The sequence below is a fragment of the Heliconius melpomene genome, chromosome 19 (genome assembly GCF_056956725.1).
Source record: "Heliconius melpomene rosina isolate 202511_hmr_F chromosome 19, ASM5695672v1, whole genome shotgun sequence".
Lineage (NCBI taxonomy): Eukaryota > Metazoa > Arthropoda > Insecta > Lepidoptera > Nymphalidae > Heliconius > Heliconius melpomene.
Window position 1 is genome coordinate 9,563,525 of NC_140407.1, and position 288,358 is coordinate 9,851,882.

The 288,358-nt window shown below is 31.3% G+C and overlaps 17 protein-coding genes and 7 long non-coding RNA genes across 34 annotated transcripts; 8 read left to right on the top strand and 16 right to left on the bottom strand.

Moving 5' to 3' along the window:
- Positions 1-4,832: 4,832 nt before the first annotated feature.
- On the top strand, positions 4,833-20,633 carry LOC146528660 (pancreatic lipase-related protein 2-like). The gene is made up of 8 exons (XM_085202994.1): positions 4,833-4,937; positions 13,702-13,759; positions 15,367-15,505; positions 16,003-16,116; positions 16,575-16,726; positions 17,247-17,467; positions 17,782-17,938; positions 18,051-20,633. Exons 1-8 carry the CDS (start codon positions 4,841-4,843, stop codon positions 18,154-18,156), a joined length of 1,044 nt encoding a protein of 347 aa, XP_085059120.1. The 5' UTR covers positions 4,833-4,840; the 3' UTR covers positions 18,157-20,633.
- On the bottom strand, positions 19,775-22,808 carry LOC146528661 (uncharacterized). 2 transcript variants are annotated; one of them, XR_014879080.1, is made up of 3 exons: positions 22,682-22,808; positions 22,170-22,465; positions 19,775-21,195 (listed from the first exon to the last, which is right to left on the bottom strand). It is a non-coding gene; the product is annotated as an uncharacterized LOC146528661 (long non-coding RNA). The 2 variants fall into 2 exon arrangements; XR_014879079.1 differs by having other exon boundaries at positions 19,775-20,798; positions 22,682-22,802.
- A 2,481-nt stretch (positions 22,809-25,289) lies between these two features.
- Positions 25,290-26,171, bottom strand: LOC146528662 (uncharacterized). Its single transcript, XM_085202605.1, has 2 exons — positions 25,902-26,171; positions 25,290-25,456 (listed from the first exon to the last, which is right to left on the bottom strand). The coding sequence occupies exons 1-2, from the start codon at positions 26,169-26,171 to the stop codon at positions 25,292-25,294; spliced, it is 435 nt and encodes a 144-aa protein (XP_085058731.1). The 3' UTR covers positions 25,290-25,291.
- A 9,359-nt stretch (positions 26,172-35,530) lies between these two features.
- On the top strand, positions 35,531-38,246 carry LOC146528663 (uncharacterized). Its single transcript, XM_085203641.1, has 3 exons — positions 35,531-35,668; positions 37,543-37,674; positions 38,076-38,246. The coding sequence occupies exons 1-3, from the start codon at positions 35,579-35,581 to the stop codon at positions 38,232-38,234; spliced, it is 381 nt and encodes a 126-aa protein (XP_085059767.1). The 5' UTR covers positions 35,531-35,578; the 3' UTR covers positions 38,235-38,246.
- Positions 38,247-38,310: 64 nt separating this feature from the next.
- On the bottom strand, positions 38,311-66,990 carry LOC146528664 (phospholipase A1). The gene is made up of 8 exons (XM_085203639.1): positions 66,780-66,990; positions 64,784-64,898; positions 64,141-64,286; positions 63,342-63,435; positions 62,805-62,956; positions 40,871-41,062; positions 38,835-39,003; positions 38,311-38,497 (listed from the first exon to the last, which is right to left on the bottom strand). Exons 1-8 carry the CDS (start codon positions 66,841-66,843, stop codon positions 38,440-38,442), a joined length of 990 nt encoding a protein of 329 aa, XP_085059765.1. The 5' UTR covers positions 66,844-66,990; the 3' UTR covers positions 38,311-38,439.
- LOC146528665 (aldehyde dehydrogenase X, mitochondrial-like) lies at positions 42,762-52,289 on the top strand. Its single transcript, XM_085203629.1, has 11 exons — positions 42,762-42,919; positions 47,215-47,319; positions 47,965-48,232; positions 48,534-48,650; positions 48,754-48,941; positions 49,254-49,356; positions 50,382-50,563; positions 50,792-50,956; positions 51,289-51,446; positions 51,587-51,661; positions 52,123-52,289. Exons 1-11 carry the CDS (start codon positions 42,890-42,892, stop codon positions 52,196-52,198), a joined length of 1,467 nt encoding a protein of 488 aa, XP_085059755.1. The 5' UTR covers positions 42,762-42,889; the 3' UTR covers positions 52,199-52,289.
- On the top strand, positions 53,838-62,457 carry LOC146528666 (aldehyde dehydrogenase X, mitochondrial-like). The gene is made up of 11 exons (XM_085203630.1): positions 53,838-53,996; positions 55,494-55,598; positions 56,117-56,384; positions 56,817-56,933; positions 57,473-57,660; positions 58,235-58,337; positions 58,586-58,767; positions 60,162-60,326; positions 61,218-61,375; positions 61,896-61,970; positions 62,316-62,457. Exons 1-11 carry the CDS (start codon positions 53,967-53,969, stop codon positions 62,389-62,391), a joined length of 1,467 nt encoding a protein of 488 aa, XP_085059756.1. The 5' UTR covers positions 53,838-53,966; the 3' UTR covers positions 62,392-62,457.
- Positions 66,991-68,367: 1,377 nt separating the features above from the next.
- Positions 68,368-74,656, top strand: LOC146528667 (sodium/hydrogen exchanger 9B2-like). Of its 4 annotated transcripts, none has more exons than XM_085203635.1 (11): positions 68,368-68,524; positions 69,459-69,507; positions 69,701-69,724; positions 70,835-70,868; positions 70,943-71,085; positions 71,360-71,591; positions 71,760-71,929; positions 72,857-73,071; positions 73,274-73,445; positions 73,531-73,562; positions 73,803-73,945. In XM_085203635.1, exons 2-11 carry the CDS (start codon positions 69,486-69,488, stop codon positions 73,809-73,811), a joined length of 1,053 nt encoding a protein of 350 aa, XP_085059761.1. In that variant the 5' UTR covers positions 68,368-68,524; positions 69,459-69,485; the 3' UTR covers positions 73,812-73,945. The 4 variants fall into 4 exon arrangements, with proteins under 4 accessions (XP_085059761.1, XP_085059757.1, XP_085059758.1 ...); XM_085203631.1 differs by lacking the exon at positions 73,531-73,562 and adding an exon at positions 74,426-74,656 and having other exon boundaries at positions 68,377-68,524; positions 73,803-73,957; XM_085203632.1 differs by lacking the exons at positions 69,701-69,724; positions 73,531-73,562 and adding an exon at positions 74,426-74,654 and having other exon boundaries at positions 68,377-68,524; positions 73,803-73,957.
- Positions 74,657-78,412: 3,756 nt separating this feature from the next.
- fy (fuzzy planar cell polarity protein-like protein) lies at positions 78,413-85,313 on the top strand. 4 transcript variants are annotated; one of them, XR_014879121.1, is made up of 9 exons: positions 78,413-78,617; positions 78,773-78,894; positions 78,976-79,243; positions 79,451-79,648; positions 79,860-80,059; positions 80,512-80,684; positions 81,241-81,364; positions 81,737-81,866; positions 82,140-85,313. XR_014879121.1 is itself a non-coding variant. In XM_085203636.1 (8 exons), exons 1-8 carry the CDS (start codon positions 78,540-78,542, stop codon positions 81,792-81,794), a joined length of 1,221 nt encoding a protein of 406 aa, XP_085059762.1. In that variant the 5' UTR covers positions 78,413-78,539; the 3' UTR covers positions 81,795-85,313. The 4 variants fall into 4 exon arrangements, 3 of the variants coding, with proteins under 3 accessions (XP_085059762.1, XP_085059763.1, XP_085059764.1); XM_085203636.1 differs by having other exon boundaries at positions 81,737-85,313; XM_085203637.1 differs by having other exon boundaries at positions 78,466-78,617; positions 78,744-78,894; positions 81,737-85,313.
- On the bottom strand, positions 82,973-95,547 carry LOC146528669 (polycomb protein Sfmbt-like). Its single transcript, XM_085203628.1, has 11 exons — positions 95,387-95,547; positions 95,024-95,168; positions 94,652-94,869; positions 94,000-94,227; positions 93,025-93,197; positions 92,608-92,746; positions 90,687-91,162; positions 90,017-90,197; positions 89,576-89,786; positions 87,704-87,909; positions 82,973-87,068 (listed from the first exon to the last, which is right to left on the bottom strand). Exons 2-11 carry the CDS (start codon positions 95,136-95,138, stop codon positions 86,670-86,672), a joined length of 2,346 nt encoding a protein of 781 aa, XP_085059754.1. The 5' UTR covers positions 95,139-95,168; positions 95,387-95,547; the 3' UTR covers positions 82,973-86,669.
- A 1,268-nt stretch (positions 95,548-96,815) lies between these two features.
- Positions 96,816-123,536, top strand: AGO2 (Argonaute 2). Of its 3 annotated transcripts, XM_085203780.1 has the most exons (23): positions 96,816-96,955; positions 97,377-97,405; positions 102,735-102,762; positions 103,153-103,877; positions 106,324-106,497; positions 107,259-107,347; positions 108,132-108,231; positions 108,672-108,792; positions 111,214-111,347; positions 111,562-111,719; positions 112,752-112,845; positions 113,396-113,500; positions 113,910-114,040; positions 114,423-114,537; positions 116,763-116,930; positions 117,316-117,423; positions 117,931-118,050; positions 118,964-119,053; positions 119,283-119,411; positions 119,895-120,001; positions 120,367-120,460; positions 120,984-121,186; positions 121,753-123,536. In XM_085203780.1, the coding sequence occupies exons 4-23, from the start codon at positions 103,179-103,181 to the stop codon at positions 121,847-121,849; spliced, it is 3,036 nt and encodes a 1,011-aa protein (XP_085059906.1). In that variant the 5' UTR covers positions 96,816-96,955; positions 97,377-97,405; positions 102,735-102,762; positions 103,153-103,178; the 3' UTR covers positions 121,850-123,536. The 3 variants fall into 3 exon arrangements, with proteins under 3 accessions (XP_085059906.1, XP_085059907.1, XP_085059905.1); XM_085203781.1 differs by lacking the exon at positions 102,735-102,762 and having other exon boundaries at positions 103,139-103,877; XM_085203779.1 differs by lacking the exon at positions 102,735-102,762.
- Positions 123,537-125,696: 2,160 nt separating this feature from the next.
- Positions 125,697-167,004, top strand: LOC146528671 (uncharacterized). Of its 2 annotated transcripts, none has more exons than XM_085203438.1 (5): positions 125,697-125,715; positions 137,096-137,204; positions 152,036-152,189; positions 159,214-159,315; positions 166,631-167,004. In XM_085203438.1, exons 2-5 carry the CDS (start codon positions 137,184-137,186, stop codon positions 166,678-166,680), a joined length of 327 nt encoding a protein of 108 aa, XP_085059564.1. In that variant the 5' UTR covers positions 125,697-125,715; positions 137,096-137,183; the 3' UTR covers positions 166,681-167,004. The 2 variants fall into 2 exon arrangements, with proteins under 2 accessions (XP_085059564.1, XP_085059563.1); XM_085203437.1 differs by lacking the exon at positions 125,697-125,715 and adding an exon at positions 136,776-136,911.
- A 3,152-nt stretch (positions 167,005-170,156) lies between these two features.
- LOC146528672 (uncharacterized) lies at positions 170,157-171,203 on the bottom strand. The gene is made up of 3 exons (XR_014879117.1): positions 171,157-171,203; positions 170,782-170,897; positions 170,157-170,435 (listed from the first exon to the last, which is right to left on the bottom strand). It is a non-coding gene; the product is annotated as an uncharacterized LOC146528672 (long non-coding RNA).
- Positions 171,204-172,194: 991 nt separating this feature from the next.
- On the bottom strand, positions 172,195-175,973 carry LOC146528673 (uncharacterized). Its single transcript, XM_085203265.1, has 10 exons — positions 175,863-175,973; positions 175,674-175,700; positions 175,260-175,295; positions 174,283-174,360; positions 173,884-173,916; positions 173,769-173,792; positions 173,575-173,681; positions 172,950-172,979; positions 172,462-172,500; positions 172,195-172,366 (listed from the first exon to the last, which is right to left on the bottom strand). Exons 1-9 carry the CDS (start codon positions 175,930-175,932, stop codon positions 172,483-172,485), a joined length of 423 nt encoding a protein of 140 aa, XP_085059391.1. The 5' UTR covers positions 175,933-175,973; the 3' UTR covers positions 172,195-172,366; positions 172,462-172,482.
- A 2,314-nt stretch (positions 175,974-178,287) lies between these two features.
- LOC146528674 (uncharacterized) lies at positions 178,288-180,829 on the bottom strand. The gene is made up of 8 exons (XM_085203782.1): positions 180,701-180,829; positions 180,557-180,583; positions 180,232-180,258; positions 180,047-180,076; positions 179,633-179,748; positions 179,090-179,119; positions 178,661-178,680; positions 178,288-178,398 (listed from the first exon to the last, which is right to left on the bottom strand). Coding segments are annotated over exons 1-8 (315 nt in total). The 5' UTR covers positions 180,765-180,829; the 3' UTR covers positions 178,288-178,397.
- Positions 180,830-182,787: 1,958 nt separating this feature from the next.
- On the bottom strand, positions 182,788-184,194 carry LOC146528675 (uncharacterized). Its single transcript, XR_014879061.1, has 4 exons — positions 184,055-184,194; positions 183,463-183,564; positions 183,047-183,161; positions 182,788-182,848 (listed from the first exon to the last, which is right to left on the bottom strand). It is a non-coding gene; the product is annotated as an uncharacterized LOC146528675 (long non-coding RNA).
- Positions 184,195-187,407: 3,213 nt separating this feature from the next.
- On the bottom strand, positions 187,408-188,889 carry LOC146528676 (uncharacterized). Its single transcript, XR_014879062.1, has 4 exons — positions 188,749-188,889; positions 188,403-188,486; positions 187,859-187,958; positions 187,408-187,479 (listed from the first exon to the last, which is right to left on the bottom strand). It is a non-coding gene; the product is annotated as an uncharacterized LOC146528676 (long non-coding RNA).
- A 4,372-nt stretch (positions 188,890-193,261) lies between these two features.
- LOC146528677 (uncharacterized) lies at positions 193,262-194,228 on the bottom strand. Its single transcript, XR_014879135.1, has 4 exons — positions 194,093-194,228; positions 193,900-194,010; positions 193,715-193,821; positions 193,262-193,317 (listed from the first exon to the last, which is right to left on the bottom strand). It is a non-coding gene; the product is annotated as an uncharacterized LOC146528677 (long non-coding RNA).
- A 2,889-nt stretch (positions 194,229-197,117) lies between these two features.
- LOC146528678 (uncharacterized) lies at positions 197,118-198,987 on the bottom strand. Its single transcript, XM_085203869.1, has 4 exons — positions 198,837-198,987; positions 198,404-198,544; positions 197,809-197,948; positions 197,118-197,219 (listed from the first exon to the last, which is right to left on the bottom strand). Exons 1-4 carry the CDS (start codon positions 198,901-198,903, stop codon positions 197,211-197,213), a joined length of 357 nt encoding a protein of 118 aa, XP_085059995.1. The 5' UTR covers positions 198,904-198,987; the 3' UTR covers positions 197,118-197,210.
- Positions 198,988-202,180: 3,193 nt separating this feature from the next.
- LOC146528679 (uncharacterized) lies at positions 202,181-210,036 on the bottom strand. Its single transcript, XM_085202847.1, has 11 exons — positions 209,889-210,036; positions 209,701-209,748; positions 209,517-209,579; positions 209,329-209,376; positions 209,196-209,243; positions 209,000-209,071; positions 208,553-208,597; positions 207,695-207,742; positions 202,961-207,598; positions 202,736-202,813; positions 202,181-202,346 (listed from the first exon to the last, which is right to left on the bottom strand). Exons 1-11 carry the CDS (start codon positions 210,034-210,036, stop codon positions 202,321-202,323), a joined length of 5,262 nt encoding a protein of 1,753 aa, XP_085058973.1. The 3' UTR covers positions 202,181-202,320.
- A 71-nt stretch (positions 210,037-210,107) lies between these two features.
- On the bottom strand, positions 210,108-213,451 carry LOC146528680 (uncharacterized). Its single transcript, XM_085202848.1, has 14 exons — positions 213,388-213,451; positions 213,126-213,188; positions 212,967-213,014; positions 212,823-212,870; positions 212,333-212,398; positions 212,185-212,232; positions 211,446-211,493; positions 211,235-211,300; positions 211,085-211,132; positions 210,893-210,940; positions 210,686-210,751; positions 210,535-210,582; positions 210,347-210,394; positions 210,108-210,226 (listed from the first exon to the last, which is right to left on the bottom strand). Exons 1-14 carry the CDS (start codon positions 213,449-213,451, stop codon positions 210,108-210,110), a joined length of 828 nt encoding a protein of 275 aa, XP_085058974.1.
- Positions 211,632-212,017, bottom strand: LOC146528681 (uncharacterized). The gene is made up of 3 exons (XR_014879090.1): positions 211,992-212,017; positions 211,780-211,845; positions 211,632-211,682 (listed from the first exon to the last, which is right to left on the bottom strand). It is a non-coding gene; the product is annotated as an uncharacterized LOC146528681 (long non-coding RNA).
- Positions 213,452-213,509: 58 nt separating the features above from the next.
- LOC146528682 (uncharacterized) lies at positions 213,510-214,128 on the bottom strand. Its single transcript, XR_014879075.1, has 3 exons — positions 214,018-214,128; positions 213,888-213,935; positions 213,510-213,604 (listed from the first exon to the last, which is right to left on the bottom strand). It is a non-coding gene; the product is annotated as an uncharacterized LOC146528682 (long non-coding RNA).
- Positions 214,129-216,009: 1,881 nt separating this feature from the next.
- Positions 216,010-218,452, bottom strand: LOC146528683 (odorant receptor 4-like). Its single transcript, XM_085202962.1, has 5 exons — positions 217,642-218,452; positions 217,464-217,560; positions 217,221-217,325; positions 216,714-216,869; positions 216,010-216,063 (listed from the first exon to the last, which is right to left on the bottom strand). Exons 1-5 carry the CDS (start codon positions 218,439-218,441, stop codon positions 216,010-216,012), a joined length of 1,212 nt encoding a protein of 403 aa, XP_085059088.1. The 5' UTR covers positions 218,442-218,452.
- Positions 218,453-288,358: the final 69,906 nt, after the last annotated feature.

Consider the following 288,358-nt stretch of genomic DNA (forward strand, 5'->3'; position numbering starts at 1 on the left):
TGATGATTCAGCTCCAGTCTACCTTTCCATGTTTATATTGTACTTTTCCAGTCATAATTTAAAAATATAATAACGTTTAAAGTAAAATAAATATTACTTCAGCTTAATTGAAGAAATAATATTTTAGGAATCTTAAAAATACATAATGCACCTAATAATTATAATAAATAAATGACGATTACAATTCTCTATATTCCCTATCTAATCTGTGTTTAATTTTATAAAAACACTATTTCAGGCTTTTTCACACACAGAAGATTTAAGCTAGTGTGTCAAGCTAGCATAATAAAAAAGTATTGATAGTACGCGGGCGAAGCCGCAAGTTTGCCGCTGGTGTATAGTAACGGAACACTGACATTCCACAATGAATCCGATTTAAAATTAAATTTGGCAGCCGGCTTTTGTGCTACACTCGAATTATATTACCCTAAATAGTAGGAATCCACCATAGTCTTTATCCTTTGAATACAATTCATTGTGAATTTCAGGATTTGTCAGTTGCTCTGCCGCAAGCAGTCGTATTCGTTTACATTTATTTTCTTTATTTTTTTCAAATAAAGTTATATTTTAAAGTGTGATAAACACAATCTTTTTTAAATTATTAATAATCTTTGTTTCCAGCATTACCTACTTTGGAATACATTTTTCAAGCCGGATAAGTATAGGTAACAGATAGAATTGAATAATGAATACTTGATATTGAAATAACTGTTCTGTTATTTAAATATAAAGAGAAATTTAAATATTGTAAAAAAATATGTGCACCTATTGAAATAAACAAACACTAAAAACTGCATTTAAATCGGTTAGGCCGTTTCTGAGATTAACGTGAACAAACGGACAGACAACCAGACAAAAAAATAAAAAATCATTGTTTTGGGTTTTATTATATTAATAAAGGCTCTAATAACATGTTTTCTCATGTATCTTCCATGTACATGTAAAGATATAGAGTACCATGTAAAGATATAGATAGGTTAAGGAAAACGCCTTTAATAATTTAATAGCAATAGCTTATATTGTACATAATCCGTCAAATTAAAATTATTTTTTTGGTAACGTTCCTTTTTATTTGCATGGAACAAATATACTTTAATTTTTCAAGTGACTTTCGAAAATCGATTAAAGAAAAAGGACGTAGTATAAGTTACTACGCCTTCAATTTGAACTTCTTACTTATGTAGATTGAAACTTGCTAAAGAAACCTTTTTGACTTACTTATACTAGAATGAATATTAGCATAAATGAGATCTTTCCTTCTTTCAAAGTATAGTTTTCTGTAACATATATTATAATACTACTGCTTTTTTCGTCGGTAACGTACGTATAAAATAACCGATGTATTTAATATATTTACTTAAAAATCTCTCTCTTTACGCAATATTTCGAATTTGGACGGCCGTCGAAAAGTGGAGAATGGAATGGCCTGACACTAGTTCTTCTCTTCCTACCCGGCTACATGTGGTATGTACTATGAAGCTGAATAAAAAACTAATAATGAAAGCTTTATTTGGCTAAGTATAACAGCACATAAGCACGGATATAATAAATCCGGGACTTTTCCCTGCACTGGTGAGATAGTTCCATGATCCGATGATTTACAGTATGTGGTTGGAAACTGGAAATCATACCTTTACACCAAGTTACCTTTTATGTAATTTACATATTATTTATAGCTCAAAACTGAATACGTCCATTCTTTGCCTTTATACAGAAGTATGTAAACAATTTAAATTAAAAACTACTATGAGTACGTTTATACGTATAAAAATTGTTCATAGAAGCTTGGAATGCCTTACTTTTTTCATGTCTTTTTTTTATTTGTATCAATGGGAATTTTCGTGTTATATAAAAATGATTCATCGTATTACCACCGTATATTTAGGCCAAATACTATTGACACAAAAATATAAATTCTTTTTGTTTTGTTTGTAAGTTTACCAGAAGTGCAGATACCCTTAACATCATTAATATGACGTGTATTTTTAGACAAAGAGTGATAAATAATTTATTAAATAATTTATTAATTTAATAAAATAGTATTTACCTATTATAAAAAGTTAAAGTTCATATTTTAACTCAAAAATGAAACTAAATAGAAGTATAAATAAATTGTGCCATTATTTTCATACACTATTTTAATTACCTTTGAGCTCTACTCCTAGCCTTAACTCTCACTAGAATTTAATTGGTTTTAATAAAATATGTCTGACAGCAAACTGCGTCAGGGTAAAAAACCATATTTTAAAGAAGTTTGTTTTCAAAATATTTACTTTTTTGTGTGATAGCGTTTAACTAACGTACTCGTTGGTTATGTGTGCTACATAGTTAAAAATATATATTAATCATAAGTACAATCCAGACATGCTTCTAACATTTAATTTATGTAAACATAAATAATATTTTAGATAGCAGTAGTTTATGTCGCACTTTGTTTCTTTGACAACTAAAATATGTAATTTTAGTTGTCATTTCAGACTGGTGTTTAGTTTCAGGTTCCCGCTGACTGAGGTGAGACGCACGCACAGCCGTAACCGCTGATGGTGAAATAGAAAATGAAAGTAGAAACGTGAAATTTGGACAGATGCCACTAAGAAAGGATTTTAAAAAAATTAAAAACTGAAGGGGTGACATAGGGGTTGAAAGTTTATATGGAAAGATCTCTAAATTGGTACCGATTGAATCTGAAATTTAAAGAAAGTAAAGCTGCTTTAAGGTTTATAGTACACTAATACTATATATTATTTTGATATAAAACATATTAACATAAAAAAGTATGTTACGCTTTTATAATATACAGCCACCTATGATAAATTTACATAAACATATGAAGATATGAATAAATGTTAAACTCTATATTATGAAGCATGAAATATGTAACATTGCATCCACTAGATGTCTCTGGTTCATATATTCAAATTGAGTCATAATAACTTTCAACAGTTTTAAAACAAAGTTGTGACAATAATTTTAGTACCTAATAACGTGATTTCATATCGTTTATTAATTTAATTATTTCTCCCAAATGTAGACGAAACATTAAAATAGACTAGCAACAAAAAGAAAAATATATTTTAAATAAAGTATTAACTTAAAATTAATAATCTTTTAACCATGTCAATTGGATAAAAGGTTGAAAACTACCTGTTCGTTTTGATTTTTGGTTAACACAAAAAGTACGGTAAAAATACAATTATATGCATTTGCATATGCTAACATGCAAATGCTTATAATCCGATGTCTACTAATTACTAATAGCATTTGCATTTATTGCTTTTTGCTTTACATAGAACAATTGAACAAAAGCTTAATTAATAAGCTTTAAAAAATATATTTGCCGTTTTAAGTAACATATGCACACACTTAAACATAAACTAACCTAAACTTCTTGGTACTTGTATACATATTATTTACTATTTACAATCCATTATTTTTGGAGTTGGTGGCAAGATTTCTTTTTATAATTATTTTAGTTATTTGTTAATGTTGAGAAATAACAGGGGAACAGAGTGTTTTAACACTAAGTTCGCTCTGCCTACTCTTCTGTGTGCGGGATACACCGAGAAGCTGGATTTTTAAATTTTTATATGAACTAAATAAAAATGTAGCTATTACTAAAGCGTAGATAAAGGTGCTAAAACTAATATAAATAATTTGAACTTTTAACCGGCTCCAATAAGGGGGAGCCTAAAGTATTTTGCAAAAACTTAAATAAACTGCAACATTGTCTTTTTATATATAAAAGGTATACAATTTTTTGTCGATGAAGTTTTACGAACTTTGTCAGCACTCCTAGTAACTACTTTCCTATTGAGTTCATTTATTTATTTTTACATAATATACGAGTACAAATTAAAGTAAACAAGTAAGTACAAAGTTACAATTTAACCGTTAGGAGTCGAGGAATTGTGCCTTCCATCATCCACTCACCTGAATAATATATATTACTGAACACTTATATATTTATATAAGGCTGTGGTGTTATTTCAGGTTATTCGGATATGGTTTCCTATAGTATTTTTTAAATTTTCCTCTAGTATTTTAAAAATATCTCCTATCTCCTAATTGTTGAAGAGTCTCATCTTCTATCATCAACTCAGCAATATCAACAGATGGTGTATAATTAATGTATGTCTTCTATGTCGAGAAATATGTAAAAATGTCACATGATTATTTCCACAATTTAGTCAAATGTTAAAGGGAATCTCTAAATTATTAACCGCAATTCTTTAATTGCAATTTAAGTGTAAGGAAAAGGAGAAAGCAAATAAATAACAAACAAGTAAGCAAAATTTTACACAGCCATATTACATTTAACAAATTTATTTTCATGTCAGCTCTATCTCTTCTACTTTAAGTTTTAGGTGATTTAACCAAAAAGATGACAATAATTTCTAAATATAGCAAGCTACTTAAATCTATTGTGTAAACTGAACTTGAACTTAAACATTTACCAAATTGAAAAAAAAATACATATTCATAAGTAACAAATATAATATAACTTATTTAGTTTTCTTTTCGACTAAGCCATTGATAGTCGTTGTAATATGGTAACGTTATGCTCTTGGTTGACCTAAATATCTTCGGCGGTGGCACCTAACGAGCTGTCAGATTTCCATTTACTTTGGTGACAGGCTGCTATGAAATCCTCTCAACATTAAGAGCACTCTCGTTCCTAATTAGAGATTAATTGAATAAGGATGTGCTGCCGCCTTTGTGCATGGAAGGAGCTCTATCATAGAGACATTTTTTCCTTTTCCAATAATACTTATAATAAAATCTTTTATAGTCAGTTTTATATCTTTTTAATTTTCTTTTTTTTTTAAGTATGCATTACGGAATGTTGTTCAGTTGGTCGCGAACCACTGCGAGTGTCGCACGTGGCGCTATGTTTCGCGCGGTGTCAGTGAGCTGGAAGCGATACTGGTGGGGCACAGGTACGGACGCAATCACGACTTCCTCAATATACAAATTACGTGTTCCGATATCGAAATTTTAGTCCAAATATCTTAGATTTTTTTTTTAAAAAAAATATTATTTTTATACCTTTCCACACAAAACTTTATCGTATAAATTTGAGGAAAAACACTAGTAATAATTAATTACGCGGCAGTTACATATAAAAAGAACATAAGTTTAATTCAATTATAATATATTGTGTTAAGAAGAAATAATATGTAGGCCGGTATTTGGCAATACAAATCGTTTGTGAGCGGACGCTTGGATCTTGGAAGCGTTGTATGGCTGAATGCCCTCGACTATTTACGTTCGCACATCTTCGTTGCGTCTTCGGAGATTTTCGGAACACGTGGTTTCATGACAGCTGGTACTTCTATTCACAAAACTGCCACTCTATGGCTATGGCATTGAAAAGATAAGCACACCGCGAAACCATACTTATCTTAAAATTGTTAGCATTAACGTAAGTAAAGAAAAACTATTCTCTTACGATGTAAAATATTTTATATTATTTGTAATGAAGGTTTACATGAAACGGCTTCAAAAGCACAATTTCTTTTCTTAAAGTAGCACGTCAGTGGTAATTGTTGTGCTTATCTATATATATAAAAGGACTTGTCCTCACTGACTGAGGTAAGACGCACGCACAGCCTTAACCGCTGTGCGTAGAAACGTTAAATTTGGACAAAAGTTTACTTTCGTAATCTGGACATCCACTAAGAAGGGATTTTGAAAAATTTTAACCCTAAAGGGGTGAAATAGGGATTCAAAGTTTGTATGGAAAATATTTAAATCTGCACCGATTTATATAAAATTTGAAATTTAGATTTTTAAAAGTATTTAATTGAATACGTGTTTCATCGTTTTCTAAAACTCTCTCCCTAAGGGTGCAAATAAGGGGTTGAAAGTTTGTATAGGTATTTTTGAAATCGTCACCAATTTTTATAAAATTTGAAATTCAGACTCTTAAACGTATATAATTAAACACACGTTTCATGGTTTTCTAGAATTCACCCCCTAAGGGTGCAAATAAGGGGTTGAAAGTTTGTATGGGAAAATTCTTAAATCGCCACTGATTTTTATAAAATTTGAAATTTAGACTCTTAAAAATATTTCATTGAACACATGTTTCATGGGTTATTAGAATTCACCCTTAAATACGCAAGCAAAGCTGCGCGCGTCCGCTAGTTATCGTATAAAATTAATTACTCTAAGTGAAGTACATATTACATAAGGCCGCCTTTGCATACTTGTTTTTTTATGTCTTTTCTGTTCTATTTGTTTTATTCTTTTTCTTCTATTTGTGTGCAATAAAGTATAAACTAAACTAAACTACATTGATAATGATTATTTAATTACCTGTATATATTATAATTAAATAACAGGTCAAAAGATTTCTTATTACAATATTATTAACGACAAAATTATCTATTACCTATTATGGTATTTTTTTCGTTATTTTAAAACTTCTGGATAAAGTTTCTAATTTTTTAAATATTTGTGATCTTTGCTCCTTTAATTTTACTCTAATATCCGCTTATTTACAACGATTGTGTGTTGTATGAGAAAGGGTAAAATAGTATTAATTTAAATGAAAACTAAGCTACTAGCTCACTAATTTACTAGATTGTCGATCTAAGGATCAAACCCACAATCATCGAGAGTATGGACACATCTAGACGTTTCCTAATTGCGCTGTGATAGCGTCAACCCAAGCGATCTAGGGTAAAAAAGTCTATTAAATATAATCATTATAGCAAATTTAAATTGCATATAATTAATGTCTTACCTTTTATTATTATCTGTAAAAAGATACATAATTAACTATATAATTATACATATTTAAAGTTCTGCATTTTATATAAATATTTTAACTTATTTTTTACACTCGTATTCAAATTAACATTATTGAGGCTGTTTTGGCACAATGGGTCACTGTGAACTTAATGGTTGTAGATACGCTTTCCAGTTGAGGGAAGAATTATACTTGTTTTCCCGCTCTGGTAAGAGAAAACCGAGCATTCATTTCCGCCATATATTAACATATAATTTCGAAGCAGAACGGAGTGTCAAGACACTAGATTTATTCTGCCTACTCTTTCATAAAAGAATCCAGTCAATATTTCTTTTTTATTTTTATTGTAGTGTTCAGCGACTTCATTCTGATTATATCAAATACACTATACGCAAAAACCATTATCTCTACGGAAACAATGTTATCGTAATTATCTTATAATACTAAAAATATCAACATTTTTATTCAACAAATAGTACTAATGCATTTTGAATGGTTTATTTTTATAAACCAAAATTGATAAATTAAAAATGTTAATAGATTTTTTTTTAAGCCAGAGGAAATCGAACCCACAAATTACCCTGCAATAAGTCGGCTTCCATAATAATTATATTAGAAAAATAATAAAATATTTACAATGTCAACGAATCTACTATTATAATATATAAAACGTGATGTTTAAATGCACATGCAAAGAGCAATGTTAAGTATCTAGAGCGTGAACACTCAAACGTGCCTTATTTAAATAAATATAACTGTCGCTCACTTTACTTTACCTCTTAACTTTTAAAACTTGTTCTGGTTACGGAGAAATACTTTTATTTTTAGCTCAATTCATGTACTTTAATTTAATCAAATATTTATATTCTCGATAGTTTTTATAGGGGGTCTATATAAATTATTTAAGTATAATAACATATTATTTTATCATTATAATAACAAACCTTGACTTAAAATGCAATTTTATATGTTTCTTTAGCTTATTTGGAAAGAGCCATTCTTTTGACCTAATTTCGTCGGCCCTTATTACCACAATCTCTAATAGATGTTTATGATTTGTAGGTGCAGCGTACACGCATAGTAAATATACAATATTTATTAGTTTTTTATGAAAGTACATCTATTGATATTTTTATACTGATTTTATGAATATGTAGAGTTTGTTTGGTTGAACCCGTTAACCTCAATAACTAGTGGTTCGAGTTAAAAATATTTTTTTTTATTTTGGATAGTCTTATCGAGGAAGCCTTTTGGACTAGGCTTTATTATATCATTGTTAATCGTTTCAATGGGTACTAGGTACAGTCAGTACTGTACTGTATGTTAAGAGTCTCTATGGACGTTTTGAATATGTCATGACATACATAAACTCTTTGTTATTTCATTTGACCACGAAAATGAAGCCACAGATAAAAAATTACGTATGAACAAATTAACTATGTATGTGTACGGAAAAAGTCAACATTTTGAATATTTTTCAGTTGATATTGTTATTACAATTCTTACTTAACCCGTAAATCTAATATGTTTAGTTGTAGGTTCGAATCAGAACAAAGAAATTATTTACAACATAGGCGGTTCTACGGTCTGCTTAGATAAAGTCCCATTTTTTTGTATATTAGAGATATTGTTTGTTGCGTTTAACAATGACATCGATAACCCTTATCTGCGCACCCGACAAAATGTTAAAGATGTGTGAAGATAATAACAATTTGATTATTCTGAAGAGTTGGGCTTATGATATAAATAAGGATTGTATAGTATAATAAATATATATTTATTTTTAAATTCACGATATATCTCACACAGCAGGGTAGGCAGAGGAAACATGGGAACCTAGTGTTAAGAAGCTTCTGTTTCGCACTTTCCACTGAATTCTGGAGACACTGCATGTTGTTAGCAGAACTCAGCGCTTTGCCTCGTTATAAGAACGAAAAAACGAATAAAACTGAAAATATTTCATTCCCTCGAGTGGGAATCAAACCCACAAACTGTAAACAATATTATAATTACACAATATATAAACAATATTATAATTACACACTCTACAAACCTGTATAACATTTTATTTAAATTTTAATTTCTAATTAGTATACAAAAGTAAATGTTTCGTATATGACGTGATATGTTAAACTTGCCGTCTATTGGTTGGCGCGTAACTAGAACGGCTTCAATTAAACATAGACTTTGATATACCAATCAATATACGCATCGCGCTGATTGCAATGTTCCTCTCATCTTCTTTGATGTGGTATAAATGTTATATAACTAAAATACATTTTGTAATAGTATTTTTTTATTTCACACTATATGTCGCGTATAGCAGGGTAGACAGAGAAAACCTATGAACTCCATGCTAAAACATTCCGTTTCTCATTTTCAAAATCTCTTCACTAACTCCGAAATTACTCAGGATGCTTGAGATCGACCTTTTAGTCAGCAATAGTTGCGTCAGCCAGAAAGAAGATGTCATCGATCAATATGTGAACCCATATTCAAACTCATACATGCTCAAGATAAAGTGACGACGAGGGTGCTGCATTAGAGATGCCTAGGGAACATTGCTTTGCATTCACGAGTCATGCCTCTGTGAAGGAGAGGCGGAACTAATTCCAAGAGCTGCTGAACACTCAGAACCTGTGTAGTCTTATCAGTTAATGTCAAATACAAGTGTCATTACAATGTTGACACTTTGAAACGCATCTTATCAGAAATACCATAAAATTTACTACACTTTCATCTTTTTTTATGGTTTATAATTTATGTAATTGTGAATCTATGTTGAAAGTTTACATTATAGAGTTATTATTAAATAGTGAGTCGTTATTTTTTGACACTTTTACATCAGTAGCTGTAAACCTGTTGTATATAATCGTTTGTTTCATGATATGTGGCCTAACAGGTAGTAAGGTCTGATAGACATGACCAATATGTTTGTAATCTGACTAACTAACTAACTAACTAACTAGTAATCTAACAATCGCGTGCAATATCGAGGAACTTGAAGGAAATTTATTATTAATATGCCGTGACGTGAGGTAATGCGGCAAAAACTTTGATATATCTATACTTTAATGACTTTTATTGTCAATAAGCCACGTGACCATCCTTTAATATTAGTATTCCATAAACATGAGGGTAGGCAGAGAGAAATAGGCAGGTTCAAGACACTTTACTCTCCGCTTTCCTAATTCTAATATAATATATATGTTAATCTTAATAAAGTTTTAAGAAATTATTATGAGGCTGTCGAAGCAAAACGTTGAGTTCCGCCACTCAACATACAATGCCTCCAGAACTCGGTGGAAGCGTCTTAATACTAGGTTCCCTCCGCTTACTCTGCTACAACGCTGAAAAAAAAAATATTACGTAATGATTTTAACACAGGTTTACCAACTCTAGGTAGATTGATTAAAAAAATCTTAATTCTGTATGATAGAGTTACCGCTTGTGTTAAAACTACTTTACATTTTTAACTAATAACTTTACCTCAAGCTTTCTGTTAAAATCAATAAAAAAACAACAAATTAGGTACCTTTGATAAAGATATATCAACTTCACAATGAAATGCTTAAACGACAAACCAAAACATTCATTGGATTGCTCTCGCATGTACAAGAGAAGGGACGATGTAATAAAAAAATGTTCAAAGGTGGAGAACAAAAGATCCAATCAAGCCAGTTACAAGGTTTTTTTATCTCATATTAGTAAAAAACAACAACGACACAGCCGTCGATGAAAAATACCTTTATAATTAGAAGTAGAGATTTTTGATTTCATCTGTTTACAAGTTTAATATTAATGTAATCGTCACAATTGTTTATTTAATATTTTTAATTACTTTTCATATGAGAAGAAGAAAGAAAGTTTTACGCATCTCTCTCATCATCCAGTACGGTGGACGAGTTGTGGTCGCCTTAAGTTAGTGTAATAGCTGCTCATTTGTTTTAAGGCTTTTTCTAGTGTTGATTTTTTTCTTGAATGAACAATGTGCAAAAATTCAGAAAGCCTAACTTCAGGACGGCCACAACTCGTCAACCTTACTGTACATACCTATGCATAGGGTATTTTTTTGTCCGTACGTATACACTCATGGCTCTGATATCACACAATTATTTTCAAGCAATATCTTTAAAATCGGCGGTAGCTAAAAAATAAGGTGAGGTTTGATAAGACAGACTCGCTTCTTGGAAGTGATGCATGCAGATAAGTATTTAATATATCTACATAATTGTATCCATTTATTAAATTTTTATGTAAATAACATTTTGCCTCATTACTAGAGGGAAACCATCAGTAGAATATTCAATAATATAATAGAAGCTATCACGACTTGACTTCAATAAGTGAAAGGCTGTCAGTCTATAAGCCTATTATTACAGTCTGTATTAGAAAGACGGGTCTAAAAAAGGATTGAGGCGGTTAAAGAAAAGTATCGTTAGCTGTAAATCAATTGTAAACACAACTTATCGTATTTTTAGGATTCTGTACCTCAAAAGGAATGAAACGAAACCATTTTAGGATCACTTTGTTGTTCATCTCTCGAAATCGCGTGGACATATCAAGACGAAATTAATATAAATATTACATTTAGATCTATGGACCCTTAAAACAGAAATAAACAAGCTTCCAAGTTCAATATATGAGAATTTATGCATCGATTTTGCTGCATTTTGTTAAAAATTTGCATTAATAATCTCAATTCGAAAAAATAATTATAAACTTATATATATAATTCATTTCATACAAAATGAGTGCATATGCTCGTAAAATAAAGTTTGTCGACTTTTATAACTTGTATATCCCGTTGATCTACAATCCTGAAATAAGGTACGGAAGCCTCAACGAGCGAGTCCGACTCGCACTTAACCGGTTTTTAATTTTACATAAAATGTCAAGTCGCTTTAGTAATGGCCATAAAAACAAATATACTTACCTTACCTTACTCTTGCTTATTAAAAGTAGTAATAGAGTACTTATAAAATCTAGGTCACAATCCGTAGTTTTCACTTCTGAATGTAAGGTTTACAACAGTCGACGTTATTAAGTGAAGAAAATAATGGAGATCATTAGAGTTCTTTTATACTTCTATAGTTTTTGAATACGGTTAGTTAGTACATTCCAAGTGGAGTAAAATTTAAAATTATAACTTCTTAAATGGACCTTTTAAAGTTTCTATAAATAAAATCATTTTTACGTAACTCAGTGTTTAAACTGGAAAATATAATAATTATTAAAATGACTACTTAAATTATAAACGCGACAGGTTGTGGGTTCGATTCCCATTCGAGGAAATAAAATATTTTATATATGAGCAAAGCACGGCTATAAGTTGAAAAATGGAGAACGGAGTGTTTTAACACTAGGTTCTCTCTGCCTACCCTGCTATGGACGAGACATAGCGTGAAGCTAAAAAAATAATAATATTATTCTATTTAAGACTATGGCATCATGGCGCATCACAGGCCATCCTATATCTTTCTTTCATATCAATCACTTGTTAGAAAACGGTTAACGTAAGGTCAATTCAACATGGTTATAAAGCGCATAACAACATTAAGTAGAAATATATTATATACCTCCATTTTGTTAATAATATAAAAAAATATTATAATTATTGCTTTAGCATTTTCATTACGAGTATCTCGTATAATAAATATAATATAATCTTGCATGATACAAAATCTAAAACTTCGCAGAGTAGGTAGAGTGAACCTAGTGTTAAGATACTCCGTTCTCCAATTTCCTCTGAATTTTCGAGACATTGCGTGTTGAGTAGTGGAACTCAAGGCCGCGCTTTTTTATGTTACCAGAGCGAGAAAATGAATGAAAACACCAAATATTTCATTCTCTTGAGTGGGAAACGAATCCACAACCGTCGCGTTTACTGTCACACGCTGCACGACCGTGCCACTACGGTCTATTGTATAAATTTTAAAATGATTATATAAAATTTTAAAAGAATGATGGGCTATATATAGCCTTTTCTAATTATTCATTCATCATTCTTTTAAAATGTTATATTTAAATATAGAATAGCATGCGGCGTTGAGTTCCGCCACTCAACACAAATTAATTAAGGACATTTTGTTTCTATGTATACTTTTCTATTTACTTACCTTAATTAATTAAGGACATTTTGTTTCTATGTATACTTTTCTATATACTTTTCTATATATATTTGGGAATACAATTATCGTATTTCAAGTAATAATAGATATATAATGTAAAAATATAAATTTACAATACTGACGCAAGCGCATCCAATGCTGTCGTTAGAAAAAAACAACTAATTTGCATCTACAAATCTGATAAGGACATCCTCCTATAACTCAAAGAAAATTATAACTGCGCAGAAACAGTAAGAGAAGAATATGATATTATAAATAGATAAATTACAGTAAATAACAAGTAATTTTTGCTAACAACTTAACGACTTAAGGACTCTAATTTGAAAGACTCTACCAACTAAATACGAATTCATAACTGTCAATCACGCTGAAATGTTCACTCTAATATTTGTTTTGCAAATATATCTCATTGTCGAGGCCAAAAATGTTATTGAAAATGAAAATTTTACGAGTAAATTAAATATAAATAGGGGTATGTGATAAAAAAAATATGTGCCCTTTGGTATACATTGATATATAATATGAAGATCTTAATTTAATTTTAATGCTTTATATTATGTTTTACCTCAAATATATTCGGCTTGACACTCTATCACGCATATAGTATAGTCAGAAGAGACAAGTGTTAAGACAATTCGCTCCACTCTCACTCCTCTATTTTTCAGATATTACGTGTTAAAAAGCGGTGGAGGAAAATATTTCATTTCTCAAAGTAGTAATCGAACCCATAACTGTTGCGTGTACAGTCAGTACACCACGACGACGGCAATCCCAATCTAATTAAAGTGAACTAAGTAAATTATTTTAAAATTTCAGGCATATTACCGGATAGAACGAATCGTATAGAAGATATCTATCTCAGATTTTACAATGGGTATGTATGTATTTTAAATTATTTAATCTAACATTAAAAATTATTGATTACCTATATTTGATAATTTATTTTGTGTCTGACAAACTGTAATATACTTTATTACAGTTTAAAAATAATTATTAATATTTAGTTTAGTTTTAATTACTTAAGTGTATAAATTATACATTTTAATTTATATTTAAAAGAACATATTTTAATAACTAACTAACCTTTGTAATTATTTAAGACATATATAGCACAGACAGACAAGACCATTTATGTGTCACAAGTCTACGGCCCTTGGAACTTAGAAAAAATAAAGAGAAGTCAACGTAATACATAAACGTTTATCATCGTTTTTCTGCATTTGATATGAAATTCTCCGCGCAATCAAAACCTATAAGGTTCTTACCTTGGACCTACAATTAATATGAATTCGATTCCCACTCGGGGGAATAAGTTATATTTTCTTTGCTCTGAGAACACTAAGCCCGACGTTGAATTCCGCCATTTAACACACATGAACGGTCGAAAGTTGGGGAACTGTGATTTAATATTAGGTTCCCGCAGCCTACCCTGCTATATATGGGATGCAACACGAAGCAAAAAATAAAAGTAATACGGACCGAAAAGGGTTTCTTTCTACTCGCATAGCAAAAAGAAGCCTTTGCTATAACTATTTCTGAATGAGACAGCGTCTGGGTGGCGGACAATCTATATATGTTACAACTAGTCTATAAATATTTCGTACCTATTAATTGTATAAATAGTCTATATACGCAAAAATAGATTGCCTTCACTCTTAGTTTGTATAAGATGAAATCAATATATCAATATATGTTGGAACAATGACGTATGTAAAGTTTATAAATAGCCTTTTCCCATACATTGACATATTAAATTGTTTTTTTTTCAAACATGCACTTACGTCATTATTGCACCAATATATACTTACAGTGCACGAGGCTTAAGCTGAGCTTTGCATTTGTGTGAGTGTGACTAAAGGTAGAGTTAGGAAAAAGCTTTTAGAAATAAAATTTATTAGAAATTAAAATTATTAATAGAGATCAATAAAAAAATAAACGTAAAAAGATATAGCATCTTCCCCACCGGATACTACATCCTCATAATTTTCACTCTCATTTGATATATCGTTTAATAATTATTTTTTCCTTTATATCACCAAAAACAGCGCTTTGTCCACATATATTGTCTTTAAAATTTATCTTTCACTTTTAATAAATGAAACACAATAAATTAATAAGAATTAAATATTTAACGCTGCTATCATTATGAGAGGTAAAGCAGAATTATACGACCGGTATATGAAAAAATATATAAAAAAAACGGTCGTATAATCCTGCTTAGGCCAAGAAAATGACGTTACACATACACTATATATAAACACTCATAACACAAATGAAAAACTCAGTTTAGACCTCGCGAACTGTACATAACTATAAAGATCACAACATAATCGTACTTATTAAAAAGTATATTAGAATATAACAAAAAAATATATATTGTATCGAAGAAACTACTAATACTCGCGAGACATTTGTAAGATTGTCATATAAAGAAGATAAATTTATTAATTTAATATTGCAGCATCTTTATTATAATTACAGAAATTCATTTGAAGAATACGTGGATATACCACTCAGCCAAGCATCCCATCTTCTTGATGTCAAGGGCTTCGACAACAACAATCCCACCGTCCTTTACATCCATGGCTTTATAGAAACTGCTCAGCAAGAAAGTGTTCAGGTAAACATACTAAAATAAAAGCAAAACTAATTTCTAATTAATTTCATTACTGTAAGGTAACCTTTTTATGGTTTACCCCAGGTCTCCCTGAATAGGGTATAGTTTAAGTTATCGTAAATCAATTTACCCCAGTCACCACAGCACCTGTACCCAATAATATAATAATTAATAGTATTAACCTAAAAATTAGTGAGGCCGTCATAGCGCAGGGTGCAAGGGTGTGACTGTAACGCGACGGTTGTGGGTTCGATCCCCACTCGAGAAAGTGAAATATTTATTTATGTTTATATTTCCATTTCTTCGCTCTGGTGTTGAGGCAAAGCGCGGCGTTGAGTTCTACCACTTAACACGCAAAGCGGCAGAAAGTCGGCGACGTTAAGTTTTTTCTGCCTACCCTGAATAAAATATATGAATATCAAAGCAAGCAAGATTGCGTATGCTAATAATACTTTATTTTGTAATGCAGTAATATAAGTTTTGAACATCATTTTCTTCAGGTCATGGTGAGCGCGTACTTAGAGACAAGGCCGGACACGAACATAGTATTACTAGACTGGTCGAACATGTCACATGGCTCTTATTTAGTTAACGCCGCCAGGAATACTAAAAAAGTAAGTGTAGAAAAGTAATTATTTTACATATAAATATCACAAATATTTGCTAATTAAATCAATTATTTTCATTTCTCTACTCTGGCAAGTGAACAAAAAAGTATGATGTTCTAATATATGACATACGAGAAAAATAAATACTTGTTTTTTTTCTTCACGCTGTATCCCGTGCATAGTAGGGTACCTGGCAGATAGAAGCTGGGGACCTAGTGCTAAAACTTCCATCAAGACTTGCGTTTTCCACATTCCGCCGAATTCTTGAGGCATTGCGTGTTAAGTGACGGAACTCAATTACCAGTTATACCACTCAATTGCCTCGTTACCAGAGCTAAGAAATGAAAATATTAAATAATTCATACACCCGTGGAAATCGAACCCACATTCGTCGAGAAGTCGTCGAGAAATAAAAATATACTCTTAACAATAGTCTATTTACAATTATTTTGTTTCGTTTTCAGGTAGGAGCTGCGTCGGCGGAGCAAATAAACAAGTTAATTGAAGACGGCTTACAAATAGAGAAGTTGCAAGTAATAGGTCATTCCCTCGGAAGCCACGTAGCCGGCTACCTGGCGAGGGAATTGAAAAATAAATATAACAATACCATAAAAAGGTAAATAGAACGAGACTTTTATTATACGAGTTATTGCTTTCTTCGTCTAAGAATAATAAGGGTTCATAACCGATATTATTTCTTAGAATAGAAGTCATCGTAACGCAGTGGATTAAATGGGACAACGTCTGACCTTAAAGGTGATGGTAGTGAGTTCGTCCTTATTTGTAGGAATGTTTTTTGTTTGCCTGGAATTCGGAAGTTAAATGGAAAACATATTTTTCCTAAGAAGTATTTTTTTATGACATTAAACTAAATACGCGTCTGTGTGATATCTAAGCACGAATACAAACAAAGCGTACCATATAATTATATATCAATTTAGATACGAATCTAATGTTATTTCAACATTTTATTGTGTAAATATTAATGGTTTTCCTTTTATACCTATCCCCATTATATTATCCCCCTATATTTTCTATGTTTACAATTATTGTCATGACACTAGGTCCTCTTTGTCTATCCTGTTGCATTCGGGATAAAACTTGATGCTAATCTTCAAAAATGATACATTTTTCAGGTTAACTGCTCTAGACCCAGCATTTCCAGCATTTTACCCAGACGGTGTAGTAATGGACCACGTCACAGATAAAGATGCTGCATTCGTGGATGTGATACACACAGACGCGGGAGGTTATGGCGCTCCGGTACGCACTGGGACTGCTGATTTTTGGCCCAACGGAGGCAAGAGTATACAGCCTGGATGCCCTCGGTTTGCACCGATTCCACTTTCAGATGATAGTACGATTTTTTCATCTTTTCTTTTCCATTTTTTACAAAATATGCAATTATTTGTCTTTTTTAAAGGATGTTCGGGGAATCAGTTACAGCATCACAAGACCTTGTGAATTCAAGAATATGTCTTAATAGAGTGTATCAATGTGTAAATTTTCTATAAAATAAATTAGCAATTTTAAAATCATATTTATCATATCCACAATATTTGTAATGTTTAGTCTCGTAAATCTATATTTATTATATAGCCAGCTCAACACTTACGAAATTAATAACTTACTTAAAATTAGTGTTAATCTTTTTTTATCGTTTATTAACAGATCTCTGCAGTCATTGGAGATCGTGGAGATTTTATGCGGAATCTATACGTAATCCGGAAGCATTCCCGGCATCACCTGCAGAATCTTATCATAAGTTTAGGGAAAATCCTACACCGGAAGTGGGATTCGTTTATATGGGAGCTAACTGTGATACTAAGTAAGATATGCACATGCATTTATTTTCTAAGTTCATAGATTTTATTTATTTTATTGTCGTTATATGAAAAAGGAAATAAAAAATATATGTAATATTGTTTATTTAATTTCAGTGCTCGTGGATCTTATTATTTGACAACGAATTCAGAATCTCCTTTTGGCAAAGGCATGGACGGTATTTATACTAAAAACAAGAGCAATAAGAATAAAAAATCATAAAATGTATACTTAGTGGACTACTACTTAAAATTGTATTGGAACTGATTTTTTTCTAGTTTTTAACATCACATTGGAAAATGGGTTAATAAGATATATTTAATATAACTTGCCTTTTGGTGGTTTTGGTATACAAATGGTAAAAGTTATAATTTAGGAATATAGAAACGATGAATAGACGACGGGTGATGTGTTGTTCGAAACGAGTGAAAGTTGTTTTATTGGGTTATTCGGAAAGTCATTTTGTTTCTTGTGTGTGTGTATAGTAAATAAATATTTTTCCAAATGATATATTGGTCATTCTACTACCTACTGCCTAGAATGAATTGATCTTTTTCACACAAAACTCTTGCTATATCAGCTCTATAAGCAAATAATGATCGTGTGGCTTACGTCTGAAGTTGGGTTCGAAAATATAGAATTAAATTCTCTGTCAAAATTACTTTCCGTACAACCTATTATATTTAAGTAATTTACCTGCACAACCTCCTTTACATTATGTTAAAACAAAAAAAAACGCCTACAAAAATTATAGAACAATGTAGGTAATTTAGTAAACGGATATTTGATATACTTACATGTATTGCATATATAATATGTCAAACTATATAAAATAAACTACAACTACATTTATATTTATACTCAATATTGAAAACATAATGTAAATTAATAGGAAAATTGTAATTCCAATTTATTATTTATTTATTGCATATCATATTAAATATCACAATTTATTTAACAATGCATACAAATGCAACAATTTATACAAACTATCAAATAAGTTACCGAAATTTTATAACTTAATATTTATTATTAAGAAAACATCACATTTTGAAATACCGCCATTTTGATCGCCATTGCTAATACTGTGCTATTCTTTAACAAATATTTTGCGTCTGTCGATGACAGATATTTTGAAAAAGAAGTAAAAAGAAGCATTGCTGTGTTCTTTTTACACTTCGAGTGTATAATACCTTTAATTAAAAAAATGTATGAAATGTAATAATTATAATATTACTTTAGGAAACTTAAATTAGACTGGAACTAACTAGCATGCGTGTTTAAATATCGGTAATATTTTTCCCAATAAATTAAATAGAATAATTGTATATTATTTTTATTAATAATATATTATTCTATTTAATTTATATCAAAATATATATATATATTAGGAAATGTTTTTATCGTAAAATGTGTTCTATACACGCAAATGTGTGCAATACGAGTGTACTTAACGTTACGGGTGCATATTGTATTTAGTATACTGGGGATCAACTATAAATAAAATTGGCATTTTAATTCTTTGTATAATACTGCATTTATCTTGTATAATATATAATTTTGTTAAATTTAAACCATATTGGTTCCTAAGAAAATGTATTCTTAATTTAACTTTTCTATGTATAGGTACATTAGAATTTCAACGAATATTTGGCTGCTATTAATACTATTCGGTATTCGAATATAAACGATATTCGGCCATATTTATATTAGTCGGCTGAATGCTCATATCTTAATTATATATATTTTTTGTTTATAATATAATGATTGGTTTGGCAAATGTAAGAAGTAGTAAACTTGTTTTCTCGTAGACCATTCAGCCTAAAAAACGATGATGCTTTAAACATACCACTTCTTGGCGCCAAAGATTATTAATTTCAATGTTTATAAAAAAAAATGTTTTTTTAGTACCATAAATATGGATCGTTAATATTATTAAAAATCTAAACTAGTTCAAAAAATTTATTTCTTTTCAAACTGCCGGTTTCTGCTAACACTGCTTCGAACTAATCCATAAAGAGTGTATACTATTCTTTGCAACACTAATTGTTAATAGACAAAAAAATAGGCCAAACATATCACTATTTTTGTCTTTCCGATTGATCAATTAAGAATTAATATGTAATAACAATAAATTCCGCGAACGGCCTAATTTTTTGCCATTATTACCCATATACACATATGATAGAGTTTTTATTAAAATCTTAAAAACAAAAATCGAGCTCCCTAACTCATATGTATACTAAATATTTATTGATATTACACAGTTAAATTAATACCTAAATAAATTATATCGACATAACGCCCATCATTTTTTGGATGGAGAAAAGAGAGAAAAGGAAGAAACTCAGTAACTAATTCATTTAAATTCTTTCTCTATAAGCTAAAACCTTTATTATATACATTTTATTCTATTATCTGTCCTTTTTGTTTCATTTCAAAAACTCTAACACTATTTGAGGCTATACTAGAAGTTGTTTTTAAAGTGGTGAAAAATTATAAATAAAATATATATATGTATTTGGTTTAACATTAAATCAAAAAACATGTTAAATTATTTAATACTTTTCATTAGTAAATAGTGTTCGTCTTAATGACGACAATAATAAACGTAGATGCGCACAATATTATGTAATGGAATAAACTAGTATTACGCTATTGTATTTTTTTATTAAATTAAATATATAAAGCAGCATTTTCTTACTTGTTTTAATGAAATAAATAAGCAAATGTTTAAATTTTATTTAGTTTACAATTATATCTTTAATCTCGAAATATTAAAATACGATAACAGTGAGGTCTCCAGTGAAACTTTTTCAGCAAGCAAGTAGAATCCGAATATCATTACACCGGTCAAAAGAAACCTGGAAATAAAAGTTAGTGAAAATAATTGAACGAATATAGGTATCTACAGTTTATTGTTTATTATACATATATTTTTATAAGGATATAGTTTATTTTGCTTATATTAGAAGTTCAAATTTAAACATATTTTATCTTATTAATAAATATCACACTATTTGTTGCCAAAGTGTCGCATTTCAATATGTTATTTGAAATTTTAATTTTAAAAAAGATCCTCTGAACATGAGTTATTCCACGTACTCTACGAAATCTCCAGTAAAACCAGCAGGCTGTAATTTCGGCAAAGGTGTACTATTTACTAAAGTACTATTTGTTTCAGTATTCGAATTATAGATTTCAGTTACAAATTTCGTAGTCCAAAATATGGAAAAGGCAATTGCTCCAAGGATTAGAACACTGAAAATTACAGCACATTTTAGATCTAGACAAACAGTTAAAACATCAAATTTTGCAAAGAGGAAACCTGGGAACGTAGTGTTAAGACATATTGAGTGCCTCGTTACCAGAGCTAGTAAAATGAAAATAATAAATATTTCATTTCCTCGAGTGGAAATCGAACCCACAACCTGCCGCGCTTACAGGCACGCGCTTGTGCCCCTGCGCCACTACCGACCTTATCACACAAAATATGCATAACACTTTTTCTGTAATAAAAATATACTTACAATCCTGCAGCCATTTTTTTCTCCAATATAATTGAAGAATAGTAAAGAAAATATACTATCTTATTCTATTATAGCTTAATGCTCAGTGAAGACTAACAGAATTTTCTTTCAATAGAACAATACCTTTTGTTATATGACGTTCGTTGTATACGTTGTTTAAGAAGAGAACAAAACAAAAATATTGATTTAGAATATATTTTAAAGCTACATCGAACGGTGTTATTTTTTTACTTCTTTCTTCATAGTAGATATATTTCTTTTACTTTAGTTGGAAATATTAATTTCAATTAAATCTTCAATCATTTCGGATTCAAAATAAGAAAATGTTTTGAACACTTTTATTAAGTCGAGCTATGACATGCATCTACTATATCTAAGAATCTGAGTTACACGCACTTCTCATGCCGTCGTAGTGCAGTGGCAGTGCATGTGACTGTAAACGCGACAGTCGTGGGCTCTATGCCCACTCGGGTGTATTTAATATTTTCATTTCCTTGTCTGATAAGAAGACAAACCGCGGCGTACAATTCCGCCACTCAACAAGCAATGCCTCAAGAATCCGTCGGAAAATGGGGAACCGAAGTGTCTCACTGGGAACTTTGCCTACCCTGCTAAGTGCATGTTACAGCGTGAAGCTAAAAAAATATGAAAAAAGAGAAAACTTGAACAACACCTTATAATACAATGATTTTATTAATAACTTACTTAGCCTGATTATTGATTACACATAATAGACGATTCAAAAATCGTTAAGACTATTATTTAAATTTTCTTTCTCGTCTGTTTCTGGCATATTTTGCATCGTAGTGATTTCCTGTACATTACCATCATCTGTGGGCACCTGGTATGTTTCTGAGCTTGGCTGATAAATCTCCTCTGTTGTTGTGGTAGTGGAAGTGGTAGCAGAAGAGGTAGTGATTTTTTGCACGGGTACAGACGACATTGATGCGTATTTTGCTGTCCAGTACAACCCAAAAGCAACCAGACCCCCAATCAGCAAGCTAAAGAAAAAGAACAAGAATACCTTTTGTAATCGATTATCTTTATCACCATGTAAGTTTTTAAGTTTTAGGTTGAAAAAAGAATCGTATAGGAATAAACGATTTTTTATATACATATATATTAGTTACTATTTTTAAAACTAATTATATTATATTGTTTTTATTTAATAACTTTACTTTTCACAGATTATATTTAAGATATACAAAAATACACACTAGCCGAAAGCCATTAGAACTTCTTACTTTCCTGAATAGCTTCTACTAAATCTTTGTGAACCATTTACACGATGACAATGGCCGGTCAATTCAATAGGTATCGGCTTACAAAATTTCCTTGAACGCTATACATATGTATCTACAGGTATTTTTTTAAACATCGAGTATTCTTATATTATGTAAATACAATACGGAAGGTATTGTCTAATATTTCTATTACATTATATCATATTATGGCATATTTAAACAAGAAATAACAAATCTTTATAGAGGAAATTATTATAATTAGTATAATTATCTCGATATTTACTAACAACTAATTGACAAATGCTTTCTATTTTATTCACTCTATATTTCCTGCTACATGCAGGGTAGGCAGAAAGAACCTAATGAAGGTACTACCTTCTCATTCCGCTCGAATTCGAGATACCGCGTCTGTGTGGAAGTCAAACCAATTTCTTTTACTTCCATATAAGTAAATATCCCTTCTATATTGTAAGTAATAACTAAGAATATTAAAATTATTAGAAAAGTGACTCTATGATTTTTGTTTTTTGTTTTACCGTTAATCAATTTGCTTACAATGTATGTCAACTTTATTTATTTACCGTTCTTGTGAGGCCGAGCTCTTATCAGTTCTTGTGAGGCCAAAACACTGGATTATTTTTATATAGCATTTTATTATCTTCTCGCTGTATCCCTCTCATAGCAGGATAGTCAGAGGAAACCTGGGTACCTAGTACCAGTCCGTTCCCATTAAGACAATTTCGTTCCTCACTTTCCGCCAAATTCTGGAGGCATTGCGTATTGAGTTGCTTAACTTAACGTCGCCGTTCGCCTCATACATACAACAAACTAAATTTAATAAAAAAATACTTAGATTACACAACTTTTTTATTTAAAGCATTTTTTTATTTTTTTCATTTCTAGAGCTTTGTCTGTTACTAAGATAATACTTATACTCAATTAACTTGTTTTTTGTATATTCCTTTTGATAAACATTTATTCTACCTAATTTTATAAACAAATTAAAATTTTAAGTAATGATACGTAGTCGTGGTCATAGGTATATTATTAGTGGTCGTGGTCGTGGACGTGGTCGTGTCAGCATAATTCATTATATATTTTGTGGTCCAGTAAGCTCCAAAAGCTAATAGGCCGGTAATTAAAAGGCTGAAATCACAATAAATTAAAAAATAAACGTTGTAATTATCAATAATTCAATGAATATAATTAAATAAATAAAGTAATAAATAAATTTAAATTTACTTTTTATAAATGTCCTTATAACAAAATCAAAGAACATAATTATTATGGTATATAAAGTTGTTTAAAGTTATATTTGTATATATAACTAGCATAAAATTTTCACGCATCTTTTGTATCTAGCGGATCAGAGATAACCTAATAATATTTCTTACATTGTCATATATGTTTATCGTGACCCATGGTTGTAAAATGAGTTGAGAAATGTACGGAGTGTCTTAACACTAGATTCCCTCTACCTACCCTACCCAATAGATAGATAATAGAGATAGTAGATACTCACAATGCAAAAGGCATATTTATTAATTTTTTTAGACGCTATCCAAAACCAAGCCGTGATCTTAAAATGGCAATAGGAGAATATAATTTCATGAAAGAATTAATCCTTATATAAGTTTTGGCAACGTACATAAATGTAGTAATCCACACAACTCGAAAGAGAGTTTTTAAAATAACAAGTTTTATGCATATTATAATAAAACAGTAAAATATATGTCAGTAGTCTGTACATCAAATATTTTAATGAAAAAATCATTTAAGGGTGATGTAAAAATAGTGATAGATCTAAAGAAAATAGTTTGCCGTACTGTTTATTTGTCTCTTTGTTGAAACATGATGTAATCTTTAGATCTACTGGAGGAATTTAAATGTAACTTCAGTTCTAGGCAGGACCACGGCTATAAGAAATAATGAAATACCCTCTATGGAAAGTTTTTTAGCGTGATAAACATTTTCTAAGTACGCAAGAGAGTCATTTTTTATTTCAGTATGCAAAAGAAGAGACCTTAATTATAAGAAACAGAAAAATGACGAATATCGACTATAATGGACATATGGACTATAATGAAAAAATTACGAATATTCGTTGACAAATAAAATGTATGAAAATTGACACACTGTAACCTCTAATACAATTGGTTTCATCATGCACTCTCGTACGACAAATATAGAGTTCCGAGACATGTAGAGTTCTGCCACTCATCACGCAATATTTCGACTTCGAGTAGAAAGTGGAGAAAGAGTGGAGTGGAATTGAAGATTATCTTTATCAATCTGTTTCAATAATAACGGGTGGTAAAACAAATTACCATAGCAAAAGCCATAATGTCTACGTAAGAAAAACTTTAGTTAGCGGGCAATTAGCTTATAGTCTTAATCTTATAGCTATCAATTTATTGTGCACAGCACCTTTCTGCTCTCAATAATATTTAATGTTTAATATATGCGTATAATAACCTGAGTGGTTCATTTAACCAACTGTGATTAAATGTTCAAATTTCACACGTTTCGTCAATAAAAAGAAGTTTGCTTTAAAAATATACATTTATTTATGATTTGCGGTATTTATATAATGATTAAAATAAAATCAGTTAATGTAAAAATAGAGGCAAATAGGGATAGCACTCCGATAGTAAGGTAAGTTTTATCAAAGGGTTGTACTAAACGTCGAGGATCATTTATCGTAACAGTAGAACGATTTTTCTTGAGTTTCTTGCTTTCAACTATAACCTGTCATAGAAAATATATTTTAATTCAGAAAAATATATTTTAATTCAAAACCGTTTTCCACTCAACACACAATGCCTATAGAATTCGGCGAAAAGTGAGGAATGGAAGTATCTTAATAGGAGTAGAGTGTTAACTAGATTCCCAGGCTCACCTAGTTCCATCTACCGACCTTACTATGTGCGGTGTGAAGTTTGAAGCAAAATATATAAAATTTTCGTCACCTATAACATAATCCTTCAAAAAGAATGGAAAGTGTCCAGATACAGTGACATGTACTAAATTTTATTTTTTATTTAGACAAATATTTTTTTTAGGTAATTTATGAATTTATGTAATATCCAATACCCATACACGATTAATGATAAATGTTATATGAGATAGAGCCAACTTTTTTTTTGATACATTATGAAAAATATTGTTACAGTGTATAATTTCAAAATCTCACCAGCATAGCTGCATTTAGGCCGAGTACCACAAAACCAGAAAATAAAAAATATGCATGCATAAATATATATATCTCTTCATCAATCAACATGGACATGATAAGGCCGATCGGTATTTGTATCTGTGACCATATGGCACCTCCTATGAGCGTCTGCTCATCTCGATTCTTCGGTCTACTATTTACTTCGCCTATGATCCATAAACCCCCAGCAACTATCACTAGGCCTAAACTTATAAATTTTAAAATAAGGCTAGCTATGCGTGACACCATTTGCTCCTAGAGTCATTTCTGTCTTTGACGGGTGCACAATTTAAAAACAATCAAATTTTCATCTCCTTTGACGTATTTTTTTTTGTAAATATAATTATAATTAAAATATATCAAAAAGTACATATAGGTACAATGCCTTTTGATTTTCATATTTTAACTTTACCGAACCAGAACAATTCATATCTTATAATATTTAATTCACTAATAAAATTAAATAATGATATTTATATTAAAATAAAGATTTGATATAGTTACATATTTTTTTTTTTTAGATATATTCTTTCAATAATAAGCATATTAAATGAAGTATTGTTTAATGTGAAATTGCTCTTTTCAAAATTTTTTAAGCTCTGAAGTTTTGTTCCACCCTTCAATATATAAATTTTGTTGAATAGATCAAAAGATAGAGAGTGAGCCCTGGAAGTGTTCAACTGATATCTCTTGCCTTCTTTTACCTTAGAACCTTTAAAAATACAGCTTTACAATATTGATGTGGAAATTCTTAACGTAGCTACGAATGAAACCCTTTTTAACTGAATTCTTCAATCGCACAAAGAGGGAATGGAACTCATTGCCGGCGTCTAACATTGAATGACATTCAAAGTAGGGTTCTTTTAAAATAGAGTAAATAGATATTTATTAGTCAAGTGTGTAGATTAGATCACCTAAGCTGGCTCCGCATATCCTACGAAGAGATTTCATCTCTATAGCTGTTCATCATTCTTCTGTAATACCCACGTCGACGTGCATATTCATTTAAATAATAAATAGCATTCTATAACGATATTAATTACAATCTAAAAAAAAATAACATTGAGCATATTGTCGGTGTATTTATAGAATCATTTAATTTAATATAATATATATTTAATAAATCATTTTATTTTATATATTTAATATATATTTAATAAATCACTTTATTTATTTTAATATGTGATCGAAGCACTTCCTAAATAGTTCTGTAGATGGCGATGCTCTGTAAAAATAAGTTTAAATAAAATAAGAAAAAAAAATTAACGATAAAACATTGACGTATAAAAACCCCTAGATGCATAGTCTCATATAAAAATGTAAATTTACAAGAATTTTACAAATTTACTAACTTAAAATATTTAATACTATTTATTAAACAGTTTAACATTTCAAAAGTGTTATCCAACGTCAAATGTTGCCTACATTTATATAACAATTGAATTTCAGGTCTTAATGCATTTTTTAAAAATATGTTTCAGTCTTTAATGTATAATATTCTTTAAAATTGATACAAATATAGCAAGCATGTAATGCATTTATATTATTTAAAATCCATTTACGAATGTTCTCGTACAACAAATGCTATTAACTATAATAATCTCTATAAATACCTTTAATCGTGATAGAAAACTCTAAATAACATGCATTTAATTCTCTGTTGCAAACAAAAATTTTGGTACTATTAAATATAATTTTTAGTAGTACTTCACTGTATGATTTGTTCAATATTATTCAGATATTATTTTAAAATGTTAAAACATATTGTGTTTTTATATAGCCTTATTGTTTTTTACATTGTCTGTTCATCTATTCATGTTACTCGAAAAGATTACGTTTGTATTTCCAGAACAAATCAGAAAATATTATTGGTTGAAAGCCAAATTAATTTTAATAACTAAAAATACTTTTTCAGGGCAAGTTTACAACTAAAATATTAAGATTTGACGTATGCAAAGGACCTAAGCGAATCGAGTGTGGCAACCTGGTTGCAAAAGTTGTAAACGATACGAACTTAATACTAAATTATAGTGTCAACAAAGATATGGTTCCAACTCGGGTAACGTATTATTTAAAAAAAAAATATTATAACTAAAATAAATCAAATAAATCAGCTTCACGCTGTATCCCGCACACAGCAGGGTAGGCAAAGGGAACCTAGTATTAGGACACTCTGTTCCCCACTTTCTGCCGAATTCTGGAGGCTTTGCGTGTTGAAAGGCAGAACTCAACGCCACACTTTGCATCGACACCAGAGCGAAGAAATGGAAATATAAATTTTAATAAATATTTCATCACGTCGAGTGGGGATCCAGAACCAGTCGGTTTTACAGTCTCCTTGCGCCACCACTGGCCTGGACTCTATTATAACTACTATTTAAAAATAAGATTTATTTACACTTATTTCTGCATAAAGAATGCAAAACTGTAGATTTTATCGTATCATTTTTGTGGAGATCAACTGACAAGATATAGAAATTACAATCAATATTACATTTACATATATAGAGACATAGATAATAATAACGTAGATTAACATAATTTTACATAATTTTAATAAGTATCATCAATCATACAGGGCAGTATTATGTCAGCGATAAATAACAAAACATTAGTGAGACTTCAAATGAAAAAGCCATGTGATAACCTTATCATGAGACCCATATTACAATCTGTACTAAATATAACGAGTACGTGTATGTTTCAACAGGCAAGTTTAAAATTTTTACACTAATTATTAGTTATAGCAGCCTCTAGGTCTTATAAAATCTCATCAACTCTTATTAATCTAATAATATTTAATTTATAATCAATGATTTCAAAAATTATATTATATTATTTATTTAACTTATTTTTAAATCCGTCAAATACTTTCGCAAACTAAAATTGATTCTCTAATCTAATAAAATATTATAGTTTACTCCTGCCAGACGTCTTAAAAGTTTTTAAATTGGAACAAAATACGTTACACTAGCAGGCTTTAATTTTACATATATGTATTATATCTATACTATTTCAAGACCACTTATATTTCCCTTTATCTCCCCTTTATCTGATGTACCTTTATTTGGCGCTCCTATTCCTCCTCCTATATCTGAGGTCTGGGTGTCCTGGAACCTTGTTAACGCATTGCCAACCTATTCTAGCAAGACATTGCGCGGCGTTGAGATCTGCTACTCAACACGAAATGTCTTAAATACAGAAGGAAGACGGAGAACAGTGTCTTGACATTAGATTATCTCAGCCTCCATTACCATATGCGTTTTAAAGACATTTTTTTTTGTATATATTATACATCCATACCTATATTATAAATTCGAAAGTAACTCTGTCTGTCTGTCTGTCTGTCTGTCTGTCTTTTCCGCAATCAGGGCCAAACCGCTAATTTAATTGTGATAAAATACTCATATAGAGATACCTGAGGGTCCCGGGATGAACATAGGATACTTTTTTTTTCTCATATTTGTAATATTTTCGTTATATACCAATATATTAAAATAATTAATTTGACAAGGAATTTATTCCGCCATGTTAATAACAATCGTCGCTACGCGTTGCTAAGCAACGGCTTGCAAAGTTTGCTGTTTTAAGAAAACGTCACCCACAGTGAGTTTGCTTAATGCATACATGGTGCGCGCCGATATAGATTTATACAAATCTCTTTATACAAATCATTAACAAAAATTAGATGATTTCTATAATTTGATATTCATCCTTATGAAAATAAATATAATAGTCACTTTTAGCATTTCATCTAGATGGAAATTATAGTTTACTGTATAACATTCTAATAAATGACTGATTCCAAATGACCTAGCCTTCGGGCGGCATAGTATGAGTATGACCGACGCGAACCGGCGGATGACTGATGATTTTGTAAATTTTTATAGATTTTCGAATTACTATTATTTTTTATGTAATTATTTGCTGCTTATAATTAATTTATCTCAATTTGGTTATCTATACCGATGTTATACACTTAAAATATCGTAATTTTAATCATTTGAGATTTTATTTAATATTGTTCGCAAAAATTAATAATTATTTAATATAGAAAAATGTTTAGTACGCGCGCACAGCAAACTTTAGGTTTTTTTTTCTAATATTAAGAATTTCCTTTAGTTACTTTTACTTCTTTGGTTTGTTCATTTCGGTTACTCAGATATTTTTTCTAATAATAAATATCCACTTATTATTATTTTTTAACTTATTTTAATGATTTAGGCTTATATTTTCGCGGGCGTAGCCGCGTCCGGGCCCACTAGTAATTGTATAAATTAATTAAAATTTTTCAAAACACATTTTAGGGCAACTACAACTTGAGCCTCAATATAGACAAAATAGCACAGAAACATTATGGAGGAATGTTCCTATACGGAGACCTTACATTTAGAACCGTATTTTATAATGAACAATGTAATTTGGTTTGTGTTTTAATTGAAGTAATGTTCTATCCAAAAAGGAATCCTTAAATAGATTAGATAATAATTTTAAGTAATAATTTTTTAGTAAAAAATCCATTGATAGTGGAGAGCAGAGACAGCGGCCCGTATCTAGTTATGATATGCCGTAAAAATAAAAAGCACCACATATTCTACTTTTCGACCCAATTAATGTTTTATTTTGTATTATTCCTATAATTAAATTTTATTAAGTATATTAAAATCCAACTACCCTGACTCTCTCTGACTACCCCGCTAGGGATGAAGCGTGAAGCTATATATGTATGTATAAAAACCAATGGCGTTTCAACCAATTTGGACATTTACATTTTACATTTAGTACATTTAGTACTTAAAAGTTACAAAAGTTTAAAAAATTATAGATTTTTGTATTATTATGCACCACAAAACAAACTAATAGATTTTTTTACTGCTTTTTTAATAGGTACCTATAGATTTGTTATTGTTTTATCAGCTTCATGCTGTATCCCGCCCACAGCAGGGTAGGCAGAGGGAACGTGGTGTTAAGACACTCCGTTCCTCACTTTCCGCCGAAGCCTGAAGGCATTGCGTGGTGAGTGGCGGAACTCAACGGATTTGTTATTCATAGAAGATTTTAAAATTTAGGAAACTGAAGAATTTGTGTTTCCAAATTATTTTTCCTTTTTAATTCTCAAATATACATTTTTTTTATTTAACATTGAAATATATTTATGTTATAATTAGCAAATAAAAGCTTCCTTAAAAATATTAAACTTTAGTTTTATTTACCTGTATGATTAATCTATATCCCCTCAAAAACATAAATGTAAAATGAAAGCCAAGTTCAGTAATAAAACATATGCCTTCAGCGATAAAAGAAGTGAGATGTTGGAGGAACTTGGAGACTTTATTTATGTGTAAAATCTGACTTGGCTAGTTTTCTTATGAATTTACAATAGAATCTGAATAGAATAGAATTTGAATACATTCATTTATATCGATGTAAATTAATTTGAAAACTGGCCAAGTCAGATATTACACATAAATAAAGTCTCCAAGTTGTAATAAGAATGGACATTTTCAGTTGTTATAAAATATTTTATATTGTTAAAAATAAATTTCAGGACTGACCATTGAACTTGGCATACATTTACATCTCACTTCTTTTATCGCTGAAGGCATATGTTTTATTACTGAACTTGGCTTTCATTTTACATTTATGTTTTTGACGAGATATCATTACTTTTTGTACAGAAGTCATAAGTAGAAAGGTTCATAATGTAATAAAAATCAAAATATTCTTCATTCAATTTGGCCATTACAAGTACTTTTCCTATAGGAAGCTACTGCGGCAAGAAACTCAATAGTTGCTCTTTTTAAAACATAGTTTAGTAATAAGTAAGTTTAGAGTACGCTTCATAGGACATTTCTCTTCGCCGAATAAACCAAGTAGGACACCATTGTGATAATACACTTCTACCTTAATATTGTAAAAATCTACTGCAACCTTTATTTCGGAAGTAGCTCCGTACGTAGTTAAGCAAAGCATGTCTTCTTTAGAAGAGTAAGGATTCCCGTTTCGAGCGCTAGTGTAGATACTTAAATCATTCCAGTTACGACATACGTACTCTACTATAGTCTCGCGCAATTTATTATTTTGTTGTATATCAATACGCTCAAACAAAGAATATGCAATAGCATGGAAGAGACAGCTCCCATCGGGAGGCATTGGAACAATTCGGTGTAAGGTTCTTGTTTCACCCACAAGCAATTCTATTGAACGACTCATTGTTCAAAATGTCTTGGAAAAAATATGAACAATAAGTTTATTAAGTCCTGACGGTACAAATCTGAATTGATATGATCCCAAGGTCGACTTCGTTCTCTGCTGTTTCCACAAGTGTTCCTAAAACCAGTAAAATCATGAAACCCAGGCCAAAAAAACCATTAAAATATGAGCGCCTTCGTACAATAAAATATATCTAATATAATTAGGTATTTACTTTTTTATTATAGTCAATAATATTATGTTTTATTACTCTTAAGATGATATTTAATTATATATGAAAATAGATTATATTTATCTATGAATCTCGACTATAGTTTTTATTTTGTTGATTAAATGACAGTTGTCAGATTAGAAAGTAATTAATGTATGCTGCGTTTAGAAAACTGATATATTTATTATTATTTTTTTCTAACTTTATAATTTTATTAGAATAACTCAATAGGCAATGCCTCCAGAATTCAATGGAAAGTGGAGTTACTGAGTGTCTTAACACTAAGTTCACACACACTAACACTATGTGTGGGATACACCGTAAAGCGGATTTATTTATTTTTTATTATTTTGTTTAAGTAATTAATAATTTTCTCTTTTTTTTTCTTATTTTTTTTATTAACAATTACTTAAATTTTTACTGTTAATAATTACTTTATAATTACTTCTGTTAAGATAGCTGGTAGGCTGACAAGATATCAAAATAAAAATCAAATCAGCTTCACGCTGTATCCCGCACACAGAAGAGTAGACAGAGAGAACCTAGTGTTAAAACACTCAGTAACTCCACTTTCCATCGGATTCTGGTGGCATTGCGTGTTGAGTGGCGGAAGTCTACGCCGCGCCTTGCCTCGACACCAGAGCGAAGAAATGGAAATATAAGTTTAAATAAATATTTCATTTTCTCGAGTGGGAACCGAACTCACAACCAGTCAGGTTTTACAGTCACACTTTGTGCCCCTGTGCCACGACTGACCTTACAGATAGTATATTATTATTAAATTTTATATATATTTCTATCAATATAATTATTTTTTAAAAGCTTTTATTTATATAAATTTTTAGTGTATTTTTTTTCTGTTTTAGGATTCTGTACCTTGAAAGCAATAAAATAGAACCCTTATAGGATCTTATATAGGACTTAGTACTTAAATATTGTAATAATAATTTAATATCAAATACGTTAATCGACTATGCAAATACTCTTATAGTTTAATAAGTACTAAAATGTTTAAATTATCTATATATATAAAAGGACTTGTCCTCACTGACTGAGGCTTACCTCAGCACGCACAGCCGTAACCGGTGATGGTAGAAACGTTAAATTTGGACAGATGTTTACTTTCGTAATCTGGACATCCACTAAGAATGGATTTTGAAAACTTTTAACCCTAAAGGGGTGAAATAGGGGTTGAAAATTTGTATGGAAAAAAAATTAAATCGGCACCGATTTTCATAAAATTTGAAATTTAGATTTTTAAAAGTATTTAATTGAACACATGTTTCATCGGTTTCTAGAATTCTCCCTCTAAGGGTGCAAATAAGGAGTTGAAAGTTTGTATGAAAAAATATTTAAAACGCCACCGTTTATTATAAAATTTTAAATTTAGACTCTTAAAAATATTTAATTGAACATGTGTTTCATGGCTTTCTAGAATTCACCCCCTAAGGGTGCAAATAAGGGATTGAAAGTTTGTATGGAAAAATCTTTAAATCGCTACCGATTTTTATAAAATTTGAAATTTACACTTAAAAATATTTCATTGAACACATGTTTCATGGGTTATTAGAATTCACCCTTAAATAGGCAAGCGAAGTTGCGCGCGTCCGCTAGTAATAAATAATAATGAAGGATGTTAATCCATTTATTATATTTTTATATTTTTACGTAAAGCCCTTGAAGTCCACGTGATGGCAGGCTTTCTCAGGACATAAATTAGAGTCATTTTCAGCTACAAATGGAGACATATCTTATCTTAAAATATACTTGAAAGCATCGTGTTGTTTTAGATGGCTTACGTAAGTAATAGTGAAGTTAGTCTACAAAACAAATAAAATATTTACTAATGTGTGACATAAATAAAAGCAACATATATAAATAATGCATTGCTCTTATATTATGCCAGGCGCTACACTATAAGTAAATGTTCCTAATTGAATCTATTTATTGAAAAATTTTAAGAAAATATTTAAAAAATACTAGTTTCGGATTTTTCCCTTGATATACACCCAATTACTTAACCGGATGCTAAATTTCACCATTCTAGGTCATCTGGAACTTGGTTAACATTAAGGTCTATAGGTGAGGTACCCCCCTAAAATTTACGATTTTTGGACGTCATTATCTAAATAACTGTTTGAGCTGTGTTTATGAAATTTAATGCACGTATACAGGTAGGGAGTCTAAATATTTGAGCCAAATATGACAGGTTTAGGTGGAATAGTTTTTGAGTTACGAATAGGTAAAAAGTGGCTTCAAATGGTTCGTGTAAAATAACACACGGTGCTGCTCGCCAGTTCTGTTTGTAAAAAAACTAGGCTACGCGCTCCGCGCGTTTTAAATATATATAAATTATTTAAAAATAATTAAATATAAAATCTTCTACATGTGGCATTTAATATTAAATCTATATACGAGTAAATAAAAGTACATGTTCCCACTGATATGACTGGTATGACGCACGCACGCAAATAGATGAAATAGAGGTTTCAACCCCTTTGTATGGATATGTTTTTAAATCGGTCGTTCATTCGTTCGTCCGTCTGTCCATTCATCCGTTCGTTCGTTCGTACCTCGAATTACTCTATGACATTTTATTCAGCTTCATATTTTATTCCGCTTATAACAGAAGTGAATCCCAATCTTGCGTTTTGTCTTAAGAGAGAAAAGAAAATTATTCATATTTCCTACTGCGACTCGAACTTACAACCTTCACAGTCGCTGTGAGCCACTGCGCCAGAAGGACCTCGATAACGGTTTATTAAAATAAATAGAATATCATTACACGGCCTGTTGAATAGAAAGATTATAGTTTATTATAATCTCCAATTATAAAAAATATAATAGTAATAATAGTAAAATATGTATGAACATGTAACAATATCAATTTCAAAATGTATAAGCTCATTCTTGTTTCTCACATTCTTATTATTGCTTATATTATTTATTTAGTTAGCTGTGGACCCCCTACTAACTATGTAAGTTTTAAAATATAACTACGATGTTTTCTATATCTATTCTTTTAAAATTTAAAACACATTTATTACGCCCAATTTTTTAAAAAACCTAAAATTTATTAAGGTGTGAACGTCTCATGGTTGAAAAAATCTTTTAAATGCATTTAGAAAAGCTACAGAAAGCAATTCTTAAAAAAATAACTGAATTTTATTCTAAACAGGGAGAATTTAAACTTAAAATTGGAAAATTTGACATATGTAAAGGACCGAAGAGAATGGAATGCACTGAAATAAACTCAACTGTAGAGAACGAAACTATCTTGAAATTAGACATGCTGATCAAAAAAGACACAATCCTAAAACAGGTAAAACAATATTTTTATTGCAAAATGCTTGTTTGCATAAAAATGATAAATTGTTAAGTCACCTTAACAATTACAATTTTCATATTCCTTTTTATTTAACTCTTCATATTTTTTGGGACTATGAGAACATTATGGAGATTTCCATGACGTGTTAAGATAAAATGTAAATGGAATAATAATGCTAAAATATGAACATGCATATGATAACGAGAGTTCATCATCATAACCTCCTATAGCTTACACAAGATATAAAAATAATGTTAATTTTACTGATACTATTTAAAATGCAAGTTAGCATTTGATGTGTAAAAACAAACACAAGTAGTCTCCATAAGGATAAAATTATAACTCACGTCACATATTGGCCGTCAACGTTTTAAATTAAATTTGTAAGAAAAATATTAATTTTATAAATATAAGATATTAGCGACCCTCTTGCGGCTTCGCCCGTTTTTACTACTGAGTTATTCATATAATGTATGTTTGCAAAGCACTTAAGATAATGTGAAAATTAATGAAACCCTAATGCAACCCGCATTTTCGTAGTTCCAATAAGGATTTTCCAATTGTTTTACACAGCAAGGATTTTTTAGTAGGTACCGTAATTTTAAATCTGTGCTACTAATCTTTTCAAGTACTTATTAAAATATATAGAGTAGAATGACTATTTTGAGATAGTTAAATGACTATTTTTAAACGGATGAAATTATAAACAAAAACCTACCTACTAATAACTACAACGAAAAATATGAAACCAAATATATCGCGCTGAAATAATACATTCAACTCCAATTATCTAATACGTGCAAACGCATCTAAATCTTCGTTTTTATAGAGGCAGGCGGTTTTCGAGCTTGTGGTTAATGCTGTTAAGGGTATTCTGTCCCTGATGAAAAGCAAGCACTACGTTGTTGCCTGTGAGGAAAATTAAATAGATTGCATCGGCCGGGAATCGAACCCGGGCCGCCCGCGTGGCAGGCGAGCATTCTACTACTGAACCACCGATGCGTGTAAGGCAGGCGGGCGCGGCGGACGCGCTTGTATAAGCCGTTTCGCAGCAAGGATTTTTTGATATTGTAACAACTTCTAAAGTACTTATTAAAATGAAAAACAGTAAAAGACAGAGTTGATCTACATTAAATGGCCAACGTAAATAATATATTTATTTAAATGCTGAGAGTAAGGGATAATTGAAACTTGACTCGATACAGTTGATGTGTGAACGGCGGGATGTGTCAACAATTAAATGCGTTTTTCTCCAAAACTATTCGCAATTTCGAAATAGTGTAAACAGCAAATTTTATCTTCGTTTAACGTAGAAATTTAATAAAGTATTTTAAAGGATAAGGATTAATACCATTATGGAAAAATATCCCTCACAATAAAAAATATATTGAAATTACAATTTTTAGACAGAAATATGATCACTACACGTTATTCTTAAAAGATATGAATGTGCTGTTGCGGACTTTTTTGTAGATCTTATTAAGAGGAGTAATACTCCAGTACATTTTTTTCATGTAGTACTTACCACTAAAGCAGCGCATGAGCGAAAGTGTCTCAACGGGTAGGACTTTATATACATTTATCGTATTTATGTTAACATACATAAGAATGTACAAATAATAAACTATATATAAACCTTTCCTGAGAAATACTCGACCTAATGGTGAAAACCGCATCAAAATCCGTTGGATGGTTTAAAAGAGGAAGAGTTAGAAAGTTCAGACAGACACGAAAAGCGACTTTGTTTTATAAGATATAGGATAGGATAGGATAAATAATTATTAAAATTTTGTGAATGTACCTACTTTATTTTCAAAAATAATAATAAATTGTAAAGTTAGTGGGAACGTTGTCGTTTTCTATTACAGGGTAAAATATTGGCAATTGTAAACGGTAAACCGCTTGTGAGGCTGCAGATGAAAAAGCCCTGCGATCATCTCTTCATGAAGCCATTGTTTCAGAAAATATATAACGCTTCTCAAAATTGTGAATTTAAAAAGGTATATAATAAAATATCTAAAAAGGTATAATTATTACTTAAAAACTATTAGCTATAGATAAGATCTCATAAGATTTTCCCATACGAAAAATATTCAACTCAGCTACACAAGTTTCACTTTAAGAAAATTCTTAAAAATTGATTGGTATCCATACAAGGCAATCAAAATATTTTCAAAATAAATTTTTCAAATGAAAATATACGCTTCCAGAAAAAAGTTTACTAGGTGCTATCTTGACATTTACAAAAGTCAAGTCAAGATGGCGCTTAGATAAATATGCTAAATATTCTATTTTCATACATAATACTAATTTAAGTTTATTATTTGTCAAATCATTGTTCTGTATCTCAATTTTTTTAACTAAATAAGTAAACTGACTGATATAAATATTTATATTTCAGGGTCGCTATGCAATAAGCGTTGATATACAAGAAACGGCTCAAAATTACTACGGAGGAATGTTTTTCTATGGAAATGTCACTTTTAAATCAGTTTTTTACAATGAACAATGTAATTTTTCTTGTGCAATTGTAGAAGTCATGTTTGTCCCAAAAAAATGATATAACCAATGTATATTTTTACTTTGAATCTTAAATATTATAGGATTATAAAAATAAAACAAATTATATAATGAAAAAGCATTGTTGCTTCCAAATCAATAAAAATAAAAATCTTAAATATACCTACATACAGAGCAATAAAAGTAATAGGTTTTTTTTAAATAGTGTGCATTGTGTACTTATTTAATACATATGTTGTATGGTTCTAATCAAATGGGCAGCTTTCCTCTGCATCTACACGTACGCAATACATTCCTTGTGATCTGAAAAAAAAAAACAGAATTTTTTAATTGAAATTAAACTTACGATTATTTACAAAATATTTTAATAAATTAAAATATCAAATATATAATTCCAGATTCAGAATCAGAATTTCTTATATACCAAAAAAGGCGATGATTTGCGCCACTCAACACACAATGCCCCCAGGTGGGTCTCAACACTAGGCTTCCTCTGCCTACCCTGCTTCTTGCAAAGCAGAGCAGTTAAGATTCCAAATGTGAAAATTATTAATACCTTAAGATGCATTTTCGTACTGAACATAAGAGTTACCATCTATACTAATATAATCAAGCGGAAGAGTTGATATATTTAACTTACGATTCTGGTATATCTTCTGTAAGTCTAACTGATTTTCTGTCACCACGAATACCAATTTTGTCTTGTTTAGGACATGTAGAGTCACAGGGCACTCCGATCAACCGCATACGCCGACGAACCGCCGCAGCGAAGTAGCAAGAACTCATGAAGTGACTACATCTAGCTATACCTAGATAGAAAAATGTATCTATTTAATTTTTATTGTAGGACAAATTGGGTTTAACTTATAGAATAAAATAAAGAATATATAAAAAAGGATATTCTGCAAAATTATTTTAGAGAAGCGGAGAAAGAATTCTCATAATGTTTTTTATATAAAGATATTTTTTTTACAAGATTATACAATATCCATCCTCAGTTTCATATATCAGTATATCTTATTCGACACATCTTTAGAATCTAATCAGATTTTGATTAAATAAAATTATTTAATGTTATAAAAAAATATTGATTACGTTAGAATAGAATCATCTGAGGCCCGCGTGGAGCAGGGGCATAAAGTGTGCTGCAAAATCGACGGGTTGTGGGTTCCATCCCCACTCGAGAAAAGGAAATATCTATTACAATTTATATTTTCATTTCTTGACTGAGAGACGGGGACAGAGTGTCATAACACGAGGTTCTCTCTGCCTCCCTGCTGTGTGCGAACTACAGCGTAAAACTGATTTGATTTAAAAAATAAAAATCATGACAATATGACACTTGTAAATATTACTAAAAATGGTTTGATTTTTGGAAAAATTTTGGTTTAAATATCTATTTTGGTAACATTAACGTTGAGTCGCGTTATATTTTTGGCTATAAACATTTAATTTTCTATTCTATTTCAGATTGCGTAACAATTATAAATATTGTTAAATTATTACATACGTATTGTTCACATTTAGGTACGTGAATTATATAGACTCAATTGATAAGGCTCTGTTAACAAATAAGAAAATAAACCCTATCACTGACCTTCTTATCTTGTTGATATTGAACGTGACTTTGACGTGACATAATAGGTAGATTTTTTTATTATTATAGAATTATATGTGGTATTACAATAAAAATGTAGATACTCTAAAATTAAATTGTTTTAAGTACTTTTAAAATAAATAAAAAAAATATATAAGTACTAGTGGACCCGAACGCGGCTACCCCAGCTTGAACTATACGAATATTCATTAAATATATTTATGAAATTATTTTCAGTTTTTAATAGAGAGATGCGTTAAGCAAACTCATTTTGGGTGACGTTTTCTAACAACAAACTTTGCAAATCGTTGCTTAACAACGGTCACATAGCGACGGTTGTTATTAATATGGCGGAATAAATTGCATATCAAATTAATAAGTATTTTAATATATTGGTATATATCGATAATATTACAAATATGAGAAAAAAAGTATCCTATGTTCATCCCGAGACCCTCAAGTATCTCTATATGAGTATTTTATCACAATTAAATTAGCGGTTTGGCCCTGATTGCGTAAAAGACAGACAGACAGACAGACAGAGTTACTTTCGAATTTATGATATAGGTATGGATTCATGTTATAACATTATATAATGTAAACTGTTTATGTTATAAAACGATATTTGCTATCACTATATTTATTATATAATATTATTGTATCGCAGGATGTTACAATTTTTATCTAAATATATCTATCTCTATAGGTACTTATAAATTTGTTATTATTTTATCAGCTTCACGCTTTATCCTACCTACAGCAGGGTAAGCAGAGGGAATCTAGTGTTAAGACATTCCGTTCCCCGCTTTCAGCCGAATTTTGGAGGCATTGCGTGTTGAGTGGCAGAATTCAACGCCGCGCTTTGCCTCGAAACAGAGCGAAGAAATGGAAATATAAATTTAGATAAATATTTAATAGTGGGGAATTGGGGATCGTGGAGATTATAAGAAAAAGCACAACTAAATATATATTAACTTTTGCCAAGTTAAATATAAATTTACGAATCACATGTAAAGTAATTCAGCGTGAAGATGAAAAAAGAGAGATAGATAACAAGACAGAAAACATATAATACTCACGCATCAAATGTCCCTTGCAACCTGGTTGTACTCTCCCACCGTTAACGCAGAAATCAGCGTGCCCGACCAGACCACTCTCTCCAAGGAAACCCGCGTTAGTGTGGATAACTTGTACGACGTACGCATCGTCTCTACCAAGACGAAAAAGTCGGGAGCCATAATTGGAAACTAATGGTCTGGCTGGATCTAGACCTGTAAAAACATTAATTTTTACCTTCACAAATCACATTCTTTAATTAAAAAAAAATCGCTTGCATAGCAACTACAATCATTAATTTATTAACGAGAAATTAATTTAATAAAGAAAGTATTTTCTAGTTAGTCTAATTTGCGCAATGTGTCCGCACCCCTCTATCTATTCCTATAATTCGGTAGGTAGCCTGGAAGAGATTACTTTTAGTGATAAGGCCGCCTTTTTCACATTTTATTATTTTATAAGCTATTGTAAATTTTAATTTATGCTATGTATTATGGTGTGAAATAAAGAGTTTTATTATTATTTATTTTTTATATATATTTTTTCCCGAAATATAATAATAATTATTATTATTTTCCTAGCATCACATGTACAATTTTTTTATCAAATTTAAAATAACTTTACAAATTAAATATGAAATACATATAAGTTTTTTAAAAATGTGTCAGTATTATAATAACAATACAACTGGATACAATACACTAGTACTCTATAATTATGGAGATATAAATAATCCAAGTCCTGGATGGAACGAGCGTACGGTCATTGACTTCACGAGCGTCAAGCGCGATCGCTTTCTCTAGGACACTTTTCGATCACATAATATCATATGAGAAATCATAGAGGTATATTTTAGTATAATTATTAATTAACGGACATAATCCCATACAAATAATTAAAATATAATACTTGAAACTAAGAGTTTTAAACTATTTTATTAAACATAAAAACTTTTATACTTTAGGATAGATAATATATATTCGATTCAGTGAAATCAATTGACACAATTTCTGCTGAAGTCCTCATGTCAACAAACAATGACAATAAAACAATAACTGTTATATGTAGATTTAGAATTACCTCAAATGGGAAATAGGTCAGTGTTTTTTTATGACAGAAACAATTTTAGTCCATGCTCTCCCCGGAAGGCAAAATAAGATAAAAATCAGAGAATATTATAATTATTGAAGATCTAGTTCAATAATTATATCTTTTATAATTTCATTTTAATTCTATTATCCCCCAAGTCTAGCATTTAACCGTATAGATAGATATTTGAGTGAGGGTGGAAAGAATTATCTATTTAATACACCAATATGAAATAGATAATTAAAATATTTTTTATTAAATAAATATTATTAACTCAATTTTTACATTATTTATATTAAAAAAATGTAAACTCATATAATTATCATAAGTCTCTCAATAATAATCTAATTAGGTAGTTGTGTTTTATTTTAGGTACTCTTATGTAAATGATTTATGATATGACTTTTCATATTATTTTCGAGTGTTGAAAGCTTACATTAGGGTTGACATTTTTTGTGAGTCTTACAAAAACGTCCATTTTTCAACATAAAAATAATTCTTTCTGAAATAAGCTTCATGCGATGCAATTTTTGTTTTCCAAAAAGTAAAAGAAATCCATATGTTCGAATCTTCAATTTAAATTATTTTTAGATTTGCATTGTGAAAATATATATCTTATCAGAAATCTGTGTATGAACTTATTACATACGACTACTATAGTTATCAAACAATAATAATAAGCCTGCAGGGCAGTGGCGAGCTGTTAGGAAGTGGCGACTCCACGGGCCGAAAATAATCTATCCAAACCTAGGGGGGGTCCTCCCACTATTCAATACAAGACAAAAAGGCTGTTAATTTCATCAAATATAATTCAAATATACTTAAAATAAAAAATATAATTGGCAACCCTACAGCCAACGGTTATCGAGTTATCGACACATCTAGCTCAAATACATTTATAAGAAGCACTTTGCGGCAGTCCGCCAAACACAGCAGTCGTGTACACATCTAAAATGGCGAAAGTGGAAATTAAATATACTAAAGTAAGTTTCGTTCATCTTAATATATTTAGAATTTTAATAAGTGTATATAAAATAATTTTCATGTGTTGAGATTTCGTTTTAACACATTTTTTTTTGTATTGCTGGTATGTATTAGTTAAAATTTAAAATGAACATGCTCTTTATTTGTTTGTAAATTCGTTGAAATAAATTGCTTGGCAATCATTCAAATTTATTTAAAACACATATTATATCATGACAAGTAGTGACAGTATATAAAAATCTTTTACATAAAATTCATAATATTTATTTGTAGAGTCTATTAAAAATTTATTATTAGTATTTATGTGATTTAACTTATTAAATAATAAATAAATTAACAATAACAATTTACAAAGTTCAAAGACATTGAAATTAACTGGTTCCGACTATAGTGTTAGCTCATCAAAAACATAAATGTCATATGTGAGACAAGTTCAATGTTGAGTAATACGTTATTTTCGAGGTCACCGACAAAATAATCAGAGATCTACGAGTATATGGGTACAGAATTAGAGCTAGCTAGCTACAGTGTTTACTCTGGATATAATTTAAGCTTTAAAAATTCACTCGACAATTTTTTACGTATAGACTTTTTTATATTGCAAGTTAGTGTACCTCTACCTTGAACTGAACCTACACTATTAGGGTGATTCATTTAGTTTAATGGTAAAAAATAGCCAAATAAATTGTTGATCTTGAATTATTTCCAGTGAATACAGATATTCGCACTCATATAGATCTCCAATTTTTTTATTGGTGAAGAATGACGACGAGAACAGCTCAACATTGAATTTCAGTCTCATTCCATATTTATGTTTTAGATGGGATATCAATATTTTTTGAAAAAAAATAGTACTATTAATTATACATTGTTTTTATTAAAATCGCTAGTTTACCTAGTTTATAGTTTATCGTTATATAACAAGTGAAATAGATTTTCAATGAGTGAGTCAGTCACAAAAATTCCGGCTATTAAACGTTAATATATGAATAATCGTCTGAGCTAAATTGAAATTTTAAATATTTATCGAGCTAAAGTGTTTTAATAAATTTTCAAAATTTCATGTATAAAAATTAACTTAGCTTCTAAGTTATGACGGACTCAAAATTAACTCTTTGGTTGTTGTAGTTTTAAATTGGCTGGACCGTGGACATGCTTGCTTATCAATTGGCAACTAGAGTCGCTTGTAATCTTTACCTCATAGCGGTTTGCGTAACGTATTATGTATCGTTTCAAATAAATCATAGTACTTTTAAATTTACTTAACATGTATACATATACATAGAACGTAAAAAAAAATATTCATATTCAAATACACCTGCAATGTAATTACATATACGCACAAAAAATCTATTACGGTAGTCTATAAAAATGCTCAGTACTCAGTTTATTGATGATAACTTTCTCAACTGGCACGCTCGGAACACCATCATTGAAGAACAGAAAAGAACAGATTTTTACAACATATTAAAACCACAAAAATAAGCAAAGAATAATATCTTAGGGAAATATATGTAAAGAACGTGATTTTGAGTACTCTCGCGCTTAATGGTATCTAGAGTCTTAAAATGGACCCAAATAAATTTACCTACGTAAAGGGACTTCTGAACTAAAAAAGATGGATAGTCAACATCTGAATTCATATTATTTGTTTTTGCAAGCACACTGGTGCCAAATAATATCGAGCACCTAATAATATGAAAAAAACTGAAAAATTATAATTAAAATATTCGTTAAAAAACAGAGAATTAAAACTAAATAAATTTCTTGAGCTATACAAGATTTTGCAATTTCATAAAATTATTATTTTCATTTTATTACAATTTACCATTTGAAGAAAAACTTGTATTAAAAAAATGATATTTTATCTTTAGTGCGTTATCACTTTTAGTACGTCTATAATTGAAACTTCCGCCGCACATTCACAACAATGACATACCTACATACATAATAACGGCTTAAACGATGTATTGAATTCGCAAGTACCATATCCAATAGTGGCCTCGTATTATTAGGATCAAATTACTTGATACCACTGTTCAGCACAATAAATGTTTTGCTTTACAATTCCTATACATAATTATGTATGTATGTTTAACATAACGATGAAAAAACGTCCAACATTTTGTTTACATATTCGTCTACTATGTGATTTAACGCGACAAAATCATAAAAAATCGTAAGAATATAACCGGAAAATTGTTATATACGAGTATAGTCTACATATATTTTAAGTTAATTTTTAAATATATACATAGTTTTGTTTTTATTAAGCTATATAAATGTAATTGCCCTTTTTTTCTAATGTTCGTATAACTTATGTAAAACCTCTACTTATAATAAAATCGTAACGGATCGCTGTGTCTAATTGAAGCATATAAATAAGAAATCATTAAATGTTATAGAACCAAAAACAATAATTTTTAAAATATTTGACTGTTTGTCTGTGATGATCTCAGAAACGGCTCACCGATTTAATTGAACTATTACATTTTGGCAAGCTTCTTTTAACATTTAGTGCTTGTTTTATTTTTAAATTGGTTTATAAAAAAAAGTTATTCCATTTTAAAGAATATCTTCGACAAAATTGCTATACACAACGAAAGCAATGCAGATTTGTAAATTAATAATAATTATGTAGTTCAAGCGGGCGAGGCGGCGAGCGGGTCGCTAGTAAAAAATAAATGTTAATTTCAATAACATAAAAATCTGTAAGACGAAGTGAGAAGAATAGTGTAATAGCCATATTATACCGAATAAAATAGAGTTTTTACTATAAAATTTCATAATAATAACTGTAATTATTATATTTTTAATTCTTATCATTTAGATACTTACCGCTGATGTAATAAACAACAATTCAGTAGGTAGCTCGTAGGTGGTAGGCAAGTGTGTATCTTATCACTAAAGTGTCTCTATACATTATCTTCTTGCTATGAATGTCAACACATTTGACAGTAAGACGTTTTCTTATGAATATTAATATAAATATAAATAAGTAGGTACTACATTTATATTATGTTTTATATATATTTACTAGCGGACGCGCGCAGCTTCGCCCGCTTATTTGCACTTTTGGGGTTGAATCTTAATAAACCATGAAACACGTGTTCAATGAAATAATTTTAAGAGTTTAAATTTCAAATTTTATAAAAATCGGTGGCGATTTAAATTTTTTTCCATACAAACTTTCAACCCCTATTTCATCCCCTTAGGAGTCGAATATTGCAAATTCCCGTCTTAGCGAGCACCTACGTCTTATAAGTAACTCCTATGCAAAATTTAAGATTCCTAGCACATGTAGTTTCTGAGATTTCGTGATGAGTGAGTGACCTTTCGATTTTATATATATAGATACATGTCTAGTGATAATGTACTTAAGCTTTGTTCAAAAGAATGCGTATATAGCTATTATCAGTTTAATTTAATTCAATCGATAGTATTGTGGAACAGGACGCAAAATAATTAATAATTAATAGTTTAAATAAATAAAAAACACGCTTTACACCTTAATAAGACGAATGTAAAGAGAACAACATCGGCATGTTTACTATTAAGATTCCATCAACCATCTTTCAATTCCATCATCAGACCAGCTTTATTCACGCATATTACGCATATATTCTACAAATATTTAGAAAGTTAAATGTAAAAATAATATGGAACTAAAATAACAATGAGTTTGTGTTAATGGAGGCACTTGAATTATTTGAATGGTAATCAACTTTATGTAAAAACTGCACTTAAAAGTAATCTGAGGAGACATAATATACCTACTACATGTATAAAATTTAAATTTTGACTCTAGTACTGAGAATAGAATTGTTATTCAACAAGACATATTCATGTACAAAAACAAGCAGCATTACACATAGTTGCGAGGCGTTCATTATTCAATCAAATTCAATTTATAGTGTCAATCTACATAAAGTTGAGGCCAGTCGTGAGGCCAGGGGCACAAGTGTGTGACTGTAAACGCAACTGGTTGTGGGTTCGATTCCTGCCCGAGAAAATTAATTTAAATATAAAAAAAAAAAAAATAATACAAATTTCTTCGCTCTGGTCTTTCTGTCTATACCGCAGTGTGTGGCATACAGCGTGAAGATGATAAAAAAAATCTACATAAATGCAACCGTGGCGCAGTGGCACAAGTCGACTGTTAACGCGAAGGTTCTGGGTTCGATTCCCATTCAGGGAAATTAAATAATTTATATCTCATACAATAATGTATTCTGTTTAATTAAACAGTAAGTCACTTTTTTGGTTACAATAAAATAATATTATTTTATTACAGTTGTTCATCAACAATGAATGGGTTGACTCCGTCAGCAAGAAAACATTTCCAACCATCAACCCACAAGATGAGTCTGTAATCGCCGAAGTTGCGGAAGGAGACAAGGTATATAATATGTTTTTTTATTAAAAAAAAATGGGTACTTATGCTAGAATAATGTCTACATATTTTTTACGAATATTCCAAAACATTTCACGTGCTCATGTGGTTTGTCGGTCAAATTAAGAGGATGGGTGATAAAAAAAATGGTAACACAAAGAGCTCTGAAAAGTAAAGCAAAAACTATAAAGGAGCTGTTAATCATCAAATGGCTTAATATATTTCCTGGAATCATGGCTAAGAACACTCTCGAATTAATTTCTTTTCAAAAAGAAAACTAAATCAAAATCGATTTACCCGTTTGGGAGCTACGATGCCACAGACAGACACATATATGTAAGACTTATGACACGCTTGTGTTTTCGTTGGAGGTTAAAAAGTATAGGTATAATGCAAGATTGCGTTAGGTAAAAGAGAGAGACTATTTCAGGAAGGTTACGAAAAAATGTAAAAAGTATAGGGACCTCCCTTTTACTTACCCGTAAGTAAAAGGTTTGAAAAGAACAGTAAGCGAAAGAGGTCTACAAAAACCGTTTGGTGGTGTATTCTCTGTGAATTACCTTTCAGCAAAAAGTTAAAACGTGAAGCTACGAAATAAATTAATTCTATTTTAAATAAAGCTAAGTAAAACATAAATCTTTTTGTTACTAGGCTGATGTGGATATTGCTGTAGCCGCTGCAGTAAAGGCCTTCCATCGTTACTCAGAATGGAGGCTATTGGATGCTTCTCAAAGGGGTAGATTACTCCTCAAATTGGCAGACCTGATTGATAGAGATGTCAAATACTTAGGAGAACTGGAGACATTGGACAATGGCAAGCCAGTGGCGCAAGCAACCGGTGAGGTCGCGTGGGCTGCATCAATTATAAGATACTACGCCGGAAAAGCTGACAAAATCCTTGGAAATACTATTCCTGCAGGTAATATATAGTATATAAGAGAAGAAATAGCGACCCAATCACTGAAAACGAAATCTCTCCCAGACAACTGAATCGTAGAAATCAATTAAGAAGCGATTATAGTGCGGGACAAAAAAGTAAAGAAAAACATATAACACAAAAATTTATAATAGAATCTTGTAAATATATATTGCTATATCATTTAAATCAATTTAAAATGTTTTGTAAATTATTTTTTTCTACTTAGATTTTTTTAGTTGCCTGAATAATCCAGCCATTTATATGAGTATAATGTATAAAAATATATATTATTATTTTATAGATGGTGAAGTGCTCTCCATGACGCTAAAGGAACCAGTAGGCGTCTGCGGCCAAATTTTACCATGGAACTACCCAGTTCCAATGTTTGTATGGAAGATTGCCCCTGCATTAGCTGCAGGTATGAAAGTTTTGAATAGCTTTCAACAAATGTAGCTTATTTTTAAATATTCATAGAATTGTTTTACCTGTGTGTCTTTAAATTTGTTTCTCTCCTACCCTAGGTTGCACCATTGTTCTAAAGCCGGCTGAACAAACGCCGCTTACCGCGCTTGCTTTGGCTGCGTTAATTAAAGAAGCTGGATTCCCTCCAGGAGTAGTGAATGTTATCCCCGGCTATGGCCCAACTGCTGGAGGAGCACTTATAAACAACCCCCTTGTGGACAAAATGGCATTCACTGGCTCCACTGAGGTATGTTTAACTGTACTCCTTTCGCATAAGTCCGAATCCTTTGTAAAACCGGTAATATATGTATTCCATAATAAAATTAAAAAGCAATTTATAAAAACAATATAAATTTTAAAAATCAGCCTTAGATTTTAAATCTATTTTTTAAACGAGTTTATAAATCTATTTTTATCAAATATGTAAAGGGTACCTACAATACACACTCGTATGTGATTCATAAGAGTCGTATTTTATTAATTACAGATAAATCATATGTTTTTTTTTAATTTTATCTTTTTTCGTAATTTACTTACATATGTTTGTAATTTTTCCAAGGTTGGTCGTATTATCATGAAAGGTGCTCCTGCAACAAACCTAAAACGTATCACACTAGAACTGGGTGGAAAAAGTCCTTTGGTTATCTTCAACGACGCCGATGGTAAATTGATTTTTTTATATAGCTTCATATAGCAGGAAGGGCGAAGCGTGTTAAGTCACTCTGTTCTCCCCTTTCCGCCCGAATACAAGACGGTGCGTGATGAATCGGGGAACTCTACGTAACTCTTTGTGTACCAGAGCAGGAAAATGAAAATAATTCAATTCCCTGACTTGAGATTGAACTCCTGATTGAAATCATGTCGTGAGCAGTGACTCACGCTGACCACAACGATAAATAATTTAAAGAGATTTCGTTGATAAAGTCTGGAGATATGTATCTTAGCGTATCTGTATCTACCTATATACATATATAAGTATGTTTAAATAGTAGTACTTACTTCTAATTAAAACGGATACGTAGAATATTAATCAATATTCTAATGAATAGAATTCTAAATATATATATGTTTTTAAAATCTTGGTTTTAACGACAGGAAACGTATTTTAAATACCTATATTAATAAAGGTAGTAAAATTGCCACTAATTACACATACCTACCTACCTATATCTGCTTCTTATCACTACAATTATTCCTCTGAAATGATATGACCATGTATACTTTTATTATCAAAGAGGAAAAAAATTACATTTTAAAATATAGGATAATATCATACAGTACATTTAAAAATATAAGACATATTCTTCTAACGGCAGAACAAGATTCCAGTCCATCGATGACTAGGGCTCCAAAATGATCAACTTCCTCACTTTGGAACCCTTGCCATCAAGTTATACTGCCTTCTGGATCTGGTTCTTGATCCAACAGCTAAGCGATTACCTCTTATTATTTTGGTAGAGGCTTTTTACTATTAGCCGTTTACTGAAACCACTTTCGGCACAATGCAATGGCAGTAGCATTGACATCCCACCTGGCAATGATCTCATGGATATCGGTGTCTAGGTTAATTTATATGTTTAATTTAAGTAATAATTAATTTAATTTATTACTACTTATATTGATTATATTTTAAAAATATATAATAAATTCTGAACATTATTTATAGTATGAATTTATACAATTTTAGTTGATAAGGCTGCTCAAATCGCTCACAACGCCGCCTTTGCAAACGCCGGTCAATGCTGTGTTGCCGGCACGAGGACGTACGTCCAATCCGGAATCTATGATGCATTTGTAGCCAAAGCAGCGGAAATTGCTAAGAAGAGGATAGTTGGTAACTCCTTTGAGAATGTCCAACAGGGACCTCAGGTAAGATCGAAAAAGCTTTTAAAAATAAACCATAAAATGAAAAAAAAAAAGATTTAGTTTGTGGAAATTGGTTAATATAGTTCTCTCTTATTATCTAGATTATTTTTTTAAGAATCTTGATCATGTCATCTAAAAACAAAGAAAGAGTGATACAAAATATCTTATTCATTTTCATTATTTTCAATATAAATATTTCATTATTTTAAATTTAATTACTATCTTGAACAGATCGACTCAGAAATGTTCACGAAGGTGATGGGCTACATCGACGCAGGAAAGAAAGAAGGCGCACGCTGCATTGCCGGCGGTGACCGTATTGGCAAAGTGGGTTACTATATTAAGCCAACCGTATTCGCCGATGTTACAGAAGACATGAAAATTTGTAAAGAAGAGGTAAAATTTTTGACATTTTTAAGCCAAGCCAAATATATATAACAGAAATCGAAATAAATCTATATCCTAAATATTTAATATATTTATTTCGTCACTCTATTAAGGTAACAAGGAAAATTTAAAAACTAAACACCCAGTGTCTCGAGAATTCGGCGGAAGGTGGGGAATGGAAGTGTCTTAATGGAGAACATCTTAACATTAGGTCAGCGTGAAGCTATAAAAAAATATATACCTACTTACTTGTAACAGTATCACTTGTCAATGATACACTAAAATTATTCATACATAGTTCGTTTTAATTTCTATAATGTTTTTTGTTTTTGTTTTTATAGATCTTTGGACCGGTCCAGAGCATTCTCAAATTTGAATCATTCGAGGAAGTACTCGACCGAGCCAACAACTCCAATTACGGTCTAGGAGCTGGAGTCATTACTAATGATATAACAACTGCTATGGCTTTCATACGACACGTCAGGGCTGGCAGCGTATGGTAAATTAAAATATACTTATATTCTTAATATTCATAAGTAAAATAAGATAAATCAAAATAAGTAATTATTATGCACTTTAAATATATATATATATAAAAAAAAATATTTTAAGATTATTATATATTTTTTATTTATCAAGGGTAAACACATACGAGCACGTAACGCCACAGACACCATTCGGAGGTTTCAGAGAATCCGGTATTGGCCGTGAATTGTAAGTAATTTAAAAAACTAAATTAAAATTCATAATGTCTTTATTAAGGTCTTGAATTAAATGCAAAAAAATTTTAAAAACTATTTTGTATATACCTACTCAATTATATGAATTAAATTAAGTTACATTAAAATTAGACATAGTTTAGATTTCGAGTAATAGAGAGTTCGACTGTAAGGGAAATGTTTGTGGGATTGACCCCACACGGGGAATAATTTGAATGATTCTGATTGACAAGGTTCACGAGGTAATATGAAAAAGTGCAAAGCTCCGCCACTCTCCGTGTCAATTAAATTTGGCCTTTTTTCCTATATTAAGAAAATTAAAAGAAAATAAAGATAACTATTCTTTATATTAGCATTAACATTAAGTTATATCAGTAACATTAAGGTACATCAGTTGTCAGTTTTATAGTTTTAACCGTAATGATATTATATTGATATAATTATTTTCTGTTACAGGGGAGAAGAAGGAATTCTACAATATTTGGAAAACAAGACCGTCACTTTCAGCCTACCAAAGTCACCACGTGTGTGAACACCTAAATTTAGATGCAAACCGACTGTTATACCTTATTACGTACATTTTATTACGATGTAACGTAAAATAAATGTTTATTTTGAATATATTTTTGTTTAATTATTGATTTTCCACCTCAATATTGTTAAGCTATATTCGAATATTAAACCTAGTGGTGTCTCAGTCCATCCTCTATTTCATTTTTAGGTAAATTACAGTTAAGTTTAGTTAAGTTTTCTGAATTCATCCGCATTGTTCATCTACAGCTAACTTGTTGACCATACTGCACGTACGTTAATATCTGTTTTATCTATTACGCACTAGACGTCGCTACATTTTTAATTGTGCTTTTAAAAATATTTAATTACATACATTGTATTATATTCTTATTTCACTATTATCCACTGTTCTATTAATTTATATTTATTCGTTACGAATTAACTAGACTATGCATTATTTGTAATGTGCAATCCGCAGCAAACGTATAAGATTTTCGAGTACGTAATCATATCAAAGAACAATTTGAATTTGATTTAAATCTTCGCGACAGATAGATGTCATGATGATAAAAGTATAAAAAATATTTTTATACTAAAGGATAAAAAATTATAAGTGTATACGTATAAGTATATCTTCGTAGTTTTTCTTTAATAAGTAATAAAAAATACATTACTTTATTTTATAGTATGCAATAAACGATTAAATAGCAATAAATAAGAAAATAACTTTTATGACAAATATATGAGAAAAATATCACATAATCCTATTTATCATATGTTTGGTAAACAAAATCAATATGACAATGTTGCCACTTTATAAATATTATTATACTAAATCTCCCTATATTGCTTCATATAGGTACACTAATATCAAAATAAATATTTTCTTTATGTGTACTTACTATTGGTTTCTAAACAGTATTTATAGCTGCTTTAAAAAGTAACAATATATAATTAGCAATTTACCTATTTCCTCAAAAATATGTATATCCCGAAAATAACGTTAACAATAGATATCTAACTTCAAAAACCGATAACGATTGAAATATCTTCAAATAGGAATAATCAAAATGAATGCTATTAAACCATTACATTTTATCTAATTAGGAAAAAACATTTAATATTTTATCAGTACCTAACTCAAAACATTACAGCAAAGCACCGAAATATTGAACTTGTCAAGAATATCTAATATATTGCATATAAACTGTGTTAAAATTTTGTTATCAATAAAAAAAATTGGGTTGGCGCACGTGGGTACATACCTAATGAAATGGATTTTATCCTTTTAAGTAATAATATTGGTGCTTATACTGCTATAGGCTTTTCTTTAAAGATCCCAAAAAATATAACATTTTTTAAAAATAACATGTTGATATCTGTCAGTATCTCAATGAAATATTTTTTATATATTAGTTGTATTTTAACAAAGCAATGAGACTTCGAAAATTAAAACATATTAGAACCCAGCAAGCAAGACTAAACTTGCAATATTTAATTATAAGAATAAAGATATTGAAGAAAAATTATATATATTACTAATAGCCTCACACAAAACAAATATTTGTCGCAATAAAATAAAAAATAAAGGTAAATATGCGTAACATTTAGCATGGGAGGTGTTTATTAATTGGCAACATTGTTCGCATAAAAATAATTGCGGCCGCCGGTTTGCCAGTGGTACCTCACTGTTCCTGTCCGGTGAGAGCTACACTGACACCGATTCGTTATTATTATTTGTTGAGAATTGTCATTTTAAATAAAAGTAAGCGCGAATACTTTACAATATGGTAAAAGTGGATATTAAATATACTAAAGTAAGTACAAGTTCATAAAATCTCTTTCTTTTATAGTCTTTTTATAATTTGAAAACAGATCGACTAATATAAATTTGTTGTTTGTATTTTGAATGAGATTCGCCGAGCGAGGTAAAATTCTTTGCCAAGGTCAATTATTTCGTATGCGTAAACTGATCTTGTTTTTGAATATCTACGTAAAGTAGTGAATAACGCGATATTTTACTGATATTTCTTTAATATAATAATAATTCCTTATATTTATCAACTTTCAATAGTTTATGATTCATTTAAAATAATTAGCACGTAATTATTATATTTTTTATTATAAGTATATGTATATAACATTTTATAAAATATTTAACATATATGAATATGAATATTTATAGAACATAGACCGACATAAACTACTTATAGGAATTTTCGGATTACTGCGCGAATTGAAAACTATTCACGCTAGTTTGACTGGTGCCTATTTTCACAATTTTCATAAATTATTAATGATGTCGTTATAACAATTTAACATTTAATTCATGCCTTCGAAATTACGATAAAAATAAATCAATGATTGGAAATGATTTTTTAACAAATTACTTGGTACGTTTAATATTTTGAAAAAAAAAAACAAATTATAATTGCGCAAATTATTTATATAAGCGTAAGGTGATAATAGATACTGTTTCTAGTAAGAAAAAAAAACAAGATAAGAATATTATCTAGCATATAATATTTACCGCGTAAACATTACTCTAATCGTTCTTTGCCTTTTACTTAGAAATTGCAATTCGCGATATGCAATAATCCATACATATAAATAAAAATGAAGGGTCCGTCTGTGATTTCAAAATAACCATGTTTTTCCAAAACGCATACTTTTAAAATAATTTTATAATTTTTAACTGACTCTCTTTCAGGAACAGTTGAATCGATTTTTATGGATCTGACATAAAGATCGGTAATTCCTGCGGGATCGGTATTTCCGCAGGAAAAACCATTTGTTGTACCGCGGGTACCTGCCATCTTCCTAGATAGATGTAAAATAATTAAATATTTTTTTATTTTTATGACCTTTTTTTCCGAGCAAAATCAAATCGACTCCCAAAAGATTTAAATTATGATTATTATCATGACCGCTAGTGTATTGTGCAATTATAGACGTATATATCAAAGTTTGATATTGTTGCCATTTTTACAGCAAACTGTTGTTTACTCTAAAAGAATAACAATTCAACAACAAAAACAACGAGAAAAGAGTGCGTATGTACGCTAGCCGCGGAGGTTATCTACCCACAGTGTTAAATTATTTCTTATGTACTTAATACTTCAATAAAAAAATACAATCATAAGACTAATAACTTTTATTTTTTTATTTAATTTAAATATAATGTAACGAGACACATATGCCCAGCAAGGTAAAACTCTGTTCCTTATTTCTGCACCTATATGTTTATTTAGTAAGTACCCTTTTGATTGAAAATTTAAAATAATACGATAAAAGTGACTATTAAATTCTTTTAGCTGTTTATCAACAATGAGTGGGTTGATGCTGTTAGCAAGAAAACTTTTCCAACAATAAATCCACAAGATGAATCCGTCATTATACAAGTTGCTGAAGGTGATAAGGTATAAAATACAAGAATATTATAATAATATATGATTCTTACTAAATTTTAGTTCATTTAGATAAGGCACCTGCCAGTCATAATTAGTACACGTGCATAAAGATTACTCTATAAATATCATTAATTCACATCCCTGTTTAACTACAATGCTCTAACTATAATTATTTATTACTTTTACACATAGGAATACTAAGAATATTTAGTATTTTGTTTCACGCGGTATCCCGCACACTGCGTGGTAGACAGAGGGAACTTAGTGTTAAGGCACTCCGTTCCCATGAAGATTTCTTCATGGGAACGGAGTGCCTAGTAGTAGTATGCCTAGTATTCCTTTTCATTTGAAAAGGAACACAAGCGTGCAATTGTAAATATACTATATACGGGATACAGTGTGAAAAAAAAGCAAATCCTTAAATTGTATTAAAAAACATAATACGCTCAATAATAAAAAATGGTTATTGCGTTTTACAAAAAATAATTTTACCTAACAAAAATATACAAATAAAATGGCTATTTCAGGCTGACATTGACCTGGCAGTTGCCGCCGCCAGAAAAGCTTTTCATCGTTATTCTCCATGGCGCACTATGGATGCGTCACAAAGAGGATTATTGATGTTAAAATTGGCTGATCTTATGGAATCTCAAGCTAGATATTTAGCTGAACTGGAAACTCTAGACTGTGGGAAACCAGTGAAGACTGCTGAAGAAGAAGTATTCTACTCGGCCACTGTCATAAGATATTATGCTGGGAAAGCTGACAAAATTTTGGGAAATACAATTCCTGCCGGTAACTAAATAATAAATAACTAATCTTAAAACCAAAGTATTAGATATATTTTTAAAGCAGCTTAGATAAAAAAATATTAATTCAAATATTTGATATATCGATTCTAATTGGTTTTTTAAGACATTTTATCATAAATGTACTTATAACGTAAATTGCAAATAAAATTATTTAGATTAGTAGATAGTAAACAAAATGATTGATTGAGGCCAGTCGTGGCGTAGAGGTTCGAGCATGTATAAGCACGAGAGGTTGTGGGTTCGATTCCCACTCGGGGAAATGAAATATTTCATATATTCATTTCCCCTTCAATACACCGAAGGTGAAGAACGGAGTGTTTTAACATAAGGTTCCCTCTGCCTATCCTGCTTATTACGGGATACAGCGTGAAGTAAAAAAAAAAAACAGAAATAATATGTACAAAATATTTTACAGACGGTGAAGTAATGTCGATGACACTTAAAGAACCAGTGGGCGTTTGTGCTCAGATTATACCATGGAACTATCCTATTCCTATGATTTCATGGAAAATAGGACCAGCTTTGGCGGCAGGTATAGAGTTTTAAGTATATTATGCTTAACATACGTTGATATTTATTTTTAAATATATTTTATCCATATAATAAATAATATATTTTAAGCAATAATTATTAAATATAGAAAATAATAGAATATAAATTGTACCTACTCCGCAAATATAAAGAAAGTAAATATAACATTGGTAATATTTTTTTAGGGCACCGCTTTTTAAATTCATAGTCTCCCAATTTAAGTAGGTTCTTATATTAAATGAAGATTGTACCGAACTATGTAAAATAATGAAAATATTTTATTAGATGTTATTTAAAATTATTAAATTTATATTTTCTTTTTCTTATATTTAATTATTTAAATACCAATTAAAAGGCAACATTACATAAATATATAAGCTCACAATTTGGAATGTGAAATTTTATACGTTGGTCTCTTTAGTGACGCTATAGATACCATTTTATAAAAAAAAACTATTCTATAAACGTAATAAAATGAAAAACAATAAATTTTATAAAGCTAACCAAATAAAGACTTGAACTACATGTACAATACCACAGGCTGTACAATAGTACTGAAGCCAGCTGAACAAACGCCACTAACAGCGCTAGCTGTGGCCGCGCTCGTCAAGGAGGCAGGTTTCCCCCCGGGCGTCGTTAACGTGGTGCCCGGATACGGCCCCACGGCCGGCGCCGCGCTCTCACACCACCCGGACGTCGACAAAGTCGCGTTTACGGGATCTACTGAGGTAAATTAACTTTAGAATATCTTTCATGGCATTAGGATTTGTTTTATCCCGTAAATACACGTTAACATTTTGGATAGCGGTTTACATTTATTATTTTAGGATACTCTTTATAAATTTAAATATGTTACCTAGTTAGGTGATGAGTTCCCAATTGCGACTTTACTACTTGACGTATTTAGACACATTTCAATAATTTCCAAATTAAAATAAACGCGATAAATGCTTTGAAATCAAACAATTGTTATAATTAAATCATTATTATTAAAAAAATCAATGACATGTACTTTAGACTTAAATAAATAGATTATAAAAAAAACAATTATATTTTAATAAATAATTGTAAATAAGCATAAATAAGTATATAGCTTAGTTTTACTGTTTATATTATAAGAATCGTATCTCAAAACATCCATACAAATACCACTAAGCCACTAACCTAACTATTTAAAAGAATATTATTTTATACATACCCGTTAACGTTTAAAATATTATAGTTAATATATATAATATATACATATCCTATATATTAAAAAAATAAAAAAAAAAGTTTATTTGATAATAAATACATTACTAGGTTGGCAGATTAATAATGGGAGCGGCTCCCGCTGCAAACCTTAAACGCGTCTCGTTGGAGCTGGGCGGCAAGAGCCCTTTGGTGGTATTCAACGACGCTGATGGTAAGTATAAGACGCTGATGGTGAGAGCGAGATATCAGTTAGTGAACATAGAAAGAGATCTCTACCTTTCTCGTTACGACTCCTACTTACTTATATGTAACGAAATGTAGTGAACAATCACTCGGGATTACAATAATCAAAAGTAGGAACAATCCTTGAATGAAATCTGTGCAGCCATCGACAGCTATGTTCAAAGCGGCCACGGTAATAAGGATTATTAATATAATCCATTAATTGTTGTCCCACAGTTGAAAAAGCAGCGCAAATAGCTCACGCAGCAGCTTTCGCTAATGGCGGTCAATGTTGCTGCGCCGGGACTCGGACATTTGTTCAGTCCGGTATATACGATCAATTCGTAGCTAAGTCTGCCGAAATAGCCAAGAATCGGTCTGTTGGAAATCCCTTCGATGATGTTGAGCAAGGACCTCAGGTAATAATTGTACCTATTTATATATATATATATATATTATTTTCATTATATAACAGTCCATGAGTTTATGAAAATTGCTACCTATAAAAAAGGTGATTTTTTTTCGACATACCAAGAAAATAACTTTATTTTTATTTTTAAATACTATGTTTTTATTACAATAATCTTTACGTGTATTTTACTATTTATTATTACGTTTCCTAGATATATACATATGTCATAAAATACTTATATATAAATCGTTTATGTTGTAATCTTTTAATTCACTAATATTAATAATAATCAATTATTATATTAATCTTATTATTATAGATATATTAGTTTCTTCATCTATAAATTAAGACAAAAAACTGTAACAGTATTAAAAACGTAACTCCGTTGAATTACACAAAACTTTGAATAATATTTAATTGTAATTTTGACTTCCTACCTAAATTACTATAGATTTAATAAAATAAACTTTATATTGGCAGTTTTTTTTTTAAAGAAAGTATACAGCGAATTATCAATGAAACAACAAAACTTATCGAAACCAGAATCGATAATATAATAAAATTATTAGATATTTAAGATTTCATATACTTATCATATCAGCAATCGAAGATTAATAACTACCAAACATAATAGTTACGTATAAAGATATAATATCAGATACTGACTAAATATTTACATTAATCAGCACTCCAAACATGAAAATAAATTATTTGATGAAATAAAATGTAATTACAATTACAACTATGCTACTATATAAATTGTTTAAGACAATTGTTTTGTGTATAAAAAATTTACACATATTATGGTAAAATTTCAAGCAATAACGAAAGTACTTACACAGTTTTGAAATATATATACACACATATACTAGTTGTTTCACCTTAATCTGGTCCTGTCATAAAATTACTTCTAATTGACATGACATAAGAATAGTCTGTCTATCTAAGACAGACTATTCTATCTAGAAGTCTATTAATCCTAAACTACCCCTAGCTCTAGCTTTACATCTAGCTAAATTCCATCTTTGCACGGTTTTTAATATTTCTATACTCCATACAAATACAAAAGTTTATTTGGTTAAATCTCTGTAAATATTTATTCAATCAATTTTGATGTAACCCAATATACTTGTAGCCAGAATGACCTTAGATGCTTTAATGAGATTGCACATAGCCGGGTAGGCAAAGAAAAGCTGGAAAACTAGTGTTAAGACACTCCATCACTATTAAGAAACTTCCGTTCTTCTCTTTCCGCCGAATTTTGGAGGCAGGCGGTTTGCCTCTTTTGCGCTTGGCCTTAAAAAGTAAAATATTAAAAATTTCATTTCCCCGAGTGGGAACCGAACACACACGATTCAAAATATTTTAAGGATTATTAATAAAAGCTATGCATTTTTCAAGATTGATCAAGAAATGTATTCGAAAGTGCTTGGATACATCGAAGCTGGTAAGAACGATGGTGCGAGGTGCGTCGCTGGCGGTGACAAGTTGGGCGAGAAAGGATATTATATCAAGCCCACTGTGTTTGCTGACGTTCAAGATGACATGAAAATTGCTAAAGAAGAGGTCAGTTGTTTTATTTTATAGATATAAAGCTTATTTTACATATACATCATTGATTTCTCTACCAATACGATGTCAGGCCGTCGCGTCGAGAGGGTGGGTGTTTGATTAAAAACACGATGGTTATGGGTTCGATCCCCAATCGGGGAAACGGATTATTTTATTTTCTCCACATTTTAACTTCACGGTGTATCCAACACATAGCAGGATAGGCAGAGGGAACCCGGACACCTAGTGTTAAAATACTCCATTCCCATTAAGACACTTCTATTAGACACTTTCCGCCAAATTTTCACTAGTTCTTACCAAAAACCTATTCGTCTGAGATGATGTTTGGTAAGTATTTTTAGTTTTCGTTAATGTTGCAGATTCAAAACTTAATAAATCAATTGTTGGTAGTAAAGACAGAGCATTTAGAAGAGTAGTGTAGTTTTAACAGTTGTTGAACATTATGGTTGAAATTGCTAATTACATTATAAGATTTAATGGTCTGGCAAGTCCAGTAATTACAAATTTCTATTACCGTTTAAATGTCATTAAAACAATAACTATGTAAATTTACTGTCTATACTGCTTTAATGTCAGCAAAACGCTCAACAAGCTGTGATGTTAAAGTGCCTTCGTAAATAAAAGAGTAGAAAGTAAAATATTTTCGTTTTTCCGGTCTATTAGATATGCAAAAAACCTACCGCTGGCTGTCTTAATATTCCACTAGAGATTTGTTTATATTTATATACGAGTATTGCTATAGGAAATATCCAATCGCTCAAATTGCTTTGATAAAAAGACAAAGCGCGGCGTTGATCTCCGCCATTCAACACGAAAATGGGGTACGTCACCTGCTCCATGTAAATAAAGATATAACGTAAAGCTAAAAAAATATTAATATTTTAGATATTCGGGCCGGTTCAAAGCATTTTGAAGTTTGAAACATTCGATGAAGTCATCGATCGTGCGAACAACACTAACTACGGACTGGGGTCCGGTGTCATTACTAATGACATCACTATCGCACTGAGCTTCGCGAAACATATCCGCGCTGGCTCTGTATGGTAAGCTAATTTTTATTTATGTATGTATTTTTATTATATAATTTTTATTTTTATATAGTATATGTATGTAACATATACTATAAATATTTAAAAAATAATACTTCTAGGGTGTAGAAAAATGTAAAGGTATTGTCATTTTTGTGTCTGTTTAATATTTTTTTATTGATCCCATCTAATATAAACAATAGGGTACAGATAAAGTGTACAGAGTCTCCTTTTACTTTCTACGTATAAAACACTATATGCGGCACTACGTCCGGCGTGCAGCGGGAAATTATATTTAGCGTGAAAATAGCCTTATCCTTTGTTATATAATAATAATAATCTTTATAGATTATTCATTCTTGATTATTGATACTTATCCATCACATTTAGAGTCAAAAGCTATCATCCTATTGTGATAATGGCAGCCATTATCACAATTTGGTAATAGCTTATAACTTAAAATTAATCAATAAATGTGATTTAAAAATCAACATACATATATAACATACATATATACTTATAAAATTTTATTCAGGGTCAACACATACGATCATGTAACAAGTCAAACTCCATTTGGTGGCTTTAAGGACTCTGGAATCGGTAGAGAATTGTAAGTACATATATAGTAATTAAATTAATATTTTAAAACATACTTAAAGTAAGCTAGGCAATAAATAATATTATTGTAACTATGCCAGCTATATGAGGAAAATATGTGAAATAAATAAAAATACTTTATCGTTTTTGTATCGTCAAGTTTACCGATGATATTTTTTGGGATAGTTCATCCCCCGAGTGGGTTGAAGCCTATAACCGTGTCATGTATGGCTATGCCGCTGAGCCATGATAGTCCATGCCTACTAATAGCAAATACAAGTAAAATCCTTTTTTTAAATGGAAAAATTAAACTGGCTTAAACAAAGTCGTTTAATTTACTTCTTTTTTTTTCTTTCAGAGGAGAAGAAGGCATCAATCAATATCTAGAGGTCAAAACTGTCACCCTAGCGTTACCTAAAATTCCTCTAATTTAAATTATTATACTTGTGTATATATTAAAGATGAAAATATATATTTTGTATGTTCTTAAAAACTTTTAATTTATTTGTTTTATTTATAAAAAAATATGAACAGCAGATGAGAAGCTTTGCTGTCTCCTTTTTCCACTCTACGTACCTACATACTATCTGTATATGGCGCGCAGTAGTAGCATCTGCGCTCGTTTTACGGAAGCAGCATATAGGATAAAATATTTCAAACATATATTTAAAAAAAATAATCAAGATTCCTCAATAGTTTAGACGTAGGTTTTTTTTGTTATTTTACGATCTTTTTTAAAACACCGCCATCAAACTCATAAAATCTTTCGATCTACCCTGCTATACTGAAAACAGCGTATAGCATTTTTAAATCATTGCTTAAGAAAGATATAAAGACTGAGACTTACCTATAATTTTATATTGTTTCTCCGTTAAATGATTTGATATCATCCCGCAAACGTGTGCGCCAAGGGAGTGCCCCACACAGGTTATTTTCCTCGCCCTCGCTCCAGACTGCGTTAGATGCGAGTAAAGCTGAGCCGTACATTGAGCTGCCAGCCTTTAATTTTTAAAATTAATACAATATTAACAAAATAAGACTGATGCCGTAAACGTGACAGTTGTGAGTTCGATTCCCACTGGAGGTTGAATTATTATTTATTCATGCCTCGAGAATTCGGCGGAAAGTAAGGAAGAGAAGTGTAGGGTATTTAATGGGAAGGGAGTATCTTAACACTAGAGTTCCTTCGGTCTACCCTGCTATGTGGAATGTACACTGTGGTACCATGATACAGCGTAAAGCATAGAAGGTAACGTACGTCACGCATACGATGTAAAAAAATAATAATTTGAAATCGAATTATCCATATTAGATAATAATAAAATTGATAGATACTAAACTTTCGGTCGTAAAACAATAAATTATAAGCTACGAGTATACTCACTTTGTATTAGATAGCGAAGAGAGATAGCAAGGAAACCTCGTGAGAGCCGACCAGTCCACCATAAACACGTTATAGTCTTTGCGGGATAGGTATGCTGTAAATACATAAAATCATATTATAATATTTTGTATTCTTCTTTAAGTTAGCTATTACCTACTTATATTAAACTTGAAATATGAAGTATCGTATAGTAGTTAGAAAGTTTCCTCTACGAGTCAAAAATAATCTGGAACCTTATTAGCTTAAGTTTAAAGTAAATAAATACATATACCTGTTCTATCTCATCCAACATTAAAGTTTTATGCTTGTTTATCTTAATGTCAGTACCATTAATTTGAAAGCAGGTAACCTTAAATTTTTAAATTAGGGGGAAAATGAAGCTAATGTTAATATATATAGTCCTTCAATCATGTGATTACTCTGTTTGTACATATATTTATTTATAGCAACATACAATTTTTGGCTATCGTTTTTATGTTAAACTATCTTAAATAGTTTTACAACAAGTGAAAGAACAGTCATTGTGTTGTTAACTTAGTTTTCAGACAAACAAAAAAATAGAGGCCGTCGTAGCCTAGAGGTACGAGGTTCATTTCTTCGCTCTGTCACCAAGGCAGCTCAGCGTTAAGTTCCGCCACTCAACAGGTGTTCCTTCGAAAAATTCAGCGGAAAATGGGGAACGGAGTGTCTTAACATTAAGTTTCCCTGCCTACCCTGCTGTGTGTGAAATACGACGTGAAGCTGACAAACAAAAAAATAATTATGGAGATATTATTAGAATACATATTATTTCACATACCATCTCGTAAAAATGTCATCGGCGTCTTAGAATGTGTGCCATTGAAGCCATGTACAATCAGAACGTTCTTTCTAGACAGTTTCCACCCATACGCTGGTAATCTCTTTGGTTTTCTAATATCCACCCACTGTGCATATGGGTGTTCCCTTGTAATAAATAATTTGTAAAGATTAGAAATATTTTGGCATTATAATGTATTTAATAGCTTTTGAATAACTTTTGTCTTACTGTACCTATACAGTGGTTACTTAGAGAAAATCGTCAAAAGTGAAGGGACAAGTCACCCCTTTGGTGGATGGTGGGTGGACGCGACACTTATAAAGTGTATACTAAAGTTAACGTAAAATTTTAATAAAATTGAAAACAAGAGTCTTAGATTGTATATTTTTAACTTCACCCTAGATCCCGCCGATCCCAGAGCAGGGTACGCAGAGGGAACTTAGGAACCTAGTATTATGACACACCGGTCCCATTAAGACAGTTCCGTCCTCCCCACTTCCCGCCGAATTCTGGAGTCATTGCGTGTTGAGTCGCGGAACACTACGCTGCGGTATGGTTACAAAATCATATGTAACGTTTATACTTGTTAACTATATAACTTACAATTCCCAATGCAAGTTTAAAAATAAGATTAAGTACTTACGGTGTATATAAATAAAAGTTAATTTCACTATCAGGACACTTCCATTCTCTCTTCATAACACACCTCCAATATCGAAAATCTAACAAAGGCATCAATTGACCATCTGTTTCTGGTACTGTTGAAGAAAGGAAAAAAAATATCAAAAGAAAATTTCAGAAAGTCATCATTACCTGGGGTAGTGAAGCGCTAAGACAAAAATTGTATTTTTGCTTTCTATAAAGAACTTTATAAAATTTAATTGAGCACAAAACGATTTGAACACAAAATAGTTAGTTCTGTACTTATTTATATGTTTAAAATGTACATATTTAATAAATTAATAGATAAAATTATTTGTATAAAATATCGAAAAGTATTTACAAGAATATATTTTTTTAGCTTCCTGCTGTATCACTACACACATAGAAGGATAGACAGAAGAAAAGCTAGTGTTAATACACTCCGTTTTCTTTTTCCACGTTCGATCCATTAAGTGATGAATGGTGCAACTTTCATTGCCTTGAGTGAGAACTACACAACTGGCACAACTGCCCTCTAAAATCCTCTAAAATTCCTCCTCCTCATTCCTCTAAAAGCCCTCTTATTTAAGCCTTTTACAAAAAAATCGTCATCTTAACGCAGTGTGCCAGTGTCTAACGGTGAACTCGATATTTGGAGATTCGAATACCATACACGCGATTTATCTATATTCAAATTATTGTCTCTCCACCATACCTGCCTACCCTCTTGTGAACAAAAATAAAAAGTTCCATGATTTTCTAGTAAGTATAATGTATATCGAATAATGTTTTCCATATTCTCCCCTGATCCTTTGATATTTAAGACCTAACTTTGTGTTTTAAGAAAAATAAAAATAAAACACCTTAGGAAAGAATAAAAGAAAATGCTATTGGCATTATTTAATACTCTATATAGTGTATCAGAACAAGAAGTCGATGCACACTTGACTTTCACCTTCAGATACGGTGTTTAATCGTCAACCATTCGTCTATACATATATTCAACCGACTGCGTAAAAAATAGTTTTTTATTTAATTCCTAGAACTTCATGAAAATTAACCAATTATTTTAACCTTTTATTACAAAGGTTAAAATAATGAATATTAATATATTACATTTAAAAAATATACTGGCCATATTAGCTAATATCTATTCATTTATTGCAAAAAATATATATATAAGATACTTAAAGTCAAAATTTGTCGAGCATTGGTCGTCAACCTTTGCATATAAATATAACATTGAGTCAATAAATAAGTTCACTTTTATTTTTACCTCGTATAGCTTACAGTACACTGTATACACGAGAAATTAAAACAAAAGATATGAAGAATCAAAAAAAGATTGATTTTGTGAGATATGTGCATAACTACAGCCATTTACTTTTTATGGTAGCTGAGTTATTTGTTATCGTCCCATCAACTCATTTTATGAAACGAATCCAGACAATGAAGAAATTCATAGTTAAGAACACAATTGTTGTACCTGCTGTTCGTATGTACACACAATACATTGCCGTTTTCTAAATTATCACCAAGAAAACGTCGATTTTCATTGTAAGTTTAAGTGAAAAACTATGTTTGTAATTATTTTTCACTAACATAAATGCCTTGTCTAGAATGACGCTCTTGTCATTTTCATCTTTTAAAATAACCTTATACTTAATTGTATTGTTTGTTTTATTTATATTAGCTACATTTATATTAACATTTTCTAAAATGCTTAGCTTTTAAAGAAATAAGTACTTATAAGCTATTTCACAAAACCATTAAATTAATTTCATTTTTCCAATTGTTATTTACCTCAAATAAAAGATATTTCACTAGATAATATGTAACAAAATTTATAATAATATAAAAAAACGACAGATAAAGCAAACACTTAACTATTAGTACCATATCAGTTTATTCAAAATATCCGAATAATACGATTTAAATACCATCTAAATATAGAGGACTATTTATTTATTATTTTACTAGAGGAAGTTGTTACTTACCAGATTCTATAAAAATCGAAACAATGCATAATAATTTGATCACATTAAATATACTAAATTCCATAGTCTTAACACAAATTATAACAACACGGATAGTTTATAAATAACTAAATAAACATTTCAAACATTTTAATTTAAAATAAGAAATTATTTGAATCATTTTCTTTAACCGTCGTCGTCGCATTGAGGTACGTTCAGCTATATTCTTACCGCTATGGTGAGTTAGCCTGTGGGGGTCTGAGAAAGGCGTGGACTTTTCACATTCACTACTTAGATACAACATTTACATCTTACTTTGTTTGTATAAAGCTATTTATTTTATTGTATTAAAATGTACAAATCCATACATATAATAAAACTAATAATATACTAATAAACATAGAAGATACATGAGAAAATCTATTCTATTACATAACAATATATTTTTTTTATTTTTGTCTGTTTGTCTGTGCGTTTGTTCACGCTAATCTCAGAAACGGCTTAGCCGATTTAAATGCAGTTTTCACTATGTCATAAAAAAATTATATCAATAAGAAGAATTCACATCCTAGTCGCACGTCAGTTCTATATTTATTCTACACTGCTACAAAATTAGTGTTTTATGGAATTGGCTGAGACTTTAGCCATCATTGCATGTATATTGTCTTTAAAATGATAACGTTAATAAACCACGAAAGTAATTCAGATGGGAAAATAAATAATTGTGTAGTACAAGCAGGCGAAGCCGCGGACGAGTCGCTAGTCACAAATAAAGAAGCAATTATAGGCATTGTTGTAATTATTGTTTAATTAATTTATTTTTTTATTGAAATATTATTCAATCTATTAATCTAATGTCAATGATTCATCTCATTGCTAATAGAAGTTATTTGATAAATAAAAAATATATAAGTACTTAAGTAATCATTTTAACATAATTTGTGTAATGTAGAAAATTCCACATAATATGTACTTATGTGATATTATTCGTAAATATACTTAAACGGCCTATGTGAAACGACGCATTTAATGGTTTATCCAAGGCACGTTCACTGTTAACTTGTCAACGGGGTCAAAATTCCTACTAAAGTCATCGCTACTGTTTAGAATATAAGGTAATTGTGCCAACATAAAACACAACTATACTTTTACTTAATTTATTGTAACTTTCTACCTTTTGTATTTAAATATATTAAATAAACATAATTGTTTAAGTTTTCATAGTGTTATCTTAAAGCTTCTTAGGTAGCAGTGGAAAGCTATTGAATTTTACTATTCTTCTTTCGAGGATATACTTTGCTAACGATAATTATACATCACTAATAATAATATTATCATTAATTATTATGGTTACGATTAACCTTAAGATTCTTTGGTATAATAACCGACATACTGTTTGCTGTCGCTATTAGTTGATGAATCTAAATATGAAGTAGTAAGTAAGTACATAAATATTATTGTATGTTTTTATATCAAAGATAACTACTTTTGTTATCTATGAATTTACTAGGTTCTATATTAAATAAATATAGGATATATAAATGTTTAAATTTTATATGTATATTGTATATAATGCAAAAGTACGCCATCTTACGGAATTAATAAGAACTCTTTCTTAAAATCTCATCTTGTCACTTGACTAGTTTGTCGCGCGCGTTCAGTCTTTCTTGTATTTTAATAATAACAATATTTATTGTATAAAACGTATAATTATTTTATTAGTTTTACAAACTAAAGTGATTGAATTTTAAAATTATAAACAAAAGGTAACTATTACATTTAATACCTTTAGGTTATCATTTATTATTCTCTTATATCTGTTAAAATTGTTATGAAATATTGAATAAAAATGTTAATTTTAAACAATTTTACAATTTTATATTTACTTATGTAGCATAAATATTGTAATAATGTTAAATAAATCACTGGTGGAGTGCGATTGGAATCATATACAGAAACAGAATAATCAATGATTACACATGAACAAGTGTTACCATTTAATAATTACTTATTTCCTTCAATATATGTAGAGCGCATTACGTATATTTTAATTATTTTTCTGTTAATTTAAAATAGGTATGAAATATATTAAGAAAATAATTTTAATTCAGGATTAAATATTTTAATAATTTATTTGAACTAAGTATTTTAAATCGAAAATTCTTTTTTTTATCAAAATCATTAATTGCTGCAGAAATATACAACTGAAAGATACAACTGCGAAGTAACTATTTAACTATTAATTTTCGATTGGAAGAATATCTTTAGCAAAAATCTAACACACAATCACATGGTTTAATTCTAATCGCAAAGTCTATTTGTCGACCATGTGATATAATTTTATGAACAAGTAAAATGAATTGAATGTAAATTAAAATAGAAGCGCATTTCTCATGTATCTGTTAAACACAATCTTATTGACTTTTGACTCCCATGTAAAAACGACCTTCTACGATGTTAATAAAATATAAATTGTTAGATCCATATTATGGCTAGTCTGATTAAAATATTTGGTTTTTAAATAAAATTATTTATGTGTACACCTTATATTATGCCTTGATTCTGGGGATTTATTCTTTTTACATTCTTACTTGTTTATTATATATTTCATAAGATATATTTATTTATCTTCTACTTGCAATTTTATTTTATGAAAATCATAATTTGTAATGAAAATAATATATTTATGTAATACTTTAGGAAAAAATAGCAATATATATTTTAACTATGGAGCAGAATTCTCGTACAGGTCAGTGGGTATTTAATTTTAATATCTGAACCAACATCATTTGAATGTTTTATGTTCAAAATTCAAATAGACTGTTATATTATAATATAAAAAACTTTTCGAAAAATCATTATTTTGAATTAGTCATTCATTATTATTTATTTGCTATGTGTGTTATAAAATCGCATTGTATATACTCATTTTATGTTTATAGGTGCTCGTGTGTATAGCTTTATAGGTAATAATCATTGTTTCTTATTTTAATTAACAAAAATTTATTAACTAAACATTTCGCACATCTTGAATATTAACATAGTAATTCCGTCATAGTTTAAGTTAAAAAGTTAATATGCCCATTATTCTGATAAATATCCTTTTCCTAATTATATTTATACTTGTATGTAATTTCATTGTCCATATATATTAATATAAACAAGAAACTGGTAATAGCTGGTAATATACATATAAAGTAACTCTAGTTACTTTATATATTACCAGCAATCTATATAATTCGGCATTCTATACAATACCTCAGCTATATATAAAATTCCTAAAACGTACAGATAATATATGAAATATTTTATACTTACTAGCTTACTACTAGTCTCAATGAGGCTGGTCGTGGCGCGGGTGCCATCACACCAAAGATGGCGTGTGACTGTCTAGGCGACAGGTTGTTTATGGGTTCGATTCCCACTCGAGGAAATTAAATATTTAATATTTTTTTCTTCGCTTTGGCGACAATGCAATGCACAGTGTTGAGTTTCGCTCAACACACAGTGTCTCCATAGTTCGGTGGAATATAGAGGGCGAAGTGTCTCTTGACTCTCTACCTTATCTACCCTGCTGCATATGTGAAGCTGAACTATACTTACGTTGTATAGGTGTTCTGTACAACCCTGATGCGTAGCCGGTAAGGTATGTATTGTATAAGGCGAGAGCGAGGACCTGCGAGCTGGCAGGCAAAAACGTGTTGCGATTTATTAACTTGCTTGCATTTTATATAGATTTTTATTAGTACTTACATACTTATTATACTTACACAGATACAGATTAGAATGTTTAAAACGTTCTGACTTAACTTGTACTTACCTTATTGTCGGTGGAACAGCAGATACTTTATACAATCCATAGGAAATTTATTTAATACCTACCTAAAATATATAATGAACAATAATATTTAATAAATTATCTGGAACTCCAGGTATTCTATTGATTGCCGGGGTATTGTATGGAATACCTAAATTATATAGATTACCGGTAATACTTATATGTAATATTTAAATTGTTTGTTATTTATTAATTACGTACAAGATTTTTTTTTATAAATTTAATCACACCTTTTCAGATGAAAATCACGATGATATCGATGAACGCAAAGCGTAAGTTTCGTTACAATTTAATTTTCTTTACTTTCTCGATTCTGATATAACAAAAACCTCTATGTTTACTCCAGCTGGTGGTACAAATTATGTTTACGATGTCATCAACCCGATATTACGCCATCATGGCAACCTAAATGGTGGACGAAAATATTTCCATTTCCTATTTTCCCAACTTTCAGACAGTTTGCACAACGGATATGTATAATATTACTTTGTAAGTTCTATTTCGTTTTAGTAAGGAAATTCAATATATGGACCGTTTATTTTGAGAGTGGTGTAAGTCCATTTTCTTTTGTTTCGAGAAAATTAAAGGCTGGAAAATTAAAGACTGGTTATATATAAAAACATTACATTAAATTAAGCATGAATTACGTGATAGCTCATTTTTCTCAAAAATGGACTTACACCACTTTTAAAATAAACGGTCCATATATGTATATAGAGATACGAGATTATATTAAAATAAATAATATTTTATTTTATTCTAGTCTTATTAGTTTGGGGTATTTTGATCTCTGAACTTGGGAAACCAATGGACTTAGATGGGGAACTATTAAGTATGACTTTACTTGTAATCACATCATACATTGTTGGATGGATATGGTTGAAAGTAACAACACTACCAGCACTTATAGGGATGTTGTTGACTGGGATACTGTTCCAAAACTTAAACTGGGTTCACATGACCGATGAATATAAAAAGCTTAATCAAAATCTAAGGTGAGAAATTCATCATCAATTTAAATAAACCAATTTTCACAATTTAACATGAAAATATGTCATTTACACTTATTAAATGTTACCTAATTTTTGCGAAGATTCACTTGAAATGTGTATTTATCTCTATAATCTTTTAAATTAATTTGTTTTATTTTTATAATTTCATAGAAAAATTGCTTTGGTAATAATATTAACGAGAGCTGGTTTGGGTCTGGACGCGAAAGTACTTAAGAAACATTATAAGGCTGTATTAAAACTTGGATTTCTACCTTGGCTTGTAGAATGTATAGCTATCGCAGTAACAACTCATTTTTTAATATATTTACCATGGATTTGGGGTGAGATAACCTAATCAATTATAATACTTCCAAATTTTAAAAGTTCCGCTCCTCAAAATAAATGAACAAATCCTATAAGGATCACTTTATTTTCTGTCTGTCAATAACGTTTAACTCAAGATCGAGTTGAGGTATCAAGCTGAAAGCGTCAAATCCACTTTATGTTCACAGCTGTACACACCTTAGAGCACGGAAAAGAGTTAAGCTTATAAATTAATGTAATCTAAGGATATTATAATAGTATTTATATTATTTGCATTGTTTTTAACTTCGTACTCAAAACCTATCAGTTACTTCCCGTGAAATAAAGGAAAACATCAAAAAATAGGAACTTATTTTACGTACCCAGAAAGAAACCATTACAACCACACCCGCAAACTTTTATAAGTCATTTTCCCATTCACATACAACCATAAAATTGGTACCGAGTGGCTCATTTACATACATTGCCCCTTTTCTGTCGTAATACAATAATTGACATATTTAACATTCGCACAATTATTTTGCGAGTCCATCGTATTCAGTGAGAAGACTCTTATCTATATATATAAAATCGAGAGGTCACTCACTCATCACGAAATCTCAGAAACTACATGTGCTAGGAATCTGAAATTTTGCATAGGAGTTACTTATAGGACGTAGGTGCTCGCTAAGACGGGAATTTGCAATATTCGACTTCTAAGGGGTTGTTTTTGGGGTCGAAAGTTTGTATGAAACTTCGTTACTACAAATGCTAGGAGTCTCAAATTTTGCATAGACGTCACTAGGACGTAGTCATGGAGACAGAAATTAATAATAACATAGTTCACGCGGGTGAAACCGCGAGCGGGCCGCTAGTCTTAAATATACTACGCTATGGCGTCAATCTTTAACAGACATCATATTTTTATCTAGTTCTCTAATATCATTATATTATTATTTTTTTAGCTTTTCTACTTGGTTCTATGATAGCTTCAGTTTCACCAGCCGTTGTGGTTCCGTGTCTGTTTAGACTGAGGGAGGGCGGCTATGGCGTTGCCAAGGGTATTCCTACAATGCTACTAGCGGCGGCCGCCATAGATGATTCTATTAGTGTTGCCGTATTTGCTATAATCTTAAACGCTATGTTCTATACGGGGGCGTTAGTATTTACTATTTTGAAGGTACGTATGTTTCGCGTGTTTTGTATAGTTGTGGCAGAATACAATGATTGTGGGTTGTATTCTTCTTCTTCTTCTTCATATAAATAAACCTTCAAATATAGGACAATGTAAATGAATATGCAAATTATGTATTAGCATCATGTTATATTTACAAAGACTTTAAAATACACACCTTATAATAATTAATTCTTTTATTCTTTAGGGCCCACTTTCCATCGTTGCAGGAGTGGTTTTTGGATACGTTTGGGGTTATCTTATTTCCGTTATTCCAGAAAAAGGAGATAAATATGCAATTCCGTTAAGATTTTTAGCTTTGTTCTTGGGAGGATTATTCTCACTATTTTTATCGAATGCGATTGGGTGGAGTGGAGCAGGTGTGTATTAGTTTACTATTTATGGTGTCTGTGATGCTGCTATTTTGTAGAACTTTATCATATTATTTTTATTTTGTAAGTTTAGTATCGGCCTTGAGAGGAGCTAGGACAATAGCGGTGAGTGTTAATGCGCATTAAATCATCCACTTAAACCACAATTTGGGTAGCAAATTAGACACTGGTTTGGGAGTTCCTCTTCCTGCAGCGCACTATTAATATACGGGCACCTGCAAAATTAAATAATGGAATGATGTATATTTTTTTCTCATTCAGCTTACCTAGCTAGTGAATGTTTATGCTATTCCATAAAGTATTTCAAAGGGCCTTTTAAGACCCCTATATTCTTTTTTATTTTAGGTCCTCTAGCTATTGTGACTTCTGGCTATGCAGCCGCCGGGAATTGGGAGAAACAAGATTGGCCTATCAACAATAATCCTGTCAGTGAATTATTTAGAATACTTTGGATATTTTTTGAACCAATATTATTCGCTTTTACTGGGGCACAAATAACAGTAAGTATATATATTTTAAATAAAAAAATACCGGACTAGCGCGAGTCGGGCTCGAGCTTATTATATTCTGAAATTCACGCTTAGCTTAGCCAGAGCCCTTTCATGTGATACCTCACTTGAACTAGCTGCTTTAATACCAAATTTTGCCCCCCTTTAAGGCTATTATTTTTTTAGTACGAAATACACGTTTTTTGCGATATAAACGGCCATATCTTTTTTTAAAGTAAATGTAGAATTGTATGTTTTACAGGAAACTATGAGATCGTAGATCTGAGTATATGAGTATATGGTTTGTATTTCAACTCGATATCTCCAAGCATTCTTGTGATAAAAGGGCTTGACACACAGACGTACGATAATTCTTCAATTTTACAAGGGTTTCTTTTTTCTTTGAAAGATAAGGAACCCTAAAAATAAAGTAAAAAATATTTTACATATGATTATTAAGTTATTTTGTCTTATTTTCAGCTAAATACATTAGACCCCGATGTTATAGCAATGGGAGCAGTGTGCCTTATATCTTGCCTTTTACTAAGAGTTATTGCCACATTTTTAGTGAGTGGCGGTTGTGGTTTAAATAGCAAAGAAAAGCTTTTTATTGGCTTGACTTGGTTGGCCAAAGCTACTGTTCAAGTACGTATATATATATTGTAATTGTATAATTATTTACCATACTTACATGGGATGGGAGTGGCCGCATGGTCCGTGCCCATCCCGGAATGGCTTAGTGACGATCACAAAATTTTTAGTAACATAAAATATAATCTCAAAAATTAATAAATATATCTTTTACATAGAAAATTCAATTCAAAGTAAAAGTCAAATATGTTATTTCAATAACATATCGGCCCCCGTTGGGGCTATACTTATAGCTCTTACAGGACCAAGATTACTAAGTCGAGATCGTAAGTAAATACATATATATATATATATATATATATATATATATATATATATATATATATATATATATAAGTAAGTAATCAAAATTATAACAAAATATATAAAATAGTTTTTTTTTTTTTTTTTTCAATTTATTTTTGGTACATAAAACCAAGGCAAGCTGGCTTTATTAAGAGCGGTATACAATGTTTTTCCTAACTTTTTTTTCCCTACACTGGCTAAAATATTTGAACGAAAAAATATATTATGACAAATGTTTACCTACGGAGCGCTTTATAAGAAACTACCATACATATACAAAAATCTACCTTTTAAAACCATAAAGCCTGTTAGATACATAATATGTTACTTTTTAAATACTTATAATGTGTTAAAAGGCTTCTTATTTTTTTCAGCTCAAACTAACAATCCGGTCGTAGTTAGTGAAAATCGTTCAGAAACCGGCACAGCCTTATAATTAAATAATTATTTTATATACATAAGCTAATTTAAGCAACTTAAACACAGTTTTTATTCATATTAATTACTTAAACTATGTACTTACGTTTAGGTACTAAGTATATCAACTCATTTTTTATTAAAAAGATCTGATATAAATAAGCGCATTTTTAGAAATACAATATTTTTTTTATTTACATTATACAAATTTGCATAATTATGTTTCGTAATTAGTAGTAATAAAAAATATTTTTACATTTACTAAAGGTACGATGCGATAAGTAAATACGAGGTAAAAGAATACTCTAAGACTTAAATTAATTTATTCTTGGCTAGATTTATATGTGTTACACGATTATAAATGTACCTAATGTTAAACCTAAAATTCTATTGTATGTCTGAATACAATAGATTTAATAGATTGTTAAAGATAGATAAGTTATGGCGACCGGCCCTTAGTCAACGTTTGAAATTCTAAAATCAAACCTTGTTATAAACGTACCTAAATGAGTAATTGATTATTTTAATAAATATACAGATAATAATATTTAAATATTTGATGGCAATATTTTAAATCTTACAGGTGCTTATGATTTAGAAATACGTATTTTTTTATTGCATATAAAATATGAGAATACTATACATTATTAGAGTTCACCTATGGCCAAACGGAAATAACTAAGAGTGTTGTGACACATTCTAAGTGCTACTAGCGCGTTCAACTAAAGCTTTTTAATATTTGTGTAGATTTACAAATGTTATTTAATAAAATATGAATAATCTATAATCTATATCGTGTTAAAATAGTCACATAAATAAATGATAAAAAGAATATAACAAAGTGCCTTTATACCTAAGTGCCTAATGTCTATTAAAATAAGTGCAGCTTTTATTCACAGTACTACACTTGCTTTATTAGATCAATCGATTGTGTTAAAAATACTGAAGATGTACCTGAAAAATAAGTGATCTAAATATAAATTAGACGTTGATATTGTTAACAGCGTCTACCTCATTTGCCTTAATGATCTTGTATCTGCGCTATAGGGCTTTATATTTTTTCACTTGCCCTTATCTAATGTATGTTATGTACAGTGGGTAAAAAAAGTATTTGCACACCTAATTTTTTTGAAGTTACACCTAGAAAAACACAGAATGATTTCAGTTAATTATTGTATTTAATAGCTTAATCTATATATATTTAGAATTGATTATTAAAAATTCTTAGAAAACAGAAATAAAAAAATTAGATGGTAAAAACACCTTTTTTAAAGTCAAATAAGTATTTGCACACCAACCATTCCCTAGATACAATGTTATTCCCGCGACATTTTGTCACTTTAGTTAAAATGTGAACATTGTACGTATACATGTGAACATCGGGAAACGTATTCTAATAACGAGACATTTGTTTAGTGTTCAGAAAAAATCTTGAAGCCAACATGCCGAAAGAGTTTGAACTGTCGTTATCGACGCGTGAAGAAATTATTTTACTCCGTAATGAAGGTTGAAGTTATCGCCAAATCAGGTCAAATTTAAAGTTAAATTACTCGACTGTGTAGTAGTAAAAAACCGAGAAGAAATGGGTAGTGTTGAAAATAAGGAAAGGTCCGTTCTTCCGAAGAAGCTCAGTACGAGAGAAAGGCGACAAATTTTAAAATCGGTACAAAATAAACCATTTACAACCGCTCAAAGCTTAGCAAATGATATCTCGTCAAGTTCAGGTAAGGTTGTCTGTGCCCAAACTGTAAGAAACGTACTGGGTAATGGTGGTCTTCGTAGCAGAACAGCGAGGAAAAATTCTTTCATAAGTGAGGCCAATATAGCAAAAAGACTAACTTTCGCGAAATAATACTTAAATACCCCTTTAGAATTTTGGTACAATTTTATTTTTTTCTGACGAAAGCAAATTTTATCTTTTTGGAACGGAGAGACAAACATTTATGTGGCGCAAGCCAAATACTGAACTTCAGGCGAAACATGTGCATAGTACAGTCAAACAAGGCGGTGGTCTTGTGATAGTTTGAGGCTGCATGGCAGCAAATGGTGTAGGAAACTTGGCTTTTATCGAAGGAATAATGAAAGCAGTAGATTACGATAAAGTGTTCCGCTATATTTTGTCTTGCAGCGCATCGAAATTAGGCATAAGTGAGAGATACTACTTTCAGTAGGACAATGATCCTAAACATACAGCTATGAAAACCTAAGGAATGGGTGATGTACAATGTCCATAGAATGCTGAAAACTCCGCCATAAACGCCAGACATCCACCCAATTGAAAATTCATGGCATCTGCTGAATTAAATTTTAAGGATAATGAAATTTTTAAATAAAAATGATTTGAAGGGTGCTTTGGTGGAGAAATGGGCTCAAATCTCGATTTAAACAACGTCCAAATTATTGGAATCGATGCCAAGGAGATTGCAAGTCATCATTGATGCTAATGGAATGCACACAAAATATTAAGTGTATTTTCTTTCATTTATTATTGATTTTTTTTACAAAATACGTACAAGCCGGTTGGTGTGCAAATACTTATTTGACTTTAAAATATGTGTTTATACCGTCTCATTCTCTAATTTCTATTTTCTGAGAAATTTTATTAACCAATTCGAAATATATATAGATTAAGCTATTAAATACAATAATTAACTAAAAGCATTCTGTTTTTTTGTAGATGTAACATCAAAAAATTAGGGTGTGCAAATACTTTTTTTACCCACTGTATGTTATACTTATAATTATTAAGAAATTTAAAAATGTACTTAGATTATGAAAAATAAATATTAATAGTATATAAATAAAATTAAAGATTGTCATATATATTGTGCTTTTTTTACTTAGTTGGATATTCATGGTCATCTTTCCCCTACTTTCCTTAACTTAAATTTGTCTAAGTAATTACAAATTTCTAAATATTATACTCAACACGCAATGCCTCCAGAATTCGGCATACAGTGGAGAACGAAGTGTCTTAACACTACTTCCCTCTCCCTACCCTCGGGAGGCCTGCGGGATACAGTGCGAAACTGATTTTTTGAATTTTCCTGTTAACATTATTTGATGTAGTCACTTCACTTCGGTATTTTAATTTTTAGATTCTAGCAAGTAGCACTAGCAACACTAACGAAATTTGACATATTATTTGTAAACAAATTGTAAATATAATTCAAATCAACCTTTCTGAACTTTATTGTTTTAACTGAATTAATTTATTAAAACAAAGAAATATATCTATAATATGTCCATAATGGTAATAGCAGTTGCATCCGAAAGCGGAGTGCCTATATTCTCTAGAAAACGGGGTAATAGTGAAAACGTAGGTTTTGGTTTATTAAATTATTACTTATGCTCGCATTTAAATAGTAGCGTTTTTATTAAATATTATATTAAATAATATTATGCTTATTTTAAATAACTGTATTTATATTGTTTTACATCTTAGAAACTGAAAATATTTTCATAAAAATTTAGATACAATTTTCAACTATAGCATCCTTACATGGAATTAATATGTTTACAAAATGCCATAATTTATCAATGCTTGCGACTCAAGTCGATAACGGAAATATAATTTGGAAGGAGTACTGTAGAAGGTATAGTATAAATTGTATATAATTTGAACTATTAATATATATTTCAATATTTTTTTAACCATTTATTTATATTTTTAATAGTATTACATTGATTGGCATAGCTACGGGAGGACTCGAATGTGATTTGGAGTTGCTTCTCTCTTGTATTCACGACGTTATGATCTTTTACATAGGCAAAAAAGAATTAGAGTCTTTGAAGAACATTGACCAAGTAAAGAGAGATTTAAGACAATGCTATCCAATCTTAGATTATTTGTTAGAAACCTTGGATCCTAATTCAATGCCAAAGTCAACTATTCTACTTGATTCCATACAGAGCATATTATGTCCTCAAGCACAGCAGATACAGGTTCCATTTTTTTTTAAATTTAATAAAACTAATTATATAAAAAATGAAAAGAAACATTTTACATATATTTTTTTTAAAATATACAAGAAATGTTGATAGTAGACTCTTTGAGGTAACAATTTTAATTTTCAAACGTTTTGTAGTTATGTATTTTTTCTTTGTAACATAACATATTAAGAATACATTATGTAATATATTTAATTTTAGCAAGTTTTGGACAACTATGCTCACTTAGTGACAGGTAGATATGCATGTTTGAGCATACATGGGCACTTAGTAGCAACAAGTTCAGATTTCTATGAATTAGATATGAAGGAAGCAAGACTTCTTTTATTGCTAGCAGCAACTCAAGATGGAGCCCCATTGCGAGATACTCTAGTTTATTTGCCACAAATGAGTCCTAATGTAAGTTATATTTTGATTATATTAATAATAGCTTGACGCCACTGTGGCACAACTGCAAAGCATCTGACTGTATCAACACAAATATATGCAATTATCAAAGGATTGACATGTCTTATTGAATGGACTAGGTTCTTTCTGCCTATGCTGTGTTCTAATAATATATAAATAAAATAATAGTATTAAAATTTAAAAAAATTAAATTATATTTCAGGTAGCATTCAGAGTGGTGACATGCAAGCTGTTAGCTGACGTATATGTACTAGTGATATGCGGTGCGACACCACCCTTGTCACAAATAGATGAAATAGTCTTACAATGTTGGGAAGGATACGCACAAATTATAAAGGAAGCTAAATTAATATATCCCAGAAATTTTCCAATGAGTGTATCATTTGATCCAGCTTTGTTGGGGTAAGTAACTTTATATTATATCCTGTTATTGTTGTGTATACAAAGGAAACTAGTGTTGAGACACTGTGTTCCCCACTGTGTATACATGATGAACCTACTGCTGCCGTGTTTCTGGTTGGACACTGTACTGCTAAGCTATTTCACGAAGTACCCACTTTTTACCTTAGCACTATGTAATTACACTAAACTTCCCAGGAGTCATCACCACCCACCAAAATATACATTTAACAAAATTGTAACTCAATGTGCTATCTGTACATGGAAGACATAAGAAAATCTATTGATGATAACATTTATCAATGTAACAGAACTTAAAACAATGACTTTTTTATATTTTTCTGTGCATTTGTACACGCTAATCTCAGATTATCGGAGTAATAAATACTTACCACTAAGTTAAATATATTGAAGCTTAATAGTAATAATGAAACACAATTATTTTCATTTTCCAGTATATTAGTAATAAACGTAGACAAACGTAGATGCGTGTTTTCTCGCCACGTACACGGTGCCATACAGAAAAACAGAGGGATGTCTGGAGTACACAAAATGGATATCTTGAGAACTTTTTACATTACCACTGCTAAGGAGCTAATATCTGAATTTAAAATAATTGATGATAAAGGTGAAAAATTACACTTGTGTATATTTGCTTTTTTTATAGTTAGCATATATTTAATAGAAATAGAACACAAAATTATTTTTTACAATTAGAACCAGTAATTTTTTGAGCGCCTTCAATCTAACAGTACTTTCAAACAGTACTTAGTTTTATAATATTAGTAGAGGCATACGTGAAATCATTAAATATTTACTTAATATATATATATTTTTTCATTTCTTCGGTCTGGTGTCGAGACAAAGTTCAAAATTTGGCGTTAAATGGGGAATGGGCTGTCTTGGCACTGGGTTCCCTCTGTCTACCCTGGTGTGTGCGAAATATGTGAAGCTGATAAAAATAGGATTATATTATATATGTAACGTAAATAAAACACTCGAGTTCATAATAAGTATTGTATTGGGTAGGTAGCCTGACACGAACTAAACTTGTCATATATAATTCCAACTTACCCACTTGAATTTACTTTTTAAATCTACATAACAATCTTTGACATTTCCTTACTTTATATATGACAGGTTATAAGAAGATAAATTGAAATTTTAAAGTAAATGCTTTTCAGAGTGTTTGGGTGTAATAAATGAGACATACTGGTGTTCTGAATATCACAAATGCCATGCACAAAGATCAGGCAACCTCCTTTGTTGTGCTCTCTATGCACCTGCTGTGCCCAACCATACCATGAGGTAAATAGAAAAAACAAACTTTAATATATAAATAATAAAACAATGAATTTATATAAAAACTGATACAAGATTTCATGCGGATTTTATGGATTTCTACATAGGAGATTGTTTATCTTTTAAATTATTTGTTTCCCTTATCTAATGTAAGTACTGCACGCCTAAGTACTGCATGCTGGGTAGACAGACGGAAAATAATGTTAAGACACTTCATTCCCCACGTTCTGCCAATTTCTAAGACATTGCATATCGAGTGGTGGAATTCTACGCTACTATGAAAATAATTTATTCCCCGAAGTAGGAATCGAACCCACGACCGTCACATTTACATTCAGACGCTGTGCCACTGCGGGTGTTTAACATTTTTTTTTCCAGATTACTAACCAACCAAATTCTGCAAGATTTATCAACAAATAAAGATGTCTATTGGTAGTTGCTATCTTTATTGAATCGTGGAGATAAGCATCTTCATAGGCGTTGGTTGTATGACATGTGGGCTTGCATTGTAAGTAAATCCCAGTGTATATTAAAAATTACAACAAAATTACAATTATACTTTAATTCCTTTTGTCAATAGTACAGAAATGTGTGTCGGTTACAAGAAATCAATACAATAATCTTTTTAAATTCTTTTGAATAAATTCATGTTTCAAATACAGACAATTTTAGAAATTATTATAAGCTAACATAAATAAATAATTATTTATATTAAAATGTCTTCCTCCGACATAATATTATGATTATTATAAATAGTAAAAAAATGGACTAATCTTTCAAGGCACCGGGCAAATTGACTGGGTCATTCAAACTGAGATGCCTGCAGGAAAGTTTTATAATGTAAACATTATCTATGAAAAATATTTTTTCCTTATATTTTTAAATGTTTTTTTTTGCATTTCAAATAATTTTTGTTATTAATTTTTATGGTTTACTTTTTTTAATTATCTTAGATAAAAATATTGGATAAAAGTAGAATAGAACTTACATTTTCTTAATATATATATTGCAATTAAAATGTTTTAAATTAAAGTGCCTTATATAAAAATGTTTGTTTTGTTAATGCACCCTCTATTGAAATATCAAATTATTTCCTTAATATTAAAAAAATAGCTTCAGTCAAAAGCGCGGCGTTATTCTGCCACTCAACACGCAATGCCTCCAGAATTCTTCTGCGAAATGTGGGAACCTAGTGTTTAAGACACTCCGCCGAATTCTAGAGGCAGTCACACTTTGTATCCCTGCGCCACTACTGGCCCTAATATTATGTTAATAATACCAATATATGTTAATAATAATAATATTATGTTAATATTTAAAGATATTAAGAATGCAATCAAATGAAAATTTATTTAAATACATTTGAATAAAAATTTTATTTAATCGGTATTAAACTGTGAAATATCTAATATTTTCATTTACGTCACTACATAAGAAGACCGAAGAATTCGGCGGAAGTCTTAATGAGAACAGTATCTTAATACTAGGTTTCCAAGTTAGTTGTGCCTAACCTGCTATGTGCATGCTGTATCCAGCGTGGAGCTAAAAATGGATGGAATATTTCGCTTCTAAAAATATTACAAGTTATAATAAGACAATAAAATAATACAAGTATTGCAGGAATTTAATTTATTACCAGAAGTTTATTCACTAAAACACGTGTTAATATCTAAACTATGCATATTTGTATAAGTCACTAAAAAGGCAATTTGATTATCATCTAAAATTTCATAGTTGATTTTTAGAACAAATTCAGTCTGTTAATGACGGTCTTATATATGAGGTAATATATACTTACAATTCATGTAAATATGTAAAAATAAATAAGTTATGTTTAAACAATATGATAAATATTACAGTTGTTGAAAACAGTATTTGTTCCAAATTATATTAAAATAAAAGAAATATACAGAATATTTTATTTTTAAACTCAACTGACGCTATGTGTTAACAACTCGTGTGTAACGCTTCAAACTCTATATTCCTTTATTTGAATATAACCGTTTATATATGGTGCTCTAAAACACAACAACTGATAAAATATTATGTTAAGATATTTGATAACCATTAAACAAAAATAAAGGTTAAAATTACATGCTAGAATAAATGCTGAAAAAATCGAGCAAATGGCTAGATTTCTTATATCACAGTATAAAATATAGCATGCAACAAATAATATAATCAATTCCCTCATAATGGTGAATATGTTTCATAAACATACATTAATTTTATTTAAAAAACAATGTCACATTTTCTTTAGGGACGTGATTTAATTGAAGGATGATACATTGTAAATATAAAATAGTACTTGAAATTAATAATAAAATCCAAATAAAAAATATTAAAAAATAATCGAAACACATTATTAAGTAGATTTCTCTGTAATTATTTGACTTTTTTAAAATTATATATACAATTTTTTATATTCATAATCCTTATATTTATATGTTTCATATGTATTATTATTTTGTTGAAAGTATGGTAAATTAAAATGTATACTGCTTTAACACTAGAAGCGCCGCCGTCCCATTTTTGTCCCATACGCGCATTGATTGTATATAGTTAATTAAAAATATAATTAATTTTATAGCAGTTATACTTTTTAAAAAAAATATGATTTACCTAAAACTTTTCATGCCTCGGCGACGAGGTGGAGGGAAAAAGGCGATGCGGGGGCAGAAAAAAATTGAATAGTAGGTTTAGCAGTCAATGCCTAAGTTTTTAGGGTTCTGTACCTTTTAAGGAAAAAAAACCCCTTATAAGATCATCTTGTTGTCCATCCGTCTGTCTGTGCCTTTATCTCAGAAATGCTTGGAGAAATCAAGTTGATATTCATGAGTATATGAATATCAACTATATGACGATCTACAGTCCCTTGCTTTCATGAAACTCGCCCTTAAAAAAGTTTGATCATTTATATCGTAAAAAACGTGTATTTCGACACTATAAAGGGAAGCAAAATTAATAAGGTACTTTCAGTTAACCTAGAATTATGAAATTTGGCAGCTAGCATCTACAGGTAGTACTAGTTCAGGAAAAAATCTGAAAACTCTACATTTATGCTTACTTAAAAAATAATAGCATGAAAAATGGGGCAAAAATGGTGTCAATACTAAATTTTGCCGCTAGTTCAAGTGGGGTATAAGATGAAAGGACTAAAGGCTAGGCTAGGTTTGAATTTCAGAAAAACACTCGAGATCAAATGTGGGCAATGGTAGGTAGAGAGAACCTGGGAACCTAGTGTTATGCACTCCCCTGGCATTTTCCGCTCAATTCTGGAGGCATTGCCATGCAAAGTTATAAATCATCTGTGATGTATCACTGATGAAGAATATATTAATGCATAACTTGGCCTAATAATAATATTACCTAATTTCAATAACTTATAATTTTGTAAGAATTATTAGTTAGTTGTCACATGTTGTTGTTGAAATATTCGATTTTTTTTATTTTATTATTAGTACCATTTAAAATGTATTTTACGAATTATTTTAATAATAACTTTCTTGTATTATACCAATAATCAATATTATAAGTAGAATGGGAAAAATTTTTCACGGCGGTTCAAGGGGGGGGTCTCAATATTCGGCACTTCTAGTGTTAAAACGATGGATATACATTGATCAATTATAAACCAACAAATGAAGCCCTTGAATATAAAAAACTACAATAAAATAACTTCTTTTGTAAAAATTTCAGTATTTCAATTGAAAAGTGGAAAAATGATTTAGTAAAACGTAAAGCTAAAATACATATAGTGTGCTGTGCTATTTAATATAAAAGTTTCAATTATTAAATCTGGTGCTAAGTCACTCCTAAGCTTTTCACTCCACGTAATAAGCATATTTAACTTTAAAATATATTTTTATATACCTTAAATAATTGATTACATCAAAAAATAAGAGAAAAATTATTTTAAAACAGTGGCAATGGACAACCGCTATTTCATATACATTGAAATTAGCATGATAAAAAAAAAACACTGAATCAGTAATGGTGTACTTTAATTACAATCCACTAATATAACTAATTGTTTATTTTTTATTTACCCTTTCATAATGAGATTGAATACTAGTTATTAAATTACCAAAACTTTTTTTTTTTAATTAATAAATTAAAAGCAATGTGTATATAAAAAGCAACTAATTGATGAAGTACATAAAATCAAATAAATCTAATTCAGCTTCAAGCTTCTTTCTCGCACACAGGGTAGTGGGCAGAGAGAACATCGTGATAAGGTACTTTGTTCCCCCACTTTCCGTCGAATTTTGGAGGCATTGCGTGTTGAGTGGCGGAACGCCGCGCTTTTGCATAAGTCTCATGGAGTACAGTTATTAAGAAAAAAGTTAAATATAATTTAAAAGATTAAAATATATTGTTAAAACTTAAGTTATTTAGTTCTTTTTTACAGTACCATTTTGATCCTAATGATGTTATATGTATATCAAAGTGCAGTCCGCAAAGTCTAAGCTGAGCTTTGTATTTGCGTGAGTGTTCATATACAGAGTGGAAGTGTCAGCGCTCCTTTTATTGGAACAGCATATAGGGAAAAATATTTTAAACCCATACCATAACACATACATTATTTTACGTAATGTATTATGAAAATATGCTGATGTCATGATGTAGAGGGCACTTTAAACACATGCTTTCTTGACAGTTGATAATTTTGGTCCAAAATCAATAGAATATTTTAATCATATTTTTATAATTCTCTTTTTTTTCAATAATTTTTTGATCAATCAACACCACCAAAATTGTATTACAAAAATGGCTATTGTAATATAGACTTATTATCTAGTGTTGATGTGTACATAACAATAAACTAAAAATCTGTGATTATTTATTCCTTCTATTTATTTTAGAAGGAATAAATAATACTGATTTTTAGTTTATTGTGAAGATCTGGAAAACATGTGGTAATGATATAAAATCCATTAAGAAACATTAAAAAAAGAAAAATCCTGAGAAACATTTTTAAATACTGAGGATAAATATGTTGTAATATAATGAAATCTTACAATTCCATAAATCTGAAACCTTATATGATTTTATCATAGGATTCCACATGTTGACAATTATTTAGTAAAACTATCAAACTACATCTAATTTCTACAAAATTTTAGTAACCTACATCCTTTTAGTAAACATATCACTTTTAATTTCTTACAATATGTAAATTAATGATAACACAAAGTTACAAACTTTACATTGTTTATTGTGTACCACTTCTTATATTTAAACATTTGACATTGTGTGTTATTAATAATTGAGTTTTATTAATTATTAATTTGCAATATTTTCTCAAATGCTACTTAAAACCGCCAAGCACTCTACACTGTGGTTGTTTTATTTTGCACTTTAACTGCTGAATGAGATCAAATATTTTGAGTGAGGGACCAACTTTCATTTCTAGCAGCTCAATGATTTCATCTTTTGTCAGTTGCAGCATCATTGGTCCAGTTATGTTAGTGAAGTTGACGCAATATGGCTGACAATCGTTTACTGTTAAGAACTTAGCTACATCTGCTGTACTCCAATCCTCGGGGTCGACTGTGTTTAAAATGTCTAGGGGTACAGTGGTATTGACTAGTCGTGGTATCACTTTGTCATCTTCGGTTTTTGCTTCGTCACTTGGCTGTGTGTCTTTCGATTCAGTGCTGTCTTCGGAAGCATCAGTGGGTGGTACGGTGGTATCGGTGGGTGTGCTCTGTATTTAATAATAAATTAAATATAGTCAATCATAATATTTATACATAAATTACAATAAAATTGTACCAGGTGTGAAATGAGGTAAAATATACCAGGGATACAAGATATACATATATGACACAGACAACAACAAAACGCGACGGTTGTCAGTTCGATTACCACTCAGTGGAATTAATCATTTTCATTTCCTCTGGTAAGAAGACAAAGTTCTTTAATGATTTCCGCCACTCAACAAGCAACATCCAAATATTTTTTTAAGTAAATAAATATCGTCCATCTGGATCAGGGGTTCCCAACTTATTCTTGCCCAAGGACCACTTTTATATCAATACTGCTAGCAGAAACCACTCTGTAGGTATAATCAATATAAACTGTGATAATGAATCGCGTACAACGCCTCACCGCCCTAAAATTTAAATTTTTCGCGGACCATTTCTAGGCTTCTGCGGACCACTGTACTGTAATAAAACAAGGCGTTCAGTTTCGCCTCTGAAAACGTTATATCATAAATTCGGAGAAAAGCGGAACTCAATGTCGTGATGATAGGTTATCTATGCCTACCACGCTGTACGAGACAAATCGCGAACCTGAAGAATATTCAATGAAAAAAATTATATAATAAAAAATCCTTACCAATGTGTTTTTACTATCAGTTTCTTTGAAATGTTCAGGACTGTTAGCCCCTTTGTTATGATGTTTGACCTTTTCTTCGCGGGCGTCGACGTCCTGCGATACTTCGGACGCGCTCGTGATGGGCGAGTTAGTTTTAGGTTCAGCTATGTCTGAATTTTGTGAACTCTCTTCAGTCGTATTAGGTGGTTGAGAGAGCACTTTAGCAGCTGAAAATGTGCAATATTTTCGATTTACGTGCGTACGTATATATACGTATTCTGGAAAGTATAGTTTATTTTTACAATTTCCCATTTTAAATCATTTATTTTAATTGTCATTCCTCAGTATTATTTTGAAAGAAATTCTAAACTATTGGTATTGTTTTTTACATTTGAGGAAATATTTGGAGGACGATTTATTATTTATTAGGGGTACAAATAAGTTTCCGCCGTTTTTTATCAAAAATTAAATATTTATTATAGAAGAACGGTAATGTAAGTTTATTCAAAATATTGTCCATCACTTGCAACTACTTTTTCCCATCTCTCAGGCAACATTCGGATCCCACGTTTGAAGAACTCCTTGTCTTTTGAGGCTATCCACGAATCAACCCAATTTTTGGTATCTTCATAAGATGTGAACCGCTGCTCCGCCAGAGCATGCGCCATGGACCGGAACAGGTGATAATCCGACGGTGCAATGTCTGGTGAATACGGCGGGTGGAATAACACTTCCCAATCAAGTGTTTCCAAATACTTTTTCACGGGAGCCGCAACACGTGGACGAGCATTATCATGCAGGAGAATGATTTTTTCGTGTCTAGAATAGTATTGAGGGCGTTTATCCTTCAGAGCTCGGTTCAATCTCATCAACTGTGTTCGATAGAGGGTTCCGTTTATTGTTTCGCTCGGATTAAGCAACTCATAATACACTACACCCAGCTGATCCCACCAAATACATAGCATGAGTTTTTTTCCGTGAACATTCGGTTTTGCTGTCGATGTTGACGCGTGGCCAGGTAATCCCCATGATTTTCTTCTTTTTGGATTATCATAATGTATCCATTTCTCATCACCAGTTACGATACGATGTAAAAATCCCTTTTTCTTATGTCTAGCTAGCAATATTTCACTTAAGCATAATCTGCGTTCAATATCTCTCGGCTTTAATTCGTACGGAACCCAATTTCCTTGTTTATGAATCATTCCTAATGATTTTAAACGATGTGATACTGCTTGCTGAGTGACTTTTAATGTAAGAGCAAGTTCTTTTTGTGTTTGAGATGAATCTTCCTCCAACAATTCCTTCAATTCTGCATCCTCGTAAATTTTTGGCCTTCCACTGCGATCTTTGTCTTCTATGTCGAAATCGCCGTTTTTAAACTTATGAAACCACTCACGACACGTTCTCTCACTCAAAGCATGCTCACCATATGCTTCTACGAGCAATCGATGCGCTTCAGCAGCAGATTTCTTTAAATTAAAGAAGTAAACTAATATTTCCCGCAAATGACGCTTACCTGGCTCAAATTTGGACATTTTCAACTACCAAAAATTATATTTTACCAATATAAAGTCAATTATATTAGTAAGTTATTTTGTTATTGAATGACCAAAGTAACTAATATTAGGTTATCATCTGCGAAAACTAACGGACACTTTGTGCCGCGCCATCTACAATAAAACGGCGGAAACTTATTTGTACACCTATTATATATATTATTAGTTAAGACCGTCGTGATGTATTAAAACAGCATGTGATTATAAACACGACGGATGTGGTTCGTTTTTCACATGGGGAAATGAATTATTTATTATTTTGATTTTCTCGCTCTGGTAGCAACAGTGTCTTCGCGCAAGGTTCAGGCAGGTATACATCGTGAAGCTCACTCACGCAGCCGCCTGCGCCGGCGTTGCTGGCGCTGTGGGCGGAGGGGGCGCGCACGGGGCGCGACGGGGGCGGGTGCAGCGCGGCGCGCGCGCGGCGGCTGCAGCGGGCCCTCGAGGCGGTGCTGCACGGCGCGGCACCACCCCACCGGGTACACGTCTGTGCTGTGCGCCCACAGCCACTGGTCGTATTCCGACCCCCACCCGTCGAAGTGCACCTGCATCAACACACAATCGATATATCGAGGACACATCCGACTTCGATTTTATTATTTATTATTATTATTTATTACAGTTAAATTATTTAGGGTAAAAACGATAAAAGTTTGCAAATTAATTCCTATTGTATTAATCAACAACATTGAAATATTGATATTAAAAAGGGCAACAACCTTTCATCACGTTTAGTTTCCTCATAGAAACCGTATCCAATATAGCACATACAGACCTTGAGCAGGTCGGCGACGACGCGCGCCACGGTGGCGACGCACACGAGGCGCGGGTCCATGAGGTCGGCGCACTCTAGGCGCATGCCGGCCACGAACCCGTGCGATACCACGTGGCCGCGCGACGCGAAGGACGCGCGCGGCGCCAGCTGCCCCTCCCACTTGAACGACTCCGGGGACATACTGGAAGGCACATTCGAACATTTTACAACTTGCGAGTCGGAAACTACTACTAGGTGGGCAGAGGAAACCTAGTGTTAAGACCATTCTAAGCTCATTCACTAAGGCGTTGAGTTTTGAGTGGAAAACCTAACGAGATGCTTTGTCTAGTTAGCAAAGCGAGGATATGATCATAATCCATTCTCCAGAGTGGGAATCAAAACCACAACCGTCGCATTTACAAATAGGTGCTTTATCGCTGCGCCACGACAAACTAATGATTATATTTTAAAACCATCCAGAAACGTCTTGGAATATAGATATGCAATTTTTTTAGGTATACTAAATTAAATTTTAAGCTGTAAAAGTCTAAATCATAATGTAAATCAGCCAAATTATTTGAATCAGTATATAAATCTTTAGAGTGAAGATTGAACTCGCATATCAATTAATTAATTTTATTTTATAAAATAATTATTAATTATTATATAATAATTATCAGTATATATTTACCCAACAGGAGGCACCAGTGGTATGTTATTGGCGAGAGCGAATCCCACAGGAAAAATACATGGTGAACGTTGATGATAACAGAACCAATCAGCGCCAGACGCATCAACAGGATAACAATCAATCCTTATCATCATGTAACCCTCATTTAAAATTTTCATCACTGTCGCCGCACACACAGCTGACAAGTTCAAAGGGTCAATGGCCTCCAGTTTCATTCCCTCGGAGAACAATGGTGGTTCATTTGAAGGATATTTGTAGAACATTTCAGGTGTTGTGTCGTTGGGCATGATCCGTCCGGCCGCGACTCGTTGACAATAGGCTTGAGGCGCGTCTAGAGGGTGTCCAACACGAAATGCCCAGCCCACAGGATGTATCAGCGGTGAATCTTCATGACACCAGAAACCATTGTCCTCAGGGGAACTGTCATAGTACTTTACATGTAATCTTTTGCCTATGATTTCGCAGACATTCGCCACCTGAAAAAAAAAGTAAATTTATAATATTATGAAGGGCATCCTAATATTAGATCAAGGTTCGAATTTTATACCATATCGAATTTTATAGAATCTAAATTAAGCGTTGTGGACAAGAATTTCTAAAAGCTCTCTACAGCATATACTTCAAAAGATCTCAAGAGTGTCTTCATACTTACAAAATTAAATTAACACTAGAACTTAAACACAGCGAAGAGAGTTTGTTGAATGGATTATGGAACATCAACAAATTGATACTGATTTTTCGGCAAAATTATCTTCCGCGATTGAAGCACATTTACACCTTGATAGTTTGTTAATTGCCAAAAATGAGAACCTTAATGCGAATCCACTAAATGTTATTGTTGTTGTGGATGTAAAACTGGAGGCATAGTTGGACCATACTTTTTTTGAAGATGACGAGGGTCAAGCAATGACTGACAGAGGTGCTTGATATCGCGACATAACAACGCAGATTTTTCTGCCAAAAGTGCATGATATTAATGTGGCCAAAATGCAGTTTCAACAAGACGGCGCCATACAGCCCGTGAAACAAATCAATTAGTGCATGCTGTGTGCTCTCTTGTTTCAGTAATTAGAAAAAAATTGTGTGATTTAACATCATTAGGTTTTTTTTTATGGTTTCTTTTTTATTGAAATCACAGATTCATGTCAACAAGCCCACAACCACCCCTGCTTTAAAGAGAATTATCAACAGTCATTCCATAAATAATTTTATCATTCTACTTTATGATTCAATAAAAAATATTGTGTAGTCTATTTAATTCAAATCTTGCGCTATTTTTGAGACACCATTTATATAATACTAGTGGGCGCGCGCAGCTTCGCCTGCTTATTTGGGCCCTTAGGGGTGAATTCTAATAAACTATGAAACATGTGTTCAATGAAATATTTTTAAGTCTTATAAAAATCTTATATTAGAATAATTTTATAAAAATCGGTGGCCATTTAAAGATTTTTCCATACAAATTTTCAACCCCTTATTTGCACCCTTAGGGGGAGAATTCTAGAAAACGATGAAACACGTGTTCAATTAAATACTTTTAAAAATTTAAATTTCAAGTTTTAAAAAAATCGGTGCCGATTAAATTTTTTTACCATACAAACTTTCAAGCCTTATTTCTCCCCTTTAGGGTTAAAATTTTTCAAAATCACTTCCAGATTACGAAAGTAAACATCTTTCCAAATTTCACGTTTCTACCATCAGCGGTTACGGTTGTGCGCGCGTCTTACCTCAGTCAGTGAGGACAAGTCCTTTCATATATATAGATTAAGTTTAAGTTTTTTTTAAATTTATTTATATGATATTAATAATCTATAAAAAAAATTGTTAAGAAAAACTGAGAGAATTAAGCTATACATTCTTATACTACATAATAATGAAAGAATTATAAAAAATCTAAATTATAATAAAATTAAAAACTCACCTTTACTTGAGAAATTCTGTTCTTATCCACAACTTCCATAAGAGAACCAATTGAGAATCTTGATACAAGGCTATCATTTAGTTTGGTGTAAAAATTTGCAGGTAATGTTCGCGCTCCAGTAAGTTGTTTGACAAGAAATCTGATAAAATAAAACAATTACATCTAATATTCCAAATGGATAAATACCTAGTTCCTATTACAGTAAAAAAAATGTTTAACTGATTGTCATTGATAACAATTTAAAACCTTTGTTAGGCGATTATCTTCTGTTGGAAGTTTTCTGCCCGAATTTCAGATTGAGAAAATAAAACAATTTTATCCCCCAAACGGGAGTTAAAGCCACAAACATCTTGTTGACAGACAAACACTGATCATTGTGTATCAAATTATTTAATAAAAAAATAGTCTCTAACTAACTTTTTCCAATCTGTATATTTATCTTCTATGCTTTTTGGTGGAATTAATGGTTTGCCACGAGTGGCACACCACCCAACCGGGTGTACTTCAGAACAACATAGATTGACCCAAAAATCTTTTGAATCATCACTTCCAAATCCTTCATAACGCAATAGCCCCATGTAACCTTTCACCTGATGGACAGAATATATTTTACTAATTATTTAATAAACATTTGTTAATCTTATTAGTAAATCTTGTTTTCATTATTTTTATTTTGAAAGAAAATAAATGTATCACTACTACCTAATACTTAAAGCATAATTAACATGTTGATGAATGAATGAATTAAATGAATTAAATAATTTATTAAAAAAATCAGCTTCATGCTATATCCCACACACAGCATGGTAGGCAGAGGGAACCTATTAAGACACTCCATTCCCCACTTTCTGCCCAATTCTAACCCTAGACATCAGAGCGAAAAAATGGAAATATAAACATAAATAAATATTTCTCTTCCTCGAGTGGGGATCGAACCCACAACCGCCATGTTACAGTCACACCCTTGTACCGCTGCACTACGGTGGCCTTTATGTAAAACAATTTAATTATAACATTTTTAATAATAATACAATAGTTTTAACAATCTTTTTTATTAAACAATGTTATACATAGCCTGTTTCCTTGTTTATTCAGTGATACACATTTGATTTGCCAATATTTATTCTATGTTAAAGTTTTGAGTTTTACTAAAACCAACTATATTTTTACTTTACTTTTAAAAGAACATGTTAACTTAATGGGTTTTTTATGGTAGTATTCAAAAAGTTTGTAACAAAATTGACAATACAAATTACTTATTTTATATTTTAAATTATTCCTTTGAAGAAATAATAAATTCATAGTAGTAAAAGGTTTAATTTTTGTCACACAATGTTAATTTAAAAAATATGAAACATAAATCATGGAAAATAAAAAAATTAAATCAATTACCTTTAAAACTGTTGCCACCCAGAAATAGTCATTAAATTTCTCCAAAAAATTATCACAATCAGTATTCTTCACTTCCACTTTCATGCCTTCAAATGTGTTATCCCACATTTCATGTAGGGGGGCATGTTTAAACAAACTTACAGGTGCTGCTAGAAAGTCACAACCAAACAATTCATCCTTCCATTCATAGCTATTTGCCACAAGTGCAGTTTGTTTTATAGGTCCAGCCTGAAAAGATAATAAATAGAGTTGAGCAATATTATAGTATGAATTTGGTGCTAAATTTCAAAATATAACATAAACAATGTAGTCAATAAAAACATTTCAAATCAATAAAAAGTATATTAATTGATAATAATCAAGAACCTCAATAATCAAAATATTGTAAATAGAATACTACACTAGAGTGGAAATGTGTGAATGTTAATAACTTATACAACACAGAATTACTGCTATATTCAAGTATAGATAATTTTAATACATATTTTATAATCTAAAATTTCACTATTTCATATCTATGGGGACTTTTGGTATTTTATCTGAACTGATGTGTCCAAAGTCAGTACCAAACATTTATTACAATTTTTCAAGTCTATGCAAAATGTTGTTATTTGATGATATAACTTAACAGGACTAAAGTTATTAAACATACTTGCAAGTCGTTAAAATTAGCTTGCCAATGTTGCAACTGTGGCAAGGGTTCTAAAGGAATTAGGCCCTCCATGTGTTCTGCTCCCTCCATTAGCTTGAATCTCCAGTTACAATAACGCCTCCTACTGCAGCTGGTATGACATCTCAAAGAACAAAACTTGTTATTTCGCTGATAAAATTGACTACGACGACCAACACGTCCACAATATTCACATATAGCTAAAACAGAGTTCAAGTTCTTAACACAAATAAATGTCGGCAAATGAATTCATGTTTGTTACAATATCTAAAATCAGATTGCTCGAAAATATACTAGGTCGTATATTGTCGAGCACTCGGATTTTAGACTGGACTTATTTTAAAAAGAACTTACCGAAACTATCCTTATTCAAGGGAATTATCGATAATTCGTCAATAATGTGATTATCATTTGAGAAGTCATTTAAATTGTTCGAAGATTCATCTTTACCGGCATTGTAAAAAGCCATGTTTAGAAACTCCTAAGTACAAAACGTTCACTGTGGAAGTTATAATAGGTAACTCAATAAACATGATTTAAAAGAAAATAATACAAATGAAATTCTACTTCAATGCGCTGAATTTCAGCGCAGTTTTAAATTTATTTATTCTTCAATAACTATTTTTTTTTATAACAAAGTCAATGTATTAAAAGATTTCAAATATTATAGTACTCTAAACATATAGTTCATAAAATAAAAAGAACAAAAAATCCTACTTGTGTTTGAGGAACACTAAATATTTTAGTTTATTCGCCATTTATAATAACTACAGTACAAATTAGAAAGTTAGAAATGCTGCCAAAAGTCATAACTTCAAAGTTCAATAGACGAAGGTGCCATTTCTCATTTTCAATGATTTCCACCAATCTACAGATAATAAATTGATATTCTAACTGTGAATAATGCAATAAAATTTTAAAACTTTTGTATAAATTGTGTAAAATATACTATATTCTGTACAATATAATAGTGTTTCAAACTGTTTATTTGCTTAGTAGGTTTTCAGTTACAGGTTTCTGTATAATATGTTCTTTGCAACCAGCCAATCTGTCTTAATCGTATAATTATCAATCAGTTCATAAAATTCTTTAAAATTTACTGCTTCATATTATAGTTTTTTCTATTATATTAATTATTGGAGTAAGCAAAATCCAATAATTTTGATTTTGTATTTAGTTATCAGTGAGTACGCCGTACGTAACATTTTGTAAAATTGCGAATAAATCTTGAAAATAGCGCATTTTTAAATACATATATATGAGATAAATAGTAATAGATTGGTTTTAATTTTATTATGTTCAGCTAGATATAGTATTAGATTCAATTTATCTTTATTCATTTGTAATTAAATCGATTTCTTAAATGATAATAAAAAATTGAATACAATTAAATAATTTAAAGGGATTTAAGTAACTCCTAATACAGTACAACTACTGTTACGATAACTTTATAATTTCATTTCTTGCTTGGGTAGCCAAAAGATCCACTATCTCTGAAATATCAATATGTGTCTTCCAATGTAAAAAAAATTAATATTCAATTTATAATTTAAAAAAGTAAAACATTTTTAAAAATCTTAAATCTAATCAAAAAGTCTAAAATACATATTTAAAAACATACATATTAAAGCGTATAGATAGATAACTTTATTACGCTTTAATATGAATGATGATTCTTTGGCGATTATCTCGAGTAAGTCGAATCGGATATTCAAAAAGAACAACATAGGGATGCAAAATATTCTATATTTCTTATCTGGTTTGCTGGAAATGCTTAAAATACGTAGTAATCTATGTAAAACGAAACAGGGTTGACTGCTGTTCGCTGCACCGGCACAGACCACAGACTATGTAGAAAACCACTCTGTAGAAAACTAGTCTGTGATGTGTGGTGGTGTACAGAATTTAATAAATACTGTGTGTGGAATCATTAGTAAAATAAATAAATAAAATAAATTTTGGTCCATTATGACGTGTCCGCGACCAAATTTCGATAATGTGTTCCTACTGACATCGATGTTACGATGTTTTCATCAATGCAACATAATATATGTTAAAACATCGATATTTTGACTGCTAATATCGATGATCAACGAAATTCGATTATCATCGGGCATCCCTAGAATAATACTACTTTCGGGTATTCCAGTATTCTTTCATTTACTAAATTGTTCTGTTTGCGTTTGCGTTTCTTTTGGGAACACTGAACAGTCTGCTAACTGCGTTTAATAAATTTACGACTTGCTTTAATATTGTATTCTAACTTCAGTCAAATTTGTGAAAGTGGTAAGTATTCGGCAGTTTTGTTACACTGAGACATATTATAAAAATGAAAATTTACATTCATTGTCTGGTAAAAGATTTCATAATAATTATAATATTGTATTGTTTAAAAAATTGTCAATGTAATTATTTTGCAATAACTTATTTAGTTTCATCGGTTTATTGGATTTACAGTACTTGATTTCACTTAAGATAATTATTTTTAACGTACAACGTAAAATGGCGTATCTACCTACCTCATAGTAATATATTTATATTGCCTTTCATGAAATACAAAATAAAATAAAATAAAACGTGTTTATGACGTGTTCCATCCACTAGACAGAGAATTCTAGAATGTCTACTATCTATAATCTTTAGTTATATATTCTTATTAAGACAGATTAATATTATTTTTGTATTTTTTTTTATTTTTATATTTCAGACAGTGCAACCTACATAAAATGGGGAGAGGTAAGATAATATATTTAAATTATATGTATAGTAAATTATGTGTTTTCATAAAGGTTGTGGTTAAAGAGTTTATTTATTTCTCAAAAGAAATTACATTTCACTTAAAGAGAAATACAAAATTATCTTAAATTAGTACATATTAATCAATGTGAGTGTTGGAATCAGCAAAACATGATATATAACAAAAAGAAAACAATATCAAATACTCAATTAATAAATGTAAGTGAAAGAGGGTGTATTGAGATAATTTAAACATATTTGACCATGACCGTTTACAATGAAGTTAGGTCTACCCACATTTGAAGAAATCATAATACAGGGTCAGATTCTATTTTAATTTTATAAAATGTTCCTTTAATTTTGTTTTAAAATTATAAAAATTTTTTGATGTTTTTATATATTGAGGTAATTTATTGTAAATTTCTGCTCCTTCATAAATAATAGATTTTTTGCCATAATTGGTTCTTGTTTTTGGTAAGTATAAATTGTTTGCACTTCTAAGTGGTCTATTTCCTTTTTGTTCATTTGTCAGAAAAGATAGCTCCGATTCTAAATTGTTTTGTAAAATTTTACGAATAAGAATACAAGTGTTATATTGATATAATTGATGAATATTTAAAATGTTAGTTTCATCATATATCTTATTTGTTGATGTTAAAGGCTTAAAATGGAAAAGCATTTTTATTATTTTATTTTGAGTAATTTGCAAAGATTTTAAGTTAGTTTTAGCAGCGGCTCCCCATATTTCAACTAGATAAGTTAGATTTGACTGAACTAAAGAGTAATATATTGTAAAGCACACACTACGAGGTAGACAACGATAGATACCACGCCACAAACCGAGTAGGGAGGATAACTTACATTTAATATTTTCTATATGCACCGTCCATGTCAGGTCACTGTCCAAGGTTAGACCTAAATATTTTTCTGTGCTAGTTTTCTTGATTTCTGTGTTATTTATAGAAAGTGGGTTTTTTTTTTATTTTTTGCCTTAAATATTATATAGTGAGTTTTTTGTATATTTATTGTTAAAAGATTACATTGAAACCATCGGCTTAATGCATTTAGATCTTGTTGGGCGTGTTTCGCAATATCTTGTAAGGAATGCCCAAAATAAAAAATACTCGTGTCATCTGCATAGAATGTGAGTTCGCCACGAAGTGATAATTCACTGATATTATTTATATATCCTAAAAATAACAGGGGCCCGAGTATTGATCCTTGGGGTACACCGTAAGTGATCATATGTGTCGAACTGACGTACTGACGTTTAAAAATAAACCCAATCTGGGATAAATACTTATCAAGTCGACTGTAAATAACTTTTTCAAATATTTTTGAAACAACAGGCAACACAGAGATGGGCCTATAGTTACCGGGGTTAGATTTTGGACCAGACTTGTATATTGGAATAATTTTCGCAATTTTTAGAGTATCCGGAAAAATACCTTCATCTAGACATTTATTAATGCAGTCTGTCAATTCTCCGACAATGTATTTTTTCAAACATTTAATTACTTTTGTACTAATACCATCTATTCCAATGCCTACGTTTGAGTCTAAATTATCAATAATTCTAGATATTTCACTTCTACTACAATGTGTTAATGTTGACAAATTATTATTATATTTATGACTACTTACGGTTTTACTAAATTGTACTGTTATGAAATTTATTAGGAATTTGAGTAGCCAATACAGAACCAATGGTGGCAAAGAATTTATTAAAATATTCACATATTTTCGTACCACCCGTAATTAAGCCTATACTAGTCATTAGTTGTGGAGGCACACAGTTTAATTTTATTTTATTATTAGATAATGTATGAATAAGGTTCCATACTTTTTTAGGTTTATTTTTACATTTCGCAAAAGAGTTTACGTAAAAGTTACTTTTATATTTATTTATGTTAGTTGCCGTAACTGTCTTCTGTCTTGCATAATCTCTTTCTAAGTTAGAATTATTTGAGTCCATTTTAAATTTGCGTCATGATTCTTGATTCGATATCTGCTAAAATATCCTTATTAATCCAATCTGCTTGTGGGAGATTTTGTATTTTAGATTTGATCACCTTATGGTTTTCTTTTATTTGGTTAATGGCTTTATGGAGATTAATATATGAATGAGAGTGTTGATATTAATATATGAGAGAGAGTTGAAGGGGTAAATTTCAGCATTTTCTCGTAAAGCATCGTAATTAATAGCTTCATACTGTATTCGTTTGGGTGGTTCAAGTTTATGTTTTCTCATTGCAAGAAATATCTGCATGTGATCTGAGATTGCAGAGTCAGTCAATGCTAGGTGGTAAGTTTTATCTTTAATATTGGTTATTATGTGATCCAAAATAGTAGTACTAGAAGTTGTAGTACGAGTTGCAAATTCTTTGTCAATTTTATTCAATACAGTATATCCACATTCAGTCAGCATAGTTCTGTATCGTGTTACTTCTTTATTATTAGATAATAAGTTTAAATTAAAATCACCAAACACAATAGCTCTTTTTTTTCTGATTAAGTTCTTCTTCAAGCTCATTTATGAATTGATTAGTATTCGTATCACCTGGTTTGTAGATTATTCCAACATCAAGGTTAAGCTTCTTTACGCGAATCCATAAGTAGTTGTTGCCGTTAACATATTTTTGACTAGTGTAGTTATGTTCCAGGTCGTTGTGTACAAAAATAGACACTCCACCACCTGTTCCAGATGTTCTAAAATTGAAATAATGAGTTAGTTAGGGAGGCGAAGCAGCAAACTGTGGAGTCACTCGAGCGTCATTGAGAACTATTGGGTTGAGAAGCTTAGATGATAACAAGAAAAAAAAGTCATATAAAAAATTTCGTTTGACCGGTGGGTTGAGGGGCTATAGATTTTCAAAAATGTAATAAAAAACTGTTCCATGGACATACTCGAGCGTGTCAGATATTGGTATCATCAATTGCCTACGTCGTCTTAAGCATGAAAATATGTTAATCTGACAGTTTCCATGGTGGAGGTGGTCGTGCGTAAGAGTTAAAAATGGCAAAAAAAATAATATTGTCGAGCGCGTCAGATTTTCTAAGGGGGTGTTAAGTGAACCTAAAAAAAAGCTCTTATGTAATAATCTGACGATTTGGATGTGACGCAAGCTCGTAATCGTTGTTTGAAAATGCAAAAAAAATTCGTCATCTTGAAATACTCGAGCGCGTCAGATTAAGATATATATGGTTCATCTTCATGCCCTAGACGTGATATCTCAAAATCAGACGATTATCTGAAGGGACTTGCTTAATCTGACAATTATTAACATTTTTTTAAGCCAATACAAGAAACAAGTCAGCTTTATGTTGTATCCCGTACACAGCAGGGTAGGCAGAGGGAACCTAAGGTTAAGACACTCTGTTCCCCACTTTCTGCCAAATTTTGAAGGCATTGAGTGTTGAGTAGCAGCACTTAACGTCACTGTTTTGCCTCGACACCAGAGCGAAGAAATGGAAATATAAATTTCAATAAATATTTCATCTCCTGGAATGGAGATTGAACCCACAACCAGTCGGTTTTACAGTCACACTCTGTGCCCCTGCGCCACGACTGGCCTCAATTTTTTTATTCATTGAACGTAATCAATAGAAAAGCTCAAAAAATAGAATGTAACTAAAAGAATGTATGTTTGAAATAGAATACTTGTATTTATGAAAAAAAACTACAAAAAAAAATACTTTTTCAAGTATTTTTTTAAATTACATCTTTATTGATGAGTTAGGGACTAATAAAAAAATAGAAAAAGGGAGATAGGAATAGAAATACGGTGAGAGGAATATATGCAATTCTTAGGTACATCGAACTTTATCGATCAATTTCTATTACTTCGGCTTGCGGAATTTGTCAGATTATATATTTTTCGTAATCCTTGAATGATTCCCTCCAAAATAAAATAAAAATTAGCCGCGCTCGAGAATGTCCAGATAACGTTTTTTTTTTACAACTTTGGAGCCCTCCCCCATCTTTGCGTCACTCTCAAATTGTCAGATTAGTGGAATGTACACGATTTAGCATGTAACTAACTTACCGTACCTTAATCTGATGCGCTCGAGAATATCCGATGATCAATTTTTTTTTACTAATCTTATCCTTTATCCTAGACGCGCGGTCATACATATGAAGCTAATATTTGGTGGAAGTACGTAACCGAATACAAGGAATCCCCAGTATCTTAATCTGATGCGCTCGAATGACTCCACAAAGTCCCCTCTTCGCCGCCCCTACTAAGTGTAATGGGGTATCTGTATTCTGTTCGCCTCCTGCTCAGATTTTATCCAAGTTTCAGTCAGTAAAATAAACTGTAGTTTAGTGCTTATACATTTTATAATACATTTTAGTTCATCTAGCTTTCCTGGTTTGACTATACTTAGAATATTGGAGTAGAGAAAGTTTTGTGAGTATAAATTCTTCTTTAATTGATCATATGTGTTTACTATTTCATAGGTTATGCTAGAGGTTTAATTTTTTATTGTAGTATTGTTAAGTAAGTTATATTTTCATCCTCCATATTTTTCAGCCTATTTTCAGTCTGTGTGTTTTGCTTTTTTATTTCTATTAATTCGTTTATTATCTTCTTGTGCTCTACAGTTAGAAATTCTGTAGAGGATTGAATATCATTTATCTAATTTTTAATTTGGGATGTGTCTTCCCGCATAGCCATCATATGTTCTTTTTGTATATTTGTAAAATCAGTAATTAATTTTGTTATTTCATCTCGAAATTTAGTTAGTTCCTTTTTGCAATCATAGTCCGTTTCTGGTTGCCTGCGTTTCCTCAACGTAACTTGCCGATCCGCTACCTCGTTTGACTTCGAGCCGGCGGTATGTGAACTTCCACTCGGCAAGAATCATGTTACACAAATTTTTCACTTTTTAATAGTATTTCCAAGATATTAAGGTGCACTTTTGGATAGTGGTGTGGTAAGATAGTGTAACAGTTGGTTATTATAATTGTCTCGCTTACTCGAAAGTGAATGGCAAAACTCACGTCTTCATCCAGCAGAAACGTCGTAAACCGCATGAACCAACTTATTAACATAGAAAAAAGCTCAAAACACGTCCGCTCTCAAACGCTGCACAGTGTGCACTCAATGCAATGCTATCATTCAAAATTCATTGATTAATTGATGTTCATATATAAAAATTAATTTTGTTTGTATATTTAATTTCATATATGTATGAAGTGGTGAAAAATTAAACATAATTGCTTATTTATTACATTCGAAATAATTTATTTTATTTTTCCAAACTAATTTCATGATCAATAATCAATAATTTTAAATCAGAAGTTAAGAGTTTACTAACATTTTAGGATTTGCAGCCACAAATAACATTACCATGTAGGTGATTTTTACTACAGATTTAGTAAAGTTTCTTATATAATTTACGTTAAATATTACAGACCAGATTGGTGTGTGTTGAATATACATTGTACATACTTAAACACAAAGAAATGAAAATATTAAAAATTTCATTTCCTGAGTGGGAATCAAACCCACAACATGGCTTCAATCAATCTCACTGGCCCTGTTATGGCGTTTAATATATTATTCATCTTTTGTACACAAATCTTTTATATGTATGTGTAGTTCTGGGCTAGGCGTCCTCTTGTATATCCCTTGTTAGATTTTTTGTATCATACTGTTAGTAAATCATTCATTCAACTTGCACCATGATAATCTTCCTCCTGTAGGTTTACTTAATATTTTATTATAGATAACATTTTTTAGGTGGAAAGAAAAAAAGTAGAAGTGATATGGAGAAAGTTGAGTCAGATGTTAGTTCACTATCTATGACTGAAAGTGAAACACCGATATTGACTCAATCTGCAACTCCAGTTACACAAGAAGATCCTGAAGAAGAATTTGGACTTGGATTAGGCGGTGTGAAGAAGAAAAGACCACGCAAGAAGAAGAAGGAAAGTACAGAACAAAAACCAGAACCTACTCAAACATTAGGATCAGCTGGACCATCTGGATCAGCTTTGCAAGTGGCTTCCCGACCTGCGCCCCAACCGTTTGCTCAACCAATTATTCCAGCTGCTCAACCAGTTGCACCACCACTTGTCAAATCGGTTCCAACAGCATTTGCCCAACTGGTTGACACTCCACATGCCAAATCGGCCCCTCCACAAGCGCCATGGGGTGCTCAGTCTGCTGGTCCATCAGCAGGCCGAGGCCGAGGGCGAGGCTGGGGGCCGCTTGGTGGTCCACAGACAATGCCAATTCCATCAGTCCCCGTCCTGGCGCCGCAGCAACCTAGCTCCAGTCAAACTCCTTCGACATCTTCAGTTCAAGAGAGCTCAAGTAAAGGTTTCGAAAGTCGTCAAACTACAAGTGTAGTGTGCCGTTTTAAAATACCCGACAGAAGGCCTGGCAGAATGGTCAATTCACAGTCACGTCAGTTGAAGGTGTTAACTAATTACTTAGAAATGAAAATACAACCTTTAAAAATAGTAAGTATAAAATATTATATTATGTTTTACATATAAATCGTTTCTCTTGTCTATTCCATATCGCTTAATTACATCAACATAAATAAATAAAATAATGTTTATGCACATCTTAAATAATGCTTACTAGGGGCGCGAACTTTGACTCGCTGTTTTCTAAACTCAAGTATAGTTACATTAATTACCTGATCGGTATCTGTAGCAGGCGCCTAGCGTTACCCAGAGGAGACAAAAATATTTTTACATGTAACCCTATGGGGAAATTTGTCACTTGATTATTCCTCAAGTCCATTGAATTTTTTCGCCTAAAACCACGTGGTCATATCTATACTGCCGTCATTACGAAAAAGGGCACAAATAACATTTTGTAAATATCGAGAAAACGGAGTTTAAAGATTTTGGTTTTGTTGAAAAAAAAACGCCAATAACATTGGTTTTTCGAAAACATGCAAATGTAAATACTTGCATTTATATAGTAAGTATAGGACCATGGCATTGTAAACTTGTATTTTTAATGTGTATAATAAATAATTCGTTTCTTTTCTTTCAACTTAACGTAAAAAATAAGGTAAATTCCGAAATATTACGATTTAAAGGCACATATAACCAAATGCGCCTTGTCTTCTAAAACTTTTGTGCAAACATTTAAGACAGTCAAGATGAAAGGGCACTTTTATTCAATTATGCCTTTTCATTGTAATATAATTGGTTAAATATTAGATATTAAATACGTTTCTAAAAATGAAAACAAGCAGTTGTGAAAAACTAATATTTATTTTAAAAAGCTTAAAGAAACAAAAAAATATCAAGTCAATTAAATATCTTATTTTTAATTACGAACCATTAAGTTATTATAACAACTAAGTATATAATATATCACTCAAGTTATTTAGTTAAATGTCACAGATAAGAATTAAATTTTTATTACAAATGTGACACAGTACCTACAAAAACTCTAATATAATTAGGTAATATAGTCATCAGCCACAAACGAAAATAATATTACATACATACAAACGCTACGGTCTCTACATACCTCTTACGCCTCGTCAACTGTCATCAACCTCTTCATACATGCCCCCCGGGGATCCCATGATCATGCTTTTTACGTAACCTTCCTCCAGTGTCTTTGATACTGTGTTTTCGAAGGTCAACCGAGGTCTCCCCCTACCTCTCTTACCGCTCACTTTTCTATCATAGATCTTTTTTGCCATTTTTCATCACTCATTCGTTCGACGTGCCCAAACCAGCTGAGCACGTTTTTCTTCATTCTCACTGTGACATCCTCGCTAGTACCTACCAATCTGTGTATCTCTTCATTGCGGATTCGATCGAGCTAAGCTGACTCCGCATATCATACGAAGAGATCGCATCTCCATGGCATTAATCTTTCTTTCATTCTTCTTCTGTAATACACACGTTTCGCTGCCATATAACAACGTCGGAACTCTCTCTTTCGCCGTCTCATCAATGCAGCTAAGGCTCCATTAACCCTGTTTCCGGCAGCAATACGCCTTTCCACATCCATCTCGTATCTTCCATCTCTTCTCTTTTTCTAATATCTTACCATTGACACTGACATTGCATTCCGTTCTCTCTTCATTTCTTTCGTTCTGGCGTAACTTTTTCTAAATCTGCAGGAAATATTAAAGTGTCAATGTACAGGGAACACTGACACTTTAATGTTTACTACAGATTTAGAAAAAAATATAATGCTACCACGAATGGAGCAATTTAAAACTGTAATGTTTTGCCCGCGGCTTATTGTTTTCAATCAAAGTTTTGTGCCAAACATTGTTGACAAACATATACATGGACTGGGTCATACTTATGTAGCCCCGTGGCATACCTCTCCTCCTTCACTTCATTTTTGCTCACTTTTTTAGTAGTAAACACTGACAGTTGTGTCTTTTCTTCTACACCAACAATGCTAAGTTGTAAGTATAAAAATAGGCGCAATTGCCACTAATAAGCCTTTAATATTTAATATACACGCCAATTACGCTTTTTCAATAAAATATTTTAAAAATATAGAAGTGAGTAAAAGTAATATCTCACAATGTGCCCTTTTTTTGCTGCACTATAACTTGCAATATGGTGCAGTTGTGCCCTATAGGCTTATGATATCTCTGTTTATATTATTTCTAAAAATACTATAAAATTAGGCAGATAAATCATGTTTTCCTGATGTCGAATATATATATAACTCAATTTTGTAGAAAATGTTAGTTGTGCGTCTTTTCCTTATGACGGCAGTATATATTTGCTAATTTTCACCTCAATCGGTCAAACCGTTTGGAAGCCTATTGGTGACAAAAAGCGCTCCGCTCGCTTCGCTCAATAATTAGGTTTAAATAATGCTTTGATTTTATCAAAATATATTAGTATTTAAGTTCCACAATCATTCATGAGTCTTCAATCATTATGCTTAAACTATTTTATATTTTAGCATCGTTATGACGTCTCAATAAAACCAGAGCGCCCGAAAAAATTAGTACCAAAATCGTTCGCCATTGTAAAGGAAACACATTTTCCTAGAAATATAATAGCTTTCGATCAAAGGAAAAATTGTTACTCCATTGAACGACTTTGGAAAGGCTCTGATGAACGATTTGTCACAACTGTAAGTGTATCTTCTTGATATTTGAAATATTTGTTAGTAGTGAATTGTACTTTAATATTTAGTGTTGTACAAATTTATTAGATTAAAATCACACTCTCATAAAGCATAAATCAATAGGGGACTTGAGACTTATTTTTGAAGTGTCTCAAATTGATTTTAAAAAACGAAGGTGCTAAAAATCACTAATAAAATTACATTTTTATTAAATCAATAACTATATATATATATATCTTCGTCTTCAGCTTTAGACTTTATCCCGCATGTAGCAGGATAGGGAAAGGGAGTCTAGTGTTAAACACTCCATTCCCCTTTTCTACCGGATTCCGGAAGCTTTGTGTGTTGAGTGGCGGAACTCAACGCCGCGGTTTGCTTCGAAAACAAAGCAAAGAAAATGAAAAGAAAAAATAAATAATTAATTTCTACAAGTGGCAGCGAACCCACACGCTGTCGTTTTACAGTCATACCTCTGTACTAGGTACTGCGCTACGACTGGCTTAAAACGAGCCAAAAAATGTGTCTTACAATTTTACATTTCACTCGATTCTGATTGAAATCACTGAATTTTGCTGTACTTGCAGTAGCTGTAGTAGTGAATTGTTCTTTTAAACGAATGCCAGTGCATTCGTTTACAGACAGTAACCAGTTTCTGTAATAACCAAGGCTTCCTAAATTTCCTTGCTAAACTATAAAGCTACTACTAATTGACATGTTAAACCTGTACAATTTTTGATTTACTTTGACATTTAATTATTTAAACCAAGGTGGAAGTTATTGATGACAATGGTGGAAAGATGAACTTTGAAATCACTATGAAATTTACTGGTATCGTTGACTTGGGAACCATAATTAAGTAAGTTAACAGTAGTATTAAGTACAATTTTAAACATTTGTTTAATTTTGTTGTTGTACAATAAACATTTGATTTTTATTTGATATTTAGTAATGTTAAAGTTAAATTATTAAGAAAAGAGGTAATACTTAAGATATAATTACGTAATTCTAGTGCATCAATTCTGATAAAGCAGGCTAAGTACATATACAAGTATAGAATAATATAAACAAGCATCAAAATATTTTCTTTTATATATAATGTTCCTCACATTATAATTTTACTTATGTACTAACATAAATTTATGAAAAGACATTTTGATTATTAAATTAAATATTTGGGGACTTTTTAATACCGCCAAATCTGTAGCTTTAAAATATACGTCGCGTGAAAAAGTTTACTTTAAAGGAGTGCCCATCATAGGATTCTCTTATTTTGTTTTTTTTTTTTAATTATATTCTCGATGTTATTTAGCATCAAATCCTACAGCCATATTTTCAAATCAGAGAAGTATAAATTATAAACAGAATTATGAAATCTGATTATGGTCCACTCATTAAAAGGTAAATTTTCTACTCGACGATGTGTTTATTTTACAGCACTGTGGCGTTAGTACACGCGTTTTTTACCGCAGAGCAAGAAAAAGGAATCTATTGTTAAGACACAGCGTTCTCAATTTAACGCGTACATTGCCAGATTGCCAGAGCTTGAACAAAAGCAAATATAGTCAGTGTCTCATGGGGATCGAACCCATAACCATCGACGGCCTCAAATAATGTGATAGTAATTTTAATAACATTTTCAGCCACATGAGAAATGGTGGGACATCACTCTCTACCCCAATGGAAGCCATTCAATGTATCGACGTAATATTGCAACAAGGAACTTTGCAAAATTATGTAAAAGTAAGTAAAATTTCAAAATATGTCTCCTGGCTATAAATGTGAAGATTGTGGGTTCGATTCCCGTTCGAGGGAATGATTTTTTTCCATATCCTCGTTCTGGTAAATAAGACAAAGCGCAGCGTTGGATTTCGCCATTGAAATCGCGATATTTATTAATAACTTCATGCTGTATCCCGCCCTTAGCAGTGTAAATAGGGGGAACCTGGGAACCTAGTTTTGATTCACTCCGTTCCCATTAAGACACCTCTCTCCCCACTTTCCCCTGTATTCTCGAGCCTCGTTACCAGAGTGAGGAAATAAGAATATTACATATTTCACTACCCCAAGTGTGAATCAAACATTCTTTCAAACATATATTTTTTTTATGACGATGTATTTGAAATCCTTAAGTGTGCAATAGCTATATAGTTTACTACATATCATATTGTGTCACTTCACAGGCTGGTCGGCAATATTTTAAACAGCCAAGAAACCCAATTGATTTGGGGTATGGTTTCGAAATATGGACGGGGCTTTTTCAATCCGCTATTTTCACGTCAAGACCTTTTATCAACATCGACGGTAAAACATACGTGTCTATGTAATATAGTAAATTAATAATGTAAATTAAGGCCGACCGTTGTGCAGGGGCACAAGGTTGTGACTTGCGACAGGTTGAGTTCGATCCTCAGTAGAGGAATTGAAGTAATATTTTTATTTCTTTGCTCTAGTGTAACGGCAAAGCGCGGCGTTGAGTTCCGCATTTGGCAAAAAATGAAGAACGGAGTATCTTAACAATAGATTCCCTCTGTCTATCCTGCTATATGAGGGATGTCGCGTGAAACTGATAATTTACTTACGCCCAATATTAATAATACCACTCCTATCTCCAGTTAACGTCAATCTTCGATTTTTCGACATGTCTATTCTGTTTTACATATCTTTTTTAAATTAACGAAATCCTAATGTATCTGCTTAATTAAATTTAAAATTAATTATTATTACTTATAAAATTCCTTTAAAAACTATTTTTAATAAAATAATAAATCTTTAAGTCCCAAAATATTAAAAAAGAATAACAATTAATATTAAAACTCTTTTAAAACTTAATGCAATATGCGTAGGTGCGTACAATGGAACTGACATAAGCATATGTTTTTATAATAATTAATGTTTAGTTTTAAGATACTTTATCACTAACCCATTTTCATGTATAAATTATTAGGCATAACTCGAAACGCCATAAATTAAGATCTAAACTGATACTGATACTTTATATTTTCATAATTAAATTACAAAAAAAAACTTACGATGGATTCCGGCATAGTAAGGTAAGTATCGTATCCATAATTTTGTTTATTCAGTTTAAATATACATAATTTTTGCGAGTAACACCTCTATATAATTTTTCGAATTCATAATAATATTAATTAATATCGTTTTGTTTGGCTTTTTCAATTTCATATTGTTTATTGTTACATTGGATAACAAAGAATAAAATTTCAGATTAATTGCTAGATTATTATTTAAACTGATGTTGATGAATGCTGTACTGAACAATGAACTAATAAATGATTAACTAACAATCTTTTCACTTCTTAAGTAATTAATAAATATAAAATATTTGAATGATTATTCATCTTATAAAGTAATTATATATGAAAGATGTCCTTTCTGTGATATCTTATATTGCAGTGCTGTCCTCATCATCTATCATGTCATGAAGGTATTTCCATTCCTTCTGGTACTTCCTCCAAATTAAGATCTCTGCAAACGGAGTGCCATAATATGAAACTGTCTTGCAAATGTTTTAAAAATATAAAATTTGTCTATTAGGTATAATTCATGAATACTAATAGGTTTAAATACTAGTTACACATAATACTAATAAATAAGAATAGGTATTTTTTCTTTAAAATATGATAGTTATATATATTATATTTTAACATAAATATGGTCCATTACTCCTTTTTCCATACTATTTATTTTTAACATTTTTAATACTTTCTCTAAACCTAAGGTTAATTAATGTTCAAACCAGTTGTTTTGTTTATCTTATACATCTTAATACTAATAAAAGGTTAACATAATACCTTTCTATTATATTCCTGGTTTAATATATGCTTCCTTGCATCTTTGCTTCAATTCTTGGATTAAGAACTTGTGTTATTAAATATGTTGTATTTGGATTAGCACTATCACCTAGCTTCCATTTATTACCATAATGTTTTGCATCACATTTTGCTAAATCAGTATTTGAATAATTTTATATACCTATAATAAAATATAAAATATTATTTTAGAAAAATATAACAAAGTAATTTAGAAAATCAGCAATGAAATTAATAAGCCCAGAGCTCAAATTAAGAAATGAAATAGTAACTGAGATAAAATAAAGAAAAAAAATCCATAATTTTGCTGCTTTTGTAAAGAAAACTTTATATAACTTAATAATACTCACATGGCGATTGAATACGAGCGTATGTGAGTGCAATCAATTGCAGTAATAACTCCAGGAAAGCCAACAATTTCATAGAGGTTTTCAGCACTCTCTTGATAAATTTTTATATGCTGTTACTTACTCCATAATACTATCATTACTATTACTCGAAAAAAATGTCGCTCCACATATTTATTTACTTTTGAAACAAAATGTAATATAAACACAATCTTGCAATCCAGAGTTATTATAAAATAAACCCCAGAACGTCTCGGATCGCAATAAGCTGTCATTTACGCTATCCTACCTAATGTCAAAATGGACAGACCGTTTATTGGCACGCACTTCTGTTTGTCCTCCCAACAATTGGTTATTGGCAAGCTAAACTCAAAAAATAGATTGATATTTCAAACTATGGTTGCAATTTATGGATTAGGATTGATTATTAACATCGGGCGTTAATAGGCTGTTAGCAGGTTAACACAAGCTGACGAGTTAACACTTATAATGTATTGAAAATAGTTATTCCGTATTTGTTCTATATCAGGTTAATATTTTCACAGTGGCACACAAAGGGTTTCCCAGGCAGCAGTCAATGATAGATGCCATAACAAGAGATTTCAACCTGGACCCCAGGCAGCCATTAGATAGGCAAAGGGGAGTTGACTACTTTGTACAATTTCTCAAAGGATTAAGGGTACTTTGATTTTTATTAACTATTTTATCAGGTGTTTTTCATATATAGCATTGTTTCAATGAATGTAAAAAAAATATAACATTATTTTGATTATTTCTTGCTGGCAGATTTGCTTGAAAATTCCACACGACATAAGATAAAACCTAAAACGTCACAGTCACCACAAGACGCTAAATTGTAGTTTTCTTTATTAATAATTAAAATATATTAACAGGTGAAAGCGAATATAGGAGGAGGCGGTAGGAAGCGCGAGTATATATGTAATTCGTTAGTGGATCCGCCCAACCGTCTGACATTCCCTATGACGGACACCGACGGCAAAACAAAGACCGTCACTGTCGAGAAGTACTTTGAACTGGATAAAAAGTGCAGGTATTGTGTATTAAATTGTATTTTTTTTTAAATCTTGCTGTATTCTACATAGTAGGATAGGCAGAGAATCGAGAAATTTGATTTCAATTTTTCTTTTGAATCCGAAAAAGTATTAATTGTTTATTGAAGGGCGAAACTCAATGCCGCAATTCTAATACAGCGAGCGAAAATTTTAATTGAAATGATTTATTCCCTCTAGTAAGCATCGAATATACGACTATCATGTTGAAACAATTTCGAATGTATTTATACGAGTTGAGTGCCTATACGAGAATGGTAATACTCAAAGAAGCATTTTGTCTTGAACTGATTGAGGAAACGAAAATAATTAACTTCCTCGAGTAGAGATCTGAGGCCAGTTACGGCGTAGGAGCATAAAGTGTGACTAAAACCGAGTGATTGCGGGTGCAATCCCTACTTGAGTAGATGAAATATGTATTTAAATGTTTATTTCCATTTCTTAGCTCTGGTGTCGAGGCGCCGAATTCTGGAGGCGGCGTTGAGTTCCGCAACTCAACGCAAAGCCTCCAGAATTCGGCGGAAATTGGGGAACAGAGCGTCTTTACACTACGTCTTTGCCCTGCCCTACCTGTCGTAACACACCCCCTGCCTACCCTGCTGTGTGCGGGATACAGCGTGAAGCTGATTTGATTAGAGTACAGATCAAACACCACTCTGTAAAAAAACGAATATTAAATTATGTATCACATGTGAACCATTGTGTCACTTTATGATAATTATATTTAAATAATCTCAATGTCCTTTTCTCTATCTTCTGGTATATAGTGTCTCTTGACATTTAATGATAAATTATTTACATGAACAATAATAGATATATTGTATATGTCTTTTTGATAATTAATAAGATTTACACTTTATTGTACATAAATATCAAAATAAAAGAAAAGAATAAAAAGAACATATGCACAAAAGATGGAGACATACATATTATTGTGTCACATAATTTATATATTTGATATTAAATGCCACATTTAGAATATTTTATATGAAATTCTTTATAAATAATTTTAGATTGAGGTATCCGAATTTGAATTGCTTATGGGTGGGTCCAAGAGATAAACAGATTTATTATCCAATGGAATTGCTGGAAATCTCTTATGGACAGGTATGTGGGAAAACTTTATTTATACTGGAATAAAAATATATCCATCATCTTTATTTTATCATTGTTTAGAACAAAATCTAGTAAGAAAAAAGTATGAAAAACACAGCTGTGGATTCGATTCTCAGCTGGAGGATATAATTATTTTCATTCTTTGGAGAACAGGGAGGGTCTTAAACTACGAGATTTTACGAGATATTTGGATATTTTTCTTTTTTTTTTGGATATGATTCAAAGGAAAAGTGCATTACAACATAGTAAAAGTAAAAACACATCAAATAATTAGAAAGTAATCTTATTTTAAGCCTGACGTTTTACATCTATTCACATTAGACCATAGAATATAACAGAAAATTACTTTGCATTTGTATGATGTGTTCAACTGTCATATCCAATATATTTTTTTATTATGCTTGAAAAGCCAAAGTGCTTATTATTGTATTGATAAATAAAATAAAAATCAACAAAAAGCGCGGCGTTGAGTTCCGTGACTAAACTCCTTATTATATGCCGGATACAGTGTGACGTTAAAAAAAGTTATTCATCTTAACAGGCTCTGAATAAGCAGCTTAATGATGTACAGTTACGCACGATGGTGCGACAGGCGGCTACTCCGCCCAACGACCGCTTGGCTAAGATAAGAGAAGTGATTTCCAATGTAAGTTTAAATAACAATCAAGTAAAAAAATTATATATTATTTTATATTTACGCCTTTTTTTGTATAATATTTCAGATATCTAGCGTATGTTTCTTGTTAGCAAATGCCTCTAATAATTACTTATGGCTTAATTTGGAGGGTTCCTTAAAAGCGCGTGTTTCAGTCCTGCCACATATTTTTTTTATATTTCACATAAATTATTCCACTGGTAAAGCATTGTATTTGTATTGGAGTTTATCGCGTTTTTGTAAAAAAAGCTAGAAGACGTTTTATTTGCTTAAACTTTGCACACATGATCATATCTGATGACAATAATACACCTTTCCAATTCCATAAGATTTTTTTTCTTTGTACTTTCATTTAACACTAGATGTTTTGTCATTTTGTGATTTTTATTTATTTAAATAGATGAACTACTCGGCGAATCCATGCTTCAAACATTTCAAGATGGAGGTCAGTAATCAATTCCTGCAGGTGGCGGCGAAGGTGCTACCTGCACCTAAACTTGACATCGGGGCCGGTAGAACTGCCGAGCCTAGGTAAATATGTAAAGCATTTTTTGTTTATATCAAGTCAAGCCTCCATTGCCTGCTTTACGCTCGTCTTTGAGACATTGCTTGAGGAAGGACGGAACTCAACGCCGCACTGGTTCGTGTCAGAACGGGACTTGAATTGAACTAACAACCATAACGTTAATTGATAGACAACGTCTTTGACTTTGCCGCAATAGCTCAAAAATATTATTTTATTATATTCTATATTCACCAGATTAAAAAGTCACTATAATATAGATCATAATATATCTTTTTATACAGAAATAGGGATTTGGACAGAGTTGCCTCTGCCTTCACTGCTCTATGCGGGATACTGCGTGAAGTTAAAACAATTAAGTAACTAATGATATTTAATGTTTGTTAACAGGAAAGGTGCGTGGCAAGCCAATTGTTTCTTGAAAGCTAGCGCGTTGACTGCGTGGGGCTTAATAGGTGTGGACATCGATACCCGCCGCTGTGACTGTCAATATATGATTGACATGGTATGTTTGATGTGGGGAATGGAGTGTCTTAAAACTAGGTGCCCTCTGCCTACCCTACTGTGTGCGGGATACAGCGTGAAGCGTGTATGATGTATGTTAGATATTTAATAGATATAAAAGAAGGTCCATTAAAGATCGAGGAGTCCATTGTAGTAGAACAGTAACTGAGTGTAAAGACAATGATTATTGGTTCGATCCCAACATGTGAGGCTGAATTCAGCTGTATCCTATTATAATGTGGAATAGAGCGTGACGCTAAATAAAACCGGCCAAGTGTGAGTCGAACTTCCGTCGGTGTCTGTCGAACGGCTATCGAGCGAAAATCTCAACTGTCTTAGCTATAACGGTTCATGAGTTACATGACTGGTGGACAGGCGCACACAAGAGGACAGACAGACTGACGGAGAGACGGACGGACGGACGGGGTCCCGTCTAAAAATATTATTTCTTAGTGAGAACCTACAACTTTACGTTATCTGAGTGTGCTATGATATAAGCTAGCGGACTTACATAGCTAATTTATCTCTATCCATACCTATATTATAAATTCGAAAGTAACTCTGTATGTCTGTCTGTCTTTTACGCAATCAGGCCCAAATCGCTAATTTAATTGTGATAAAATACACATATAGAGATACTTGAGGATACCGGGATGAACATAGGATACTTTTTTTTCTTATATTTGTAATATTGTCGATATATATTAATATATTAAAATATTTTTTAATTTGACATGCAATTTATCCCGCCATGTTAATAACAACCGTCGTTGCTAAGCAACGGCTTGCAAAGTTTGTTGTATTAAGAAAACGTCACCCAAAATGAGTTTGCTTAACGCGTACATGGCGCGCGCCGACTCATCCATATGAGCCACAAACAATATTCTACAAAAATATTGTCCCTTAAATATTGTTTAAAAAAGTCCGCGTTGATATATACTATAGATATAGATTTGTATACATTAACAAAAATTAGATGATTTCTATAGTTTGATATTCATCCTTATAAAAATAAATATAATAGTCACTTTTAGCATTTCATCTAGATAGAAATTATAGTTTACTGTTTAACATTCTAATAAATAATTAAGGAGATGTCACTGATTCGGAATGACCTAGCCTACGAGTGGTATAGTATGTACGACGCGAACGGGCAGATGACGTTGATGGTTTAGTAAATTTTTATATATTTTCGAATTACTGTTAATTTTTATGTAATTATTTGCTGCTTATAATTAATTTATCTTAGTTCGGTTATCTATACCGATGTTATACACTTAAAATATCGTAATTTTAATCATTTGGGATTTTATTTAATATTGTTCGCAAAAATTATTAATTATTTAATATAGAAAAATTTAGGCAAACTTTTTTTTCTAATATTAAGAATTTCCTTTAGTTACCGGGTTTATATACTTTATACGTTTATATACTAGTGGGCCCATTCGTAGCCGCGAACGGGCCCACTAGTATACAAAATATTTTTACTGTTTTATTATATAATAAATATATATTATTATATAATATTATATATATTTTATTATATAATATTTTTAAAATATTTTGTCTATACATTCAATATTTTTGACTGAAATGGATAGAGGGACACTTAAAAAGAATGATAGAAAGCAAAAATATATTTTTTGAATTTCTTGTCTGTCTGCCGATCTGTCCGTATGTATGATCACGCTAATCTTCGAAAGTACTAAACCGATTTACTTCAAACTCACCAACTGCTTTGTCTTAACTCAACTCTAAATTTTGTTTTATTAAAATCGGTTCATTAAAAAAGTTATGGGCATTTGAATGAACTGAAGGCATGAGTATGCCTGCAAATATAAAGCAATCCATATCTATACTTATAATAAATTTGTATTTATTTGTGATAAATCTGTATTTTAACGGACTTAAAACAAGGAGGTGGTTTTCAATTAAATATTTTCGATTCGATTTCGATATTGCATTATTCAATTCGATTTGGGTATTTTTTGTAATATGCAATTTTTGTAATAAATCATTTTACATATTTTAATTTTACAAAAAAAATTATAAATCCTTATCCAAATTAATAACATTACATTTACGCTGAACGAGTAAATTAAATTAGTCATTGACTGATGTCATATATGCCTCATCAATTCTGTTTATTAAATGAATAATCATGTAGCAAGCGGGCGAAGCCGCTGGTAGGCCGCTAGTAAGTAGTAATTGTTTATTTTGTTGCAGCTAATGCGGGTCGCAGCTTCAATGGGCATGCAAGTAGCTCAACCAAAATTTACCAACTTTAGTGGGAAAATGATCGATCTCAAGAAAATGTTAATAGCGGCAAACGATAAGAACCTCAATTTATTATTTGTCATTGTTCCCGCACGACTCAAGAATGCTTATGACAGAGTAAAATATTTTTTATGTTGCTTAAATTTTTTTCTATAATCTTAGACTGTGTTTTATGTAAATAACATCAAACGGTACTTAATTCATATTTACATAGCTTTATTACCATTTTAAAAATTATCGTTAAATTGAAGATAAAATGCAATCTGCTTTAAATAATGGCGTATAATTTGCTATGATGATATTATAATGATTGTTTTTGTGTAAACAATGCTTGACACCCCTAGGTTGAAAAAGTACGAAGAAAAAGAATTGTCCTAATGGGAATGGAGTATCTTTACACACAAGGTTCCCTCCGCCCTGCAATGTACGGGATACTGCGTAAAGGTTAAAAAATCTTATAATATATTTATATGTTATTTAATTACAATGTTTTTATTTGCAGGTGAAGAGTGTTGCCGAACTTGACGTGGGTATTTTAACTCAATGTATCAAAGATTTAACTGTCATGAACCGAATAAATGACCAAACAATTAGAAATATTTTGCTTAAGGTATGTTTATAATATGTTTATTAACTGATTTCTTATATATATATTTTTTAATATCAATGAAATTTTAATTATGCTCTATATTAGTAATCTTTTGTATGAGACGCATGGATCATCTATTTATTCTGAATAGAGAGAGATAATTACCGAATCATTGATAATTTGTTAAATATTCTCTTATCAGTTAATTTAGTTAATAATTATTAAAAATAATATTAAAATCGACAAGTTTCCTTTCATCTTGATGCCATCGTATTGAAACTAAGCAGTGTTTGTATTCTAAACGCGATTCTTGTGGGTTCGATCAACTCATTTTCTATTTAATTTCATCAATTCTATTTTTTTTTCATTTTCTTGCTCCGGCACAACAAGAGATTGCGTTAAATTCCACCATTCAACACTCAATGATTGGAATTTAGGCGAAAAGCGGAGAACAGAGTGACTTGATACTAAGTACTCTTATAAATGTAACGATAAAAACAAGTAATACTTAGAATTATTATTGTTTAGGTAAATTCCAAGCTAATGGGGGTTAACCAAGCATTAGACGCCCGTAGCATTCCGCAATGTATCAAAGACGGGAGTGCCATGGTGGTTGGCGCTGACGTCACGCACCCTTCACCCGATCAGGTAAATAAATGAAAGAAAAATAAACATAAAAAATTAACAGAGTGGTACTCGAACGCGCACGTCTTCGATACTGTGCTTATAGATATTGAAATAAGCCACAAAAAAAATTTATAAAAAAGTATATAATAGACAAATGTTAAAGAAATATTATTACTGAAAGATACTAATAGATTTGAGTTTAAATCTTATTATTAACCAACTTCTGTAAAAGGAGGAGTTTCTCAATTCCACTGTATTTTTTGTATGTTTGTTCTCTCAGAACTTTGCGACTGGGTGAACCAATTCTGATGATTTTATTTATTTGAAAGCTGGTGCTTGGCCTGTTATCCCATTGTATTTTGGCCTAATTCTAACATTGACATCATGAGAAAATCATTTAAGTCTTAAATTTGCATTAAGTATGTGTGTGATAAATGGACAAATAACTCAATTTAATGTGTTTCGTTTCAAGTCGGTTGTTTTTTGTAATTTTTTAAATTTTCATACCATTGGGCAATGGTGTCATCTGGACGATGGGAATTACACTGATTTTATCATATATTCAATTTAGTATTTACAGGATGTGACAGTAACGCGGCGGTTATGGGATTATAAATATTTTAATTTTTTCGCTCTGGCACTACATTTACATTGCATGCTTAAAAATGTTTGTTTTAAATAATATCGTCGTCTTCGAGTGTTTCGTCGTAATGTATTCGTAGATTTTTATATCATTCGAAAGTGTACTTGATGAAGGGTACGTAATGTCTACTCGATTTGTACATAGCTGTGTAATCTCAAATAATAAATAATTCTAATGCCCAATACATAAGCCCAATGAAACCATATTGGATTTTAAGACGTCGTAAGAGATATATGAATATTGATTTTGTATAATTGCTTAAAGAAACTGTTGTACATTCTTTTATTCCAGAGCAACATCCCAAGTATTGCTGCAGTCACAGCTTCGTATGATTCCGAATGCTTCAAGTATAACATTGAACTCAGTATTCAAACTCCTAAGGTAATAATATTATACTCTTTATGTAATACAATAAACATTATTTTTCCCTCCCAACAAAGTTAAAAGTTCTAAATTTATAATGTCTAATTTACTATGTGCTGTCGTGGCTGCTTTATGCGGGACATACTAATACTACAGAAATCAACACCTTTCTATATTATAAAATGTACTTTCCTAAAAAAAAATTGTAACTTCTAATAATCATTTCTTCTATTATTAACTTTTCCAGCATGAAATAATTGTGGATTTCGAAGAAATGATGTTTGATCATTTGAAAGTATACAAACAGCATAGGAATAGTCTACCGAGGAAGATTTACGTGTTCCGCGATGGTGTATCTGAAGGACAATTTGCTCAGGTAATGTGGGATAGTTATAACCGATCTTGCCGTAAAGACATTCCATTAAAAGGATTATTAGCAGCTTATAGGAATGAGTCCTACTGAACTTAAGTTGATTATTTATAAACCAGACTATCATTTAGACAGAGTATCTAACTTTAAAAACACCACTCCTAGCGAGAGCCCTAGGATTTTTGCTGTCAGGCCCAACATTGTCTTATATGCGGGCTTTAACGTCACCGAAGAATAAAAGTGGCCAACTTAGACTTCGCATCGAGTGGTGGTTATTGAATGGACATTAATTATTTATTATTCTATACTCGAGTAAAAAGACAAAGCGTGGCGTTGAAATGCACAATGTCTCAAAAATTTGCAGAATATGGGGAATGGAGTGTCTTAATATTTTCTAGGTTCCTTTTGCCTACCCTGCTATATGCGCAAGAAGGCGTGGCGGACCTTGCTTGTATACATTAACATATCTTAATATATTATTTACTGTAGGTGATGAATAGTGAATTAGTAGCAGTTCAACGAGCCTACAGTCGTCTCGAGCAGAATTTTAAGCCAGAAATATTATTTTTGCTCGTACAAAAACGTCATCACACGCGGTAAGTTGTCAATTCTCTGCCAAAAAGCAGATGGAAGAAATTAATTTTAATTTGAGTAGGAATTTGAACCTCATCCATCATTATTATTTTTGTTAAAAATAGTATTGATTAGTAGTTGTGGCCGTCGTGTTCGCCGCAGCGGCACAGTGGTGTGACTGTAGCGCGTCGGTGGTGGGTTCGATCCCCACTCGAGGAAGTGAAATATGTATTTAGGTTCCCTCTGCCTACCCTGCTGAATAGCGATAGCGTCAGATTAAGAACAATACGTTATTTGTTTTCTTTTTAAGTGTATTATTAAATTTAGATTCTCGACTAACTTAAATTATCAAGTAATTTGACAATTAATTATATTTTTTTTGATTTAGATTCTTCTTGAGTGAAAGTAATCCGCAAAATGTAGAACCTGGAACTGTTGTAGACACAGACATCGTGCATGTTCGTGAACTGGACTTTTATTTGGTAATAAGTTATAGAATATTTTATAAATAAAAATGAAAGAAAATTTTACAGAAATGAAAATTTAAAATTATATTTTGAATTTTGAAACTAAGGAATAAATAAAGTTAAACAGTATTGTTATTATTCTTATTAAATTGATTTTTACTTTGAGCACCAAATGTACGTAACTACTATATATTGATACGTGAAGCAAAAGCTTTTTACAAAAATTGTGCAGACAGAGGAGTATAATATTTGGCACACTTATAGTTTAAATAGTGCAGAAAGGTTTTTTTTAATCAAATAATGTATAATACATACATAAAAATAAGTATATAAAACCCTGCCTACATAAACACTGTTGTATTTATTAAGTTATGTACGCGTTGCTATGGCAACGCGTATTATACGTGTCAACCCGGTCCTTCAGTATATTTAAATGTTTTATTAATGATCGAAAATATATTACAGTACAATAATAGTGTTAAATGTAATTACAAAACAATTATAACATGTTTAATGAATATTTAAACTTACTCGGCAGGTGTCGCACCAGGCGATCAAGGGCACGGCGCGTCCCACGCGCTACCACGTAGTGTGCAACGAGGGCAACATCCCCTCCGACGAAGTGGAGCTGCTGGCCTACTACTTGTGCCACCTCTACGCACGCTGCATGCGCGCCGTGTCCTACCCCGCGCCCACCTACTACGCGCACCTCGCCTGCCTGCGCGCACGCTCGCTCACCAGGTACGTCCCCGCACCCTACGTGCCCCACCCACCCGCGCCTCTTGTGTGACAGGGCGGGTGCCGTCTACAGCCAAGCGCCACTTCCTGATAAGATAATCCCTGGGCGAAAATTGTAGCACTTATTATTTGTTATCGTCAAGAGAATGCCAATGGCTTTATGACATTAGTCATCCTCATAACAGATGACACTCATTCCAGATAAAAGACGGCCATGCTGGAGCCAATCGTAGCATAAAGCAATTTTGCTAGTTTTCATACATGTAACAGGTGTACTTAAATTAAATTAAATTTTGTTACAAGTAAGGGCTAACTATAAAGCTAAATCTTAACACTAAAGTGTGAAATATTATAATAATTATAAAAACAAAAGATTCGACTTAATTAAATCGAGTTAACAGTCGGGACCTATTTTTTAACAAATTAAATCTTCAATCCATCCTCATGAATTACTGGGCTTGTTTTCTTATTTAACTTTTTGCAGTCCGGTTTTTTTGTTTTTATAATTATTTAAAATTCTTTAAATAATACAACAATTTGATTCACAATGTGCTTTTATATTTTTCCAGTGAAAAACGCTACAATAATGCTGATCTAGAGAGAAGGCCCCAGCGTCTTCGAGTATTGGAGCGAATGCTACAACACAGTCGCATGTTTTACGTTTAAAATTTAAAGATTTAAAAATCTAATATAATAATAACAACTTATATAAAAATACTATTTACTATTACAATAGTACGTATTAAATATTTCTATAAGAAAATATTTAATTACTATTTTATCTCATAATATTAATTCGAGGGTAGTTTGATATCCGTTTTAAAAAGAATAAGTTGTTTTTATTATTATTTTTCTCTATATTCCCCTTTCATTTGTTAATCCTCTTTGTTCAATAAAAATTGTTTACGTTCTGGCCAAATTTTCATACACAGAATTTTTGTGGGAAAAATTGTCACCTCAGTATATATAACCAATTAATTATTATATGTCTATTATATATAATAGACATATAATAATTATATGGGTATATGAGTATTCCGTAGGAGTCCAATAAAACGGACTATAACTTTTAAGTGCCACTTCTCTCACTTGCTATTTTGGTGGTTATTATTCAACAGTATTAAAACATTGCAACAATTAACCAATTCAAACCATTTTTTGATTATATTACTTTTATTTATCTTGCGAGAAAGCACGGTATTACCAAACAACTCTTGTGCAGGACTAAAGTAATATTTAGGTATAGTTATTTTGAAAGGAATTTTATATTTAAAAATCTTTTATTCGAAATTTGCCTATTTTTATGTTTACCTTACGTTCACATGGCCGCGCGGTATACCCGGCGCGCGTCTGCTATTCTGTATAGCCCTGTTCAATTGACCCGCTCGAGTTGAGGCGGACGGACCCAAGAAGCTACGAAAATGTAGGATTACTAATTGACGAAATTGTACCTTAATGTTACTATCATTTTTTCTTTTAGTGAAATGCAATATATTGTAGCACTTTTCAACGCAAACATAAAAAAGTCAAAGGATGCAATCGACATCCTAAAGTTCTTAAAAAACCGACCTTTGTGTAGTCTTAGCGTGGAATATAAAGTCACAAACAGGCTTAAGAAAGTCTTTGACTCAAAATAGGGTGAACCGAGTATCGTCTTTGCTTTCGATGAACGTATACACTAGAATGTGAACGTAGTTAGTGTATTGGTTAGTGTATTTAAACATTGAAATGCCAAAATGAGGCGGAAACACTCACTGATTATTGTTGAAATTTTTTGCCATAAAAAAATTAGTTTTGTTAACTTGTCTTTGGTACCTGTTTAATATTATGTTTTTTAGCTAGTCAGTCGATTTTATATATGAAGGTATTTGTATTATGATTGATATTGTCTACAGAAAAGTGTATTAGGGAACTTCCACACAAAACTTGAAACATTATTAAAAAAAATTCTGATTAACCTCCAAAAGTATCGTATAAAATTGATAGCGTGGGATTTTTATGTTTAAGTTTTTTGTTTTTTAGGTTACTTTGGTAGTCATCGTAATAAAATTAATTAATATTATATTAGTTAATTAATGTACTTCGCGTGATGATGTAAGCGGAGCGGCAACACCGCAGTACCTTTATGCGTACCAGTTACAAGTCCAGCTCGTAACTAAGCATGAGCTATTTTCTTGTGTTGTGTGAAGTCACCTAATGTGACCTTGTCACATATCACTATATGTAAAACTATTTATCATGATCAGTGTTAATATTTTATATATATTAAAATAAATCAGATAATATTTTCTTGTATCCGGACACAGGTTTTTGTAGAAAAAAAACCATTGAGTAATAAACATATTTCTAATAATTGTTGTTTTTATTTATATATACTATTCTCAATCTACACTAGTGGATATTTAATGATAAGATTTCTCTTCACCTTCCGAAAATTAAAATCTCGTAAATGTCTTAGGACTTTTCTTTATGATACTACAGTACGGTCAAGTTAGGCTTTAGGCTTTAGGTTAGGCCTAGTTAGCTGTAGATTTTAATTTCATTTAAAGTCGAAATCATGGCGGTTTCATTCAATATTCATTATTTGTCTTACAATAAACTAGAATGTTTGACGTGTAGGTAAGTGTTCAGAAATCCATATAAAATTTAACAATTATAGTGTATCTAATATATAATTATCGTAGAACAATGAAATAGTGACCTATCCTATTTACTTTGCCTTGACATCGTCTTGACAAAGTGCTGTTTTACGCACAATGGCTACCCCACAAAAGAGCAGAACGCGGCCAAGTGCGAAACATGAAAATAATTAAGTACGTATAATTATTATGAAGATAATGTTAAAAACACAAATTATCACTTAGTAAAAGTAAATAATACAGCTTACTAGCCTAGTGCTAAGATACTCCGTTCCACATTTGCCTTGGAGCCAGAGTGAAAAAATTAAAATATTAATAAATAATTCCTCCGAGTGGGGATCGAACCCACAACCGTCGCGTTACAGTCGCACACTGGTGACGGCCTCACTTAGAAAAGACAACAGTAAACATGTGCTTTAAAAGAAGTTACAAAATATCCATACTTTATAAAAAATGTAACAACTATCACATAAATTATTTAGTATGCTGTTTCAAAATTAATTTTAAACAAAAGATTTATTTCTTGTATCTAGGACAAAATGTCGTTAATATAAATAGTTGCTATTAGAATTAAAAAAAATAATATTAATGTATATTTTATGAATGATTTTGAATATAAATGATGATGTAGATGCAGATAGCACAATTGTAAGTCATGATATTTTCTGTTACTCACACCACGTCGCGTCGGCTTCATGTTCAATAGTTAGTACAAAATTTCCAAGATCTAAGAGGTCGCACGAAAAACCATAGCGTGTCTGTAGCGATTATTTCTTTTCAGTTTGTCTACAAGTTTTTGAGGAAAATTATTAGAATATCGCTTTTGTTCCCTTTACCTATTAGCGATAATTCGTAGTTAAGTATTACAAAATAACATTTATTTAATTTTTTGTAACGTTTGATTCTTGGTTTGTTCTAATAAAACGTGGGTTGTTAATTCTAGGAACTCAGAATATATTTAAAACATACTGTATGTATGTACTTATATGTGCATGTATTACTTACATATAATATATAATAAATATTTGTTAAATATAGTATTGCATTATTTCAATATTAGAAATAAGCGATTTGGTGCGCGTGCTTACAGTCACGTAAGCCGATGACGAGAAGTTATAATTACATTTTATTTTAATTTTACTTTATAGAAATAAAAAGTCTCACGACTAAACTTATTTTCCACCTGTAAGATTACAAACGCCTTCTATATGTTTCACTTTTTTCTATAAATTTAAATACTTAGATATTCAAGACAGATGTGTATTAGGTACACAGATACAGGTAGGTAAATCTAAGTGTGTAATTAATTCTAATGACATTTAAAATACTTAATGGTATTTTTGGTGTACTAATAACCTGCGTCCCTCGTAGTCTACGTAGATGATGAGTCTGGAAATTGAGAGATGACGAATATTAATTTTTGATGACACAAATCGAAAAATTAATTTATTGATGCGTTTGTGATATGTAAAATATTTAATAATAAAAAATATTCACGTTTAACTATATTAAGAACAAAATGTGTTTCATTATGAATGTCTGCATTAAAATATCGTTACAGCGAAGGTTAAATATTTCTAAAATATTATGTATTCATTATATCTGTAGCTTTGAAAAAAGAAAAAAAATCTAAATTACTATATAAATGATTCATTTAGTTCTCATTCACAATACAGTAGGCCACGTTTATTATCAAGGTAGGTAGATGCTAGATTGTTGTATAATCTATTCATATCTACATATAAATAAACTTAAAACGTTTGTCTGATTTCAAATAACTTTTTTTCGTTTTTTCAAGTGCATACTAGTCAGTAATTTATCGTCTATGAGGCTTAAGTTAGGTTCTGCATTTGTGTGAGTGATTATAAAAATAGAGCCAGAACTCTTTTACAAGTAAGTCGTCGTAGTGGTCGTCCTCCACGATTTTTTTTACTGCTTGCTCACATACATTATTCTGTTTTTGTAGAGACCGTCTACTTTCTAAACAGAACATATACAAATAAGAGTAATTACAATATAAAAATAACTTTATGTTTTTATTCACTGTTAATAAATCGAACACAAAAATAAAATATTAAAAATCCAGCCGATTGTCAAAAAAAGCAATATGAACTGGCTTTGACCAAGCGAGGTGACGATGTGACGTCTACATTATAATGACGGTTTATTTGATAAGTAAAGAACTGAACTGAACATTTTTTTTAATTGTTTACACAATAAAAAAAGCTTTAAATAAAGGTTAAGAAAACAATGACATGAAGGCGTGAGATGCAAAATATGGTGTTATTGTTAGTTGCCAATTTTGTCTCAAAACTAAGTTTCACCATTCACAACAATACCTCGAAAACTCGGCGAAAAGTGGGGAACGGAATGTCTTAACACTGCCTACCCCTACCCTGCTATATACGGGATCAATATATTATTTAGAATTAAATTGATTAGATAAATATATTATATTATTATTATTATTATTTATTATCCGCATGTACAGTGTACAGTGTACATGCCTACCAACATGAAGATTACAAATCAATAATCATATATATAATAATAATTGCACTCAGTAATAATAACTAGATAATTAATATAAATAATTTAAGCCTAATTTTATTTGATAATTTATTAATAACAAAGGTAATAAAAGATTAAATTTTTGTTTTATGTGTGCAATTTATAATAAATTTAATGTTTCATTGTCTTTCGCAATCAGGTGTTGAGTATCCTTGGGTACAACTTGAGAGTAATTACGGCGAGACAAGGTTTGGCAATATGATTTAAAACTACTATTTACTATACCATCTAATTATTTTTTCTTACAACAATAAATAAAAAAAAAAACAATAAATAAAAATTTTGGCTCGCCTCTTTCTATAGCAAATATTAATTATCATTGTTGCAAATAATAATTGCTAGAAAAAGAAGTTAGGGATGAAAATAAATCATCCTATATCTTATAAAACAAAGTCGCTTTTCGTGTCTGTCTGTTGTTTCTAACTCTTCTTCTTCTAAACCACCCAACGGATTTTTATGCGGTTTTCACCATTAGGTCAAGTATTTTTCGTAGAAGGTTTATATATAGTTTATTATTTGTACATTCTTATGTAAATTAACATAAATACGATAAATGTGTATAAAGTCCTATCCGTTGAGACACTTTCGCGCATGCGCTGCTTTAATGGTAAGTACTACATGAAAAAAATGTACTGGAGTATTGTTCCTCTTAATAAGATCTACAAAAAAGTCCGCGACGGCATATTCATATCTTTTAAGAATAACGTGTAGTGATAATTTTTCTGTCTAAAAATTGTAATTTCAATATATTTTTTATTGTGAGGGAAAATTTTCCATAATGGTATTAATCCTTATCCTTTAAAATACTTTATCAATTTTCTACGTTAAACGAAGATATAATTTGCTTTTTACACTATTTCGAAATTGCGAATAGTTTTAGAGTAAAACGCATTTAATTGTTGACACATCCCGCCGTTGACACATCAGCTGTATGTTACTCAAGTTTCACTTATCCCTTACTCTCAGCATATAAATAAGTATATTAGTTACGTTGGCCATTTAATGTAGATCAAAACTGTCTTTTACTGTTTTTAATTTTAATAAGTACTTTAGAAGTTGTTACAATATCAAAAAATCCTTGCTGCGAAACGGCCCGCCACTCGCCATGCGTCCGCCGCGCCCGCCTGTTTTACACGCATCGGTGGTTCAGTGGTAGAATGCTCGCCTGCCACGCGGGCGGCCCGGGTTCGATTCCCGGCCGATGCATTCTATTTAATTTTCCTCACAGGCAGCCACGTAGTGCTTGCTTTTCATCAGGGACCCTCTTAAGCATTAACCACAAGCTCGAAAAAAGAAAACCCGCCTGCCTCTATAGCAACGAAGATTTAGATGCGTTTGCACGTATTGGATAATTTGGAGTTGAATGTATTATTTCAGCGCAATATATTTGGATTCATATTTTTTGTAGTAGTTATTAGTAGGTAGGTTTTCGTTAAAAAATAGTCATTTAACTATCTAAAAATAGTCATTTAAATATATTTTAATAAGTACTTGAAAAGATTAGTAGCACAGATTTAAAATTACGGTACCTACTAAAAAATCCTTGCTGTGTAAAACAATTGGAAAATCCTTATTAAAACTACGAAAATGCGGGTTGCATTAGGGTTTAATAAATTTTCACATTATCTTAAGTGCTTTGCAAACATACATCATATGAATAATCCAGTAGTAAAAGCGGGCGAAGCCGCAAGAGGGTCGCTAGTTGTTAATAAATAAAATATTTGCTCGTTAAATGAAAAATGTAAAATTGTAGTTATCGCTAAAGATACAATAAATTGTACGAACATCAGTAAACATCACACCCTAATACAAATAATTCATACATTTTCATCCAAGTTATTATACAGTCAGTACAATTTTTCAGTCTGTGACGTAGCGGATAAGTTCCAAGAGCGTCGCCTGAGATGGTTTGGCCACGTTAAGCGCCGGCCTAAGAACTATGTCGGATACAAGTGCCTTGCAATACCAGTTCCTGGAGCGAGACCTCCCGGACGCCCAAGGAAGCACTGGTTGGATGTCGTGATGCAGGACATGAGAGCCAATGGTCTAACCACTGAGGACGCAAAAGATCGTGCAAAGTGGAGTAGGTTGAGTAGGAAGGCAGACCCTGGTAATAGCCGGGATTAATGCTAGGAAGAAGAAGACAATTTTTCAGTATATTGGTTAAAATGCAATAAAGTGCAAATGATAACTGTAGGTAAATGAGAACGTAAACAATAATAAGCTGACTAATAATGATTCATGATCCTTTAAACTAAATTGCTATATCCGTTTCGATTTGCAGTGAGAATACATATCTTTGTTGCACTTACGAGCAGGGATATCGGTCATTAGTCTATCACTGAGGTCAGAAGTAGTTCCTATAGATTACGGAAGTACGAGCAAGGTCTGCATCATATATTCCTTACTTCCTTCCGTTGCTTTGGTTTACGTTAAATATTAATACTATTAATTGAAGCACAATTAACATTAGTTCTTTAACGAGAGTTGCTCTTGAAATGACAGAAACCATTCCAAGTCGGAATATTTCCGGTTAGATTAGAAATCAAGTTTAGAAGGTGTATTAAAAGATCTTTATGAAAATATATTATAAGAATTCGTTATAATATTACTATTATCAAATTAAACTATTGAATTTCCATTTCGGGCTAATTACCATTTTGACAAAATTGTAATAAAAATTAACAGGTACAAACTATCATACTAGGTGCACTTGTGCAAAAATTGAAAAAACTTTTTATAATAAAAAAAAAAAACGGTTTATTTATATGGTTAATGACTACATATCTACGTTTAGTTATAATATAATTTTTATTTACCTATGCATATTATTGTTATATATGTGCATATATAATAGGTAATAACTATAAAAAAGAAGCTAAAAAATATAAAATGACATAATAATAATTAGCTATGACAAGTGCAAATATTCCACCTTTATCATAAATTTACAAATAAAAATTGCATGTAAAAGTTAATCCTACATTCCACTTAACCGTCTAACTGAAAAAAAAATATCATTTTACTTATGTTTCGACATAATATCCGGTGTACGCGTAATACCGTAACGAAAGATAGCAATTGCTATAATGGTGGCAACTCGAGCGAGATGAACTTGGCCCCAATATTATTAAGTAATATTTTTACTGAGCACGTCTTGGTTCAATGAAGCAATTGGCAAGGTGAAGGCTTTCAGATGTAATGTTATCTCTGCTTTTAGATGAGCTTAGTTGGAGAAAAGATGTTTAATTCTTCTGTGATACTAACAGACGTTAGTAAAACTAGATTTTGCTAGTTATTATTCTTATTTACCAATATGATGGCTTGTCAATTTTTTCAGCTTCGTGCTGTTGCAGGGTAGCCCGAGGGAACCTACTGTAAAGGCACTCCCTTCCCCACTTTCCGCTGAATTTTCGAAGTATTGCATGTTGAGTGGCGGAACTCAACGCCGCGTTTTTGCCTTTACTTTTAGATGTTAGATTTTTAGACTTTTAACGATAACGTTTGGTAAGTTTTGTTGTACTTACTTTTTTTAGATTGTTAAACATGCTGCCAATATTTGCATATATGCATATTTGAAATATTATTATAGGGCTGAGAATAAAGTTATTTTAAATTTATATCTAAATTTTACCTAAATATATTAGTATTTTTTCCTCCAATTGCTAGTGATTTTTTCCTAGACAATTTCCGCATTTATGTAAATGCAATTTACAGGTTTTATTACGGAATATAAATATTGTGTAAAAATAAATGCTATATTATTTATTTTAATTCCTTGTTTTTTAATAAGTGGAAACTAAAACAATTAGTTCCAATTACAATTAATTTTTAAATTTTCAACACCAGCTGGGAATAATAAGAAGTTTTATACGTTAAACAAATAAACTTAAACTAAAAAAACTAACTTCAACTTACGTACTTTTAATCATCAAACTTCTTATTATTCTTAAGCAAGCATCCATATTAAAGTCTCTTTTTTTGTGTAGCTCTACAAAAATTACAATATTTTAAAAAGTAAGTATTTATTGTGTTATTTTTTTTTCATTTTATTCGTTGTATTGTAAATAATCGATGAAGCGCTTTCGATCGTTGAACCATAGATGGTTATTAGGTCAGCCGTCAGTGTCATTTCTACCAAGTTCAATGTTCCGCGAAGAGTACTGTGTGACGATGATTAAAAAAAAAATACAGTTAAGATTAATTATTATTAATTAATTATATACTATTAATAATACAACGATAATTATCTAGATATTCGATATTAGTAATAATTGAGGTTGTCGTAAACGGGGTGGTATGTCACTGGTGTTTGTGTAGTGATACAGAAAGAAAAATAATATTGTTGGGATTTGAGATATGGATGAGCGAACAAGATTATTGTTTCATATTCAATTTGAAGTAATGTTTGTACTTATTTAATATATTGTCTAATTTTGTATAACAAAGGCATAATTTTTTTTAATACCTTTATTTCTTCGTTGTTGCACCAGGGCAAAAAGTCGTCGTTGAGTACCGCCACTCAACACGTATTGCCTCGAAAAATACGGCGGAAAGTGGGGAACGGAGTGTTTTAACACTAGGTTCCCTCTGCCTGCTCTGCTCTATCCAAGATACAGCGTGGATCTGATAGTTATATTAAGTTATTAAGTTTTCTCACGGAAATTATTTCTTGATATTATTGATTTTGACATATTTATCACTAATGTGAAGAAAAAATAAGGGATATTAATATAAAATGTTATTATTAGGAACTGTAATATATGAACAATTTTGTAATTTGTAATAGATTTCTTAGATTTAACATCGTACTGTATCACAGTACAGCCAGATATCCTGTTATTAACTGCTGAATGCTACTTACAAGAAATAAATAGTGATGTTACTCAACAAATGAAGGGCTCAGCGTTCAATAATACTTTTCGACATTTTGAGAGTTATTACGAAAAACTTAAAATTAAGGTAACAACGAGGTAGATTTTACAAAATAAGTAATACTTCTGTTTAATTAACTTTTGTAAAATTAAGTATGTCATAAAGATTTTGTAAAAAATTCCTTACAGAGGAAAATCATAGTGAAATTCATATAAAATTTTAATAATTGCCATCGCGTCACAAAGACTAGAATTTTGTATTATATTTAAGTATTTTGCAACATCCCCAGAAAATAAATATATATAGAATGTTAAATTTTTTTATAGTTTCGTAATATTTTTAATTTTATTGTTAAGTATATAAATTAAACTGAGGTCAGATTATCGTGCTTTTTATAAAATTCTAGGTCGCATTAAATTATTAGTCTAGACCTGGAAATATATCAAGTATTTAGTAACAAAGTTTCACTTTGCTATTATATTTAGTAATAACTTCCAAATATATAAAGGACAATGACGAATTTGTACCGATACAAAAAATCATTGCATTATAAGATGCGATTTAGTTTAAACAATATTTTTTTTGCGTAATGCTTATTTCTATATATTTATAAGATATATTTTCAGTGCATACAAGACATTAAGTATATTCAAGACATTCCGTTTGCCACTTTTCGTCCGAATTCGTTGTTTATTGACTGGACTTTTTTCAATTTTAAATATATGTATGTAATAATTAACATTCGTAATTTTTAAGTTTTAGTTTTAGTAAAATAGACTTAAATAATGCTCTGAAAGAAGTTTATTTTTATACCTGTACTGTATTGCACAAATAAAGGTAAGGTTCAATAATCCTTCCTATACTTGATCAAGTGCCCTCGTTAACCTTGCGTTTTTTTTTAATTTATTTTTATAGCAAAGAAGCCGGAAGTGCTCAATATATATATACAGAATTCTTATAATTATAGCAAATATTATATACTCGTACATTATAAATCTTTGTTTGAGCTTCTTTGAATCGTATTCAATTTTATTTTTATCTATTTATAGTTATAGTTTTGTTAAAAAAAATAAGGAATTTGGAAATAAATATAGATGGATATATATAAGTTATACACGACTAACAATATAGTACATATCCTAAGTACCAGCCTAAAAGTTTACATTTATTTTTAAAATTTACAGAAATTCATATAATTTGACATCACAATAGTATAGTATACTTAATTGTATAAGTAAAAAGCACGTACAGCTTTCGTGATTTGATTTAATTATATAGAATTATATAACAGTCGTTTTCAAGGTAATTTAACGAATAATAAACAATACTTAAGAAAATTTAAGAAAACATACAGACTTTTAAGTTTTGAAATATGACGTGAGAAAAAAACTGTAAGAATAAGAAAATTAATGAAAAATTATAAAAGGTTAAATACAACACAAAATATAGAACAACGTGGCCGTCACAAAGGTAAAACTGTAACACGACGATTGTGGGTTCGATTCCCATTCGGGGGAATGATATATTATTTAGGTTCCGGTGTTGAGTTCCGCCACTCAATACGCAATGCCTCGAAAAATTCGACTGATAGTGAGGAACGGAGTATCTTAACTCTAGGATCCCTTTATCCCTGCTGTATGGGTGCGTGTTTTACCAAGTGTACTATAATTCCTTTAAATGGCTTAATAATATACATATATAGTTCAATGGCATTAATCACAGCCCGCGGACATTCACCTTCGATATGGACATGCGGAAGTTTTCCTGTTCAGTTTCACCTATACTCAAACTTAAATGTACCCTTAGCAGTTAGCACGTACTAAGAAACCGCTAATATAGCCGTCACAGGTTGTGAGTTCGATTCCCACTCGAGGAAATTAAATATTTAATATTTCCATTTTCCCGGGTAACGCGACAAATCACGGCGTTCTGTCACGAAGTGCAATGCCTCCAGAATTCTGCAGAAAATGGAGAATAGAAGCATCTCAATGGAAACGGAGTGTCTTAACACTTGATCTCCAGGTTCCCTCTACCACCCCACCCTACTATGTGCGGATAACAGGATGAACTTAAAAAATATAGGTATAAAACAAATTAAATACTCATACAAAAATCGTGTTATGGCAACATTGTACGCTTAAGTAATAAAAAAGTAATGATCGCTTTATTATTTATTATAAGGTAATACGTACTTATGTGATGTAATGCATTTGGATTCGAAAGTAAATTCAATTATTATATATATTGCACCCCGTACAACTATTAGGTACAGATGTCAGATTCATAGATGATATTTTAAAATGGTCCACAACCTAAGACAAATCGGCATTTAGTTCTGCTATCACTACGGACTGAAGGAAATTTTTGGCACTAGATTCTTTTTGTGTAGGAATCTGGGAAAGAATCACATAGTCATGTTACTACGAACTTCGAATTTTCCCCGTGTACTTAATCATCTTACTTATCATCTTAGATAAGTGAGATAATAATATTTTTTTTTAGAACAACATAAGTATATAATTCACCGAACTACCAATCAATCTACAAATAAAATGCTAGTCACAAAAACTTTGGAATATTCAAAAATCAAATACCTTCCTATTGCTTATAATTGGTTTCTAGAATGGCTCCGCTACCAAATATTTTAATGTTAATCGAAATATTTTATCTTACTTACATGTACTATTAGAAGGAACAAAGAAACTATAGTTGAAATTTAGTCCTGTTGACTGAAAAATAAAAAATATTTTAAATATTTCGTAAGTTTTAAAATTAAATATTTGTTACTTTTTATTACATCTGAAAAATAAATAAATAAAAATAGGTGTATGAAAAATAGCACCCTGTATACGAATCAGTGATCTTGTAAGTGGCATAGTTATTAATTATTAGTATATTAGGTAAGACAGATCGGTCAAGTTTTTTTGCATGAAAAATGTTTAGTCTTATAGTAAAAAAAACACTCTTTGTATACTAAAATAAATGTAGATATATTAACATAAAGGATAAATATGTTATTTACGGCTAATTTATAAACCTTGAGGTGTTTATAATTACTTATATTATCCTAACCTGGTAGTTGGGACAATAACGTCACATAAGTCCTTCTTAATTATAAACAATGTCATATTGCCTTCACAATCATAAAAGCTTCTCCATATGAGAATATTAATATTAAGAAACTGATATGGAAATACAAAGGAAAATAATAATATTTTTTTAAATTTCAAAACACTTTGGTCCAATATTTTATTAGCATTTTAGAGTTAGCTTACAGTATTTTATTAGTTTAGGAGTTCAACATATTTTCAATATTTTTTTTTTCAGTTTGTGCATTTTCATTTATCATTCACGTGGTGGTTATGTAAGTACATTAATGTCTACATTTCAATCGTATCGTTAAAAAATGAACGATAAAGTTAAATTTATTACTAATGCTATCACTTGCCACAACGTTTTATTTTTGAATATTTATTATATGATACATATGATTAACAATATACTTAAAAATATAATTATATAAAATTTGGAATTTATTTTATATGTTTTTAACAACTAAACAGACACATAATATGTATGTATGATTAGATAATAAAGTTTTAAATATTTATTATTTATAAAAAAAGTGACAATTTTAAATTATACATTCTTAATTACCTACTGTCAATAGTTGATTTCATTAGAGGTGGTTCTCAACTTGTCTGAACTTTTTACCTGAATAATCGGAGATTCCTGGATCGAGCTGGAAAACTCTACCTAGGGTACCTCCTCAAATTTGTAGTTATACTTGTAGTTTATATTTACTTATAAAAGTAGCCTAATAATATATATTGTTGTAAAATATCATGTTGTCAAAAGGAGTTTTTAGGGTTCCATACCTTGTAAGGAAAAAAGGAACCCTTATAAGATCACTTTGTTGTCAGTCCGTCCGTCTGTTTGTCTGTCTGTCAAGAGCTTTTATCTCAGGAACTCTTGGAGATATCGAGTTGAAATTCAAGTCATATACTCAGATCTATAGTCCCAGGATTTCTTGAAAAAATCGTACTTATCTATTTACTTAAAATAAAGATGGCTGGATATCAGGACAAGACGAATCGGTTGAATTATCTCAACATTTTTTTTTTTGGAAAAGTAACAAAGAAGTAATGTAATCATGTCACAAGATTTTCTCTAATTACTGGTTTAATATGTAGATGTTAGGTATATATTTTTCTTGTCTCAAAATAAGTTACAAGTAGTTAGTGAAATTGAAATTTTAACCGTCTAATAATTCCATGAAATTAAAACATATTTTCAGATGCTAAAACTGATTTTGTTTCCAAAGTTAAGTTATCTGAAAATTGGCTTTGGGGCTTTAAAAGGCTAAATAATAATAGAAACAGCATTTGAAATTATGGCTGGAAATTGCTTTGACTGACGGGTTCCATCAGAGTGTCTGTTTGTGAGTAATTTACATATCTCTGGGGATACGGCTACAATTCCTAGCAAGCCTTATTAAAAACATATTATGCTATATATGTATGTTATGTAACATTATAATATAATGGATATAATAAATATTTTTTAATCTAAGCTTTCTTGTATTTTTCTTTATCAAAAAGTTATACATTAGTCCATCCAACTCACATATTTATTTTATTTTTTATTTTAAGCCTTAAATATTTTTATTTTTAAAGCCCGGTGCTAAGTTCCGCCACTCAACACGAAATACCTCCAGAATTAAGCGGTGAGTGGGGAACGGAAGTATTTTAACGCTCGGTTCCCAGGTTCACTCTCCATACTAGGGTAAGGAGTAGGGTATGGGTATTTGTTATATTACAATTATTTTGTAATAGGTACATAATTAGGTAACATACCATATGTTTGATTTATCGAATATAATTTTAAAAAAACTTTAAAGGTGTAGGCAAAGGGGTAGATCTTGAAAGTGCCAGATAAAGGAATTTCTTTTATTATGTATTTTATATATGTATTACACTCCTAGTCATAAAATATATATGCGACACTGTCCAATTTTTTTTATTAAGAAAATAACTTTCACAGGTTCACAGGTGCCTGTGCTTTAATTTGATGTTTTTTTTTAATTGGCGTGACAAGACCATCGACATATTGCTAAGGTTTCTTATAAATTAAGGTATGTCTTTCACTGTCTTGGTGTTACTAGTGTAAGGTTTTATTTATTATTTTATTAGTATATCGGTTATATTTAGTGTTATTATAAAAAAATAAAATGTTACAGATACTGACCCGTCTATTTATATAAGATATTAATTATTAGTTTTATACATAGGTGACAAGAAAATAAGAAGCGATAAAATACTATACATTTCTTTAAAAAATATTATTGATAGAACACATTAGACCATTTCATTTAAGGGTTAAAATGTAACTAGCTTATTTAGAATATAAGGAAATTAAATAACATAAATAAAATATATGAACAAGAAAAAAAAATGACAATAATTAAAATTGTCAACCATTTATATACGTTGAGTTCGTGTAATCTTCAACGAGGGTAACACGGTACGCGGTGTTTCCAACAAAACGGAGGTCGCGCGCTGTCCTATATAACTCGATCTCACTTCTGTTGCGCGTACAACCCGGCTCAAGCGCACAGCGCCAACACCCTACACCTACAAGCCAGTACGTAATAAAAAAAAACGTTAAAATAACTATCAAATCGGCCCCATCAGGGTCATATTGTGAAACAATTTCCACATCCCCGCGATCCGTTTTTCATTATTTATTAGACGCGTGATCTAAAATTGTCGATTTGTATGTACGTATAGCGTTGTGCGGTAATGGTACCACCACCGTTTGGTTGCAGGCGTTTACCAGTAGTCAGTTGGGAGCTTGGACGCAGTCGGTCAGTGCGCGCCTCACTTGTGATACAGTGACAGTGACAAGTAACCAGCATGACCAAATACGTCACAGTCGTAAGTTGACATGTATACTTTTTTTTTTTTAATTTAAGTTCATGGTAGAGCAGGATTGTCGTTTTGCTTTTGATAATTATATTAGTTTTTATTAATTCTTGATTATAATGTTTAAATCTTTTATCAAATTAAAAATATAACTTGATATAAAATTGTAGCTATTTTATAAAAGTAGGTATGTATTATCTAATGATATAGAAGAAAGAAATCCAAATATGTAGATAAATAGTAACGTCATATTTTTCACTGTAACTTAATAAAATAACTCACGCATATGTAATAAGCGTAAAATTTCTATTTTACATTGAAGTGTGAATTTATTTATTTGGACGAGGCCATAAATATATTTCGTGCACGCATTTTAATGAATATTACTTATACAAATTTTTATTCAACATTATGGCCCTTTGTTAACGTAGCACTCGGCTTTGAAAGTAACACATTTTTGTACAATAATGGTTAAAAAAATAAATTTAAAAAGTTAAAATTGCCACAATGACGAATTAAGCTTTGAATTCTCCATCATCTCTTCCATGCAAAACATGTTACTTAATTTGGGGGTTAAAAAAGGGGATTGCAACACAAATAGACGTAAATATTATGATTTAGGGGTTGTAACACAAATAGACGTAAATATTATTTCCATGAATCAATGGGTAATATTATAAAATCGACTCGACTAGGACTTAGTAAACTAGTATAATATGTAGAACGAATTTCTTAATTCCACTACGAAAATAAGTTAATTCAACATTATCTAAATCCAGTGTCATACACATGCGTACATTCGCAATCATTTCGCGATCTTCATAATTTATGCCTATTACATATATTGTAAAATACAATATGGAGATGTCACTTTTATGATATTTTCCTCTAAATATGTTATAAAGTTAGACTATTGATAAATATTAAACTAGACTATATATAAATACATATTATATATTTATAATTATTAACTATAATGAAATTAATTTTATTAACACTATTTTTAAAACATTCAAGGGTGCAGGGTACAGGACAAAGACTTTAGGCGACTTTAACTAAACATTCACTTTCATTTAGTTATCGTACCGGGGGCTGGTCAAATCTAACCGTCACGGTTAACTGATAACTATCATTGTCAGAGCTAAGTTAACATTGTCGATACACCTCGATACGTATCAAATAATGAAAAGGATAATGACGTGCATTGTGACAAGTATTTAGTTTTATCTACTTTTGGATCAGAATTTACTTACTTTAGTTAATTGTATGAATAAATTGTATATTAATGATTTATTATAATTATTAAACGAGGCCAATCAAAAGATCTAGAAGTTGTGGGTTCGATTCCGACTCGAAGAAATTAAATAGTTATTTAATATTTTCATTTCTTTGTTCTGGTGTCAAGGCAAAGCGGAAACAATGGGAAGGGGTGAAGTAACACTAGGTTCCCAGGTTCCCTCTGCCTTCAGTGTGGAGCTAGAAAAATATAATTAAAATATTTATCTTTGCACGTGAAATACTGATTTTAAAATAAATCACAGCTATCTTATCTTACAAGATTTTTTAATCTCGTAATACGTTATATCATCAAAAGGCACTTGCGCACACGTGCTTCTCTTTGAATATCTTACGCAGAATTTTTTGGTACACCGTACAGAGATTGCAAATCGATATAAAATTCTAAATTTTGTTAGAGCAATATTTTTTTTTACAAAACCTATATTTATTTTTGGTTGATATAAGAATTTTCTCTTTAATTATATATTTTTTTTAAATTATAAATGAAACGCACGTTTGTAGATTATCTTATTCCTACTTAATTGGTGTAAACATTATGTTATTAGTAACATGTTCGTGTAGGTGTAATGTAATTTTGTAATCTTGCTTTTAATTTTATATAAAGTATGTCTATAACAAATTCAAGATCGTTCTTTCCTGGTTAAGAAATGATAAAGAAACGTGGTCGATTCATTAATATAATTTATGAAGATGATGTTTTAAAGTAGTAAGATGAAAAAATTGGGTCAAATCTACATACATGCGTACATTTATTATATAGATATAATATGTAGTTGATTAATTACGGCCAAGGTGCAACATAACGTTACTTAAAGAACAAAGACGATTGGTTCTCATAACAATCACAATCCTGTGGTCTCTTAGATCTCGACACATCTTAGTATGTCTTTACACTCATTAATTGACTCTATAAGATCAGTGATTAAGTTTATTTTTGTATAAGCACATATTTTTAACTTGCAACACTAACTTGAGATCTTTCGAGAGAGAGAGATTTCGTAAAGTACAAGTTATATAATACGTGTTCCTATTTTTAATTTTATGTCTAACAAATTACATTCTATCTATAGAAAAAGTAAAAATAGAAATAGTGATTTTTGCACATCATGTAGACTAAAGACTTTCATATCTAAGCGGATAGTAGGTGAACGACCTATTTAACCATACGAATTATATTCAATAAGTTTTATCATGAATTAGCAAAGCTTAATTGTTATGATATAATAAATTACAGCCAAATGATCCGTTACAAAAAAACGTTGTCGAATTGCGAAACATAATTGAATTTTCATTGTCACATAAAAACTGTTATTAAACTTTTTTATTTTTATATAATTAAAGTACCAGACAATATGAAATGGTTCAGATCGATCTGATATTAAATTAGGTAACTGGTGGCACGCGACAGTGTGTCACCTTGAAGTAGCCATTACATTCTGTGACCAAAATAAATAATAAATAGACTTTTAATGATACAGTGGAGATGTTAGTGTTGTAAGTGTTGTGCAACACTTAAAACGCATTCACAAATGTTCAATTACCAGTGTATTCGTAGAAAGCGTATATTTAATACGAATATTATCGTATACCAAAACATAATAAGATAATATCATTATTTCCGCATTTTATACTGTGTAATAATATATTTTCTGGTTATAAGTGAGCAGAATAGAGTTGATTGGACTGTCAAAAGATATAACTCACTAACTTTTTTTTATTATGCCCTAAATGTAAGTACTTATAATGTTTTTAATAAGGTCTTTCCTTTTTCTTACATATTATTTATTTATTTGTAAAATTATATTGTTTCTTTATAAAATATACCTATTGACTAGTTTTCTCTTTTTAATAATAAATCTCGTTTTAATAAATAAATTGGCGCTTAACGATATACGTATTCCAATGTATCTAGATAACAAAGTACGACAAAATTATTACGGACATTGGATGATGTTAAAAATATTTACTTTCAAGGAAGGCAGTAACCAATTAAATATAAAACTTGTGATTGTTAAATCCCTATCTATATATTGCATTGTAAAGTTTAATATACTTCCTTTTTCTTAATTCTTATTCTCAGCCTTAGTATAGAAGTCAAGGTGAGCTTAAATATGTTTCACTGTGATTTTTATGATTAGGAATAACATTATATTTGATAGCGTTTTTAAGCATAATCTACTTATGTTCTTATGGTAAGTTCACCTTTGAATGTATGTTATGTTTAGAAGTTTAACCACTCAAGTAAACAGTTAAATGAGGTTGTACATTTATTTATGTTTATATAAAAAAATATATATTATAAATATATCTAATATTCTAATTTTCGTTACTGTTATCTTAATTATTTCTTTTAGTTGGACGTATTTATTTTAGAATAGAGAAAGAGTGGACAAGATTAGTTCGACAAATGACGAATTTAACTCATAAGTACTTCAAACTGACATTCTAGTATTTGGCATTTAGTTTGGACTACCCACACTTAATAAATCACAAGCCAAGATTAAATGATCACCAGTAATTGGCGATTGTAGAATAAATGTTGATATATTATGCTCTATTTTCTTAAATAATGTAAATGGTTGATCATTAAATTATAATATCAAAAATGTCTATTACTATACGTCGTGTTTAATGGATTATATCGATAACCTTTTAGTTTATGTGATAGACTTAGTCGTACATTTGTTATAAGTGTAAAATTAATTTTATAATTATCTTATTTGTGAAAGTGTTCTAAAAAAACAGGAAGACATAACTTTGAAAAGAATAATTCATAATTTTATGCACACAAAGGTAGTGAATTTGATTTCCAATCTGGAAATTATTATAATACTATTAAATTTCAAATCATATAAAAATCGGTGGCGATTTAATTTTTTTTTCATATAAACTTTTAACCCCTATTTCATCCCCTTAAGAGTCGAATATTGCAAATTCTCGTCTTAGCGAGAACTTACGTCCTATAAGTAACTCCTATGCAAAATTTCAGATTCCTAGCATATGTAGTTTCTGAGATTTCATGATGAGTGAGTGACCTTTCCACTTTATATATATAGATTTAAGTTCTGATAAGACAATACTGCGGCGTTGTTCTCCGCCAAGGTTCAACAACCAATCCTCGCCAACGTCCGCAATGTCTCGAAATTGGGCGGTAAATTAATTGACCATCTGTCAAATTTGTGTGATGCTGCATTTACAATATAATAAATACCAATTTAATCTATGGTTTAAAGGTTCATAGTGTTTAACCGCCATTGATTTACATTCAATAATATATTATCAATATGGAAACATATTTAGGATAATAAATCACAGTGAATTATTAAATAACAAGTATTTACACGGAAGACGGAAGTTAATGTGACCGGTTTGTGGACACGCCGCGTACTCGTATGTGAACGAGTATGTTAATATATAGCGGTCATTTTGGCGGACACAGACAAGCGGACAAGACTTTTTTTTAATTTAATTTGTAATTATTATTAATAATGAAAATTATGAATGAAAAATTGGCCAAAAGCGTGCGTATTTTTGGATCAATGGAATAGAAATGTTATAGAAAGTATATCTTAGCATAAGCATGATATTAAAAAAAATATATTGTTGATAATATTTCATAATATAATATTTGATCATTATTTTATTTTGACTTTAAGACATAATCATCTAAAACGCAAGTTTGTTAGGTGTCATAAAATAGCCTCGAGTTTCCCGATAATTGTGACGTATGCCAGCCAATAGTCGTTTATGGTCTCATGATATACGGCACGGTCGTATTGTGTAATGATAATATTGATATTTGTCGATAACTTATTATCGATGTTAAAAATATATATTTATATGTTAAATAATTTTTAAAAATCATATAAAATTTTAACGTAGCGGGATTTTTATATGTTTTATAAAAAGGATTTAATATATATTAATATGTATTTGGAATTATAATTATTGATAATGTTGTTAATCACTGTGATGTACAAAAGTACTTAGTATCTAACATCCTGTACTGCCCAGTGTCCTTTTATCTGTAGATATGATATATGCCATCACACAACCATTAGCTTTTACAATTAATACTTTATTTTTCTTTTCGTCTAAGTTTTATAAAAAATATATACGAATGAATAAGCCTTAATTAACAGAGGCAAAACGCGGTGTTGACTTCTGCTACTCGACTCTACACGCAATGCCACCAGAAAGCGGCGGAAAGTGGTTGAACGGAGTGTTTTAACACTACGCTCCCTCTACCTATCTTGATAGATACAGTGTTAAGCTAAAAAAAAAACCTTATTTTCATCTACTTGTGGTTTAAATCGTGATAATATATTAAATTATTGTATTTTTACGTTATCTGAACCGGTATATAACTTCCGTACAATTTGCGTATTAATTACAATTACAAGTTTTTATTTGCTGATAATAAAGTTAAACGTATTAAAATTGTCTGAATAAAAGTATAAATTTATAGCAGTAATTAAATTTATTTTGGTTTTGTATGTTTTTTTGTGCACCAAAATATATTTACATTTCAAATATAATTTCCGCATAATTCTTTGTCCAAACGGTTGTATAAAATATACCTATATATTTAGTTTTTGAGTACTTATTGAACTGGTTATAAACCTAAGCTTACGAATAAAATATTTAAGTTTAGTTCAAGCAATTAAAGGAAAAAAATCGGTTAAGTGCGAGTCGGACTCTCTCTCCGAGGCTTCCGTACTTTTGACCTAAAATTTCAGTATTGTAGGTTAAAAGTATAAATTATAAAAGTTGACAATCTTAAGTTTGTTAATATGCACTCATGAAATGAAGTACAAAATATAGCTTTATAATGATTTTTCTTAATGAAATACCTATATATAATTTCACTTTTCGGATTGTAAGTTCTCATTTCGTACAAAATAACTGTGAATCTCAACTTTTTATAGCTCAAGTTCTGTAGATAAATGGTTTTGACACACGGACAACGAAGTGATCCTAAGTGTTCTTTTTTCACCTTTTGGAGTACAGAACTCTGAAAAGAATAACAATGTAACACGTTATATCATTTATCAAAAGGGTCAAACCACATTTGTTGACACGGTCAATCAATTAGTTTCTATCATCAAAAAAAAATTCTATCATAGTTTCTATCATTGTAAGAAAACGGTATTTTTATGCGGCAGCAAACGCGAGGGTCACAGCGGCCTTCAAGCGCTTATTTACGACCAATTTTATAACATTGTTATAAGAGCAAAATTGGCTTAATAGTTAAAATTACTAAATTTGAGTAAGGTGTGGCATAACCGACGTCAATTACGGTACGTAGAATACTTTTGGCAACCTTCGGCATGTAGGTGACAATGACTGCTTGGTGTGCTCGGGCCGTGGTATCGCATTGTTTGTAATTTCAAGATGAAGTGATAACTTTAACATATATTTTAAGGTCATATGAAGATATTTTAAATATATATAATTTATACATCTCTTATTCATAGATATTTTGTTTTTTTTTTTGGTAGAGACCAAATAATGAATTTAACTTATTTATTGCTCTATATTAAGTCTCTGTTAAGAAGGGCAGAACTTGACACCTATTTAAAAGAATTTCTATTAGCATAATTTAAACTAATTTAACCAAGAAACATTACTTTCAAGCCTTATTATACTAACAATTTCATATTTCCCAACTGCGCCCTGATGACAATGATGAATATTTAAATAACAATATAATGATGTTTTATTAGAACTTGTTCAATGAAATTATTATTGTTCTGTTTATTCCATTCATTACAAGTTTAGTGTTGTTTTAGTATGTAAAAGCTATCCATAATCGTAAAGTTTAAAGATTTTAGAACGGAAATTCAACATTGGGTTCCCAGGTTCCCCGTCATTCACTCTGCTATGTGCGATTTACAGCGTGAAGCTAAAATAAGGATATAAGAATTTCGATGTAACTTGATAGGAACGTATGGTTTAGTGGTCACAGCGCTTGGAGGGTTTCCTTTCCAAGAATCGCGGGTTCAAATCCCACGACGTTCAAGTTTTTGTGTTAACTCAATAACTACCTACTATTAAGAGTCTTTAAGTACTTTCAATTTTCGATTCCAGATAAGATTAACATAGCGATTCTTCCTAAGTCTATATCTTTATATTATACTAGCGGCCCGACCGCGGCTTCGCCTGCGTGAACTACGTTATTATTAATTTCTGTCTCCAGTCTCCTATAAGTGACGTCCATGCAAAATTTGAGACTCCTAGCATTTGTAGTAACGAAGTTTCATACAAACTTCCAACCCCAAAAATAACCCTTAGAAGTCGAATATTGCAAATTCCCGTCTTAGCGAGCACCTACGTCCTATAAATAACTCCTATGCAAAATTTGAGATTCCTAGCACATGTAGTTTCTGAGATTTCGTGATGAGTGAGTGACCTTTCGATTTTATATATATAGAAGATGAACTGTAAAGCAATTTTCTTAAGATAAAACATATTTTAAGCATACGTCTGTACTTTATTACAGAGAATACCTAATTTGCTTATATTTCCAAATGACTATGTAATATTCATAATATACAGTTAATGCGCATATTCTACAATTGTCGACTATTAAAGTAATTATATGAACTTGACATAGTTGCCCGGTTACGATTTACTAATAGGTTCACATTGCGTGCATAGCATAGCTTTGTCAGGCATTTACATTTTAAAGAGAAATCAGTATCTGTTTTGACGAGAATGATAGATCTGTTTGCCAATGATATTCAATTTATTCAGCAATTAATAATTCTACAGATTTTTTATCAGAAAAGGCTGATTTTTTTAGTTGCACTTAGAAGTATGCAAAGAGAAATTAGTGTCACGACCCTCCATTCTCCATTTTCCGCTGTGTTTTGCCTCAGAGCGAAGAAATGATAATGTTAAATATTTAATTTCCACAAGTGGTACTCGAATCCATAACAACGCTACGCAATTACAGATTTAATCTTAAAATTTATCCATTGAATTGACTCGGAAAGCCTTTTGCTTTATTATTTTATCGTGTTAAGATCTCGTGTCGACTCTAGCTACGAAACTCTATCTACACACGGTTAATGGTTCCAAAAGCATTCATTACAATGCATATTTTAATTCGTCTAATGATAAACACTATTTTAATATATTATGTATTTAAAACTTTCAAGATTTAATTAATAAAAATATTATACGTCCATATTTGCTGACAACGTACTTAGGCAATACCAATACAGCCCTTATTTTATTGTTTTATATATTTATTCTTTTCACGCACATCTCTCTACACTGGCGATGCAAGCCATACTAGCTAGCTTTTTATATTATGCAATTGTTGTTAGTCTATGCATGTTGCAATGTTGCAACTTACACTTTATTAAATTCGTTACACTATAAATATTCGCTATAAATTACTATCAGAATGCTATAGAAAGTTGTATTTAGAGTCTCATAAACGTTCGTTCGTTGTTACGAAATCTATCCTTACGCAGGTACTCGTATCGTACCGGAATTGCCAAAGCTTAATTTCATGGATAGTACGAGCTTTGTGTTGGGAAAGATTATTGTAGGGTTTATTTATAATGCTTAAGTTAGCTTCTCGTTAGCTTCTCGCTGTATGTTGCTCTTAACTGGATATCCAGAAGGAACCTGGGTGAACCTGAGTATTTCCCATTTTCCGCCGAATTCGGTAGGCATTAGTGTTGAATGGTAGAACTCAACGCCGTACTTTTGCTTCGTGATCAGAGCGAAGAAATGAAAAGAAATTAAATATTATATTTCCTGGAGTGGGAATTGAACCCACAAACTGTCACGTTTACAGTCGCACGCTTCTTGTTTTCTTTTTCAAGCTGAAATAAATGTTATATGTGCATGTTTACGGTCTCTTGTACGACAGAAAAAGTCAACGCAATCAAAAGATCACTTTTATTTCATAAATTGTAGAATTCGAACCTTTAATTGTCACATACATACCTATATAACATGAGATTTAGCAAACTCTATCGGCAAAATGTTTAGTTAATTAGCTATATACAAAAAAAATCATATTACCAATAAAATGTAAATTTTGGGCTAATTGGTAATTATTTAACGTCAGACTAGTTATTTATTATTTGGTTCATTATTAGTGCATTATAATGAAATATTGTATATTATGCAGAAATAATAATAGCTGAAGGTTGCATAAAAATATTGCAAACAACCTTTACACTTCATTTATTTAGCACGCATGGAAGCCTCGGGCCTGACCGCAGCTAGGCTGAGACGCACGATGTGATGTTTAATTACCAGTATATTTAAAGCCCTTTTAGGGGAAGACCTTTTTTAAGATAATTTTTATATTATATAATACATTTTCCAAAAGATGTAAATAGAAAATTGATTTTACTTATATTATAATTAATTTCCTGTAAATTATGCACAGTAATAATATCATAATTAAATAGTGATATCTAAAGCCGTTTAAAAATCAATATTTCAGTTTCACTTTAAATAATATGAGATGAGTTTAAATATAATTTATGAGAATATAAAATTTGTAAATGAAACTTCGATTTTATATAAAATTTTATTTGCTTGAATATCCACTTAACTTATTTCAAAGAGTTTATGAAATATACATTGACCGTTGCACGTGATCTCGATAAGACAGGCGTCGCACGTAGCCCGCGTAATCGTCCTTGTAAGGATGCAGGCTAGATTGTGCCTAGATATTTACAATGTAATTAGGTAATAAAGCCTTGCCCTAGTAATGCAGGAACTAGTTAACAATCATCATTGCAAATGAAAGTATACATAGGTAAAATTAATCAGCTTCACGCTGTATCCCGCACACAGCAGGTTAGGCAGAGGGAAACTAGTGTTGAGAATCTCCATTACCCAGTTTCCGCCGAATTCTGGAGGCGTTGCGTGATGAATGGTGGAACTGAATGCCACGCTTTGCTTCGCCACCAGATCGAAGAAATGAAAATATAAATTTAAAAAAATATTTTCATTTTCTCGAGTGGGGGACCAACCAGTCGCATCACGACTGACCTCATAAGAATTGATAGATAAGTGGAAATCCGTCAAATTTAAGGGTAACATGGAACCTATTGAGTGAGTAAGTGGTGAAAAATTATACATACTAGATAACTATAGGTTTTTAGAATTCAGAGTTCAATTTCAATACTAATAATACTTTATAATAAAATTAGCTAGCACGCTACTAGTTTCAATAAATATTGTTCATGATTTATAATGCGATAGCTATAATATTTGAATTAATTATTGGTTAATTTGAACGATATTGCGATAATTATAATATACAACTAGAATGTAGAAAAAACAAAATAAATTGTTTATAGAAGATTCGCACGCGGCAAAATATTTTTGTAGTTCGGATAAATAACATATTTTACTTTTTTTTTATGGAAAAAGCTTTTTTCTTTTTGCTTTTTTTTTTGCTTTTTTACTGCTGTGGACAGGACATTTAGTGAATAGAACTCTAATTATTAACTGTAATTACCTATATTTTTTTCATGATGACGATTTTTTTGTTACCTCAAATAATCATTTAATAGGTGTCCAATTCGCAATTTAAGTAACATCGATTGAATGCTGGCGGAAAGACAACAGAGTGTCTTGACACTAGGGCTCTTGCCTTTTTAGCTTATACGAGATAAAGCGCGGAGCTGAACCTACATTCATCGTATAAAATCGTGGTAATCTCGATGTGTTATTCTTATTATAAAGAGTTACTTATCTGATAACTATTTTATAATTATATAAAAAAACTAGCGGCCCGCCCGCGGCTTCGCCTGCGTGAACTATGTTATTATTAATTTCTGTCTCCATGAGTACCTACATCCTATAAGTGACGACCATGCAAAGTTTGGGACTCCTAGCATTTGTAGTAACGAAGTTTAATACAAACTTACAACCCCAAAAACAACCCCTTAGAAATCGAAAATTGCAAATTACCGTCTTAGCGAGCACCTACGTCCTATGAGTAACTCCTATGCAAAATTTGAGATTCCTAGCACATGTAGTTTCTCAGCTTTAGTGATGAGTGAGTGACCTTTCGATTTTATATAATATATAGATATACTAAAGCGTTATTTTATACTACTTTACTTTTCATTACCACAACTTAATGGTTAACTTAAATATTAAAACTCACTTCGAAGCCAGCTATCTGCAACTTAGTCTAAACTAAATGCTGTCTCGGAAGTTTTAGTTAAGTGCCGTATTGATAGAACCGTTAGCTTTAAAACATGCTTCAAGATACAATCTGGCTGTGCTTTGCCGTTGTTTCTTGTTTAGTCAGCTATCAAATTGTATTCAAATACCTCACAAAACCTCTATGTTTGAGAAATAGTAGAAATTCGTTTAATTGTAGATTTTTGTGCCGAAGTATTGTTTTGTCTATATATATAAAATCGAAAGATCACTCACTCATCACGAAATCTCAGAAACTACATGTGCTAGGAATCTCAAATTTTGCGTAGGAGCTATTTATAGGACGTAGGTGCTCGAATATTCGACTTCTAAGGGGTTGTTTTTGGGGATGAAAGTTTGTATGAAACTTCGTTACTACAAATGTTAGGAGTATCAAATTTTGCATGGACGTCACTTATAGGACGTAGGTCACTTATAGGACGTAGGACTCATGGAGACAAAAATTAATAATAACGTAGTTCACGCAGGCGAAGCCGCGGGCGGGCCGCTAGTTAAATATATATTTGCTGATTCTCCATTCATTTATTCATACTTCGTCTGTAGATGGTGATGTACTGATGTTAATTATGAAATGTGATAATTATATTTTTCAATTATTCCGTTCTTTCAATCATAATTATTTCATCCAATTGTATTTGCATATCGCTTAATTTGCAAGTCTGTTACCGTTTTACATTGTGTCCGTAACATATTTGTTGAAATATACTTTATTGAAATATGTGTATAAAATAAATAAATATTTTCTAAAATAAATACTAGAATTTATTAGTTATATAATATTATTTTTTTATCTATTCAGAACTTTTAAACTTCTACACTCTAGTTAAAGTTAGATTTGTCTAGGAAAAACACACTATTCGCTTATAGAATCAAACGCAGCAATATTTGACACATCTATTATTTTAAAGTTCTCTTTTGTACCTAACTAAAATCATGACGTTCAGACAGGCCTCAGAATAACGCTAGCTACCGATATAATACATATTCTTCTGATAAGATTCTGGATAAGACAGGACTTGGGCTCTTGGGAACTAAACGCTGCGCTTTTATATTTGGTGCCCGAGCGAAGAAATGAAAATACTAATTAATCATAATTAATTCCCTTGGCAACGAACTCACAACCATTTAAACACCAATAAAATACAATGTTAGTATTTAGGTAGGTGCTGGTAATCAACGGTTAGGAAATGTATTAAAAACTTTCATCACAATAATGGAGTAGACGGTGTTGCTTTACTTAGTGGGTGTTAAACTGCCGTCCATATTTATGTTATTTATTCCTCGCTACAAATTATTATTTGCGAGATTAGAATTTGCATATTATTTTAACAGATTCCTTCGTAACTTTGTATCCGACATGCGTTTACACTGCGGTTCGGTATACTGCAAATTGTATCATAAACAACCCTTTCACCCTTTCAAGCAACATTCTTAAACGTTTAACAGTTTCAAAATATATCTTTAAATTATTGGCCATTAATCATTAAAATTCATTGCTGTATCAATTACTGATATAAATTAATTGAAAATTATGTATTCAAAAATTATAAAATGCATAAAAATCACATTTGTCCATATCCTTAATTGCTTTTTTACCTTCATTCACGCTGTATCCAGCATTTATGAGGGTATACAGAGGGATTATGGTTACCTAGTGTTAAGAAACTTCCGTTCCCCACTTTCCACCAAATTTCTGAGGCATTAAGTGCGTGTTGAGTCGCTGAACTTAACGCCGCTGTAGCTATAAATAATGCCTATATTCAGAAAATATCTTACATATTTAAGAAAACCGTAGCTTATATCCTTTTTCTTCTATTTATTTAAAATTATACTTCAATTAACACGTATTTACGTGTTGATATGCGGAATTATATTCAATGTAGATGACTAATAGGCCTCTGACCCAGCTCATAAGTGGACCGCCTTCAGCAGGCCTCAGCTAAGGTCACATATCAAGTTCGCATGTTCGGAGACCGGTTGCATATGTGTATGTGCACCTATTACGTAACATTTCCGTAGTTCCCGTACGCTTGTTGTTTCTTTTACGTGTACGAGTATAGGAGAATTTTAGGTATTTTTTTTACTAAATTACAAGAGACGTACCTTTTTACTAGAGACTACTACTAGAATATTACATAATTAAAGAAGATTAAAGAGAAGATTAGAGAAGAGTTTAAAATTAAATCAATAAATGCACCTCTCTCTAGAATACTATATTTTGTATTCTAGAGAGAGGTGAAATAAATAAAAATATATAATACCTAGTCACAAAAATATAGAGTACGCGGATTTTTTATTTTAATTTTATTTATTTATTTATAATTGCAAATGTCTTTTACTGCGCAAATTATGAAATTTTAACAGATTTTTAATATACTCGTATTATATTGAAAATTGAGGCCACAAGCGTGCACTGTGTAAACAACATTTAAGATATTATCTTTGAAATAATTTTTATGATTGAATGCCTTCAGAATTCGGCGGAAAGTAGAGAACGGAGTGTCTTAACAATAGGTTCCCTCTGCCTACCCTGTTGTGTGGTCATCTTCACGTCTGTGGGTATCCCATAGTGTGAAGTAGATTTTTTTAAAATTAAAATTGAGCTATTTTATTTGTTAATTAAAATTGAGCTATTTTATTTAAATTAGTTAGTCTTGTATGGGCTATACTTCATTGGTTATATTTGAATAATATTTAAATTACTGTAACTTCGTGACTAATAAAATTTCGGAACGTATGAAACGTGCACACTGATAAACTTGAACTATATAAATTTTTATTTAAAATAATATAATATTTACAGTTTTAAAAGTTAAGCTAAGTTTTTTTACAAAAATAAATTAAATAATTTTTTTTTTTTGATAAATGTACATAAATGTCAAAATTTAATAGATTTTTTTACTTTCGTCAAGGTTGTAGTATAATATAAATATTTACAATATGAAATAAGTATAATTTTAAACCAACTCATCACTAAGTGACATTGAAAAATAAAATAAATAAACACATGTGTTGTATAAATATTTTATAACCATAAATCTTTTAACTTCATGGTCTTAAACCGAAAATATTGTCTTTACTTAAATTTATTTAAGTTTAGTGTATTTTTTGTACATAATTTTATAAATATTACAACTTTTATTTCTAGATAAAAAGGATAAACATAAGAGGTATGAGATACCTCGTCATCCTCTCACCATACTTTTCTATTATAGCAATTTGTTGGTCCATTTTATATAGTATATCATTAAGCATCGTAGTTGATTATAAATGTATTATATAAATATATAGAATTTTAATAAGATGACTTTAGATTTGTTTATTATTTACAGGCGCTGATAGTATGCGCGTGCGCAGTGCTGACGGCGGCGCAGTACAACCACCTCGGAGTCGGTTTCTCAGATGGCTACCTCGCAACCAACTTCGGTCCTCCAAGCTTAAATGTTTTATCGGCAGCTGCTTCCAGGGACCCTAGAGCAAATACAGGTACATTAAAATATACAAATCTAGTTAAAATACGAAAAAAATATGTTTTGTTTTAATTGTAATTCAATTCAGTTAATTATTTTAAATTATAACATGTTATATTCTACTTTAGCAAACCTCACCAAAAGCTATAGAGAACGACTAAACACTATTGATCTCTTTACATACAAAACCTCCTTGAAAGTAGAACCCTGACTTACAAGAATTATAATAGGTAGCAGTTTAAAGACAATCAGCATTAGGTAACTTACGAGTATAGGTGTGGTGTCTAAACTTCTGTCTGTTGCAAACAGTCAGCAAATAGTAAAAACTGCACTCCACTAATTGTTACCAACATGTGCTCGTGACATTACGAAAGTAAACATTGCATTTGTAAATACTTTCGAAAGTTTGCGGTTGTCTTTGTTTTTATTGGTGCTTTTTATGGAAATAGAAGAAATAAAACTAATGAGCAGAAATAAATAGGTTTTACTTTGTAAGATAATTATCCAGTGAACTTTTTAAGGTCAGATTTCACGTTGTGGATTTGTAATGTCCAATTATGTCGAGCTATTATTAAAAAGTTGTGTTGCTGTTCTTGTTAAGCATTATATCAATAAGTGTTTCAGTATTTATAGTGACGTCAAGAGGTAAAGAATTGGAATTGACAGAAAAGTGAATAGAGTATCCGAACACTACATTTTCACAACATTTTTTGCATATAACAATATACGGGAGATGTGTGAAGTGTGAAAAAAATATAGATATCAGAAATATAAAGCATTTATAATCAATATCAAATCAAGCAAAATTGAAATATGGTAAACACAAACATAGGCCAGTCGTGGCGCAGAAGCATAAACGTCTGACTGTAAGCGCGACAGGATGTGAGTTTGATTCGCATTCGAGGAAAATTAAATATTTAAAACTACCATTTCCTCGCTCTCGTAACGAATCATTAAGTTCCGCTACTCAACACATAATGTTTCCAGAAACCAACGGAGGTGTTGAAAAAAAAAAAACAAACACAAAAAATTGATACTTATTATATTATTAACAAAATATTTGCATAAATTATTTAAAAAAAAAAAACAACATAATTCTTTGAATATACTAAAAAGCAAGTTTCGTAAAAGTTTCCTAGAAGTTAATGAAGTCGACAGCACAGTTCGGTTCGTGACAAATTACAGAAGGACACTACACCGGGTTCCCACAATTCGGCGTACATTCTCCAACGTGCACTTTAATTATTTGCCTTTTTACGGTCCAGTTTTTTTCACGGCTGCGGCTTCCGTAATTCAACCGCTTGTAGCCAAATGAACGTTTACGCAAACCAATGTAAATTAGACTGGCCTATTCGATGCAGGGTAGGGGCCGGTCTCTTTAATTTATTCGATATAATTTCTAAAGGATTAGAAACAAGTACATAAATATTTGTTGAAACACTGTTCGTGACTGATGAGTTGCCACAGTCGACGCGACGACGCCTATAATAAAATATAAAAAATATTTTATTATGTATCGCTTTTGTGCTCTAATATTTTATAAGCAAAGTAGTTAAAATAAATTAACAAATTCTGTTTTATTCAAATATTATATAAATTTACATAAAAAAAATCACAGTTACAGTTAAATAATTAACCTAAATTTCTAACCATATAATAACTATATAACCAAGTTAAATGGAGGAAAATGTACGTCTGTCCATATATCAGGGAATCTGGTTATTGTTAAGGGTCCCGGTCCGTTTAATGACAGAATCATGCTCGGCCGAGCAAGAACTGAGGACGTTGCACAAGTGTTTTGCACACGGCATCCCTCAATCAGAATTAATTGTTGCGAACGTAACAAGTTTGGTACAATTCAGTTAAGGAGAAACATGGTGAAAATATCATATCTATTTCTAATAGTAGAAAATTGTGTTATCCGTTCTTCTCCACTTTTTCTTCGCCTAACTTACTATGTTCTGAATCATGAAACTCAATTTTGATCCTATGTTCATTGACCATTTTGCAAACTATATCTATCTATCTATGTCTATCTATCTGTATCTATCTATCTGTATTTATCTATCTATATCTATCTATCTATCTATCTATCTGTATCTATCCATCTATGACTATCTATCTATATCTATTTATTTAATAATGTCTGTATAAAAAAAATATTTAGAGTATTTTGTTAATAAAATAGAGTATTCTTACGTAATAAGAATAAAATTCGATTGTGATGTCGAACTGTAAAACTGTACAACGGTTGTAGTGTCGCAAGTTCCCAGTGTGTTCCAATCCTTACACAATATGTTAGGGAGATAGTAATTATTTGCTTGCCTCTATTATTTACATTTGCAATATTTAATTTGAAAATAGATTAAATCTTTTATTAGAAGGTTGTTAGGAAATACGTTGATATATTTTATTCATTAATTACTAACCGAAACCCATTATAGTGCAAATAAATAAATTAAAAACGATTTAATAAATAATATAATATGTAATGTAATAACTTTTAATTAATAATATATACACAGGTTTTTTCTTGATAAAAAATATTGTCAAAATAATTCATTGTTATTATAAAAAAATATGAGTCATCAAAATAATATCATTAAATATTGCATTTCTTCGTTCTGGTGTCGAGGCAAACAAAACGCGGCGTTGAGTTTCGCCATACAACAGGTAATGCCTCCAGAATTTGGCGGAAAATGGAGAGCGAAGTGTCTTACTACTAGGCTTCTTCTGCCTATCCTGCCATATGCGGGATACAGCGTGAAACAAAAAAAAACCACTATTAAGATTCAAGGAAAGGGCTGGAAGTACCATTCTCGCTCCAAAGTAGCAGCTCGAGCTCGACCCGCTCTGATTCTTGATTTTTCAATGTCAAGCCGTGCTCGTGTGCATTAAATTGTAAAACTGCGGTCATAGTAACGTGCAATTATAAAGATATTAATAGATAATGAACTTTGTTTCCATTTACTTTTCGAGGCTTATGATATAATACTGTAATTATGTAAATTTGTATAAAATTTAATAATTATTTCGCTATTTGTGAAAGAACGTGAAAATTATAGCCCAGATGCTTGATGTTTTCTAAAGGCAACCACATTTCATATATAAATTTTATCTAATAATGTCGTCTATTTATTTTACTTAATAAATTAATTATCTATATATATAAAAGGACTTGTCCTCACTGACTGAGGTAAGACGCACGCACAGCCGTAACCGCTGATGTTAGAAACGTGAAATTTGGACAGATGATTACTTTCGTAATCTGGACATCCACTAAGAAGGGATTTTGAAAAATTTTAACCCTAAAGGAGAAAAATAGGGGTTGAAAGTTTGTATGGAAAAAAAATTAAATCGGTACCGATTTTTATAAAATTTGAAATTTAGATTTTTAAAAGCATTTAATTGAACACGTGTTTCATCGTTTTCTAGAATTCTCTCCCTAAGGGTGCAAATAAGGGGTTGAAAGTTTATATGGAAAAATCTAAAACGCCACCGATTATTATAAAATTTGAAATTTAGACTCTTAAAAATATTTAATTGAACATGTGTTTCAAGGTTTTTTAGAATTCACCCCCTAAGGGTGGAAATAAGGGGTTGAAAGTTTGTATGGAAAAATCTTTAAATCGCCACCTATTTTTATAAAATTTGAATTTTAGACTCTTAAAAATATTTCATTGAACACATGTTTCGTGGTTTATTAGAATTCACCCTTAAATACGCAAGCGAAGCTGCGCGCGTCCGCTAGTTAGGATATAATCTTCTTGGCCTACCTTGCTAAATGCGGGAAACAACGTAAAACTTAAATTATTCTTGTGCTAACATTATTTACTAATACAGTTCCCGTTTTAATGTTTATACAATAACATTTAAATCGAATGTTAGTTATTGTGTTGAAACCATGGTTCTGAACCGGCATCGTTTATGTTGCTATCCTGTTCGAAAGCATTAAATGATTAATTCTACTTATTATCGAAACCTATTGTGTACTCGTGTTACTTAGAAATGATTTGGAAATAATTTTATTACTTATAGAGTGGGTTTTTTCAAGGTTTTCAAGAATAATGAATGAGTAACAACTATGTTTTTTTATAATATTAATAAATAAATAAGTAAATAATTGTGTTATTTGGCTGTATACACAATGGTCGTAGGTCGTAACCTGATTTAAATAATGTGTTATTTTTATATTTTTTTTAAATATGTTATTTTTGCTTCTACATTCTGGCGGAGACAAAGCAATATGTATGATTTTCCCACCCACCAAAAAAAAAATAGATAGTAAATGTAAATGAACAGACATATTATTATTTATTTTTTTATATTGCATTGTGCTTGTTGCATTACATATAATATGTTAAGGTCACTAAAGCTATTGTTATTTATTATGTAAATAATTTACATAGAGAAAAATAAATAACTACGCAGTGGACATTCGCGCATTGCAAAATTTTAATTAGCCACTTTAATATGTAAACTGTACGCCCACAGATTATTTTTACCCGTACAACTATAGACTTTATCGATAAGTATTTATGAACTATGCTGTGTTAAATATATTGTAAATATCTAAAATGACGTTAGTTAAAGATAATTAGGTTTATTTATGCAGGATTATTTTGCAGCAACGTAATGCTATGTTAAGTGTAGCCGAATGTATATATCATAATCTATATATATAAAAGGACTTGTCCTCACTGACTGAGGTAAGACGCACGCACAGCCGTAACCGCTGTGCGTAGAAACCTTAAATTTGGACAAAAGATTACTTTCGTAATCTGGACATCCACTAAGAAGGGATTTTGAAAAATTTTAACCCTAAAGGGGTCAATTAGGGGTAGAGAGTTCGTATGGAAAAAAATTTAAATCTGCGCCGATTTTTATAAAATTTAAAAGTTAGATTTTTAAAAGTATTTAATTGAATACGTGTTTCATAGTTTTCTAGAATTCTCCCCCTAAGGGTGCAAATAAAGGGTTGAAAGTTTGTATCGATTTTTTTAAATCGGCACCAATTTTTATAAAATTTGAAATTTTGACTCTTAAAAGTATTTAATTGAACACATGTTTCATGGTTTTCTAGAATACTTCCCCTAAGGGTGCAAATAAGGGGTTGAAAGTTTGTATGGAAAAATCTTTAAAACGCCACCGATTATTATGAAATTTTTAATTTAGACTCTTAAAAATATTTAATTGAACATGTGTTTCATGGTTTTCTAGAATTCACCCCCTAAGGGTGCAAATAAGGGGTTGAAAGTTCGTATGGAAAAATCTTTAAATCGTCACCGATTTTTATAAAATTTTAAATTTAGACTCTTAAAAATATTTCATTGAACATAAGTTTCGTGGTTTATTTTAATTCATCCCCAAGGGGTGTAAATAAGGGGTTAAAATTTTATATAGAAAAATCTTTAAATCACCACTGATTTTTATAAAATTTGAAATTGAGACTCTTAAAAATATTTTATTGAACACGTGTTTCAAAGTTTATTAGAATTCACCCCTAAGCAATAAGCAAGCGAAGCTGCGCGCGTCCGCTAGTTATATATAATTTAAGAATTACTTGAGGCCAGTCATGGCGCAGGGACACAAGTGTAACTAAACGCGACAGGTTGAGGGTTCAATTCCCACTCAAGGAAGTGAAATATTTAATGTTTTCATTTCTTGTAGTGTAGAGGCAAAACGCGGCGTTGAGCCTTCAGAATTCGGCAGGAAATGGGAAACGAAGTGTCTTAACATTAGGTTCCTTCTGGTTACCCTGTTGTGTGCGGGATGTGATGCTAATAAAAAAATACAAGTGATTTTTATTGAGTGTATCTTTTTTCTATAAGGTAACCAATACACTACAAAAATATAGGTCCTATATCATTTTTGAAATTAGCGACAGATTTCCCTCTTTATCTGTAGGTATTTTATTTATTATATGACAAAATATTTATTTTTTTATATAAATGCACTGTTATATTATGTTTTTATTTAGATTTATAGATATATCCTTTATAAATTAAAATACAAGACAAGAAATTAATAATATTTCTTAACTTATGCAACAAGAAAGTAGTTGTTGTTGCATGTGTTTCTTAAATGTAACATATTACTTAATAATTTATTAATATGAAACTTAATTGTCCGAGAATTAAAAATTATAATGCGCCATTTAGCGTTGCATTAAACTTTCGATTAATACTTTGATATACATATAAAAGCTTGTAATTAATGTACAAGTCATAATACGAATACTGTATGTAGTTAGCTGACTTTGCAGAAATCTATTATTATTATTTTTTAAGCTTTTTTTGACTATTTGTATTTATATGTTTAAAATAAAAAATGTTAAATATTTTATTACTCTCAGTGGTAATTGAACCCACAACCGTCGCAGACGCATGCTGATGCCCCTGCGCTATGAGTGCCTTAATTTATGAAACTATTAATAATATTAAAGAAAAAAATAATTAATTAATTAATTTTCTTAAAGAAAATTAGATGAGTACAGAAGATTTACTCTATTTACAATGCTAAATATTATCCAATATATTCCTTCAAATAATAATTAAATTTGGAGGTCAATACCAGCAAGGTTATTACGACGATTCGCTTAGATTTCTCATTTACATAATTATGATGCTTACTTTATTATTCGTAACCTCATATATGGAAGCCAAATTATATGTTAATAATGTTTTTTGTAAACATGTCCGTAAACATATGTTTGTTGGTGTATATTAATTTATATAATTATTTGTTATCTTATTTGGACTATTATAATATAGTCTCCTACTTATAATATATCTATAATATAGTGGATATTACTTGGCAAAAGAATAATAGAAGAAGAAACGGAAAGTTACAAAAAATGTGTAATAATTAGTGTTAGAACTCTACGCCGCTCTTCGTCTTGTTACTAGAGCAAGGAAATTAATATAATTATTTTCCCCGAGTGGAAATTGAATTGACAATTATCGTTTACAGTCAGAAGCTGTGCTACTGCGCTAAGTCGACGGTCTCAAATCATTTACATATTTTTAATTTTTTTATAGGTCCAGTAGTGTTTCCTCCATCGCCTCCCGGCGACCCATCTCAGACCAGCGGAGTTGTAATAGGCGCTTCAGGCTTCGGCTTCCAGCCCCCTGGCTCGGCAGGTAAACCTTACGGCCGATAAAAATAGTCAAATGTAGTTAGAAATAATGCACAGCCAAATAAAGCAATAAGAAGTTATTATATTATTTATTTGGATGCTTATATAACATTTTCTTCTTGCTTTTCTTTTCCATGTTATTTTTTCTTATAGGTAATATTCTAACAATTTAATATTAATTTGCAACTTTTTGCTTAAGTAATTATTATAATATAATATAATACTGTGCCATTATCTTTTTAAATTATCCATATATTTCAATTTAAATCGATAGTTTAAAACAAGAATTACTGTCACTTTTTTCCGCATCAATGTTAACAACTAATTTTACTTCCTTATGTCTTGGATATACAAAATATTTCTTATTGTTTTATTTTGTTTAGTCGATTGCAACCTTTTCCTAGTTGGTTGGTAATTGCATTTTTAAAAGCAGCTGTAATTTACTTTTAATAATTTATTTTTTTATCACCTATTATATAATTATGTAAGTATTTAATGCTTATATACTGATATGCATGTCTGTTCATATATTTAGCACTGTTTTTTTACCACTTTAGAATTAATTTCTTGTTGCATGTTCTTAAAACACCTTTAGTCGCTCTTGTATTTATAAATAGCTCTTAAGATCGATCTCAGACTTGAGAGCCATTTATAAATATGGGCCTTAGTTATTTCCTGGTTTGATAAATGGACTTATAATTTGTATGTAGAGACACTTTAACACAGTTTTACCAGTTCTTAATGTTAAATATTGTTTAAGTATTATTGTTTTTGTACAGCTGTATATTGACATAAATGTAAATACATCAATATAATTATAAGTTAGAAATAAAAAATTAGAAATGTTTACTGTTTTATTAAAAATCCTTCTAAATTTACTATAAGTTAGTTTAATTTGATTAATATATTCAGTTTTTTGTTTTGTATAGCTCAGTGTATTGAAAATGTTAAGCCAGTTCGAAAACTTTTCAGTTACACTAGACACTTAGACACAACTTTTACATCAAAGGGTACAGAGACACTAGTATGAACCGTACATAAAATTATAGTCTAAATGCACCATTCTACTATTTTTACCCGACCCCGCGACGCAAATGAAGGTGATGTGTTTATCGTTATATATCTATTAATAATAAATGACAAATTATTATTTTACTTCATGAAAATTAATAAAATATTAAACTTCACTTTTGAAAGTACTTATTTTAATAGTTATACAGTATCACAGCAACATTTTACCTTCAAATAATTAACATTCTGCGTGTTTCACGGTAGTGATAGTTTTCTTATGAGTCAGGGGCTTGCGGTCAAATAATGCTTAATGAAGTCCGTTCTGGCAATGAAGCCAGTGGCCACCAAAGTTAAATCTGCTTATTATACCCTTATTAAATATATGAGGTCATTTGACAGTAAACAGGACAGATTTATTTTTTTCATTTTTCACGTTCTTGTAACAAGATAAAGCACGGCGTTCAGTTCCGCCAAGACAATATCTTGAAAATTGGGCGTCAGGAACGTTCCCTAGCATACCATGCTATGAATATATATATGTTTGATATAAGGTGAAGCTATACTTAAATAAAATACACAATATACAAAATAAATACTATTTAATTGCTATTGTCATACAAATATAGTAAGCAAATTAATAAACCTCAAATTATCATATTAAAGCGACCGACGATTTAAAAATTATTGGTGACCGCTGAGAAAACGATAGTATGGCCTTGGCAATGCCGGATCAACGAATTATTAAGCTTGTTTCCTCTTAATATAATTATATCTTTTCGTCAGCTGTCTATTATATAATTCCTGGTGTAATTTTATGCATGTTAATAATTAAAATAGATTTGAACCGGTTACTTTTTATCAACAAATCCATTATAGGATTGTATAGCTATAAGCGACCAGAGATAAACTTTGTCTCAAATAATGTGCTATTATAGATTACTAGCGGCCCGCCGGCAACTTCGCCCGCGTGAACTACGTTATTATAAATTTCTGTCTCCATGAGTACCTACGACCTATAAGTGACGTCCATGTAAAATTTGAGACTCGTAGCATTTGTAGTAACGAAGTTTCATACAAACTTTCAACCCCTTAGAAGTCGAATATTGCAAATTCCCGTCTTAGCGAGCACCTACGTCCTATAAGTAACTCCTATGCAAAATTTGAGATTCCTAGCACATGTAGTTTCGGAGATTTCGTGATGAGTGAGTGACCTTTCGATTTTATATATATAGATATAGATTTAAAGAAAATATTTATGTATTTAATCTTAAAGTATTTTTTTATTCGTATTTGTAAATATAAATAAGGGCTCAGCTTATTTAGAAAATTAAGAATAGTTCAATAGTATTATTAAGTCCGATTTCGTGTATATTTTTTATTCTTGTAATAAACGATTTATTATATGCTAATATTTGGAAAACGGTAATCGGAATCACATGATCGAGCAAAAAAAAATCTGAACCGATTTAGTAGTCAGTGTGGTGAATTTTTTTTAAAGCAATATTTAATTATGTATTTTCTTACCAAAATTAGATTTTAAACTTATAAAAATACCATATGGTACATTCAGTTAATATTTAAAAATATTTAATTTGTAGCCTTACTCAATTAATGAGATTGAAATTTCTATTATTCCTGTCGGTTCTTTTAATTGTATTTGATTCCCGAGGACTTTATATTTCGAGTGCTAACCCGTCCCAAACATTCAATTTGGACTCGCTTAATCTCGTAGACCCTTCAGCACGGTCAAACGCATTTTAATTATGAAATTGACATATCACAAACGCGGAGGCCGGTGACGCGGTCTTTTAATAATGAACTAACTTTTGAACATGACTTTGTATGTATATTTTTACTTAAGTGTAATTGTAACAGAGATAATATTATTTCATAGATTTTTATTGAAGAAAATATTAAAATTGAGATATGTAGACCATAGAACCGAAAGTTTTATTATTTTATTATTTATATCTAAAGTAAAAGCTATACTAAACTACGGGGCTACTAAAGAATTATGTAACAAAAACAAAGGAGGTAAGTATAAGTTGTCAAAATTTTAAACACACAGACATTATACCCCATGAATTTAATTAAGGGGTGTAGATGATTTAATAAAAGAGTTTGTACTTATAATATTAATTGGAACTCGTACGCCTCCGCCATTTTTAGCCGGACCTTTGTTATTTCTCTTATGCATATTTATATGTTTGTTCTCAAAAATACACCGAGTCCCATGTGTACTCTTTAAATGAATTCGTATTCGTTATTAAAGTAAAGGTTATTTAACCGTACCTACTGCATACAATCACACTCATTATATTCGTAGAAAATATTAATTAAATATATTTAAATTTTTGTTTCGACGCCATTTGTATTTTTTTAATAATTAAGTTAATAATTGTACCTTGCTAGTGTAGTTATGACATGTACCTAATTATTTTTTTAGTTATAATTTACTAACATATTTTATTAATTAATTAATGTGGTTTATGGACTGTAATCAAAACATAAATTTTATATACACAAGTTTAATACGAACTTAAGTAGGTTTCATAATTGGAATTTTAAAATATTGAAGTCAAAGTCGGGCAAACGCATTGCATGTAAGGCCATTACAGACTTGAGTTAATCAGTTGAGTAACTCAACTGCTTTCCAATTCTTATCACTTAATTGGTTCATGAATCTTTAAAATATTATGACACTAATCTTTAAAATATTATGGCATTGTTATATGGAAATTGAGATGTTAGATTATTCTCCTATATTTATTATTCTTAAATTTATTTCTTTTAACTAGTTTATCTATTTTATTTTTTAATTTTAATAAGTTTCACACTTTATCCCGCGCACACTAGGTTAGGCAGAGGGAACCTAGTGTTAAAACACTCCGTTCCCCATTACTATATTTACGCTACTGTATTTTTACTTTTGTCATTCTAGGTTTTTTAAATAATCTTTTCATGTAAATAAGAAGTCAAGTTTTTTATACTTAGTTTCTAAACTCTAGTACATATATTTTTAAATAAATCAGAAGTTTGGTAATTGTTTTTTCGAAAAGATTTCACACTGTAAATTATTTTGCTTGAAAGGATGTGATTGTTTCATACAAAGTTTCCGATTTCCATTCATTTAGCAACTCGTGCTGCTTAGTTTTCAGAGCTGTTAATTTATTTATATACGAGTACTTAGTTTACAATGCATAAGAATAAAACATAAAAAAATGTCGGTTAGGTTAATAAATATATCAAAATATATTTAAAAAAATCTGAATGTTTTTTCTTTTTAGACTATTAATTGTCAGTAGATATAGAAATAAAAGGCGATAAAATTTAAAAAATACCTAAAAAGGTCAAAATTTACATGTAGGTATAACTCATAATATTATTTTAGTTTTGAATGGTTATCGGAGTGTAAAGTACATTATTGTATATACTTTTTAGTTCTAAGATTTACTTTTGAAAACTTTCATAGCAATATCTCAGTTTTCAAATACAGCAAGTGTGCAAGAAGTTTTAATTTGCAAAAGTTTTGCTTTTTACGACGACTTTTTATACAAGGATGGATTAGGTATTCTGAAACTTGTAAACTTTTTATTTTATATAGATATACTCGTATGTATTATTATTCAAGTATATAGCGTTTTTTGTAATAAAAAAATTTAGAGGACATGATTCTTCTAAGCTGTTTTAAACCCAGCTTTGGTACCCAGAGTCCGGCGTTGAGTTTCGCCATTCAACACGCAAAGCCCCGAAAAATTTTGCGGAAAATGAGGGACGGAGTGTCTCAACACTAGCTAGCAATAACTACTATGCTAGGTACTACTTCTGAGTATTATATAAAAAATAATATGAAATATATACCAACTGCTATGTTTTCTAATAAATATTCTATATAATTGGCCTTAAGACCAATGTCATCAGGTACACTATGCAATAATAGCCATAATTTTACACGATATATAAATTTATTCATATATAAAGTTAATGTTAAATATTAAGGATAAACTAACCAGTATTTGCTAAACAGATATCAAATAAGTATAAATAATAATGAACTAAGGTCGCACGAGTAGCTGCTTACGCATTTTGATAACTGAATGAAAAACAATTTTGAATATGTTAAAAAAAATTAAAAGAAGTAAAAAAAACTAGTCATAGGAACTTATTTAGTTACTTACAACGGTTAATCCCCCAACACATAATGTCTCCAGAATTCTGCGGAAAAAGCTTAGTAGGACCTAGTTCTTTTAAATAACATGTTTTTATAGTGATCTAGTCCAACTAAGTTATACTTATGTGTATATCAAATAGAGAACTCCAGGGGTTTTCTATATAATAAATGAATTAATGAAAATTTATTTAATTATAAATAGAACAAGTTCCATTATATAAAGTACTTGTCAGTCATAAGTTTTTTAAGTCAAATGCATGCGCGACTTCAAATCAATTGTCATGACAAATCGAATAAAAATCATATAGTTTTTATACAGTACAATTTGTATTTCGCTTTACAAAACATTAGCGAGGTTTTTACGTCAATTTGTAGCTGACCGACGTACAAAGAATTCGTGATTTAACAATATCCTTTAACGATTTATATGCCTTCTGGAGTGGAACTAATGAGAGATATGTTATTCATTTGTTTGCGTAATTTATAAGAACCAATTAATATTGCTTCTGTTTTTGCTGTAGTTAAATATAAACTATAATATTGATAAGTAAATAAATTATTTAATAATAAAAATAATATTTTTTTTGTATAATATAACATGAATTAAATGAAACCCGCTTCAACTAATTTACTTGTTTTATTCAGATACAAATTGTTATAGTATGTGCTTATTCTATTTCAATTTATTCAGTAGTGTAGGTACTAAATAAGATATATATATATATTTAGAAAACATATAAAAAATTGAACGTAGCGGGACTCGAATCCGCGCTGTCTGGAAACCAACCAGGCGCTCTAACCACTAAGCCATACGTTCTCATCAACGCCTGGTCGGTTTCCAGGAGGCTCGGCATTGAGTCTCGTCTACGTTCATTTTTTTATACGTTTTCTAAATAAGCATTTTTCTTTTCTAAGTGTGGAATAACATTTAAAAAATGTTAAAAATAAGATAGGTATATATTTTTAAAATCAACTACAATCGTGTAAAATTTTACGTAAAAATATAATATCATAAGTTAGAATGACATAAAGTGTCTAAATTTGAAAGCATGTCAAGTGGAGCATATGTAGCGAGTAGGTACGGTGGTGTGGCGCGGAAGTAGACCGTCTCGCCGGCGCGGCGCCGCACCGGAACCCTGAAGGGTTGCAGCGTCACAAATCAAGTTATGAGAAACGCCACAAAAGGAAACTTTGTGCATTTCCGTCCCAGCGAGCGTGAAATTTGACACAGACAAACCCCTAAGCGCGCTTAAACAAACAACGTGAGCGAGAACTAATAAAAGATTCTCATTTCTAAATTTGAACGGCTGATGAGTTTGTAAAATGGCGGCTGATTTGATTTGATTACTTTTAAGATTCGCGATATATTGGTCAAAAGTAAAATATGTTTTTTTTTGCTACATTTTAATTATATATAAACATTCGAGTTGAGGTCGGCGGAATGTCTCGTAAATTTGGCGGAGAGGGGAGAACGGAGTGTTTTAACATTTGGTTCCATCTCCATATCCTGCTATATTCGTGAAGCTGAAAAAAAATTAGTTATATATATATATTTTATATTATTGTTATATAACAAGGTCACGACAGGCTGATGATGATGATGATAACGATGAACAAGGCCAAGCTATCATTTATATTTTGTTACATAATCATCTATTGTGCTTACATGGTGTACCTATGTTGCTTTCAATTTTAATTATTAAAATTATGTTTGGTTAATTTAATCTGTAATATATTACTATTTAATAATCACAACTTTAACAAAAAAGTTAAGTTCAGTTCTTAATTTATGGCGTTTCGAGCGTGCCAGTTGAGCACCAATTACTTCGCCGTTATTATAATTTAGAAAGATTTTTTAATAGCATTGCGTGTTCATTGTCAAGGCAGAACTTAACCCTGAGTTTTTGCCTTGGTGCCAGAGTGAAGAAATTAAAATATTAAAAAACAATTATTCATTCCCTCGAGTAGGGATCGAACCCACGACCGTCGTGTTCACACCTTTGTACCTCCACCACGATAGCCTCATGTTATTATTTATTTTTTATTATTTTTTTATGTTAACGTGTATGTATAAACATATGAAAATGTATCATAAAGATGTAGCACACAGGCACTTACACATATTTTCTCGTTACAGGCGCGGCTGCTCCAAGATATTTCTACACAGGATTCTACAGACGAAGATAAGGCTTTCCATAAATGTACATATATTTAAATCCACAAGTACCTTTTGTATAAAAATAGTTGTAAAACATTGATTCCACGTTTGTACAGTCATATTCAATAGTACAAAGTTCAGTGTAAATAGAATATTAATCTGTGATATACTCGTATGTGTGAAAGAGATATATATGTAACAGTAAATGTTTGTAATTTTCGATTTTTTTTCTTAATAAAATAATCTTTACTTAAATATTAAAAATAATGTGTGGATTGGAATTTTAAATTATTAGAACGATTGTGTTTAAAAGTGTTTTAAATGTAAATAATAAAATAATACAATAAAGATTTTTTTTTACTTTTTTGACCATATTGAATACATAGTTATATGAAGCTAATAAGCTAATATTTTTTAGAAATATTAATAATTATTTCTATTAATCTATTTTTAAATTGGTTAAGCGATCAAGCAATTTCTTATCATTGATTGTTTTCTTATTAATATTATATTATTTCTTATTATAAATCTTATAAGACTACTTAGTCTTGTTTTAAATTATGATTTCATTTAAATTTTTCATATTTACAACTTTAGAGCTTTTCCGAAAATCCCAAGTAAAAGAAAGCTATTCTTATTTGCCTTATCATACATATAGGAGCCTGCAATCTATTCTTTTATTTTATTTGTGCCCAACCTCGTATGATCATAGCAATATGTAGTAAACAAATCAAATTTCAGTTCACAGTTGTAGTGTAGAGCTACTTTACGCCCTATATCACACGCAAATTCAATTTTATAAAAAAATGCCCTTAGTCAAGTCAAAGTAATATTTCTAAAAACGACAATATAAAGGAAGGCCCATACGTAAATTATGTTTTAAATGTAAATATATCGTATAATTTATGAGAAATTGGCCAAATTATTTATTATCTTTTTAGATGAAACTCTTAAAGTGGATCGTTTGCATATATTTTATTTTAACATTTTTCATAAAAAATTAAATAATTAAAATAATTAAAATTAGAAGCAAATATTATCTTACAATATTAATTTTACTAAAAAATATTCTAAATAAGAAAAACTTAGTACCGTCCATAAAAATACAAATTCAAAGCTTGATAGAAGACATATACTACGGAAAATTTTATCTCCATTCGATTTCCATATATTACATTTCATTTACTATCTAATGCAAGGCTATTTATTTTTAAATTAGATTCTTTTGGGTGAAGCCTCCTGCTTTGTATTCGATGCGGCCATTATGCAGGAATCCGTCACCGCCACTGGCTCGATAAAAACCTTAACCTCGGGTTACCTTCAAAGAGAAAATCCTTTGAAAATGAACATCGTATTTTGGAGACAATTTTTTTATATATTCAAATCAGTAATACCCAATGGGTGTACCTGAAGAAAATTACAAATAGATAGAGGTTTACTTTCAAATAATAAATAGGTATCTTTTATATTTGAATAAGATATTTGATATATATTTTCTACGTCAGCGACCCGAGTCGTTAACTAAAATAGGATGCCTATGATCGGTGCTTTGTTTGTATTTTAAGCATTAAAATGTTTTATTTTAGTTTTATATAACCTTACAAAATAGTGTTAAAGGAGAAAAAATAAATAAAGTAAAAGATAATTGTTAGACGTCTTTAAAAAATCTTGAAGTAATGTACTATTTTGTAACTATAATTCATATTTATTGTTATTACAATAGCAAAATGTAAAATATAAGCACAATTTTTTTTCAGTTTCACGCTGAATCTTGCACGCAGGAAGCTAGGGAGTGGGAACCTATCACGCAATTCCATTTGTCTCCCTTAAGAAGTTGTTCATTATTAGTATTTTTGATTTATCTGGTTTATTTTATCCTTCTTGTTGTTATCAGTGATTAAATTTGCTTTAAAAAAGCTATTTTGATATTATATATATTTATATAGCTATTTGATATGTACTAGATCTGAAAATTTCCACATTGTCGTTCGAAGATGTAGGGAGACGCTCTACATCATTATTATATCTTAGCTTCTTCATGTATAGTTGTTTCTCTTTAAGCCTCACACATGCTTACTTATTTAGCACGGATTTGGGGAAGAACCCTACTGGGTTGGGACACTGGTTTTGTTTATAAAATCGGACTCACAAACATCACGTGTACTATACTTGGTTTGTACAGTCCATTTGTTCCTGAATAATAAAAAATAATTTATCTACTTATTTAGGAAAATTGTAATTTCCTAAATATCCTCTTTAAAAATATACTACATCTTCTATATTTTTATTTATATTTTTTGATTTTTTTGTATTTTTTAATGTGTATCTTTAATCAAGCTTTTTGTTTAGGTATTTCGTGTCATTGGACTGGCATATATAACAACAGAATCAAATGTAAGCAGTCATCGTATGGACCACGTGTGTTTATCTATCCCGAATCAATAACCTGTGAACAACGTGGATGTTTAATTATGTTTTGGAATGTTTACTGACTAAACTAACAAAGGCATATTGTACGGAAGACAGATTAATGTGATTACGAATATGGAATAAAATTCGAATATGTTGAAATATATGTAGAGGTTAGCAAGGCAGCGGAGACTAACAAGTTTTCTTACTTGATTGAATTCAAGATTTTGCGTGTTAAGGAACACTTTTTTCTATCTAGAACAACAAAATAAAAAAATACGTTCCTCCTAGTGGGGATTGAATCCACAACATAGCATTTACAGTCGGACGCTATACCACTACGCCACGATGGCCTCATCAATCGATCTCCGAAGTAATCTCTTATTTGATAGAGTTACTAAAAAGCATAAATAAAAAATATATTTAATACTATATTCTAAAAAGCAGCAATAAATAACGGTGCTTTATGTGAACAGTCGAAAATATAAACATTTCAGTAAAAAAAAAATATAATGACGCCCTAATTATGTGATATTTAAATTAAATGTATTTATTAAATATCATTTAGTAATTTAATTGAAATTTTATATAGATTATTGTGATCATATTGTGACAGATATATATGTGCTCACATTAATATAGTTGGTAAAACTGTTCATAATATTATTTAATATTCTATATGTCATACTATGTTATTATAAATTATAGAATAATGTTATGTTATATATAGTATAGGCTTATTATAAGTAAAGAAATTTATTACTAGTCAAATATATTGCCTAAAGACTTTTATTTCTTATAAAATATTAAAAAAAGACTAAGTTTTATTTATTTAATTTCTGAAATATATTTTTTTCCATTTCTAAGAAACATGTATGTATTATGGGGACTTTCATTGTTTATTTAGATATCCCAGCAACGATATAAATATGAAATGAGATTCAAGTTAAATGTTAAGTAATGATAGTTCAAGTAAATGTAACTAAAACATTTTAGAAACGTAAGTAAATATTAATTACTAATTATACAATAAAAATAATTTAATAATCGTGTTTCGTGAGTTACCTACTAATATTTTAACGGCATATTTACACGATTATTGTTAATCGTGCTTGAAGTAAAACACCATGTTATATTAATTTTGTTTATTTAATTTCATATTATAAGTATAACTCGAATATATTTTAAGTAAATGATACAAATAAAATATTTAACATATTTTATGGCTCCTGGTGTAATCAAATTGCAAATTACTTTTATACATATATACTTCCATACAAAATATGTATGACAAGAGTAATTTAATTTAGGCTTCTGAAAAGAAAATAGTTTCTCTTTCACGGAGCTTTTCTGGTCTTAGCAGTAGCGGATAACGCTTAAAAATAAAAATAATATATTTTCAATTAGAGTAGTTCCTCCATAGCATTAAATTATCTTGACATGTATTTATGAGTATTGCGTTGAAGTCTGGCTTTAAAGCTAAATGTTTTTAAAGTAAAGGAATTGTGTAAAAAAGTGTTCTATAATTAATTATTAAATTAATACATAATTGCTAAGTATGAGCTGATATTTCATATACAATAATGAACCTGAATTTGCATTTTAAATGTATTTGCTATGAAATTTAAGTAAGAACATATATGTAGTTAACTTAAAATAAATAATGCTAAATACTTACATATCAATTTACCTAATAAATTTATTATATTAACATTACTTACAGGCAAAAAATGTCTTCGGAAAGTATAAAACGGGAAATTGGAATGAATACGGTGATGTTGATAAACGGTCGTGGCTATTGCATCGCTTTGGCTGCTGGCTCTGTTTACAGAATTAACTATAAAAAGGAAAAAAATATTGACATTTTCTAAAAACTTAAAATAAATTTACAAAATAACTTATTAGCTTGCTAGAATACAATAATGAAAACTGAATTTAACCTGAAGATTAGCGTCCACAAACGCACAGACAAACACACAAAAATGTTAAAAATAAAGAATTTGAATACTATTCCCCTGATAAATGCTCCTAATAATAGATCTTCTTATTTATCTTCCATGTATTTATGATAATCATAGATTTATCTTGTTACTTACTATTAATTGAGACTCCGTAAGCTGAAATTATTTTGTTTGATATTTAATGACATTTATTATAAGAAAATAATAATCAAATTAAAGTAAAACGAAACAGGAAAAAGCTATCATATTATATAATTTTATTATGTAAAGAAAACAATAAATAACGTTTTAATAATACTTACCTTTGAATTTATCATTAAAGTATAGAATAACGAAAATTAGTATTAATAATTTTAATTTCATTTTAATTTTATGTTATAAAGTAAATACGTCTTATTGTTTTAACTTTTTTGAAGTTAATGTAATTTTGCTATATAATTTTTATGAGTTATTAAAATATTTATAATATCGACAGACAGTACGCACGAAAGGTACGTAAAGGGGTAGTGTCACTTCAACGTGATAGTGGTCAACTTAAGTTACACTCTAACGAGTGAGACACTCCGTTCTCCACTTTCTGTCGAATACTGGAGGCATTGCGTGCTGAGTGGCGGAGCTTAACGCCGCGCTTTGCCTCCACACCAGAGCGAAGAAATGGAAATATGAATTTATAAAATTCGAGTGGCGATTGAACCCACGACCAGTCGAGTTTTCAATTTTTTATTTAACTGGTTGAAACTTTATCTATCCTGCTCGCTGCTTCGCCCGCATGTGCACAACACAATTATCTGCTTTCTAATCTGAATTACTTTTGTGTTCGAGTAAGAATGTCATTTTAAAGAAAATATTTATACATTGATAAACAAATTATTGCATTTAAATTGGTTAAGCCGTTTTTGAGATTAGCGTGAAGAAACACAGACAAATAGATAAAAAAATTAAATCTTTGTTTTGGGTTCTATTATATTGTTAAATGCTCCCGAAATAATTTCTCTCATATAGGTATCTACCATTTAGAGACATCCATCTGTTACGAATTAATTATAAGTTTAAATGTATAGTCAGGTCCTTTAAAAGGAAAAATGGGCAAAGCCGCGAGCGGATCGCTAGTTCGGAAATATTATAACATTATATATTAAGTAAAGGAAAGGTAATGTAAGTAAAACTTCAAAATTTTATTTTATTGTTTTAAAATGGTTTATTTATTCTATTAAATTTTGTTACAATTTTAATTTGATTTATATATTTTAATACAACTTTTTGAACTTTTTAAGTAGATTAAGAACTTTTGAAATATGTTAATAGCTATTTCACCTTTTAATTTACATTAAACTGCTAAAGCTGCCTGAAAAATAAAATGAAATAAAATGTAAATAATTATAATCACACGTATATAATTTATTTAAATACAATAGATGTAAACAGCATACAAATACTTACAAATAACTCTTGTTTTTGTTATTATGGTTCAAGACAGGGCTGGCGAAAAGAAAATTGAGAATTTTAGAAATAGAAACTTAAACTTGAACCCGCTTTCCACCGAATTCCTGAGGCATTATGTATTGAGTGGCGTAACTTAACGCCGAGAAAAAAAAGAAGAACTAAAAATATTAAATATTTCATTCCCCTCAGAGCCAATCAAACTCATCACCTTCGCGTTTACAACCACACGCTTTTTTCTCTTTGTCATGTAGATAAACGCTGCCTCGAAAGTTTTTATTCGTCAGGAACATATATTTTTAATTTAAATAGCAATAATAATAGAGTTACTTGACATTAAACAAACCCAGCAAGACAAATACGCGTATTACTCAAACATGAAAAAGATTGTGAATTATTTGAAGAGACGAGTCAGTAACCCACTAAGTACCCCAAGGGTCAATTATAACAAATAAATAAACTATAAAATAATTATAAGGTTTTCTTACAGTTCCTTGCATTATTTTTGCCACCGTGCCCTGTAAAAGATTAATTACTTAGCATTTTCATATAGAATTTATTATTATTATTCTATTACTATATATTTAATTTCTTTAGAAAAATCTATGTTTTTCACTTGGTCTTGGCTTCCTTTATCGAAAAGTCCCACCATCATCATTCGCAGGGGAAATCTGGATTGCGCACAGAGAGGCTCCATTTTTTTCATTGCATTTCCCAGCGTCAAAAAGAAAATCTAACTCATATGATGTGGTTGCCGCCTCAAGATAATACACAAAGCAGCTTTAACTTTTCGCTGTATCCCGCACGTAGTAGGGAAGGCGAGGGAACGTGGGAACCTAATTAAAACACTCCATTGTCCACTTTTCGACGAATTCTGGAGGCATAAAGAGTTTGAGAAAGGAACTCAACTCCATTATAACGTTACCAGGGCGAGGAAATAAAAATATTAGATATTTAATTTCCTCGAGTAAGAATTGAACCCATAACCTTTTTTCACCTTTTTTAACCTGCGTTTATTGTCACACGCTTGTGCTCTTGCGCTACGACTGGCCTGGATAGCAGTATATAAATTATGAAATAGAAAATATATGAAAAAGTAAGAAATACACTTACGAGGAAAGATTTCGGACATTCTTCAGGAGTGGGGCCAGGTTCTTTGAGATTTATTATTATATTTGTTGCTTGATTATTTAACGCTGTAGCAGTGTTTGTAGCGTTTACTGCAAGAATATTATATATTTGTATAAGGTTGTTATTTTTTTACATCTGTAGAGTTAATTTACATAATGTAACAAAATTAGAGTTACCATTAGTGGATCCTGGAGCTTGTGCTGTAGAAATACAAAAAAAAGAATCAAAAATATATTATTATAATTAAAAAACACCATAGCTTATAAGTAAAACCCAATAAAATGGGCTTACGTGGAACAGTTGCCTTGGGTGTTTCTACAGGTACTGTAAAGACAAGAAAGAATATATTTAAAATCGGTCCCTTATTAACAGACGGACGGATATACGGACAAAGATAAAAATTAATATAAAAAACGAATATAGAACCTCCTCCTTTTTAAACTAAATTTACACAAAAATAATATTTTTTATGTAAAAACAGAATTTACAAAGAAAGATTAAAACGGCCCGTATTCTAAAATACTAACTTGCTTAAACTTTTGTTCATTGCTTTATATTTATATATATTTTCTAATCTAAATTGCTGAAATTGAACATAATTCGAATAGTTGAATTAAAATATTACAAAAATCATATTATTATTATTTATTATACATGTTTAATAAAAAATATATTTTATTTTAAACTTACTTGTTATTGGAGCTTCAGTGTGCTCTGGTGGTGCAATTGGAACGGGAGGTGGTCTGGGTGCAATTTGTGGCTCTAGAACTGGTAAAATATTGACAACATTATATATGCACTAGAAGTTAACTGCAGCTCCTCCCGCATAGTCCAATGTAAGTAAATATGAGTTGTATATGACACATGACAAATTCCAAACTATCTATCAGCCTTCCTCCATAAATGGAGAAACTAGATGACTTAATGAAATTTTAAAATATACCTATATATTAAATATTTAAAATAAAGCAACCAATAAACCGTAGAGACCATAGAGGCCTAAGATAGTATGTAAAACGTTTTATTATCCAGTAAAGTTAATTAGGAACAGAATTCATCTAGTGTCGAGGCACTCGTTTCTCAATTTTCATTTCGAATTCAATACATTAATTATTGAGAGGTGGAAATAAATATGGGGTGTCTAGTCACAACAGGGAAATGAAAATTATTCATATCCTCTTGTTGGACTCGATGGTGTCCCCCTGAACCACGGTGGCCGTGGTGGCCTTTATGTGTACCACCTAAACATTTACAGAATAAAAAATGATAATTATTTTTATATATAAACTTATTTTGTAGACATTGAATTTTAAAAGGCAGAATGATGTGATGTACAAAAATTATAACAACAGTCTAATCCAGGTAAGCACTTATTTTGTACCCGCTCGCGGCTTCGCCCGCTAGAACTATATAATTATTTATTTACTAATCTAAATGACTTTTGTGTTCTAACTACATTAAAACTTTAAAGGTAATTAAGGTCTATTTAAATATCAAAAATTAATAAATAATTTGGAGGCCAGTCGTGGGGCATGGGCACAACCCTGTGCCTGTAAAAGCGACATTTTGTGAGTTTCCCACTAGTTTCCTTTGCCTACCCTGCTAGTTGCGGGATACAAAGTGAAGCTAATAAAGCAACTAAGTGCGTTGTAATTGATATCTCTTACCGCGCGGACGTTGTGGAGGATAAAATCGGTTGCGTACTGAAAAAAAATTATATATAATTTATATATAATAATTTTAATGTAACATTATAAGTAATAACAAAATAGTTCTTTTTCATAGAACAAAAATTAAAGACACTTATTTTTAAAAATCTTTTTTTTTTGTTGAAAAAGAAGAAATCTGGTTGTAATTCTGATATTCAACTCTCTCAGGTGATCAAGCTCGACACATCACTGAAATGTATAGTGAAGTATATTATATATAATTTTTATTTTACTGTACATTTTAGCAGATTAATAAAATAAAAATATTTTACATGTAAACTCCTCCTCCTTGCAATAAGTTATACATACATTTGTATTTAGTCAATTAAAATTAATATTCTAAAATAAGAACATATCGTAAAATATATTTACCGTAATTAGGATAAACATTGCAACTACCTGAAAAAAAAATCATATAATTAAAATATGATATAATTTAGTAACACTGCTGTTTTCATAATGAAATTGATTCCGTATTTAGTTTAAGTAATTATTTTAATTTATCTAATATATAAGAAAAATCCAATAAAAGTTTAAATTATTTCTTCTCTATTTTCTTACCAAATTGATTTATTAACGTTGATTGTAAAATTATAAAGAAAATGCAAACAAAAATAATTTTTGATTGCATTTTGCTTACAGCTAATGATGGTTAAAGTAAAAGTGATACATATACATTAGAAATTAGTAAATGTGAAATATTGATAATAGAACTTAATAGATCACGTTGTTATAAAAATGGCTATTTATACTGCTTTACGTGCATGTCATTAAACTTTAAATAAAACTAAAATAAAATGTACAAAATTAAGTGTTATTGTCTCTAATTTTGTCCTTGAGAATTATATTACGTTTACTTGAAATATACTTTTACTTTTTTATACGTGATGTTAAGTAATAAATTTATTAATAATAATAATAATATTCTTTATTGTACACCCAAAAATATAACACAAGAAAAGGAATCAAGATAAGAAAGAAATGTACAAGAGGCGGCCTTATCGCTAAAATAGCGATCTCTTCCAGGCAACCTTAAGGCATAGGACGTAAAGTGTAGGAAAGGGTTGGGGGTGTGAATAATAAATTTAATAAAATACATATAAATAATAAAATATATATATATTTATATATAAACATATACAAACATATATACATAAATAGACATACATACATACATACATACAAACATACATACATACATACATACATTCATGGTCACATAGTACATATATATAACTTATAGTATAAACAAAATGTAAATAAATAAAAGATAAGAAGCTCAGAAAGTAAGAAAATATTGTTTTAATAAACGTTTAAAAACAGGTAATGATTTTGCCCGTCTAATATTCATAGGTAAATTATTCCAGAGTTGGGAAGATGTAATTGAAAAAGAATTGCTAAGGAAGGAAGAAGAATGTGAAGGAATTTTGAGTGTTAAGTTGTGTTTTGAGCGCAGGTGTCGTGAGTGGGATCGCCCCAAAAATTCAAAACGCTCTTTTACATAAGGTGGGGTCAGTGGATCAAACAGTACACAGTAGAGAAGATGGAGAATACGAGTATTCCTGCGAAGTCGGATTGGGAGCCACTTGAGCTTAGTTCGAAACTCTGAGATGTGGTCATACTTTTTTAATCCAAAGATGAACCGAATTGCAAGATTTTGTAGCCGCTCAAGCTTATTAAGTTGCTCTTCTTTTAAGTCAAGGTAACATGAGTCAGCGTAATCAAGAATTGGTATAAGGAGAGACTGTGCTAGCGCAATTTTCGTTGGTATAGGTAGAAAATTACGCAACCTTAAAAGATAACCAATCGAAGCAAACATCTTCCTACTCACCTCACTAATCTGTGGATCCCAAGACAAATTTTGATCAATAATAATGCCAAGATTTTTAACAGTCTTACTGTACGGTATTGTTTGTCCACTCAGTAGTATAGGAGGTAAAGAGGACGTGTTAAATCTAGACATAAGCTTTGGACTACCAACGATTATTACTTGAGTCTTAATTGGATTTAACTGCAGTCCAAAAGACTTACTCCAGTTGGATATAGTCAGTAAATTATTATTTAAGAAATTTATCGCCGCAGGTAGTTCAGACACTTTGGAATGGCAATAAATTTGTAGATTATTAATATAATATTGTATAATATTGTATTGTATTGTATAACACAACATACAATACATTATTATTATTATACATAATAAATAAATAAAATAATATTTTCAATTATAAAGTAAAACTACTTTCCTTTTTAATTAATTTTAATATCTCTCTAACTCTTAAAAGAGCTTGCAAATTTTGACTACATTTACAAATATTATTGATTTTTTGATAGATAGATACATAGACAGCATCTAAAAATATTATTAATATGAGAATTCACTCATAATCGTGTTATGGAAAACAGATTCACAACTTAAAACAGAGATTAATTTTAGCGGTTTTTTATCTAAACAGGGTAAAAAGAATTCATTGTAAGACTGTAAAATTGAAATTAAAAAAAACCTTTAAGAAATAAAAAAATATGTATAAGTTTTGTAAGAGTATTCCATTGTTACTGTTAACTTAAATGACTCATTTCAAAAGGCTTTTGAGAACCACTGTTCATAATGAGTTTTCCAATTAAAACGAATAATGATGCTTTGAAATTTACTGTCTGGCAAATGTAAGTGTGGTGTTGTTAATAACAATAACCTCTTAATGTTTCACAAAAAAATAAGATTATTTCGATATTATTATATTAAAAAATGATTTTTTTTTGTATAGTTTAATGCTATCTTACAAATAGCTGGTAGGCGAAGAGGATCTGGGAAACTAGTGTTATGGCACTCTGTTCTTATAATTTCTTATAGTAAACAAAAAAAAATCCAGCTTTACTTTTATAACCACCCACACAAATGCAAAGCTCAGGTTTTAAATTGATTTCGGTTTTTTAATATTAACAATACAATAAAAACCTAAGTAGGTATTATATAAAAAAAATACAAGAGTAATTGAATAGTACTTTATTTTTTTATTTAATTAGTATATTTAAAATTAAAGATTTAGGTATTGATAAATTTTCGGGAACTCCGCCGTCTTTTTACCGTGGCAGAAATTTTCTGAAAGAAATTAGACAGCTTTAATTAATTGTTAACTTTATTAATTATTACATATTTATTTATTCATTTAGTTTCACTGTATCCTACTCACAGCAGGGTAAGCAGAGAGAACCTATTGTTAAGACACTCCATTCTCCACTTTGCGCCGAATTCTGGAAACTCAACGTCGCAGCACTTAAAATACACTTGTACATACATTTAATAATTTAAATGTAATAATGTAAGAATAAGAATAGGAATATAATTATTAAAAACTACTTACTAATTTCCAACGTAGCACAGCTATAGATATAAGAATAAAATATATTTTAATATAAAAAAAATAACAAAAGTACTAGCTAAATAACTAAAAATGCAATTTAAAGAGGACTGACAAATCCTGTCGATTTTACAGTTTTTTTTGTTAGATGCCACTAAGTTTTTTTTTTACTAACAAGATAGGGTATACGAATTTTTAATATTATTATAGATATTGTTAATATTAGCATAAATATAGCAAAGCAGTTTTCAGTTTAGTGGTTTTTATTTATTTATTATCTATGACTTGGAAGTTTATAGTTATCTATAAGATAGTTTATTATATTTTTAATAATTTTAGTTATAAATGTATACAGAAAACATGCAAACTGCAATGCATTTTGATGCCTTTCTAGAAGGCTAATATACAAAAAATATTTGCTTTATATCTTACCGAACCCGTAACAATAGCTGCTACTTCTCTCTGAAATTCAAGAAAGGAAATAAAATTGTAAAAGAGACAAAGCAGTCATTTCATTTGTGATTACTCACACTCATACTGTTTATAATGATTATTTATATTTCCATTCTATATAATCATAATTAGAAAAAAATATTTCAATGCACCATTTTTTAGGTTCACGTCGTGTCCCGCGTATAGTAGACAGAGAGAACTTAGTGTTAAGACACTAAGTTTCGCATTGTATGCCGAATTTGAGGCATTGCGTATTGAGTGGCGGAACTCAACGCCGCGCTTTGCCATGTTACCAGAGTGAAGAAATGAAAATATTAATAAATACACAATTCATTTTCCTGAGTGGGAATCGAACCCATAACCGTCGCGCTTACAGTCAGACGCGACGGCCTAAAATATACTTTAATGCATAAATTGGAGAAATGTTCATATATGCAATATTTTTAGTATGAAGTTGCTTTTATATTTTCTTGTATTTTAAAGTAGTTACTGATAGGTTTTAGAAATTAACTAAGCACATACAATTATTCCCTCTCGGGTAGGACATGGGGGTATTGCATCATTTCGGCCTATTCCGCTTATTAACATTTCATACAAATTTGGATCGTCAGTAGAACCAGCTCCATTACTCGGCTGGACTGAAAACAGGTGTAATATTTCAATTATTATTGTGTTTAATTTATCCTGTATGTATAATTAAAGTAAAATACTAATTAAATAGGATTTCAAAATTTTAAACACCTAATTTTCTGTAAATATATTATGTCGATATATATTTATTTATTTCGAAACTTTTTTACTGAATGTAAAAAGTCAATTTGATGAGATTATATGAGCTCATAATTAGCTTCTATATCTAAATATTAACATTACAAAGAAAACTGTTGTTCGTCAACGTTTATAGTTATTATAATAGAAAATTTATAAGGTTTATACTTATAGCATCGTCTGTAATTGGATTCTTCGCTGCAACAAAGATAATTTAAAATATATAATTAGTTTCGCGGTAAAGCTAAAATATTATAAGAAATAATCATCAATATTAAGGAATAATCATTCATAATTAAAATATTAATATTAAATGTTATTATAATTATTTGGAAAATAAAGTAACGTTATACCTGTCGGGTCGATTATCGCAGTAGACCCTGTAAAAAGAAAAGAACTTTAAAAGATGATTTACACTATTTATAGCAGTAAAGATTGGTAAAGCATTTTAAAATACGAAACTACTTAAAAATGCTGTTTCGAATTTAAATATAGTGACGCATCAATATTTTTTTGTTAATTCTAAAGAATGTTGGATATCGAAGGCAATTATTTTAAAAATTATTATAATATTTGTTTTCAAAAGTTAGGTTATGCAAAATAAAAAACCGTAGGTTAAAAGCCATTAATTTAAAATATTTTCCTAAATTTGGATTAGGTAAACATTATATTTTGTACCTGGTGGAATAAATGTTGCTACAGACCCTGTAATAAAAAAAGATTAGAAAATATTAAAATTAATCGTAAAAAAATATATTTGTTTTTTATACGAGTATTTGAATAAAAGTAAAAATGTTAATCTTATAATCAAAGTAATAGTACCCGAACGTTTTTCAGTCATTACATTTATAAAAATAAAACAAATTAAAATAATATTTCTGCACATTTTTAACCAAACTACGAGCACGTGTAAATTATAATGTAAAAAATGTACAACTAACGTTTTAAAATAAATTGTTATAAAATATTATTATGTTTTAATAACTTTTGGTTGGAATAAAGATAAACTTAATAATAATTACGTAAGTTGTAACGTTAACGTGACAATATTTAATCGTTTATTGAGCAGTAAAATTTATTTTTGTACTAAATTTGAAAGGCACTTAATGAACTTTCATTCGTATTATGAAGGTTGCTCAAATAAAAGCGACCATGGACACTTCAGTTTGTAAAGTATTCTGTATTGCTCAAAAGTAAAGGATTTTTTTAGTATATTCAAAAACTATTTTTTCATGTAGTTTCCCTCTTTATATTTCTTATAGCAATGTATGCTATAGATCCAGTGTTATGACGCTCTGCTCTCCGCTTTCTGTTCGAATTTGAACACGGCGGCACTATGTCGACGAGAATTAAATGAAAATTAATCATGGAGGCCATGTGGATTCCGACCCCCCATCTTTGCCAATGTTATGTGTTACAGTGTGAAGCTGATTTATTTATTTTTATTTCACGCTGTATTTCGCAAACATCAGGATAGGCAGAAGGTACCAGGTGTTTAGACACTCCGTTGCTCACTTTCCGCCGATTTTTTTAAAATTGAAAACGCCTAGTCTAGCCTTAGTTAGGCTAGCCTATAATAACAGGTTAAATAAAAAAGCTACTTAAGAGGTAAGTAGAGTTAATCTAGTGTTAAGAGTTAAGACACTCCGTTCTCCACTTCCCACTTCTCCTGTTCTTTTTTCGAGGCATAGCTTGAGTATCGGAACCCAGCACCATCTTAAAAAGCTAAATATAAAATATAAAAACCGGCCAAGTGCGAGTTGAGCTCAGCCACCGCGGCTTCCTTATAAAAGTTGGAGGTCTTGAGCTTAATCTAAAATTCAAGCTGAGCTTAACCAGAGTCTTTTCATGTGATACCTTACTTGAACTAGCGTCTTTGATTCCAAATATTGGCCGCCTATTAAAGCCATTAGTTTTTTTCCTGAATTAGTACTGCCTGTAGATATTTACTACCAATATTCATAATTCTATCGGAAATATCATATGATTCCCATTATAGTGTCGAAATACGACTTTTTTGTTATTTGCTATTTCAGGAAATCTGATTTTCAACCCGATATCTCCAAGCGTTTCTGAGATAAAGGCCCTTGACATACAGACAACAGACAGACAGACAGACAGCAAACTGATCTTATAAGGGTTTATTCTTAAAAGATACGGAACTAATAAAAGAAGAGAATTTTAAAATTTTTGTCTGTTTGTCCACGCGTTTGTTCACGATAATCTTAAAAACGGCTTGATTGATTTAATAGTAGTTTTTATTATTATATTTTTGCAAGCTTCCGTTAGCATTTTGTATTTGTTCTATTTCAATAGATTACGAAATTTTAAATAATGTTGTTCGCCAAAATTGGTAAAAATAGCTATTCGCTAAGTTCGCTGAAACTTTACTTTTTAATATATTATTATTAGAAAACTAGTGGACCCGGACGCGGCTACGCCTGCTTGAACTATAAGAATATTTTCGCGTCGGTCATATTCATACTATTCCGCCCGTAGGCTAGGTCATTTCAAATCAATGACATCCCCTTAATTATTAATTAGAATGTTATACAGTAAACTATAATTTCAATCTAGATAAAATACTAAAAGTGACTATTATATTTATATACATAAGGATGAATATCAAAATGACGCGGTAACGGTCGCGTAGCGACGCGACGGTTGTTATTAACATGGCAGAATTAATTGCATGTCAAATTAGAAAGTACTTTAAAATATATTAGTTTATATGTATAATGTAATGATATAGCACTTCTGAAGAGTGCAGCTTTCATACAAAACAAAAACATAGTAAATCGGACCAGTAGATCCAGAGATCTTAGCGTTCAAACAAACAAACAAACAAACTCTTCCGCTTTATTATATTAGTATATATATTAGAAAATAAATAAATAAAACATCAGTAATTATTATTTATATTATGATTTTATTTAAGTAGATACTTGTTACTATTACTGCTCAGAAGCCCTGAAAGAAAAAAAACGCAAATATTACGCATAAAAGAAAATTCTAATCAAAAGTAAAAAGAGGCAACACTCTCCAAGTTATTATCTAGCTCTCCTCTTTGGCTATTTAATCTATTTGGTTATATACTTTAAACATTTAAAACATGTTTTTTATAAAAAAATTGTATAAAAACTTTATAAATAAGTCAACAAAACTAACCGTAACGTATACGTATCTAGAAGATGGTTACTTTTTGGAAATTATGAATCTGATAGTTGTTGAACTGATTCAGGATTAGAGTCGCTAGAAGATTCCGCATTGTTCACTGGATTGACTGTAAAAAAATCGTTTAAATTACTCGTTTATACATGAAAAAATAATTTTAAATACCAATTTGTTTAATATGTACCAACATCATTGTGGATCTTTTTCGTTTTGGTATTGGGAAGAACAATTTACTTTATCTATAATAGGTTAAAAACTCAGTTATAGGCGTAAATTATAAGGTTGCTATAAATTTAGCACAAAAAGAATCTCGTATCAAAATTATAGAGGAAAAGCAATTTTTTTTTGTAATTCTAATGTTATATTTGTACTTTGATTAAGATTAATATTTACATATTTAATTTAGTTACCGTTTATTGCTGGTCCAAATAAAGATGTAGCTGATCCAGAAGACTGGGGTGCGGTTTGTGTAGTTCTACCTGAACCTGTAGGTTGACGAGGGACTGCTATTACTTGAAAAATAACAAAATGTTAATCTCAATTGCTTATATAAATTATAAAATAAAATATAAACACAATGATATAGTAACTATACATTTTTTAAAGTTGAGATTAATACTACTTGCGAATAATTTGCAAAGTTCTAAAATAAATTAATATTAAGCTATTAAACATTAGTTTAACACTTTGAGGCCTTTGTGGCACAGAGGGAGAGTGGTTGACTGTTATCGTGACGGTTGAGTCTGATAATAAAGCGCAAAAAAATGGGCAGAAAATGGAGAACGGAGTGTCCTTACACTATGTTCCCACTGCCTAACCTATAAGTGGGATACAACGTGATGCTTGAAAAAAAATAGTTTAATATTAGGTTATTTTAGAACTTCTAAATAAGTTTATAATAAATAAACATTAGATTTCTTCCTTAAAACATAGCTAATAAGGGCGCATAAAAATGAATAAAAAAAAGGACTAAATAGAGTGTTATAAAATAAGTTATCTCACTAGTGCAAGCAGCAGACACAATGAAGAATGCGATCACAAGAGTAATAAAAAATGTTTTGTTTGCCATTGCAATATATTGTCACGTCAGGTACTATAACGATAATTTAATAAGTATGGTGCTTTTATATAAATCAGGCACGTGTTTAATATTAAGTCATTATTTTAGTCCGTATAATGAATGAGTAGAAAAAGAAATGTCTGTCTTTGTATTTAACTTTGTCTTTTAATTTTCTTTTAATATTTATTATAATTTTCTATAGTGTAATTAGTAATCTTACTTATAATAATATAATAGCGATCTGATCACGAAAGAATTTTTGTTTTTTTCATGTACTAGACACGCGGCTTCGCCCGTTTAAATTTCTATTATAGATAACGTATTTTTTTTTTAATATATTTTTTTACAAAAGGTGTCTTATATCCTTTGTAATACCTGATCATCCTCCCTCATCAAGGTTTCATGATAATCGGTTAATAACTTTTTATTTATAATATTAGTATGATAACTCGTAGTGTTAGTGTTAGATAAATAGTGCTTTAAAACATCTCAATTGCAGCAATCAAGGATTATGGACGAACAATTCAGATTTATCTTAAAATTAGGATAATGTTTAGTTATTATAAAATAAATCAATATTAGAGAACGAGATACACATATTAGGGTAAAACTACCTAAACCTAATTGTTAAACCATCTTTCAAAATTATTCATCTAGTTGTTTTAACTTAACTGACTGACCGGAAACTTTTTACTAATTTATAAATATCCAATTAAAAACAAAACCACAATTATGAGCTAGGACATATCTCATTCATAATATATTACCGGGAAGCAATATGCAAGCACCTGTTTGAATTACTCAAGTAAACTACGCTTTTGAGCCTACTCCTAGCACTTGAATAATAAGAATGGGAAGAGCCTTAAAATTACGTAATTTTTAAGTTAGAACTAATATATAGGTATTTATATACATAGCGCGCGGCTGTAAACGTGAAAGGTTCGATTCCCACTAAGGGAATTAAAATAATTAATATTTTCTATTCTTCGCTCTAATAACAAGGCAAAGCGCGCTACTAAACGCGCAAACCCTCAGAATTCAGCAGAAAGTGAGCAATGGAACTGTCTTAATAGAAACGGGGTGTTATGACCAGCACTCAGGTTCCCGCACATAGTGCCTCCTTTACAGCGATACAGCGTGAAGGCAAAAAAATATATATTTACATGCAAATGCTGAAAATAATCGTAGAGATTACGTACGAATATATAAAAACTTAATCATAAGTGCATTATGTAATATATTTCAATACTTATTACCTAGGCACGAGGCATATTTAGTAGCATTATTTTATTTTTATTATTGTAATTGTTTGGTGTTATTTTTTAATTTGTTATTGTTTATGTCTTCGTTAATTATTTTATTATCATATACAAGTATAACACGTTCCATGCTGTGCATGATCGCTTTATCATGATTCTCAATTAAATTGTGATTGCTAATTTTAAGTGTGGCACGATTTGGTACTTACATAATAAAATAAACAAAATTTTCTTTTCATATTTTTAATTTATTAAGTATAATAATATATTCTTTATGTATGTAGTTAGAAATAGACAACTTAATTAATGTAAAGACACTTAAAATATTTTTAAAAGCTTTTATTTAACTTGCAATGTACATACATCGCGTTAATCAATATTTCATTAAATTGAAACTTTAAACTAAGCAGATTTTACATAATTAGTACTAGTTTAGTTACACAAGTAAATCGCGTGAGAAGCTTTTATGATCATATAAATTGTGTACAATGAGGTTATGAGTTGATAGTTTAAATTTAAAAGACAAATTATATTTTCTCCTTTTTAAAGCATTTAAATAAAAGCTTTTTCTAAAAATAATTTTTTGGTTTTAATTTATTTTCATCTTCATAAGCACTATCACATCCATATTTGATATCTCACGTCTACACATGTGATATAACGCCCACACATGTGAACTACATGCGGCGTTGAGTTCTGCCACACAACACGCAATGCCTCCAGAATTCGGCAGAGAGTGGGGAACGGAGTGTCTTAGCACTAGGTTCCCTCTGCCTACCCTGCTGTGTGCGGGATACAGAGTGAAGTTGATTTTTTAAATTTTACATGTAAACTGCACCAAAATCTTATAATAGCTTAGCTTAGCTTAGCTTAGCTTATCTTATAATAGATAGCTTAAAAACCAACAGACAGAGAAGCAGAGAAAGAACGATTTTGTTTAATACTTGGTGCTTTGTTACCTTGGGCCAGTAGGTATGCTACGATCATTCGTTCTCATCGATAATTGCGGAAGTTTCGTATAGATCTGTATTCTAACCTGGGTTTTCAATGTCTAATACGAAATTGTAATGTGAAAGAACTAGAGGAGAACTAGAGGGCGACTGAATGGTAAATTATTTTTTTTGCAAATTAATCAATATATGTTTAATAGCGTTTTTCATATGAAAGCTTTGTGACGCGAGATGTATATGTAATGAAATTGCCACATATCGTTATTTGTACATGGAAGATATATGAGAAAAACTATTTTTGTCTGTTTTTATTTTGCCTATGCGTCTTTGCACGCTAATCTCAGAAACGGCTGAGCCGATATAAATGGAGTTCTTATTTAAGGTTTGTTTTATTCCAATCGGTTCTTAAAAAAAAGTTACATTAATATAACGTATTTTGTTTGAAAAAATTGCATAACTATTTTATTGAATCGTATGAAACTTTAGTTATATTATTTAGATATTGTATCTAAAATGATAAAGATGTTTACACACGAAAGTAATTTAAAATAAAAAATGAGTGATTATGTAGCGTTGCTAGTAATTCAATAAATTACTTTTTTTTTATATTTTATTTTACTATAACAACTTTAATATATAAATATTTTAAATTACTTGATACTCTTGAAAAAGCATAATAAATCAATATCATGAACGGATAGTAATTTCAAGAAAAATAAATCTATGTTTTATAATTGGAATTAAAATTTATTAAGTTGTAAAGGCATCTTCTATTTGTAGCCGTCAATCGAGAAATATCGAGCCTAGACTTTTTGTCCTATACACTGTTTATTATACAAAAAATGTAACATTAAGTAATGTTCGTGTTGTACTTTAATTCAATTGTGTCAGTAGCACAAGCGTGTGACTGTCAATATTACAAGTTGGGGGTTCGATGCCCTCTCGTGGAAATGAAATATTTAATATTTTCATTTCCCGCTCTGGACAAAACGAAACATTGAGTTCCGCTACTCAACATGTAATGTCTCTAGAATTTGAGAAGTTAGAAAAATAGTAGCGTAGGTTAAAAAAAGTCAAAGACAGTAATGTTTATTAGTTCTTTATTCCATTTTACAGAGTGAGCTTGCAGCATCGATATGGAAGGTGTTTGATTTAAGTCTGAAAGAATTAAAATATATATTAGTAAAAGATTAACGATAGTTTTGTATTAGTTATATATACTCGTAGTTGTTGTTATGTCCGTTTTTTTCTCCTGATCTAGTCACAGTGTGGCTTCGGGTTCCGTCACACAACTCAACACAACTTTGAGGTTTCAAATGGATAGAAAGCATATGCATATATTTTGAGTATTTAAGTACGATGATATTTTAAACTTATCGTTAAGTTTATCCACTCAATACGCAATGCCTCCAAAAATTCAGCAGAAAGTGTAGAACGGAGTGTCTTAACAGTAGTTTCCCTCTGCCTACCCTGCTGTGTGCGGGATACAGCGTGAAGCTGATTTATTTTTTGTTAAGTTTATTTGCTTTCAACTTACTATCCTAAAAAGCCGCCCAGACCACCCGCTGGTGCACTTGCTTGTTGTGTTGAAATAGGATTAGTATTGCTTGATGATTCAGCATTGTTCACGGGATTCACTAAAAAACAATATTTAATTAGGTCGAAATATATATTTTCTATTTTATTTTAGTTCATTATCATTAACCTATATAATTAAATTTATGTACTATTTAAATAATAGTTAAGAGCACAATTAATATGAGAACTCATATTGAGAAAGTACTTAGTATTATTTCTTTATTAAGAAAGTACTTCGTTACAATATTTTCTTCTCGAATTATTTCAAATCTATAGTAATTTATACACAATTTTACTTTATGTAATAATATACATATATAAAAACGTAATACCTATTTTTCATATTTTTTGCTAAGATATTTGTAAATTATAAGATTTTTAAAATTTTAATCAATTTATTTGTTTTGTTTTACTGCTAAATACAATTTCGAAAGAGAGTTTTAAAATTATAATTAAAAAATATATAATTTACTGTAATGATAATCTAATGTAATAAGGTATACCGTTAATCGATGTACCGCCTAAGCCAGAACCTCCATAGCCGCTCAGACCGCCAAAACCAGTGTATCCAAGTCCCGTTGGAATATCTTAAAATAAAACGTATAAAAGCATTTCTTAAATCATGGTTATTAATAGAGTTCAAATATGTAAATACTTAGAAGAATATGTAATTCAGTCGGTGTTACAAAAAATCTATTTCTAATGAAAACTTGATATTTTTCCTTAGTGTTGTAAATAATAAACAGATTGAGCTTACCTGCCATTAACTTACATACTGTATTGTAAAACTATGCATAATAAATGAAGAATTAAATTTTATATTATATCGACAATTTAATAAATACTTACAAGCACAACCTCCTTGATTTACAAACAAGGCTACGAACAGACCAACAAAAAATACTTTAGCCACCATATTGTTAGTTAAGAAAAGTACAAAAAAATAAATTCGTACCTTTTATTTATACTAAGTTGTTAGAATAAACGTGATAACTAGGTAATTATATTGCTTAAAAGTATTATAGCGATGTTAATTTTTTTATTACGGATTATCATGTTTTTGAAAAGTCATGTTTATTTGTAATAGTCTCGATTATATAATAACTAGCGACCCTCTTGCGGCTTCGCCCGCTTTAACTACTGGATTATTCATGTAATGTATGTTTGCAAATCACTTAAAATAATGTGAAAATTAATTAAACCCTAATGCAACCCGCATTTTTGTAGTTTCAATAAGGATTTTCCAATTGTTTTACACAGCAAGGATTTTTTAGTAGGTACCGTAATTTTAAATCTGTACTACTAATCTTTTCAAGTACTTATTAAAATATATTTAAATGACTATTTTTAGATAGTTAAATGACTATTTTTAAACGGAAGAAATTATAAACAAAAACCTACCTACTAATAACTACTACAAAAAATGTGAAACCAAATATATCGCGCTTAAATAATACATTCAACTCCAATTATCCAATACGTGCAAACGCATCTAACTAAATCTTCGTTGCTATAGAGGCAGCCGGGTTTTTTTTTTCGAGCTTGTGGTTAATGCTGAAGGGGGTATTCTGTCTCTGATGAAAAGCAAGCACGACGTGGCTGCCTGTGAGGAAAATTAAATAGAATGCATGGGCCGGGAATCGAACCCGGGCCGCCCGCGTGGCATGCGAGCATTCTACCACTGAACCACCGATGCGTGTAAGGCAAGCGGGCGAGCCGTTTCGCAGCAAGGATTTTTTTGATATTGTAACAACTTCTAAAGTACTTATTAAAATGAAAAACAGTGAAAGACAGTATTGGTCTACATTAAATGGCCAACGTAACTAATGTAGTTATTTATATGCTGAGAGTAAGGGATAAGTGAAACTTGAGTAACATACAGCTGATGTGTCAACAGCGGGATGTGTCAACAATTAAATGCGTTTTTCTGTAAAACTATTCGCAATTTCGAAATAGTGTGAAAAGCAAATTTTATCTTCGTTTAACGTAGAAAATTAATAAAGTATTTTAAAGGATAAGGATTAATACCATTATGGAAAAATATCCCTCACAATAAAAAATATATTGAAATTATTATTTTTAGACAGAAATATGATCACTACACGTTATCCTTAAAAGATAAAAATATGCTCTCGCGGACTTTTTTGTAGATCTTATTAAGAGGAACAATACTCCAGTACATTTTTTTCATGTAGTACTTACCATTAGTGCAGCGCATGCGCGAAAATGTCTCAACGGGTAGGACTTTATACACATTTTTCGTATTTATGTTAATTTACATAAGAATTTACAAATAATAAACTATATATAAACCTTCTACGAAAAACACTCGACTTAATGGTGAAGACCGCATCAAAATCCGTTGGGTGGTTTAGAAGAAGAAGAGTTAGAAACAACAGACAGACACGAAAAGCGACTTTGTTTTATAAGATATAGGATATTCGTCTATATAATAATATTCAACTTACCTATACAAATAGAAATATGCAACATAAAATTTTACTTAAGGCATTATTGTCTACTGTTGTAATAATGAAACATAAAAGAAAAAAAAAACTTTATAACGGGGACGAAATAAAATAAGGAAAAAGGTTAAAGTTAAAATGTATTGGGTAAAAATTCAAATATATGGAGATATTGTTTAATTTTGTTAACATAATAATTTCCTACAAATTTAACTTATTATGCTAACAAAATTAATCTTGTTTTTTCCTATTTTAACATAGGATGTCCTATCATTAAAATGGTAAAAAAATAAGATTATTCTATGAAACTAAATGGGGAATGAAACCCACTACCGTCGTGTTACTGTCACACCCTTGTGCCCTCGTGCCACTACTGTATTAATATTGCTGTAAAATAAAAACGTCACAAGCAAGATGAAAAAATGTTTTATTTTCCTTTCAAATTATTAGATTACCAGAGTAACAAGTTAACAATTTATTCTATCGATATAAATACGAAGTGTATAACTGAATCTGTATACCTACTTTAATAGTTAATTATATCACTAAAATATATATTTGTAAACTATTACATAGTTTCAAAACTACTTTACATAATTTAAATACAAAATAGGCAATTTTTCGTATATGAAAACGTAAAAAAGAAAAAATATATATTTTAATCAAAAACGCCATGTTCTCGTATTATCATTGAAGGAACACAGCCTCTGAACGTATTAGGATTCCTGGCCTCATAATGGTTTTAAAGGGCTATTTCACGACGCATGTACCAGGTTAATAAACTAGATAATCTATTTCTAGAGCCAACTAGAATCATTCATAGTACTGCAACTTGCATTGACAATATTTTCACAAACTCCATAACGTGTAAAAAATCTATAATTAATAATTTTTTTTCAAAATAATATCTCTACATAGTATAAAACAAAGTAGCTTTCCGCTGTCTGACCCTCAGAAGAAGATCTAAGCATACATTAGATCTTTAAAACTGCGCAACGGATTTTGATGCGATTTTTTTAACAGATACAGTGGTTCATGAGTAAGATTTATATGTATGGGAACATCCATTATCTAGGTTTCTAATATGACGTCGTAAATAATTAAAAAACTGAATATTCAAAATAATTTCATGAATATATTTAATAAATATTGATGAAGCCGAAGCCACGCGGGTCCCTTAAAAAATTATAAAAATAAACAAATTGTTAATAACCCGATGACAACTGGTCATGTAGAAAAGTTTAGAAGTAATATAATAACAAAACTTAAATACTTAAAATATAATGATAAACCCAATGTACTATATGGAAAATTTTTCAATGTTATTAAAAGTAAATTCAATGTTCAATTTACTCCTAACATGGTCAATTCCAGGAGTTTCTTGTTGAGTAGGTATTCATATACAAAGAAAATAGTATGAACGTTATAGTGAGAAAACATATATACATAATGCAACCACACTCAATCATTTGTTCATTATGTGTCTATTCTAAATTGTTTAAAAAGTATGTTCCAAGGCAAAATCTTTACATATTTAAAATAAAATTATTAATAAGAAGGTATTCTTTTGATAAAATAAAATGACATGGAATATAATAAATTGTGAAACTGGAAAAGCTAAGAACCATAACTTTGAATTAAAATTGACAATGGTCTAACCAAGAAGCTCTAAGAAGCTCTAACTCTAATCAAGAAGTTGGCTTTGTAATTCTTTGCCGTGCCTAAAGCGATATAATACTGGAATATAAATTTATACATTACATTTAAGCTGTAAACAACTAAATACTTCTAATTAGAAGATTTTACATTTTTTGTGAGAATTATCCTTAAATTTTGAAATATATTATAGAGGTTTTGTTTATTATTTTATGTTATGATTATAATTGTTTTACTTTGGAAATGTGCCACTCGGTAAAAAAAATCATTATATTAAAAAAAACATGTATATTTTAAAAATATGACATCATAACTGAAAATTTACAAGAACTGTTGGTGTGGCGTGGACTCTTCTAAAATAAAAAAGTCATATGAGAATCGATGCGTCGTCACCATCTTCAAACACTTTTCTCTGAAAAAATTATGATTTATAGTTGATGTATTCTAGGTGTTCTTAGTTACACAATACGGAAACGGAACTCTACGGATTTAAGTGAAAATAGAGCTTTGGACCTTAGCTTAAAGTATTCAGTAAGTCAATTTTTATTACTTTAAAAATTGGACATGCCAAATTCTATAATAGAAGAAACTATTTTATTTTTTTATGAAAAGATAATTTTTATAAAAATCTAGTGTGTAGCAAATCAGTTTTATAAAACATTAATATCCCATCTAAGATATTTATTTAATCATAATATTTTTTGTTATATTTTACTTTTATTTAAATTTAATTTTGATTTAAGCAATGGATTTACATTTTGAAAATAACCCTTCGCATATTTACATGTACGAAAATTTTGCAATGATATCAGTGATTTTCATTCATTTGCCCTTTTAAAATTTAAGAGATCACCAAGCAAATGTTATAGTAATATGTAAAATAGTAATATGTAAAATTTTTATTTTAGTGTATTTACTCTTCATACGGTCATTGTAAATAAAAATATATTTAAATAATAAAATGGTATCCTTTTCAATGAATTTTCCTGAAACCCTTTTAGATGGGATATTTATTAAAATTTACTGAATAATTATGGAATATTATTAGTAAAAAATTTTAACAAGCGATTCTAATATATAAATTATACATCTATAAATATTATATTTTCAATTAATTTGATAGATATGTATGAAGGTATATTTTATCTATTTAAAATAAAGAACTTTATTCATGTAATGAAAACTTATCTGTAGTATATGTATGTATACTAATGAAATAGTTGAAAAAAAAATATTCGAAATTTTATATTTATTTTATTTCATAAAGAATGGCCAACATTCTCATGTCTCAGCAGAACTGAAAGAAAATTATAATATTATTTAATTTGTAATTAGTAAACTAATTAAAAAAATTCTTAAATCTTTGAAAAACTTTTTTTCTTTAAGTTACAATACAATGTTTTTAAATATATATATATATATATATATATATATATATATATATAATATATATAGATAAATAGATATATATATAGATAAAATGATGTATATGTCAGAATAAGAATTAGAAGAAGATTAGAGAAAGAAGAAACAAGCTGTCACGAGTATAGAGAGACATCCTTTGAGATAAATTAAATAAAGAAAATATAATTAATTGTGATTGTTCTGCTTCCACCCTTCCCACATATATATAAGCTTTTCATTAAAAACATTCTGCTAAGTATATCAAATGTAGATATAAAGTTTCATCTTACGAGACCATATCCACATCCAAAGGAACCAAGTCCAGGTGTGAGAGAGGCCTGTTGGTAGCTGCTAGGGTTAGCGTTGCTCCGAGACACCGCATTGTTAACCGGATTAACTTAGGACAGAAAACACAAATCATGGTGAAAACATTAAAATTATATATACATTAATATTAAAATATGAGTGGTAAAACCATTTATTGATGGTCCCAGGCCTCTAGAAGTGGCGGATCCACTGGCTTGAGGCGTTGGTCCACCTATGGCTCTTCCATTTGCAGAATTTGGGCCAATACCAAAAGGAACATCTAAAATAAAAATATTAGAAATAAATTCTTATTATTTATTAAAATAAATATTAAAATATAATAATTATAAATTTTCACTTACAGCAGCCGCCTATTGCGATTAAATACAGCAATACAATACTGAACACCAAGAATTTCATTTTAGTTTAATGTTTGTATTGATAATAGAAAAAAATAAATGTGAATTATAAGCCAAATTGTTTCGCTTTTATACTGTGTTTAATAGTTTAGTAAAATTATTAAATGTGGATCGTGAGATATAATTAATATTATAACATAAAATTTAGAATTAGTGGCATTAAACTTTGAATTATATTAACACGCGAAACCTATAAAAAATTTTTCGCTTGAAGGATATAGCAAAAAGCGCATATTATTCTATAGATAGGAAGAACTTAGTGTCAAGGCACTCTGTTTTCCACTTTTCACTAAAATTCGAGAAATTGCGTTGAGGGCAACACAACTGTGCTTTTTCTTATTTTATTCAAACTCCAAAGTGGTTTGAACCAACAAACATTGCCTTTACAGTCAGAGGTCGACCCACTGTACCACGATGATTTTCTATAAATACACAATTTTATTAATATTACTAAGCTTTATTATTTAATACGAGTATGATGAGTACAGTATGTATTTATTAACATGTGAAATTAAATGGAAAAAGTCGTAGTTTAATGTTAATGAAGAGTAGTTAACTCTGCAAACTGTAACTGATTAGTATTTATAAGGGACGACGGGTGATGTCAATTCAAATTCAAAATATTCTTTATACAAATAAAACTATTGAATTATAGAATTATTGTACGAACTTTTGAATTGTGGAATCTATACTAATATAATAAAGCGGAAGAGTTTGTTTGTTTGTTTGTTTGTTTGTTTGAACGCTAAGATCTCTGGATATACTGGTCCGATTTACATTGTTTTTATTTTGTATGAAAGCTGCATTCTTCAGAAGTGCTATAGGCTATATAACATTACATTACACATATATACTAATATATTTTAAAGTACTTTCTAATTTGACATGCAATTTATTCTGCCATGTTAATAACAATCGTCGCGTCGCTACGTAACCGTTACCGCGGCGTTTGAATATTCATCCTTATGAAAATAAATATAATAGTCACTTTTAGTGTTTTATCTAGATTGAAATAGTTATAGTTTACTGTATGACATTCTAATAAATAATTAAGGAGATGTCACTGATTCCAAATGACCTAGCCACCTAGCGGGCGGCACAGTATGACCGACGCGAAGGAGCAGATGACGTTGACGGTTTTATAAATTTTTTCAAACTATTGTAAATGTTTATGTAATTATTTGTTGTTTATAATTAATTTAAGCTACACTTTGGTTCTCTTCTTATTTTATTTGATATTGCCCGCTAAAATTATCCTGCTTAATAGAGAGAAATGTTTAGTTATTTCGTAAAGTCGATATCTATGTACGCACGTACGGAAAACTTTAGGTGCTTTTTCTAATATTAAGAATATCTATCCTTTAGTTACTTTTAATCCTTTTGTTGGTTAATTTCAATAACTCAGATATTTTTTTCTAATAATGTGTATCTACTTATTATTCTTTTTGATTATTAAACTTATATTTTCTTACTAATTCTATTGAAAATTGAAAATAATTTAATGAATATATTTAATAAATATTCTTATAGTTGAAGCAGGCGTAGCCGCGTCCGGGTCCACTAGTGAAGATATAAAAAAACTACTACCTGCTCGGAAGGCAGTTCTGCTGGGAAGAGCCGCTAAGAAATTGAACAGTTGTTCTTTTCAATAATAATTGTATAATTTAATTATTACATAAACTGGTAGCTATCCTGCATGTCATGTATGGAAATTATGGAATTTATATATATTGAATGTTTTGAACAGTGTTTCTTGTTAGTATTGTTTTTACAATTATTTTAAATTGTTATAGTGACAAACTTAGAATTGTTTTATGCCAGTCGTTCCCCACTCGAGAATATGAAATATTAGTGCTGAACTGGCACAACATATGAAATATTTAATTTTTTTTTTTCTTGACTCTGGTTTTGCCTGGACGGCAAAGCTTGGCGTTGAGGTCCGCCCCCCAAAACGCTGTGTACAGGATATGTACGTGAGGCTAAAAAAAGGTACTCCATGATTTCCAATTACTAGGTGAACAGAAGCAGTTCCAGTACAATTACTGTATGACATAAACGTTTTTTACTTGTAGTATGTTTGTTTTTCCCGACTGCTAAGGATGGGTTATGTTTTTCGCGCGTATCTTGTATGTACTCGTATGTATGTAATATTCTTTATTACTTCATATCTCCAGAACCGCTGAACGGATTTACATAATTGAGTTATCGTTATATTCGTTTTAGCAGCTAAACTATTGGGCTTGTTTATTTTCTTTTTTGTTTTATGCAGTCGGTGTTTTGTTTTTTAAATATTTTTTTAGTTACTTTGTTTAATAACTTTTTTGGTAATTTTGTTAGGCTTACGTGAATGCAAAATCAACGAAATATTTGAAAATTGATAAAGGCGACAATGAAGATGATCCTGGGACCGGAAATAGTCACAACATAGAATTTGAAAGTTGTCCCGTTTTTAAGATGTATAAAAGACTCGTCCATCACTACCGTCTCTAAGGTTATACTTAATGGATCTAGAGAGAGAGACCTAGAGTCTATGTTTTTTTATTCTATCAATAGATGAATAGCAATATTTTGGGACAGATGGTCAATGCAATAAACAAAAATTAATTAAAAAGGGAACGATTTAAGTGTGACTTTCAAAGAGCTCAATTACTCTTTACAGATTTTACTTACTATATCGCAATTACAGCTTAAAAAAAATAAAATGACTTGAGTTTTTTCACGACTTCATCACTTTCATGATGATCAAATGGACTATCCCTGCTGAAATTTCACATTACCATAGAGTTGAGTACTTGATTAATTATTTTGAGATACACTTTATATTATTACTCCACTCTACTAGTCTTAGTGTAATATAACAAAGCTTACATACTAATTTATTGATGCTAGTCAAATTATAATCGTCGTTCATATTAGGATATTTAAAATTAGAGTACGCATTTTGAGGATTTAGAAAATAATTACAACATTGTTTACATTATTGGTATATTGTTCTTGTAATATTTATACCATATAATATCAGCTGGATCTAAGCTAACATTAGATGTTGGACCTGCTGCTGTCAGCAGTTCTGTAAGAAATACAAAAGATATCTGTAGAATTATAAATAAAATTATAGGGAGAATTAAATCATGACATGAAAATATGTTGAGTCGCCGAACTCGGCCCCGCGCTTTGCCTCGATTGAAAATATAAGTTTAAACAAATATTTATTTCCTCGAGTGGCGATCGAACCCACAAACAGTCACGTTTACAGTCCCTTACTTTGTCGTTTACTTGTGCCATGCGCCACGACTGGCCTCGCGCTATCGCGAGTAAAATATGTAAAAGAACTATTTTTAAGAATATTAAAATAGTAATAGAGCTATTTTTAACAAAACTATCATCAGTCGTAGCGCTACCTAACTGTGTTGTTTTTTGGGCTCCCACAGTCAAAAGGAAAAAACGGTACCATTCTGTTCAACATGTATGTCTGTCCGTCCACCAGTATGTCAGTCATGTTACTCGGGAACTTTGGATACTGTGTGGTTGAAAATTGGAAGGTTGGTGTAATGTATAAACCCTTACAACATTCATTGGATAGGTCTTTCTAATTATTTTTCAACGTAATTTTAGAGGTGTTTCATTAATAATCTATTGTCTATTAATTAAGGACTAACAAATCCGAGGCCGCATCCTATTCCCCTGCCTAAGAGACCTCCAAGTCCTCTTCCTAGTAGTCCTGCACCTCCCGCATTAGCTTGCTGAGTGTTTGACGGGTAGGCCCCGCTTTCTGATTGTGCATTGTTAACAGGATTGACTAAAAACAATAAAAAATGTTATTTTTTAATTAAATATATATTATTTCCTCTCGTCCTGTCTCGCCTTCGAATGTTGTTGTTGTTCGAGCCTTATATGGACCGTTTATTTTGAAAGTGGTGTAAGTCCATTTTCTTTTGTTTCGAGAAAATTAAAGGTTAGTATGTCGATGATTATGCATATTTCATTTACCGACCGATTTTAAGTTGTTCAAAATGTGGGTTTTTTTTTGAGAAATTAAACACGGACTAGTTATTATTATTAAAAAAATTACATTAAATTAAGCATGAATTACGTGATAGCTCATTTTTCTCAAAAATGGACTTACACCACTTTCAAAATAAACGGTCCATATGTAGGCATATAGAATTGTAGCATTCTTTAAAATCATTACCCAATATTACCGACTTCGCGCTTACTGACCAAAGTAATTTCTAATAAGTTGTAATTTTATACCATTTACAGATGGTCCATAACCGCCTGAATTGGCTGCTCCATTGGCTTGTGGTACTCGACCTCCCACAGCTCCTCCAGAAGCGCTGCTCGGGTACCCAAAGTTAGGTAACCCAAAATTGTTATTGTAACCATAAGGTAAAACTGTATATATGAAAAAAGAACAAGGTAAATATAAATAATTAACTAAGTAAATATTTTAATAAAAAAAACATCGCCCGCAACTTTGTCTAATAACAATGTCCGAAAAATCTATTAGTGCTCCACCACACCCCCTTACATTTCTAAGTAGATTAGAGAGTAGGAGAGCAATATTACTAAATTATATCTTGCCATTGAAAGAAAAAAATATCACATTTAATGAAAGATCATTCTTAAATTTCTTTAATAACTGTAATTTGTTTAATACGAATTAGTAAAGGAACATTTTACTTACTTGTAGAATTTACAAAATTTATAATACACAGTATTAAAATACTTGTCACCAGGAGTTTCGTATTCATTTTCGTTTTCCCTTTGCAAATTATTAATTAATTTTGATTATACATTATGCTTTTCACGATTATTTATATACGTATATACGAAGCTATTTACTCATAATAAAAAAACATGTAATGATTTTATCGTGCAGCATAAATATAATTAAGACTAAATAAAAATATTTTAATTGTAAAAATATATTATTTTCAATGTTAAGGTATGTATCGTGACAAATTTTAAATTTTATGCTTAGAAACGTATTCAACTCATATTACTAAAATTTAAACTTAGTGATATATTAACGAAAGACTTTCACAATTGTATTGGTACTGAATTATTTTTTTTCTCAACTTATTGCCGTCCACTGCTAGACGTAGGCATCCACCCATCCGATGGTACCCACCTTCCTTAAATCATGCGTCCATCGTGCTGCTGGGCGTCCTACACTATGCTTACTTAAGCGCAGTATCTACTCTAACACGCGTTAAACATGAGATTTTTTCAATTCTTTACTTTCTTTTTGCTAATTAAATGTAGATTTCAGGCATAATAAGTTCTTAGATTTAGATTTGATGGTTTGACTTCCTCCGACTGAATTTCATGTTCTGTCTCACTCATTCGTAGGTCAAAGTATACACATTTATAACAAACTTCCAAACGACATGGTTAATTTATCACTGAAGAAATTTTAAAAAATGGTAAAGCACAGGCTCTGCCAAAAAGCATATTACTCTGTTAAAGATTATGTTCGCGATAAAGATGTTTGGAAATGAGCTCTATTTCTAAGTTAAAATTGTTAATTGTAATTTGTAACAAATGTTGGCATTTGAAAAGAGTGGCCATGAGTTTCTTTGCCTGTATCTTCTCATGAGCTCAACCCATTTGAACGGGCTTTTTTCAAGTCAAAATTGCACATTTTTTTTGGTTATTTTGTTTTGCATTTTTTTCTACTTTTATGACATGTCCAAGTAAATGTTAAGCATTTTTATGGAATAAAGATATTTTGACTTTGACTTTGACTTTGAAATCTGATCCAGTGCCCGCTCATGTTTACTGATGCATTGGTCAAATGCACCCACAATATCCATCCATTTGATCTCGCTGAGCCACTACATTAATATACTTTCAAAGCAACGCAGCGAGTTCCCTTGTTTGCTTGATTCCTTCCTTGCTTGCTTGTTGTGATGCTCGTAGATTTTCTCCAATTTTCTGCGAGGAAATCTGATTTTAATGAGTAGTCTAGATTGAAGGGAATCTTATTCGTTAAGGTTAAGGTTATTGGCTACGTGTTCACATAAACTTGGATTTATCATTGAGGCCGGATTCAGAAATGCTGCTGTATGAGGAGTTTTAGCAAAGAAAGTTCAAAAATTATAAATTTTATTCATTTTATAAAATTCCTAAGACATACTTCGGTCTTTGTGGCAAAACGTCTTCGAAGCAAGGATTAAAGGGTTACGTTGTTGGTAGCCCGGTCACGGCCGGTAACGGTCGGTAGTGTGTAAGACAAAAATTTATAATATTAATTTTATGCATACGAGTATTAGACTGAACTTAGAATTTTTAAGTTTCAAGTTCAGAAGTAGATTTATTGTTTTTTTATGTTTGGTAGCATAAAATGTTACATTAAATTATAAAATTATCGTGGCATAATTAAACTCCATTTGTTCAGAATGACGTACACAGACACTAACCTATCACGCCTCACGCACGATATCTAGTCGGTAGATATTGGGGGTGAAGTTGAACGTTGTTTAGGTTTATTATAGAAAATAGACACTTGCTTAAAAAAGAATGGGAGATACCCCTTTCTCGTTCTGGTATGATTTTTGAGGATGAAAAATGGCAGATCGTCAATGTTTAGTAGTATTTTTGTAGTTTACGTTATTGGTATCCATTCGTAATACGTAATACAGTATGGATAAAAATAGTAAAATGAAAAAAAAAACCCCTACATCTAAACTGTTGACAAACCTTGATAATTTTTTAGGTATTGGTTTGAAATATTTTACCCTGTATGCTGCTCCCGTACAAGCAGAGCAGACGTATCTACTCTGTATATTTTTTTATTTTACCAAATAATCTTATATTTCACTTAAAAAAATATCTATTAATAACAGCAGTCCATGAGACAATGAGACATGGAATGAATCAATGAATCTGTTACAATATTTTAATGTGTTAAAATAAGAGATGAAAAAAAGGTAACCATACATCAAATAATCAGATCAGCTTGACGCTATCCTGCAGACAGCAGGGTAGGCAGAGAGAACCTAGTGTTAAGACACTTCGTTCCTCACTTTGCGAGTTGAGTGGCGGAACTCAACGCCGCGCTTTTGCCTCGACACCAGAACGAAGAAATGAAAATATACATTTAAATAAATATTTCACCTCCTCGAGTGGAGATCGAACCCACAACCAGTTGGACTTCGTCCTCTGTGCCATGACTGGCCTCTTTAAGGGTTAATTAACTCAAGCTAGTATTTTACTTATTTATTTATAAGAACATTTAATCTAAAAGTAAACAATTAATTGTTTATTGAAAATCTCATATATTTTGTGAATACATTTAAAGTTAGTGTCAGCTGAGAAAAAAATAAGAAACAGATAACTCGAACGAAAGCAAAAACACACGAAAAAATTAAAACTTAGACTTAGACTCCAAAAATAATAGATTTTAATAGGTTGATTATCATTTTAAAACGACTAAATTATCTAATTAGATAAATGCTTACAAATGTATATTCTCATAGTCAAACGGAACCGGAATAAAATATTTCAAAGATTGCGGTATATATTTTTGCATCCTTTACTTGCGGTAGTTATTTTCCAGTCACCCATATGTTATAGTGTTGAGAAAAAAAAAGCTTTAATTTGATATATAATTCACTAAAAAAACTTATGAGTGCAAATTATTAACATCAAGTGAGCTGCTTAAACTAGGCAACCCTGCAGTTGTGGCAGACTGAGAGGTTACCATAAATTTATTTAAAGGTGATTGCAGTGATAATCTACATAATGTATCATTCTTAAAAATAAGTTTCATCACAAAAACAGATACCTGCAGTTATAAGTCAAATAGTAATATATCTTAATAAATACATTATTTATCAATATTTTTTAATTTTATTGAAAACTTCTTTATTTAGTAGTGACTGAAATATATTTTTTAAATTTTTGTTTTTGTTTAGGTTTGTGAAAATATATATAGTTTTTTTTATCTTTTTTCAATCTTTATTTCCTTAATGTCCATGATCAAATAAACATATAAGAAATGTATAATAAAATAAAACACAACGCTCAGCTTGCTAATTATAATATATTAAATGAACAACCAATATTAGAATACATAAATATATATATGTAATTTTTTTATAATATTTTGCGAATTCCAGTTTCTTGCCAAAGTCGATGAAATATTAATAATATTTCGCGTAAATCTAAATTATGAAATCATATCGTTGACCTGAAACAGATAAAAGATAAAAAAGTTAAATATGATAATATAATAAGTTAAATATAATATTTTAATTTGTGAAGTAAATATATTTAGAAAATGCACGGCAATCTCATTAATTTCTCTATATAGAATGCAACCCTTCATTTATGTACATAATAAATACAAAATAATGTTATATTTTTCTATATTTTCCTAACAAAGATTCCGGCCGTGATGGCACAGGGGCACAATTAAGTGACTAACACGTTAGTCGTGGGTTCGATTCCCATACCGATTACTTATTTATTAATATTTTAATTTCTTCGCTCTGGTACCAAGTCAAATTGTACTTTTAATTGTATCCGTAAATATCATTTTCTATAAACAGATATAATATGAATGCAAAAATCATTTACTTTTGGGTGGGCATGGACACAATCCTGCACGAGATCTGTAGCCCGAATACTCATCGTCATCGTCTCGGCGCTGGCCTCCTGTAAGTGATAATTTTTATACTTTTAACATCCTAACATGTATTTGTCATAAATCAAGTTTGAATTTAATTAAGCTATTAGTATTAACAGAAACATTAAGCAAAACCTGACATGACATGTACAAATAATTGTTAATTATTTATTTACCTTTTCCTTTAGTTTCCGTAATACTGAGTTCCGGCACTAAGACATAGCCTCTATTTTTATTCCTTCGCGGTGCAGGACGGTATACGATAATAGGCTTACATTCTTTACTACCAGGGCCATTAGAGCCACCAGGACTGTTCGAGCCTCCAGGACTGTTTGAACCACCGGGACTATTAGAGGCTCCAGGACTATTGGAGCCAGGGTTATTGGAACCACCAGGGCTATTAGAGCCACCAGGACTATTGGAGCCACCAGGAGTATTTGATCCTCCAGGACTGTTAGATCCACCAGGACTGTTAGAGCCTCCAGGACTATTGGAGCCAGGGTTATTGGCGCCACCAGGGCTGTTAGAGCCGCCAGGACTATTGGAGCCAGGGTTATTGGAGCCACCAGGACTATTTGATCCTCCAGGACTGTTAGATCCACCAGGACTGTTAGAGCCTCCAGGACTATTGGAGCCAGGGTTATTGGCGCCACCAGGGCTGTTAGAGCTGCCAGGACTATTGGAGCCAGGGTTATTGGAACCACCAGGGCTGTTAGAGCCACCAGGATTATTGGAGCCGCCGGGACTATTGGAGCCTCCAGGACTGTTAGAGCCAGGGCTATTGGAGCCGCCAGGACTATTTGATCCTCCAGGACTGTTAGAGCCAGAGTTGTTGGAGCCGCCAGGACTGTTAGATCCTCCAGGACTATTAGAGCCAGGGTTGTTGGAGCCGCCAGGACTGTTAGATCCTCCAGGACTGTTAGAGCCAGGGTTATTGGAGCCGCCAGGACTGTTTGATCCTCCAGGACTGTTCGATCCACCAGGACTGTTAGAGCCAGGACTATTGGAGCCACCAGGATTGTTAGAGCCGGGGTTATTGGAGCCGCCAGGACTGTTCGAGCCAGGATTATTGGAGCCACCGGGACTAGTAGATCCACCAGGACTGTTAGAGCCTCCAGGACTATTGGAGCCAGGGTTATTGGCGCCACCAGGGCTGTTAGAGCCACCAGGACTATTGGAGCCAGGGTTATTGGAACCACCAGGGCTGTTAGAGCCACCAGGATTATTGGAGCCACCAGGACTATTGGAGCCACCAGGACTATTGGAGCCACCAGGACTATTAGAACCTCCAGGACTGTTAGATCCACCAGGGCTGTTAGAGCCGCCAGGACTATTGGAGCCAGGGTTATTGGAACCACCAGGGCTGTAAGAGCCACCAGGACTATTGGAGCCGCCAGGACTGTTAGAGCCAGGGGTATTGGAGCCGCCAGGACTATTTGATCCTCCAGGACTGTTAGAGCCAGGGTTGTTGGAGCTACCAGGACTGTTAGATCCTCCAGGACTGTTAGAGCCAGGACTATTGGAGCCACCAGGTGTGTTAGAGCCGGGGTTATTGGAGCCGCCAGGACTGTTAGAGCCAGGGTTATTGGAGCCGCCAGGACTGTTTGATCCTCCAGGACTGTTCGATCCACCAGGACTGTTAGAGCCAGGACTATTGGAGCCACCAGGATTGTTAGAGCCGGGGTTATTGGAGCCGCCAGGACTATTCGAGCCAGGATTATTGGAGCCACCGGGACTAGTAGATCCACCAGGACTGTTAGAGCCTCCAGGACTATTGGAGCCAGGGTTATTGGCGCCACCAGGGCTGTTAGAGCCACCAGGACTATTGGAGCCAGGGTTATTGGAACCACCAGGGCTGTTAGAGCCACCAGGATTATTGGAGCCACCAGGACTATTGGAGCCACCAGGACTATTAGAACCTCCAGGACTGTTAGATCCACCAGGGCTGTTAGAGCCGCCAGGACTATTGGAGCCAGGGTTATTGGAACCACCAGGGCTGTTAGAGCCACCAGGACTATTGGAGCCGCCAGGACTGTTAGAGCCAGGGGTATTGGAGCCGCCAGGACTATTTGATCCTCCAGGACTGTTAGAGCCAGGGTTGTTGGAGCTACCAGGACTGTTAGATCCTCCAGGACTGTTAGAGCCAGGACTATTGGAGCCACCAGGTGTGTTAGAGCCACCAGGACTGTTAGAGCCACCAGGATTATTAGATCCTCCGGGATTGTTCGAGCCACCAGGGCTTCCTGGGGTACCAGGCTTTCCAGGTTTTCCTGGTTTGCCTGGTCTTCCCGGTCGGCCTGGTTTTCCTGGTCTACCTGGAAGACCTTTATGTCCAGGCTTATTAGGATTACTGTTTGGTCCACTTGGATTACTAGGAGAGCTTCCAGGATTATTAGAGCCGCCAGGACTATTTGATTCTCCAGGACTGTTAGAGCCTGGGTTATTGGAGCCGCCGGGACTATTGGAGCCAGGGTTATTGGAACCACCAGGGCTGTTAGAGCCGCCAGGACTATTAGATCCTCCAGGATTGTTAGAGCCTGGGTTATTTGAGCCGCCGGGACTATTGGAGCCACCAGGACTGTTAGAGCCAGGGGTATTGGAGCCACCAGGACTATTTGATCCTCCAGGACTGTTCGATCCACCAGGACTGTTAGAGCCAGGGTTGCTGGAGCCGCCAGGAGTGTTAGATCCTTCAGGACTATTAGAGCCAGGGTTATTGGAGCCGCCGGGACTATTGGAGCCTCCAGGACTATTGGAGCCAGGATTATTGGAACCACCAGGGCTGTTAGAGCCGCCAGGACTATTTGATCCTCCAGGACTGTTAGATCCAGGGTTATTGGAGCCACCAGGGCTGTTAGAGCCGCCAGGACTATTGGAGCCAGGGCTGTTAGAGCCGCCAGGACTATTAGATCCCCCAGGACTGTTAGAGCCTGGGTTATTGGAGCCGCCGGGACTATTGGAGCCGCCAGGACTGTTAGAGCCAGGGGTATTGGGGCCACCAGGACTATTTGATCCTCCAGGACTGTTCGATTCACCAGGACTGGTAGAGCCAGGGTTGTTTGAGCCGCCAGGACTGTTAGATCCGCCAGGACTGTTAGCACCAGGGTTATTGGAGCCGCCGGGACTATTGGAGCCAGGGTTATTGGAACCACCAGGGCTGTTAGAGCCGCCAGGACTATTTGATCCTCCAGGACTATTAGAGCCAGGGTTATTGGAGCCACCAGGACTGTTAGAGCCAGGATTGTTAGAGCCGCCAGGACTATTAGATCCCCCAGGACTGTTAGAGCCTGGGTTATTGGAGCCGCCGGGACTATTGGAGCCGCCAGGACTGTTAGAGCCAGGGGTATTGGGGCCACCAGGACTATTTGATCCTCCAGGACTGTTCGATTCACCAGGACTGGTAGAGCCAGGGTTGTTTGAGCCGCCAGGACTGTTAGATCCGCCAGGACTGTTAGCACCAGGGTTATTGGAGCCACCGGGACTATTGGAGCCAGGGTTATTGGAACCACCAGGGCTGTTAGAGCCGCCAGGACTATTTGATCCTCCAGGACTATTAGAGCCAGGGTTATTGGAGCCACCAGGACTGTTAGAGCCAGGATTGTTAGAGCCGCCAGGACTATTAGATCCTCCAGGACTGTTAGAGCCTGGGTTATTTGAGCCGCCGGGACTATTGGAGCCGCCAGGACTGTTAGAGCCAGGGGTATTGGAGCCACCAGGACTATTTGATCCTCCAGGACTGTTCGATCCACCAGGACTGTTAGGGCCAGGGTTGCTGGAGCCGCCAGGACTGTTAGATCCTCCAGGACTATTAGAGCCAGGGTTATTGGAGCCGCCGGGACTATTGGAGCCTCCAGGACTGTTAGAGCCAGGGTTATTGGAGCCGCCAGGACTATTTGATCCTCCAGGACTATTAGAGCCAGGGTTGTTGGAGCCGCCAGGACTGTTAGATCCTCCAGGACTGTTAGATCCACCAGGACTGTTAGAGCCAGGGTTGTTGGAGCCGCCAGGACTATTTGATCCTCCAGGACTATTCGATCCACCAGGACTGTTAGAGCCAGGGTTGTTGGAGCCGCCAGGACTGTTAGATCCTCCAGGACTATTAGAGCCAGGGTTGTTGGAGCCGCCAGGACTGTTAGATCCTCCAGGACTGTTAGAACCTCCAGGACTGTTAGAGCCAGGGTTGTTGGAGCCGCCAGGACTGTTAGATCCTCCAGGACTATTAGAGCCAGGGTTGTTGGAGCCGCCAGGACTGTTAGATCCTCCAGGACTGTTAGATCCACCAGGACTGTTAGAGCCAGGGTTGTTGGAGCCGCCAGGATTGTTAGATCCTCCAGGACTATTAGAGCCAGGGTTGTTGGAGCCGCCAGGACTGTTAGATCCTCCAGGACTGTTAGATCCTCCAGGACTGTTAGAGCCAGGGTTATTGGAGCCGCCAGGACTATTTGATCCTCCAGGACTGTTCGATCCACCAGGAGTATTAGAGCCTCCAGGACTGTTAGATCCACCAGGGCTGTTTGAGCCACCAGGACTGTTAGAGCCAGGGTTGTTGGAGCCACCAGGACTATTTGATCCTCCAGGACTATTTGATCCTCCAGGACTGTTAGATCCACTAGGACTATTAGAACCTCCAGGACTGTTAGATCCACCAGGACTGTTAGATCCACCAGGACTGTTGGAGCCAGGGTTGTTAGAGCTGCCAGGATTATTAGATCCACCAGGACTATTAGAGCCACCAGGGGCACTACCTGGTCCACTAGGATTTTTAGAAGGACTCTTTCCAGGTGACTTGGAACCCTTGTTTATTGATGCTCGGGCTGTAAGATAGTTTTTTTGTAAGATAGTAATATATTATAATATTATCAAAGAATAAAATTTTACAATTTCCATTGAATTTAGATGATTATTGTTACCTGACGCTGATGCGCTTGATGAAGATTTTCCGCGTCCTTTAGATCTCGCTGCATAAAAGAAAATATTATGGCCTTAAATTGAATGATCAAATATATTTTGACTAACAATCTCTGAGAGAGTGAGGATATAAATTGGGATCCTTGTTTACCTCATTACATTTATTTTGAGCAAGCTATTCGTAATGTTGCCTACGTAAAGCTAACCTGTTAAGATAAGTCTTACAAACCAAATATGATCTACGTTTATTGTTGATTAAATCATTATTAAAAGGTGTCTGTAAGTGCTCTAAACAGAGCATTTAATCTTTTCTGTACCTCTCAAACCAATGATACAGTAAGACAAGATAAGAGGACGATTCCACGAGCGCAAAGAGTATTCTTTAACGTAGAAACTTCCATTACGGATCTTAAATTTTTGTAAATGTTAAGTGTTTTACATCAGAGTGATATGCTCTTACCAGTCAAACCATATACATATTATATAAGCTTAAAAAAAAATATAAATAAATCAGTTTCCCACACACAGCTCGTTAGGCAGAGGGAACCTAGTGTTAAGACACTTCGTTGATTCCCCACTTTCCACCGAATTCTGGAGGCATTGCGTGTTGAGTGGTGGAACTCAACCCCTCTCTTTGCCTCGACACCAGAACGAAGAAATGAACATATAAATGTAAATAAATATTCTATTTCCTTGAGTTGGGATCGAACCCACAACCGTCGCGTTACATTCACACCTTTGCACCGCGATGGCCTCAATGTATATCTTAATATGCCTTATTCGTGTTACAAATATTTATACATTTACACTGACAGTTATTCTTGCAAATATTGGTATTAACTTTTATTTATATAACTTACCACTCGCACTAGCTTCAGCTTCAGCAGATTGACCATCGTTTTCAGCTACGACATCAATTCATTGTTAAATACATAAATAATAAACTTAATTACATGTTTCTAACAGTAATATGAAAATTAGATTGATAATATCTTGTACCATATTGCGTCAAACTATTTGTTTTTAGGTCGAAATTTAAAGTCGTTTTAGCAGTTTTACGGATGTCTAAAATGTTGCGGGTTATATTAATATTCTATGTTAAAATAGTGTTCGTAATGGAAACTTAAGACGTGTAAGATGTTTTGTAGCTTCTAGCCGGTAAGCACGGTGACTCAATAAGTTTATTTTATATAGAAATCGAATACTTTACAAGTACCTAAATAAATTTATAATAAGAGATCTTATATTGAAAATTATTAAGGATTTATGGATCGTTACATTGAATTACAACATTCTTGGAATCTTACCACTTGCGCCAGAATCAGCGTCACTGTCATCGTCATCATCGCCATCATCATCATCATCATCATCACTTAAGGCTAAAAGTTGTAATGAAAATGTCTGATTAAATTTGTTCATGTTTAAAATAATAATAATTATTTTCTATTAAATTAGAAGAAGAAGAAGAAGAAAGAAGTAAATTGAGGGAATTACAAAAATTACCACTCGCATCAGCATCTACTTCACTGGAACTTTTGCCTTTATTTTTGGCTGAAAAAAAATGTTAATAGTAGTTAGTAAAAATAATAATTATAAAAAAAATCAATAATTCAAAGTTAGTATAATTTTGACCTACTTCTTGCACTTGCGGTAGCTTCAGCCGAACTTTTACCGCCTTTTGATGCTAAAACAAGAACCATTACTCGGTTATATTTTCTACGTCTTTATCAAATGGTGATTTTTTTAAAGTCAGTTTTTTCGTGTGGTTCTAGTGTGCTAATTTTAGAGACCATAATATCACTGAATCTAAATCATTAATCTTACCACTAGCATCGGCATCAGCTTCAGCATCGCTATCATCATCATCGTCGTCGTCATCATTTGAAGCTATAATTTTTTATAATTGAAACAAAGTCTGAATAAGTTATTGCCATTGATTAAATATAATAAATTTAAATGATATAAATACTATCTCTTAACCAAATTAACAAAAAGTTTTGACAATTACCACTTGCATCAGCATCTGCTTCACTGGAACCTTTGCCTTTATTTTTGGCTTAAAAAAAGAATTATATTAAAACAAATTTATATTTATATCACGTTTCCATATTTTATTAAATACAAAATTAAAAGAAACCCAACTAAAATGTTTCAATAATGCAAATATAATTAAATTTAATTAGTTAATTGACGTACCACTCGCACTGGCGCTAGCGTCAGCTGAGCCTTTAGCTCCCTTTGAAGCTACAAAAATGGTCAAATTGTTAGTTATCTTTGCTTTTGAAAGATGGGGAATATTTAAAGTTATTATTTTACCGCCTTTTGATGCCAAAACAAGAACCATTACTCGGTTATATTTTCTACGTTTTTATCAAATGGTGATTTTTTTAAAGTCAGTTTTTTCGTGTGGTTATTCTAGTATCCTAATTTTAGAGACCATAATATCACTGAATCTAAATCATTAATCTTACCACTAGCATCGGCATCAGCTTCAGCATCGCTATCATCGTCATCGTCGTCGTCATCATTTGAAGCTATAATTTTTATAATTGAAACAAAGTCTGAATAAGTTATTGCCATTGATTAAATGTAATAAATTTAAATGATATAAATACTATCTCTTAACCAAATTAACAAAAAGTTTTGACAATTACCACTTGCATCAGCATCTGCTTCACTGGAACCTTTGCCTTTATTTTTGGCTTAAAAAAAGAATTATATTAAAACAAATTTATATTTATATCACGTTTCCATATTTTATTAAATACAAAATTAAAAGAAACCCAACTAAAATGTTTCAATAATGCAAATATAATTAAATTTAATTAGTTAATTGACGTACCACTCGCACTGGCGCTAGCGTCAGCTGAGCCTTTAGCTCCCTTTGAAGCTACAAAAATGGTCAACTTGTTAGTTCTCTTTGCTTTTGAAAGATGGGGAATATTTAAAGTTATTATTTTTTTATAAATATAAGAAGTTACTACAAATCTTACCAGTCGCAGCGGCCTCAGCTTCACTGTCGCTTTCATCGTCATCATCATCATCGTCATCACTTGAGGCTGTAAGTTATTTTTAAGTTTTGTAATTGGAATTTTAATTAAATGATTAATGGAAATGACAATTATAACGAAATAAATTGAAGTAGGTATCTAAGTATTTTTTATTTATCTAAATTAAAATATAAATTTTACAATAATTACCATTTGCATCTGCATCTGCTTCACTGGAACCTTTGCCTTTATTTTTGGCTTAAAAAATAAAGATTTTAAATTAAAACAAATTCATTTTTATATCACGTTTCCCTATTTTATTAAATACAAAATTAATTGAAAACTAACTAAAATGTTTCAACAATGCAAATATAATTGAATTGAATTAGTTAATTAACGTACCACTCGCACTGGCGCTAGCGTCAGCTGAGCCTTTAGCTCCCTTTGAAGCTACAAAAATGGTCAACTTGTTAGTTCTCTTTGCTTTTGAAAGATGGGGAACATTTAAATTAATTATTTTTTATAAATATAAGAAACAACTACACGACTTACCCGTAGCAGCAGCCTCAGCTTCACTGTCGCTGTCATCGTCGTCGTCATCATCGTCGTCATTTGAGGCTGTAAATTATTTTAAAGTTTTGTAATTGGAATTTTAATGAATGGTGGAAATGATGGAATTTACAATTATAACGAAATAAATTGAAGTAAGTATCTAAGTATTCTTTATTAATTTAAGTTAAGAAATAAATATTACAACAATTACCACTTGCATCGGCATCTGCTTCACTGGAACCTTTGCCTTTGTTTTTGGCTTAGAAAAAAAAAGCAGTTAGAAGTACAATACCCTTTATCCATTTTCGTTTTTTAATGTATAAAAAAATAAATAGGAAAAAATATCAATAATCTCTCATATTGCGAAAATAATTGAAACTGAAATATTTTATTAACGTACCACTTGCGCTGGCGCTAGCTTCAGCTGAGCCTTTTCCTCCTTTTGAAGCTACAACAAGGTTAACTAGTTATCTTTGTTTTGGACAAACGTACAAAATTCAAATGATGGTTATTTTATAAATAAAAGATTTTTCTATAAATATTACCATTAGCAGCAGCCTCAGCTTCACTGTCACTATCATCATCGTCGTCATCATCGTCATCATTTGAGGCTGTAAATTATTTTTAAGTTTAGTAATTATAATGAATGTAATTTTAATGAAGCATTTGATGGAAATGACAATTATAAATAAATTGAAGTAGGTATCTAAGTATTCTTTATTAATTTAAATTAAGAAATCAATTTTACAACAATTACCACTTGCATCAGCATCTGCTGCACTGGAACCTTTGCCTTTATTTTTGGCTTAGAAAAGAAAAAGGAGCAGTTAGAAGTACCATACCTTCATCAAGTTTTTGTTTTTAATGTATAAATAAATTAAATAGGAAAAAATGTCAACAATATCTCATATTGCAAAAATAATTGAAATTGAAATAGTTTATTAACGTACCACTTGCGCTGGCGCTAGCTTCAGCTGAGCCTTTACCTCCTTTTGAAGCTACAATGAGGTTAATTAGTTAGCTCATAGTCGTTAGCTTTGGACATACAGAAAAAAATATTATTATTGTGTAAATAGAAGAATTTACTATAGTTTTTACCAGTAGCAGCAGCCTCAGCTTCACTGTCGCTATCATCGTCGTCGTCATCGTCGTCAGTATTTGAGGCTGTTGATTGAATATATTTTTTTTAATTGACTTTTTAATGTGTTGATTGAATAATTTGACTTGAAATGTTCAGTGAAAAGGATTTGTGTATTACTTCAACCCTAATTAAGAAATATGCCGACTGTCGTAATGAGGCCGTTGTGGCGCAGCGGCACAAGGAGGTGACTGTAACGCGACGGTTGTGGGTTCGATCCCCACTCGAAGGACTGAAATTTTTATATGTTTATACTACCATTTCTTCGCTCTGGTGTCGTTCGCGTGGCGTTGAGTTCTGCCACTCAACACGCAATGCCTCCATAATTCGGCAAAAAGTGGGGAACGAAGTGTCTTAACACTAGGTTCCCTCTGTCTAGTCTGCTGTGTGCGGGATACAGCGTGAAGCTGTTTTTTTTTTAAATTAAGAAATAAACATTAAAAATATTACCACTCGCATCAGCATCTGCTTCACTGGAACCTTTGCCTTTGTTTTTAGCTTAGAAAAGACAATAACATAGAACTGTATAGAAAATATAGATAAAATAGATAACAAAATGTTACAATATTAATTAAAATAACAAAAACCACTTACCACTTGCGCTGGCACTAGCTTCAGCTGACCCTTTACCTCCTTTCGAAGCTAGAAGAAAGGTAATTATTTTGATATATAATTTTATTAAACGGTAAATTAGTTCATTACCTTTTTTCACGTTTGTTTGTTTAAATAGATTAGATAGTATAAGAATCTTACCGCTCGCGTCAGCATCAGCTTCAGCGTCTCTACTGCCGTCATCATCGTCATCATCTGTTGAAGCTAAATTTTATAAAAGTTACTAAAAGTTTGATAAGACGTTTAATTTGTTTCATACGTTTTGATGATGTGTGATTACCGTGCTGGAAGCAACATCAGCAGTATTTGATTCCTCACTGACTTATTTACCTTTGCTTTTATCTTAAAAACATAAAATTACTAAATTTTAGTTACTAAATTTTATGGGTCCAATAAAACTTACCACTTGCATCAGCATCAGCTTCACTATCGCCGTCGTCGTCGATCAAAGCTAAAATTATTAACATTTTTAATAAATAGTTCTTTATTTTTTTTATAAATCTGTAGGTGGAATAAGTAAAAATTCTAAATAAGTAAAAAATATGTTAAAATATAAGTATTACAATAATTACCACTCGCGTCAGCATCTGCTTCACTAGAACCTTTGCCTTTGGTTTTAGCTACAAGATAGAAAAAAAAATTAGCAACAAATTAAAGTTCAATCACAAAACAAGATGAGGATATGTTGTTTTAAAAACCGTAACTTTTTGTCGTTTAACGTCCTGTATTAATAGTTCTACGATATATTTAAACAATACATTTTTTTTAGATGGTTAATTATAGAAATATTAAAACCAGATCATACAGAAATAATTTAAAACTTAGTTATCATTTATCCTAATGCATTAAAATGTTCAGGGCTGCAATAATTAGTAAATTATTATATGTATAAAAATATGTTACCACTTGCAGAGGCCGTCGCCGTGGTTGATCCGTTGTCATCGTCATCGTCTGTAACAAAAAAATATATAAATTAAAATTTTTAATATGTTTCGAAAATAATAAATATTTTTTATATTTTTACTATATTAACCTGGGCCTGCTTTTTGAGCCAACAGCCCAAGAGGTGCAACTAATAACAAAAGTATTATTAGATGCTTTGGTCCCATATTTCTTACTGTTGGGTCCAAAGACTAACGATAGCTGCTCCTTCAGTGGTTTATAAATGAAAAAATGTAATAAAACACACAAAGTCGTGATGATATCAATATTTTTATTAATAGCGTATTAGAAATTACAAATAATAATTAAAGATACACGTGTTCCCTTGTCGTGATAATAAATTTTGATAAAGTACGTAGGTACTATAGGTATAGGTATAGCGTAGGTACACACTTTAAATAAATCTTTTTAGTTATGTTCTTGTGGTTCGATAAGGAAATTAATTGGTGAGAATTGAATAATTTATTTAAGGTGTGTATTTAAACAATGAGAATTTTATTATAATATTAATTATTTGGTTATCGTAGCTCAAATGCAATAAGTAAATGTTTGGCTGACTTTAATTTGACTTTAAAATTCTCATTACTCAAAACATTTTACATTGGTTTTAAAGTTTTAAATGTTTTACATAGCTTTTACATAGTTATTGAGTAAAAAGTAAATCCACTAACAATTTGAAACAAAGCTAAAGGCACATAATAAGTATTCTCTCAATATGATTTCGAGATATAAAATGAATGTATCTTGGCGTGCGGCATCAGTGCGAAATGGCTTCAATAAAGCCATTGTTAGACTCAGCTCTTTCAGTTTCCATATGCATAGGGTAATTTTTGTAAATTTATTCTTTTCAATTTTTGTGAGGTAAGTTCGAACAAGTCAAAAGTCCTTAGTTTTTTTATAAGTACATAACTTCACGTTTTAGCTACTTGGAAAAATATATAATTTACTAAAATTAAGTTTCATTCAATTTTGTTTGATAATATTGTGGCAAGTCATAATTGTGCATAATATTACTTACTGTTACATACAGAACATACCCCAAAACCCCAAAGAACATACCCCAGAGAAAGAAATCGCAGGGGGTTAAATCAGGTGATCTCGGCGGCCACCCAACGTCACCTCGCAAAGAAATGAGATGACCGGGAAACATTTGTCGCAGGATTTCCATTGAACGCCTGGATGTATGGGCTGTAGCACCATCTTGTTGGAACCAGATGTTATCGTTGTCATGATTCTGCGTTAATTCCTCCAATTTCGGTTTCAGAAAAGTTTCAAGCATGTCGCAATACCGAACAGAGGTAACTGTGACGACTTGACCATCTTCTTCAAAAAAATAGGGACCCCACACACCAAACTCTGCAATAGCGCACCACACTGTCACTCGAGGGCTGTGAAGTGGTCGTTCGTGTAGGTTTCGTGGGTTATTCTCAGCCCAGTATCGAAAATTCTGTTTGTTGACAGTTCCGGCGAGGTGAAAATGTGCCTCATCACTGAAGATCAAAACAGCAGTGCGGGGGATCTGCTGAATGTCGCGGCATAAATTTGTTCGTGTGTCTAAGTCTCTAACTGTTAATTCTTGCACTACCTGAATCTTGTATGGGTGAAATTTAAGGTCTCTATGCAGTATTCTGCGGACACTACTGAAAGATAATCCTAGTGAAGCGGCATGTTTCCGAACAGAACGCCGAGGTTTTTCGTTTTCCGCTGACGTTGACGTCCTAATTCGGCCTTGTGGTCTTGTTTTTAATGCTGATGATGTTGCTCTAAAATTTGATACCCAATTTCTGATTGTTGGTCCAGTGGGAATGGGATCACGTCGACCAATAGCAAAATGTAAACGGAACGCACGCTGTGTTGTGATCACGGAGCCGCCATTTTTAATAAACTCTTCAACTACGAACGCACGATGTTGTCCCGACCAAGCCATTGCTCACACTAAAACTGCATGTCATGGCGCGTCTAATGACACCATCCCCACCCTTCTACTCCTTCCCTTCTTCGTGCAACGTCCTTCCAAAACCGGAAAGTTCAATATGACTCACCCTGTATATTAAATTAGATACTAATAGAGAATTTTGATTATTTACAAATAAATGGTTCTTAGCAGGTTAAAACATCGATAAGATGTACTACAAATCTGAAAAGAAAAAAAAGAGCTAAAATTAGGCTGTTTATTATTGGAAAATATTAAATTAATCGTAAGAATTTTGAGGAATTAAGATTATTAATCGTAGGATCATTTAATTCTTTGTAATATTAGTCTTGTAACTTTTAACTTTATGTTATAGAACAATTAATAACTAAATCATAAAATAAATTTAGTGAAAGTTTTGGGGCAAATTTCCATTAAGTTTTGTCTTACAAAGCTGCTAACCTAACTAGAGATGCCTAATAGTAGCATTATATAAGCTTTGATAGTATATTTAAAAATATTTTAGTAGTTTTACTTGATTATTTTGCTATTAGATTCGTAAACGTGAATCCAAACCTATACGTATAAACAATAAACGTAATGTTAAAGATATTTAAAAAAAACCTACACTAAGCTTACGATTGTTAGATGTATTTCGCTATTTATATAGTACCTCTACAATAAATATTTCATACTTTATAAGACAAAATCCAGGTTGTGCTCTTAGTTCTCCACTTTTCTCAATCAAGATTTAGAGATGGATATAGAATTATAGATAGATTTCTTCAATTTAAAGATTTGCCGATCTAACAGAATGAGGCTCATTCACATCACATCAATTTATTGAATAAATAACGTTATTAAAGAAATCTTACGCTGCTAAATGTATACATATTCATTGTGAGATATCCTCTAGCAGTGAGCTGAAATGGTTTCTGTGTCCTCACCATAAGCATTAGCATTATTTTTTTTACTTCAGGTGTTGCGCACGGCCAGTTACTGTAGTATATGGATTTTGTCAGATTAACACTCTGTAAAAATGTAGAAATTTAATTTTCAGTAATATTTACCATATAATAATCTCTATTTGTAACCTCGTTTAATTTGGAAATAAAATATAAATATTTTATAAAATCACTTTCTTTTTAATTTGAGTTCCAATTATTTAATAAATGAAGTTTGAGGTCACTCGCGTCGCAGGGCATAAGCGTGTGATTGTAAACGCTACGGGTTGTGAGTTCGATTCCCGTTTGTAGAAATGAAATATCTACTATTTGAAATGACGGGGAAATGATTCCCCGCTATGGTACCAAGACAAATGGCGGCGTTCAGTTACAATATGTATGTACATTGTACAGTGTATAATAAAACTTGGTACTCACGTGATCACTTAATATCTGTCCAAATAGACATTGATTAAATATTTCGACAAGTAAAGCAGTGAACATAAAAAAGTATCGTATCGATTTGTAAAGGTTATCCACGACCTAAAAGTAGAACATCCATTTGAATTTATCTTATAATAAAGTAAAAAAAAGTTGTATTTCAGCCATTAATAAAATTATAATTTAATAGTGGAAAATAAAAGCATTATTATTATAAGTTAATTTGTTCAATCTTAGTACAGTGAATGTGAAAGCTGTTAAGCAAATGAATATGGCCCCGAGGGAATAGTTAAGAAGCATTGCGTCACCCAGTACTGCGTCAAGTTTTGCGGATGTTCTGTAAAAGTTTAAGTTTACTGTTATTGTTATTATTCTTATATAACTTAATTTTATATTTATATTTTATATCATTACTTACTTAGTTAAAAAATTATGTTTAGCTATCAACATCTTCAAATTTGCAAGAATTTTACGGTGAACAATTTGTACGCCATTATCTTCAAATATGGCATTTGCATCTTCATCATTTATAAGATTCTCCAGTCTATTGCCAATAATTTTCAATTCCATGCAAATAAATATCATAAGGGAACCATGTAACATATTTGAAAATCCGAATACACAAACAACAACAGCTGTCATACAACTTTCCCATATATAAACAGCGGCGTACCATTTCACCTTGTCAAATGGATACCAACCATCGAATGGATACAAATATTCATTAGATCCATTAACTTGACTTTCATACACCATTACTAAGTATGGAAAGGAATTCACAATTAGGATTAGAGGGATAGAGTAGTAAAGCAAAAATCGATTAATGAACATAGATATCTTCTTGTACGTCTTGATAATCTTCTGCTGTTCCCCAGAACTGATGTCAACAATGCCCCACATGTCATTGCGGTAGTGGTTAAATATTTTATGATAAAACTGTCTATTGGAATAAATTTTCATATATTTTATAGTAGTCATTAGAACTACTCCTAAATTAGGAGCAACATTGATAATTTCCAACCAATCAGTACCATTGGATAGAAGAGTTAAGGTTAGTTGAAAAGCAGTACAAAGAACCAGCATATGAGTAATAGTGTATCCAATTGTTTTTAATTTCGTTGTATCTACAAATGGATATAGAAATATTTTTTCTCCCATTAATTGTAAAAATTCTAGTTCTTTTATTACTTCTTGCCTTAAAGAATTAGCTTGCGCCATTTTAATGTTGGACTGTGTACTTTTCAATTGATTTTATTCTTGCGTGCGGGTATTATAAGTAATATGTAGAATACATTTAACACTCACGATACGATATGTTCCACATGTGTTATTATTAGTATATACGATATTAAAATATATTAAAATGGTATTAAAATGATAATTTAGTAATCTTAAATGAAATAAAATTAATAATTTGTATAGAGAAATATAATATATGATGTACTACGTATAAATATGTCAAATAATACTTTTAGCAATTTCAATATAGTAGGATTTAAACCCGCGCTTTTGGAAACTGTCTAGAGAACACATGGTCAGAGCGTTTGGACGGCTTCCGTCGTTCCTTCGTTCAAATTGCGTCTTAAAAAATATTTTTCTTTCCTTAGTGTGGAATAACTTTAATTTAATAAAAAATAAAATATTATTATTCGTTGTGGATCAGGTTGTCACAACGTAGCGTTCTATGGCATCTCCTAATATGCGAAATGTTTTAACACTGTATTCTCTCTGGATTCTGCATATACGCAGAAGATACGGGAGAAAACTATTAAAAACATTTAATATGAAGCGTAATATATAAGAAAGACTTTTAAAGCATGTTGTCAATCACAGATAAATACAGTGGACTTTATAGATAATTAATGAGAACAAATAGAGGTTCTTCTATGTAATTGTTTATTCTGCAGATTAATGGCTCGATCATTTATCCTTCTGATCTATACTATAATTTTATAATGAACTACTTTATTAGTCTATGTTATTAACCCACTATTATTCTTCATTAGAATTCTCCATATAAAACTGTATTGGTACTAATTTTGTTGAATTTGATTATTTCTATACGTATAGCAAACGAATTTAATTTAATATAAGCAGAAATAGGTCAAGATGTTCTCAAAGGTAGCGATTGCTTATAATTTAGCCGTATTGTTCGGAGTTCTACCATAGGAGGGCACTTCACAATACTGTAGAGCTCTTTGATGCATGCCTAATATGGACATTAATCCGATGAGTGTATGTCATCCACTCCATTCTGTAACAGGAACGGCTTTTGTATAACTTTGCGATTCCCTTTGCCAATTTGTTGTGGGGTTACGTTTAGATATAATTTATAATTTGGATTCATGTGAGTTTATGAATTAAATATTGTTATTTATTACTTTATATAGATATATTTATTACTTATTTATTACTTGATACTGATATATTTAATACTTATTTATTACTTGATACTGATTGATATATGCGCCAGTCGTGGTGCAGGTCCCACAAAGTGTGACTGTCAAATCGACTGTATGTGGGTTCGATCCCCACTCGAGGAAATTAAATATTTATTTAAATCTATATTTTAATTTCTTCTCTGCTCTGGTGTCGAGGCAAAGCTTGGCATTGAGTTCCGATACTGGACACCCAATGCCTCCAGACTTTGGCAGAAAGTAGGGAACGGAGTGTCTGAACCCTACCCTCTACGCCTGCCTGTCACAACAGGGTTGTGTGCTAGATACGTGAAAGCTGATTTAATTTTTTTATGGCGAATGAAATTGATCGCATAAGCTAAAAAAACCAAAAGAAGATTGAAAAATAATACGTAATAACCAAAGCCGTTCCACCGATTCCCAAAATATAGCGATATTAACATCGAATCAAGCGAGCAAGCGCTCATTGAAATTGCGAATACAGAAACGCATTCGTCGTCAAATTGTATTCATTCAGGAAATGCGTTCTGAATCTTTATAAATGAGATCGTGCGAGACATGATTGTAGTACATTGCCAGTATATTTTGACACCCGATTTTCATCTCCATCTCTGTGAGGCAGTAGGATGTATCTATTACCAGAATATCTCGAGATGTCTAAGTAAATTGGTAATATAAGACCGTGTTTGAGTTTTATGTGTATTCTTTATTCACACGATGTGCGATGGGTTTCATGTGTTACGCGGTATTTATATGGAGTGGGAAATAGGGATGAGATTTCTTAAGGTTGTTATCACTTCAATTTTTCTTGTAATAATTATTTATTATTACATCATTATGAATAAAACAAGAATCGAGTAAACGAGACGAATAAAAAAATATTTATGGAATAGCGAAATCGATTGTCTTTTAATAATTTGTCAATTTTCGCCATAACATATTAATTATTTATAATATTTTTTTATTAATTATTTACATTATTTATAATATTTAATGTGTTGCCATAAAATTATATCTACTATTATTTTTATTGTATACCATCTATTATTATTATAATTATTTGATAGAAAACTAACAATTCACCATCAGCTCGATGTGAATTTCCAAATAGAGAATGAAGTCGTACCGAAGAATAATAAAGAAGAGGTTATGAGGTAGACATGTTCGCTGAGTTCCTCACAATGGCCAGATCGTTTCATTCGGAGGTCTCACACGTCAAATTTCACTTGAATAGGGCCACCCTCGGCGGAATCTTTATAAATAGTTGCGCTAAGGTGCTGTTTAATTTGTTGGAAATGCTGAATGCGTGCCTCGGAGTCAACGGATTGCTTCGATGGCTTCCTGCTTAATTGAGCCCGTGATTGAGAATCACTCCAGGATTATATGTAATTCGATCAAAATATTCTTTTGTTGCTTTTGGTATTGTCTGTATTATTTATTTGATTGGAATTATATTTAAATTCTTATAGAATTTATAAAATATAAAACAGGAAAATAACCCTCTGAAAAATTACACGTAGGTATATATGTATATATATATGTGTACTCGTATCTCCTTTTTCAACTTCACGCTGTATCCCGCATGTAGCAGAGTAGGCAGAGGAAAACAAGACACTCCGCTTCCCATTTTTCACCGAATACTGAGGCATTCTGTGTTGAGTTGCAGAGTTCAACGTCACGCTTTACCTCGGCACCAGAGCGAAGAAATACAAATATTAAATATTTTATTGTCTCAAGTGAGTATCGAACTCACAACTTGTCGTGTTTAGAGCCACACTTGTGTCTCTGCGCCCCTATATCTTATACTCATTAAATATTATATGAGTTGTATTGAAAAGTAATAATAGTTAGGACTAATAAGAAGTTCTATTTTCAGGTATTTAAAAATAATGGCATGGCAGACAACCATTATATGTAACTTACAACTGCGTTATATTTTGTGGAATGCGAAAACAATCATTTAATGATCCTGATCTTTTGAAAAAATATATTTTCTCGAACTCATTACAAACATAACGATTCAGAAGAAAATTAAAATTTAATTTTCTCACAAAAATAATTCAAAAGAAAATATACAAGAAAATAAACAAAACAAAACATTTCCATTGTTTCAAATAACATATTTAGAAATGTAAGCACTACGTAGACTCTTACTTAAGCTCCAACAAACGATAAGTAGCTCCTTGTACTAATTAAAGCAGACACTGCAGAAAATGAGGACCATCGGAGGAACACGAGTGTAGCAATACTTTTATAGTAAATAACGTTGCAAATTAGATTTGTTACTCTTTGTAGTGAAGGAATTAGTTGGAAATAATTATGTAAAGTTGTGAGAGTTCTTTTCTTTTCATTTACACTTTTTTTATTGCTTGCAAAGTTGGTGTTTTGTTTTTTTTTGTAATACATTTATATTTTTGTTTATTCATTTATTTATTTTGAAAAATTAACAATACAAAACAATAAAAGATATAATGTCTTAAATAATTTTAAATTAATTTCATTCTGATACCTCCACGTGAACTAGAGATAAATGATTTGGTTCTGACAGATGGACAACGAAGTGATCCAGTACGTGTTCCTTTTCCAATCCGGAATATTAACAAAAAAATATATATTTTTACTACGCTTATTGAAAAACTACAAGCATTGTAACTGTAAAACAAAATACATCAATACAAAAATAAAAGTGAAGTCATATTTTTAAAAGCACAATACAGCAAATGAAACTATAGCGTCCTCGCATTTTCATTACTTATTTTAATAGGCAATAAAGTTCTCTCAATTTATTACAACTATTTCGAGGAGAATCAAGCGAGACTCATGAATAATGGGTGGCCCTTTAAACTTTAATAAGGCAACCCCGATGTATGGGCCACGCGTGGTAATTTCAACCATAACTCGCTATATGAATATATTTCACAAGGAATATGTGTGCAATTTGAATTATTAATAAGACACCTAACAATATTTTTGTTTTGTTAAAAGATACGAAAAATAAAAATATATTGTATTTTAAGGCTCTTGTCGTACAGTGAAAGAGTTTCGGACTGTCAACGCGGTGGTTGTGGGTTCGATTACGGCTTAGAGAAATGTATTATTGCTATTTTTCTTTTTCAATTCAGTCAAGGGATGTCTTGACACTAAATTCTGTAAGCCTATCCCGCTATACGGGAAAAAGCATCACGCTGTTAAATTTGATTTATGTGTGCATTTCTCCAAATGGTTCTGGTTCAATTTCCATACATAGGATATTTATTTTTATTACTTTTAATTTTAATTGAAAAAATATTATTAGATTTTCAAGTAAAAAATTATGAATCACAACTTCCTTAGGATATGCTACGAAGTAATAATTAATTTAAAACTAGTGCTTTAAAAAAATAAACATTTATTTTAATAGCATGGCGCGATGTAAAGTTGCACTACTCAACAGCAAACGCCTTGAAAATTCAGCAAAACATGGAGAATGAAAGTGTCCTTATCGGAACGGAGTATCTTAACACTAGGTTCTCTACCCTGCTTTGCTCAGACTACTGCGTGAAGCTAAATAAAAAATTAAATCCAGTAAACAAAACCTATTCGTTCAAATTAAATGAATTAAGATAAAATAAAAATCCCAATAACGATAAACAAGGCTACAATGTACTATAACATAGCATAATCGTGTACACTGTCGGCCTGAGTTATGACGCCGGCTAACGACAGATTGCAAGCATTACTGTTATAAATTGGAGCAGACACCGTGTCGGGAAGGTGGACGAACTTTAATGTAATCGATATCAAACGTACGTATATTAATATTATGTTATTTTATTATTATTTTTGTGGACCTTTTTTTTCAGCTACACACTGTATGTATGTAGCAAAGCAGGCAGAGGAGTCTAGTGTTTGGACACTTTGCTCTGTTCCGACAAATTCTGGAGGCATTGCATTCTGTTGAGTAGCAGGACTCAACGCAGCGCCTTTGATACGAGAGCTGCGAAATGTAAATGTTAAATATTTTATTTCCCCAAGTGGGAATCGAATCCTCAACCTGTTGTTTTGAAGTCACCCGCTTGAGCCCCTGCACCGGCCTCTAATGGTACGTTTTTCCAAATAATAATTCTTTTTTCAACGTGTGGAATCACACTTTAGATATGTTAAAATAACATAAAACTGTCAGTTGTAAAGGCATGTCCAATATCTCTTAAACATAACACTTTAAACAGAAAACTATACGCGTAACTGGTATTATCATACAAAATATCAACAACCATAAAAACTATATAACTTGAAATAGAAAAAAAACCTTGAAACATCCCATATAAAGCTTTCTTAGATAAATGATAAAAAAAAAGCAATAGATATAATAATTAATAGTTACCGCTATCACGCGACGTGTTTCTAGCAGAATTTATGGTGGAATTATTATTGAAAAGCCGGAGGAGGGACAAATTGTCCGGTTGCCACAGACGACCGCCGCTACCCTCACTATTTATAGAGAGGGTTTTGCTTTATTTTCTAATATTTTAAGCGATCTCGCACCGCACACCGCTACCAGGACGAAAATTTGTGCTTCAAGAATTTCTTGGTAAAATTATAATTAAATAACAATATATTATAAAAATTTCTATGTGTATATGCGTAAAATATTTAAGCAGAAAAAATCTAACAATCCGTTCTCCACTCTCCGCTGAGGCATTTCCTGTTGAAAGGCAGAACTCAACTCCGGGCTTTTTGTCTCAGTGCCAGAGTACAGAAATAAACATATTAATAAATAATAATTCAATAATTTCATATGTTGTTATAAGAAAGTATGTACAATTATACTTGAATATCTATAACATTGTTAAGCCTTCATCAATGCCGGGCCGTGTGGTCATCCCCAGAATTCAAAATGAAATTCAATAAATTCGTATATTCGGGTTGTCCATCAGGGAGAAACTTTTCAATTGCCGTCAGCGTCCACTAAATTGAGGGGCATCCTTTTGTCCACAAAATTGCCCATTCTGTAGTTCTAATAAGACTTCAGTAACTATCATAGTAATTGTGTTCTTTGAAGTCTGTTGTGTTTCAATATTGTTTTGATGTTGACAACATGTATTTTTTTTTGGTTTGTTTTCTTTAACATTATATTATTTTGTTGTAACTGTTTTTTTTAAATTTTTATTTGATATTTTATGTACGAGCACTTACAGTATCATCAAGACAATTATTTGAAGATTTATGTTTTAAGTATCTACTGAGTGTAGGTTCCTTAACGTTCCTAGTTCCCTTAGTCTCCTGAGGCAAAAAGTCATATTTTTTTGGTATATAAAAATAACGTTATCTATATATATAATAAAACTGTAAGGGGGGTAAAATCAGTACATTGAATATAAACTAAAAAATATTACTAACTTCACTTAATACAAGTAATAGGAGGTAAAAATAATATTTTAGGAATTTTTGTACATAATAAAATGGTAGAAATAGCATAAAATTTAACTTAGTCACGTATACAAACTTAAAAAAAACTAATTTATTGAATACTTGAATAGGTCATAACTCATAATATTACAATTATATACTAATGTATGTTAAGTAATAACAATAATAATATTTTTCTAAATACTTTATCAGCTTTTACACTTGCGCCATTAATTTTCTCGAATGTCTTGTATATTATTTTATATATACTATTTGAATATTTATGGAGGATCGGTAATTAGGTAGCTTTCGGAGGTCCGTCGGGAAATCGTAGTACAGATTAATGTCGTAACGTGTCATGAATAACTGCTGAATGATAATATCGCCCATTGATTATAATATTATTTCTACTTAAAATTAAATAAAAACAGCTTCACGATGTATCCCGCATACAGCAGGGTAGGCAGCGGGAATCTAGTGTTGAGACACTCCGTTCCCCACTTTCTGCTGAATTATGGAGGCTTTGCGTGTTGAGTGGCAGAACTCAACTCCGCGCTTTGTTTTGATACCAGAGCGAAGAAAAACGTAAATAAATATTTCACTTCCTCGAGTGGGGATCGAACCCACAACCGTCGCGTTACTGTCACACCCTTGTGCCGGTGCGCCAGGACGGTCTCATTTCTATAGTGTTATGTTAAAAGAAGACTATTATAATAAAACAATGAAATTTTACTTCGTGTTTTTATAATATCTACAGAATGTAAATATATTCCATTAACCCATCTTAAGAGGAACGAACATCTGTTTATAATAAACTAGTGGACCCGAGCCCGGCTACGCCCGCTTGAACTATACGAATATTTATTAAATATATTTGTGAAATTATTTTCAGTTTTCAATAGAGAGATGCGTTAAGCAAGCTCATTTTGGGTGACGTTTTATAACAACAAACTTTGCAAATCGTTGCTTAGCAACGCGACGGTTGTTATAAACATGGCGGAATAAATTGCATGTCAAATTAATAAGTATTTTAATATATGGGTATATATCGAAAATATTACAAATATGAGAAAAAAAAGTATCCTATGTTCATCACGAGACCCACAAGTATCTCTATATGAGTATTTTATTACAATTAAATTAGCGGTTTGGCCCTGATTGCGTAAAAGACAGACAGACAGACAGACAGACAGACAGACAGACAAACAGACAGAGTTACTTTCGAATTTATAATATAAGTATGGATACAAAATTAGACAATAACGTGATGAGAATATAATATGTGATTAAATTTATTTCTATAATAGATTCCATATTGAATGAGTACTTATGGTACTTATATAGCTTTCAATATTATAAAATATGTATTAATATATTTTAGTATGAAATTTGAATCCTATAAAAGATACTTCTGGGTGTAAGGGGTACTCTAATTGAGCAACTATTCAGAATATGAGTTTTAATTGGGTTCTTGTTAACAGGTAACTCGTCCTAATTAGGGACTTGTATTGACTTGTCCAGCGGCGATTGTTGCTGACCACTTGAGACATACGTCACTTTAAATATTTGTATATTTTACCATAATAATTATTTTATTAAATTTTATTTAGAAAGTACGTGTTTTTTTAATTTTATTGAAAGTAATAAGTTCAATTTACTTGAAATAAAACCGCTTGAAATGTTACTTAAGTGTATTTAGGAGAAATTCGTCAGTTATTTTAGTATACTGTTGTTAAACACTTAAGTAGTTCCAGAGATTTTAGCGTTTACAAACAAACAAACTCTTATGTTTTATGATATATTAGTATAGATATAGATTATGTAATAAAAAATAACTGCATATAATGTAACGAAATAAATACATAACTTTTAGTTATTTCCATATTAAAACGGAGACAAAGCCATAGTTAAAAAGCTAGTATAGTCAAAATAAATTCAATGTTCTTCTAAGCAATGTGTAACAGCTAACAATGAATTTCAAAGTGAGCATCGATGAACGAGACGGGCAAGTGGCTCTGTTGTTACACATGGGATTCGAATTTGATATAATCTGAAGGGCTGGAGATGACCAGCACCGTTGCTAATGAACGAGGGATCTCATAATTTTACTGACAGCTATTTTTTTTTATTTTCTGATTTTGTTATGTACATAATATGTATATAAATGTTTTTAAAAATTCTAAGAAGAAGATAAGAGGAAGTCTTATTGAAAATACGATACGAGCTTGATTCCCCCTTTGGAGGAATGATGACTTTTATTTTCTTGCTCTATATCTGCTAAATATCTCTCAAGGCGCTTGAACTCCGTCACTCAACACGCAATGCTTAAAAAATCGTCCCTCAACACCGCATCTTCCAAAGCTTTCGTCTGAGCGGGTAAATGACAATATAATCATTATTTTTTCTGCGCAACGATGACCCCCCAAACTAAGTTATTTTTAAAAAATGCCGTTTCCCTTTTTACCTACATGGTCAACCACCGTGGGTTTTGTCTATTTATCAGGCAACCAACATTTGTTAGGATATTCGTAAATATTTCAAACGTTATTGCTATCATCAACATAATGTTATGGGGTGAAATTTTACAAAACGGAAACAAAAGATATAAGTCTGCGACGTGGCGGGTTGTATCGGCTGTATTAGTGTAGAGCAGATATTATTTACAATTGGTGCGTTAGAAAAATAGCGGGCGCGTGCTATTCTTTGTGTTTATATATATTTTGGAGATACGGACCATTTATTTACTTTATTTTTTTTAACTTTACGCTGTATTACGCATACAGGAAGGTAAACAGGAAACCTAGGGTTCAAACACTCCGTCCTTTTCCCGTTTCAAATTTTACATAACATTAGTGTTTCTTAATGTTTTAAAAAATATTAGGAAACACTACTTTTATAAGCTCAGTGTCCGTCAATGTTTTGCCGGGATAGCAGACAGAAAAAAGAAAAATCAATATCTACTCTACCTTTCGACAAAAAACCGCAGACAGACAGAGCAATATATTAAAATCCATTTTAATTTATTTTATTTGGAAAGAATGATCTCCATTTCGCTAATGTTTTGGCTTAACCGGCTTTACTTATTTTCTAAAGTAAGACAATAATTTCATATATTGTAATCCCAATTGTAGACATCTACTTTAGAATCTTTAACATCACAAAATGTAAAAAATATATGTAAAAATATTTTATTACCCCGTTTGTAGAAGTGGAGGTCTAGGTTGCCTAGTGTTAAAACACTCCACTCTCCACTTTTAGCCGAATTCTGGAGGTATTGCGTATTGAATGGCGGAATTCGACACCATAGCGAGGAAATGAAAATATCATATATTTTATTTCCTTGAGAAGGACTTGAACCCACACCTTATCGCGTTTATAGACACACGCTCGTACCACTATGCCACGACTGGTAAAAATATTTAATGATACCAAAATATTCTTTGGAATGTTTAAAATGTAGTCACAAACGGAAAAATGCAAGTGAATTTAAAATAAACTGTGCTAGATGCAAATGTAGCGGGTGCATTACTACGAGAAATGAGTCCAAATTGTTCCGATACCTACACCTGAGAAACATCAGCACTGAGTACTTTTGTGACAGGAGTCGGGAGTCGGGACTTAATGTATTGTTTTGTATTCGAATTGAAAAGGGGACGTCAAAGGTTTTTGTTTTAGATTGTCTATCGTGGAAAATATTATTCCCGATTGATTTCAGCTATGCTATCTTAAAATATCTTGCTATGCTATGCTTCTTAATCTTTAAAACAAAAGTACGGTGGCTGTTGATTCGATTCCCACTCGGGGGAATCAATTAGTTTTATTTTCTCACATTGGTAACACGTTAAAACAAGTTAAAACGCAGCATTAACATCCGAAACAAACACGAAATGTCTCAAAATTTAGACGGAAAATGGGAAACGGAGTATCTTAACAGTAGGTTCTGCTTCTGTGCCAATTCCTAATTTTTTTAAAGGTAACAAAATTTTGAAAATATATCTCTTTCATTATGATACTTATAAACCATCCATGTCAGTATACTTATAAAATACTAGCGGACCCGGACGCGGCTACGCCTGCTTGAAATATAAGAATATAATTTCTATAGAAATATAATTTCAATCTAGATGAAATGCTAAAAGTGACTATTATATTTATTTTCATAAGGATGAATATCAAAATGCCGCGGTAACGAACGCGGTCGCGTAGCGATGACGGTTGTTATTAACATGGCAGAATAAATTGCATGTCAAATTAGAAAATATTTTAATTTATTAGTATATATGTGTAATGTAATATTATATAGCCTATAGCACTTCTGAAGAATGCAGCTTTCATACAAAACAAAAACAAAGTAAATCGATCCAGTAGATCCAGAGATCTTAGCGTTCAAACAAACAAACAAACAAACAAACAAACTCTTCCGCTTTATTATATTAGTATAGATAATTAACATTAGCACTGTCAGAATAAAAATTGTAATGTTCGCAATATTTTAAAAACCTTTTCAAATATATAATTATATTTTTGGTTAAACATCTATTAAGAAAGCCTGACAGTGACTTACGAAGAAATATATAGAGTTTAGGGAGCGGCAAAATAAAAGAAGCCACAAATGGTATTAAAAAGTAAGCATTTTAAGCATCCATAGCATTTAGCTTAACGAGAATAACATAAACTTGGAGCATCGTAATTCGCAACCGCACAAAATGGGGCCTGGCCGGGCCTGGCCGGGGCTGGCCTGGTATGCGCCCGGGTATACTTGGAGAGTCCTAAATTAGATGTTATTGAATGAGTTATTTAATGTGAGCTTCCACCTACATTTTTGCTTATTATTATTATTGGGGCAGCATAAGCCTGGCTTAATCCAATGAACTTTCATTATCGTACGTTTCGGGCTAACTTTATTTGCTCGCGTGGCTTTACCGCGAGCCTCCTCGTACCCTTAATAGCACGGTTTGATAGACACTGTTATTTCAAACATTTGTGGCTCGCTAACGTAATTATTAAAAATTGCTTTGAATATTACTTAGGAGTAATATTGTTTTTATATTACGACGTTCCTCGGTAAACTCATTTCAGGTTATTTATCAACGTAATTGAAGCTTAAGTAGAAGGAAATTTGGTGGATGTTATATGAGATTTTTGTGAATATGTAATATTACGCTTCTTATATTTTTATTTTTACTGTACAGTCTTTATATAAAATGTTAAGAAGACTGATGGGAACTTAAAAATTAAAACTCTAATTTAAACCAGCTAATGGACAGGGAAGCGAAACATTTTTCTCTCTGAGTATAGACAAGCTTTAAAGACTAAAATAAAATTGAACTTTAGCTGAGTCTAGGGAGCTGTGGAGGCGGGAGTGAAGTGGGAGGGAGGCGGGCGTTGAGCATCATGTTTATGACTTCTATAGGGAAATACCATCCGACGATGTACCATCTAAATGGAAAAACTTTTATTTCTACACATGCAAGGTATTAGGTGCATTTTCATATTTTTCGCCGCCTATAGATACGATGACTTTTTTATGTTTATGTGCTCGTAAAGTGACTGCTCGTTATAGCTTAAGCGACAATGTAGCATGTGTTTACGTCTCTGGTATAAAGCTTTCAATACAAAGTGTACTAACAAATTTTATTAGTAAATACTGTGATGAAATATTTTTCCAAATGAACATAATATTCATTTTAGGTGATATCATATAAATAAATAAGCATCCAGTCTGTCCTTGTGATATATTTGTGTTAAAAGTATATAATACATATATTTGTAGAATTGTTGACGCTATCATCGTTTAGCGTCATTGGTATTCAAAACAATATTTTACATCCAAATATGAAATTGAAGAATAATCGGAGCCATTGTGACGCAGGGGCACAAAGGTTTGACTGTAACGCGATGGTCGTGGATTCGATCCCCATTCGAAGGTATAACTTATTATTTATTAATATTTTCATTTCTTTGCTATTACACCAAGACAAAAAGCCCGGCATTGAGTGGCGGACCACTCAACACACAATGGTTAAAAATACGCCGGAAATTCGGAGAATGGAGTGTCTTATCACTAAGTTTCCTCTGCCCTACTCTGCTGTGTGCGGAATACACAGCGTGAAGCTGATTTTAAAAATAATGACTAGACAGTCATGTTTACATTTTTCCATTGAATCTAATAAATAATTAATATCATATTCAATGATATATACATAAATATGATATTTATAACTAATTTATTAATTAATGTCACTCCTCCCACAAAATATTAATATATAAATATATACTAATAGAAGTAATATTATATGAATAATACATTCGAATAAACTAACCAGTATTTCAATTAGCGGTATTCATTAGGGATGTATAACGCTTTTATTGACCCCACCTAAATCAACTGGGCATTGTGAGACCAGTGACAAGGAGTCTCCCCCAGAGACACGATATCTATTGACACGATATAAACCACTATTTAGATGGCATTTAAACACAAACACGATTTTAATCAATACATCAAACAAAATTTTGTACAGCTATAATAATTAAAAGCGAAATAATATGGTATATTTGCAGAGGACCGAAAGGGTCGCGTCACGCCGCCCGAGGCTATTCCTCTATTGCATAAGTAAGACATAGTTATAATCTAAAATCCTTCGCCCTCCAGTAATCCTGGTGCAGAAGATGATGATTGAGTCCCATTTTAGTTTACAAAAGGTAATCCTTAAAGGAAACTATTGCGGTATTTCGGACCGTTTGATAGGTAGTTGGTGTTTACGATGTAAATTTTGTTGGTAATATCATAAGGCTCTTTGATTGGATATGGTCGAAGTTTATGTGCTTATGTTTATAGCTTAAGGTGTGTGTTGATGCGTAGCGTATAAGTTTACTAAGGTTATCTAAAGTTTTGTATAGAAAATTACGTTGTTTCGACAGAGATGACAAAGATTCTACAGAAGTGAAAAATGAAGAATTATATGATATACCAACTAGAAAGTTTCTCCTAATTATTGACCCATATAAGTCAAAGAAAAAAAATTAAATAAAACAAAAATAATATAAATTTTACCAACTTTCATTTTATAGAAATCCTTCAAAACCCTTATTTTACACAAACACGTTTTAATTATATATAAGTATTTTTCAGCTTTATTTGACGTTATAATGCCACTCTTGAGATATAAAAACACTTCATGCATATGGAAAAGGTATTCTAAAAGTTAAAGTATTTTTAAAACACTCTTGACAGGTATACGGGGCATATCGTTCGCAACAAGCAACGATCTCAGTCATTATTATGTTACTACTGCGGCAACAGTCTTATTCACATTTATATCTGCGTTGTATTTAAAAAAGCGAAATATGTTCTTTTTATTGCTTTTTCGTATGCTACATTATAGAATTTCGATCTCTCTATAATCTATATATATAAAAGGACTTGTCCTCACTGACTGAGGTAAGATGCGCGCACAGCCGTAACCGCTGTGCGTAGAAACGCGAAATTTGGACAGATGTTTACTTTCGTAATCTGGACATCCACTAAGAAGGGATTTTGAAAATTTTTAACCCTAAAGGGGTGAAATAGGGGTTCAAAGTTTGTATAGAAAAAAAATTAAATCGGCACCGATTGTTATAAAATTTGAAATTTAGATTTTTAAAAGTATTTAATTGAACACGTGTTTCGTCGTTTTCTAGAATTCTACCCCTAAGGGTGCAAATAAGGGTTTGAAAGTTTGTATGGAAAAATTCTTAAATCGCCACCGATTTTTTAAAATTTGAAATTTAGACTCTTAAAAATATTTCATTGAACACATGTTTCATGGGTTATTAGAATTCCGCCTAAATACGCAAGAGAAGCTGACCGCGTCCGCTAGTTTTTAATATAGAAATAATTAGGAAAGAAAATTATTTTTTTAGAAAACGTATATTAATTGGAACATAACGGGATTTGACCCTGTGGCTCTTAAAAACTATACAACCGTCTAGTAGCCGCTGATAACAATAAAAATAAGAGACAAGCGTATAAGAATTTCGACGTAGCTTGATGAAAATGTATGGCTCAGTTGTCAAAGCGCTTGGACGATTGCCATGCGGCCCGGCTTCAAATCCCGCTGCGTTCAAATTTTAATATGTTTTCTATAAAAATGATATTGACAGTTTCTTTTGTCAATAAAACAGAAAGAAGAGAAACTATCTATCTGTGGCCAGAGAAAATGTTGTAAGCACAAACGCAAGCATCCGTGTGAACATTTCAACTAACTCGTTGCAATTATAACGGCATCAAATTATAGTACCAGCCAAATCAGTGTATGAAGCTATTACTGATTACTTTTTAAACATAATTAAAATATTATAAAAATAAAATATCCAAAAATATTCTTTTTTAACATAAAAATTCATTTAATGTCTGACTGAATGAAAATAATATTCCATTGAATGTAAACAAGTAGCGTAGCAAGTTGAGCGTACGATAAACAGGAAACTGCCAATTTTGTATGGTGAAAGTATGGAAAAGCGCGACGGGCGGCTTAATATCCCGCAGGAATAAACTGCAATTTCAGAATATCGGGATAAAAACAAAAATATTATGAACAATAAAAGTAAAGACGGTTTAAACTCCAGACGGCACTTGTAATACGTTACTGTAATAGCGCCGTAACAATCTATTCGTAAGCCACTTTGAGCACAAAGTGTATTCCGAGATGTAGCTTCCTCTATTTCTACAGAATCCTCTATTTATGACCGCGAGCAATACGTTTGAAATTATTGCAAAATTTTATTTATTTATTTATTACACTGTGTATGCTTCATGCTGTATCCCGCATACAGCAGGGTAGGCAGAGAGAACTTAGTGTTAAGACACTCTGCCTCCAGAGGCGTCGAGTGGTGGAACTCAACGCCACGCTTTGCTTCGACACCAGAGTGAAAAAAATAAGAATATTATATTTAATTTCGACTGGAATTGAACCTATAACGTGTCGCGTTCACAGTAAGATAGTAAGACTAAAAGAAAATAGTTATTAATAGATATTATAATTTATCAATTTTTGTATTATTATTTTTTATACAAACTTTCGGTAGCAAGAGGTTTTTAGAATATTTTTCTAAACGATTTGTTCCATATATAGGTTAAGTAGAAAGAAAAAATGAAGATGTGTGTGACCTTAAAACAATTTAATTTATAATATTACAAACAACAATTATTATCACTATTGAGTCACGACAATCACCAAAACAAACTCCCAAAGTTTTTCAATCCAACATTTCCTCACTTTCAACAGAGACAGAGAAGAAATAAAAAAAAATAAACGAACAACATTCAAACAACCAAATGTCTTAGTTTCCTAAACACAAGCCGACAGCCCTATATAACCATAACCGGAGTATAACACCGTCAACGTCAGAACCTCATCAAAATATCGCGTTACGGAATCACAAATTCATTCCGGGATGCCAATTATCCGTGAGCGCTCATTTTCCATCTGATTCCCCGGTGTAATGATCGCGTGGTGATTTTGACAGTTGCCCAACCAACCACCCTTTGTTGTAACGACCTGTTTACATACTCCGGATGGGTCACTCAGATGATTATTGTCTTGGAAGGAATAGGAAGATTAGGAAGATAGATTTTTTTTACTATATCCAAAAAATATTTTTGCTTATTGCAAAATACAATTCCTTTTTAATATATATATTTTTATATTTATTTCAAGTTTAATAGTAATAGATGTGTTCATTATAATTGTAATAAAGCATTTTAAAATATATTTTATATGATTTTTCATAGAAAATATTAAAAAAAAAAAAGAAATTTGTACATTGTGTGAGGCCTCTAAACATTAGTGCGAGAGGGCGAGACGGATGCAAATGCTACTCGTTAACATGCATTGCGCGTAGTCGGACGACTAATTAGGAGCTAACCTGGTAGAGATATTATTTGTAAGGAAAATATACGCTTTATCGCATATTCACAGAATAAATTTAATCTAGAAAATGAATATGCTGATATTAGTTTAGTTTTATCGTATTTCTAGAGGTAGTCTCTTTCTATTATGTCAATTTAAAGTTTGTAGTTCTTTAGGCCATCGCGGCGGTGGTACTAGCGTGCAGAGTAAACGCGACAGGATGTAGGTTCGATTCTTACTCTAGGAAATTAAATAGTTTATATTTTCATTCCCTCGTCGTTGAGTTCCGTATCTCAATATGCAATTCCTCCAGAATTCGGGGAAAAGTTGGGAATGGAAATGTCCTAATGGGAAATCTTGCTATGTTCACAGTACATCGTGAAGCTGAAAAAATGGATGAGAATGGTTACATTAATGGCATATTTTCATTTCTCTGCCAATCGACAAAAAGAGTAGAGTTGATAGGTGATTAACGAGGTGATTCTTGGAAGATAAAAAATAAACATTTACTCACAAAAACTTAAGTATGTATTTAAAACATTGCTACAAATAAAAACACAGACGAGCTACAATACAATTGTTGTAAATAAAATCTTATAAAATTTAGTTTCGCGAATTAGTTTAGAATTTATTCGAGTGGTAGTTAGGAGACGTAGTTAAATTAGTTGTTCAAGATTCGACGGAGCAAGTTTTTGCCCTCCGCCCTCCGCCCTCCGACCCGGCATTCAGTGAAACGAGCATACATTAAAAGTTCACCGGCGTAGCAACATAATATAATGGAAAATGGAAAAACTGCCAATTTCATACAGATTTTACGTCAAACTCTCACAGAGGCTGGTTGTAGGGAAAATGTTTCATTATTTTCAAGATTATTATTATGATTATTTTTTATTATTATAGCTTATAAACTTACGAATTCTAATATTTTGAAGAAATTAATATCCTATAACATAAAACTAAAAACAGTAAAAATAATAAATAATAAAAAAAAGGTTTCAAAAATTAATTCTATATTATATATAGAATATACACGCTGCTACAATAAGTTATTTTGGTTCTTTAAAATACTTTTTTTACTTTTTTACTGTACCTCGTGCATAGCAAGGTAGGCAGAGCAAACCTGGAAACCTAGAGTTAAGACATTTCTCACTTTCCGCCGAATTCTGGAGGGATATGTTGAACTACAATATAGATTACAAAATCATGTATTAGAGAATTCGTAAGTAAATATATATATATTGTTTCTCCCACGCTAAGGGCACTCTAATCAACGATGCGTATTTCAGCAATTTCAAAGTAATTGCTTTAGAGGTATATGCTCTGTTACTATAAGAGCCAATACCTAATCTACATTCTCAAATAGACTATAATAGCTATTTGCAGCGATAACCCGACCAAATATAATGGTCTTTGTTTATTCCACCTTTACACTTACAATTTAACGATTTTGACAGACGTTTGTAAGGTCATTCTATGTTGGTCGTTTTGTAGTACTACGCACTTGTCAGTTAGCATTGGAAATCGAGTTAAGGTAGAATTAAGGGTCTTGCGCTATCTCTAGCAGTTAATAATGTTATCGATATATTTGATTATTATTTAGAGTAAATAAATATATGATTAAATATTAATAGCTATGTTTGCCCCATCGTGGCTTTGACGGGATGTGTTTGACTGAACTTGGTAATAAGTAGCCCATAAGCAATAAATAGGCAGAAGAAGAGAAATAAAATAAGTTTTCATTTAACCCACTCTCTTATATTAAGTATAGTAATATACTATAGTAATACACTTCATACAATTTTATTGGATCAGTAGAAATAAATGATAACTTAAAAAAACGTAGAACGAATCACTAGTAGGTAGAGGGAACCTAGTGCTAAGACACTCCGTTCCTAACTTTCCACCGTATTCAGGAGGCATCGTGTCTAGTGGCGGAACTCAACGCCGCTCTCAATAATTTACACTGCAAAGAATAATAAAACATAACAATCAATTCATTTAAAGATACATTAATTGAAATTTGAACTAAGTAATAATCAAATAAGGGTACGGAAACAAAATGGCCTTTCAATATTGCGCACGCGGTTGGACCCTTTCGCCAATTATTATAATTAACTATAAGAGGAAGTGACCTCTTGGGCTTAGGAGGGGAACATAACTTTGTAATTCCACGGCCATTTTAGAAGATTGATGGCAACAAGACAACTAGATTAGAAGTATACATGCTTGGGAAGTTTCTATTGTGAAAGCTACTTTGCTGATATAAGCTTTTAGTATAGTTTATAAGATTCCGTGTTAATATTATTTCAAAGTTCAGTTATTTAATAATGATTGGCCCTGATAATAAAGTAAATAAATAAATGCGCCAGTCACAAATGTGAGAGTGTAACGCGACTGGATGTGGGTTCGATCCCCGCTCGAGGAATTGATATATTTATTTTAATATACTCGTATATTTAAATTTCTGCGTCCTGGTGACAAGGCAAAGCGTGGCGTTGAGTTTCGCCACTCAAGTCGTAATGCCTCCAGAATTCGGCGGAAAATGGGGAACAAAAATTAAAACCAGTTTTTTCTCAATATATCTTTTTTAAAAAAATAAAAACGTATAAAAAATGTTCCAACCATTATATGAAATGTTTATCTTCTTGTAATTCTCTCACAAATAGTTTTGAGATTTCTGTGCAACTATTCAAATTGTATAATTTTAAGGATATAAAGGGAGATTAATGAACTTCTACGATAATTAAACATTTGGGAACCGAAGCATTGTGGAGCTTGTGGAGGAGTCATTATTCTCGTAGACGGGTAAATATTTGCAAAGCTAGATTTAGCTTTGTAAATAGTTTACTAAAGTTAACATCGGAATTTATATATATAAGTAATATTTTTAGATTTACAAAAATGTTAAGTAAAATGGTACGGTGTCTTCCAGGTTCCCTCTACGTATCCTGCTACGTGGCAAAAGCGTGAAGCTGCAGTAATAAGGTTCATATAAAATAAGCATATTATTTATTACGAGACGATTTAATATCATCGTTTAATTTAACTAATCTATACTGTTATATCTAATATTATCTATACTGTTATAACTAATACTGTTATTTGTAGCTTTATGAAGCCAATGGGATGAAGTAAGCGCGGTCTTACAAAACAACCAATAAAATTTCCAATGTTTAGGTAAACGAAAGCAAAACTCTGAATTTGGTCTAGACGAGTTATTAAAAATTTATTTTCATAGAATTCGCTAATGCATTCGAGATCAAATATAAGGAATATTGAGAATTTTATTTAATATCTGATGAAAAATGATGAAGCGATCGGAGCGTAATGGCTATGAAAAGAACCGCTTGGGGTTGTTTGCAGATATTAATATTTCAATAATAACATTATATTCGTGTTATTCCAATTGGCTGTTCAGCAAATTCTGATAATCAATCCATCAAAGTTTCGAATATTATTTTTTTAACTTAAAATTGAAAATAATAAAATAATTTATATATTTTGGCCAGTTACGGTGCAGGGGCACAAGTGTGTGATTGCAACGCGACTGGTTGTGAGTTCGATTCCCACTCGATGAAATGAAATATTTAATATTTTCATTTCTTGCTCTGGCAAACCGAAACGTTGAGTTCCGCCACTTAACACGTAATGCCTCCAAAATTCGCCGAAAGAGGAGAGCGTAGTGTCTTAACACTATGCTGTATCTCCTACATGCGGGATACAGCGTAACGCTAGAAAAAAGAATCATATCATATTTATTTTTCTTATTTAAAATGTTATAGTGTACCTAAATGGTAATTTTTCTTAACTAAAGTGGTGTGCACTAATCTAAATATATTACACGGTCAGGTTGAAGGAATTTTTCAAAGAATTTCTCTAGAAAATTAAACCTTATTCTGTGATCACAGTGATCGCAAGTTATTTTAATAAGCACCTTGCGTTATAAATTTGTGTAATTGGAGCATGAATATTATAGTCGGGTAAATGTTTTCTCCCTCCATTTGTACGCGTTTCGGGTAATAATTTTGATTTTAACGATGTTATTAAATTAGCCGTTGGTTTACTTTTCAACATAAATTTATAATTTCTTCAACTTTTGTATAAATTTATAATATTACTGTAATTTTTTTTCGTAAATGACAAGTTTGAAGAAACGTGAAAAATGTTATTAAATAAAAAATATGTTAAATAATGTTATATTTTTGTTTAAAATTTAATAACATTAGTTCTTTGGAGATTATATGGTAAGTAGTCATATCTACCAACCTGCAATAGAACTTTCAACATTCCGTTGTGGTGCAGTGGGGCAGCCTTTTAAACAAGGATTGGGGATTCGATTCCCACACGGGGGAATAAATAATATTAGTTTCCCCGTTTTTATAGACAAAGCACAATATTGAGTACCGTCGCTCGACATGCAACGTTTCCACAGTTGGGCGAAAAGTGGGGAACGGAGGGTCCTAGCATTAGGTTCCCTCTGTCTATATTATATGCAACATTTACCAGTTTACATAAAACATATTAATACAATGTACATAATCTAACATTTATACTATAAAAAAATAAAGTGCCTATCTGTAAAATTCTAATAACTTAATGGTAATAATAGAGAGAGCTTTAAAAGATATTGTTAGAAACATATAATTTATATGTCATATAAAAGGCTGTGAACTTTATAACGTCTGAAAATTAGGGTTGGGTACAATTTATATCATGAATATGTCCTCATTTATCCCGATTAGGACTAAAGCGTAAGACAAAGGACTTAAATCTAAGTAATGACTGTATGGCGACCCTTTATAAAGTTTTTAACAAGTTGTAAGTGCAATTAATACGTCATGGACCCATTATGTTTGTAAAAGGGCAATATTTACAAATATAAATAGTTTTTAATTATATATTTTTTAGTGGAGTAGGCAGAAGGAACCTGGGAACCTAGTGTTAAATTAACATTCCGTTCCCTTTCAAATACTTCTGTTCTCTGCGATAAACTTATAAAAATCCAAGTTCTCCACCAACCCAAAACCACCAATCCAAAATGTTTATCTACCCGCGGCTATAGTGGGACTTAGAGACACGTTTATTATATATCAGATATTTTAATTCTTTGTTCATAAAAATTTTAAAATTTTGAATAAATTGTTTACTTTTAAGGTAAGTAAATATTAGAAGAATGTTATAATATATTTTAACTAATTTATTAAAGCATTAAATAATAAATGATAAATATTAACAAAATCATTCTTTTCTATGAATTTTTATAATATTTTTTATTAATTTTCCTTTGTAGAAAAATGGCTTATCTTTATAAAATAATATAATTATTGGATTTGGTAAAAATTATCACCTGTATATGTAGATAGTGAGCCTTACAGTCACAACACCACTAATGCCGAGTTAAATTCAAATATTTAATAAAAACATATAAATATAAATATACCGACAAAGTATTGAAAACTAGACAAAACAAGTATAAATAATTTATATTTCAAGATTTTATTTACAATCATTGCTGTAACTGTATTCGCCTTTGTTTTACTTCACTTACGATTCTGCTCGGCGAATCAAAGAAAATTCGATTTAGCCGGTACGTCAACTGGTAACAAATAAACAAAGTAAATGTAGTTTTGTGAAAAACTAGAAAGGATACTCTAACATATGCAGTGCAGGTAAGCCTGTCCTAACGAAGAGCGCGCCTTACGAATACAAGATCGTTTGAATTTTTACTTTTTGTGGACTTTACGATAAGCAAACTACAATAGATGCATGCAATTTAAATAATGTTTTATTTTATTTTCACGCTGTCAGACATTGTATCATGTAGCAGAATAGGTGGAAGGAGACTAGTGTTAAGACACTCCGCTCCCGACTTTCCACCGAATTTTGAAGTGAATTTAATTCTGAATTGGAGTCGAACCCATAACCTGACGCGATTACAGTCACGCCGCTGTGTCACGACGGGCTTTGCATATGTGTATTTTATTAGTAAATATAATATTGTCTTATCTTAGTTGGATCGGAGAGAACGCTTATACAATTCACATTTTGTTTTTCGTCTGAAAACTAATATACCTATTTCAAAGCTGAAACGCTAAAAATTCAAATAGTCATTCTTATCGTAAAAATGGAAATAATAAATACAATCTGAACATTTTGAACAATCGTAATAACAAAGTACTATTAACAACCTGAAATTATAAATTTTTGCTTGCCATTTTTTATTATGCATTTATAAGCATTTTATCTATTATGCTCGGTATTGATCTTAATGGTTAAGCGCTGAACTCTCCACATTCCAATTATAATATACTACCAATTTTATTTTTGTATGTCATATGGTGAAATGCTTACGACTTATACACATATATATTCGTAAATATATCCTTGAATGAGATTTCAACACAAGCGAAAGCATCAATAAAAAAGTCAATTTCACTTTTAGGTCAAACATCAATATTGCTGAATGAACAATCATATGCAGGCGTCTACGGAAAATGAAAAACCAATTTTATGTTGGCTTCACTTATAATCGTTGCGATCAAATTTTCATGTCAAATACATTGTACAACGCTTACAATGTCGTCGACGAAAACTCGAGTTGACTTTCCATAGAACGATACGCTCTCACCTATATTTATTTTTTTATAGGTTACATTTTGTTTTAATATTGACTAATGATTTTAATTGAACCAAATATACATAAAAAAAGTAACTGATTTTCAATTTATTAATATAAGATACTTTCAGAGCTTTTTGAAGTGTTAATTACTAATTTTTGTTCGTTATCGTAGGTTCACATTGAAAATTTTTTAGTAAGAAAATATAATACATTTCCACTTTCTTAACTCATAAGATACTACAGTCTACTAGACCTAGTAACCCAGTAGTTCATAAAATTGACATAAATAATATAAAGACGTTATAAAAATTATATTTCCATTGTAGCCAACGAACGTACATAAGGAATATGTGGCACAACGAAAAGGATATGTGGCACTAAATTCCTCAATAAAAAAGCAAAACAGTATAAAAAGGTTAATTCATCAAAATTTTTCATATGTTCAAATTGATTTGACTCTTTCATCGCATTATTTATTCGATAGCTACCTAATACATCATCTGTTATTCAGATGAAATGTCAACGTGCTGACATACCCTTAACGAATTCCCTTTTATGTTTCAAGCAAAAGAACGAAATAGGAAATCGTATTACGTTTCTGTTCAAAATTCATTAAAACCTGTTCTTACTCAAATGTAATAATTTATTTAAGCACAAAAATCCCCAAAAGTAATATTCATTGAGGCGTTTTACATTATGCTCTACCTATTCCGAGTAGAGTTGATGTAAGGACCGTATTAGCGTATAAATAATTCACCGTATCTTTAGCCGCATTATGTCATTTACGCTGTTTCTTTAGAAGGGAGTATTTACACAAAAGAAGAACGAATCAAAAATGATAATTACATGCAAATCTTGGGTTCGTTTGAAGGTTCGTGCTAAAACTGTTAGGTGGAGATAAGGGAAAAATATATATACGAGTATGCTCTTGATTGGTTTTTTGAATGTAAATTATAAAAAAAGCGAAATTTTACACTGGCGTTAAAATTATAAGGTTCTTTATTTTTTACATTCTAACTGTCCTATATAAATAAGTCTTTGTCATTATATATTGTCTAAAATAAATAAAATGAAATTATCTAATAAAAAAGACGATGTTTACGAAGGTAACATTTTGGGCCAGATAGTGGTGTTTCATATCCCTTTTTACGATGAAGAAAAAAAGATTAAATGGATTATAATTAAAAAAGTAATTATGTTTAATAAGTTCAATATATTATTTACTTTCAATGTATATGTACTAGTACTGTATGAAGCCAAACGCGGCACTGGGGCATAAGTGTGTAACAGTAAGTTGTGGGTTCGATTCCTTTTCCTAGAATGGGAACTTGTCATAATTATGCGCGGGATACAGCGTGAAAGTAAAAAAAATACCTGGGTACGCACACATTTTTTATTTTTTTGTTATAATATAGGATATATCTATATTTATATATACAGATATATAAAGTACAATACAATATTTAGAAAAACCATACTTGTTTATTTAAAATATGTATGTTTAATATACCTATAAGTATTTGCAGAATGTTTGTTGATGCAGACTGCCGCCGGGGCCGCGACGACGCAGAAAAACTTATTTTACGATTTCCTTTCTGAAGCTCTCTATCGAGGAATTTTCTTTAATATCTATTATTTATAGCACTTGTTACAACTTTTTAAGGAAAACGTCTATAAATATAAAAGATATTATCATTTAGAGGGTGTTGCCTATTTAGATAATAAAAAAGCGGTTAGTTTTTCTTTTATTATTTACTCTCCGATAATGAACAAACTGTTGTGATAATAGAATATTTTTACATTTGTTAATATATATCTTCCAGTATTGGAAAAGCAGTAGAATAATTTTATGCTACGAACTAAATACATTTTAAAATAAATAATATATATTTCTTTATATGTTTTTACAAACTATCCTGACATACAAGTAACCTCGCTCTCAGGCAAATTTTCCACACGATATCTCCGAACCCCGTTGACACAGTACGTGTTACTTTTAACAAAGGGCCAATCCATGTGAAATGACATAGGCTGACAGCATCCAAACGAGCGTCGAACATTATCGCAAAATAGCCTTAACTCGATTCGTTCATATAATATTCATGACATAGCGCAATCTTTCAAAAATTGACACCTTTTTGCCGGGGACCCTTCGGTTGGGACGAACAAGTTTTTTGTATTTGAGCTGGTGAATAAATTACGATTACACAATGGGTTTCGTGTGGTTTACAACGCCTTTAATAGGTAATAAGTTTGAGGACAAAAGAAATTATGGATATTTTTTATTTTGCTAAAATAGGAAATTGGGAACATTTAAATAATATCCTGTTAGTTTAGCTCCCTATATATAATAAGGTATTTAAATCGTTAAATTGAAAAATATAAAATAATACATAAATGTATGTATATAACAAATTGTAAGTTTTATAAAGGTATGTTATTCTTTTAATGGCATTCCCAAGTTTTGTTAGCTATAAATCCTCACAATAACGGGACGTCGCAGAAATAAATGTGACGTCAATCCGCGTCAATTTGTCGTTGGCGCTAGTCCATCGTTAACTTTGCGGTACTGACATACAGACGTTGTGAATTAAAAATTATTATAACTAATAAATAAATCCAATATTTATTATTATTATCTTCTTATTTATATTTTTAAATAGTTACTCAGTCAAAAACCCAAATTCGTATTATACCCATTTTCCAGAAAAGAAACAAAAAACTAAAGATCTTTACTTATTTTACGCTTATTTAGATTCAACGTTGAGTCTATAATAAAAGCAAAACTCGTGAGTGAGCGATCACTTTCGTATACCTGAACTTTATTAATGTTTTAATACCTTAATTATTTTACTTAAAGAACATGCTCATCGAAAATTGCCAAATGAACAGTCCCAGTTAATTAAGAGGCCAAGCTATTAATTGCTATTTATCGCTAATAATTAAGTAAGTTGTACTTAAGTACAACTTACTTAATTAACACTTTTTTATCACATAAGTATGAGATAAAAAAGTGTGTGTTAACAATGTCTATCAATTTTATTCTGTTATTTTGTATTTTTTTTAATATAAGTAATGATGTATATTTTTGTATTTATATACACTATAATGTCATTCAAAAAACATATTGGGATTTGTTAAATACGTTCGAAATACCTACCTACATAATTATTATCCTTTACTATTTTGTTATAACATGCATATATAACAAATTCCACATTTTAATAAAACGTAACATTAAAAATAATAATAAAAAAAATATTCCATATTGTCCGTATGTCTCGTTCACTAAGCCGCAGATCTTAAGAAGAAGGGGAGAACAAAAACTTAATGACAAGTGGACAATGGTGGATTCGAAACGCTTGTCGCCCTGATTGTAGGAATCGCTTCCGACCAGGAGACCAGGAGTAGGTGGGGAGGAGGGGAGCATTATACTGTTGACAGACAAATAATACAAACATAATTGTGCTTTGATTGCGTGACAGATCTGCGATACGAAAGCACTTAGTGTTTTATATCTATTTATTTTTATTTCCGTTTCCGTTGCTAAGGTAGTAATGGTTGTAATTTTTAATGGTTAACACTAAGGCCGTCTTGACGCAGGGGTACAAGAGTGCTACGGCAATGTGTCGGTTGTGGGTTCGATTACCACTCAAGGGATTTTTTTTTCCTTATTATGTCTTAATATTTTAGTTTTCTTTTTTTTACGAAAATAAAAAATATATTATTGTGAGTATACCTATGTATAGCTTACACAGTTTTTTCCTATATAAATCTAAAAATATATATGTCTGAAATATAAATAATCATATATTTATACTGTATTACTGTTTTTTTCAATACGACAAGCCTCAAATATTTCAGCTACATTTACCAATCTATTTCAAGATCTTAAGAGGCTCTCGGGCAAATAACATTAGACAATCAAGTGGAAAAATCCATGTCCGTAGTACAAACAATCAACTCGAGTTACGCGGTCAGGAGTGACGTGGGACGCTGACGGTCCTCCCGGGCCTCCCGGGTCTCCCGGGCCTCCCGCTTCTCACCTCCCATTTGATCGTATCTCCTCTCCCTCAGGGATTGCTATTTGTTTTAAAGCTTTATTACTAAGTAATGTGTACATAGGTCAACCCTCTAAAAATTTTCAATGTTGACCAATATCTCTAATGTAATGGACTCGTTGAGTATTTTAATGTTTGATTTGATTGTAGGTAGCTTTCGTGCGTTGTGTGCGCTACTGAGTGTTTGTAATTCACTCTAATATATTTGTTGGATAAAACCAAAATAAATTGCAAGTAATTACGTTCGTATATCAAATCTCCATTACTTTTGGTTGTTCTTTTTTTTACTATTGGAATAAAATTTTCCACAGTATAAAGTGTCAATAGGAAGACTTAGTGATATATCACTTCATTATCCAATGTTTTCCAAAGGAAAGTCCTTTGGAAACCATTGGAAGTATAGTAGCTTAACGTTGATTATTTTCTTATTTTCGTTTCAATATAAATGCATAAATATCTTTACACAGTACCGTTTCGTAGAGTAGATTGCCCATATCACACCAATTTTTTTGGTATTTTTTAAAATATTAATAATGACATTACGGTGTCCACTTTTCTTTTTAAAATTAAATCAATTACAATCAGACTATTTAATAATAGAATATCTTAGTCGCCATCCCTTTTAATCTAGCTCAGAACCAACGAGACTGAACGCAATTGGAATTATCTCGTATTGGGGAAAAACGCTGACGTTTTACATCGATAAGCGATCTACTCTCTTGGGTCGAGAGCTGGAAGTGAAAGTTAAAAAAACACAATTTAAACTTATTATTTATCGCCACATAAGCGTATTTAAACATTTTCGAACATACTTAAAAATACAATTTTTGCAATTTATAAAATGTGATTGTAGATGCGATTGGATCTATGTTCGATCTCCTCTCGAGGAAATTAAATATTTATTTAAAGTTATATCTAAATATTTTTGCTCTGGTGTCGAGAAAAAGCGCGGCGTTGAGCTCCGCCACCCGACACACAATACTTCGAAAAGGCTGACCCAAAGTTAAGAACGGAATATCTTAAGAGTAGGTTCCATCTGCCTGCTGTATGCAGGAAAGGTACAGCATGAAGATATAAAAAAAACATAGCATCCCTAAACACGCTTGACGAAGTAATGTCTCAAATTCAGAAAGCGGAGAGCGGAGTGCCTCGGCACTTGTTGATTTTTTGCCTTCGTTACCATATAAAACGTGAAGCTTAAAACAAAGTTCTACTGTATTTTATATTTCTGTTCCAGTTCATTATATGTCCATGTTCTTACGTCCCGTACGCGTTGGTAATGATCGGCGGCGAGCGTCCGCTAACTCGATTACCTGGACGAGTCTCGCATTGTAATCACAGAAACACTATTTTATCCACATTATTAGATGATGTCCCGCGGCCATAACGCTCAAATGCCGGTGTAAATGGATTAAACCTCAACTAAAATGCCAAACAAGACACTTAAATGTCAAAATACAAATGAAATGTACAAAGATATCTATAATAATATAATGTTGATAGTAATATATAATATAATATAACCCGTTGTGGCACAGGCCAAACTTAAATGAGACAGGTTGTGGGTTGGATTCCCATTCGAGGAAATTAAATATTAAATATTTTCATTACAAAAGTGGGTAATAGGATTGTTTTAATGAGAACGGAGTGTCTGAACACTAGGTTCCCACGTCCCTTCTACTAGCCCTGCTATGTTCAAATACAGCGTGAAGCTAAAAAATATAATAAAGATGAAGAGTTTGTTTAGTTCAACTATGTAATCTCAGTAACTATTGCCTTGAATTAAAAATCCTTTTACTTTGGATTGTCCCTAAATATCGAGCAAGACTATACCCTATACCACGTCACGCTACGACCAAAGGAATCGAAAACACATTGAAAAATGTTGCAGAAGCAAGATACCTTGAAAGCTTTCGAGAGCATGATACACTTCTACTAGTTATTTTCATTTCACAAAGCGGGCGAAGCCGCAAATAAAGCTAGTATGATATAAAATGAAATAGTTTTTATTGCTCTATGAAGACTTATTAACCCATCAAGACTTTATTGCGACTTAATACGACACGAGCCATTTACATACGGTCGTTTTTAATATTTAACTTGGCACCTGACATTTTGATGGGAGAATTAACAGCTTATCTTATACAAGTTAAACTTTAGAGTGCGCCACATAATAATTATAGCATCATTAAGAAACAAAATATAAAGTAACTTTAAAAAGAGCAATTTATTATAAGTTTTAAGTTCATCATTAATCTTACCCTCGGCAACATTAAACGTGGAAATAAAATCCACCGGATTAAATTCGTAACTGGAGACGGCTCAGAACGTCCTGGAATACGTACTCACTTCAAATTACCGGATGCCATCTCGCAAAGTATCTTTTGATAGTCGTAAAAACATCTCTTAACGGTGCTGGTGGTCCGATACTCGCCCTTAGCCCCACCCAACTCCTGTAGTACAGCTTTTATACCCTGTACCATCTTAACCCCAATAATAAAATGGGGGTTGTAAATAGATAATAAGGGATGAATATAGTAGACGCCATTAAAGGCGCCATCAGCGTAGTTTAACTGTCGCTATCTTAGCGCACTAATCGACCTTGTGCTGTATTTTAATATCATTTTTATTAGTCTGTACCACTATGTTGCCAATATACAAATCCCCCGCACTCGTTCGAGCATGATTTACAGCAAAAATGTAGAATAGTATGTAAAAGTAGTGTAATTATGTTAGAAAATTATATGATTATTTTCTGTAATATTTTATTTCTTCGCTCTGTCTTAACACTAGATTTCCTGTCCTTGCTGTCGAAGTCGATTTTTTAAAAATGAATTTATTATTTTATAAAACTTATGTATATAAACAAAAAAGAATAGGTAAAAATATTTAATTATAAAGCACTATACATTTTGCTAACAACTTTAATAAAAAAAGTCACCACAACCGGATCCGCAACTGCTCACAAATCTATTCTGTACGTGCTCAAGCCGCGAGGTGTTTAGACTTAATGAACAGCTCTAGCTCTTCACCGACCCTTGGGACATTGTGAAATCTCAAATATAAGTATTTAATTTGAGAAGAAACTACGTAAATAATTTGATATTTCGGCGCTTTAATATTTTTCTTTCAACTTCACGATGTATCCCGCTTGTAGCAGGGTAGGCAGAGGGAGGCTAGTGTTACGACACTGCGTTTCCCATTTTTCACGGAATTCTGGAAGCATTGCGTTCTGAGTGGCAGAACTCAACGTAGCGGTTAGCCTCGACACCACAGCGAGAAATTAAAATATTAAATAATTCATTTCCTCATATGGAAATCGAACCCGTGTTGCGTAAATATAGTCTATAAGCATAATTATGAGCTTTTTAGGTACATTTCACTTAATACTGGAACTTATACGAACATATACATAAGTATATAGTAGTATTATTAAAAAAAACCGCCGCTTATATTCGAGCATACATTTCTGTTCATAAAAACAGCCAACACTGTAAATTTATAGCGAAAGCCGTCCTGCAGGAACACAGGGTATTTCAGCATCATGATTATTCACAAAGCGTTTTTAATTAAACAGAAGCAGCAGTACTCGCGACACATAAAATTTTACAACCCTTTAATAAGACGTAAAACCGCTATTAAGCTCCTTTAACGACGCATATTAATGAATATGGACACCGCAACATATTTTCGGATATTTGAAATTGTTTAATGAATATTTTTGACGTGATTATGATTATCTTGAAATTATTAAATTTATATGGCCGTTGTGGCGCAGGGGCGCAAATGTGCGATTGTAAACGTGTCGGCTATGTGTTCAATTCCCACTCGAGGAAACGAAATATATAATATTTCTCTTTCTTCGCTCTGGTGTAGAGGCAAAGCGCGGCCACGAGAATTCGGCGAAAAATGGGGAGCGAACTGTTTTAACACTAGCTTCCCTCTGCCTACGCTTTTGTATGGGAGATTCATCGTGACCCTAAGAAACATATTACATACACGCAGCATACACATTTCTGACATTCGATAACATAATATATTCTCGTTTTCCTTAATATTTTAAAAGCAAATATAAAAAGTGACCCTACATTTAACTATCACTCAACTATCACCATAAAAACACTTTTATAACGATATCCATCATAGAATCCGTCTCTCGGGTACGTTGACCACCACGAGTAGTATATATAAACGAGGATTAAACAGTGAAATGTAACGTCCCCCACACCCCAAACTTTCGCAATAAAACCAGCGAACCGGTCACAGATAAATATTAAAATCTAGTATCACTAAACAATCCAGGAGAATAATAAAAAGAAACAATAAAATGTACTAAAGTATTTGTTTTAGAGAGATTCTGTTTTCTAACTAGCTCGTTTTCGACATTGTTTAAGTCGACAACGGCAAGTGCCTCGACTCTTTTATATTCTTATTATACGATATACCCATTTATTTCTATATTAAATTTATTTTAATATTAACATTTAGATTAGGAATTATAAGCTGTCGTATCACAAAGGGCAAGGATTGTACTGTAAAACTGATGGTTGTGGATTCGATCCAGACCAGAGAATAAATTATTTTCATTCGCCGTCAATCCTCTGGCAAACGTGCGTTGAGTTCGGCCACTCGATACGTAATGTCATTAGCTCGGGCATAAAACGGAGAACGAAGTGATTTAACACTTACCTAGAGATCTCTTACTCTGCAACACTTAACACAGATTAACTAAACGTTAGCAGTCATCTTTGGAATAGTGTACTTATTTATATAAATAAAGCTAAATTCGACTATTATAATTGCCAAAAATAAGTGAAACTTGAATAATGTGGGATTGTCTAGACATCCCATTGTAAGAAAAACAAATTAATTTCCCTCTATTGTAGGTATGCTCGAAAAGTACTCTGTGAATTTATGTGCTCTATTGAATTATAGCGCAATGCTAAAAATGAGAAAAGCGAAAATTAACTAACGCGTTCGTAAAGTGAATGAATACTCTCTGATGCTGGATGGTTTCAGGTATGAAATATTACATTTTTTTTTCATCAAATACAAGTTCAAATATTGCTTTGTATTGTAGTTATTCATCGTTGTGAAACGCTTTCATTTGAATTTACAATTTTAATATGTGGTGTTCTTGGCCTTTATTATTCGAAAAATCGTAAAGCATTGTATTTTTTATATTATAAGTTGTAGATGTGAAAACAAAAAATGGCGTTGTAGAATAATCACTTTTATTGTGCATGTTTGTAGAAAAAAAATATACAAATTAACGAAATCTTAATATAATATTTACAACGATTATATTAAGATCTCGTTAATTTATATATATTAGTATAACATTTACAAATTTATTTTATGTTTGAAAAAAAGTCATAGATCTTTAACCAGACCTGGAAAATAAAACATTAATATTTGAATATATATGAATACATATATGATTCAATTTCACAATTACCGCAGCAAATACTTACTTAACTCTAACTCTTCACCTGGAAGGCATTTTTGTTATTGCTTAAACATTTTATGTAAGCTAAGCACAATTCAAAAATACCAATATACCTACAAGCTTTCAACTTCGACAACACCACACCTATCTAAATTAGAAATACAAGCATCGTCGTTTTCGCAATAATTTCTTTGATCGAATCCACCGTTATCGCCGCAAATCTTCCAAAGCTATCACTTCTGTAACCACATTCAAATTTAATCCAGCTAAGTGGAACTGCGATTGTCGATATTTTACGAGGCCGCGTGTAATCAACTCGTGTTTATGTCCCCCTCGCAGAGTAACGCCTCTAGCGACATCCTTTACTTAATAGCGGGTGTTGCATACATGGATAGTTTGTAAAAAACTCTTTTCTTTAGTTCTTTGTTGAGAAAAAATGTGATGTGTTTGTTTTGGAAAGGGTAGAAGTGTGAAATATAAATTTAATTATTTTAATTAACAACCCTTATATGGTTTAACTTTCATTTTTTTCAATAATACATTTTATTTCTTAAATTAGGCTGAGGCGTTCTTTGTGAAAGCTAATAGCAACTAAAGTTGTGCATCTATAATAGGTATTAGTGACCCGTCCGTGACTTTGTCCGTATGTACTACACGATTATTTATGTTCTCATCTGAATTACTTTCGTGATCTAATAACATTATCATTTTAAAGTCGATATCCATACATTGAAATCTAAAATTTCAGCCAATTCAATCAATTCCAAATCCTAAAAAGCATTCCTTAGGATTCTATTACATTGTTTGCAAACAATTTTTCTCATAAAATCACCATATGCAGACATCTAAATATAGATATAGAGATATATGTAACATTTATCATATAGCTAATGTGACACAACGGTCTTTCAATTTATTATTTAAGAGAAATTTATTGCTCGATACACGTGTTTTTAGTATCCATTTGTGCAAACGTCTTTCAATAGAGGGGGATAAAGTAGGACATGACCTCGCCACCTAATTACTTATGAGAGATATAAGTATATATATAAATGGATTTTTTAAAAATCGCTTGGTTTTTATATGATATTTTTTTTATATCTATACTTTATTTTCTTTTTTCTATTGAGTTGTGCATTGTCTTTAAAATTAAAAATAAATAATATAGTTACTTAATTCCTAATGCTTCGAAAGTTTGACGGAAAGTATGAAACTGTATATACGTAGTAAGATAGGCAGACATAACCTAGTGTTAAAACACTCCAATTAACTTCCTTTCACCATTTTCATAATTTTGTTTAGTGGCAGAACTCAACCATGTCATGTTTACAGTCACACGTCTTCAAAATCTCTATACTTTTAAAAATTCAATTCAATGCTAAGGAGCTCTATACCACAGTACATATTCAATTCCTACGTCTGGCGTTGCAGTGATAAAGATCAAGCGAGTGCATTTGAGTGTGATATCACCAAATTCTGTTTCAGACAGCCTTTTACTTCAATGGACCTGTGACGAAGGTTCTCCACATTAATTTCTATGAAAATATATAAGAAGGTCACAGTTCCACAGGCTATACTAAAGATTTGCTATCAGAAAATATATATATTTTTTTTAAATGACACATTGCTAAAGTCTACCGTACAAGTAAACGTAGGTCGAAAGGTGAATGAAGAAGAATGTCGAAAGTATAATGAAGAAGAAATAACATTCATATTGCATATATAAACTCATAAATTTGTTTTTATTATCTTAATTTTTACATCTAATAATTTATTACTACGTGCTGCCATCATTCTATTATTAAGCTATTTTATTTATTAATTGCTGTTTAAATTTTTATTCTTTACATCTTATTTACTTATTTGCTTATAAAACTATTTTTTTTAAAATTAAATTCACTAATAATGTAAAAAGTTATTATGTTACACAGTAAAAATATTTATTTTCCAATTACTTACTACCGAGAGAGAAATCCATTATATGTATATATTTAAGGGATAATCCTTTCATCATTTTCACTAATCAAAGAAATTTAAACAAACTTACCCGAATTTACAAAAGAAGAGTAACGTGAGCTTTTATCGTGCATCAGTTTGGACAGACCACTGGTTTATTTATCGGAAGGACCCTTTTGTGCCGTCCACTCCTAATGGCAGTGTTTTGGTCTGCTACTATACGGATGTGCGATTTTAATTATTTTCGTCCAATTTACGAGAGACCATTAATGTAAAGTCCCCTGCGACCTATTAGAGGTTCGTGTCCGGCTCTTGTTGATAACTTTACAGCGCAGTATTTTATATGGATTTAGTGTTTAATCAGGCCGGCTTCGCGCTTGTAATTTTGTTACTTACTCGTATGTGAACTATTATTTTAGACTGATCTTAAATATTTTCTAAATAAAAACTAAATTATCATCATTTTTCAGAAATATCGATACAGTTTATTAACATTAAAAATAAATTGACGTTTTTCAAAAGTTTACATTAGTATGTCAATATAGTAGTATCGTCATCGTTTCAAATTACAGTCATTCTATAAATAATTTCCTTTAAGAGGCCAATCGTGGAGCAGCAGCAAATACTTGCCGTGTAACCGCCGAAGGTTGTGGCTTCCTACTTGAGGGAATGAAATTATGAATATTGTCATTTTCGCACTTTTGTGAGATGACGAGATAAGGCGCAGCATCGAGTTTTGCTCGTGGTATATATAGAGTTGACATATCTCAACACTAGGTTCTCATGTTATCAGGTTCCCTGTAACTACCCTGTGTGTTCAAAAACACTTTTATTTATTCCCCAGCCAGTTAGGGCAAAGTTATTTAAAATGTAAACAATGCACTTTAGATACATAAAATGCAGTTAGAGTGCGTGACAAACTGCAGTTTGCGCCTGTCCTCAAACGTATATTCAAACTAGATTTTTAAAAGTAAAATTTATTACTCGATGCAAATTCAAATGAAGTTGTTTGAATTACAAATCTGGTTTTTCAGTGTGATAACATTTTTTGCTATTTTGTTTGAATCGTCAACATTAATGAACATATTAAAAATGCTAATACAGCTATCAAACCTATGTGTACCTATAATATAAATATTTAAATATTCTGGGAGTAATGGATTTCACGAAAATATTAGATACTTTAAAAATATTATAGCTTGTGTTAATACTCAATTTTCAAATTTAAGAGAAATTCGGGCGACCCTCTCTAATCTTCCTTTCAGATTTGTAAAAGAATCAAATTCTAAGATAATCCGTCGAACACAAGAACGCAGGTAAATAGCTATTACGCGCTCCGCTGGCGCTTCTACCAGATAAGATTTGACAATGTCACGCACTCGCCAGCCATCCTATGATTGATAGACCTGTTAGCGATCGGAGGATTCTAAGCCTGACAGCTTCATTTCATGCCTTTCTCTAAGCACCAACTTACCATGTGATTGATGGCGATACGAATAGTGGAGAAACCACCTTAAAAGGTGCTAAAGCACTACTAATAAAATTATACAAAAGTCAATACTTTTATACTTTTGCAAGCTATGCTAAAAGTGAAATACTAAATGCGGAAAATCGTGTCTCTGGAATCCAATTTTATCATCGTCGCGACAGTACCTTCAGTATCTAGTTGTGAATCGTGAAACCTTAAAGAGATTTTTCATGCGAAATAATTTAACTTCGCAATGAGGCTCGTCTGAAAATTAAAATCCATTTCCTTTCTCCAATAATTTTGCCCACTCTTAAAAAAGCGGTGACTCGAACTCTATTGAATTCCTGGAATTATTCGTTTAAATGATACTTAAAAGACTAGCAATTTCAGAGAAGTTTCTTTAATAACTTTACTTACAATTGGCAAATAATTATAATTATCACGGTGTCTCCCTTTAGTGATTTAACAAAATGGCAAAAGCACAAAAGTTTTTGGTGGCGTTTTGCTTATTTAAATATTCCCTGTACAAAATGTTTAGATGTCAATTGATAATAAATTTTATACTATAAGTTTATAAACTTAGGGTCCAAATTGATGTTAGTGTTTTTTCTAAGTAATGATCAAAGGAGAGTTTGATTTTGCGGTGATAATTGCGGCGAATCCCTAATTATTTTGAGGGTAAACTTTTGCCCGAGTTAATTTGCGGCTGGATCTTCGATTCCTTTTAATGGACACTTTTGGTGACTTTCAATTTGCGTGGCTGAATGGAGCATTCATTAAACTTGCAGAATCGTTGTGACATTGTTGAAATATACTCAATTTATTGCGACATAAAATGAATATTCCTTGTAAATTTGCAGTCAAACTGATGATTTGAACTCTGAATAAAAAATGAGTTCCATAATATAACTATAGGTACCGAGTACACATTAATTAAAATGAAATGGTTAATCATTGCAATGTTTCCTTTTAAAATCACGTTTCGTAAAAATATTTTGTTCAGAATACAAAACAAACAACTGCGTAGCAGTCTCCCCTGCATCACGGTGATGTATAACTGATATACAAATTTATATCACAGTGGCGCCGAGCCCTTTTAGTATTCCCCTCGCAAATCCCGTTGAACATTTAGATGTAGCTATACCTAGGTTCTGGTTAGACCTAGGTATTAAGGTTGCAAAGGGAAAAGGGGAAGGGGAAAAAGGGGAAGTAATTATATAGGGGGAAACATCAAGTATGTCAGGGGGAGAGTGTGTTGTAAGGACAAAAATATAAGGGTAGAATGCAGTGGAGGTAAGCGTGTCGCCTCGCATCAGTTCACTGTGTCACTGTTGATCTTTTCGAGATATGAAGTTTATGGTTAATTGATATGAGTATGTTCATTGTACATAACCACTCTCTGCTAAGTCCTGAAACTCTTGGAGTTGAACACAACGAGATGAATTTTACAATTTTCATTTTATAATTTCATTCGAGAAACCCTAGGGACTTGAATATGATTTTCAATTAATCGTCGGACGCTAAATGAAATCTTGGTTCATTAAAAAGTCTATCTCATTTCTTATATTAATTTTGGCCAAAAATTAATATGGCCCGCAGTGAACTGTGGAACATTAATTATTTTATAGGACTTTTTCTATGTATCCGTTAAATAAGTTTAGCTTTAATTCATATGTACTAATAAATAATTACATATAATTGTCGTTGTTAATTTAAAAAATAACATTTTAAACATAAACAATATAAATAACAATAACAATAACAACCCTATCTCATTATAAATACCGTTGAGAATAACTGGATCAACATTTGGGTGTTCTCGATATCCTCGTACATATAGAGCGTTGAAAGTATTCATCAGTTTGATTGTAACGGCCAGGGGAGTGACGCAGCGCTGTTGCCAGGGTCTGGTCTGACGCATTACCAATCCGCACTAAGCGTCTACGGATGGATATGCCTTTGTTTATTATTATTTATTTTTAAATTACTTAATAGTAAAATATTTATGTTTGTCACTTTTAAAGGTTACATTCAATCTACGTTATTAAAATAGTCAACATTTTTTCTCATATTTGAAGTAATTGATCTAAAATTTTTTTATAAGAAAAGTAAATAATATATTTTTTATTCCGAACATTATGTACAAGTAACACTTTTTAATATTTCTTAATATTATGTTATGGAGTTACAAAATATACTGTCATTAGAAATATCATATACATATGTAATGAAAACTAAATGAAAGAGAAAAATAATATTCAAGTAATTCAACAATATTTTGTGGAGGTTTTTTTACCCTAAATATCAATTTTAATCTCAAACATTATATGTGCGCAGCCATTCAAAAACATTTTCTAGCTTCACAACCCAGTACTGTAGGTGCCTTGGTATATTATCTGTAGATTAGGCCCGGCCAGGGGATCTGCATGTACTAGCGTTGCTAGGCTATGGGGGATCCCACCCCAAGGTCAAGTGCTATAGCCATAGCTATGGTGAAACGGACCGAGGGGAGAGTATACGTACTTATTGCGCAATGAATTCATATTAATCGTGTGACGTATGGTTAGATTTGTTGTGTGCGAACGGATGAGATTTCCTTTTCATCGAATGATGAGTGTATTGAATATGCTGCTATATATTAACTTGTGCTTACATAGTGTAGTGCTGATTGATTATAGTCATAAATAATCATTATCCTGCATATAGCATGGTAGGCAAAGGTAGTCTACTGTTACCCCGCTTCCACCAAATTCTAAAGGCACAGCGTGTTGAGTGTCGGAACTTAACGCCGTGCTTACCTCAACCCCAGAGTGGGGGAAGGAAATGACTCATTTCCTTGAGTAGGAATGGAACCCACTACCTGTCGATTTTTAATCTAAAACTTGCATAATATAAAAATCTTGTCTATTATCCATACTTACATTATATAAAACAATTTTCATCTGGAAGACATTACTTACCAGATATATAGATATCGAGATAATCAAAATCCAACATCATAAATATCATATCAAAATATTTAAATGAATGAGGAAAATAATAAAAGGAGAAAACGATGATTTTAATATAATTTTCATAACAACTTTATTGTAAACGTTGTGTTTTAAATCCCAAATACTAAAATTTTAATTTCTTTATATAAGTCTTATCAAAAAGTAAAATTAGTTACGCCTGTACAAGAATAAATATCACGAAAAGAATAGGTAGAGAATAAAAATTAAAAAAAAAGGTTTAAAACAGCAAGTAAAATAAATAGTCTCAAAAGTTTTGTTTTAAATCTAATGCTGAGACAAGATTGTTCTGAAGTCTGGCTAGTTAGAGCTCTACAGGCCTCGTAATTTCATTCTTATTTGAAAATCTGACATTTGTTCGCTACTTAAACTTTGGGTGTAAAATATATAAAAACAACAGCATGCAATAAAACATGAAATTGTTTTTTATGAAGTAAGTAAATAAGATTATATTTTAGAAGTCTTATAAGAAATATAAATTAAATCTATCTATCTAAAATCTTTACTCTTTTTCTCACAAAACCAGGTAGGCAGAGAAAACGTAAGCATGAAGCTATGTTTGTATTTACATATAATTTTCAAATGTGTTTATTCATTAAAAGTATGAAACAAAATGAACAAAATACAAAATAAATCCATTAAAGGAATTTAAAACCAGCGACATCTAACTCCGCCGCCCGCGCTACTAGTCCAATATTAATGACGATTTCGCGCTAGACCGGCTGCGATCGGGCAATACGACCGTTTGTGTTCGACCGCGGGAGCTGTGATTTCATTACTTGATTTATTTTTTCCTCCCTCTCAATCCAATATATCCCTGGTGGCGGGATCCCTGGTGGCGGGATCCCTGGTGGCGGGTTAATTAATATTTTAAGGATGCGATTGCTACGTGTCAATGTACATATATGGTAATGAGAACAGAGATCATTTTAAAGGTAAATAAATCTGGTGGTGGACGGCTTATTCGAATTGATTTAATGCAGCCAAAATAATATAAAATTGGTGCTTAGTGAAATATATTGTGTTTGTTTTTGTTTCGTATTTACTATATTTTGGCCGTCACGTTATAATTAAAATAATAACAATAATTACCTATACCGTACATGAAATACTGTAAAAGGTTTTATGGATTACGTTCTGATTAATCTACTAACTATCAACATACAATGCCTATAGAATTCGAAAGAAAGTGGAAAGTGCAATATCCTAATACTAAGCTTCCTCTGCCTATCCCGCTACATGCGAGATGCTGAAAAAAAACATTTAGCCTAAACACGACAATTTTATATTGGATTTTTTTTAAACGTTTTTACCAAATTACAGGCCAACAGTACAACTGTTCGAGTTATTTACGACTTCCATAAAGTGGACCTTAAAATTGTTAATGAAAAGGTATTAAAACAAGCAGTCCCCTCGTAAATAACGCGGTGACAGTGCACAGGAGAAAAATGCCAGTCGGATTTGAACAAATTACGACTGCGACTCCAACCTGTAATCAGTCTGTTTTTTATAATTATTTTTTTGTCATTTGCAGCATTAATTATAAATAATTAATCATTTTTGTATCATTAATTATTTAAATAATTTAACATAATTTTTCAATGTTACTGTTTGGATAGACCTTCGAGATTTCCCGACCTGGTTAAACGAAAGTGTGACGGTCGTCTTCAGAGTGACTGAGATCTTTCTCTGACTGGCCGATAAAAATTATATAAAGTTTTGAGTACTCAATCAAAATTAACAAAATTATTATGACCAAAATAATATAGGAGCCAGTCGTGGCGCAGTGCCACAAAGTATGACTGTAAAATCGACTAATTGTGGGTTCGATCCCCACTTGAGAAAATGGATTATTTAAATTTATATTTTCATTTCTTCCCTTTGGTGCCGGGGCAAAGCGCAGCGTAGAATTTCGCCACTCAACACGCAATGCCTCCAGAATTTGACGGAAAGTAAGTAACGGAGTGTCTTAACACTAGGTTCCCTCTGCCTACCCTGCTGTATGCGGGATACAGCGTGAAGCTCATTTGATTTGTCAAATTAGTCTTTGAATTACGAAATCTACAATTGGAACTTATATCCACCGTGTATGCAGAAATGGGCCACCTGGACTACGACATCATTTACTTCAAAATAAAATTAAGCTATAAACTTTATGAATATAACGATAAAAGTATAAACTCAATACAATTGAGTTATAATATAATAAATACTATCGAGACCCTCTATACCCTGGTCCCTGATACATCTTAAGGTTAATCGAAATCTTATATCACAATAACTGCCCCATGAATAGTGCAAAGCTACCCACTATGTTATAGGAAACATTTGTAACAGCTTGTTCTGCACATTTATTAAATTTTATTTCTAGAGACAAAAGAATTTTTTTTTTAAGATTATCTATAGATAAGTATACTTTTATATTTGTTTCAGTTCCGTGAGTAAGGAAATGAATAATTAATTACTCCGAGTGGGGGTTGAGCCAACAATCAACGCATTAACAGGTTAACGTTTTTTATACTGATTAAAAAATAATAATTAAAATAAATGATAATATTTATTAATACTTATTTATAAATTTTAGAAGTCATTATGAATGTGCTCCTTTGAATAACAAACTGGAAATTTAACCTATAGTAAAGGACTTTTAGAAAATATTAAAACATATAAATCAATAATTTCTCCGCAATATTTGTACAGCAGTGTCATAAATAAAAAAAAATAATAAAAGAGAAATAAGAGAAAATATTTGACTTATGAATATATTCATGGCATTGATATTTTTGTTTCATTCTTCTTGTCTTCACGTTCTAATGTATTCTATGTCCATTCGATGGTCCGGCCCGTGCCGGGGACATTCAACTCACGTATTCTGACGTTTTTTTTTTCAAGGGGACCGGTATGTGCTCCGACTAAAATTACAGTGCTTTCACAAACGTTCGTCTTTGGATTTTCTTTTTTCAGGTAATGACGTTTAATTTTATATATTATAAGGCAAGTTATAATTTGTAATCAATTTTTTCATATCTACATATTTTTTTAAAATTAAAGTAACATATAAGATTTAATCTTTTCTTCATGAATATTTTTTAAATTATCAAAACTGTGATTTTTCTTACTTAAAGAAAGATCCACTAAATCTTATTTCTTTAGAAGAATTGCTAACAAATACAAATGCATAACATTTAGTCAAATAAAAGTATCTTTTTACACTAAAAGTATTATGTATTCAAAAAAGCAGAAAAAGAAGAAAAAGCAAGTAATTTATAAATTATAATAAAATGTTTTTTTTTTTAAATTAAAAGTGGCATTACATGTCTCCTAAGTTTCAAAGCTAAGACAGAAAGCACAAATAAATCGTAAACTAGACGTCATAAACACAGTACACCTTCGTTGATACAAAAGGAAATTGCTTATTTTACGTCAAACCGACTGAACATTTCATCGAATCTTATTACCCATTTTAAAGTTTCCATTTTTACGACCTTTCCAAAGACTTTATAGCAAATCTTCAGAATTTTCTTCACTGTAAAATACATAATCAAAGTATAAAGGTAGTATTTAAAGTGAATAAATAAAATCTTGAAAAATATAGTAAATAATATCATAAAGTCATAGTGGAACAGCGTCCGTCGTGATGCTGCTAAGTTCGATCCCAATCGAGGTAATGACTGTGGGAAACGCAGAATAGTATTTACCTTTCTCTACTTTGCTATACGCAGACCTACTATGCGAGATAAAGGAATGAAACAAAAAAAAAAAAAAATCAATAGTATACACTAATTGAATTTAACCGAATTACTTATATGGATGAATGTTAGCCTGAGAAACTCATATTTCATTTTTGTAATACGTACGTGTTATTATTGTTCTTTCTTCTTTTTTATTTAAGTTCACGCTGTATCTCACATGTAGCGGGGAAGGTAGAGAGAGCCTAGTGTTAAGAAACTCCGCTCTTCACTTTCCAGAGAATTCTGGAGGAATTGCGCGTTGAGTGGCAGAACTCATCGCTGCGCTTTGCCTCTACACGAGAAAATAAAAATGTTAAATATTTCATTTTCTCGAGTGGGAAATCGAACCTCTGACCTGCGCCACGATTGTATATTATTGTTAAATAAAAATAACACAATTTTGACATAAGACGTCTTATATATGAACAGTCTTCGTGAGAAAAGCACAGGTGGAGTCTAGTTATCGTCACCTTACAACTTTGTAACTGAACTGAAGAACTTAGAAAGTTTGTACCTTTCTAATCCAATTACATTACTCTGAGTGATTCTGTATCTTTTCTTTAACGGACGAATAATCTAAGCTTTCAAATATTTTTAAGCCATAAGATATAAAACTGGCTTATAATATAAGTAATTGGTCTATCTACCTATATGATAGTGCGATCATAACAACACCTTTTAATCTTATAGAACAACCTCAACGTGCAACATACCATTCTTACATATTGAAAAGAGTATTTAAAAAAATAATTATTATAATCAGTTTATAAATGATGAAGTCAAATATAGAACCTCCCTCTTGTCGAAAAAAGTAGTAGGTTAATTAAGATAGCATCCACCTTCCGGTTCCACCTTCATGCTCTCGATATCATTTAGCATGAGAGTCCAAGACAAATATATAAATCCAAACATGACCGGTCTGTCTTTCGTATGTCAGAAGTTTCTTGGGCTACCTTCTAGTCTCTAGATTTTTTTTCATGAAACTCTTAAGCGATACAAGTTTATGTAATTTTTTAAAAAAATTGAAACGTTTGAATAAAAAAAATTGAAGTTTGTTTATAAGAAGGTTTTTTCTTAATTAATATATTATTACCCATCTATGAATACCAAACCGCACTTTCTATCTTCTTTTCTCCATATACCAGAAGATAAATGTTCACAAATTAATTAACGCAGCAAAAACAATTTTAGTACAATTTAATACCGACTTCCATGTTCCTTGTTATTATTTTTATACTCTATTGTAAAGAAAGAACTTATAAATGATTTATTTGTAGCCGGCGTCGCAGATTAAGAAAACAATGGATGTCTATATTCTATCAACAGTCGTTGCTTTTAAGGAAGACAAAAGCGGGACGATCCCCGTGAAGTGGAGCATTTTATATTATATTTATCTTTAATTACTACACGAAGAAAAAAAAGAATAAAGCCGATCCGCGAAATAATGACGTGATCCGTCGCCAGGGGAAAAAATCTACGGAAAACAAATAACGATTTTCTTTTGTTGGCTTATTATTCTCTGGAGCATTCATTAGGAATTTCGGTTGGTGCGTGGTTTTCAGGCTCTCGAGTATGGATTATCTTAAGCTGGCATTAGCAAAGCAAACAAGTTCAGTGACCAGTTCAATCCCGGTTTTATTTGAGTATAAATTCGAAATAAAACACCGATATTTATTTCACCTGAGAGCATCTTTCGCCGGTTAAATGTAAAACTTTTATAAGATTTCTCAATTCTGCTTGCGAATTTATGAAATGTAAAGTTATAAAAAAGGTTGAACTGCGATATCTTAAAATTTTGTATTTGGAATTATAATTTCTACATTGTTAGATACGATTTTTTTTACATAATACTGACATCATAAAAACTTAAATACGTTAATAAAAAAGTAGTAATTAGATAAGACATTACTTTGCTGCGACCAAGCTTTCACCTAGCTTTTCGATTGGCGGATTTTAACGCTGCGCTATGCCGTGTAACCTGGAAATGAATACTTTTGTTAGATATTTGATTCCTCCAAGTAGAAATCGAGCCTATTCTTTGGGTAGTGGAAATTTGTTAAAATTATTCCTACACGGGTGATAACTTAAATAAGTTGTAAGAGACGTATAACAATTTAGATGACATTTAGACTGCAAATCAAACAAAATATTTAAAAAATATGTATACTACCCAATATTTCTTTTTATCTTCTTATAGGTAATAGCCAATATTTCTTTTTCTTAGGTTACTATAATAATATAACAAGTCAAACGACACAATAGCCGTGCTGATGTTTATCGCACGAACGCCATCTAGCTTCCGTCAATCGCAACGTAGTATTAACGTTCGAGCTGTCACGCACAATATTACTTCGAAACTACTTAAAGCTGTGGTCCAAGTAAAAATTTTTATGAAAAAAACAAATATGTCAAATATCTCGTTTTCAATGTAATATGCTACAGTGCTGATTTAATCCATAAGAACCATGTAAAAAGATATAAAAAAATAACTTATTTTTTATTTCAACTCACAAAGCAAAATGTTATTTGGTGAGCGAAGCATAAGAAATTAAGATTAATAATTAGATTTTTTCTTCCTAAGAAATCCTGCCTGTGGAGGTAAAATTAATACATTTTTACCTTCTTTTTGTCAGAGGAATTCTTTTAGTCAGAGGAAATTTGGGAATATAGTGTAAGACCCTATATTCTCCATTAAGATACTCCCGTTCTCCACTCTCCTGAGTGGCGGGACGCAACGCCGCGCTTGCATTGTTATCATAGCGAGGAAATGAAAACATTATTCCTCGAATAGGAATTGAATCCATAACCGTCACATTTACAGTCCCCATGTTCCATGAGGTCCTCACATGTAAAATCATGATTTCAATAGTTATTGTTTACTACAGTCTCAGTAATTCAAGTATATTTAAGAAAACGGTCATTTTTTCGTGCTACTTGATATAAGAAAAAAACGTGATAAAATATCTAATTATAACTTTTTTCTATCACAATATTATAAAAGTTGAAATTCAAATACGAGGTTAATTTTAAAAAAAATATGCTAAAACTAAAATTTTATTACAATAATTTGTATTCCGCTGCTACTCAGGACAGTAACAAAAGCTCCCCCGACATCGAGAGATGATTGAACTTGATACACGATAATAGCGATTTTTCACGCTGTATACGAATATGAAAAGAGACGAAATAAGATTTCTATCGTATCAGATTATTTGCAGGACGAAATATTTGAAGCGTATATTTACCTACTATTAGAAATTATTGCAATATTTTTAGAATAAAGTTAATATGAAAATAGGTTTTATTAATATAAATATAACATTCGATGTTGCCGTAGCGTCGTTGAGACTTCATTTTATATGACGGCTGTGGATTCATTTCTTTTATTTTATATTTTTGGATACATTACCTGTAAGGCTAACTTATGGGCTCCGTCCTTTAAAATCTAATGCTCTCTTAGTAAAGTGGTAATTAGACATTTTTTTTACAATTCGTATAAAATTATGAATGTATGGGACGAACCCGCGCTTCTTGACAACCGTCCAAGACCAAACTTATACGTTTTCTAATAATATTTTTCTATTCTTGGAGTGACTTAAAACTTTAAAAATGTTATAAAAGACATCTTTCTTCTCGTTTCTTTTCTATATCTATGTAAAATAAAGAAAAAAATACACTATTCAGCACTAAAATTAAAATGAAGATATCTTTCAAATCTAAAAAAAACCTTTACAATATTTTAATATCTGAATGAAACAAGAGTGAGTTGCCAGTATTAAATATTTTCAAACAATAGGACAAAGGGTAGTTCAGAAATTAATATGTAAGAAGCGATCTGTTAAATGCGGACAGTATTAAAACTGGGTACTAATAGTATAGGAGTGTGCTCGGAACCGCAGACTTTATGTCCTCAGACCGCTTTGGAATTATTAATTAACTAACTGATTGTATTCCTCACAATGCACTTCTATACTATGAGGGTATATTTTATGAGAATTTAAATTTATGGAACGTTAATTAAATAGTTTAGGTTTTAGTTAATGTGAAATTTTATGTTTGTTTTTGAGGATATCTGTAGAAATTTTACTTCACTTACTAATGTCATCTCATGGACAGCACTAGACCGGCACAAGTGGAGGGATCTTGAGGAGGCCTATGTCGTAGAACAGCCTGACCTGGTAGTTGATACTAGTTGAACAAATTATTATAAATAAAAATTTGAAAAAAAAAAAAATATATTTTTTGTAAAATGTTACTTTTAATTAAAAAAAAATTTTTGTAGACAGGTCGGAGAAAATAAAGGCTCTTTTTATTTTTATTTTATTTTTATTTACTAATCTCATCAAAACTGCTGTCGACGTAAAGTGAAAAAAAAACATTGCTAAATAATTGAACATTAGGACAGCACTTCTCGCTAAACGAGATAGTTGTGGGTGTGTCTTAACACTATTTTTTTTCTGCCTATCATGGTATATACCGGAAAAAGAGTGGAGCAGAAAAATAAATACTAAAAATATAATTTTATATACATAAATATGACTTTCCATTATTTTAACACATTAGCCAAGCCTTTCTTACTTCACCATCAGTGTGTAGTGATGCATGAAAGACAACAAACAAAAGTACAAAACAATCGTATTCATCCCACCTTAATTTACATTAATATGAGATTTTCTGCAATAATACTTAATAATTATTCAGAACTGTACTGAACACAATGGGGTTCCGCTCCAACGAATAATTTGTATGAATGCTAGCTTGTTACGTCTTGTGTATATGTTAATATTCTTCATATTTTAAATTAAAGTCTATCATTAATTTCCTGGAAATATTTGAAATGATTATATCTTTTAGGGGTTGTTGTAATTTGTTGACTAACTTATAAAAAAAGATTATAGTAGCAAAGTTTATTAAAGAAAATTATGACACTATGTTCAACTTGTCTCCTCCATCAAAGATAGTTTAAGTTGACAGACTTTAATTCTCTTTGCTTAGAGAAGCGAAAACCTTATACATATTAGTATTCATCGTAGTGAATTCGAACCCGCTATTAACGAGACATATATTACTCGTAGACATATATTTAGACGAGTTATGGTACTCGAGACAAACCTTCGTGGTTTTTTGTAGTGCCTTCATCAATCTAAATATATATTTGTATGGATATTTGATAGAAATAAATAAAAAAAAGGTAGGTAGGTATATCAGTTCTAAAAAAAATATACTAATTAGATCGACAAACATATAGCCACAGTATACATTTTTATCTATAAGTATAGCCTTTCTATAAAGAAATGCCGGTACTTATAAAACCGCTCTCAAGTCAGTTCTTGAGAAGGCGTTTTCATTCATAAATTACATATCTATGAATGAAAACAGCATCTCAAGTTCGATCTCAGACTTGAGAGCCATTTATAAATACAGGCCTAATTGGTTGTGAGCTTAATTAATTTACAAAGATTATTTTCCAGATTGGAAATGGAGAAGTGAGGTCGCGACTCAAATATATATCAGACGTGAAATTGTACTTTATAATAATCATATTACAACTTTGTTACAAATTTATAATTTGATATAAATGTTCATATTAAATTATAATTTTAAACATAACGAGACCGCCTCGTTAGGTGACTAACATCACAAGTAGAATATTCAACAGAGGCTATATTACAAAACAATAGATCTTTAACGTTCCAATTTACAACAAATTCGAATATGCATAAACAGCAATAAAATTAAGGATTAAAATTGAAATTCGTCCGCAGCGAATAGGTAAAACGAAATAAATATTATTATGAATATGAATGGAGTACTGCGGCAACGGGCTCAAATTATTAACTTTTGGAGGGTTTGCGAGGACCCTCAGAGTGCCGACATCTCAACAGCCTTCAGGCCCGCTCTGTCATATACTAAACGATAGGATTATACGGGATTTTGTAGTCGGCTGTTGTTCAAAGAGATTATTGCGGTAATTGTTAATAGTTTATAGGCTTTCGCCGCTATGAATACAATTATAGTGCGTGTCGTGTACGTGCTTAGACGGTGGTTATTACTTGATGTTTGTTAAGCTATGTATTTTAGCTTCCCTCTGTATCCCGCATGTATCAGGATAGGCAGAGGGAACCTAGTGTTAGTACACTCTGCTCCCCATTTTCCGACGATTTCTGGAGGCATTGTGTTTTGATTAGCAAAACTCAACGCTGCGCTTTTGCCTCTACTCCAGAGCGAGAACTGAAAATATGAAATATTTAATTTCCTCAAGTGAGAATCGAACCACAACTTATCGGCTAGGCTTGCTTTCACTCTTGTTCCACTGCGCTACGACTGCCCTTAATTATTTTTTTTTTAATATCTCCAATTATTTTGAAATAATTTATATATGAAGCATTTTTAGATTGAAGGCTAACTTATATTTTTGACTTATTAGTAACAATCTTTCGAAATATGGTCTTTTTTTATCATTACCTTATTTAATCCTAATTTTTCTTTTACAATATTCCTTTCACATCCCCAATGTGCATAGTACGTGTATATTATAGACAATTTAGCCGCCACAAGCTCGCAACGTGTAATTTCATAAGCTGACCGTGCGTTCCGAATCCCAAACATGTAGTAAAATGTTGGGGTACAATAATATTCCACTGGACATATGTAATATAGTTTACTTTTTTCTTATATCTTGTTTTACTAAGAAGGTTATAGTATGAAAATAATATTAAAGAAAATATTTGACTTTATTTTATTATTATGTGAAACGAGTCCCGACGTGTGTATATACGAATTAGACATTTAATAGTATATAATGTATATAATGTATTAATTCTTTGTTTCTCTAGTCTTATCTAAATAAATGGTGAAAGTGAAAGATATATTTTTTATTGTTTTGGTTTTGGTATTATATTTACGTAAACTTATCTTACCATCCTGACATGAACGTGAATTTTGCTATCCAGTTTATCTGATTCTAAAATTTGAATAATTTATTTGACTTCACTTTGTGTGTACTCAAACATTCGATTTTCAGGCCCTAGTCGAAACCGTCCTGCAACGTGTAATTTGGATAAAAAGGACCGGTTGACTGCGCGTACCGAATTTCAAGTGCCCCGCAGGGCTCTAGAGGCATAAGTGGAAGAAATATTTTAGAACTATAACTGTATACCGGGGCCAGTCTACGCAGGGGTAAAAGCGTGTGACTGTAAACGCGGGTTGTGGATTCGATTCTCCGCCACACAACACAATGCCTCCAGAATTCGGCAGAAAGTAGTAAACGGAGTGTGTCAGCAGAAGGCTACCTCTGCCTACAGTGCTACATGTGGGATACAGGAAAAAAGTATATATTTTTTTAATAAGAAATATTTAAACTAAAGCTGCCTTTTAAACTGAAAATAGTCGAAAAACGAGTATATATCACATCTAGCATATCTATAGGGAGTTCTTACAAATTCCGCTACTCACAGATTATTAATTGCTAAGATTGCTCTCACTATGACAAGAGATAATGCTATTTATAAAAAAAATCCTTTTTAAAGTGTTATTTCACACTAAGGATAGATTTTTTAAAAATATTTTACAACATGAATTACCTACTTCTAAGCGTTAAGGGTAGAAGAAATTTTACTCAATAAAAAATATGTACATGGTACATGGAGGTTCCCCTTGAACATAGGATTCAACAGACTATATAATTATATATATAATAGAATAGCTCAAGTAGTTATAATATTTAAAATTGTGTACATAACAATGTACCTACATACATATATTTGAAAATTTGAAAAATCCACGTTTATTCTTTTTAATTGCTTGCAAACAAAGGGAGATCGAATGACATTGAATTTGCTTTCCATTTAAAAAGTAAAAACTCTCTGAATACAATTGAGTATTCATATTCGGAGCGCTGAAAGCACCCATTTTTCTTTTTAAATATTGAATTTCATTTGTACTTCTGTCCAATTAAGTTTATACAACAATCTATTTTGTGTAATCTAGTCTATATATAAATATTTTTTTTTTCAGCTTTACGTTATATCCAGCATAGAGTAGGGTAGTCAGAGGGAACCTAGTGTTAAGATTAGGTTTTCTCTACCATTTTCCGCCAAATTCTGGAGGCGTTACAGAATTCATAATTCATTTCGTCAAATTGGAATCGAACCCACAACCAGTGGCGTTTACAATCTCACGCTTGTTCCCCTGCGCCACGACTGGCCTGATGCAATATATATGCTGCCATTTTTTTAACGAGTACCTAAGTACAAACAATAAAACTGTCGCCTATAATTATATATTTTTCATACTATCACGTCATTTATCATTTTGTATAGTTAAATTAAAGTGAAATCAACCTTAGTTAATAGGAAATACACCAGTATAAGTACATATATTATATTGAAACTTTACAATGAAGCTTACTCTCCATACAACGTTAAGGTAAACGTATTTAGCAGCAGCTGCTCCGTTTTCGTCGACAAAGTTAATTAGAAGGCTCGCTCAGGTCCGGTTGCGGCTTTAATAATATCCTGAGGTCCGGCGACTTAAGCCGTGAATTGATATAGGTGAGCGAAAATCCTCTGAACTAAACACGGATTTGAGGACCGTAGAGTGTTAAAGATATTTATTACAAGAGTTTCTTTATACAATTTGTAGTATTAAAATATTTCATGGTAGCACCAACGTCTATTATGTTTTGAAACCCAAAAGATTTTGATAAAAGTGGTTTTTGATGAAAGCTATTCAGGAACCAGTGATCTTATGTATATAATGAAATGCCCCTTACTCAAAAAATTGATTATATCTTTAATTGTTTCCATCTTTGGTAGGCATAATGTTGATTTATTGATATTTTCTAAGCTTTAAGCTGTATCCCTAGCGGAGTAACCAGAAAGAGAACGGAGTGAGAAACTCTACAGATTTCGAAGTGAGGTTAGGTAGGTTTCCTCTGCCTACCCTGTTATGCAGGAAAATACATGAAGCTGCTAAGCAGAACAATAGCTATTACAAATGTAATATTATAAATAAACATCCATAATAGTAAACAAACAAATAAAAAAATCTTTAAAAGAACGAATAAAATTACGCAAATGATAATAAAAATTTATGATGGAAATAACAAATATATAATTAATAATAGGCAAATACAAAATTTTATACTTATCTACATAAATGTATTTATATGCACATAATGGAGATGCCAATTACTTAGATTAGTCAAAACATCCAGTCTTGCACGACGGCGACGTTGTCGACGGCAGAGCGAGCGCGAGTGTCAAACTCTCAGTTATTAACAGGGCGTCAGTTTCTAATTACGATCCGACGATCACCTGCGACTGACGGCTACACCATTTTAAATAGACCCTCTGGCACCTAATCCTGGGAGTTCATACTCTCACAACTTACTATTGTGCTTTCATTTTTCTTACGTATTTTCTGTGGTTAAAAAAGGAGGCGGTCGAGGCGCATGGGTAAAAGTGTGTGACTAAACAGGTTGTAGGTTCGATTTCCACTCCGGCAGCGCTGAGTTCCGCCAGTCAACTTGCAATGCCTTGATAATTCGGCGGAAAGTGGGGAACAGAAGTGTTTTAATGGGAACAGAGTGGCTTACACATGTTTCCTCTGCCTACTCTGTTCTGCACAGGACACAGCGTAAAGCTAAAAAAAGGGAAAAATCATTAAATATACTGCATAATATATTATATGTCCTTAAAGTTGAATTTATTTTTTAATTTTAAATAGTAACTCTACTATTTAAAATGTTTGTTATTTTGATTCTATTCAGCTTTTATCTTAAAGTTATTAGCATTGTATAAACTAGGTATAAAGCGCTTTAGATATCTCATTCAAAGTTTGTTACATGGCGGTTCCTATTTATTTGGTCTCCGCCGTCTATTCAGTGCACAAACTTTCCAAATATCGAGATGACAACTTTATTAATGTAGCGATAGCTTTTCAGTCAATATTAAACACAAATATGATAAGAGAAATATGAAGATATAATATTTTGTTTTTATTATTCTTACTCTCGTACTTCGTATAGTTTGCAAATAAGTATACTGAACTGAAAATAAGTAAATGATCAGACTGGCATAAATTTTATTTAATTCTTTTTTCAATTATAATAGGATTGCTGCATAGATAAAAACAGCAACAAAGATCGCCACTTCCATATATTACATATGGTGGCAGGAAGCATGGCCGCCGTAAACAAATATATGTATATAAATATAAACAATTTCCCAAGGGAAATTAAAATCCGATGTTACGAAACTATACAGGTATTTCTCAATGACACAATAATACCCTAGCAGTGTTTTAAAACGTACTCACACTGAGAAAATAACCACAAATATACCTATAAATATAATTTACCCATAGATATATATAAGAAAATATATATATATATATATATTTAATATTCCAAAGTCAGATATATGCTATCTCGGTAGCATCTTTTGTAAACATCAATAACTCCGCACACCATCGTTTTAAACTCGGTTCTAAACATTCAAACTTCGCAGACAAATTCGATCTGGGCGGGACTCGGAGTCGGACCCCACTGCAGATAGGGCTATGTGGTACTGCTTTATACTCTTTCTGCTGTGATTTTACCTTGTTTTATACATATTTTATGTGTAGAATACCTTTTGTTTTACATATTTTTTAAAATCATGTAAATATTATTTTTACAGAGTTATTAAAGGTACTTTACCGTATAAAAATAATTGTTCTCTTAAAACTGGTAATTCTGATATTGACGGAAGTGTCTTATGTTCAACATGAATGTGAGGATGAAATGAGGATGAACGTGAGGAACGTGGGAATGAAGTGTTAAGAGAAACGGGGTTTAACACTAGGTTCCCAGGTTCCTTCTGCCTACCCTGATATCTGCAGGATACAGCATGAAGCTAATAAAAGATAGATTCCTATCTATCTAAGAACACACACATAGTATAGTTTTATAGTTAGTACAAAGTTGCCATGTAATAAAGATACATACGAGTACATAAAATGTGAGAACTTATTTTGTCACGGTAAAGTTATAGCATTTCTAGTTTCTATATATTACATTTCTTACTCACTCGTATTTACAATGTATAATATATGAATCTTTTAAAGACATAAAATAATTTGACAATCAATTTTTGAACTAATTTATCTAAAAAGGTTATTGTTTACTTTTAGACGACTTTTAAATAACAATATTTTTAAATTAAATTATGTTGTTATAAAATACTTAGCCAAAACGAGTTAACTTCAAATTGTACTAAAACCAGTGTTAAAATCGAAAATCATGGAGTGTGGATAATATTTATCAAAAGGAAGATAATTTCTTTATCTATTGTCATAAATGGCAGATTTAACAAAGGAGGGCACGGACCAGTTTTCACCCCTCACAATCCCTTTTCACGCAACAGTACCTTGCAAGCTATTTCTCTAAGAATTTTATTCTTGTTAATTAAGAATTGGTTGTAGAGATAACGAGATTATCTCACGGTATTTAATTAAAGATCAGTGTTTAAATAAGCGCTCAAGAACAAAGTGAAAATCACTTGTTATAAGCGTCGAGAAATAAATAACATTCTATAAAATCGTCGGTTGAAATTGGTGTTGCTTATTTATTTTGAAAGTCTCTTATTATAATTAATATATTGCTTACTAAACTGTACATAGAGCCATAGTCTTGGCGATCGGGGACCGTTGGTTCGACCCTCACTAGAGCAGATGAATGATTACCAAGCCATGTAAATCAAATTCCAGTGTTGACTCATGCAACGAAACACGCAGAGGTTGCAATTTTAACGCAAAGCAGAAAACGAAGTCTTTTGACATCAGGGTCTCCGCCTACCTTGTTGCATGCGGGATAAAGCGTGATAATGATTTTATTAATTGCAGTAAATGAAAATGCAGGTGACAGCTGAAAGCCGTATTGATTCACTTTCACTATCGCCCGGGGTCAGCTGCGCGCGGCTTCACTAGGCCACTGGTGCATTTGCTGCATAGTCGGCACAATGCGGTGTTGCTACAAACACCGTTTAAGTTTTGTGACCCAGGGAAGTATCTTGGAGGAAGTATCTCATCATCTTGTTTAACTTAATGATGAAATAACAATGAACCTGTCTATTTGGGCCACAGTGAAAATAAAGTCCAAGGTTCATATCTAAAATATGTATTTAGTGTCAATATGTTGGGAACAATTAATGTGTGGGAGATTTGTAGTGGACATTGAAAAAGTGATGAGTGGATGAGTGGTGAAACGGGTAGGTTGTTATCATAGCTATATATATTTACATAATCATAATAATATAAATACATATGATAAAAAAATTATTGATTGCTGTGTGTTATAGGACTCAAAACAAGGATTTTAAAAGTTTTGACTGTTTGTCAGTGCGTTTGTGCACGCTAAAGTCCGATACGCCTGCATCAATTTAAATGCAGTTTAAAATTTTATATACATTATTATTATTTTAGTGGAATTAAGTTAAGTTAAAATTTAAGTTAAAATTGAAATATATTTCAAATTGCTACATTTTCGCAGCAAAATTATGTGCTTAAGCCAGATTTAATTATTTCAAATTAAATTTTATTCTAATAAGATTAAATAAATTTAGATACAAATAAAAATTAACGAATTTTATGAAACGACAGAAAAATGTATATATAACCTAAATACTAAAATGTTATAACATAAAAATATTCTATGATAAAAATCAGATCTGCAACAGGAAGCTTCCATTGAAGCTGAGCTTGAACATGAAACGAATTTCTGTACAAAATATACTAACAATACACAATCGGAACTTCCTGCTTGCTACATAGTAAAATATTTTATTAAAGTGACTCTGGCTGGAGCTATAGTCCTTTGACAATTTTCTTTCTTTTGCAAGACTTCATTTTTTTATATTATTGGCCTAAACACGAAAAACTACTAATACATGTAACTACTCGTATGTAATATTACAATACCATATGAAATATAATTATGTTCTCAGCATCTTTAAGGAATATTTCTCCTAAAAACATATATCAAGCAATATATAGAAGACATTCAAACGACCCCATTTTTTTATATTAAAATTTAATATTTAGGTTCTTAAAACTAAAAAGATTTTATTATTTCGTTTAAATCTCTACAATATGTACTTACATACTTTCAAACATTATATTTTCAAGAAAACTTAAGCAGATAATACTAGAAACGAGCTTAAAACTTTTACCGGCACATAATTTCACAGAGAGTAAATTTTATCTCATCATAATACTTAAGAAAGCATTTTAGTTTGCCAAGTCTTTGGAGCCCATATTAAAGTACCATTGGCAACTGGGGGTTTCATATTTTGCAGTAGTGACGTCATCATCCCCGCATTGCAGCTGCTGCAGACGGCTTATACGAATTTTGATGGGCTGATATCCAAGAAAATTTGCTTATTTACTTTATAAGCCTTTTCCTTTGGGGAATGTTTCGCTCGATCTCAAGATATTTTTATTTATTTAGAATATTGTCGGTATCACATATAAATATTTTTAAAGCGTTTAGACTTCGGAATTGAAACAGAAACGGTGAATAAAAATATTTTTATGAAAGGTAGAAGTTTCAATTTATCATACATTTTAAGATAAGACATTTTAAGAGTGTATTCGCGGCTTGGGAGGAGTCACGTGATGCCTTTGGGGTGTTTTGTGACTTGTCCAAAGCATTTGATTGTGTGCAGCATAAAACTCTTATCAGGAAGCTACACCACTATGGTATAAGAGGCATTGCTTTGGATCTTCTCACTTCTTATTTAAGTGATAGGATTCAAAAGGTAAATGTCAACGGGAAACTATCACACGGGTCACCTGTAGCATTGGGGGTGCCACAAGGCTCTATTCTGGGTCCGTTTTTGTTCCTTTTGTACATTAATGACTTACCTCACCTTATGAGAGATATCTGTGAAATGGTGTTGTTTGCAGATGATACATCTTTAGTTTTTAAGGTTAATAGACGGCTATTGGAAATTGACGATGTAAACAATGCTCTTTCTAGGATATTACACTGGTTTAGTGCCAATAACTTGCTTTTAAATAGTAGTAAAACTAAATGTATCAGGTTCTTTACTAAGAATGTTCAACAAGTAGAAACCAGGGTTTTGATGAACAATAAGGAACTTAAAGTAGTTAATGAAACTGTTTTCTTAGGTATAACATTAGATGCTAAGTTACAATGGGGTCCGCATATAGAAACTTTATCTGGTAGACTTAGTTCGGCAGCGTATGCTGTCCGTAAGAGGTCAACTGACCGATGTTGACACCGCGCGTTTAGAAGCTATTTTCATAGCATTATGTCTTACGGCCTATTACTTTGGGGTAGTGCCGCTGACATAGATACCATTTTTGTGCTCCAAAAACGGGCTGTCCGAGCAGTCTATAAAATGGGTCCACGGGAGTCACTAAGGAATAAATTCAAAGACTTTAACATCCTCACACTACACTCCCAATATATTTACGACAACTTAGTATATGTGCATAAGAATATTAATAAATTTAATAAAAACAGTGACCTCCATCAATATAATTTAAGAAATAAAAATAAGCTTGCTGTGCCCTTCTCTAGGCTCCATAAAGTGTCTCACTCATTCGTAGGTCAAAGTATACACTTTTATAACAAACTTCCAAACGACGTGGTTAATTTATCACTGAACAAATTTAAAAAAGTGGTAAAGCACAGGCTCTGCCAAAAAGCTTATTACTCTGTTAAAGATTATGTTCGCGATAAAGATGTTTGGAAATGAGTTGCTCTATTTCTAAGTTAAAATTGTTAATTGTGATTTATAACAAATGTTGGCATTTAAAAAGAGTGGCCATGAGTTTCTTTGCCTGTATCTTCTCATGAGCTCAACCATTTGAACGGGCTTTTTTCAAGTCAAAATTGCACTTTTTTTTTTGGTTATTTTGTTCTGCATTTTTTTTATCTTTTATGACATGTCCAAGTGAATGTTAAGCATTTTTATGGAATAAAGATATTTTGACTTTGACTTGACTTTGATATCTTATATTTTATTGAAATATTGTCAAATGTTGTAAATATTTAAATATATCAATAATAATAAAGATAAAGAAATTTTAAATAGTTTTTAATTAAAACTATTCCTAGCAACGAATATAGTTGCCATCGAGTATCACTTGAACATCGTTGACTGCGCGCAAAGGTGTTCAAATATAATTTGAAGAAACTTTCATATAACATATATATAAGTACGGTTAACTTGCGTAATATTACAACTAATACCTTTTTTAGTAGAGTATAGACGGAGAACGGTATTTTAAATTGAGAGAGAAAAGAAAGAAAATTATAAGTGCTTCTAGAAAATTATAAGATCAGAAAATATTAATCTATAAATCTTTTAAATCTCATCCATAATTAAAATTCTAAAATGCTTGAGTTTCAAGAATTAAAAAAATATAAGGTTTCTGAACTTCGGAATATTTAAACTGTGGCTAGCGGGACTAATAATACAAATATTTTGTATTAAAATTCACAAATTGAGAAAAGTTAATTCAAATGTTTTTCTGCTAGATCCGAATAATTTTAATTGTGAACCATTTTCTATAACTTATATTTAGTAAATGAAAAATAAAATTTGAATATTTCTTGATTTAATTTGGGAAAAAATTCTCCATCTAAATACAAAATTCATAATTTCAATTCGAATACAGCTTGAAACGAACGCATTTAAACTTATATTATTTGACATTTCATAAAATATCTCACGATACTCCCCGTAGTGTACTTAAATAGTAGTTGCATACGAGGCGTTAACCAAGTAGCATAAACAGAAGCTGAGTTTTAGTTTTTATCATTAATCATTCAAGATTATCTCTCTCTGAGTGTCGCAAATGTCTGTCTCGGTTGTATGAATAATTCATTCAACATCTTCATGTTGGCTATATTTACTGTGAAATTATAATATTTTCACTTCATTTCTTTTGGTGAAAAAAAATAATTTAAATTCAATATTTGTTTGTGTATATGGTAAATGGGTAGACTTTACGTTATGAGGACATTCGTAGTGCAGGAGCTTGTAGTGGACTGTAAACGTAATAGGTTGTAGATTCGATTCTTACTCCACGAAATTAAATATTTCATATTTTCATTTTCATCGTTCTGGTGTCGAAGCAGAGTGTGGCGTTGATTAAAAATCACGATATCCATTGATGATTATGTAAATTTTGGCGCAAGCACAATAAATAAATAATTTTAATAAATTAATATATCAATATCTGATAAAAACCATTTTATAATAAAAGATATACTTTATTAAAATTACCGAAATGCTAAACCTAAATCCAAATCTAATATCTAAAATGTGATCTGAAATCTATCATAAATATCTTTAACGGCGACAATTGTACAGCAGACAGAAAATAAAATACGATTTATTTTTTAATAATCAGTGTGATAAACGGGTGTAAAACGCGAATTTATCAGCTCCAGCACGTGCAGCACCTCCTGCGATTTAGAGTGTAAGCGCTAATTTATGGACGATACCCGCTTGATAAAAATGTCATATCTGTTGGTCGGGTTTAGCTTGTGTTGTTTCTTTTTATTGTTTTTTTTATTCTTGTCACACGGTAAATTAAAAAAAAATCGTAATATTGACTACGGATTTTTTTCTTATCTATCATTTCTAATTTCTAATACAATTTCTTTTATATAATAGTAAAGTCGTTATTTGGCTAAAGTTCAAGAAATACGTATAATTTTCGTATAAATAGCTCTATTAAAATATTATGGTAAAATATAAATAAACTAAGTAGATATATTTTTAGAACAATCTTTAAAAGAACTAAGTGAATGGGATTTCTAATAAATTATAGAAATTAGCAAATAAATAAAAGAGCACTACAAGAATTAAATAATTGGCAAACGTCTGAAACCAACTTATCTTATTTCGTCACACAGCTATAGGAATTTTCAGGTTTTCTAGGGATTTTATTGTGGCTTCTCCCAGTCTGCGAGTACGATTGAAATTTTTCGAGTGGAAGCGACGGACTTGCTTTGACGTCGATCTTAAAATGACTAGATCCGTCCGTATTATTCTTATTATAAGTCTCCTAAAACGTAAAGATTATCATTTTCTCTGTATTACATATTTTTTTATTAAATCCCAATAATTCTGTAGTAAATCAAGGAAAAACTAAATAAAAACATGTTTTTTTTACCTTTGATGTCGTATCTAGATAATAGATTTAACACGGTACTTCTTATTTGGGAGTATACGCAATAAATAAACTGTAGGACACGGCACTGCTGTCTACATTGCTGGCAATCGGAATTTTTTACCAGCTTTATATCCATCTTTACCAATAAACTGATATAAGATAAACCGAATATCTCTTCTTTGTATTGATGAAGATTAAACATCATAAAGTTCACTTTTTACGAATGTATAGACCATGTACGGGCCTTAAAAATTTTTGAACTTTTTCATATTATGATGGTTCCGACCAGGTTATTTTCAGTGAAAGAAATTGATGTTACAATATTTGAGGGTATTTGTCGTCCCACGGGGGCACAAATGTGAAACTGAACAGAATTCGGCGGAAAGTGGGGAACGGAAGTGTCTTAATGGGAACGGAGTGTTTAAACACTAGGCTTCCTCTACCGACCCTGCTATGTGCACGATTAAACGTGAAACTAAAAATGTACAATAAATTATGTTTTTATTGTAATATTTAGAATATAAAATAATTTATTGTAGACATACTAACATACATATAATTTGCGTATTATAATATTTTATATAAGCATATATTTTCTTATATAAATATTTATTATTGCTTCAAACTTATCAATAAAAAAAATTTAAAGGAAAAACTTAATTATTTTTAAACGTAAACCTTAATAATACACCTTAATTTAAGTAATAAACTGTATAGAGGTACACCGACATATCACCCCACGTGACCTATACATTTTCCACATCATGACACAACCCTTGTGGCCATCGTTTTTCTTAAACAAGTTGAAGCCTCTTCAATATCCATTATGAATGATTATGACTCAATATCGTCAATGAGGGTTCGCCCGTTGAATACGAAACGAGTGCTTTGAGCTCGTTCCCACTAAGCTTTGCGGTCCGCGCTGATGTTATCAGCAATGTTCGTGAAAAATACGAATCCTAGCATTTGCATGTACTTTTTATATGAATAGCTTTGAAGCTCGGGCTTTAGTGAAGGTTTAATAAATAGACGAATGTAGATTATGTTTTTAATTAATGTTTTTAAAGTAAATAGGTTAAAGGTTTTTATCTAAATTATATGTGTTCAAATATAAGTGAGTGATCAACATTTACGTATATGTAGAGATTTTTAAATTTATTAAAAGCTATGAAAATAAATTGACATTTATGAGCGAATATTGTTTTTGTAATAATTATTAAAATATTAGTAGAAATTTAATTCGTGCTATATTTTTATAATGGAATACCCGTGTTTATAGATTGAGCCAAAAAGAGTTCCCATATTGTTCCCATCTATTGTACTTTGTGTATTTATTTTTAAGCTATTCAATCTCTATTAGTTAGAGATATATCGCTATTTTTATCTAAAATAAAATAAATATTTAAATTAAAACACTCCGTTCCGCAGTTTCCGATTAATTTATGACAAATTAAGTGTTAAACAGTACTTAACAATATGGAAATGAAAAAAAATTAATTATCAGCCAGACGCCACAAAAATATATATCATAATAGATGTAACATATGTATATGTAACCTTTACAAATTATACCTACACGTGTTCTAAGTAAATTTTCTTCAAATAATTCATTCAAAAATTCGAAGTATTACCACGCCTAATATAATGAGCGGTTCGCATGATAATATTGAGTTTACGCATCATCCTGGCATTTTCTCGTCGAAAAAATTACTAAGTAGATTTTTCTTTTATATTTATATCAAAATAATCTTTAGAAATTTAGCAATAACATATTATATTATGTTATTTCTATTTTACCTGTATATATAAAAGATTTTTTATCAGCGAAAGTTATTTCAGGCGGGAAGTTGAGAAAATCGGATAAAATTTCCATATTGAACGCTAACGTATTCTATTATAGCTGCATTGTGCTCGTGATGTATGTTTTCCTTACATTTCACAAGCAATCCTCCTTGAAATTTGACTGGCTGACGGCGTGCGCTACTACTACGTTAGAAAACATGTGACACCCGTGATTGATGTTAGTTATTTCGCTTAAATCCGACACATTCGCAAGAAAAATGACATTTCTCACTAATATAGACGATATGCGTAAAAATGTGCCGTAAAATGGGGTAAGTAATGGGGTAAATGGGTTTTAGAGAAAAATAAACTTTACCGACGTTTCAATAAAAATGATGAATAGTTTTGTTTTAAGAGTAGGTATACTAATTTGATAAACCTAGTGAAAATAGAGCAAAAAAACTTCTTTTATATATATTTTTAATGAAAAATATTTATATAATACATAAAATTAGACACACAAGGACGAACTGGAAGGAAAACATAGATATTAGCATCTATCACGTTATTATATGACTAACTGTTATTTTATGAGCATCTAATGTTCCGATAAGGATATTTTATTATTCCCTAATGGCTTATACCTGTCTTGCAGCATTAAACGAACGATGCGTTATGGCCACCCATCGAAGCACCAATTTCGCATAATGGAAGCGTCTTTTATTGTCTTTCAGGTAATATATCAAATAAAAATTGTATATAAACAACCCTTATTACTAGTTCATTGAGTTGTTTGTTTTTAAAAGTGTCTAATTTTAATTGTTTTCTGATAAATGTATTTTCTCTATTTTAGTTTGGAGGTTTAGTTTTATTTTTTTTGTTACATAATTTAAGTTGAATTTGATATGAACAAAAAAAATCTATTATATAACGTAAGTAAACATAATGTTACCTTAAAGTGATTACAGTAAAATAAAAATTATAAATACAATTGTACAAAAATTAAGTAATAAAAAACATAAATTAAAATGTACCCCGGCGTGCAAATAAAATTAAAACTAACCATCTCGGTGACTCTTTACAATAAAAGCAACAATAGCACTAAACCAAAATACAAAAAATAATATGAATAGAGATACCACGAGTTTTTCATTATCAGTAGTTACATAATTGAGGCACAACCACAACTCAAACACGACATAAATATTGCAATATACAAAACCCTCAAAGGTAAAGTAATTAATTGGTGTTCTCCCAATGGAGAATAGAGAACTCTATCTATACCGCCGCCTAGAGAAATATATGTAAAGATAAAAAAAAATCTTTTAGAAATATCTAGCGAAAGCAAAGAAAACTGATTTAAATACTAGCAACAAAATGTTATTTTAGTTATAATAATTTTCGCATAGGCCAATACGATTCATTCAATGGAATTAATTAAATACATTGCATTGTATCGATCGTTTTATCTTTTACGGCTATGCAGACAATATCGATTTTGTCTGTGTTAGGGGGACAGCCTGGTAATCATATTATATCGTATTTAAATACACCGCGCAGGGGACGCTATAGGACCCTATAGGACTTATACATAGCATAATTGTATTGCCTGACCTTGAATTCCGAACCCTCCGCAATTAATTTTAGGGCTGCAAGATAAAAGGGTCCAGAGTATACAAAGTGACCATTCTGTCCATCATTTGTACATCATATTACTTTTGCATAGTTAGTCTTGTTAATTAAATGTTTGTTTTGTTTTGCTTGTTAGTTAGTTAGAAAAAAGTGAAGTTGACTTGTTGAATTCATGAGATATGAGCGTGAATACTAGCTGTGTATTTCTATATACAGGAATTGTACAGGAAATATTGGGTTATTATTTTCATTGTCTTTTTTTTATGGTAAAAGGACAAGGCAAACGATCGTTCGGGTCACCTGATGGTGATCACCGCCGCCCACGACCTCGTGCAACACCAGAGGAGCTACAGGTGCGTTGCCGGCCTTTGAGGTGCAAATAGACGCGCTTTTTAAAGGTACTCATATCGTACCAACCTGGAAACACTGCCACGGGTAGACCGTTCCACAGTATTTCTTTTGTAATTTTTTCTTTGTATTGCTTACTTGCTGGCCTTGTGTGCAAACTTTTTGTATTTTTCTTAAAATATTGCAATTTGTAAAAGTAATAGCTTCCACATATCGTTAAGCAATTGTATGGCAGAAAGTAACGCTGCGATAGCTGATTTGAGGTTAACTATTCTCTTAAGTAGGGTATTTCTAAATATTTATATGTATATATCCTATATTCATCGTTATGGTTATGTAATCGTAATCTTTATACTTAACGTGGGTAGATTTTACAGAAATTTCTGAGTTTTCGTAAAATTTCTGGTAAAACTTTTGAACTATTTTGGAATTTTGTACTATTTGATACTATACATATAGATAAAGCTAATATATTAAACGTCAACTTGTCTTATCCATACAAGCGCGCCTGTCAAATTATTGAATTAGCGGTTAGCGGCTTGAGGGTGAAAATTAAATGTAAAGCAACAAATCAACTCTCCCGACAAATTCATTAAATATTAACAAACTTTCTTAACATATGTTCTTGACTAGCGTGCGATAATATTCTTATGTTACGAGGAGATTGAAGTAAGGCTGGTGTCAGACGTGGGTACCTCGCTATCTATATGAATAAATAAATTAAGAGAAAGATCGAACTAAAGAAGGAAAATAAATGTTGTTTTTTATGTTTTTTATTTAATTTAATACACGTACTAGGTTGTATTTAATTTTACCAGTCCTGGTGTTTGTCTGTCTGAATTTTTTAACATATTATGTTTAGTGTAAATAGTCATTTAAGAAAAATGATTAAGCAGCTATGTTAATATAACAACCAGTAAGAGAGATTTCGACTATTTAAAATGCATAATATTTTGGTGCTTCTGAGTGTCATGTTCACATTCTTTTTACCTTTACATACAGCAGGGTCGACAGACCAGTGTCAGGACACTCTGTTCCCCATTTTCCGCCGAATTCGAAGTCATTTTCTCAAATAGGAATTGAATCCACTTGAGGCCTAATTTATAAAATAATTACAAGTTCCCATGAAACGTAACCTTTAACACCCCTTCATACAGATGTACCATATACTACCTAATTACCAATCGTGATTACACCCAGCTTTGCCGTGTTTGCTCTCGACGTAATTAAAGGAAGGTAATCTAAAACGTTCTACAGCTCATACAAAATGCATCTGTCGACAGACGAAGCCTTTTAGCGGTTTCAAAGGCGCATCTGAGTGGTAATTATACTTGAAGAAACTTAACATAAATATATCGATCGATGTTTACAAAGAACTTCTATAATGGAATAGTCTCCGAAGTTTCCCCGCAAAATATTTATTTTTCTATAGCTTAATATAAATTGTTTTTTTGTGTAAAATTATGCGGTTTCTTTTGATATTTAAAATATTCGAACAAACTGAGAACGCATTCTGTTTATAATGTTTTCGTTTAGAGGTATAAAAGCAAATAAGAAAAAGCTTTCTCAAGAATAAATCATCACAACTTTTAGAACTGTTTTCAATTATTGAAGAAAATTTTGAAGTAAATATATTTTATCAGTAGGTACATATTTTTATAGCTTTACGTTTTCGTATCTCGCATATAGCATGATAGACAGAGAGAAGCTGGGAACCTAGTGTTAAGGCACTCCGCTCTCGTTAAAACACTTTCGTTCACTACTTTCCGCTGAATTCAGGAGGCATTACGGGTTGTGTGGCGTAACTCACCGCCGCAAAATGAAAATATTAAACATTTCATATTAAATAAGCTGAGGAAAATTGATATACAGGATATTATAAATTATATATTTTTCTCGTATGCCGTTGTTAAACACAAACAGAAACGAGTAATCTCAATTAAGCAGTTTCGACTATAATTTATATGGAATTCGGGTTGTCTTTAAGCGTGATTAAGGCGCGTTCAGATTAGCGAGTACGAAATGAAATTAGCGTGAATCACATCAGCGGGCAGGATTTACGACGTGTCGTGTGCACGGGATCTAATCACTGCGTTAGTGGGTTGGCTGCTTCTAACGAACCGTGACGGTGTCTGCCCTGATAGTTTGTAGAAATGACGTCTTAATAATGTAATCTACTGGTTATCTCCATACAAACTGTAATATACGTATACAGTAGTACTTTAATTAAATTTTAAGGGAAATATATAATCGCTTATCTATATATTAAATAAGCGGGAAATTAGCGGGAAGCTCATATGATTTGGCATCACTATTGTAAGAAATTGGTGTTTCTAAGATCTATTTAGATATGTTAGCAAACATGTAAATGTGAAAGCCTTAAGACACTTCGGTCCCATTAAGATATTATCCTTCTCGAGGCACAGAGCCACGCTTTAGCTTTACCAGGGCGAGGGCGATTGTTGTTGTTCTTTATTGTGTGCTCTAATCTAACTTTCATATTTGACTATTTTACTTTTTTTCATACTAAATTTAAATAATAAAGTGCCAAATATCTAGTTTCTAGCTCATCTAGAAATCGGTTAAGTTTTTAATAAGTTACAAAGATGGCAGTTTTTCAACTTTAGTAAATCAATAACCGTCCGCCCAAACCGCCCAAAAGTAGGTCGAAATGGTTCGTTGTTTGGCGAAATGTTGGTTGTAGTCTTAAGTTCCATGGATCAACACACACATATGTTGTATGTTTGTATATTCGATTATTTTTAACAATATGGATATAAATTTAGAATAAAATTATTTTAGCTTGCATACTAATAAAAGTATTCTTCCAGATCGTCAAACTGAGTAGCAAAACTGATTTGATAAATAGGTAAAAAAATTCTATTAGTAAAATTGTCTTTACTAAATAAGTCATATATATTTTGTCTGTCAGTCGTATAATCGTCGTTTTCAGTCGGCAGACTTCTCTCTTGGTTATTAAATTGCAGACGTTGTATTGTCGTCTTGGTAAAACGTCACTTTTTCATCAGTAGCTAGGATATTACTTTTCTACTATTATTTGGAATATTCGAAAAAGATTTTTCAAAATTACTTTCAATATGCCAGTAATAGTTGTTATACACTTCACTAATATAAGTAAATACAATCGTAGTTAGTTCAAAACCTTAGTTACAAATTCCTGTAATAATAATTATTATTATTTATTTCATATAATAAAACCATATTTGATCTTTTTATTCTCAATAATAAATTTGGTTTTAATTTATTAATATTTGTCAACAATTTTTATATAAATTTAAAATGAAATGAGAAAATTATTTGAGGTGCGAATAATTTTCAACGTGTAGTTCGCGCCTTGTAGGCACTCATTTACTCAGTTTATTAAAGCTTTAATTATACAGACTTGAAAATATTTTATTTAAATGCAATTAAAATTTCAAAACTAAAATATTTGTAAAGAGTTTCATAACAATTCCGCAATTGTAAAGGTGGATTTATATTCAATTGCGTACGCTTACAGCGAGCATGATCACATGGGAATGTCTCCCGTTGTTACTTGTTAATACATTTTTTAAGGTAATTAAAATAGAGATAGAGAGAGAGATAGCGAGATCTTTTATTTTAGACAAAAATCTAATTTTGTTTGCAAAACGTATTTCTCAGATTATATTTAATTTCAGTTAGAAGCATACAATTAGAGAAACAAGTTCGAAAGCGTACAATCTTTTGCTTATTTAAATGGCACCTCGTTTGGTGCTCTATTCAAGATTACCGAGCTCCCGAAGCCGTCTAATTGCAGTTGTAGGAGTTAGCGAGGCTCAGAAAGATCTGCGAGAGCCGGCAACGAGTGTTAAAAGATTTATATCTCGGTAAGAAACGATTTGAGGCTTACTTAGCGACTACAGGAAATTAAGGCATTGGTGGAGGCCTACTTACCTAAATGCAGTTTATTTTAATTTGTTTAGTTTTTCAATAACAAATGTATATTTTTGTCTATTATGAATTTAAGAAAAATAAAATTAGTGTAAATGCTTTAAGAGAAGCGTAAGAAAGAAATATATATCTTTGTCTCTAAGATTAATGAAAACATCATTGATATTGTAAGACCAGTCGTGGCGCAGACGTACAGACGTGTGACTGTAAAGGCGATAGGTTGTGTGTTCGATTCCCACTCGAAGAAGTTAAATATTTAATATTTTCATTTTTTCACCCTGGTAAAGCGTGGCATTGAGTTCTGTCAGACAACACGCAATGCCTTCAGATTTCGGCTAAAAGTGGGAAGCGGAGGGTTTTCCCTCTTTTTACTCGGGATGCAGCGTGAAGCTGAAAATAAAAAAACTTTAACAGTTTTACATACCTGCTTAGGATTTAAGCTGCTACAGATGATAAATAAATTTATTCAAGTGAATAGATAATCATTTAAAATGAAAAGTCTCTAAAGCACTTACATTTGCTTTATCTGTTGTAAATAAAACTCATTGACGAAGAACTTCTATAACTAAATTGCTCATTCAGAGCAAAATTCAAGTTCATTACTCAAAATTAATAATCCGCAAAATTAATTTAAATTCAAACTTTCTGTAATCTCCTTTAGTCGTCTCGAAGTAGGTGCCTACGGTTGAATCGCTAATACAGGCTGCGGTCTAAACATTTTGGTATTTATTATATAGTCTCTATAGGTTTATCTATCTTTTGGATTTTATGTTTGAAATAATAATTTTATAATGAATTATAAACAAAAATTAAAACTATTTATCTTATTTATTGTAAGACTAAGAACAACGAGGAGACTCATTCTTTTATTAACTTGTAATTAGTTTTTGAATATAATTCGTCATTATTCTACATTTTTTTTGTCTTAAATAATGAAAAAAATATGTGTTTTAATATGACACATATAAAAAAAAATTAAATATCCATTTAGTAATTTTAATAACCCTTTTATAAAAGTGTACTCATATGCCTTATAAACCTCCATTAACTTGCTATTTGTTCATTTTTTTTCTTACTAATACATAGATCATGTTGTTCCAAAAAAATTTATAGTAAAACAGGCGATTACTGAAATATAAAATGGAATGTCTGTTACCTAATAATTTAAATCGATTATATTCAGACTGCAACACAAAGAAACCACAGAGTAATTGGTTCGAAATTGATCTAGAGATTCAATTAGTGAAACTAAGATGAAGAGAAATTTCAATATAACATTTATAATAAATATTCTGTATCCACAAAACATTTTCTACAAAAAAATATTAGTGAATTTGACAACTGAAATTTAATTAATTATTATATTTTACTAACTTATAATTAATTAATTTAATAGTTTTTAAAAATAAAAACTTACACAAAAACAACCATCCTATAAACTTAATGAATATAGGAGTTCTGAACTGCACAGTCACCGAAAAGCGTAGCAACGATAATAAATCACGAACTGTTACTAAATTATAGTGAACATTTTAAACTCGAGAGGATTTAATAAGATACGCATCGATTGTTTTATTACTGTAAATTGAATTATGCATGTCATTAAAGGGTTAAACGAATTACTTGCCAATGTTGACGTGAAATACTGTTTAACGTGTATAATTTATGGTATTATTATTAAATTATAAGATTTATATCTTTTATCTATAAATTTAACTACAGTTTCAGACAATGTTTATTAATATTATAATTTATTATAATCAAATATTATACGTGTAGGGAACTATTATTTATATCTATAGTTTATTTAATATGTGTCATTTATATATTTCAATATTGTAATTTATTTATTTATTTATCACTTATCATACATACATTTAATAGAAATTATATATTTTATAGTAAGTATTCGTATTTAGTATGTTTATATGAAAGCGCTCGCTACCGTCGACTGAACCGGTAAGGAGTTGTAATATGTACTCCTACCCTCTTGTCGTAGCAGATTTTACAACTAGTCGATACTTGTCACTCGGTACGCTTTATATGCGTTCCATTGTTTTCTCAGTTATTTGTTAATATCATTATAATTATTGTGGTCTCTTTTATATACATGTATGTAGTTGACTTTGTTGTATATTGTACTGTGTTAAATTGTGATTTACTATTCGTGTTATCACTATATGTACATATAAACTGGTGTTCATTAAACTCAGTGCTAAACGTGAGTAAACTTTTATTATCCACCATCAAC

Coding starts and splice junctions, on each gene's coding strand:
- LOC146528660 (XM_085202994.1), top strand. CDS start 4,841: ATGTTGTTCAGTTGGTCGCGAACCACTGCGAGTGTCGCACGTGGCGCT. Junction 13,760..15,366: donor TATCTCAGATTTTACAATGG/GTATGTATGTAT, acceptor TTATAATTACAG/AAATTCATTTGAAGAATACG. Junction 17,468..17,781: donor GATTCCACTTTCAGATGATA/GTACGATTTTTT, acceptor GTTTATTAACAG/ATCTCTGCAGTCATTGGAGA.
- LOC146528662 (XM_085202605.1), bottom strand. CDS start 26,171: ATGGTGTCACGCATAGCTAGCCTTATTTTAAAATTTATAAGTTTAGGC. Junction 25,457..25,901: donor GCCTAAATGCAGCTATGCTG/GTGAGATTTTGA, acceptor TTTCTATGACAG/GTTATAGTTGAAAGCAAGAA.
- LOC146528663 (XM_085203641.1), top strand. CDS start 35,579: ATGGAATGCACTGAAATAAACTCAACTGTAGAGAACGAAACTATCTTG. Junction 35,669..37,542: donor AAGACACAATCCTAAAACAG/GTAAAACAATAT, acceptor TTTCTATTACAG/GGTAAAATATTGGCAATTGT. Junction 37,675..38,075: donor AAAATTGTGAATTTAAAAAG/GTATATAATAAA, acceptor TTTATATTTCAG/GGTCGCTATGCAATAAGCGT.
- LOC146528665 (XM_085203629.1), top strand. CDS start 42,890: ATGGCGAAAGTGGAAATTAAATATACTAAA. Junction 49,357..50,381: donor TATCTTCAACGACGCCGATG/GTAAATTGATTT, acceptor ATACAATTTTAG/TTGATAAGGCTGCTCAAATC. Junction 50,957..51,288: donor TGAAAATTTGTAAAGAAGAG/GTAAAATTTTTG, acceptor TTGTTTTTATAG/ATCTTTGGACCGGTCCAGAG.
- LOC146528666 (XM_085203630.1), top strand. CDS start 53,967: ATGGTAAAAGTGGATATTAAATATACTAAA. Junction 56,934..57,472: donor AGGACCAGCTTTGGCGGCAG/GTATAGAGTTTT, acceptor ACAATACCACAG/GCTGTACAATAGTACTGAAG. Junction 60,327..61,217: donor TGAAAATTGCTAAAGAAGAG/GTCAGTTGTTTT, acceptor TTAATATTTTAG/ATATTCGGGCCGGTTCAAAG.
- LOC146528664 (XM_085203639.1), bottom strand. CDS start 66,843: ATGGAATTTAGTATATTTAATGTGATCAAATTATTATGCATTGTTTCG. Junction 64,287..64,783: donor AACTTTTATTTATATACACC/GTAAGTACTTAA, acceptor ATTTATTACAAG/GGAACACCCATATGCACAGT. Junction 41,063..62,804: donor GAAACAATATAAAATTATAG/GTAAGTCTCAGT, acceptor ATGTTTTTACAG/GTCTAGATCCAGCCAGACCA.
- LOC146528667 (XM_085203631.1), top strand. CDS start 69,486: ATGGAGCAGAATTCTCGTACAG. Junction 71,930..72,856: donor ATATTTACCATGGATTTGGG/GTGAGATAACCT, acceptor TTATTTTTTTAG/CTTTTCTACTTGGTTCTATG. Junction 73,958..74,425: donor TTACTGGGGCACAAATAACA/GTAAGTATATAT, acceptor TCTTATTTTCAG/CTAAATACATTAGACCCCGA.
- fy (XM_085203636.1), top strand. CDS start 78,540: ATGTCCATAATGGTAATAGCAGTTGCATCCGAAAGCGGAGTGCCTATA. Junction 78,618..78,772: donor AACGGGGTAATAGTGAAAAC/GTAGGTTTTGGT, acceptor ATAAAAATTTAG/ATACAATTTTCAACTATAGC. Junction 80,685..81,240: donor TAAAATAATTGATGATAAAG/GTGAAAAATTAC, acceptor AATGCTTTTCAG/AGTGTTTGGGTGTAATAAAT.
- LOC146528669 (XM_085203628.1), bottom strand. CDS start 95,138: ATGGCTTTTTACAATGCCGGTAAAGATGAATCTTCGAACAATTTAAAT. Junction 94,870..95,023: donor CTTGAATAAGGATAGTTTCG/GTAAGTTCTTTT, acceptor ACTCTGTTTTAG/CTATATGTGAATATTGTGGA. Junction 94,228..94,651: donor CTAATTTTAACGACTTGCAA/GTATGTTTAATA, acceptor TTATCTTTTCAG/GCTGGACCTATAAAACAAAC.
- AGO2 (XM_085203779.1), top strand. Junction 103,878..106,323: donor AAATACAACCTTTAAAAATA/GTAAGTATAAAA, acceptor TTTATATTTTAG/CATCGTTATGACGTCTCAAT. Junction 114,041..114,422: donor GGTAGAACTGCCGAGCCTAG/GTAAATATGTAA, acceptor GTTTGTTAACAG/GAAAGGTGCGTGGCAAGCCA.
- LOC146528671 (XM_085203438.1), top strand. CDS start 137,184: ATGACCAAATACGTCACAGTC. Junction 137,205..152,035: donor TGACCAAATACGTCACAGTC/GTAAGTTGACAT, acceptor TATTATTTACAG/GCGCTGATAGTATGCGCGTG. Junction 152,190..159,213: donor GGACCCTAGAGCAAATACAG/GTACATTAAAAT, acceptor ATTTTTTTATAG/GTCCAGTAGTGTTTCCTCCA.
- LOC146528673 (XM_085203265.1), bottom strand. CDS start 175,932: ATGCAATCAAAAATTATTTTTGTTTGCATTTTCTTTATAATTTTACAA. Junction 173,917..174,282: donor CACTGAAGCTCCAATAACAA/GTAAGTTTAAAA, acceptor TTGTCTTTACAG/TACCTGTAGAAACACCCAAG. Junction 173,682..173,768: donor AGCTCCAGGATCCACTAATG/GTAACTCTAATT, acceptor ATATTCTTGCAG/TAAACGCTACAAACACTGCT.
- LOC146528674 (XM_085203782.1), bottom strand. CDS start 180,764: ATGTGCAGAAATATTATTTTAATTTGTTTTATTTTTATAAATGTAATG. Junction 180,584..180,700: donor AATGACTGAAAAACGTTCGG/GTACTATTACTT, acceptor TTTTTATTACAG/GGTCTGTAGCAACATTTATT. Junction 178,681..179,089: donor CAGCTATTGTTACGGGTTCG/GTAAGATATAAA, acceptor TTATATCTATAG/CTGTGCTACGTTGGAAATTA.
- LOC146528678 (XM_085203869.1), bottom strand. CDS start 198,903: ATGAATACGAAACTCCTGGTGACAAGTATTTTAATACTGTGTATTATA. Junction 198,545..198,836: donor AAATTTTGTAAATTCTACAA/GTAAGTAAAATG, acceptor TCATATATACAG/TTTTACCTTATGGTTACAAT. Junction 197,949..198,403: donor TTATGGACCATCTGTAAATG/GTATAAAATTAC, acceptor TATTGTTTTTAG/TCAATCCTGTTAACAATGCA.
- LOC146528679 (XM_085202847.1), bottom strand. CDS start 210,036: ATGGTTCTTGTTTTGGCATCAAAAGGCGGTAAAATAATAACTTTAAAT. Junction 209,749..209,888: donor CGCTAGCGCCAGTGCGAGTG/GTACGTCAATTA, acceptor TCTTTTTTTAAG/CCAAAAATAAAGGCAAAGGT. Junction 202,814..202,960: donor TACGGAAACTAAAGGAAAAG/GTAAATAAATAA, acceptor TATCACTTACAG/GAGGCCAGCGCCGAGACGAT.
- LOC146528680 (XM_085202848.1), bottom strand. CDS start 213,451: ATGTTAATAATTTTAGCTTTGATCGACGACGACGGCGATAGTGAAGCT. Junction 211,494..212,184: donor AGCTAGCGCCAGCGCAAGTG/GTACGTTAATAA, acceptor TTTTTTTCTAAG/CCAAAAACAAAGGCAAAGGT. Junction 210,941..211,084: donor CGCTAGCGCCAGTGCGAGTG/GTACGTTAATTA, acceptor TTATTTTTTAAG/CCAAAAATAAAGGCAAAGGT.
- LOC146528683 (XM_085202962.1), bottom strand. CDS start 218,441: ATGGCGCAAGCTAATTCTTTAAGGCAAGAAGTAATAAAAGAACTAGAA. Junction 217,561..217,641: donor AAACATAATTTTTTAACTAA/GTAAGTAATGAT, acceptor AAACTTTTACAG/AACATCCGCAAAACTTGACG. Junction 217,326..217,463: donor TAACAGCTTTCACATTCACT/GTACTAAGATTG, acceptor TTCTACTTTTAG/GTCGTGGATAACCTTTACAA.